At 32.0% G+C, this 262,539-nt stretch overlaps 9 protein-coding genes, 1 long non-coding RNA gene and 15 other non-coding genes across 43 annotated transcripts; 13 read left to right on the top strand and 12 right to left on the bottom strand.

The window, feature by feature from the left end:
• Positions 1–28,766: 28,766 nt before the first annotated feature.
• LOC132723693 (Iroquois homeobox protein 6a-like) lies at positions 28,767–58,424 on the bottom strand. 2 transcript variants are annotated; one of them, XM_060708474.1, is made up of 5 exons: positions 57,914–58,424; positions 47,921–48,217; positions 35,552–35,676; positions 34,717–35,066; positions 28,767–30,778 (listed from the first exon to the last, which is right to left on the bottom strand). In XM_060708474.1, exons 1-5 carry the CDS (start codon positions 57,959–57,961, stop codon positions 30,090–30,092), a joined length of 1,509 nt encoding a protein of 502 aa, XP_060564457.1. In that variant the 5' UTR covers positions 57,962–58,424; the 3' UTR covers positions 28,767–30,089. The 2 variants fall into 2 exon arrangements, with proteins under 2 accessions (XP_060564457.1, XP_060564456.1); XM_060708473.1 differs by lacking the exon at positions 57,914–58,424 and adding an exon at positions 53,408–53,647.
• Positions 58,425–89,071: 30,647 nt separating this feature from the next.
• Positions 89,072–89,143, bottom strand: Trnad-guc (transfer RNA aspartic acid (anticodon GUC)). Its single transcript has one exon. It is a non-coding gene; the product is annotated as a tRNA-Asp (tRNA).
• Positions 89,144–89,250: 107 nt separating this feature from the next.
• On the top strand, positions 89,251–89,322 carry Trnae-cuc (transfer RNA glutamic acid (anticodon CUC)). The gene has a single exon. It is a non-coding gene; the product is annotated as a tRNA-Glu (tRNA).
• Positions 89,323–90,093: 771 nt separating this feature from the next.
• Trnad-guc (transfer RNA aspartic acid (anticodon GUC)) lies at positions 90,094–90,165 on the bottom strand. The gene has a single exon. It is a non-coding gene; the product is annotated as a tRNA-Asp (tRNA).
• A 107-nt stretch (positions 90,166–90,272) lies between these two features.
• On the top strand, positions 90,273–90,344 carry Trnae-cuc (transfer RNA glutamic acid (anticodon CUC)). Its single transcript has one exon. It is a non-coding gene; the product is annotated as a tRNA-Glu (tRNA).
• Positions 90,345–90,951: 607 nt separating this feature from the next.
• Positions 90,952–91,023, top strand: Trnae-cuc (transfer RNA glutamic acid (anticodon CUC)). The gene has a single exon. It is a non-coding gene; the product is annotated as a tRNA-Glu (tRNA).
• A 661-nt stretch (positions 91,024–91,684) lies between these two features.
• Positions 91,685–91,759, bottom strand: Trnad-guc (transfer RNA aspartic acid (anticodon GUC)). Its single transcript has one exon. It is a non-coding gene; the product is annotated as a tRNA-Asp (tRNA).
• Positions 91,760–91,866: 107 nt separating this feature from the next.
• Trnae-cuc (transfer RNA glutamic acid (anticodon CUC)) lies at positions 91,867–91,938 on the top strand. The gene has a single exon. It is a non-coding gene; the product is annotated as a tRNA-Glu (tRNA).
• Positions 91,939–92,544: 606 nt separating this feature from the next.
• Trnae-cuc (transfer RNA glutamic acid (anticodon CUC)) lies at positions 92,545–92,616 on the top strand. The gene has a single exon. It is a non-coding gene; the product is annotated as a tRNA-Glu (tRNA).
• Positions 92,617–94,136: 1,520 nt separating this feature from the next.
• Positions 94,137–94,208, bottom strand: Trnad-guc (transfer RNA aspartic acid (anticodon GUC)). The gene has a single exon. It is a non-coding gene; the product is annotated as a tRNA-Asp (tRNA).
• Positions 94,209–94,315: 107 nt separating this feature from the next.
• Trnae-cuc (transfer RNA glutamic acid (anticodon CUC)) lies at positions 94,316–94,387 on the top strand. Its single transcript has one exon. It is a non-coding gene; the product is annotated as a tRNA-Glu (tRNA).
• A 680-nt stretch (positions 94,388–95,067) lies between these two features.
• On the bottom strand, positions 95,068–95,139 carry Trnad-guc (transfer RNA aspartic acid (anticodon GUC)). The gene has a single exon. It is a non-coding gene; the product is annotated as a tRNA-Asp (tRNA).
• Positions 95,140–95,314: 175 nt separating this feature from the next.
• Trnae-cuc (transfer RNA glutamic acid (anticodon CUC)) lies at positions 95,315–95,386 on the top strand. The gene has a single exon. It is a non-coding gene; the product is annotated as a tRNA-Glu (tRNA).
• A 618-nt stretch (positions 95,387–96,004) lies between these two features.
• Trnae-cuc (transfer RNA glutamic acid (anticodon CUC)) lies at positions 96,005–96,076 on the top strand. The gene has a single exon. It is a non-coding gene; the product is annotated as a tRNA-Glu (tRNA).
• Positions 96,077–96,513: 437 nt separating this feature from the next.
• Positions 96,514–96,585, bottom strand: Trnad-guc (transfer RNA aspartic acid (anticodon GUC)). The gene has a single exon. It is a non-coding gene; the product is annotated as a tRNA-Asp (tRNA).
• Positions 96,586–96,692: 107 nt separating this feature from the next.
• Trnae-cuc (transfer RNA glutamic acid (anticodon CUC)) lies at positions 96,693–96,764 on the top strand. The gene has a single exon. It is a non-coding gene; the product is annotated as a tRNA-Glu (tRNA).
• A 1,061-nt stretch (positions 96,765–97,825) lies between these two features.
• On the top strand, positions 97,826–102,230 carry LOC132723692 (LITAF domain-containing protein-like). Of its 2 annotated transcripts, none has more exons than XM_060708472.1 (4): positions 97,826–97,967; positions 99,659–99,738; positions 100,348–100,543; positions 101,254–102,230. In XM_060708472.1, the coding sequence occupies exons 2-4, from the start codon at positions 99,672–99,674 to the stop codon at positions 101,360–101,362; spliced, it is 372 nt and encodes a 123-aa protein (XP_060564455.1). In that variant the 5' UTR covers positions 97,826–97,967; positions 99,659–99,671; the 3' UTR covers positions 101,363–102,230. The 2 variants fall into 2 exon arrangements, with proteins under 2 accessions (XP_060564455.1, XP_060564454.1); XM_060708471.1 differs by lacking the exon at positions 97,826–97,967 and adding an exon at positions 98,206–98,500.
• On the top strand, positions 102,191–131,211 carry LOC132723691 (AP-1 complex subunit gamma-1-like). 4 transcript variants are annotated; one of them, XM_060708467.1, is made up of 22 exons: positions 102,191–102,329; positions 111,952–112,161; positions 112,733–112,857; positions 113,997–114,138; positions 114,617–114,713; positions 115,345–115,421; positions 115,974–116,069; positions 116,576–116,656; positions 117,266–117,364; positions 119,874–119,929; positions 120,525–120,638; positions 121,268–121,408; positions 122,099–122,153; positions 122,692–122,904; positions 123,364–123,491; positions 125,129–125,233; positions 125,840–125,993; positions 126,536–126,674; positions 127,335–127,424; positions 127,708–127,868; positions 128,630–128,728; positions 129,557–131,211. In XM_060708467.1, exons 1-22 carry the CDS (start codon positions 102,294–102,296, stop codon positions 129,656–129,658), a joined length of 2,520 nt encoding a protein of 839 aa, XP_060564450.1. In that variant the 5' UTR covers positions 102,191–102,293; the 3' UTR covers positions 129,659–131,211. The 4 variants fall into 4 exon arrangements, with proteins under 4 accessions (XP_060564450.1, XP_060564452.1, XP_060564453.1 ...); XM_060708469.1 differs by lacking the exon at positions 102,191–102,329 and adding an exon at positions 105,450–105,591; XM_060708470.1 differs by lacking the exon at positions 102,191–102,329 and adding an exon at positions 107,802–107,940.
• Positions 131,212–135,773: 4,562 nt separating this feature from the next.
• Positions 135,774–148,048, top strand: LOC132723709 (borealin-like). The gene is made up of 10 exons (XM_060708492.1): positions 135,774–135,887; positions 139,904–140,056; positions 140,674–140,768; positions 141,496–141,529; positions 143,562–143,664; positions 144,636–144,717; positions 145,539–145,618; positions 146,173–146,256; positions 146,931–147,033; positions 147,620–148,048. Exons 2-10 carry the CDS (start codon positions 139,912–139,914, stop codon positions 147,737–147,739), a joined length of 846 nt encoding a protein of 281 aa, XP_060564475.1. The 5' UTR covers positions 135,774–135,887; positions 139,904–139,911; the 3' UTR covers positions 147,740–148,048.
• Positions 148,049–154,251: 6,203 nt separating this feature from the next.
• Positions 154,252–210,581, bottom strand: LOC132723689 (b(0,+)-type amino acid transporter 1-like). Of its 8 annotated transcripts, none has more exons than XM_060708459.1 (14): positions 210,410–210,581; positions 197,773–197,862; positions 185,099–185,374; positions 171,180–171,281; positions 163,305–163,568; positions 161,617–161,742; positions 160,996–161,095; positions 160,519–160,563; positions 159,710–159,833; positions 159,320–159,423; positions 158,148–158,244; positions 156,822–156,971; positions 156,325–156,493; positions 154,252–155,864 (listed from the first exon to the last, which is right to left on the bottom strand). In XM_060708459.1, exons 1-14 carry the CDS (start codon positions 210,564–210,566, stop codon positions 155,797–155,799), a joined length of 1,872 nt encoding a protein of 623 aa, XP_060564442.1. In that variant the 5' UTR covers positions 210,567–210,581; the 3' UTR covers positions 154,252–155,796. The 8 variants fall into 8 exon arrangements, with proteins under 8 accessions (XP_060564442.1, XP_060564449.1, XP_060564448.1 ...); XM_060708466.1 differs by having other exon boundaries at positions 210,406–210,462; XM_060708465.1 differs by lacking the exon at positions 210,410–210,581 and adding an exon at positions 204,733–204,887.
• A 3,078-nt stretch (positions 210,582–213,659) lies between these two features.
• On the bottom strand, positions 213,660–215,568 carry LOC132723708 (uncharacterized). Its single transcript, XR_009624782.1, has 3 exons — positions 214,950–215,568; positions 214,378–214,454; positions 213,660–214,164 (listed from the first exon to the last, which is right to left on the bottom strand). It is a non-coding gene; the product is annotated as an uncharacterized LOC132723708 (long non-coding RNA).
• Positions 215,569–216,053: 485 nt separating this feature from the next.
• LOC132723688 (uncharacterized) lies at positions 216,054–224,473 on the bottom strand. Its single transcript, XM_060708458.1, has 2 exons — positions 224,167–224,473; positions 216,054–220,694 (listed from the first exon to the last, which is right to left on the bottom strand). The coding sequence occupies exon 2, from the start codon at positions 220,600–220,602 to the stop codon at positions 217,810–217,812; it is 2,793 nt and encodes a 930-aa protein (XP_060564441.1). The 5' UTR covers positions 220,603–220,694; positions 224,167–224,473; the 3' UTR covers positions 216,054–217,809.
• Positions 224,474–226,739: 2,266 nt separating this feature from the next.
• On the bottom strand, positions 226,740–232,635 carry LOC132723687 (uncharacterized). The gene is made up of 2 exons (XM_060708457.1): positions 232,550–232,635; positions 226,740–229,629 (listed from the first exon to the last, which is right to left on the bottom strand). Exon 2 carries the CDS (start codon positions 229,529–229,531, stop codon positions 227,141–227,143), a length of 2,391 nt encoding a protein of 796 aa, XP_060564440.1. The 5' UTR covers positions 229,532–229,629; positions 232,550–232,635; the 3' UTR covers positions 226,740–227,140.
• A 1,682-nt stretch (positions 232,636–234,317) lies between these two features.
• On the bottom strand, positions 234,318–241,792 carry LOC132723684 (uncharacterized). The gene is made up of 2 exons (XM_060708449.1): positions 241,635–241,792; positions 234,318–238,610 (listed from the first exon to the last, which is right to left on the bottom strand). Exon 2 carries the CDS (start codon positions 238,502–238,504, stop codon positions 235,262–235,264), a length of 3,243 nt encoding a protein of 1,080 aa, XP_060564432.1. The 5' UTR covers positions 238,505–238,610; positions 241,635–241,792; the 3' UTR covers positions 234,318–235,261.
• A 3,135-nt stretch (positions 241,793–244,927) lies between these two features.
• On the top strand, positions 244,928–260,684 carry LOC132723685 (SOSS complex subunit B1-like). 7 transcript variants are annotated; one of them, XM_060708455.1, is made up of 8 exons: positions 246,107–246,191; positions 250,314–250,436; positions 251,625–251,717; positions 253,023–253,161; positions 257,207–257,278; positions 258,229–258,307; positions 259,632–259,785; positions 260,101–260,684. In XM_060708455.1, exons 3-8 carry the CDS (start codon positions 251,630–251,632, stop codon positions 260,322–260,324), a joined length of 756 nt encoding a protein of 251 aa, XP_060564438.1. In that variant the 5' UTR covers positions 246,107–246,191; positions 250,314–250,436; positions 251,625–251,629; the 3' UTR covers positions 260,325–260,684. The 7 variants fall into 7 exon arrangements, with proteins under 7 accessions (XP_060564436.1, XP_060564437.1, XP_060564438.1 ...); XM_060708453.1 differs by lacking the exons at positions 246,107–246,191; positions 250,314–250,436 and adding an exon at positions 244,928–244,951 and having other exon boundaries at positions 251,624–251,717; XM_060708454.1 differs by lacking the exon at positions 250,314–250,436 and having other exon boundaries at positions 246,086–246,191; positions 251,624–251,717.
• The last annotated feature ends 1,855 nt before the right edge of the window (positions 260,685–262,539 follow it).

Below are 262,539 nucleotides of genomic sequence, written 5' to 3'. Positions count from 1 at the left end.
CATGTATCAATTTATTTAATTCTGAGTGTATTTCTTAATTATTTTTCGCAAATAATTATATTGTTATGTTTTAAGTACCCCAGCTGATCCATGTATTAAATTCATATCTTATGTTTTTAGGCATTAAATCTCAGTGGTGTTCCTTTAAACATAATACTTTGTATGTAGTCTTAGATAATTCACAATAATACCCTGTATGATTGGTGTATAAATTATAAGGTAAGCAATTGTCGCCTATTGCTGTAAAGCATGTATATACCACTATATGTATAATGTCTGTTTGTATTTCAAAATGATGTGATCAATACCAAGAAAAAAAAGATTTTTGCATATTTATTTGATTAATTAATTTGACAAAGGACCCTCTTCAAACTATGAAATTTATACAAGTTATGTTTTCCTCTTTTGACAGGGAGTGGTGTCTTAGTAGTTAAGGTGCCTGCCTGCCTGTCAACTCGGGGGTCATGGTTTCAAGCTCTACGTACTTCTGCCATGGCCACATTGCCTTATTTGACATCAATACTGGCTAGTTCCTGAAAGCGGACTTAAAAATGTCGAGTTCTGGGTAAATGTTTAAACTCTATTTAGTGTCAAAATCAAAAAAGTTGCAAGAACTTGTTTCACAATAGAGTTTAAAGGAGCCCCACTGAGATTCTAAAACCCAAAAACATAAATTTTAATAATCTTACACAGAGCAACTGGGGCAATTAAAATTAAAAACTTAATATGAAAAAAATATTCAGATTTAAGTTGCAAATCGATATTTAGTTGACCGATTTGAGTTTAATGCGTTTAAATTTACATACCACTGCACATAAATACAATTATTTTGGAAAAACTGATTGAGTGAGTGATTAAAAATTTTGCACGCAAGTTACTGGTGTAGACCTACAAAAATGGTATAAAAATTTCAAAAATATTTCAAGATCCGTCATTTAAAAAAACTCAGTGGAGTTCTTTTAAATAAATATGTTTCGAAATAAAACTTTACGTTTTCAAAATCCAAAATATGAGCAAAATATACAGTATGTACCTTTTTTAATTTGTATGCTGGACAATTCCCCTTTAAATTTGAAATTGTTCATCCTTAATAAGACAGAAACAGTGTAATCATGTCAGACTGCAGACTGGTCTTGCCAGACCTACTCATAAGGTAATGTTTCTGTAGACACCTTTCTAATTAAAGATTCAAGAACGGTTTTTCGGCCGTAGACTCTTTAATTCACTTTGATTTCCGGGTAGATTACGGGCAATTTGCCATATCCTTTTCCTGGTATTTAACTGACAGGTTATTCGTGTGATTATACCATTTCATTACATTTATACTCAGTCATATTTTTGCATAAATAGAACACTCAGAAATTATCGTTTAAAGCACGTTTATCACGGATTAGTATGTTTATAAAAAAAGTTTTTGTTTGTACTTTTGAACTATTACCATTGTAAATAGTGGCCAGAATTCTCTTCCATTGATCAGATGAAATCTTTATGCTTAAATACGCATTGTAAAATATTTAGAAAGTGTACTGTAATTATTCCTTCTTTTTAAGCCAACCGCAAAATTTTCAAAATAATGCCATATCCCGCCGAATAATAAAAAGGTTGCGAAGGTCCATTTGACCCCGCATCTTGTCTCATAGAACACGCAGCCATACCTCAATTCCCGTGTTAATGAAATCAACATTATAACGTGCTATGATATGCTATTTTTTACTTGTATTTAACCGTTTTGAGTTTGAATCCCGGCAGGGATTTTAAAATCTATCATATGTGAGGAAGCTATCCAGCTAATTAACGGAACGTATGTGGTTCTGCTCCACTGACTCGTGCCCGAAAAAAAAGTCCAGTAAAGATGGAAAGTTGCTGTAAAATGTTTATAGTAAAATGTTTAAACCATACCAAAATTGGTCAATGAAACAAGCAACTTTAACTTTTAAGTCAGAAATGCAGTTATTTGAGAGTTGGATAAAATAAGTCGCATTTGTTAATGAATCTAAGAGAAACAGACCGATACAAATTGTTCGTATACTAAATTAGAAGCAATACATTGTTCACAAAGTATGCGAGTAACTGTCGGGCAAAAAATCAGGAAATCACTAGTGCATGTGAACAGTTCAACAAACCGCATGCCCATTAGTACCCGCACTTATTGACATGATATTTCAAAGCACACGCGGCAATATTTCCATACTCAGTTTTGATTAAATCAACGTTATTGCATGCTATGGAATCAGATTTTTAACTGCCTTAGTCTTTTTGACAAAATTACGTTAAAATTTATTCCTTTAGTTCCAATATTTCAGGAAAAATAAAAACTTAATTGTAATTTGGTTTCGTTCAAGGCGTACATAAGAAGGCGTAGGAAGAAAAAAATACCAACAAGAACAATAAAACACAGAAAGTACACGAAAGGTCAGATAAATAAACACACAAAAGTCGTTTCTGTCTGGAATTTTGTTGAATTCTAAGCTATTTGAGATACAAGAACATACAGTTTTTAATAAACCTGCCACAATGGTTCCGCGATGCAAGAATTCGAACGTGTTTTATCACGTTAACATAGAGTCCAATATTCTAGTCTATCAGGCATTGTAATAAATCAAATTTTTTATCTGGAACACTTTAAAATATTCAGGAACATTTATATCTATAGTACTGAACAAATGAACTCGGAATATATCAGCTGAGGTTGAAAATCCAATTCAAATTTTAGAATGATTTATATATGTTAAGATATAAGGAGCTGTTGTATCTTCGTCTGTTTTTAAAGGCACATTATGTCTCAGAAACAATTAAACGTTTACTACTTTAGAAAGACCAAACACGAGTGTTATACGAGTAACGTAGAAATAATGGTTTAATAGCATTCTAGATAATTGTTACATTAGAAAAGTTGCTTTTATTATGAAATTATTTGTCATAAAAGTACGAAAATGTAAATGACTAGTATTTTGACTTACATACTAACTCAATATAACTATTAATTACCAAAAAGCAACAGAAGAAACAAATGGTTCAAGTAATTAGCCAATGAGCAACTTTTTTAACTATAAAAGTACATCAAAAATAAAAAAAAAAATGAGAAATAATAATTAAAGCATTTCTTAGGCATAATGGGCCACAAAGTGTTGTTATGAACATGTAGCACGAGTTGTATATTTTACGGCAATCACGTGGGCGTACTAATGGCAAATAAATCAGATATATGAAACTTCTCGTTTGTTTAACCACACCACTATACACGGTCAATAATTCATCATCATCCTCATTTTAACATACTTCACTACTCTGAAACAAAAAGTCTGACGACGTGTGACCACGAGAATGGTTTACTCTTTTACAAGGCGAGGATTGTAGGTGTCCTTATAGGCGAAATATTCATACTTTGAAAATAACACTGGAAAGTTAGTAACCTTTTTTCTTTACATTTCTTTGCTGTCCTGAATTTTAGGGTGAGGTATTGTAACCATCGTACTTTTGTATAACTTTATTCTGCACATTAATTACCTTTTGTACCATACTAAAAACTAAATATGAATAGTTAAATGGTGAGGTTATCACCATGTTCAGGCCATTGTTTAACACTTCAGTACTGCAAAGAATGATGTGGGAAAGTACATACTCATTCCAAATTTAGAATACACGAATATTATCTTGCAATAAATTATTATTGACAACATCAATAAATAACTGTATTAAAGGAAACGACTTCTTTTGTTAACTTGTTTTTACTTCATTAAGTCGATATAAAATTCGTGTGACCAATCAGTATCTTTGATCATGCGCCGTCTTCCTGTAGATCTTCTATAAGCACACTTGCCTGACTGGAAACCATTGAGTAGCTTCATTAGCACTCCTGTTGTTAAACAAATCAGGTTCAAATAATTTACAGCTCTTAATGCGCTTTTATTACCTGTCTATCTACTTGTTATCGCGAAAAACAGATTACAACTAATAGACTACACTTGTAACTTCATGCGACAAATAATGCCTCATTCAAAATATATCTGATCAACATCCACTCGATTAGATTGCAACCTCTTTGAACATTCCGACGGAAAAGTTTTCCAATTTCCTTTAAAGGAAATTTCAGGGACGATCAGCGAGCTTTTCGACCAAATTCCGGAAGTTGAATCGCACCTGCGCCATTTTGATATGATCAATATCCATTGAAGGCTTGTGAAGAGTCGTTCGATTGATCAAAGTCTCGGAAGTGCTTACCTCTGCTGGATTAGGGTTTATTACTCGGGCATAGACCTGGAAACTAATAAAAGTCTTCACGGATTCGTCATTGTTTTCACATATTGCATCTGAAAAGCTTTGTATTTCAAACTTTTACCACGCTTCACTTTACTGTCATATCAACTGTTCAAGTTGACATGACTTTTTTTAAAAAAAACAATGACCTGTTGCTTTCATTAAATACTTGGAACAATGTCTGAAAAGAGATTATCATGGCAACTGCTCCTTATTCTTTGTAATTATTTTTTAGAAATGTTCCCATTAAAGAAAAAGGCATAGAAATGATATATAAAATCAAAACAGTCATTCAATGATTAAATCCTGTATTCTGGTTTCTCTTCAAATGCCAGGGACATATTTGTACATGTACATACCTAATCAAGTTTTGTATTTAATATTTTGCCTTTACTATTATTTATTATTTATATTTATCTGAGTTCAGTCAGGTACTATAAAATAGTATGGAGCATGGGTCACAACAACAATGATTAATTCAGTCAATGCCTTTTTGTTGTAATGAACTTGCAATGGTTTAAATTTAGAACTGTCTATTGTTATTTGTAATGGATTTTAGATTTACAAAAAGAGCTAAAATTGAACAGACGATAGGATAAATCCTACCAGAAAACAAGAATGTTCCGACTAGCTTGACGATATTCTGGCGACATATGCTTGCCTTTTATAGCTGATAAACAACGCTCAAAGAATTAACCGGCACACGCATATTCATTTCATTTTATTGAAATGTGCTTCATGCCGAATATGGTTTTATAATAAATATTTCCACATCGTGCTCTTTATATTCATTTATTTGTTTAAACATGAATTTAGATACAACCTCATAAATACCCATTTGTCTTAATATTGGGAATTATTTATGATAAAATTATTACAATATAAGAGTAAATTGTAGATATATATATTTAAGTATTGCAATTGTGACTAGGCTTTAACAAAATCCATTTTTGTCTCATAATAAAAATAAGAACACGTATTAAAAGCTGGAAAATGGGAGATGCATTGGAAGCAATGAGAACAATATTACATGAACATTGAAGACTCGGTTTGACTGAGTTTGTTTACGAGGAATTATGAAGACGTGCAGCATCTCTCACGCCCTTAAGCACCGGTTTTAGCGGTATTCAATCTTCCACATTTAATGTGCTGGAATCAATAATCTCATACACTTATTTTTGAATTTTATTTGACGTAATAATTGATTTCTCAGAAGTAAATTTTCCTTCCACTTTGCCAGTTTTCTGGCCCAAACTTTTGAATCATAATTTCTCAATATGAACACATATTAACAAGTTGGTTTTATTATAATAATACAAAGGCTATACATAATATATTTATCTTTCTGAATTGTATATTATCAAAATAAAGAGAAAAAACAGATCCCTAAAGAACACCTAAACAGCAAAAATTAAAATGATGCAGTCTCGATTTGATTGAGTCCGATCATGGACGGTACCGGAAAGTGCAAGGTATCGTCCGTGCCCCAAAGCACCGGATTAAGCAGAATTCAACATTCAAACAAGAAAATGGGATTTTTTTAAATTTAGATACAATAGCAGATGTGCTCATGCGGCGTTATCATGGAACCTTTAATGTGACACGGTGCTTGGATCCAAGTTAAAAACAAACATGCCCTTTTTTGTTAATAAATGGGAAGCATTTACAGCCAGCATCTTCAAATCTCAAATATATTCAAATATATATATATTTACTGTATGTACTATACACTTTTTTAAATGAAAACATTGCGAGTTAACTCATTAATATTTTACAAAATAAAAATGCACTCTGAGAAACAAAATTGCTTCACCTTTGGAACAGAAGCACTCCGCTTTGTTCTTGGCGGAAAGAACTTTGTAATTGCGTTATTTTATGTCAGTTAAATTGCATATTACCCGTATTGCACATTTTGTAACGCTAAGACCATTCAGTAATGCCACATACCCTCTTACCATTTTAGCGTTGATTTTAGTTATTGAACAGTTGATGGAAGGTGGCGACCTCAACGGCAAGAAACACAAAATTTATTGCCTCTATTATGTTGCAACAACCATTGATAATTGTCCGCTAGATTTTGAGATGAACGAAAGATTAATTTTTATGTATACACGTGCTATTAGTGTAAAGTGGCTTTCCTTTGAGGGAGGAAATGACATCGATTCTCGTCTGCCATAAACCTTGGAACGCTACAAGAGATTGCGTGTTGTGGAAGCTAATTATTTAGGTCTAAAGTGTCATAAGTAAACTAACATAAAATGTAAAATCAATATAACAGAATGGATTCAGATTTCCTTACAATTTTATATATGTTGTATGGGGTTAAATGGCGCATTTTTTATTCTGCTTTATTGCGCTTTAAGATATTGATGTTTCTTTTGAATACTTTAAGATGTTGGCATTATTTGTTGTACATGTGCAAATGTATATTCATTTCATGCGCGTGAAATTTCAGTCGTATATATCATATGCGTGATATATCCGGCCAAATTATATTTCAAATATAACAATTTGCAAATTGCAAATAAAAGTATGCACTTGGTAACAGGACAATTTTGTAAATCTGTTTAAAGCAAAGTATTGGCATATTTGGTATCAAAATTTGCATAAATATATTCACTAAATGATGATTTACTTTGAATTGAAATGTGGGACAAAAAAGTTGTAGAAATGTGTCTTTTTGTAAGTGCATTTTAGCCTTTGGATGCTTCAATTTTTTAATGTAACATTATTCAAGACCATAAAGCGTTACGTCAGGTCCATGCAGTTTCAAACACTTTCGTTGATTCATAGATGAGTTGAAGGCAACAGATATTGAATGATGGTCACGCAACAAGACAAAAAAGCCTTAAAAATCACAATTTTGCAACTTTTACTTTTCACCACTCCGCTACTTACACGAAACCAAAATTCTGATAATAATCAAATTTCAATACAAATTTAAACAATTGTTTGGTCAATACATTTCTACAAATTTTGATACCAGATACCACTATTTTGTCCATATATTTATACAGAATTTCCAAGTTACCTAGTGCACACTTTCTTTTGCAAGAGTATATGTCCAATCCTACCATGACAACATGAGTATGGTATTTTTATTGCATAAATTGTATATATGAACTGATCCAGTAGAATGCTACGTTTTCTGTGGCACTTTTCGTACGTCTATCCTTATACAAATGTTATCATCATTGTTTTTTTTTATTCCACTAGATAATTTTACAGATAAAATTAAAATGAAGACCATTATTACACAGGGTAACTGCGTTCATCCATATCTAGATTTCCGGTACAAATGTGGTCTATTTTAGTAAAGATCAAATATGTACCATTTTCATATGATATGTGCCTCTATATCAGAACAATACGACGACTCGGTAATTGGTTTACTTGAACCATGGTATTGACAACCTACGATGTAAGGTGACCCAAGTCTACTGCGGCAACTTTATTATATGACAACCCCATTACAAGCTTTTAGGGAGCCGGAAAAGCAGATACTATCTTGTTCAAACCAAAGCATGATGTTCTCATAAATGCTCTATCTGTTGTGCTTAATTGCCGATGTCAATTTCAGGCGATGTTATCGTGGTAAAATATCAATTACAACTTCAATTACATTTCCGCTTACTCAAAAATGATGATCCCGGTATTCGATCAGTTCTTAAAATATAGACCAAAGTCGATCGCTGTCAAAGACAACAACATTCTGTTAAAACTGTCCTCGAAATCTAAGGTTTTTACAATGATTTCATGAAATGGAGCCTTCTATTTTTTACAAGATGAGCGTCAGCAACTGCTATTTCAGCTATCAAATGTTACTTGAATGTTGATTTTACCTGAAGTCCAATGTTCAATCAACCCATATAATGCCCTTTATAAAATTAAAGGAGAACGACTGAGGTCAAAAAATCCTATAAGCATAAAAAATGAAAATTTTCCACAGATCAGGTATATTAAAAGTATGCAAAGAATAATAAAGAAATATCCTCAGGATTAAATTGAATACCATTTTTCTCTGAAATTCTTAACCTTATTTGAGCAAAAAGCGTTGCAATGCTTTTCATTTTTGGTCCATTTTGCACAATAAAATTCTGGAAAAACAGGGTGAGGGAATCTGAAAATGCACACAAGTTATTGGTTCAGATCTACATCCAATGGAACACAAATCTCTAAAAAATATTTCCAGTCCCGTCATGTCAAAAAAATGCAGTGAAGTCCTTTTAAGGAAATTGTGTTGACATTGTAAGCAATAATACTAATAATAAATAATAATAATAATATTAATAATTATAATAATGAAATCAATCATAAACTTATACGTAAAAATCTAGAATTAAATCACCTGCTTTAATTACTCACATACCCGCCCACATTTGAAACAAATTTTTAATTTTCACATTTTGTTATTCTGTAAAGATGATATTGATACATGTATTTTGTACTGTATTTTATCTAAATGATATGTGAAAACTTGATACCGGCCCTTCTAACAATCTGTCAAAATTATATCTGTTTAAAGTATAGCTCATTTATCTTAATACAAATACATTTCATGTTATTTCCTTATATTACGTGAGCATATTCTGTGTACTTACAACGAAACATGTTCCGAGCACTGAAAATATCAACAGTCTAAGAAAATCAAGCCCTTTGTTACCCTGACTTGTATATTTCAACTCCAATTCATCGGACGCTTGATGATTTATTTTCTGTGCATTTTTGTGCAATATAATTATTAGATAAAGTCGCCAATATGGCAAAATCACTATCACCACTCGGAAGATTAAATGTGTTTTCCATGTTCACATTCCTGGAGCTGGCTAAACTTGAGAGTTTTCACAAATGAATATCAATGTAATTACTAATATCTCGACTAATACCCCTAATTTGAATTCTTTAGAACACTTTCGACATTTTGTATGACAGGGCATATATTGGCTTAGACTGGTAGTGCCATTTTCTATTCTTCCGATGATCATGATTGATGAATGGAGTTGCTCAGTGGTTTAAGACGCTCATTACCTTAAATAACACGACTTTGGCATTTTTGCTGTTCAGTCTGTGACACTTTGTGAATCGGTCGAGTGTCAGACTTGTGGCGTAACCTCTTCGTTAGTTTTTCTTGCCCAAAGTAATTGGTTAAGGCGGTATATTAAATTGTGATAAATAAATTTATAGAAGATATTAAGTAATGATTCAAGCAGAATCGGCCTAAGCAAATAAAAATTAACACGGTCGATATCGCTTTAAATATTTCAAATATTTTGCGGCTAATTTTGTAATTTTTTTCAGAAAATGAAATTGACATTTTTCCAAATTTTTATCTGCAGCTAGACATACCTAATTCTGTTTAGAGACAATGCTTCTGGTGGGAGGCAAGTACTTATTCAATTTCATGCTCAAAATGGTCTTATCCATCGAGGAAAATTATTTTACCTTTTATTTGAAAAAAAGTAAGAGAGATTTACTTGGATATGACAAACTCTAGAAATTTACAGAACTTCTCTATTTATCAGAATCACTTTAAAGCCTTTCTCCTTTCCTTAGTGACATTCAAATATGATAAGGAATAGCGCAAATATAGTCATTTACTACATAAAACAGACATTTTCTTGTTTTGATACATTCATAGAACATTTAACATCATTATTTACCTTTTGTCTCAGGCTTGTCTACTTCTTCTAACTCAATTTTACACGCTCTCAATGAACTTTTATATCGCGATATACATCCGCAAACGTTAACTGTACAATCTTCCGATTTCTCTATTTTATTCAAAGATAAAACTGTAACACAGCTCAGCCATCTACCTGTCTGCAAGGTGTACTAAAGATATCATCGGGACAATGAAATTAATGGCATGTCAATGGCAAGCAATTACGCGACCATTTTACAATCGTCATTATCTCTTTTAACATGTAATTTTCTATGATTTTCTCTTCAAATGTAAGTGGCACCAATAACAGAAACATCAAAGCCATAATTATAAGTGATAGATTTGCATGAACGACGTGCATGCAAGAAGCATTAAAAACGTGTTGTTTTATTCAAATTGTGGTCACCTTTTAATGTGTTGATGAAATACTTGTATGATAGAAAATGGTTTCAATTTTTCAAGTCGATCACGTTCGCAAATGGAAAAACGTCCGTTTGACCTGAAGCAAAAAATTCTGGTTAGACAAATGTTAACTAAACACAGCCATTCATTTAATTCAGTATTTCCTGTTGTCTTCCATAGATCAAAAACGTGTTCGTTATGAAACCTTTAAATGCTTAATTATTCTTGGGGATAATTTTGGTCTCATATGGAAAAAGGACCCCCTTCAAAGGTCCCATTCTAGTTTATATTTTAAGCAGTAATATTTCACTATCACGTGATTCACAGCCTGTGGTTATTTTTAACATTGTATATAATTATATAAAACATCATAAATTTATTAATCTTTGTTAACACTACTAATGCCCACTTGAAAATGTCTATGAAAGTTCCATTTTTCTCAATTTACCTCTCAAAAAGTTATTCAGTTGAACGCATTTAAAGTCAGGCCCAAACTATCTAATTCTGTTGAAGCGAAAAACTTCATTCGGACGCTAATATAATTCAATATCTCTACTTAATCACAGTTGAATGGAGTCGTATATGTTCCTGAAAAAGGGAAATGCAAACGATCAAAATTCATTACTGGTTACACTATACCATTGTGATACTCTACCTGTAAATAGATGCAATCGGAACCTCCCGGCTAATTTGTTTTCAGTTTGTTGAGTGGTAACAAAATCCGAATATTGATCATGTTTTTGTAATTGTAATGACACGTGTAGTTTTTTTAACATTAACCTTAATTGTCTGGTGATTTCCATTGTTATTGAAAGCTTAGGAAGCAAAATGGCGCCCAGTCACCGGAAGTGAATATGATTGAGCGAAAGGAACGAAATCGAACGAAATTAATAATTACAAATTAAAATCATTTCGCAGAAAATTTTATTCTGTGTAATTCATGTTATTTCATCATTAGCTCTACACGATATCGCAGAAAAATGTCAAATTATTGTATAAAAGGTATATGGTTATTTTAATGGTGAATTGCCTATTCGGCAATTTGAAACTGCTTATACTTTCTTTATTTTTCTTTTATTTTTCAAAAATCTATATGAATGGCAAGTGTTGAATGACAAGCCTATTGTTAGTTATTACTTACTATTACCTTTTTTCAAGTTAAATAATGATGGCATTACGCCCCAATGTAAATATTTACTAAAATAACGAACATTTTTATAGTAACTTGTAATTAAATCTTATTTAATAGCTGAAAGAATAATACGAATAGCTTGTTTGTTAAAATGTTAATGACAAAGTATTGGAATTATTGTTCTTAACCGTCTTAGAAAATAAATCTTTTCAGTCTGTCCAAATTGATTTGATATCTTCATTTATGGAAAACATTTATATAGTACCCGAGTTAAAACTTTCTCCATCAGATGTAATGCCTACATTTCATGGAAACATACGTATTAGTAAGTAAAAATAAATGTTCATTATTTAAACATGTGACAAATAGTAACATTAGTTTATGTGCTTTATTAACGTCAATTTATGTGTTGTGAAGCGACAAATATTAACATCAACTTATGTGCTGTGAAGTGACAAATATTAACATCAATTTATGTGTTGCGAAGTGACAAATATTAACATCAACTTATGTGCTGTGAAGTGACAAATATTAACATCAATTTATGTGTTGTGAAGTGACAAATATTAACATCAACTTATGTGTTGTGAAGTGACAAATATTAACATCAATTTATGTGTTGCGAAGTGACAAATATTAACATCAACTTATGTGTTGTGAAGTGACAAATATTAACATCAACTTATGTGTTGTGAAGTGACAAATATTAACATCAACTTATGTGCTGTGAAGTGACAAATATTAACATCAATTTATGTGTTGTGAAGTGACAAATATTAACATCAATTTATGTGCTGTGAAGTGACAAATATTAACCTCAATTTATGTGTTGTGAAGTGACAAATATTAACATCAACTTATGTGCTGTGAAGGGACAAATATTAACATCAATTTATGTGTTGTGAAGTGACAAATATTAACATCAACTTATGTGCTGTGAAGTGACAAATATTAACATCAACTTATGTGTTGCGAAGTGACAAATATTAACATCAACTTATGTGTTGTGAAGTGACAAATATTAACATCAATTTATGTGTTGTGACGTTAGGACATCTTTGTGTGATTAAATCACTCGTAAATCTGTAGTTAAAGAACATTTGTAACAGACTTCATAGCAACATTTTTTGCAATTAGATTGCACTTTTCACTTTGTCACTTCCGTTGAAAAGCAGGACAATATTGAATAATTTAACAATGTCAAAGAACATTGTATAATAATTTGTTAAAATAATTGTTTTTAAAAATACATATTTGATGAGTGAAACTATCTATCAACGAATAGCAAAATATATTGATATTTTTTTAATATTTACTTTTGGCAATTTTTTTCAACAATAATGTTTCTTGCCTAGCTTTGATTTTCATTTGCAATGGTAATGTACTCATTAGCTAGATCATAAATAAATTTAACAACCATGTAAATAAATAAATAAATAAATTACTTACAAAACACACACATATTCTCTGCAGACATTAGTTGAAAATTTTACACTGAGTTTAGGGCTTATAAGTCATGAATCGCATGAAACGCATACACATTAACAACACATACATGTATGGTCTAAGAAACGATATTGAAATATTTGATAAATAAAAAATATGTTGTTGCAATATTTAGCTTTATGTTCAAAGTTTATTGGCATTCAGCAAAAACATTTGCCTTTTTATTTGGCCTTTTAGAATATTTCATTATGACAAAGACAATACACTGGATATAAATACAAACAAACAAACAAACAAACAAACAAACAAACAAATACATGCACTATATTAGTATTTAGTAGAGATTTATACTTCGACATGAGTATTTGTACATACAGATAAAGTATTCGTTATGATTTTTACAATATTTTATGTACAGTAAAAACCCGCTTTACGACCACCCCGTTTTCGAGACCAACCCGCTAATACGAACGATTTTTTAAAGACCCGAATTTTTTATTCTTTATTTTAATGGTCGCTAACCCCGATTTTGAGACCACCCCGTTATTCCGTAATGCGACCAGTAAATTCAGACCCATTTCGTAAATTATGTACATTTGGACACCCATAAATACGACCGCGGGCACTTTCTCACCTTGATATTGACATGCGTGTATATTGCTGAAATCTTTTTGACACGTGATGTAAACAACAGTTGTCCTAGTTTTACGACATTTAACGACATCCAGTTTAAGGCAGAGGTCAAGGTTACTTTGTATCAAACCCGGAAATGATCAATAATATTGTCGATAATTTCTTAATTTCACACCTTTAATGTCATAACTGGGGAATTAAAACTTTCAATAAGTTTTTTAGAGGTGTTGCTGCTATCATTATCTCTTTCGTTCCATAATTTTAAACAAAATACGATTAGGTTTTTGAAGTTGTTATCGGCGATGAAAACTGTGAAAATAATTAAAGGTTTATTGTTCGGTGTGCTTTGTAGTAAAATGGTGATTTAATAGAGTAAGTCGTGTCATTCTTTTAATAAGAATGTTAAAATATGTTTGTGTTTAAAGACATTCATAATACATTTTGTACCTCTAAAGAAGTTTAAAAAATTTATAATGTTAAAAAGTAAAAAGAAAATAAATGAAAATAAAAAAAATAATAGTGTATGCTTTATATCTTCTCATTTGAAATAGGTTAGCCCAGAATTAAACATGTGTACAGTACATGGTATCCCTTAATATATTGCCTAGTTTTCTGTTTGGCCAAACTCATTAATGAGACCAACCCGCTATTAAGACCAGATTTGTAAAGTCCCTTCATTGGTCTCATTAGCGAGTTTTTACTGTATTTTCCTTCATTCTCTGAAACATTCATTTTTTTCAATTTTTATTAAATTAATATTGGACAACATAAGACAAAATGATATTCATCTTCAACTAAATTTTGACAACATATTTTACAAAAAAGCACACTCCAAGGCCGTCTGATATAATAAAAGGACTATTTCTTTCAGGGTTAACTCAGTACCAAAGAAATTTAATTATTTCTTTTCATCAAACGCTGTATTTGGGGAAACACGAAACGTAAGTTGTTAATCATTTTTAACCAAAAAAAAAAATGCAAAAAATGTCAAAATCTGAAAGAAATACACTTGTTTACTCTTCTTTTAACTGACAGCTCAGTTGTTTTAGATCACAAAGCTGTTTAAAAGTATGTTTCTATTTTGTTGTTATGTGTATCATTTTTAACATAGTTATACCAAATCCTGCTTTGTGGCTAGGAAAAGATTTACTTCGACCTTCAAACGTGACGTAGCTTAATTATGGTGTGTATCGTGGTGTAAGGCAAGCTGAATTGGTAAATACTTAAGAATAATAAACAAAAAACAGAAGACAAGCAATTAAACACCAAGTTATTACAATAATAAAACATTTGCAAGACAAATATATCTTTATTGGCAGATTTATTGTTTGCAATCAATGCATTTGCCTAATACTTATATATACTGTCATGTATTTTTAACATTACTGCTTTAAACAATTTATGTTTACTAGTATATTACATGTGTATATAATTTTATGCATGTAAATATCTTTTAGAACTTTTGTAACAATGTATTGAAATTACAATTCAATTTGGGCAGTAAAATATGTAAATACTGAAAACGGGGAAAAAAATAGAAAGTAAACATACTTTGTTAAAGTGCACATTTGCTTTTACTTAAAGCAATACAGTACACTATTTCTTGTACTTGTATGTATTGTAAATTTGTTGTCTCGTGTTGTCTACTGGCTTTGTGAATTAAAGATATGCAGATATATATTTCTTTATTTAGTCAATATTACATATTTTGAAACAACAAAAATAGACAAATAATGCCAACATTGAACAGAGGTGTAGGCGTTTTAAACATATTATACTAATTATAATAAACATGCACAATTTCGTTCAAAATCACTCATTGTTGAGGAGAACATGTACAATTTACCTATATGGTTTACATGAGGAAAACAGCGTTAAAAAGTGCTTGAGCATTGCAAGCTTGCACAAACATGTGTTCAAAGGAAATAAAATTTTATTCCAGGAAAGTATCAGGTGTTTGTTAGAAAGTTGTTTTTATTTCCCATATTTCGTACATGTTACAAAACATATTTGAGGTTAACTTTCAAACAATACATCCATAGTACTGACTTTATACGTTCATTATGCAATGTGCGTTTCTATATCAAACATTTACTTACAATAATTCTAAATAAATTTGTTTTTTTATTTCCTTATGTTAAATTCTTATATTTTTATGTATACAAACAATTGAAATTACAATGCTATATTCAATTTATAAAATTTGTCACCAATAAATTGCATGGGATATTTAGAATAAAAATGCACAAGCAATCATATTTTGTTTATTATATGCATGTTGATAATCATCTTTTTGAATAGATAATATAACCTATATTTAAATAGAAAATTATGAATTTAATAAATTTTTTATTTCATTTCAACTGATAAGAGCACAACAATTTTTTTAAGAACATAACGCATGTTTTATTTAATATAGTACAACATCTTACAAAAATTGAATGTTTTACAAAATTAAAAAAGTCACCTAACTGTATGTCATGTTATCTTTATCAAATGTTAACAATTTTTAATAAAATACTACAACAATATTACCTCTATTTTCAAACATGTTTATAAAAGAATAGTTGACAGCTTTCTAGGGTCATTTCACATTACAGCGTGGGTTTGCTTTTAATCTTAATCTTATTTTCGATACAAAAATATAAGACCACTGTATTTTAAAAGCAATCACAAAATACATTTGTCTTGCGATCTTTTATCCAGCTATATTACATTTCTTCATTTGTATGAAAATGACAACATTTGTATGAAAATCACAACATTTGTATGAAAATGACAACAATTGTAAGAAAATAAATAATAACAGTTGTGCCAACATTTGTATCAAAATTATAATAATTTTTATAAAAAACAGAATTATTTAGATCAGAATTATTACATTTGTATCAAAATTACATTTCTGTGAGAAAGAACAAAAATTGTATGAAAAATTACAAAATTTTTATGAAAATGAAATATTTGGATCATTATTTTGAATTTTTGATTACATTTGTTTAAAATCTATAATATTTTCTTTGAAAATGACAATATTTGGATCAGAATTGCTTAAACAAAAACACTTTTATATCAAACATTACTCATTATAACCTTGTGTCATACAAAATGCTTTATTTATGTCAATACGCTTACCAGCATTCACAAAACAGCTACAAAAAGTATATACAGGAGTCAAAAAATGTAGTATTGTTCAACTTTAAAGTCAAATATATAGTGCATAGAATATCTGCTTTAGTTTAAAAGGACTCTCTGTTTTTTGACATGACTGGAATAGAAATATTTTCCAAGACTGGTGTATCATTTGATGAACGTCTGGACTAATAACTTTTGTCCAAATTTTCAGATCATTACCTTGCCGCGCTTTTTCAGATTGTGCAAAATGGCCCCAAATTGTAAAGCATTGCAATGCTTTTCGCTCATATCTGTCCAAGAATCGCATACTTTTAAGTGCTTCATCTATATAAGATTTTCAAATTTTATGTTTCAGGCATTTTGACCTTGATTGGAGTTGCTTTAATATCTTTCTTATTCAAGTTTTCTGTTGTTCGGGCTCATATAATTCTAGATAATTTTAGACAGCTCATAAAAGTTCTGACCATATTTTCTTCCAAATAGAAATCCTTTCTCATCATGAAAGACGGGAATCAAATAGAAAGAATCATGTGGACAATTAAAAATATTTAAAAAGTTTTTATAAGTTCAATATATTGTAGTGTATTTTAATTAAATTGATTACTAGATACATGGTTGTGAATAAAAAGAGATGCTTCATTCCAAATGATAAACATATATATAAACATACATAGATTTTGAATTAAAAAAGGTTAAAACAAAGGTATGTTTTCACTTGGCTTAGTTGGTTTTGTCATTTATATTGCTTAATGGTTCGAAACAACATTCCGATCCTAAAAGTAATATTAGTACATATTGATTAAATGTGTTGTGTCTAAACATACCATTGGAATGCTGTTTGTATTTCCACCAGGCTACATATTTTCCTTTTAAGACATCTCTCATATAAATATGTATTTACATGCCAATATCGGGTCCAAAAATACAAATACAGGCACATGGACGAAATAAATGGAAATATAAAATTTGACAAAAAAGAAGTGGGCGTTTTTATAGAATTAAAACAAATACCTTATAACACATACAAAGCGGGTTCTGCCAAATCATAAGGTTATATGAAAGTTAAGGAAGCGCAAGAAAAATAATACGATGAAAGAATACAAAAATAGATTTAACTTTTGAACACGTTCATTACAGTTATTTTATTGCGTGTCTCTTTACTGAGACGTATTGAAAACTTATGTTTCATTTAAGTTTATTACCACAATTTTCTGGTTAGGAAAACCTCAAAGATGCGGTGTTTGACATCTTCTATACGATTAGAAAATATTAAAATAATCTTAAGTTGACCTCTTGTTATTCCTTTGTAATAACGTTTTCTTCTGCGTCTACAAATTGCCCGCGGATAAAACTCTCGTCTCCGCGAATTGGTGCGAGATCGTAAATCGCGCGCGCTCGAGCCGATGTTCGTCTGCCCCCGAGAGCACCAGCTAGACTTCAAGTAGCCAATTACTGTCATTGAGCTCTTCCATTATTAATAAATATATGAAATAAGAGCAAACATCGTTAAACATATTAAGAAACTTCATTCATTTTACAAACCAACACTTTTTACAGATAGAACATTCATTTTGACTCAGCCATACGTTTTGCGATGTCTTTGATGTGACAGTGGGTTGTTTTTGTCCCGTTAAGCATTGCAAAATAATAAATTAAATTCTATTTTTTCCGCATAGCTTTGGTATATTTAATTGAAAGAGGACAACATTAGATAAGAATGAGTCACACAAAACGTAAATAAGTCAAATATTCAACTGTGATCTTTTTATCATATGCTTGTAACAAACATAAAATCATATCTAATCTTCAAACACCACGTAACCCGTGCCGATGCAAAATCCATCATAACGTGCTCTTGATATAATATTAAAAAAGGCGAAATTAATCAATATTAAGGTACAGAGTTACAATAAAAATGCAAACCATTTTGCAATATTCTTTATTTAGAAGAATGAATTAAAAGATATCAGACTATGTTTAAATTTACCCATCAAATAAAATCTTCTGTTCTGTTAAAATATTTGCTAGTGTAGTATGGATTTACTTAAATTTCAAGACAATCACTGTGGATAGAAAGGGTGGTATAAAATTTATCAAAATATGACCAATACCAAAGTTCCTATGTATATAACTTTACTGTCGATATTTTCTCAATTTTTATTACTTTAACAATGGAAATTAAATGTTAATACAAATATATGACCATGTAAATTGTTTGTTAAGAAATCAAACAGTTGCTTCGATTCAATTATCTAAGCAAAAACATTTTTAAAGATTGCCTTTTCCAAAGTATAGTGTTCCACTCTTTCGTTTTCAAAATGCATCAGATGGTATACTTATCTAAATGCACTATAATACATTGGTGAAGATGGATTTATAGCTTTTGGCCCCCAGAACTCTGTTCTAGGCAGTAAATTGCCTTAAAATTTGAACAAACTAAAGCCAACTACGAAGAAGATGAGACATACGGATCCATCTGGTTCATACTATGGCCAGAATAGTCCAGTTATTTTTCTTTTGAAATACTTGCAATGTTTTCCCTGGACTTTTTTTATGCTTTGAAGATTATTTTGTATTATTTTTCATTTTGTATTTTTCATAAACAGCATAAAACATCGTCATAACTATACACTCTAAGTAATCAACACAATTAATATGTCAGTGTAATCAATACAATAATCAAAGGTTCTCCTCTGTGTTTTTTTTGACACGAAGGGACTGTAAATATCATTTCGAGATTTACAGGTCTCAATAGCCTATGTGCCAAATTTCAGTTCATTTGCTCACTCTGTTTTTTTTGTCCATTATAACAATACCCAATTGTTAAAAGATTAACTAAGAGTAGCACAAAATATGTTTTTCAATTTATTTCTTTATTAATTATCTCTTGTATAGCTTTCTTTTTTATGTGTCCCATCTGATATCTGTAACAATTAAAATTTTATGTTTTAGGCTTTTGGTCCTCAGTGGAGTTCCTTTAAAACGAAATCATGTTATACGATATGTCAAACGTGATATAAATATATGAATAGAGTTTAGGAAAAAAATCATTTAGAAAAATTGTTGAATCGAATGCATCATCCGAATGATTCCAGCAGCGTGCACCACAACAGTCTGTACATGTATATTCCATTGGAAACAAGTAAAAAATACATGCAATGTTTTCCCTGGACTTAATTTTTGCTTAGGGTATTATTGTTATTATTTACATTTTGTGTATACGAGGGATGATCCAGAAATACCCGGAATTAAGCCATAAATTCAAAAGTATTTATTTAAAATCCATATAACAATCGTATGTCCACTAAACTATTGCATCATCCCTCGTAGTGCAACATATACACACAAATAAATCACAATTCGAAAAGAACAATAAAATTAAATTTCAATGTAATCAATGAATTTCTTAAAAGGTTCAATTTTTATACGACAACGAGGTTGAACATATTTTGAACAATCTTAAGTAATACATTTGTTCTGTTCTTGTGCAACCTTGTCTGTCAATTGCATCTACAACGCCTTGAAACTTTCTTTTCATATTCTTCCTTGAACGAATAAATGCCCAGAGTTCCTCTTTGATAGAGTTCTCATATCAGTACATGTAAAACAATAACGACCGGGATTGTTCGACATAAACGGTTTGTCGGAATATCCGTGGAATGTTTGACATTGCGAAAACAAGAATTTCTTGCAAGTGGGCGTGGGAGATATTGCAATGTCTATAGTCCATAATATACAGTCTCAACAAAATCGAGTCTTCGAGTTTTAATTATTTGTTTTTACCTTTATCACTCTAGAGGGATTTCTCCTTTTCAGAGTGTTTCCTTCTCCTCTCCCATACAATGACCAAGTTATATTAAACGAATATGTCATGTTGCGTAACACAATTATTCATATTACAATAGCTGAATCAAAATACAATGGCTGATTATTAAAAATCAACTGAATTCGTTCGTTTGATTTCGTTCTGCATATTTTTCTCTCTCTTCACATCTTATCTCTGAATATACGTAATTCAAAGCATGTACTAATAACGCTGGTTTCCGTTACAATCTTTTGCATCTTTACAATAATTGGAGTTGATTATGAACATTTAACCAAAATTTGAAGCCACACATGTATCAGTATAGTAATTACCTCATTGAGACCGGGTCTAAGTACCCTCATAATGGGTCTCAGATAAGACTTTTCCTTTCATAAGTTAGAGAAAATAGCGACATTTTCCCGAACTCGAGAACCAGTCATCGATCAGATAGCCCGGATCGGAAATCGAGTGTGCACTTAAAACCTTTGGTGCTCGATAAGATTGATTTTGAAATTTCTGCTGTTACAAACTGTGAGAAATAATTCTGATCATTAGATCTAGCTTTAATTGACTGGGCTATACACTCAATTACAAGTCGTTATTCCAAAAATATCGTGTCGTCTGTAAGAGAACAATTGGCGCGTGCCGCGTGAAAAGCTTCCAAACCGGAAGTGATCAACAGGCAAGGTAATGTGTTTTTCATGTTGCTTATTCATTAGAAGAGTTTTGTAATATGGTGTAAAACAAATGAGAAACGATAATATAACATGTGTAGTGAAGCATTTATTTATCGTCTGCTTCATTACGTCATTTATTATGTCTTCCTTTCAAATGACCTTCCGCTCAAACGCTTTATTTTCCTCTTCGTTAATGTAATAAAATTTTCATGTTCCTTTTGTGTTCTGCAACTGCAGGTAACGCTAAGATGTATGAAGCATATCCGAACATGGTGCAATGGTCATGAAATATAATCGGTAGCACTTTTGTCTTTTACAGTCATTATTCCAGGCAACTTTCAAGTAACTGATACGTATTATCTGCGCCTTAATCAATGGATCTTTATTGTGATTAACTTTATGTTTATCATAAAGTTGCATGCAATAAAATGAATCGCTGCTACAAAACACACACGATTTTATCTTAAATTATTAACCTTTTTGTATACAAGAAGACAAATGCATTGTACGGTGTTTTTCCAAACTTTTAATAAGCGTATACATTTTGATATACAAATGACCAATATTACTATATAGATGTAGACTCGTTGTCATTATATTTGTAATATAGGCTTTTGTAAACTATTAAATTTCAATCTTTAACCTAATACATAGCCTTTGAGCGCATTATTTTTAATTTCAAGTTTTACAGGCCTATTCTTATTAGCTTTGAGACTCCTAATCTTGAATTCTGCAAAATGATCGTTTACCAGTTAATACAATATGAAAATTATTATGTGTATTCATTTTTATTTCTCAAAAACTTTTTATTTTTGGTATCATTTACAATTTAAAAAAAAACTACTCATTTGCCACATGGATGAACCATCTTTTACTCTTTTTGCTCTGTGGTCGATGGTACAGTATAATCATAGAGAATGAATATTTTGTATGGAAGTCAAAATACTAAAAAAAATTTACATTTTGCTACCATTATGACACATTACTGCACATTCAGCGCTACTTCATTAAGTTGTTAACCATCTTATATGCTCTAGATCCATTATTTATACGTTATAAAACACATGTTAGACATTTCTAAAGAATTAAAGAAATATGGATTTCAGAGGCATAATGTGCCTTTAGCTGTTAGCATTTTAGCGCGGATTATGTTTTGCCAATTGTGTTTCATGTATCAGTGGTGCAGTTCTCAACTGAATAAGCTCATAATGAAGTTCTTTGGTGATTGTCTATAACATTAAAAAACATTTTTATACTGGTTCAAACTGAAAGATATAATGTATTGTTATTTTGATTTCTAGCACATATGTACTCTTGAAATTCAATCATTTTGTCACATAGCTGTCATGATTTTGAAATTTTTGTTCTTTGTCAATCGATACTCATATTATATCTGTCCAACGTAATCTTCAGTGGTTCAATCGCCAAAAGTGGTTTCTTGGAATTCGAACCAAATATTATAATTTTTAACGATTTTTCTTCACAATTGTAACAAGTATAAAATACTCTGTCTCCAACATCTTTATAATCTATATACAGGAAAGTTTATATTATATTTCGGTTTGATAGCTTAATAATTTACCAAAAGTATTTAAATATTAAAGGGGTTAAACTCTGAGAGGTGATAATATTAAAAGATCAGGTCCAATATTTTGCTGGGTTTGATGGTTCGTTTGCGTTGACAATAGGCGTGATTATATCGAGCAATGCTTATAATTATAATGATGCCGTAGTTTCTAAACGAATTACCCATTCATGTACAGCAGCGAATGTTTCCCAAATAAAGAAATTGGAGACCTTTATTACAAACCGATGCTCCCATAAAAGCTTTCCTAGCAGGGTTTTAAATCATAGTTATATTTTAAATGTCAACAATCAATTGTATTTCAAGTCGTTGTAATGATTAATAATTTATCATGATCAAAGCTTATACATAAAAAAATTCACCCTTTCTATCAAACTGAAAACATTGTTATTTATAATGTATTCATTTATAGATCTATTGACTATGTTTAAGGCAGGGAATGCAAAAAAAGACAGCAAAAAATGATTATAAAAAAAGAAATAAAAAAAAAAGATAAAATAATAAAAAATGCCGAAGTGTATCTTTTTAATATTGAAAGACATTTCATTTCATATTTTACACAACTAAATAAACAGCGATATTAAAAGTAGTCATTTTAGTTTTACAAAGTCATTTATTTAGTTATTTTTGTAAGATTCACATTTTGATGTATAAATGGTTAGCTCCAGCAGGTATAATGGTTTTGACCTCTGGTGTTGCTTTGAAGTGTGTAACACCCGAGCTTTGCCAAAATCATCTTTCCCGTTTCGGCGCCATGTGACCTGTGTATACTGTTTTTGTTGCGCCGAAAAACCAAACAAGCAAACAATTCCATGTGAATATTTTTGTGTACAATTTATGATATATTTTTCATACTCTATTGAAATTATTGTTTGATCCAAGTCCAAAAAGTATTTTAACTTAATTGTAAATATTATTGTTCGGCTATTTACTCATCAAGAGTGGTTTTGGGAGTTTTAAAAAGTAAATGTCAATGTAAACGAGTTCCAAAGTTAAAAAAAAAATTTTAATCGAATCCAAAACATGTTTATTTCTTAAAAACAAATTTAAAAACAGCATATCCAAAATGTCTATGTCAAATGTTTTGTAACTTTGTTAGTTTTGTCTTTAACTACCCTTTACGCAATACGTAAGAATATATAACTTTATGACTGCTTGTCAAGTTACAAAATAATCAAAGTAATACATGAATCAGTATTTTTTTTGGTTAAAATGTTAAACATAACAAAATTAGAAATTTTCACAAACGTTGACAAGTACATGTATGAATTTACGTTTATGTAACGCAAGCGAAACTTCGATCTGTTATTTTCCGTTGCAGACGGTGTGACTGGGGGAGAAGAAACAAAAAATGTTTCTTCTACGGCAAGTCACGTGTACATGCTATTTGTTTCTTTTCATGAAATACTGTTAAGAACATTTATGTACAAGAAAACGATTGTAAGTTTGACGTTTATTCTGTTAAGTTACATACAACACTATTATCTCTTGTTGTTGATCAAGTAACCTCACACAAGTTTTTTGACCTTTGCACAACATAGATAAAATACTACTGTCATTTCTACGAAAGATGTAAATTTCTGCTATGTTTATATAATATCAGCAACTACATTATATTATATAGTGTGTTTTAACATATATTTGTATATTGTTTGTTCCTGTGTCTGTTTAGCTGTTAATATTGCGTAATTACATTCATCACCCACCTTGTTTACATGATATGTTAGTACCTGTGTCCTTGAACTGTAAGGTTCTTTATTGTACAGATTCCAAGATGATGTACAGATTTCAAAAGAAATCGTACTTTAATAAGGTGAACTATATAATATACTTGTTTTCGATATTTTTGGTTGCATCGTTATGATGATGATACTGATGATGATGATGATGATGGTGGTAATTAAGGTGGTGGTGGTGGTGATGGTGGTGGTGGTGGTGGTGGTAGTGCTGCTGCTGATGCTGATGCTGATGATGTCAATCATTGATTTTTGAAATTTCATGCTTTCATTATTTGTTTCTTTTTTTCTGTTTTTATTTTTAGGAAGTAACTTCAGTTTAAAATAATTACAAGATTATTATTTTTTCCGGGGAGTGGTGTTGATTATGTGTTTGTTTTGGGTTATTTACTATAACTTTATGGTATGTAATTGACTAAAAGAACAAGATGTTTGATATAATAGCTACTCCTCTTTTTTTCTCTATATGTGTACACAATAATGGCTACGTGAATTTATCAGTAAACAACAACAACAACAAAAGTATGTCCCTGTTGCATATATTTCAGCTATTTCTGTAACACTATCAACGGAGAGCCATCTAGATTCACCAATATTATTATTCTGACCACACATACAGCGCGACTTTATCTAATCTAGTCGTCTCCAAACCTTTACCGTATCTTGATCTATCCATTACTTGATGTGGGGGCCAACACATGCCGGATTATCATCATTGTTATATCCTATGATGCTAATTGTCAAATGCCCAGGTTCTTGTTTACACCACGTGACTGATGAATTGTGACAAACAGTGCATACCTTTCCTGAACCTTCGGGCTTATCAGGCCTTGTCTATCTGTAATGTAGAACAAGGTTGGACTGTAATACCTCGGCGATCACTGTTTTCAGCTATGATGCGGATATCCACAGATTATTATCTTGGTTTGATTAATATTATCCCGGTCACTTCAGAGGGTAGTGTTCGATGGTTGTACCTTTGAATCTAAATTGGATAAATATGACGTTTTGTATGACCTGTACCCATGTAGTACAGAATGAGCATATGTTTCTTAGCGTTGCCTTGAAATAATTTTATACTTTCGGAAGTAAAAAGGAAATTGATTGCTCTTGAATATTCTGAACTTTAGGCAAGGCAAGGGTATTAACAAGAAACTTGCTTGTTCAAAGGAATATGAATTTAAATAGATGAAGGCGATTAACATTTGCTGACGGTTCTGTTAAACATACAACTACAACAAAATGCAAGAGTGTTGCCGATTACCTTGAAAGCTAAAATATTATAACTTTGTTTAATTAAGGTCAGACATGCAAATGCATTCTTTTTGTAATACATGCTTTTAAATCTATCGAATAACGCTTGGACACTTCACTCCGGTTTTCCTTGACAAGTTCCGTTTTGATACCAGGATGAATTAAACTAAAACTCCGTTTATAATTTGTCTAGACTTTTATTGTCGTCAGAAAAAATCAAAAGTATGTAACATAAGACATTTTGTATAGGTGAAACATGCTGACCTGTCGTTTGTTTATTGTCTTAAATTGTTTAATAAACGTAGCCGTCTAAAGTGGTTAAAACATCAAAGTAAATAATATTCATAGTCTTATTTTAGAACATCAAACACCAAAATTTCACAACAATTTGAAAGCAGAAAGCACGTCAAAATTATTTGCTCTTGTGTTTTTATGTTTTAAATATCTTTAAAAATATAGAGATAGAATAAAAGATACTCTCTGTTTTGTTTTCATCTCAGTGGGTTTTTTTCTCTTGTAGTATATTATCAAAAGATTTTGTTTGGTATTCACAATGCAGCCATTGCTTCACGAGCAATGACGTCATATGTGTGGTTATATCATTTTTTGGCACAAAGGTGACTTTTTATTGTGAAGCTATGAGACAACGACAGGTTATCATGTTTGACCTATAGTTTTCATATCAAACAATTTCAAAATATTCGGAATGACATAAGATACAATTCATGCATGAAAACAAACATTTAATATTACATTTTGTGTCAATTATAATAAATAAAAAATAGTAGAAGAGAGACATTTAACGTAACAAAAAATATAACAATAGCCATAGCACTTGTTTATTTATTTACACTGATAAGGATCAACTTTCTTTTTAGTTAGAAACGAATATATATTAGGGATATAACTTATTTTGTAGCTTTGCCAATTTTGTAGGTAAACAAATTGTAGTGGTAAACTAAAACTAAATTGTAGTGGTAAACTAATTTTTTAGGTAAACCAATTTTTCAGGTTGTATAAATCAACTTTCCTGGTACTCAAACCAATTTGATAGACCCGTTTTGTAGATAGAGAAGTAAGACTGGGCCATGCAGTACAGTTTGTTTGTAGCAATTATCTTTTAAGCATGGTAATTTTACATTAAGAGATAAACATGTGTATGAATATATTTTTATTTGTCATATTCTGTTAATTGCTGGGTTGTTTTTTCATTTAAAACTTAGCAGCCGAAATTCATAAACTCTTTACCCAATCGATTTAATTATGGATAATTTAATTAATAAAATTTATAAGAAAACGGCAAACAACAAGCAAGATATGCACAAAACAAAGTAAAAAACAAGATATAGTTTCATTTAATATTCTCAAAAGACCAAATAACTAAATACGTTTTAGAACCACAAATGTACCACAGTAACATTTCAAAAAGTGGCATATAATGTTTATGTAAAATTGTATTCAAAATATATAACAAGTTTGTAATGTTAATATTTTGTATCATTTTGTACGATTATGTACGAACAAGCCAAAATAAAATAATGTTCTGTTTTGTATTGCAATGCCTTTATTTTTGTAATTAAACAAACCGAAGTATAAATCACTTGAGTAAGAATAATGGAAAGGTCCTGATTTGGCATAATACACAAAAATGTTATGCTAAATTTATACTCTGACTCAAAAACTAAATTCCTATTAATGTCTATGCATAACCCAAACGCATTGGAAAAATCAGAGGTTGTTAACCAAAAGCAGAGGACATTACAATTTAGTTCAATCTTTTTATGTAAATATGAAATATATAATGTTGTAGCCAACATGTAGCATAAGATAGTAACAAATAATGAAGCAACTTTATGAATAGTGTGTTTTTAATTATTCCATATATTATTATGTTCTACCATACGAGACAGACACCTCCCAAAAATTGTATTCGGTCAATACAAGAAATATTTTTTGAGAACAATCTATATAAATATTGATTCAGATGTGGCATGGTAAGAGACAAAGAATGATATAGCAGATGTAAGATAAGATATGAAAGAAATATCTTTGGACCAGATCATTATATTTTAATGCCCAATGACCTAGATCTTTTCTTCAAACTGTCTACATGGAAAAAAAGACAGAAAAAAAGAGACAAGAAAAAAAGAGACAAGAACTTTGTTGTCCAATTTCATAAACTTTGCTAATGATAATATTAAAAATGAAATTTTAAATACACAAGTTACCATCCAATCACACACACTGTCTTTTTGGCTTCTTAACAAACTATGTTTAAATAGTTAACGTTTACAAAATTTATTAAAGAAATTCATGCACATAAATCAAAACTACTTTTATTGTTTGCATTTATTCACTCATAAAGAACAAAAAAATATAGAAGAAAAGAAAATAAATGTCGAAAAGAAAAGACATAAAGATCTCCCAAATTGAGAGCAAATAAATTAAAATTGATGCATTGCAATGAGTAAACAAATTCAGCAATTTGTGTCTTAGGTGCAAATTTCATATAAAACAAGAAAATGTATTTGTAAAACGACCTGACGTTTTAGTTATAAAACTGAAAGCTCTCGCAAAAACAAGCAAGGTAGCGACATTAATTGTTAAAATCGTGTCTAACAGTCGCAATGTTATGTCTTTGTCTTGCACTTTTGTGGTACATTGTCACCGTATTAGTGACGATTTTATACAAGTATTTACAACATTAATGTCTTATATGACTCCAATTTCTTAATTACCTTACATTAAACAACATTCAGTCTTTTCTATCAAACATAGTTTTTCAAAGGAAAGTGAAAAAAAAACATAGCACATTCAATAGCCATATAAATGTCAGCTACAGGTATATCATTTTCAAACTTTTACTTTCAAGTTGAAAAATACGAGTTTTGATGAACATAATCAAGTAAAAAGTTGTCGGACAGAAAGCATTTTTTGCTGACAGTATTATGTCAAAACTGCATGTATTGCTTTAAAATAGTACTTAAACATGTATAAAGTGATATCTGGCTTTTATTAAAAAAATAAAACAAAAAAGCGTTTGTATTCTGGCTTTAACTAAACAAATAAAATCCTATACATATTCTTGGCAGCAGAAAAAATAGACTGGAGACTGGTCCAACGCAGACCAGCTTACGCTTTCACTGAACATTTAATTAATGAATAGTTAATCGATATCGCAATAGAAGGGGAAAGGGTCAATAAAAGTCAGTGTACGCCTAGTGAGAAAACACTAGTAGCAGTCTCTCTCACACAATTAAGACATATTTATAGTTGCCTCTCACCTTCTATTTGCCGGTGATTTTTGTCATCAGCGACGTATTTACCTTTAAAAGTCACATATATCGCTACCTAATGTCAAAGATTTTTTTTTACAATAAAAAGTAACAGATCTGATATAAAAGAAGAAATGACAGCTTCTTCCATTAAGATTAATTGCCCTCGGTTTGCTTATCCTTCCATTCGATCACGAATATTCGAAATTTTGTAGTTTTTCTATCTGAGGACAGATTTCCTTGATTTTGATTGGTTGATTTTATCAAGTGAGGCCAGATGATTCACTATGGCAAAACAAATGATGAATTTGCTGTCATTTTAAAATAAACTTTCTCACTTTATTATTTCATGCAAATTCATATTCGCCTTTTCAATGTCGAATATCTATTAATCATCAAGTAATATTGTGCATTGATATTGGTTTTTATGTGCATCAATCAAGTGTGAAGAAAAATATTGCAAAAAACGTGCTTTCTCCTATTATATGTCCAACCACTTGCATGACGTCTACAAGGATATTTTATTCAGTTCGTAATAAATAAAACATAACTTTCCGTCGTCATCGAATTCTAGAAGAAAGCAGCAGCACCACAACATTTTACAATAACAAAGCTTTTGAAATTCTGCGAGAGCATGTACATATATATTTAAAAATCACCCGTATGTAACCTCATGTTTTCAGGGACACTAGTCAAGTAGCTGTTTGTCTCATCAGCAAACGAATTCTGATAAAAGTTTTTCAGACGCACAGTCAATTTTCCCTCCTACATTTGTAACACAATCCAACGCTTCTTCTCACTTTCAGTAGGTCAATTTAGAATGTTTGAACATTTGTTTGTTAAGAAAAGTTTTAAACAAATGTACTAGTAACCATGTTCATTTTGCCTGATATCACCAGTACTCCTTTGATACCTTTACTACCAATAACATACTTCTCAGATTGTTGTTCATATAAATATTCGTCAATTGTCTCCACAGATGAACAATTGTTGTTTTTTGTACATTTCTAAAGTAAACTATTCAAATTAATCATATGATAATTAATATATGTAAGTCATAATAATTAAAGCAATGTTCGTATTCCCTATCCAACTATCGTAATTCAGTCATCGTATCTAGGTTTCTTTTTGTGAGATCTCGAACGGGCGTGTACAGGGAAGAAAGACTCGGATATGGTCTTGAAAGTCCCGGAGATGACAGACCATTTAATGAATTCAGACTCTGATTTACCATACTAGATGGTGATTCTCTAGGCCTTTGTGTCCCTAGAGTGTTGTAGGTCCCTGACATTGGAGAAAAAAGGGAAGATCCGACATTAAAGGATGTCTCCAACCACGGTCTCATGGTGTTTCCTGTAGATGTATAAGTTGGGGCTGACATTGGCATTTGGTTTGAATTTGGTGGTTTTAATTGTGTAAGATTGGCATTCTGATCTTTATGGTCCATCATAGGGGGGACCATTCCTGCTGCGGAAGTTGCGACATGGGCAAGGGACCATATTCTGGGTCGTAACGGGTCGCTTTGATCTGAAGCAGATCCATTCGTAGACATGGACCCATTTATATCGCTGAGACCGGAATCGCTGCTATTTGAACACGGGGAGCCAAGCCGTTTGAGATCGTTACCTAGGTTTAAATCTGGAACTAGAGTGGCTTGTGGCTTCAGCGGAGGCGGTGTCAGAGAAAGACTGGCTTCCAATCCTAGACGGTCGTCATTCGGTGTGTTAAAGCTAGTTAATGTTTTTGTGTCTTTGTTTTGTGTCATCTGTGAATCTAATCCATCTGCAAATAAACATGATAATTTCGTGAACATAAATATCAAGATATATATCGAGCAAATATTAAACACTCCTCCATTTATTACATCAGCATGATATTTTTAAAATGGTCAGAATTTTTGTCTGAGTCGAAGGAAACTCTGAATGAAAAGAATATAACTGGGAAGTATGTAAATGATTTTTGTTTCTAAATTCCTTTTTTTTAGTGTAGTGAGAGTTGTTTATATTTGAGTTAAGCATATTAGTGAAATAGAATCATTATATAGATATAAATACATTAGCAACGTGCATTTAGATTAATGTTTAATTATCAAAATTCATAGTGTTTTACAAAGTAACGTTTGGTAAGAGTAATATATTTTTCATTTATGTTTATTTCACTTACTTATTAAACTGCATAAGCTGTAAGATTTATATTTTTGTAGATGAGACAGAATTCTTCTTCCGAATCATGTAAGTAGGCAGTGAAATTTTATTTTACGCCATCAGTTAAGCGTAATAAAATGAGAAAATAATTTAAGAGCCGGGACAAATTAACAAATTAGTTAAAGTTTAACTTTTTGTCATATCTTAAGTTAATTTTCTTAAATATGCTAAGGAATTTATGATCGGGATTTTTTATGAGGGCTGTGTAAATTTTAATAGTAAATTAGCGGTCTTAAATAAATGTTTATGAAAAAGTTTTCTTTTAATAATGGACCAAGATCCTTTAAACTGCTAACATATTCTTTGACACTAAGGTATCTACACTTGAGAAAAGTAAGTGTTTAGCAAATGAAAATGGATAAAAATTTCAACACCTCACATACGACGTTAATGTCATGACAAACACGTCAGTCAAACGGTAGAAGCAAGTTTCCAGTATAACAAAACATATCACTTATCACGGCAAAAGTGTTAAAAATCGCCGGATTATGCTTATTTTCAAAATACATAAAATGGATCTAAAGATTATATCCAGCAACAATCTGATATCTTAAAGATTGACATAAGGCGTTTTTAACTGCCACAAAATTCTCTTAGTTTATCATCACTAATCTCAGAGCAAATACAACCATATTAACTTGACAGCCCTTATCATGGAAAATTAGATTATCACTTCACAAAATAATTTATTACAAATATGCCAGATTTTGTCATAATTATGTTTTAGGCTCGTGTGATGTTTCCGTTTAGTTCTGCGGGATTTCAGACTACAAATGTATTTTTGACGAAATGTGTTTTCTTGTAAACGCATGGTAAAAATCAGATTATATTTATATTCCCCCGCACGCACATCTTTTATCACTATGCTCAGTTTCAGCATTATCTATGTTTGACTGTTTTTATAGTTTTATTGTCTGTACTGACACAATTTGTAAAAACATCAGTGTTCAGTATATTACGATTCTGAGACATTGGTACTAAGTTAAATGCAGAAACTGAATAAAAAGTGTCTGTCTCAAGATATATTTCAAGGTGATGCCAATCTGATTCTTTATTACAGATACAGTTTTTCTTACTTCCCACCAAGCAAATATAAATCATTTGACAGAGACTACCATCCTCAAGGCGTGCATGGTGTTCTTTCCAATGTTACAATGCATATCTGAGCGTATTTTTAGTTGCTGTTTTTTTTTCGCTCCACTTGAACTATCTCTACAAATCTATTGCGTTTTTATTGCAGGATAGCGTTATTTGTGATCAAGCGCTATTATAATGGAGGCACTTATTTCACGCGAGCGCGTGTCACTGACGTTAGTGTGCGCTTTATTCCATTGATAGTCATAGTCTCCAAGCGAGCGAAGAAAAGACCCAGCCGATTAACATTGGAAGTAAACTCGATACAATATAAGCTAGAATCAATCACAGCTAATTGGAGAAAATTGACTGAACATCAACAAAGTTAAATATTTCTACGACAGAAGATCTGACGACTGTTGTTATGGCAGCTCCTTGACAACGCACGTGCACTGCTTCAACAGCACGTGACCGTGTTGTATTGCAACCTGTCCATAAAATTCTGTCAGAATTATGTTATAAATTACATTAATTTATTGTCACTCTTATTTATTGATTTATGAAAGCAATCCACAAAAGATATTTAATTGCGGTTATAGGGTTAATGCTTAATTAGTTTTAGCGAGAATGAAACGGTATGCCTACACAATTACAGTCGTCGTTGTTTTAATTCATTTATCAACCCTTGTGTTTAAACTCCTTATAAAATTTCAAATTGTTAAAAGCTGCAAGCGAAGATTCAGGTGATTACGTCTGGAAAATACAGATCAGCATCTAAAACTGGGTGATACTGTTCAGCGTCACAGTTGATGCATTCACTAATATTTCTCAAATTAACCATCAGTCCAAATATTGACATATCAAGTATTCCGTCTCCTCCCCGGTAATAATGGTGTTTATTAAAGGCGTTTTGGAGTCATACTGAGATACTATTTAAGCGCTCAATTATACCATCAGTCCGTGGATTCCCTTTCACAAAAGCCACATAGTCAATATAAATTCATCTGCAACCTCAAATTGGAAGTCAAGGGGGTCAGGCAACAGAAAATTTAATCAACCTTTCATAAAAGCATCTCAGTTTTCATTAGGAATGATAATTGGCTCCTCAATGTAATTGATATCATTAATGATTGATTCTGTATCAAAATTGAATCGAGTTTTACCGGTAAAGTAAATTGCGTTCAATTTTGATGTAACAAAACATAATAATAAGTTAAAATTTTATAATAATTCTTATGTTAAGTCTTACATTTTTATTAAAGCTACATGCACTAACTATGACTTTTCTGTTTTTGTTGCTGATATCTTATTTATTTAGAATTAAAATATAACCGGCACTAGGGTGGAGAGGTGAATGCAATCAAGTTGACTGAGCTCAACTTTGAACATTTTATTGCAATTGCAGTTTAAAATATATATGCCCGACATCAAATTAGTACTAGACTAGTATTCATTTGTTTTCCTTCATCTTATCTACTGATTTTATATTATTGTAAAGGGGTTTGTAGATTTTACCATTGAATAAACAAACAAACTAAATGTGTGTAATTTAATGAACTAATATACAAGATAGAATAATGAAATTTAACACGGCAAAATGTATCTTAATGAAATTAAACACGGTAAAATGTTGTAGAGTCTGGTACTGAATCGAAGTAGTTAACGAATGCTACCGTCTTCACCCCCTAGCACAGGCTTGAGCAGGCTATAAACGTATCATTTATGTTTTAAATTGTTAGAATGAGAACGGATATAACAGAGAACGACTCGGTGAAGTGTTATTAAATCCACTTAAATATACATTCAGGGCAACACCCTTGTGTTTATGACGTAATATTTTTCAAAGTTAGTGTTTAGTGAACATGGTTTAATGAACGGTAACTAATTGTGATATTTAATTTACAAGGTCTCGAATGCATTTTGACAAGACGTGACAACGTTTTGTCTTTATAAACAGGATGTTCTCGGTTGTCTTGATTTATTTTTATTTTAATGCAACACGATAGGCTTAGGTCTCAATTAGCTTTGAAGTTAGAGTTTGTCATCTGGCCTATGATTTGCTGGTATGCTTTCGTCTTTAATTGCTTGTGAGATTACAAAATTCATATTTTTTATAAAAAAAATTGATGCAAAAATTTGTAAAAAAATAAATCGATATTCAATTAAAAGGAGAAAAATATATAATCAGATACACTTAAACAAAAAAAATCATTAAGTGGAAGAAGTTCCTTTTCCAAGTTAAAATACTTGCATAGTTATATTAATTCCAAGCATTTCACTTTGTCAACCAATACGCATGCTTAGCAATTAACACATCGAAATTCCGGCCGAAAACAGACAATGTGTAAATAAAATAAGTTATCTTTTTACATATTTTAATAAAAGTTATCACTTAACTGCCGCCTGTGGCTTTTAAAATGCTAAAACTTATGTTCACTTTACCTTCCATATCTTTATCATTTGAGTCGTTGTGTGTTTTGTCTGTATCTTTTTTATCTCCATCATCACTGTCTTCGTTTTTGTCAGCATCGTCGTCATCATCATCTTCACCACATCTGTTTCTAGGTGACCATGTCATTTTATTCTCTTTCTTTAGACGTCTCCTAGCATTTGCAAACCAGGTTGAAACTTGCGTAAGAGTCATTTTTGTAATTATTGCTAACATAATCTTTTCACCCTTTGTTGGGTATGGGTTTTTTCTATGTTCATAAAGCCATGCTTTTAATGTGTTCGTCGTTTCGCGCGTTGCGTTTTTCCTTCTGGCTGCTCCATTTAGATCCATGCCGCCGTAACTGAAAATAGATGTAACTTTTTGTATAAGTTGTTTCTCGTTTTATATCACATGTCATGTGCGTTAAATTCATTTGTAACATCAACACAATTATAGTAGTTTTGAAATTTTTGTTGTACATTACATCATACAATATCGTTTTTCCCTTCTTAGATTGCAGCGAGTAATTGTAGGAAAATATTTGTTGCAGTTTTTACTTGATTTTATATTCTGTTTCAAAATGTAAATCAAAATTCTCTATGTTTTCATGGGAATCAAAAGATAACTTTTATTTCTTGTATTTCAGAAGCTGGAAAGTATAGAGACATTTTATCTTGAACACAGCCTTTGAGTATTCATATTTTTGAGGTGTTTCTTTAAGTGAATTCGTATTATCATTCGTATTTAAACTTGAATAACTAAATGGATGTTCAAAGAGCGTGTTCAAGTTCAACAGACCGCACTTTGATTTCAAATAAGGTATGTATTAGCTACGTGTAAACTTACGTGTTTGGGTAAGGGTATGGGACCATTGTCTGATCGTATGGGTAGCAGGCTGTCGGCTGGGTAATTCCACGCCAAGCATCGGCTGAAGAAGGATCCTTCAGGGTGTCAAAATGTGCAGCAGCATTCTGTTTAAAAATAGAAATATATTATTATATGTTACATAGTAGTTTAAGATTTATCTTATGTATACCTACGAATGAAATAAAAAAACTTTGAATTTAGCAAAGTATGTTGTATACTGAAAATCATGTTTTTTTTTTAAATAAATCATTTTTATCTATCTGGCATTTTCACTTTTCCCAGATAGAATATATGTTCAATTATTTCTTTTAAATGATTTTCATACAACGTATACCACTAATGCTGAACTAATCATAAATAAATGCATCATTGCTTTGAAATTTAAACAATTTTTAATAAAAAATATAATTTCTGTTTGAAAATTATCACTTTTTACAATTTTTCAATTCATGCTGAAAAATCTTTTTCTCTTTTTATTATTTACGCATAGTTTGCACGCTGAAATGGGCGTAAAACAGTGGCCAAAAAAACATGGATGTTTGTGGTCAACTTTTGTAGTAAAGCAGTGAATGACCATTTTTACGACTCTATTAACGTCTGTTTAATTATTGACACGCGCGGACAATTAAAACTGATATGGCGCCTCCCCGCCTATATGGACACGCTTACCATCATGTCGTTCACGCATTACAAAATAATAATATGTTTATGAAATTAAATTCATCTTTTGTTGTGGCTGTTAACATATACTTGATTTCTTTTAAATATTAACAACAATGTATTTCCTTTTAGGTTAAATAATAAATAAAATGAATAAAATTTGTTGTTGGTTTTGCTTTTTGCGTCTTTCTTTAAAATTTTGTTTGGTACGATTTTTGTCGCCTTTCAGAAATACAATACAAATATTTATCAAATTCGTGTATTACACATACTCGCGTAAAATTAAGTCATAAATATATCCATGTATATGAGATAAAATAAAGGTGAAATCATGTATATATTTAATGATTATGTATTACCATTTTAAACAAACCCCTCGAAATAACTTTCTCCTATTCTATAAACAATGTAAACAGTGTTTACACATGATAGTGTAATTATCAGTTCTAACAATTGACTACTGTTTGTTTTCAACAATACTTGAAACTGTTATCTTATCAACCCATTGGTTCAAGATAACCTCACAAATAGTCGGTGACAGTTGCTAACATTATTGGGATTTCAACTGTTTATTTCTTTGTTTCATATTTTGAACATCTGTTTTAATGAGTTTTTATATCAATGTTCTAACAGATTCGTAAAAATAGTACATTTTGATAGCGTCTTTTGATATCAATTTTACAAAAACGATGTTAAACTGTGAATTGCATGTTTGATATAACGTAGGGACATCACTTGTCAATATTTGTATATTTGATGTCCATATAATATAAGAGTACATTTTAATTGCGTCTTTTGATGTCAATTTTATACTGTCTGTGAATTGAATATTTGATATAACGTATGAAAAATCCTGTTTTTCAAAAACGGTCGACATCATGTAAATAGTATGTAAATAGTCTATTTGATATATTTTGTTTGCTATTTTCTCTCTTTTTTTACACAAAAATTGCAAATTAATCTTTTATCTTTGGATGCGGCCTCAATACAGTTGTAACAGAGTCAAAATCAAATTATGAATACATGAGAGAACAATCGAATGTATGTAATAGCATTATTAGAATTGCAACAAAATTACACAAGTGGTACGCATTGGGTTTTTTATATTAATATTTTTACATTTACGTATACGGTTAAAGGGAGACACAGGCAAAATTTTCATTTCTTAGTTTTGAGTTTTTCAGTCATTATTCTGTAAATGCCCTCAAAATGAATATATTAGACAGTCAAAGGAACAAAACTTTTCTCCATATAAAGAATAAAATGGTGGTTTCCTAACTTGACCCGCGTGGGTCAGGTTAGAGCGCTAGGATTTCACAATAGTTGTCAAAGTGAACTCTGGAAACGTTAAAGAACATGTCAAATGAATGACTTAGACTTGTTTCAATCATACAATATCCATAATATCTGTTATTGTAACTTCAAGGGTTTGTTCAAGTCATGTGACTTGTTTTAAAACTATTTGGTGATTCTATTCGGGTCTAAATTTTGTTCAACATATATAGATATATTTACGCTTCAAACCCAAAATATTTAGAATTTAAACAGAAATTCATGCTGAAACTTCAAGAAATGTCATTTTAGCGTGATTTGAGTACATAAGATCATTTTAATATTTTTGTCATTATTTTGTCTGAATATCCCTTTAAATACGTTTTTCAGTTTTTGAAAAATTGTCCCTAATTACATACAATGAGGCTCAATGAGTAATAAAAACTAAAATTCTGCTTACGCCGGTGCTAGGGGGCGTAGATGGTAACTTGTACTTGCCACAACCGTCCCTGCGAACATAGCCGGCAGCATTTCATTTTTTTCTGTTTTGTGCGTTTATTAGGGATTCTGTTTATTTATGTTTTTCTATTTTACAAATTTTTATCGCTTCTACAAATCATAGCGATGTAATCGTTTATTATTGCCATTTGTTTATATATTTTGTAATCGGCCGTGGGTATCCGACAATGAGATTCTGTATAATTGTGATGGTATTAATAACCTTAAAAATATATGTATATTTAAATAAAAGAAAGCTTTTTTTTCTATTCTGTTTCTACCTTTTTAGTATTTATAACAAAATATTTGATATAAAACTGCCGTTTCTCATATACTGTATTTATTCATTTTTTAAATCGAGAAGAAATGAAAGATTTAAAACATATGTTTATGTGATAAACTTTGATAAAAGCGTATAACACATTTTGTTCCATAGAAATACATGTAATGCCAATGCTGGAAGCTATTTCTTTTGCGATAATGTGTTTGAAAATAAATCTTATTGGAACTTTTTTTGAAAATAAATGTTATTGAACCATTCATACCATTTATATAGTAATATTTGATTTTATTATATTTTCAAAATAATATCATTTTTCACATATACTTGTCATGTATTATACATCTAATATTAATGTTATAGTTACATTTGCTGTCAATTTCATGAACTATATATACAATTATGATGATATACAATGTATATTGTATATTCCTGTTCTGCTTCTTTTCAATTTTGAAAAATAAATGGGTACAATGATATTCACATTAGACATACTGTTTGGCGCCATGTTACCGTCAAATCATTGATACTTTCATGAATCATGAATTAATATAAGTGCTAAAATATCCGTATAATTTCAATCATACGGATACCTTTTCTTTATCAAGTTACAAAGCAATACAGTATTCTTTATCAATCTTAAGCCCAAACTTCCCAAGACGAATTGAAACAAAAACATCATCGGCTTCTTCTTTATCAAACTGAAACAAATTCCTAGCATTAACTAAGCTCGTTAGCCTGACATCTTAGCACAGACCTCACCGGCGAAACTTGCAAATTCTTCTTAATGAGAAATACGATTTTTAAATTAGGGCTGTCATGATGGAATCGTCCGCGCGGAGTGATACAGACCATATTCCTTGGATAGGCGCTATCTGTAGGGTAGTGAAATGAGGATTTCGAAGAATGAATAGTCTCGTGCTACCACTCATGACGCCATCCTGTGGAGAGCTAACAAGATACAAATTTGAAGCAGCGTTAAAACGACTCTATAAAACAGTTGGAATTAGACTTTTAAGAACCGCTGTAGGACTATAAAATATAAATGCTACGGATAGACAGTTAATTTAAACAAATAGTTGCTCATTGCATCAAAATTCTCTCTTTAAAACGGCTTTTTCGTCTTGTTATAAGCGGAATGAACGTGGTTGTGTACCCGCTGTGTTGAAATTTGTGAAAACACACCACAGACTAATTATCGCTCCCCATACTATCTTCAGCAGCTATCAGACCGAGACAAGATGGCTGACTGCCGTAGATTTTTATCTCATTTCTGCAAAATGGTTCTTTATCTCCCATTTTAGCATGCTCTATAGCGAAACTAAGTGTTGTAAATGGGTAGAGAAGAGAGATCCACAGTGAACAATATGCACCCCCTAGGGAGCAGTAGTTATCCACTTTAGATATAAACCCGCTGATGTTCACTTGCTTCCCCACTTTTATAGCAGACATGGGGATGACAGATTGCTTCTAAAATGGGTCTGAAAGAGTTTCTTCAAAAGGCCCTTCTGATCAACAATAAAAGATAAAAGTTCCTTTTAATCATTTGACTGCAGTTTTCGATGAAGAGATAGTATGACCCATGCGTTTGTGTGATTTAGATGCACTTATTATCTCGTCCTGTCCGTTTCATAGTTAAACTCTAAAATTATTGCAATATTTGTAAATTGAATTACCAGTAATATTCAATTCATCGGATATTTTGTCTCTATGTAATGAAACAAATTCGTATAATCTGTACACATTCGAATATGAGTTTTGCGTTTGATAGTACAACATTTTTTGAAACTTTGAAACTTAATTGAAATAACAATAAAAATAAAAGTAGAATAAGTAAATTCCTACGTATAATCTGAAAAATGTAAATACCTTAACAATTAGATCGAATTAAAAGTTACAAATAAATATCATTCTGAAATATACCGTCATTTTTTTTATATAAAAGGTGAATGCGCGTTTTTTTTATAAATAATTTAATAATTTTTCAATTGCATAATTTCAAATATTTAATTTACTTATAAAAAATATATATGAAAGTTTGTATTGCGACTTAATACTTTTAAAATTCTTAACATACAATGCACTTTTTAAATGTTTAAATGTATGTCTGAATTTAATATATTATTTCTTTTGTAAAAAAAACTACCAAACTAAAAATGTAACAAAACAACAACATCAAAAAAAATCTGAATTTATGCTCGCCAACATGGTCTTTCACGATGACAAAGATAAATAAAAAACAACCAACAACAACACATAACACTGTTACACTTGTATGCGTTGAAATAGTCTACGACAAAGTGCAGCGGAAAAAAAGAAGTAAAAAAAACTAGAGAAATACAAAATAGTACTATTTCATTAATGAAAAAGAATTTGTGTTACTGATCATAGAAAATAATACCAATTTCAATCGACGTGAAAAAAATGCTTTCACCAAACAATTCTATATCTTTTTTATTCACTTACATGTCTGATGATATTATCGCTTTAAATTTCTAAATTAAGGATGAAATGTTGGCGAATATAACATAATTCATACTGAAATGTCTGAATATATTGGTGTTAAAATTCTAACATTACAAGCTCGAATTTTATTGGTTAATAAAAATTAAATTAGGTACGAAGTGAATGGTTTCAACTTATGTAACCCTGGTACAGAACAAGCTTGAAATCTAGACATGGATCACCCTGTATGATTTAGAGATACACTAAATAGAATATCAGTAAAAACAAATTACCCGAATGACTGTAACATTACATCTAATGTTCACCTGACAGAGTTTGACATTAAAATTATCCATAGATTTGCTGGCATCTGATAAGACCATTTCTGCGATATCCTCACGTTTTACCCGAAGCAATTAAACCATAACAAAGACCGCTTTCTTCAACAGCATGGTACATGTTATTTTAAAACTTACTTACTTGTGTGTTTTTTTTTTCTTTCAAAAAGACAGTGCAGAAAATGTATTATTAATTAGTAAAACCAGAACTTGAAATTCCGAATATTTACCGAGCAATCAAAGTTATCTAAAAGCCTGGAGATATCTGGCGGCGCTTAAGTTATATTTAAGTTGGAAAAATCATTTCTTAGGTACAATGCCCCTATGTCAAAAATGCGGAAGTTCTCGACCTTCTTCATTACTTTTCATTACTTTATTACAAAATATAAATTCAAGTATTTGAAATGAGTAGCTCGATTGTTTTGGACGTGACTGTAATGAACAGTTGATGGGCTTGCACTCATTCCTGGGTAACATGACTTCCTTTTTTAATAATTGAAATGCATTTGCGCTTTCAGTATGTAAGGGACTTGTAATTTTTAACATAAGACAGACTTGTTGTAGTAGGTAAACTACTTGTCATGATCATTCATTCATTACTCATTACCAAGATTTATGTTGCTGTAATAAGCTAACAAACTATAAACAAAGACGACATTTAGTTCTCCCTGCTTTTCTTAGGATAATTATAATGTACAAGAATCCACTTGCTGCAAGGGGTTACACCTATCGGAAGTTATTTCCTTTTGGTACTTGAGTTAAGGGAATTGCACGGAGCCGATGAAAAGTGATTCTCGTTTCTGATGCGCCGAGACAAGCAACAGAAAACGATTTTTGTAGTTTATGATGTGTTTACATGCAGATTTTACAAGGATGCGTGTCGATATGAAGTAACGGTCCACAATCAAAGCTTGTTCGTTTCGTATATTATTGGAGCCGTGATAAAGTTTCTACAACAATCATCCATTTTACAACCGAACGTTATGTTGAAACTAGAAGATGCCTATCAGTACATATGTTTTATTAAGTTTTACTCATGTTTTGTCTAAAGATAAGTGATCAGTTTGGAGGTTTTTGAGGCGCCTGATTGATACTGCATGGGGGAAGTGTTATACAAGAACCCCGTTCTGTGCATGAGAACAGCTAGCTCATTATTTCTGCTGGCAAAATGATGATACTTGATAATGAAGAATGTAAGCGCAATGATCATTCGAAAAACACATTATTCCTCTTCTAAACACTAAAAAGAATTTGTTTGAAAAAGGATAAGAACCAATTTGCAGTGTTATTGTAAGATTTTCCACTTAGTAAAAGGAATTAAACGCATAGATAACAACCTCAATTATAGACCCTTTTATTATTTTAAACTGATTATTATTTCTGTTCGCTTCCTGTTTTCGTGTGCCACCTACTTGCCAGCATTATATGAACGGTGATTCTGATTAATTTAATTTTTTTTTGCCAAGATGTCATCTCATTGTAGGCAGAAACTATGAGTACATTTCTGTATTTTTCAAATGAACATTGAACACCTGTAATTAGAACAAATGTCTATCGATGGAATAGATTAAGATTAATTTGTTTGATTTTAACTTCCTCTTGTCGGATACAGACTTATCAAATGAAACCTGGACATTTGACATGCGGTCTGTGGTAACAAATGAAGAGCTTAAGTGGTTGATGACTTCAAACCTCTTGTCAATTGCAAAGGTAAAAATCATTTTGGAATGATAGCATTAATCAAGGAACGATGATGTCTTGATAAAAGTCACTGTGCTAGATCAGGTAAGAAAAAAACCCAGTGGAAGTTTCAACATCAGGTAGGAAAAGGAAATACAAACACACACATTCAGCTGATGCTTCAGAAAGGAAAGCACAGCTGTATGAACGTATTAATTTTGTATGTTTAAACATTAATTGTATGAACCATCACTGTGTAAAAATATGGAAAAAGGTGATCCCTCGGAAGCATTAAATCGACAAAATCAAATAACATGAAAATTGCAGTCTGTTTTTGAGGGAAAATGGAAAAAAGCAATATTCCTCACGCCCCATTACCGGCTTAAGTGGTATCAAATCCTAAATATTAGTATGCTGGAACACATTTGATACATGAATCAACATTTTATTTATTTATATTTATTGAACAATATTAGTAAAGCATATTGTAAATGGTCAAAGGCATTCAATATGCCGGTTTGCCAATAAAAGAAAGGATTGATTTATTTCGATCCATTTCAATTTTCATGTAAATGAAATAATAATCATTAAAACAACGAACGGTACATGTTTCTTAAATTTAAGATGGACTTGAAAATTAACCTTTTAGTTTTTTGTTCATATTTCATTCATTTAATTTAGCATTGGCTGACAGCAAAGTGGCCTGTAAAATCTTTATGTCCATTGTGATAATTTTTTACAGATTTTGCAATTGACAGTCTTTTTAATTGCTGAACGAATTCTACAAAAATATTCCATTTCTATTCAAAGGAAATAAATGTGTGGCCTGTCATAACATATGTTCACCAATATATATCTATTATATCAATATTTGTAAAGAATAATATTGATAACATCTAATATACTGTTAGCAAATATGTATGATTAGCTATCAGAAATTATCAAAATTGATAATTAAAGTCACATTCTGGCGATATTGTCGATAACTGCACCTTTTCAATCATATTAATAAAATATATTATACTTTAAAAAATAATTATTCTTGATACAAAAAGATCTCAGAAAATGTATATTCATAAAGATTGGCCAACCTATTTGGTTTCCGAAATGTATGCCATTCATTTGCGTCAATATTACTTTATTAATCGATAGAGAAGAAAATTCATTTAGACGCCGATATACATTGGGTGCTAGTGATTCAAGTCCTTCGTCCTGATTTATTTGTCCATTCTGCCTTACGAGCAGACGTCTTTGTCAAAAGCAATCAGTCTATGTCATCGCAGCCAAGAAGCAGCTGTAAAGTGGTACTAGAATTCTAGAGAGAGTGGGGCTTACAGCAAGTGCTCCGTTATATATTACCCCTCTTGTAATTACACCTTGTAGCGCCTCGGGAAAGTGGATCTGATTTACGGCTTTTACGACTTCTTGTTCGCAATCGTCTCCAGAAGCATCGTCAATAATACAGTGATATTGAAAATAAGTTTAAAACTATGAAATCCAAAATTAAATCATTAAATGGCCATTTCATGTTTTGTTATTTCTTTCTGTTTTATATATGATTATTTATATATATTGATAACAGTATCATATTTTTTCTACCATATTTTCTATCCTTTCAAAGCTTAAGAAAAAAATAAAGAAATACTCATAAATGCCCGATTTTTTTAAAAAATGCGGATGATATTTTATTTTTCGGAATAAATATTTTTTTTTGAAAAAGAAACACAGTTACAAGATGGACAAGTTGATATAATAAAAGGAGAAGGAAGCTTGTTTTTATTTATAAAAAACAGAATAAAGAAGATGATGATAATACTGTATAATGCTAATAAACACGACCCTTTTCTTGCTTATAAATACAGTCGATTTTGATATTACTCCAATACTCGATTGACCTGTGTTTTAACGATTGCTGACAGCTTGATATTTTAGTTACCTATAATAGCCTAAACATGAAGCCTGTCACTACTTACCCGACCATCTCACAATATTTAATTTTTGTACCAATTCTTCATTTACAAATCAAGAATTATTCTTTCTGATGAAGTGAGCTAAACATGAATATAGAATAAGTAGCGGCTAATAGAATTTTCAATTTTAATTTTTCATTTCCTTTACTATGTTCATTCTAATTAAATCAATGTATAATGTGATACATAGTATAGAATCTAAAATATTTCATTTAATGTTTTAATATGTACTATTCTTATTAAATTGTTGTTCTGATACTGTGTATATGAAAGTGTACAATAAACAAACTAATTGAAATGTTTTTTTTTCTGTTTTAGTTCTGTCGTTTGTTATATTATTATTGCGCGTCTACATTTTTCTTCTCTTTTACATTCTCCATATAGTGATTTTGCTTAGTTTATGCAAATTTATCTTACTTCGAATGTGTTTAGAATCTATAAGATTTTTGAAATACTCCCGAATCCGTTCCCGGAAACCAGTACTAAGCAATGAATGTTAAGTTTTTGCTCAAGGAAACAACGGCTTGCCCATGACAGGGTTTGAACCTTTACTTTACTTTTATAGCAAAAGCGCGGAAAAACAAGCACCATAATAACAAAGTCAGTACTTTCAAGCGATACAATTTTTGCCTCTCGTGAAATTTATGTAAAATAACGTTTTATTGCATCTAAAATTAACCGAAATCTGTGCAAATAAATAATGATTTTACCACAATTTGTTTTACGAACTTAAAACAGAAGGGTATAGTTTTCGTATAATCAATCAAATATAAAGAATAACGAGTGTATTTCTATCAATCAAACTTCTAATTGAATACTACTCAAAACAAGCCGTCTGAAAATCACAATAAATATCGTCATATAACATATGTTTAAAGAGAAATGTTGAAAACAACTAAGAAGTGAAACATTTGTTGCTCATGATATAACGAGTTATGATTGTGTATTATATTCTTTTCTTTGATTCCACATTTCAATGATAAAAAAACATTTAGAAACGCCTTATCACGTTATCATTTAATTCAACATTTTCAAGGTAAAATCCTTGCAGACTATATATAAATCGGTCGAGCATGCATTTGTAACAGAGAGGATAAAAACAGACTAAAATCAAGGGTCTAACCTGGGTGTCAACGTTTCAAATTGACATTTGTTATTACTGATTCAGGCTAATCTATAACTATAGCAAATTTGTTTTTTCTTTAAAGAAAAACCTTTACCTAGGGAATCTTATTATGTTTGCGTATGTTCTGGCTTAAAGTCTATCACCTCTCTCTCTACACACACTAGACACTCGAATCATTTTCATTACCATGATTTCTTACTTATTAACAGTGACATTTTATTTCCTCATTTCTTTCATTTTCATAACAAAACCCCATGTTTACTTAGTGTATTAAGATAATCGACGCTGGAACGCAATAAAAAGGCGTGACTCAATGCGCCGACTGGAGTCACTTAGTTGACTCCGAGCCTTGGCGTCTTTGCATTACTCCAAAGTCCGACGAAGACCCCTTTTGTTTGCTGGAGAGGTCGGCTTAATTTCTTTAATGTGATAACATTGTTTGTTGGTTTATTAAAAGTATTGTCTTTTCGTCATCTCTGAAGTGTTTCAAATTCTTACGATTGATCAACTTGTCTTATGTCAACTAAATTTTGATTAAAAAGTAAATATCAAATGAGATGATTGTCAAATACAAAAACATGTGTAAGCAATGCGATTAGACGGATTAACTAAGGGATTGTGTAAACTCTTCGTGAGTGTCTCGCGCGCATCTGATGCTGCGGGCGGTTGCCTCGGTAATAAAAAGGGGCCATGACCTCTTAAAGGTGGGCGTCCAACAGTCAAACGAGCTAGACATCTACGTGAACTAACTAATTTTGACCCAGACACTTTTGGTATAAATTGATAAAAGCCAAGATTAGTTTATACTTCATAATCAATATTTTCTGACAAAGTTGGTTGTCCGACAAAATCAAATTTTTCTTGTTTTACCCTTTGGTACGTGAAACTAACTAAAATAAAGTCATAATATAAAAGACAATAAAGTTCGTAATGACATTTATTTTGAAAGCAGGAATATTCATAAAACTGTACCAATTCAGCTTTGTCTTAAGTAACCGGCTGATCTTTTTTAAGAGCTTCTGTGACATGCTTTACGTACAAGAAGAGTAAAATAATTAAATGCTATGTGTATTTAACTCTTCTTCGGTTAAAAAACAAAACAACTGGTTAAAATATTAAGGTGTGTGCACAGTCTAGTTCGGTGCATTGGAGTGTTTTTGGTTAATAGGAAGCGGCTTTGTGTCAAAATTCTTATATCGGCACTTATTCACTTACTTGATAGCTCCTAATGCGTTTTAAGAGATATTTAAGATAAAGAATTAGACAGGAGAGCAGGAACAAGTACCTTTAATGTTTAAACAAATAACTTCATCCGTTCAAGTGTTCTGTGTCGTGCACACACTGAGGGTTTATTTGAAATTTACAGACAACAGTTTTAACAAACTCCTGTACGGGTTTTTGTAAATTGTAAATTTGCACACAGGCGCAGTTAATGCATTTATAATGCGTATAACACTCACTTTGGATACGGTAAGATGTTGGAAATATGTATCCATGCTTAAATACACTGTCAATGATATCACGGTGACATTTGAAATATGATATAAGAATTAGGTTTAGATATGTTAGAGTGGATTGATTTTAATAAAACAAATTTTGAAAATGTTAAAGATGGGTCGTATAGCAAAGTAAAATATACATACTTAGACTGAAGTAGATATATCTCGCCTACAGTTTTTTAGACAGATGAAATTAATTTTATTTTTACAAATAGTTTTCGAATTGAATTATGCATATATTGTGATATGGTATATTAAAAAAATCTGTAAGGGATCAATACATCCGTAGATGGAAAGGAATCGTCATTTGTACTAATGTGTCATCTAAAGTTGCATTAGCCATTCTAAGAAAAATTAAATATTTGAAAGGGATTGTGTTTTGGCGTCTTTATTCGTTAAAGAGATTTTTTTATTTCTGCACTAGTAGATGAAGTATTAGTCCGAATTAGCCTATGTTATAATGGCACAAGTAAAATTATATGGTTTGCAGTGTAAAATGTGACCTTCTTTTCGCTTAATATAGCACACTATTGCAGCAGGTCTTGAAGACAGTAAAGAAGAAATACACTAAAGAACTTACCAAAGGCGAGTAGAAAGCCGATGAATCTGTATTCAAAGGCATGTAACTCTGAGTCGGGTAATGTGGTGAGGTATACATGCTTTCTCCTAAACCAGGGACTCGGCTATAAGCACTAAGCAGTCCAGATCCGTATTGGCACGAGCAGACGCTTTGTCCTGTATGAGGGTCGGTTATTATTGGCCGACCATTTTCACAGCAAGATGTGTTAAGAGACGATGTAAGAGAAGTCAAAGAACCAGATGGCGCTGCAGGAGGTGGCGGTGGTACTGGTGGTATGGGGGTAGATGTCATCAAAAGCTGCAGAGAGAAAGAGATAAAACACAGGTAAATAATAAATCTCAGAGTTACAGCTACTTCCTTTGCAATTTGTCAGGCGCCACAAAAAAGCATAAGTCATTTTTGCAAACATGTCAGATTATCATTTTAATTATTATAGATATAAGTGCTGTTAGAGGTCGAGCTGTAAAATTGTTCTTGCATGGTAGAATGTTATCTTGCATGTATAAGGTCTGATGAATATATTTGAAATTGATAGACATTTAATCTGAACTTTACTTCTTATTTATTTTTAGAAAATCGTTTTAAAGTAATGCAATTTTAAAGTATGGAAGAGACAAATTAAATTAAATCAGTAAAGATATTTTTAAAGGCTATAAAGATATGAGTACAAATAATAAAATTAACAAAACACTTTTTTTCTTTAAAAAATCAACAATAAAATACTACAATTTGATAAGGAATTTTTGATAAAAAATTAATACTGAACTATAAAAACGTGTTCGAATTATTCTATTCAAAGATCTTGTGGCTTTTTCTTATTCTTCATATTTAAGATTATATAACTATGGTTGTCCTTTTCGAAAGATAAGCAAATTTTGATGAAATTCTAAAATAAACCACACGTGCGTGATGACATTCTTTCTTCTATAAAAATACATGCAATCTTAACTAATGGAATTCCATGATACAGACCCATGAATGTTGGATAAAAGAAAATTTGATAGTGAATATGATATTATATCAACAAGATATATTCAATTAACTTAAACAAAGTTTTTTAATTGACAAATATTTGCAGGCACATTTCAACACGTGAACTAGATATATATCTGAAAGCAAGTTTCTAAAAACAGTCAAATCTTACAATAACTTCACAGCAAAACCAAGTTGAAACCGATATCTGACAATGATGCAGATAGTTGCATTTGGCGTTGCACCATTGCAAAGCATTAGATTTACTCTCAGACAATTGATTTAGATTGCAATGGTTGTCTGTGCCCCAAGACAACATCAAACAAGCTGCAATGGCGTTTTGTTTTACGGGAAAGATTTCAGTGATCCAATGCAATAAAGTAAGGAGGCAAGACCGAGCGCAATTGCACGATTTCTGCGCAGATAACTTGTAAAAATAGTATCTTTTATCTTATCTCGTTGGATTCTGTGCCAGGTCCGAACATGATGGAGTTGGTTTACACCTTGGGTACATGATACTAAAGAAATTTAAATTCAAGAATTCTGTACCTACAAACCTTGTTCCGCAGGAAGCAATCTAATGGAATTTCCAGATAATATAAATAAATATTTGAAAATTAAATTGACCTTTCCAGCGCGTAAATGCCTGTATTCAGTGTCAGCGACAACCTTATTTTCATCAGGAAAAGTAAATCACTTACAAAAAGAATAACATCTTCTTCGAAAGGGACCACATCATCTTAGAACACTTTATCATTTTCACAATACTTATTATCTTTTATATTTAAAGTTTGTGATGAAACTTCGCATTAAAGTTTTATCGTACCTTGTGATACGAGTTGTTTGACGTTCAGTATCACTTATTTATTATCATATTGTCATGACTTTTATTTGTTTTATATATGCAATAAACTAAATCCGCCCATATGACGGATCGATTGTTTAAATTGCCCCTGCTGGTGTATTATCTTGTTTATGTTTTCATTTTCTCACTTTATTCTTAGGTTCATTTTTTAAAACATATAACGATGTTTTGTTGTCAACATACGCTCTGCAAATATTTTTTCCTACAAGATGAACAACTATTTTTGACTTTTACATATTATCAGTTGTATTATGTAACGAAATCATGTTGACGAAACACTAGAGTAGAAAGGATTTGCTTGTTCCACATACCATTTTTGTAACTAAATTATATATGTTAAAATTAACGTATAAATTCAAATTGAAAAATAAGAGAATTTAGTGTTATTTAATTCGACTTTAGAGAAGAATTATTTATATGTGTGTAAACATAAATAATGCTGTGTTTTACATGTAAATAATTTTATATTTCAACATATGTTTTAACATAGTATTATCCAATATTTGCTTATTAAATGTAATTATTTCGCTATTGCGCTATTGCTGTTTTATTTTGCGAATAAGTTCTCGGTATACAATAAGGTAAAACACCATATTAAAACAAGGCAAAACAAAATGTTGTTTTGTATTTATCAGATTTTTCAAACAAAATGGCGAAAGAAGTCCCTTGATTTATTGATTCAGCCCACTTTCATATTTATATTTCATATTCATTTTAAAAAATATGAAATATATTTGACTGATATAGCACCATATTTCATGGGTAAAATCAAATATTTCAACTTATTTTAGATAATATTTCTATATAGTGAATATATCTGAATAATCTTAATGAAATAAATTACAAAGTTTTATAACATTTCAAGAAATAATGGAAATAACAAGGACCTTTGCGTATACTTTCAATATAGATACATGGATATGGGGAAAGAAAAATAAGCCAATATTTGATATATATTAAAAAAGAACATCACACCTCGGTAAATTGTTATTGTACATGTGTTATTTAAGATAACTATACTATACTTATGATGATATCTATAATATGATGACTACTTAAATGCAATATAAAATTCGAATATCACTTTAATATAACATTACGGTATTACCACACCGGCTTTGATATTGACGACTTGCAGACAGCGGTATCCTATATTTCACTGTAGAAAACACCACTTGCCCCTATATTATCACAGACGGAAATGTTGCTTAATTGATTGACGGCTTTCTCTGCTGACTCAATATTTGATGTAATGATGCGAATAATCCCCCACCCACTCGCTCAAAGGTAAACGTTCCCTTATCAAGTGCAAATATAATTGTTTTCCAAATATTGATGCATATCTTTATCCTATTTACAATCGGAATTGTGGTCAAAAATAATTTATTTGTGCATCTTATTTTTATTTTTTTATTTACGTCTTTTGCAAAATATATTACATTTTACTGCTATTCTTGTTGGCTAAAATGCAAGCTTAAATCAATACATTGACAGAATTCAAAAAGCTTAAACAATGATTAAATTAATATAACATGTGTTGTTAAATACTTTTGTGGTTATATTTATTTTACTTTGTTCTTAACATAAATCAGATACTTTAAATATTTTTTTCTCTTCTGAGAAGCAATGTTCTACTAACCTCTAAAAACATTGAGCAAAATATTTGCTGAATATTTCATTACATTACACTTTTCACATTGTATTTCTAATCTATATTTTTTCCTTTTATAGGGTCTTGTGTGCTTTTAATGAATATAATACCTGAATTTAATTCCAAGACGGAAAAATGACAAAAAGAAATTGATCTTCGCCGATAGATTGTCTTTACTACAGGAAATATAAACTTTAATTCATCTTTAATTAAGAGAGTCTCAGAGACACAATCCATTTGGTAATTGTGTGGAATACCTTCTTTTTTATTTTCCTGATTTAGAATAATAATAATTTCCTGATATCACTGATGCTTCCTTAGTTTAATGGAAATAATTGTATCGATTTTTTTTCTTGCAATTATTGAGCTCTTTGTTGTTTAGAGCTTTTATTTCTATTATATCTTTAACACCTTCATGTGAGTATTTTCATAATATTCAGATTAAAAAAACACAACACAACATAAATATTTCAATGGTAATTTTAGATTTTTGTGTTTATTGCTCTCAATAGTAGTTTTCAATGTGTTCAGGAAATGATTTTATAACTAAGCAAAATGCTTTTTATCCGATATGTTTATTATATAATAGTTTACTAAAAGAAAATTCTGAATGCAGGCCGCCTTACACCGCCTCCCGAAGCTTTTATTTATATCTATTTATAAATAAATGCAAAATTTTAATAAAAGATACCAAATAATTGAAAAAAACAGACTTGAAATTATTAAATGTCTATTTAAAAAATATTAAAGTTTAAAATACTACAAATAAGAATCATAATAATTAAATACCAGACCGTATATCATTAATGTCTTAAGGTTAAACTTTAAAATACTTTTAAAGGTTTGGTAAAGTGATAAAACTTTTCGTTTTAGAATATAAAGTGAACTTATAAGTTAACAAGACACGTTAACAATTACCGGTTTGATTAATACAAAGAAATGAGCTTTCCAGAAGTCTGTGGAAATGATCAGGATAAGCTATATAACAGCTCCATGGTAAACTTATACCTATATATCATGTGCATTGATATAAAATCCAAATGAAAAATTTGCTTTATGATTTATATAGCCGATGTGTATTAGGGGTGGTGCCAATATCTAGTTCCTTGACAGATTTATTTGAGAACTTATCTTTTTTATATTCATTTTTGAAAAACAGAAAGATTTATCAATTTGTTGCTGTTCAATAAAAAGCAAGAGAATTTCAAATGATTTCAAAAGTGTTCTTGCAGTTAAAAGGTATTTATAATTTTATTATGAGCATATGTTTAAAATGTTAAATAAAAATGTAATTTTAAACTAAACATAGTTCATGAATTACATAAACTTAAAAAGTACAAAGTTACATCTTTATAACTTATTTACATTATTCTATTTTCGTAACATAGATTATTTATAAAAAAGAATGTTTTATATATTTTCGAGAACGTATACATTTAAAGTTCCGTAAAGTAAGGAAATAACATTAGATTTTGATACTAAAGAAATGTGTTTACAAAATAATAATACATTCTTGTGCAAAAATAACAAGTTTGCTTACAAAATATTAAGTCAAACTGATGATGTTCCATATGATGTTTAAATACAGGAAATTAATGCAAAGTCTACAGTGAAAGTGTTTCTATTATAAAAGAATAAATTATATATTCAAAAACTAAACTAAAAATCATATAAAATAAGTAAAATATTTGCTACCGAGTCATTCATTTTCAATATAAAATGAACAACAATGTCTCCAATACAGAAATAACATTAAAAATAATTCATGTTTGTTATATGAAAAGAACTATATTTAAATTGATAAAATTGTATTTACAATATTTCAGTAACATATGACCATTAATGTCACCAATACATGTTCATTTTGCAGTACAATGATACATTTTGCTTGTTAAACAAGCAAAAAACGTATTATTAAAACTAACAATTGATACAAGACACTTTGTCTTTTTCTTTTTTTTTCTTTCTATTTGTGATACAGAAATAAAAAACCACTCACGTTTGGGTCGGATTGATCCAAGTAATCTGTTTGAAAATTATTTTCCATAGTTATCATTTTGATTTAAAATAACTTAAATGTTCAGTTGATTTTGTATAATAGTTTTTTTTCCTGTATATAAATAGTATATTTAATTAATCCTTTAAATTGTATGTAGTATTCACGTGTATGTTCTTCATTATTAACACTGTCCTTAAACTTTTATCCGCGAAGTAAACGTTCTTGCAAGTTGCACGCGTGTTAGAGAAATGACGGTAAACCGTTTACGTGGTCGTTTGAAATACTGTAACGTTCGTGTATCGCATGGTCATAATTCATACGCTCATACATCTGAACAAATTAAGTCATGATGGGCTGTCAACCAAGAAACGAAAGAAAAAAAATGACTCAGGTTAACTTTTTTATCTATGACAGTCCGCTGGACGCTCATAGCCAAGGGGCAAGTTGGCGCGCTTTTAATTCGAACATTCGACGGCAACGGCGGAACTTCCATGTAAGTCACTTTTTTACATATCCTTTTATTCTCATGTCCGAAATTTAACGACGTCCATCAGCAAAACTAAGGTAGCAGTTAACAATGATATACAAATATTACGATAAACGTTTTTACAGAATGTTTGCTATTTTTGTGCATTATTACTTTTCGAGACTATTTTATTGTTTTGTATGCTTGTAACATTGTTGTTCATCTTTGATCTAAATCGTGTCATTTTTTCTATTGATATTTTACTGTTTCATCAAAAATTTATTACATAATTTATGAGAAGTGTAACTCTACGTTTATTTTCAGATTTCTCAAAATGATGAAAGAGCATTTTGCATCAAATCCTCGCTGCGTTTTCTTATCGTGATATTCGTAAGTGCCATGGCGATGGATATGCCTTTTAAAGTCAGTAGTTTTTCTTAGACTTGAAACCAGCAACATTACTTGAAAGATGTGTTTTTATATGCAGTTTACTTATAACAAAGTATCTACAAACAGTATTAAAAGTTAATCAGTCCATTTATATGAATATCCCGGATATCATTTTTGTCTCATTGTGCTTTACAAAGTAATATGAATTAGGAAACCCAAAAACCGTTGTCATAATGTCCGATTCAGACCAGACACTGATATAGTACTAAAGCAAAACGAGAAAAAAGAAGATGAAATAAATATTACACGAAGCATTACTGCATATTTCCAATCAAACAATTGTGACGTTTGGTTGTTTTAAGATGTTAGTCGTTTAAACAAGTATAGAAATAAGCAAAGCACGACAAACAATACCACATATTGAATTACAGTGACATATATTTTAGACAAGTGCAAACAAGTTAGTCCTGCAGAGACATAAACACTGTACGTATACTGATTACTTTAGCATCATTTCTTGAATCCAATGAATTCATTTGATACGTCTTGGTGATATAGTATATATTTTTTGAGAAAGAAAACTTCTTCAGATGTCTATCTAAAGCTGTATCAACCACTTTCGGATCTCGTAAATCCTCACAAATTATGACATGCCGTTGATTGACAGGCACACTGGGATCTAGTTTGTATTTTATTGGCACTTTCAACATGTGGTATTCATCAGGCATGAAATAGAGAGATAAATTTGTGTTTTGTTGCAATGCTTGATCTGGTCAATCTTAACCCGAGTCTGACCTGGAAGAAATCTCCGTAAAATTTGAAAAAAGCTGGAATTTGATTGAACTGTGTCTAGTTAATTGAGTTCAGAAAACATCGTTTTTCTGAAACTTGCGTCAACAGTACAGTACATGTTAATAAAACTTGCGTCAACGGTGAAATCATCATGGCACCAAATTTAAAGTAAAAAAAAATTAGAAATTTATAAAAATAATTCTTTGAATTGTATGGCATACCAGTCGGTGTATTTGATTAAAACAATGCATCATTTCATTTCAACTTATCAATGCATCTTTGAGAATTTGAGAAGTAGGCAAACAATTCCAAAAGTAGAATATAAATCACAGAACCAATTTTTATGGGTAAAGCTTTTACTTGATATTTAATTTTTAACATTCTCGAATTGTAACAATATAACTCAATAAAATATTACTAGCCAATTTGTCTGTGTTTTCACTTAACTGTTACTTCTTCATGTATGGGCTCCTTTTATCGTTTTTAGAAAATGATGACAATTTTTTAAAGTTATTTTAAGTTAAAACGTTTACAGACATTTTAAATGCTGTTGAAAATTTCTCGAGTTTCATTTGTAAGGTTTTTCTTTACTCATTGACCTGTTGGGGAGAAAAGAACTTGGGAATAAATCCTGAAATCTGAAATAGATGCTATCATTAAGAAAATATAAGCAAAACAGCCCGATTCTCTACTGGAAGCGAGCATGTGCTGGCGGTCGTCACCGGGTGACACATCCCGTTCTACTGACAGAAATTGCCTTTGCATAGAAACAGTAAAGTAAACAATCAACTAATTATAAACAAGAAACAAAAGGATATGGTTTTTGACTATGTTAACGTTTTTAATTTGCTTTTGCAGAAGTCAATTCAAATAAATTATTATCTGTGCTCCAATGGCGTACACAAAGCGTTAACCGGAAAGCAGGAATTCCATATAACCAGGACTATTAAAGCATTCCGGAAAATCAGAGCAAGCGGTATCTTGTTATAGTTAATTTTAAATACAAAGATAATTCTAAATGCGCAGATAATTCGTAACAATTTTAATATAATAGATTATTCATTTCGACGCTGATTATACGCTTATCTGTAACTCCTCTGGGGATAACCTAAACAAATCCGAACACACTGCAACCCCGAACAACACACAGGTCCATGAAAAATAGATGCAAGTCTCAGGCACTTGAAAATATTAGATCACATCTTAATTGGATACACATAAAAACGTCAGCTAGGAAACTGAGTTACAAACTCGATATTCTTTTACAAGAGGACTGTTGAACACCCAGGGAGAAAATTATTGCGAGTGTAGATTTACCAACAATAAAACCGCAGAAAAAGTTCAAGAAGCTTAGAATGATATAATGAATATAAGCACAGTTACGCAATATACACACGTTGTGCGGAAAAAAAGAAAATTATTTTTATAGCTGTTTTTTAAAAAATGTGGAATATATTTATACAGTTTTAACGCATTTAGGTAATATATTTGCAGATATTTGCTATCTAAGAACCGAATAAAAAAGAAATCTGTTTTTGAAGATGACTTTGACAACTGTTGCTGGGCCAACAAGTTTCGGACGACATATTGATGAGCGGATGATGTATAAAATTTGAATAATGAACTCCGACATGAAAAAAATTAATAAATTAAACTCGGATCATAATTATAACAATATAAACTTTCAGTGGCTAGCTAATTAGAATTGTATTTGACATTTTTGTTTTCAATTTTTAATTATTACAATCAATTATATTTCAATGTTCATTGGACGATTTGCTATATTACTATCAATCATATCTCACGTTAAATTCGATGACTATGATTTTCACCTATTTATTATAAGAAAAAATGCACGTGATTCTCGTGCTCTGAAACAAAATTAATTAAAATAATAAAAATAATAGTTTGGTCAAATGTTGTCTTTTTATAAATATATATTTAGATTACATTGTGTACATTAATTTATCGAGGAAGGAAAATTGTAACTTATTAAAATGTATTTTTATCACTTTATTTGTTATTTAGTGTAATATAACATTTTAGTGTTGTATAAATTGTGTATCGTTTGTTTTAGCCGGTGTTAACTATGTTGATTTTGGTGTGATTGTCTTATTTAAAGGAACAATATATTTTGAAGTTGAAATATTGGTTATTTGGAATCAGTTGAATCCCTGTTAGAGCTAAATGCATTTCACATAATATTATTTTGTTATATAAAGTTATTGTTCTATTTATAGTTAAACTTAAGTCATTTTTACAGTGACACTTATTTTAATTGCTTTTGTCAGTTTGTTGTTTTCAAAGTGATCATTTTCAAATTCAATAGTTTATTTAGTTTTTAGATAGTTTATTCATATGTTTTTAACATTCAGTCATTCATTACATAAGTGTATAAAATAGCATAAAATGTGAATATCTGAATGATATGTTTATCAGTTAAAATCATTCCGATATTTATTATTATTCTAATAGTTTTATATCTATTAGATACCTTTCAATGTAAGGTATGTTACTGTTAGAAAACATCTGGTTGAATATACTAATGTATAACGTTAATATATATACTGTATATATACAATATTACTTTGTTAACATAATATACTTGATAGAACATATGTAACTCTCTGTTTTTGTTTCTGACTATGGAACATTGTATGTGTCAAAATTAACTTTAGATAGTATTACAATGTGTTCTACATATCTATATATGTATACTTGAAACGTGTCATTTCTTAGTTGGTTTGGTTTAAACATATTTATTCAACAAAATATTTAACAAGTGAACAATATTTACAAAGTGCACTATGGGATTGGTTGATATTGAATGATATAATTTTGAAAATGACTTTACTTACCGGATCGGACAATGATGGCGGCGTGTTGTACCCTGACTGATATGACATGAAGTTCGACCGTAGAGTCCACTTATCATAACAAAAATGGTTTCAGGTTCGAATCTCTGAAAACAACTAGAACAAGTTTCTTCTTCTTAATGTAACTTTAATTCCTTGTTGAACGATCTCACTTTTTCCCCTTAAAGTTTTATGGTGCACTATTTAATATAACAATAAATCACCATTCACTTAATATCGTCAGGTATTGTCCAGGCAATAAATGAAAATATATCCGTCAAAATAAATAAGATACGCAATAAATCAAACTGCAGCGATTGTTTTTAAAATGAAACGTTCACGAAGAGAGACAATAGTGATGTCACAAGTTGAACAGATCACTGTACATGGCTATATCGGTAAAACTGTTTATCCGTATGAACCATGTATCTAATCATAGCTTTATATTTGTGCTTAGGAGATTAACATATCGCCCGTTTTGATTTTTACAACGTTGTTCACGCTATAGCCCATGTTTCACTACTTCATACAAGTAAACTACAAGCGTCAACACGATTGGCTCATGTTTAACCAACCTATTTTCCGATTGGCTGACACTGCGCGGCTTTTATCACGTACGCGCCGTGAAGATAGAAATAATTAGCAAGCTCCGCCTCTGGGCGTTCGCTTCAGCAGTGAGTTTTAGTTTTCAGATATTTTCTTGGTTTTAGCGAAATATAATAACAGGAGAGCGAAGGCTGCTTCAAAACTACTATAAAACTCATAATAGTAAAGAGTCGGATAGCTTTTTCAATTGATGTCAAAAGAGGGCTTTATTTAATTACATTAAATGCTTTTTAGTTATATTTTGTATGCAAAGTCAATAGCATTAGCTCGCCTTTTCGCATAATAAAGAAGGGCTTAGTAGGAAAACAAGATCAAGGGCATGAATGACGCGGAAGCGATGCTAAGTGGGCTTGATGGAGACAATGGGAGAGATAATTCAACAATCTTGTCTGCGATATTGCCTCTTATACTGGAACTGGCTTGTAATCCAGCGTGGTGCTCTAGGGAGGCAGTCGCTACAATACCCTTGTATTGTTCCAGCGCTTAATCTTCAAGTCTGTCAATCACTTATCCGAAATTAATTACACAAGGTTCTCCATAATACAGAGTCTTTTTGTGACAAAATTAAATCTCGTTTTTTGGTCACTTTGTTAGTTTATTGAATACAGTGGAGTACAAATATTAGATGAATATCAATTGGTTTTGTAATAATGCATTTTTAATACGATGTATCAAAGCTTTCTTAAAGTTTATAATTATAAATATTTTCTTAAATCTTCATGAAAAAAGGGCGTAAAAGCATAAGACTCCCCTACAAGATCGTCTATACTTCTCAGATTTATAAGGTATTATAACGAGATTCATACATGTAAAATAGATATGTTTATTAGATTTTCATATAACAAATTTTAAGTTGTGCTCCGCCCAAAGGAAAAGAAAAAAATCCATTGTAATTAACGGTTTCTTTTTATCAAATCATATATTGTGAAGAAATATTTTTGGGAAGTATACGCAAAGTTATATTTTTTCATACAGAGAACATGCATGGCGTTAGCGTTTGTTGTTAATTTACAGTGCAAAATTTACAATACCAATGTTTGTATCGACATTGTATTATGAAAGACTGGGGTTGTTTTTTTTACATATTTTCTACAGTTTTGCAGTGTTGTCTTAAAGGAAATACAAAGGTTGTTGATAATATTTTGTTTAGTATATTTATTCATTACATAATTTAAGTACATATTCTACAGTTGTCAAAATGCATGTACAAAATGTTATCTTAGAGGCGATTTGAGTGATGGAAAATATACCAAACTTAAAGAAATATACAAAAAATATACATGTAATGATAGAAAGAAATAATTGATTTGAAATATGGTACGATAAGAATAGATAAATGTGATTCTGGTTGTTCCTATTCATGTATAAAATGGTATTCTAGAGACAATTGTGGATTAAAATTCAAACAATAATAATGATTAATAATAACAAAAACAAATCAAATTAAATCTTTATAATTGACAAAAACATGCAACATGTTTCTGCACATGTCATTGGCCAAGTTACTTAAAAATCTCCTCTGAGGTTAAAAAGCCTAAAAGCATAAAATTTGATTTTTTTTAAATAGATCAACTGGGACACTCAAAACAGAAAGTTTAAGAAATATACACAGAATGAAATGAGAATGATATTTTTGTGCTTGTTTATTCCGATTTGTGTTGGCACAACGCTTTTCAATCTTGGATCAATTGTCAGAATTAGAATAATCATTCTTGAAAAAAAACAGAGTGAGCAAATGATTTGAAATTTGCACACAAGTCTAGACCTACATTAATCTCGAAAAATTATTTCTAGTCCCGTCATCCTTAAACTTCAAGGACCTTATACTTAAGACTTACCTCAGACTTTACAAAAAAAAGCATGGCATTTAGTCAATGCAGTAATGAACATTTAAAAAATATTTAAATCAAAAATTATAGTACGACTTTGTCACTTCAGTGTTTTTATATTTTTCTGTTCCTCTGGGATCATTTAGTCCAGCACTGTTAAGTGTTGGGAATCGAATACCGCTCAAGTCGGTGCTAGGGGGCGTAAGGGATGTTGCACTTTTTCATTATCCCTCATGTACAGCCTCAATCAAACAGAGTCTGTAATTTCATGTAATTTTGCTGGTTTTATTGCTTCCGGTGCATCACTTTTTTCCAGATATGTGTACATATATTTGTATAGTTATAGCAAATTGTATTTAGTGCATTTAGCATACTTAAAAATAATAATTTGCTGTAATTATAAATAGTTAGTTTAAACATGTTCCATTTCTATATACTATAATTTAAATCGGCTGTCTACTATATCTGAACTAGCTCAAAGTAATTTTGGATCAATTAAATGTGGACGGAGAAGTGTAATCAAATAAGAAAATGCTAAATAGTTTACTTTCACCTAACAGAAAACATGTTGTTATTTGATATAAATACATATGTATTTTGGTTAATTCGAGTGGCTTTTAAATTTCAATGGATTTCACAACATTTACTATTTTTGACCGTTTTTAAAAACCTTATGTTTTCGGCAACAGTACTTTGAATGAAAAATTCTATAGCTAGGTATAAAGCATATTATCTAAAGTGTGTTTCTTAAAAAATGGATTAAACAAATAGTTACTTTTTATAATGAACACGTTCATTTTGTAATCATTTTAAGAGATTATAACTGCATTGTGCTGTCGTTTACTTAGTACCGGTGGGCAGTGAGTGTTATGTTTTTGAATAACATTTGCATTCAATCGATGTATTTGTCTACATTACCCCTCATGTCTAAGTGGCTGCTTAACAAAGTTATATTTATTCAAGTTGACAAAGAGACACGTGTATATTACAAATAGTGTGCTTTATAGACTTCTTCAGTTAGTTAAATATATAAATATTTTTAAAGATTTACAATTCTTATGGTTAAAGCCGTTAAGGTCACACTTCTCGGGGGAAAATCTTTGCCTCCGTTTACTTATATTAATAATTACAAGTGAAAATACATACAAAATATTCTGATATTTAACTAAAAGATACAACAATTAAGCATTCCACTTTAGTTCTTATTTTCACAAATGTTTTTCAGTGTAAAATATTCAGTTTTCAAAATTTCTAATTCAAAGGCATTCCGTTTTAAAATCACACCAACATTGTATTTTTGAAAGCGTATTAATTAAAAATTGTATTTTTCAGGGTCTTTCAAATATTTAAAAGACCAGTACTTGAAAGACCCTTTATTTTAATAAAAAAAAATCTTTAACTTTTCGTCGGTATTATTTCGTGTCAATCTGAGTATTAAAGTCAAATACGTTCGAGATATGCGTTCAACTATTAAAAATGTATAAGGAACCAATTAAAGTAACACCACTGAGGTCCAAGAGCCTGAAACGTAAAGTTTGAATCTCTTCCTAAGATCACTTTGGACACTTAAAACAGAAAGATATGCAAAAGATAGTAAAGACATATACTTAGCTCAGACATAAATTGAAAATCATATTGTTGTGCTAATTTTAGCCAAATTTCAGTGAAAATTATTGCAACTCATTTCATTTTAGCCCTTTTTTCACAATTAGAATAACTATTTTAATACGGAGTTAGCGAATGATCTGAAATTTTGCACGTCAAAACCTTCATTAAATGTAAATTCAATCTCGAAAAATTATTTCCAGTTCTATCAAGTCAAAAGACTTCAGTAGAGTCACTGTAAGACTGTAATATGCAGATTCATAAAACTAAAAGCTAATCAAATTAAAACAAAATTAAGCCTTGTTTTGTTGTGTGGTTTTTTTTGAATTGCCATTCTAATGAGCAAGTAAGACAACAATTTAGTGGGATTTGAGCTAAAATTAATGAATCCCCTTACGCACAATATCATCTACACATAATCAAATTAAAATTTGACTCATTTGTACTTTATTGCCAGTCAGATCTTGAAAATCTAATAATATATCAATTATTTTACTGATTTTATTCGTAAAGGACGGTTCGTTGGCATTTTCGGAAGAAAAACAACATAACTCAAACAAGTTGTTTTTATGTATTAGCTCCTATAATAGCATTCATCTGAATAAAGATATCATTTATAATTACTAATGACATTAAAAAGTCGGTCCATCCTGAAAATTCATTAATTAAACATCAATTAAAAATGATTTGAATGGTATTACAAAAAATAAAATAAATTTCATTAAATGGCGCTCATCTTTATAAATTCCCTCTATCATAGAGAGGGGATTATTTCAAATGCATAAAGAATTATTTTTGAATGAACTCCCCGCTCCTGTTTGCTCATTTTTTCGAGTGTTTACTTTGTAATTAATTTGCAATGTTTTGTATCAATCGATGGTTTAGCTCTTGTGTGAAATCATTATGATGTAACCGGAGAAAGCTGGAACAGAGATTTTCAGACTTCCGATCATATCATGAGTGTAAATAAAGCAACCTAACTCCAAGTTAACAGATTGGCAAACAAATCTCAATGCAGAACAAACATTGTAATGGCGCGGGTATTAAAACTACCATTGCCTATTTTTCTGCCAACTAAAGTGAAAACAAATGACTTTTCAGACTTCTAAGTAAATAATATCTTGCGTTAACACCTGCATGCAGATGCATGGAAGTGGTGCTTGATAGATGGTAAATGAGCATTTTGTTTGTTTTTATTTTATTTTAAATGTAGGTCTCGTTTCACACACAAAAAAAAAGCCCCAGAAAAAAACGCTAAAGCGGTGACAGCTTAATTCGGGTGTAAATTCTTCGAGGCGGGGATAGCACTCCGGAAAGGTGACGTGTTAAGTTGGTGACGAAACCTCTATGATCTGCTAATTAACGTAGCTCCTTTGTGAAATGTGAATAGTTAATTTCAAATACCGGTAGTTTTTTATTTATTTTATGCGATGGACTGATTTAATTTATATTAATTGAATAGTAATTTGAATAACATCACTGATATAATGGCGGTGTTAGAAGTAAATGTTTGTTTATTGGCGTCCGCGCCGAAGCGCGGCGCTCTTATGGAATGAGATCAGATTTTGTGAAAGGGCGACAGCAACTTCTCGAGCCTTTTAGTCGGTCATAATAAAAGCCGAAAATTCCGATCGGTATGAGGGTGCTTGATGATTAAATAAGAATGAAATGTCGCGATATGTTACAATGAATTTTCGCAATGCAAACATTTACAAATGAAATAACCTTTTCCGTCAATAAATCGCGCTCTTCGGGGTTTTTTATTTATCATTTTGTAGTACACAGTCGGTTATCATGTCATGGTATGTTATTGTTGTACATGTATCCTAGAATGATCTGTTGATGACCTAAATATTCCAAAAACCTATTTATAGATATATCTTTTTATCACTCATATCGGTAAATGCCGGTCTCTCCCGGTCTATTTTGACCAGGATTTACTAGTGACCGGCGAATAGTACCACACGTTATATTGTCCGGTCTCTCCCGGTTTTGGAGTAGATGTTTGATATCGTTACAATTAGAAAAAAACAACAATAGCATGTTTCATTTTATCTATATGAGATAAAAACAATAAATATGTACACGGATTTATATGTAATATAAATCCGTGATATGTACAATAATTGAGAAAAAGGTACATTTTTTATGGTATTAAAATGACATTATCAACTTTGAAACATTTTATTTAATTATTCAATTTGTTATTCGTGTTTAGTAAAGATGCCGAGGAATTTATTCAAAGTTACAAATTAGATTTTATGAATTATTCAATTGATCGATAATTTAAAAAAATGATAAAGAAAAATACAATGTACATGTACATGGTTTAAGAATAAACAATATTATATATTGAAAGATAAACCATAATTTACTGACTTTTTCCAGTTAAGCTTTGACTTATAATCGTCGGTCAATATGACAATTGAATTCTTAAAATTTATTTTACAATTTTAATAAAAAAGAGTAGTAAAAACTCAGTATTAAAATAGCACATAAACACAAAAAAGAATAAAAGAAAACAATATTCATAAAATTTGTAATTTTTTTTAAATTAAAATTAATAGATATTACAATTATTGTATAATAAACAATTATGCTCAACATGATCAACATGGTAATATAACCAGTGTCATATTTTTACTAACTTAAAGTGTGAACAGATACCTTAAGGGGGTCTTCGCTAATAGCGATAACATGTACATAATAAGGGACAAATGTGTGGTACGTGTTGATCATGCGTTACACATATGGATTTTAAATGATTGCATACATGTATATCCGTTGCTATTAATAACCACGATCATAAAGAAATAACAAGTAATATTCTAATCTCTAGCATGCCAATCAAAGTTCATAATGAACAATGTCTTTCGTCCGCTCATTCATAAGTGGTATACATTTCTGGTAGTTTATAAGAATATCTTGTCATCATATGTGTACTAGTTCATCTTCACTTGCTGCATTTCTTGCTTGGACGCCCTTTGATGCTTTGCATCAATGCTTTTCTTGTTAAATTAGATGTAATGTGATAACGGTATTGGTAACGAATCTGAAAATGACAAGACAGGATAGATTTTGTAAGATTTATAAAAAAAAGAACAAAGAGAACAACAACTTTATCCAGGATTTCAACAATAAGCACATGTATATCATCACATTATTATACATGTATATACCTATTGTTATTATTATTATCATTCTTATTGTTGTTGCTGTTGTTTTTGTTGCTGTTGGTTGTTGTTGCTGTTTGCTTGCTTGCACTCAATGTTAACTTGTTAAGTAGGAACATGTATCCTTATAAAAAGGTGACAAATAAGAAGTGTTCCCCTCCTTTTAACCATTCGCCTTCATTACAATGGAACTATTTAGGATAGTAAAGACGCCACTACAACATAAGTGGCCCTATAAAATGATTTCTGACAGATTTCTTTTTTCTTTTCAAAAATAGTTAATTTGAATTTTTTTATCCAATATCAAGTCGACATTTTTCGTATTGCTCAATATAAGATGACATTAATGTTTGCTAACAAATTCTTTATAAAGATAATGCACTATGTACATCACTGCTTTAAATTCATAAGTATTTTCAAAATTCTTTATAAATGACTATACACCCCAGATTTAAAGTCAAAAAATTATTTCCTCTATATTCACTGTTATATAATTAAGTTCCAGGGCTTTATTTAAGCGGTGCAATTTAGATAGAAAGAACCTGCTATAAGTTAACATGGCTTTAGTAGTAGAATGGGAATAATGTATATCTTTTTTTTTTCATTTTCTAAACAGCATTAAATAACTCATCAATAAAAACTTACAAATTATTCATTTAAACAGCTTACTGTCACTTTAGTTGTAAATATTTAATTTGCCAATACCCCGGGGTCACTAAAAGTCTCTCGATGTTTTCATTGATAGTTTAATTTCTATATCTGTCAAACAATCAATTAACGAAGAAAGATTTGCCATTTTATGGTAGTTAATTTCACGACGTGATTCCTTCACGGACGCACCGTGGCCGAAGATGACCGCGCGAGACCGGACGATTTGATTGACGGCCGTTATCATGTCGTTATAATTCCATATGGTCAGTTATGTGGTCATTTATCGCTGCTAATTAACTGAATGGTCACATCTTTGCCACCACTTGTGTTATTTTTAGCCAATTTAAATTGATAGCATTTAGTGCGGCCACTTTTAGTGAAGTTCAAATATTTTTCGACAGGAATTTAGTTTTGCAAATATGGGCATTTCAAAACACATAAAGGAATCTAAGATGTTAATGTTACATACATAGTTCTTATAAACTGGGCAATACAAGTGTAATTGTTATTAGCATACTGTTATATTTGTTTCAATATTGAATTTAATTAAGTAATAATAGGTCTACTTATTAGGCACTTGAATTTGAAATTTTATGTTTGGTTATTTAAATTGCTCATTTACCGTTCATATTGCAATACAAAATAAAAATTTATCTACTCTTAACAACTATATAACCGGTACGTGATCTGTATTCCTTGTATAAAAAGCGTATTGAGTTTACATTCTTTAAAACCATTCAAGTCTGTAGCGGAGTGGTTAATGTCAATGTCTTCAAAACACTTGCCCTCTCACCGCTGTAGGTTCGAATCCCGCCAGAGACTTTGAATTTTTATATGTGAGGAAGCTGTGCAGCTAGCTTATAATACGGAACGTCGGTGGTTCTACTCAGGTGCCCGTTCGTGCCAGAAATCATAATAACAATACAGCTGGAAAGTCGCTATCTCACCTATACTTTATTAATGCGCCGTAAAGCCAAACAAAAATATACAAGAGGCTTTAAATTAAACCTCAAACGATCATTCAGACCATCCGCAACATTGGTTAATATTATCATAATGAAACAGTTTTGGATGAATGCAATGGTCAAGATTGCTTTATTGTAATGAGATTCTCTCCTTGTTCTGTAATTAAAACTTGCACATTCGAGAGTGGGTTAATAAGCTGATAACTTCCAATACAATCGAACTAAAATATATTAGTATACAACTAAAATTTGCACACCTCGTCTTTAAAAATAGATAATAAATATAAAATTAGGAAGATTAATTCTAGATAAGTCAATTTTTCTAAAAAGGTTTGCATGAAATCATTATTAATAAATCAAATGTGTTTTATTTTCAATTTATTATTTAAAAACAAATGCGCATATATATAATTACATTCAGTCAAATTATAAGATACATTAACCAAGTTACGAAGGTCTGATCAGGCCAAACATCGTTATTTTGGTTATGTTAACACATTACAACAACAGCAACTATCAATACTAGTTTAGAAAAAAGTTCCTACTGATTCAAAAACAAAATTATATGATAAAATGTCTTTTGTCTTACTTTTTCATATTATATTTTAGACAAGCACGACTTATATAACTTCGTCTTTGTATACATAACTTTATAACTAGCAAAATCATTTTACGGCTTCCTGTTTTAAGAGATAAATCAGTGAGAGATTGAAAGAAGTTACTAATAAATTGATAGTAGGAGTTGAAGTTAGAGACAAATCACCTGAGGCAAACAAGTAACATCTAGTTTGAGCTGCTGAATCAAATAATGACATCGCTAAATATACGGGACAATGCGATACAGACCCATGGCGACACGGAAATATGATTTTTCTATGATGAAAACCGCCACAATAGTCAAAACACACATCATTTTCACACGTTGGGTTCTGCGCATGTTACTGCGCATTATGTTCGCCATTTGTCATCCGGAATACGTTGGATGTTGTCGGAGACATTCGAGACACATGGTCAATATGGCGGCGAAAGAATCATGGAAAGGTGTCGAGACTAATGTTGCATCAGTATTACATCTTATTTTCCACCACTGCGGTTACGCAGACGAGATTTCTGGTTGGAGACATTTCGTTAGCTTGTAAATAAATTATCAAATCAATGTAGAAAGTAGTTTTCGAGGTTTAATCGCGAAATGACATCACAAACCTTGAAAAAAAGGATAAAAATGAAAGAAAAAAACAACAACAGCAACACAGAATAAGTTTTCATTGACAATAAAATGCATTTTATATCGAATTATGTGCTAGTTCTAAATAGTTGATTGTTTATAAATGAGGAAGACATATTTATTGTGTTTACAGATTATAATTATGTTTTATTGATATTTTTTAAATTATATTTACTGATTAATCATAGTAACTTCATGTATATATTTTTGATAAAGAAAGGTGATATGTCTTAAATTGTTTTTATAAAATACGTATATATATACATGTACAAAGTATTTCTACTTTAAAATATTCCGGTTCACTTTTTTTTATCGGATAGTTGAGAAAAATGTTTTAGAATCTAATTTTAAGAGAATAGCTGTCATGATTGATGAAAAATATTAAAATATATTTAATATTTCGTGACCAGTCTTCTCATTATGCTTTGGCATCCTCTGTGAGAATAACCAAATTGAATTAGTACGTCTAGAACAAACCAATGGTCACATTGCAAAAATGTCATTTTCTTGTCTGTTCCTTTCTACGGGGCTTAAACTAAAATTACTCCAAAGGGTCTTTCATCCAGGGTTTGGAAAGCAGACGAAAATCCGAACGGACCAAATAGCACCCAGTATCTCTAATAAAGACTAACATAAACCTACCCTTTTTTATTTTATTCATTATTCATTTATTTGTTTTAACAGATCAATAGTAACATTGCACATATGATATTTTTGTGCAGGAGATGCAACATGTAGACACCCCTAATGTGTCTGACAGCCTGAGACAGTTTCTCTAGCCACTAGCTTTCAAGCAAGCTTCATCACTTCTGTGACAGTTTTTTGATGAATAATTAGCTGTCCGGACGTAATAATGGCCCACTAATTGAATAATAATGAACGTTAAACACCCTGCTCGTTTGTTACCAGTGCAAAGGCAGATAAAATGAACATTACTCTAACTGTTTAGGAGACGAATAGAGAACATATAAAACATAAAAGGTGTAATGCTAATTACTTACCGTACAGACGCAGTGTGCACATTAAGATGGACACAATGTCATCTTGGCGAGTTCTAGTCTACGGAACTTCAACTACTGTAAAATTTTACAAAATGTCAACAGATAAGGCCTTAAAACAATGTCCAGGGAATCATAGAGGGATAAAAATTTAACGGACAAAAACCTACCTAGAATCTTGTTCAAAGTCGGACATAAACCCAACGAAACTATTTTCTTGAAGGACAAGAAAACAAAAAACACCATACCCACTGTGTATATATTGTTTGTAGGCGGACAAAAATGTGTTTTACACTTCTTTGTATAAATAAGGGATTTACACTCAATTTGTAAAACAAAGCGAAATATTTGCATTACTAATATTTTAAACTACAGTGCACTGCACTACACTCAACTTATGCAGGATCAACATTCATGGTAGTCATGGGACATTTCTTTCATGGGATATTTCTTGTTCATGATATGTAATGGATGCCTAAATTTGAATAGTCATTTATTTTATACAAAAAAAAATATCTAAAAAATTTCCTGAAAAAAAATGCGTCCATTCTGGAGCAGTTAAATGAAACGTAGATAACCGAACATTGCACTGATTCTGTTCATAAGATGCACTATAAAAGTGTAACATCTCTCACGCCCTGTAGCACCGCCTAAAGCAGTATTCAATATTTTAACAATTAAGTAATGATAATAAAGTGATACAAAACGTCAATATAATTTGAAACACAATAACCTTGTAATTCCGATGACATTTTGACAACATAATTCACAACACGTTTTGTAATTTGTACGTACAAAACAACAAAGAAATTAGTAAGAATTCATGTAGGCGAAACTTGTCTCCAGACCAACACCGTTTTTCATGCTTTCCCTAAAATTTGTTTCTGTGGTAAACTCATATACAACATTCTTATTGAAAATGTTCTTTAACTCTTTAACTCTGCTAAATAATCAGTTTTACGTATCTCTCCAAAAGCTTTTACCAACCGCGGCGGACTGTTGATAGTCTTTAACATGTAGCCTAAATATTTGAATTCAATTTATTGTTTTTTCCCCATTCCACCATGAAAACCACGCTTTATTCATTTCTGTTTATTTTGTAAATCTAGTCAAGTTTTCGATAATACTCAAGGGGAGATAATCGTGCTATCGTTTATAATAATTGGTGACGTATGGCGCTACGGTGTTACGCAGCCTCGTTATGAAGCCAATTAAGCCCTGTGGCGTGCCCGTTGTTTACTCAGTGATAAAACATAGATATACTCGCATTCCTATCGATAGAGTACGTAAATAATTTTGAAATTTAATGATGTTACTATTTTTTAAAACACGTGACCTTGGGGATAAGCTTTAGACATTCTTTAGGTAGAAATTTCAAAAATGTGGATCAAATTGAACGAAAATCATAGAGTACTCTCTACATTTTCTTGAAAAGCTAAGAATATCAATTTATACAATATAAATACAGGAAAACGGCATTACGTATAGGTTAGTGTTTATAAGTAAAGCATTAACAGAATTGAATCGGTGAAGATATCAAAGACGTTCGACCAATTTAATTTGGTAAATGCTTACAAATAAACCCAATATAGTGATAAACCCAATATAAATTTAACCCAATATATATTTCAATTTATTATATAATCTATAAATAGCTTTGAAATGCCTTTCCCTGATTGGCTAACAAGCAACTTTTTGTAAAAAATAACAGGTCAATATCAGAGTATATTCACTGTTTTTTTCCTAAAAATAGATTTTCAGAGTATATTCACCGGTTTTTCTTCTAAAAATAGATTTTCTGGAAATCCCTAAAAGACGCGAGACTTTGACGTGATGTCACGCCAAGTTTGTTGTTATTATTCTGATGGGTGTACATAAGAGTCAAATTAGTCTATTTTAGTTACCGCTTTTCATTTTTAAGAAAAATAGGGATTAGCATGCCAATGGAAAGGGCCAAATTATGGAAACAGTAGACAAGCTGAAAAATAATGATTTCCGTCGTATGCAATGGCAGATGTGATAAGCCATATAAAAGCTATTTATAGATTATATAATAAAACAGATATGTACTTTTTAGCTGTTGAATATGATGTGATATGTACTGAAAAATTAATATTGACCTCGGCTATCGCCTCGGTCAATATTAATTTTTCCAGTACATATCACATCATATTCAACAGCTAAAAAGTCCATATTTGTATAATATATTATTTTTTAAAACAGTCACTTTACTAGACTGATTGATACTAAGCCGATTTACTAAAATGTTACGGTTCATTTGAAATACTGTTATTCTATTGGACAACAAATAATTTCAAACACTAAAAAAACAATTTGAATTGATCAGACATGATAGCACAAAAGGAAACCCTGCTCTAATATATAAATGTATATAAATGTAAAAAGTATTTCTTACTCTTTATTCTTTCTTTTTTGAAGCACAATTATGGTCCGTTTATTTTTTAAGAAAAATCACATCTCTGGTTCTGACGAAAAATTATGTCATTTTGCTAAAAAAATTGCTGATGATACTTTTTTTACAATAGAGAAGATAATGAGATTTTGTCGACATAACTCACGGCGTCGTTTATTTTTTTACTTTGCCATAATATTATTTCATATACGCGGTTTAAGCCTTTAAAATGCACCTTGGTCTTGTTTGTTTCTTACGGTGCTAGGGTGTCCTTTTTCTTAAGATTCCGGGTAATTATTTTAAGTTATGTTTATTTGTGCCCATTTGTCATGTTTTTCTATATATCACATAAAACACAATCTGTATTTCATACATGTAACAACATACATTGTATGTTTACATTGAATAATAAATCTTAAATCGTAATTTCATAACATCAATTTATAACTTAAATAAAACCATACTATATGTTAATTATATGCATTAATATTGCACGTAAATTAATCTCAAGCAGTGAAAAATTCTAGTTATAAAATTGGCAGTTACAGAGTTGTATAATATTCGACTGTCGTCGTAGAAGATTCTGTTCGTCAGCCAAAACTCTTTAATAAAATCATTATGGGATTTTTGTGTTATTCATTCCGGTCCATTTGCATATATTCAGCCCCTGGGTCCCCTGGGAGAGTCTGACACCGAATTTATCTTGGCATTTTAAACGTCTTTCAATTTAAATAATGATCTCATAATTCGCCCTTGATGAAAAATTATGGTAACATTCATTGAATAGCGACAGTGGAATGGAAATTGTTAATATTTGTTCGAGATAAAATCCATAAAATATTTAAATGGATGGTGAAATAAGTTACAGAAAACATAAAGAAAGTTTGTAAAAATAAGAAAATGTTCGTGTTTAACTAGAATATAGATAAAGACAAAATGATGTAAACTGATCAGAGTTTGATGTGTTGAATAAAACAATGCACGTGATAGTGCAATAACAAGAAAACTATATGCCAACTGATGCCAGCCTGGGTTTTAAGAAATACTATTTTAATTTTGTTTATGACTGGAGTGAAAATGATATATAGAAATAATACATGAAAATATTTATCAAATCAGCCAGTAAGGAGACGTTGGTGGGTTTTCTTAAAACATAGCCAGCTGAATTTGAAAAATAAAAAGGGTTGAATACTCTCTCAGTTAGTCAAATTAGGCATACCGAAATGTAGCCTTTGTTTTTGTTTTTCAGTAAATTACTTAATGACATTTACTTAGAAAGCGGAAGGAAAGTTATTTTACCATACATATTTACTAGTATAAGTGAAAGTGTTTTTCAGATAAATTTCAATATTTAACAGTTTTCATTTTATAATCTTAGAATAAGTTTCATTTTTTCATATAAAAATAAATAAATAAATAAATAAATAAATAAATAAATAAATAAATAAATAAATAAATAAATAAATAAATAAATAAATAAATAAATAAAATAAATAAAAATAAATAAATAAATATAAACCGGCAAAATCAAATATAACTTTTACAGGGTTATTTAAGTCACATTCAAAGTAACAACATCACTTAAATTATCTAAATTGTTGATAATAGCCTCTTTTATCTTTAACAAAAACTCAAAGAAAAAAAAACTAACACATTTTTTATTATCAAAGTTAGTTTATAAAACAGTTTCCAATACTTCGCAACATTTCATTTCATTTTGGAAAACAATCATCAGGAATTAATGAAACGATGTTGTCAGCGATTTCAATCAGAATGGCAGAGTAATGAAATTACCGTTTGGCAATCAAGAACTGTCGAAATGCCAACTCTTGTAAACTGACCGGAGATAGTTACATGGTCTACAGCGTTATCAAATCTCGAATTGTCTCGCAAAATCCCGAACTGTCTCTTTTGCCGCCTGGGAAACAGACGAAAACGACTTTCTTTCAATCAGTTTAGATGACAGAGATATATAAGCTGATACCAGGCTGAAATCAAAGGTTTCCTAATAACATGTATGAAATTTCCGTTCTTGTTTTAAAAACGGAGAATAATAAGTGAGATAAAAACATTCAATTTCGTAACTGTGAGCGCCTGTCAACTAAAACGAAAAAATGAACAGACCCCGTTTAACGCTGGCAACGATAAATACGTACAAATAAAACTAAAGTTAAATCCAACCAAAATGTTTATATAAAAAATTCAAATATTTCATTTTGTCTGTTTTTACTTCCTTTGAATGATGAAAGTTCCATACACAAACATATGTGAACGTATTAGCAAAGAATGAATGTCTTAAAATCTGTTGCGTTTCTATATACATTGTACATGTATATGAAAGTTTGTTCACAGATTTTTGCTGTCTGTGTATTGGTTGGGAGAGGGCCTGCATGCATTTAATTTCATTCCATGGAATAAGAGATTCATCATCATCATCATCATCATCATCATCATCATCATCACCTCCACCACCACCACCATCATCATCATCAGCAGCAGCAGCAGCAGCAGCAGCAGTAACATCATCAACCTCAACAACTATAACAAAAAGCAGTAGCTATAACAACAGTAACAAGCCATCAGCATCACCATCAACATTAACAACAATAAAAACAACAACAACATCAAAATCATCATAGTGATCACCATGATCATTATCATCATCACCATAATGATGATGATTGTGACAATCATCATCAATATTATCATCATATCATCATGAAAGGAATTGAAATTTATCTCTATGACCAAATAATCTTCGCATCAAGAAATTTCAAGCATAGCAAACATCACAGATCTTAACCATTGAGCCTCGTTGCCCGTTTCTTTGGACGCATAAATTATCTTAAACAAGTATGCCTTATTAATAAAATAACATAACATTATATTTATAACAAAACATCTTTGGTTACTATCAGCAAGTGAATCAGAGCCAGTTTTTACTTGTGAAAGAGTCTTCTCTATACGGCCGTGCAGCCTCTGAAATCCTACAGTAAACAATAAAATTTATTGCTGTCATTAAACAAGGACTCTGGGTTGTAATTAACCCAATAATCTTCCAGAATATCAATGTAATCGTCTAGTTAACACATTGATGGATTAAGGAAACGTGTTGTATTGTGCCGTTCTTAAATACTAAGAAAGATTAAGTAACGGATTATGGACACAAATCCCTCCAACGGCTGTCGTTGCTGCCTGACGAACGTATTAGAAAATGATGGCTGTTACCAGATTGTACTGGATTTGTACGGCAAAACTTGGGACAGTGGAAAACAAGATTAAAAACATGTTTATTGCAATGTTCGCGATTGCTCGGCGTTTTTTTTTCTTCTTTTTTCGACGTAGGTCAAAAATCTTGTAGGTAAATTACTTTATACGTAAGTATTTTATGATGTTTATGCCATTGGTCTACTGATGTAAAATAGTTCTACCCCATGCGACCAGTGCGACTTTTCGCTATTTAGTGAGTACTTATTTTGAAATTTTCACTAAAAATGGAAAACAATGGTTTTGTCATGACAAGCCAATTTAAGACATTCAGGACGGTCAAGATTTACATGAATTGTCATATGTTTCATACACTTCGTATTATTGTTAAATATAATATAAAGTTTACTTATTCAGTGTGGCCATACCATCTGATGTTTGACGTCATTTCAAAGTACCATGATCAGTATTTTTGACTCATTTCTGAGTAGAGAATAATTAATTGATGAATTTTATTTCTTCATTGCAATGCTAATGAAATGTTACACACACCAGCGGAAAACTTTAAGTAAATATAGATCCTAATGATTCTTTAGCTATATTTTGTAAATTTCCCCAATTTGATACACTACTTTTCTAAATAAGTTTTGAAAATACATGTATATACCATTTTTAAATAAGAAAAACGTACATATACGAGTAAAACTAAGTTTTGTCCTCTTTTTTGTCGTTTCTACTTAATTTAAAATTCGCAATTCAGTTTTCAGTTATCAAAATTTCAATTATTCAAACAACAACAACAAAACTCGTGGAAGCTAAGTTCCTGTGTGGTAAAAACATACAGACATACGATGATATTGTCATGTTGGGAAAATCATGCCAGGTACTTATCACCCACAAAATCAGCACAAAAATCCCGTGCAGTATGCGCGTCGGTCAACAGTACCGCCAAACTCGCCGCCTTCTGCTCGCATGCCTCTACGATAAGCATTTTCCTTTCAGCAGAACCACGATACTGGAATACTTATCGAAGACATGAATCTATGATTTGTGATAATTAGACGTGGTGATATTAATCTCTCAGTTTTAATTAGTGAAGTTGGATGCTAAGTCAATACACGGACCATCTCGTAGAGATAATTGGGCGGTAATTTGGTATCATTTGACCGTATCTATTCGAAGATGCTCGGCTATCTCGGTACACTTGTTGTTTTGAATTATAAGCATGTAATTTGCGGGTTCACGATAGCAGTACCCAGGAGTAAAGTTGTATGTTTACGCAGTTTTACAAGTGTTAAACAAGAAGTAAACATACAGACATGTTAGTTTGTTTCAAATATTACAAATGTGAAAATAGCTTCAACAAAGCTATTACAGTGAATTGGAATGAATGGTTTTCTGTTACAAATAGGTTTTTTGTCTGAAATTGTCAGACACTGCATCCAACACAAGAACCATTGCATTTCTTACGAAACAATATGTCTGCAAATGAGTTTTTCATAATAAATATAAATATACTGTATATATCTATGTAGGCATTCCCGACAAGTGAAACATACGATTGTTGCAAATTATTGATTTATCATCAATATCACTGAAAAAATAATATTTTAGTAAAAGGAAGCGTAGCCAATAAAACGCTCGTGTTACCCATGCAGAAATCCTTTTTCTGTGTTCTTCTGCTTGCTATCCTATGCACAGTTACTGATAAATTCAATTTTATTTTACTTGTGTATCTATTAATTTGTTGGCTTTTTATTCTTCTTCTTATTATTATTAATTATTATTATCATTATTATTATTACATGTATTATTATTATTATTATTATTATTATTATTATTATTTACTATTATTATTATTATTCATCGTTAGCTCTGTAATAATTGGTACCACGCTTTAATTTTCTCATTTTTTTTGTTAGTATATATTTCGGGGCTACTACTTGTCTATTCGGATGGCCATTTTTCAAGACTTCCCTCTTAAAAATATAAAAAGAAAAAAGATAAGCCGCAATATTACTTATAAAATAAATGCTTGCAAACATGCTGTTGCAGACGAACCCTTGTAGACACGGAAAATGAAAAAGTCGTCTGCATGAAGTGTTACGGTCACGTGAAGGTGAAGTGTTCAATTGACTTGGATAAGTTAAATTGAGATAAGGGAGGCCCACACATACTGTTTACGTATGTAATGCACGTGAAAATTGATGATATTATTTACTGTTTCGTAATTGAGAACTTCCTCATCAAATCTCAGCAAAATTAGGCCCTAAGAATCAAATGCTCAATTTAAATTATTAAGTCTTATCACGATAGTGAAAAAAAATTTAAGTGTATTTAAATTATACTTTAGCGTGTTTGAATAACAGACAATGAAAGAAGCAACATTTTGCATGCACCCTAGCACCGCCTTTAGCAGCGTCGATGTCCGTATTCTGGACGCATTGGTATCATATTGGAAAAAGCGGTTGCGGCCCAGGTTGGACTCGAACCCACTTCAACTTCATTTAATTGGAAAAAGTAAATAATATTAACTATAAGTCATACCGCTTCTATAGTTTTGTTTCTTTTACAAGACTGGCCACATTTTTACACAATATCAATACGTAAGACTTTTTTTTGCAGTATTTGGTTTACAACTTTTTTTCTTTAGTCCACATTCTTTCCCATTGATCACAAAATACCGGAAATCGAGAAAAAAAAACGAACTGAATAAAAAAGAGCGCAAAAATTTAGATGAATTACACTTTATGTGTAATAGTTGAATCACATAAATGGTATGTTGATATTTTATGACATTTTCAACCCGAAATTTCTTCAATATTATTTCCATATGGTTTTCATATTCTCACAGTATTTACTGTAAGTTTGTTAAGAATTAGTACTTGAAATTTTATTTTGTCCATTGTGATATAGTTTTAGATTCTTTGGTATATTCATTCTATTTAACCGGCCACAACTTATGCATCATAATCGGACTAGGTGAAGATTCAAAACATAATTTTAACCACCAAATTGCATTTATTTTCATTATTGCCGACTTAAAAACAAAGAATCATTCATTCTAATCTTAATTTACCAAGAATCTTTATTTCATAAAAGAGATAGAATATAGTAAAATATATATTGTTGTTGTTATTGGTTATTTGATTTCATATTTAACTTTCTTTCAAACATAATTTTATTTTCGCTCTATATTTTTATTAAATCCTATTTCGGAGGGTTGTTTGTTAAAATGATTTTATTTTCTAAGCTTTATTCTGTCTTTATTTAGATACATTATGATATTAATTTAAGTTCTTCGTACATAATCCAGTATCCGTTTATATAACGGATCTTTTTTATGCCTGGACTGTTTTTTATGGTTTGTTGTTGGGTTTTTTAAAACAGAAAGGGATTGGCGAACGTGAGTTTTTAACATGTTTTAGTATATAAAAGATTACAGGCCAAATAGCCAATTACAAAAAAAAACATAGCCCATTTCCTGTATAACGCGGAAGTTAAAGAACACATATTTACAAAAATAAATATCACCAAAAACACGAACCGGTCCAAACTGACTCACTATTATTTCTCATTCGTGACCTTTTTATTAATGAAATTGACCTTTTACAAAAAACGACATATACCATCAAAACTTTGATATATTATGCACTATCCAAAAAGATGGTTTTCTTTGTTGATCAAAGGGAATGGCAAAAAACGGAATTCTTTTACTTCCTTTCCCAAATAAGTATGAGAACAGTGTGTCGATAAATTGAAAATATAAATGTTATTGTCTAATGTAAGGTATATTTCAAAGACCTTAATGTACTACAAAGCGATACAGCATTGAAGTGGTTTTTTTTCTTTTTCAAGAAAACCAAAAACTCAAACTAATGGCTCTCGGGTCTAGGAGGGAAAAGAAAGTACATTAAGTTAAGTATAAATGACGTTCTTAATTAGATTAATTAAAAGAACGTGCAAAAAACCAATACACAATTATTGAAGGGTCATAACATGTTTGTTGGCTTTGATATATTGTTCTACATTACTACGGACAGGCAGTATATTACAGCAACTGTCAATGTAGAGGTTAGAACATCTAAATACGATTATGACAAGTACTTTGAACAAATAAAAAGCTTTCTTTCACGAACGCTCCATACGATAAACTGTCAAATGTCTACTTAAAAGTAATTAATTAGAAATAGGAAAGAGATCTTTTAGATAAAAACATGTACATTATCGGTGAATTGACAGACAAACAGGTCCGGTAAATAAATTAACGGTAAATAATTAAGGTAATATATGGCCCTTGATGAGGATAGATATAACTGAGGTAGATATTTTCATGAATTATTATGATTTTAATGATTGTTATCAATGAAATGACGGAATTTGTAAAGAAACAAGACATTGACTTTGAACATGTCGCGTTACAGAATATTGCAAACGTCATTTCCTGTGCTATTTATAGCTAGACTATAGGCTTTTTAAAACATTTAAAAAAGAGATTGAATTCACCTTGTGTATCGTTTTCTCGTTATAAGTTTGTGAGTTTGTGCATGGAGTTGTAGTAGAATTTATTATTACCCCTCAACATTTTTGTAATGTTAATTTCCAAAGGGCCAATGGCAGTTATTCTTACTGTTAATTCAAATGTACCATATGTCATAACATTTTGAAATGTTATGAAATTTATTTTCATTATCAGCAATAGTCTGCAAAACAAGCTATTAAAGCCGTATTTAATTGCATTTTGATAAGTATTAAAACGCATTTCATTGAAAAAATGCCATCCTATTCGATTTTGAATGCCTCTGATATAAAGACGTTATTAACAAAAAGTAGCAATGTATATACAATTGAATTACAGGAAAAAACTTTTTTCAAGTGGAAATTTCGTCTAAATTCGAGAAATATATTTAATGACTGGAAAACTGCTTGATAGCCATTGCGCGGCACGACAATAAACATGTTATCTTCATAAAAAATACAAACGTCTTTAAAAAAACGAAAATGAAATAATTAATTGGAAAAAAAATCTATCAACTCAAATTTTATACCAAACCAGCACCTTGATACAAGTTTTCATACACTTTTAACACGACGTTTTCAAGTTGTAAAAAAGTCGTCTGCAATTTTAAGGGCAATCATTTTGCAATTACAAAAATCAAATACGCATTTTTGTAATTCGCCTCTTTATTTGCACACTGCTTTTAAAATACATTTGATGTCCACTGATTTAAAATCTGCTCAAATCGCCATTTTCAAAGGACAACATATTGTAACATTCAGTTCAATGGAATTCAATTTGCCGCCGCAGCTGACCAACTGGGAGGATCTTGACCCCTTTGGAGTAATAATCTCTTTTCAGTGATATTAATCATGGGCCCACACTGACATTATAATGTAACCACAATGGGCTCATATCTAAATTAGGGACTGAAATCCGTGATTTCCTGCACGGGTTTATCGTACATCAAAAACTGGTGGAGGGCCGCTTAGTGACCAGAGGTCAGTCGTGTTTTATAGAAAATAATCTGAGACTAAAAAATACATGGTTTCTGTGAGTTTTCTATTAAAGTGGGATTATTCTAAACAATCTGTCACCGCCGTTTGATGTTTATGATGACAGAAAAATACCATGTTTATTCTGAGCAATATTGAAGGAATCTATCTGTCAACATCTAAATGGTATAGTGTTTCATTTGAAATAAAAAAGGCATGCCTTTACTGTATTAATTCATTTTATTATTTATCAAATTTCAAAAAAGCGGAAAAGAAAAAAGAAAGAAAAAAAGAAAGTAATAAATTTTATATCAAGTTAGTACTTCATCATCATCATCATCGTCGTCGTCGTCGTTGTCGTCATCATCATTATCAGCAGCAGCATTGGCATACATCATCATCACCATCATGATCGTCGTCGTAGTCGCCATCATCATCATCATATCCTTCTTCTTGTTTTTCATCATCATCATCATCTTCTTCTTCATCATCACCACCATCATCAACAACATTAATATTATAATATCACATGTCATCGCTTGTTTTCAAGGTTATATTAACTATACGTGTATTACGTATTTCTTTATATTTACACACAGTTGATGTAAAGATGGTCTGTCAAACGTTGATTTTTGCAGTTTTCTAGCTTAATAATAGCATTGGATCAAAAGTTGTCCACATTAAAGTCGTCCGGACATATTCGAGAGCTCACCTCAGGCTTGCTATACACTTTCATGATTAGATAGCTAAAAATGAAAAAAAAACGACAACACTGCAAATTTTAATACTTGTATTGCAGGCCCGCTTTGACTGACTAGCACCGGCGTAACTAAACAGTTAACCATGAACATTCGCAGATATGTCCATACCGCGGTCTTACAAATTAAAATGTAACACGTTTGTGCCATTCCTTGAACAACGGCGTATGGTCCCCTGGTAAAATTGTGTATGTGCTCTAAACAAGGAAACAATGGGCGCAACAATATAGAATGAAATTTTGTGATGTCAGCAGAGGTTAAGAAACGTACGTATCACAGACACTTGCCAAATGTGAAACTCAAAAAGCAGTCAATATACAATGTATCCCGTGTTAAATGTTATAATATTTCACGTTTGTAACGCCGTTTTTCACCGGATAATCGTTACGTTATAATCGTTACGTTTATATAGTTATATAAACACTTAAAGCCATATAACCAGTCAAAAATCTTTATAACTACATATAATAATATAAGACCTTATACAAATTGAAAAGGTATCCTTTTAAAACCTTGCAAAGTAGAAAGTGGAAAGAGAGGAAATGCTATAATCTAAAATTGTATCTATTTACCTATTGGCGCACTTCTTGAAAAATAGATTAAATTTGTGTGTCAGGAAAAACGTTTAGAGTGTTATTTATTTCTCTTTAAGTATTAAAAATGTTATAGTTTTTGCTTGTAAGTGTTTGTTATTGTTACTTTTGTTAGATCAAAAAGAATATCGCATACGCAGTGACATGTTGAAGAGCAGACTGTAAGAGGGGTTTACACATACTCGTATAGCAAAGTTAACAGTCAGAAAACCTGGTGGAAATATGATGATAATGATAAATATGATGATGGTTTCGATGATGACGATAATGAATGAATGAATGTTGGTGATGAATGAATGAATGAATGAATGCATGATGGTGATGAATGAATAAATGAATGATGGTGATGAATGAATGAATGAATGAATGAATGAATGAATGAATGAATGAATGAATGAATGAATGAATGAATGAATAAGTGAATGATGATGATGACGAAGACGTCAGATGAATGAAAGGAATGAATGAATGAAGAAAAAGAAGAAGATGATGATGATGACAGAACAAAGAATGAATAAATGAATGAATGAATGAATGAATGCATGATGGTGATGAATGAATAAATAAATGATGGTGATGAATGAATGAATGAATGAATGAATGAATGATGATGACGAAGACGTCAGATGAATGAAAGGAATGAATGAATGAAGAAAAAGAAGAAGATGATGATGATGACAGAACAAAGAATGAATGAATGAATGAATGAATGAATGAATGAATGAATGTTCTTTTTAATTTGTATTGGATATTATGTAAGTGGATATTCATTCAATTATAGTTTTCTTTCTTTTCAATATACATGTATATTGCAATATACAAGTACATAAAAACACTGTTCTTGTTTTTATTGAAAGTAGAACTACATTTATGAAGCGATGTCCTCCTTGTAAAATAAAAAACTAAACGTGTTTAACATATAGTAAATGCATGTTCACTTCACACTCGCATTAATCCATCGACACGATGTCTGTGGCACTAACGAGCGCATATGAAATGCATAAAAACTTGTTACCTTTGATAATTTCAGAAGTTATTATCTTTTATGATGGTAACATTCCTTTAGTATTCTCGTTCAAAAGATCGGATCACAACCTCCGTTTCTTCCCGCCTTTTGATCGTAAAATTACATTAAAACTTTATTTGCGTAGCCATTGTATTGTACTTGTGGATACCACTTGGCGGTCATTGAAAGAAGAGTTAAGCCCCTTGAACAATAACGCGCGAGACGTCCGAATATTACACGTGTGCAAACAAATTAAGCCGCAGAAAAATGTATGTTAACATGGTTAAAGGGTTTTGTATTAGTATCGTCTGAAGTCGGTAACAAGTTCGGCCAGCCGTTAACAATCCAATAAAGGAGTTGTACCACTTACTTGTAACATCCTGATTTTTTTTATAGGTTAATCAAGAAATAAGTAAATAGGACACTATGTGAAAGATACCCAAACTAATTACATACTAAAACTGTTCAAGTGCTATATATATATATGTGTGAGTGTGCGCGTGAGAGAATAGTGTGCGTGATTTTAAAGTGTTTGTCATTTAATATTAATTATTTCATAATTCCTTCTATAAACTTAGTGCCTTTTCTCAAAATTAAGTAAGTACGCCAGTTTTTTGCGAACATTTTGTTTTTAGTGTCTACTTCCGTTGCTAGGGAAATTTTAAATACGTCTACAGCGATATAAGTTTAGATTTCGTGTCATTATTTGGAGAAGCTATGCTGTGATGAATTGAAGAAACCGTGTGTTTTAATTTCAAGGGTCATACATTCATGATTCATTTTGTTTGGGTGCGACAAAAAAAAATCTTTTTTTTTTAAATTTAAAATGATTTGTTCAATACAATCAATTTAGCTGAGGATTTTTTTTTCTTAATAAACGCACATTGAATTATTGAATGTTAATGCTGCATTCCAAACAGCATTCGCCTCATGCAAAGTACGGACACAAATTCACAAATGCATCAAAACCTTATAAACAAAAAAACCCTAACTCTGAGAATGTAGTTAACTGTATTTTCACACAAATTAGCTTATTTCTTCCAATTCAATTATACTTTCACTTTCTTTATCATTAACTGTCATCCCGGCTCTGTCTTGAAATCTCTTTTCACAATTTTAGGCTTTAATCGTGTTTCTTTGGCAGTCATTATCGTTGCCACAATATTATTCAGCTTAGAACGCTTCAGAAGGCTGATCTGTCTTGCCGATTTAATCAATCACTGCCCGTCAGATGGCGTGCGGGAAAAATTGTGTCGTCTGATTTGCCGGATATTGTGTTACCGGTGTTGGTGCAAGATTTTCACCCCGGTGACACCTGTACTTTATTCCTGTTGACAACTTAAACACGGGGGTTACATATTGGTTTACAAGGATATCTTGTTCAAACATGGCCGCCAAGATAGATTTACTTGACGATGTAAAACGATTCCGTGATTGACAAGATATAATAGGGTCTTTCTTCTCATTTTCTAAACTTTTTTCTCCTGTTATATATAGAAAAAAAACTGTCTTAATCCAAAACACGGACAAAACACGAACGAATTTATACGAATATCTTTCTCGTTCTAAATCCTGTAGAATCTTGTAAACACGTTCTTACAAACATTGTTTGTTTTCTTGTTATAAGTCCTACGATAAATCTTGATCACAACTTTTCGAATTACGTAAAATAATATGTAAAATCACGTTGACACTTGTACGTAACGTAATCAACACGTAAAAACAGCCGGCACGTAGCCGTAAGTTACGATCGACAGTATTAGAGTCGATAATGTAACATTATTGTAGTCGTGCCATTTGATCCAATCAGAATGGTTTAAAATTTACTTAAAATAAAGTTTTTCTTCTCGTGTCTGACTCTTCATTATTTATGTATGTCGTCTGTAGAAATAAAGATATTAAAACAAACAGTAACATACGTAAAATTACCGTCTGAAACAAAGAACATGCCCCGCCCTCTTTATATCATACCGTTAACGTTTTCGTCTAAATATAGTTAAGAATAGCATACTAAGATAAAATTAATTTCAGTTCAATGTACATTGTATTTTATAATGTTGTAACCACTCTATTTGCATGATAAATGCTATAAACATGTATGTTTTAATTGATTCTTAAAAAATCTTGTGCTTTTCATATTTGTAAGAAGTGATTTCTTAGATATAATCTACGATGTACTCGTTTTTTTACTTTTTCGATTTAAATTTAACATAATCACTCACACAACTAGTCACATTCGTGAATTAATTGCAACCTCTTATAAAGCGACCGTTGTAGACCAAGGGAGGCAACAAATACGGAACAAATCTGCAAAATAAAAAGTTTGCAGTCCTGTCAAGTCAACCTTATGATGACAGTTTTAGCAACTTATTATTTTGATCGACGTAGACTATTGAAGCATAAAGAACATACATTTAAAATTCGCATTTCCGTATTTCGCATACAAATAAACGGTTGTTGCGTTATGGTAAAAAAATACTCCGATATTATATCAAGACGGGTTAAAATAATCTGAACATTTACCAGTTAAAAAGGGGACAGTATATTTGTACCAGTATTTATATTATGTTTTTTTTTCAACAGAATATAAAAGACAAACTTGATAAACGAATGCCGCTGAATTTATCGTTATGTCATATAAATGCGATAAATATTATCTCACAATGAATCAAGCATTCGAGAGTTCATTCCCTCTAGTAGCATGTTACTTGGTATTTTGGGGGAGAAATCGCTTAAGCTCCACGTTAAAAAAAGTTTAACCCGGTCTGTTTGTCCAATATTCATCGCACATATTAAAATCATGTTAAAATGTTTCCGGTTTAGCCGTCAAAATTCCATGTTCGGCTCCTTGTCCGTGACATAATAGCCGTGACATGGATAGATTTGTCACGGACGTGGGCTTATTATGAGTAAAGCTCTAAGCAGGAAACATGCCTTCCAACAATTGAATCCGGAAGTAAATGCAATGCACAATTTTAGAAAAATGTTATATTGGAATGAAAGCATTTTCTTTTTACCATGGAGACAGATTTTTGATTGAAACATGGCAATTTTTCAAGCACACAGTTAAGACATGGCAGCAGAAAACTTCAATACATATAGTATACCGATAAATGGCTATTTGCAGGTTCGTGCAGAGACGTATACGGACACTAACCACAAATCGCACACCGGCTTTACTTCTAAGAAAGGAATAAGTTCTTTGCCCTACGCCTATCCTTATTCATGTTAAAAAAACAATATGTATGTCCATGCGTAAGACAGAGATGTTGAAGTAAACAAAACAACAGCAATAATAAATACAACAATGACATCGATAAAAACAAAACAATAATAAACATTAGAACCAGTTTATGTAAACAATTACGGTGTATATTTAAATATGTAGATATATCTGTAACATCCTTTTTCCTTCCCCCTTACTCCCCCAAATCACATTATTGCCTGTTTGACAGGTTTGGCAAATTTATTCTGTAAAACAAATTAGGAATATACCTGCCCTCACTCAAACTGTTTTATTTTGTTGCTTTTTAATGGAATTGTATGGAATAGTGGAATTTGTGATCGACCCAACAACTCCTGTGGTGCGGAACAATACCACGTGTCTATCAACCATCTTGTATTTGATACAATCAGATCTTGTTTACATCAAACGATTTGATACCATAATTAATGTCTACATATGTCTACAGGGATCTCGTATGAGAAACAGCATACCTTGACGAGTTTATACGCTGTGTCAGACATGAGCCATATTCACGGTCATTAGATGTACAACCTAGATAGCCGACGGTTTCCGATGTAACAGAACATGACATCTGTGTCACTCGGACGTTTCTTCAGTGGACACAAGCGTTTATTAATTGTGATTTTTTCTAAATGGAAACCATTTTTTGCTGCCAAAATGAAAAACGCATTTGTCTAAGTGAATATGCGGTCAAAAGCCGAACTTTGCCACATGGTAACTTATTTATCTATCTCCTCGATGACGCAATTTGAACATACAAAAATCCAGAATGATTCTCGTGATTCTCGTGCGTGAAATATAAAAAATCCCGTGCTTTATTTTTGTTAGGTGTAAACCCCATGTGTGGCATTAGCATTATGATTAATGCTTGTTATCAACTGAAGGAATTGCAATATTTATACATATTTTCACTAAGCACCATCGCGTTCCTGTTATTTTCATCGACACTCCATAATCAGATCATGTAAGTAATAAAACACATCGTAAATATTAATTTCTAAACCATAAAACTTATCGCGCAAATTTATACGCCAAAATGCTACAATCGGACAGATTTCTGTGGCAAAAATTTTCAGGAAAGAAACATTTTTGCCAATTCATCGATGGTCGGCGATATCTGCTTAATCTACATGCGTATGTTGATAAAGGGCGGGGTTTAATTGGTAAGTTTGCCAATTGAAACTGAAATATATGTTGACCTATTCCAGCACAGGCTGCTTAATTTGGGTCCGTCCGTCTGTTCAGGCACTGAGAGTACGGACCCAACTACTAATGCACTAAAGCATTATAAAATCTTCAATAACATCGGGACAAGTTCACTCAGATAAACTCATGTAAAAATGATTTCTTATACATGTGTATGGCGTTTACTTTTTAAAATTTTAATAAAAAATATTTAAACTTTTCTCAACTTTACTTTGATACAATGATTATTATAATTTATAAGCATTTGCTAAAGTCTCTGTAGAGAGGGATGTGGTGATGTCATCATTTACAACCGTCTCCTGACACATTAAAGGCCCATTATGCCTCAGAAATGCTTTTATTTTCATTTCTCAAAAGTTTTTTTATGTTGTTGTACTTTTATAGTATCCAAAAGGTTATTCATTGGCCAATTATATGACCCACCTTTTTTCATCTGTTGCTTTTTGGAAATGAGTACAGTTATAGTGAGTTAGTATCATGTATGAAATTTAAAAAAACTAATTTGTTTACATTATGCTACTTTTATGACAAATTATTTCTAATTTATCTCTACTTTCTTCATGAAACAAGCATCTACCATTTTCTAATATCATTATTTGAACGGTATAAAATTCATGTTTGCTCTTAGCAAAGAAGTAAAACTTTATTTGAGCCGCGCCATGACAAAAACAACATAGCGCATTTGCGACCAGCATGGATTCAGACCAGCCTGCGCGTTGATGTTTGTTTGTCATTGTTATTTTTATCCTTTTTGTGTGTGTGGTTGGGGTGTTGTCGCAACGACATAGTATATGTCATATGGCGACTTTCCAGTTTTACTGGTGAATGAAGACCACAGATGCCCATTTGTGCACAAATGACTGGGGTTTTGGTTTTTTCCTTTATGGACTAGTATATCTTAGTTCGAGTGTGCTTCTGCACTCATCAGAAAAGTGTTGAAATAAATACAAATCATGTTTAAACAAACACAATCAACCTTGACCTTACCCCGTTGACCATTTATTTAAATAAGAAATATTATTGCTGCCATTTAAATTCAAAGATAAAAAGAAAAATATTCTTCATGAAAAATACGGAAAATTCTGCTAACATATTTCTTTAAATTTAGAAACATATTAAAAATAACATGCAGTTTATGACTTGTACAAAACAGTGATTTACAGCTTTTCCTGGCCGGTTAATACGCACTAAATTTCAGAGCCTCGCTTTCATCTCGGGTTAACGCTGGAATATTTGTGAAATAAAAAACCAATGAAAGTCAGCCGTTACAAGTATTGGTCTTATAAAGAGTAAGCACGTGCAATCAATTTAGAGGTAAGTTGATCAGTAAAATCGAGCGACTAAATACTTTCCAATTTGTAAATTTTTAGCTTGAGTGTACGTATTCCTTTTAGTTGTTGTTGATTGTTTCTCTTGTTGTTGTTGTTGTTGTTTTTTAGAATGTCAAACAATGCAATTCTGACGCTTTAAACCATCTTATCCACTGAGAGATGTATGTGACAAAAGTTTTATTTCCATGTCAAATAAAAATTGAAGGATTGATAAAATGCTCCCGGCGGGGTATCGAACCCCGGTCTCCCGCGCAATAGACGGAAATACTTACCACCTTGCAAGTCACTCAAAAAACAGGCACTGTTACACGAAAGGGTGTATAAATCAATAAGGCTTTACAGAAAAGTAGACTTTAACTTCCCAAGTGGTCTAGTGGTTAGGATTCCGCGCTCTCACCGCGGCGGCCGGGGTTTGATTCCCTTGGGAATATTTTTATTTTAAGTATAATATGAGTAAATTAAATTGCCAGAAATACAATGTGTGAATATCTGTGCAGTTATAAGAGAAACTCAAATTAAGAAGGAACATATTTTATTTTAACAGGAGAAAACAAATTGCGGCGTCGAGCCGTGTGTGAACATTTTCCAGAAAGATGAATGCCTTCATCCGTATTTAATGGCTTCATCTTTTTGTTATCTCGAGTTAGGTATTTTATAAACTGCTATTATTATACATGTTGTGTGGAAAGGTATAATCTTCCAAACTTAATCTGTTTTCAATGGTTATTGTGTCATTTACTGCTCGCTCAATGTATTTCTTGATTTTGTTCTGACGCTTTAAACCATCATATTCACTTAAAGATGTATGTGACAAAAGTATTTTTTCCTATGTGAAATAGAAAAATTGATGAAATGCTCCCCGGCGGGGAATCGAACCCCGGTCTCCCGCGTGACAGGCGGGGATACTCACCACTATACTACCGAGGACACACAAGCCACTCTAACACGACTTTTAGAAAACGGGAACAGTTACAACACTGTTACACGAAAGAGTGTATTAATCAATAAAGCTTTACAGAAAATAGATTCTAACTTCCCAAGTGGTCTAGTGGTTAGGATTCCGCGCTCTCACCGCGGCGGCCGGGGTTCGATTCCCCGCTTGGGAATATTTTTATTTTAAGTATAATATGAGTAAATTAAATTGCCAGAAATACGATGTGTGAATATCTGTGCAGTTATAAGAGAAACTCAAATTAAGAAGGAACATATTTTTATTTTAACAGTGTTTAAAAGAAGGAGAAAACAAATTGCGGCGTCGAGCCGTGTGTGAACATTTTCCCGAAAGATGAATGCCTTCATCCGTACTTAATGGCTTTATCTTTTTGTTACCTCGAGTTAGGTATTTCATAAACTGCTATAATTATACATGTTGTGTGGAAAGGTATAATCTTCCAAACTTAAACTGTTTTCAATGATTATTGTCTCATTTACTGCTCGCTCTATGTATTCTGACGGTTCAAACCATCTTATTCACTTAAAGATGCATGTGACAAAAGTATTTTTCCTATGTGACATATAAGAGAAACTCAAATTAAGAAGGAACATATTTTTATTTTAACAGTGTTTAAAAGAAGGAGAAAACAAATTGCGGCGTCGAGTGTGTGTGTGTGTGAACATTTTCCCGAAAGATGAATGCCTTCATCCGTACTTAATGGCTTCATCTTTTTGTTATCTCGAGTTAGGTATTTTATAAACTGCTATTATTATAACATGTTGTGTGGAAAGGTATAATCTTCCAAACTTAATCTGTTTTCAATGATTATTGTGTCATTTACTGCTCGCTCTATGTATTCTGACGCTTTAAACCATCATATTCACTTAAAGATGTATGTGACAAAAGTATTTTTCCTATGTGAAATAGAAAAATTGATAAAATGCTCCCCGGCGGGGAATCGAACCCCGGTCTCCCGCGTGACAGGCGGGGATACTCACCACTATACTACCGAGGACACACAAGTCACTCTAACACGAGTTTTAGAAAACGGGAACTGTTACAACACTGTTACACGAAAGAGTGTATCAAATAATAAAGCTTTACAGAAAGTAGACTCTAACTTCCCAAGTGGTCTAGTGGTTAGGATTCCGCGCTCTCACCGCGGCGGCCGGGGTTCGATTCCCCGCTTGGGAATATCTTTATTTTAAGTATAATATGAGTAAATTAAATTGCCAGAAATACGATGTGTGAATATCTGTGTAGTTATAAGAGAAACTCAAATTAAGAAGGAACATATTTTTATTTTAACAGTGTTTAAAAGAAGGAGAAAACAAATTGCGGCGTCGAGTGTGTGTGTGAACATTTTCCCGAAAGATGAATGCCTTCATCCGTACTTAATGGCTTCATCTTTTTGTTATCTCGAGTTAGGTATTTTATAAACTGCTATTATTATACATGTTGTGTGGAAAGGTATAATCTTCCAAACTTAATCTGTTTTCAATGGTTATTGTGTCATTTACTGCTCGCTCAATGTATTTCTTGATTTTGTTCTGACGCTTTAAACCATCATATTCACTTAAAGATGTATGTGACAAAAGTATTTTTTCCTATGTGAAACAGAAAAATTGATGAAATGCTCCCCGGCCGGTCTCCCGCGTGACAGGCGGGGATACTCACCACTATACTACTGAGGACACACAAGTCACTCTAACACGAGTTTTAGAAAAAGGGAACTGTTACAACACTGTTACACGAAAAATTGTATTAATCAATAAAGGTTTACAGAAAGTAGATTCTAACTTCCCAAGTGGTCTAGTGATTAGGATTCCGCGCTCTCACCGCGGCGGCCGGGGTTCGATTCCCCGCTTGGGAATATTTTTATTTTAAGTATAATATGAGTAAATTAAATTGCCAGAAATACGATGTGTGAATATCTGTGCAGTTATAAGAGAAACTCAAATTAAGAAGGAACATATTTTTTATTTGAACAGTGTTTAAAAGAAGGAGAAAACAAATTGCGGCGTCGAGTGTGTGTGTGAACATTTTCCCGTAAGATGAATGCCTTCATCCGTACTTAATGGCTTCGATTCCCCGCTTGAGAATATTTTCATTTTAAGTATAATATGAGTAAATTAAATTGCCAGAAATACGATGTGTGAATATCTGTGCAGTTATAAGAGAAACTCAAATTAAGAAGGAACATATTTTTATTTTAACAGTGTTTAAAAGAAGGAGAAAACAAATTGCGGCGTCGAGTGTGTGTGTGTGTGAACATTTTCCCGAAAGATGAATGCCTTCATCCGTACTTAATGGCTTCATCTTTTTGTTATCTCGAGTTAGGTATTTTATAAACTGCTATTATTATACATGTTGTGTGGAAAGGTATAATCTTCCAAACTTAATCTGTTTTCAATGATTATTGTGTCATTTACTGCTCGCTCTATGTATTCTGACGCTTTAAACCATCATATTCACTTAAAGATGTATGTGACAAAAGTATTTTTCCTATGTGAAATAGAAAAATTGATAAAATGCTCCCCGGCGGGGAATCGAACCCCGGTCTCCCGCGTGACAGGCGGGGATACTCACCACTATACTACTACCGAGGACACACAAGTCACTCTAACACGACTTTTAGAAAACGGGAACTGTTACAACACTGTTACACGAAAGAGTGTATTAATCAATAAAGCTTTACAGAAAGTAGATTCTAACTTCCCAAGTGGTCTAGTGGTTAGGATTCCGCGCTCTCACCGCGGCGGCCGGGGTTCGATTCCCCGCTTGGGAATATTTTTATTTTAAGTATAATATGAGTAAATTAAATTGCCAGAAATACGATGTGTGAATATCTGTGCAGTTATAAGAGAAACTCAAATTAAGAAGGAACATATTTTTATTTTAACAGTGTTTAAAAGAAGGAGAAAAAAAATTGCGGCGTCGAGCCGTGTGTGAACATTTTCCCGAAAGATGAATGCCTTCATCCGTACTTAATGGCTTCATCTTTTTGTTACCTCGAGTTAGGTATTTTATAAACTGCTATAATTATACATGTTGTGTGGAAAGGTATAATCTTCCAAACTTAATCTGTTTTCAATGGTTATTGTGTCATTTACTGCTCGCTCAATGTATTTCTTGATTTTGTTCTGACGCTTTAAACCATCATATTCACTTAAAGATGTATGTGACAAAAGTATTTTTTCCTATGTGAAATAGAAAAATTGATGAAATGCTCCCCGGCCGGTCTCCCGCGTGACAGGCGGGGATACTCACCACTATACTACTGAGGACACACAAGTCACTCTAACACGAGTTTTAGAAAAAGGGAACTGTTACAACACTGTTACACGAAAAATTGTATTAATCAATAAAGGTTTACAGAAAGTAGATTCTAACTTCCCAAGTGGTCTAGTGATTAGGATTCCGCGCTCTCACCGCGGCGGCCGGGGTTCGATTCCCCGCTTGGGAATATTTTTATTTTAAGTATAATACAGTCGACTCTCGTTATCTCGAAGTCATCGGGACCGTCCAAAAATATAGAGATAACGAAATGTCGAGATAAACATATTAGGGTTTGAATAATGCAGAAACTGATTTTTACAAAAGACATGTGCATACCTTATGTCAAATAAAGTATGATATCCCCATGTCTTGTTTTAATACGCCTAGTCAATATTTAACAAAGTAATATTAGCGGATGTTTACAGGCGGAAATACGGGTGTCTGTGATAAAAACACATAGTGAGGTTTACTCAGTAATACATCAATATAGTGATTGGGTGGTTGATCCGGATATCCTCCCGTATTATTTATTGGGTCTTTATCGAGATTGTTCGACCGCTGATTAATTTGGAGGTGATGTTGTAAAACAATATTGCAACGATATCGTTTCTATACTTTCACTATTTCATTTAAAGTCATAAAGAATTGATACTGTGTTTTGCGAATATTTATAAAGAACGTAAAATTCACTCATTTTGAACATAAGTCAATCAACACGCTAATTATTAACTTTTATTATAGCAGCTAAACTTGTTACAAACATAATCATCATAATGACATGCGCTATTGAGCAATTATCGTCTAATATTTATTTTTCACACGTCTGAAGGGAACAGATGAAAGAAAACTATTAGTCGAGATAAACAAAGGATAATAGTTTGAAAATAACTGTTGGGGCTGAAATTTTACATCGAGATACTGAAAATATCGAAATAAAAATATCGAGATAAACAAATATTTCCAATATAGATAAAGAAGGAAGAAAATCGGGACTTTCAAAATTTCATCGAGATAACGAAATATCGAGAAAAGCGATGTCGAGATAACGATAGTTGACTGTATGAGTAAATTAAATTGCCAGAAATACGATGTGTGAATATCTGTGCAGTTATAAGAGAAACTCAAATTAAGAAGGAACATATTTTTATTTTAACAGTGTTTAAAAGAAGGAGAAAACAAATTGCGGCGTCGAGTGTGTGTGTGAACATTTTCCCGAAAGATGAATGCCTTCATCCGTACTTAATGGCTTCGATTCCCCGCTTGGGAATATTTTTATTTTAAGTATAATATGAGTAAATTAAATTGCCAGAAATACGATGTGTGAATATCTGTGCAGTTATAAGAGAAACTCAAATTAAGAAGGAACATATTTTTATTTTAACAGTGTTTTAAAGAAGGAGAAAACAAATTGCGGCGTCGAGTGTGTGTGTGAACATTTTCCCGAAAGATGAATGCCTTCATCCTTACTTAATGGCTTCATCTTTTTGTTATCTCGAGTTAGGTATTTTATAAACTGCTATTATTATACATGTTGTGTGGAAAGGTATAATCTTCCAAACTTAATCTGTTTTCAATGATTATTGTGTCATTTACTGCTCGCTCTATGTATTTCTTGATTTTGTTCTGCGCTTTAAACCATCATATTCACTTAAAGATGTATGTGACAAAAGTATTTTTCCTATGTGAAATAGAAAAATTGATAAAATGCTCCCCGGCGGGGAATCGAACCCCGGTCTCCCGCGTGACAGGCGGGGATACTCACCACTATACTACTGAGGACACACAAGTCACTCTAACACGAGTTTTAGAAAAAGGGAACTGTTACAACACTGTTACACGAAAAATTGTATTAATCAATAAAGGTTTACAGAAAGTAGATTCTAACTTCCCAAGTGGTCTAGTGATTAGGATTCCGCGCTCTCACCGCGGCGGCCGGGGTTCGATTCCCCGCTTGGGAATATTTTTATTTTAAGTATAATATGAGTAAATTAAATTGCCAGAAATACGATGTGTGAATATCTGTGCAGTTATAAGAGAAACTCAATTAAGAAGGAACATATTTTTATTTTAACAGACCCTGTTTAAAAGAAGGAGAAAACAAATTGCGGCGTCGAGTGTGTGTGTGAACATTTTCCCGAAAGATGAATGCCTTCATCCGCGCTCTCACCGCGGCGGCCGGGGTTCGATTCTCCGCTTGGGAATATTTTTATTTTAAGTATAATATGAGTAAATTAAATTGCCAGAAATACGATGTGTGAATATCTGTACAGTTATAAGAGAAACTCAAATTAAGAAATAACATATTTTTTTTAACAGTGTTTAAAAGAAGGAGAAAAATAATTGCGGCGTCGAGCAGGGTGTGAACATTTTCCCGAAATATGAATGCCTTTATCCGTACTTAATGGCTTCATCTTTTTGTTACCTCGAGTTAGGTATTTTATAAACTGCTATAATTATACATGTTGTGTGGAAAGGTATAATCTTCCAAACTTAATCTGTTTTCAATGGTTATTGTGTCATTTACTGCTCGCTCAATGTATTTCTTGATTTTGTTCTGACGCTTTAAACCAACTTATCAATTAAAGATGCATGTGACAAAAGTATTTTTCCTATGTGAAATAGAAAAATTGATGAAATGCTCCCCGGCGGGGAATCGAACCCCGGTCTCCCGCGTGACAGGCGGGGATACTCACCACTATACTACCGAGGACACACAAGCCACTCTAATACGACTTTAAGAAAACGGGAACGGGATACTCACCACTATACTACCGAGGACACACAAGCCACTCTAATACGACTTTTAGAAAACGGGAACAGTTACAACACTGTTACACGAAAGAGTGTTTAAGTCAATAAAGCTTTACAGAAAGTAGACTCTAACTTCCCAAGTGGTCTAGTGGTTAGGATTCCGCGCTCTCACCGCGGCGGCCGGGGTTCGATTCCCCGCTTAGGAATATTTTTATTTTAAGTATATAATATGAGTAAATTAAATTGCCAGAAATACGATGTGTGAATATCTGTGCAGTTATAAGAGAAACTCAAATTAAGAAGGAAAATATTTTTATTTTAACAGTGTTTAAAAGAAGGAGAAAAAAATTGCAGCGTCGAGCAATTGTGTACATCTTCCCGAAAGATGAATGCCTTCATCCGTACTTAATGGCTTCATCTTTTTGTTACCTCGAGTTATGTATTTTATAAACTCCTATAATTATACATGTTGTGTGGAAAGGTATAATCTTCCAAACTTAATCTGTTTTCAATGGTGATTGTGTCATTTACTGCTCGCTCAATGTATTTCTTTATTTTGTTCTGACGCTTTAAACCAACTTATCAATTAAAGATGTATGTGACAAAAGTATTTTTTCCTATGTGAAATAGAAAAATTGATGAAATGCTTCCAGGCGGGGAATCGACCCCGGTCTCCCGCGTGACAGGCGGGGATACTCACCACTATACTACCGAGGACACACAAGCCACTCTAATACGACTTTTAGAAAACGGGAACAGTTACAACACTGTTACACGAAAGAGTGTTTAAATCAATAAAGCTTTACAGAAAGTAGACTCTAACTTCCCAAGTGGTCTAGTGGTTAGGATTCCGCGCTCTCACCGCGGCGGCCGGGGTTCGATTCCCCGCTTGGGAATATTTTTATTTTAAGTATAATATGAGTAAATTAAATTGCCAGAAATACGATGTGTGAATATCTGTGCAGTTATAAGAGAAACTCAAATTAAGAAGGAAAATATTTTTATTTTAACAGTGTTTAAAAGAAGGAGAAAATAATTGCAGCGTCGAGCAATTGTGTACATCTTCCCGAAAGATGAATGCCTTCATCCGTACTTAATGGCTTCATCTTTTTGTTACCTCGAGTTAGGTATTTTATAAACTCCTATAATTATACATGTTGTGTGGAAAGGTATAATCTTCCAAACTTAATCTGTTTTCAATGGTTATTGTGTCATTTACTGCTCGCTCAATGTATTTCTTGATTTTGTTCTGACGCTTTAAACCAACTTATCAATTAAAGATGCATGTGACAAAAGTATTTTTCCTATGTGAAATAGAAAAATTGATGAAATGCTCCCCGGCGGGGAATCGAACCCCGGTCTCCCGCGTGACAGGCGGGGATACTCACCACTATACTACCGAGGACACACAAGCCACTCTAACACGACTTTTAGAAAACGGGAACGGTTACAACACTGTTACACGAAAGAGTGTATTAATCAATAAAGCTTTACAGAAAGTAGACCCTAACTTCCCAAGTGGTCTAGTGGTTAGGATTCCGCGCTCTCACCGCGGCGGCCGGGGTTCGATTCCCCGCTTGGGAATATTTTTATTTTAAGTATAATATGAGTAAATTAAATTGCCAGAAATACGATGTGTGAATATCTGTACAGTTATAAGAGAAACTCAAATTAAGAAGGAAAATATTTTTATTTTAACAGTGTTTAAAAGAAGGAGAAAAAAATTGCAGCGTCGAGCAGGGTGTGAACATTTTCCCGAAAGATGAATGCCTTCATCCGTACTTAATGGCTTCATCTTTTTGTTACCTCGAGTTAGGTATTTTATAAACTGCTACAATTATACATGTTGTGTGGAAAGGTATAATCTTCCAAACTTAATCTGTTTTCAATGATTATTGTGTCATTTACTGCTCGCTCTATGTATTCTGACGCTTTGAACCAACTTATTCACTTAAAGATGTATGTGACAAAAGTAATTTTTCCTATGTGAAATAGAAAAATTCACCAAACCAAATGTAAGAAACAAAATTTGTAAATGTCTGTCTCCTTAAAAGACACTTGATTTTAGAAATACATTTTTCCGTTTTGAAATATTTTGGATATTTAGACAATACCAAATAGAAATCACGTTAACTCTCTTCCCTGGATACAAATAAGGAAATTTAAGACCACGGAAAATACTAGTATGCGATGTTTTACAAATGAAATTGATAACATCGCATATATAGATAGCTTGAAATGATGTGAAACTATGATAAAGCATTCATGCTAGACAGTTGGGTAATCTCATTCTCTGTTTCCTGTAATCAGTAAGTGTAAGCATACTATATATAATTGAGCCGTGTCAAGACAAAACCAACATAATGGGTTTGCGACCAGCATGGATCCAGACCAGCCTGCGCATCCGCGCAGTCTGATCAGCATCCATGCTGTTCGCTATCAGTTTCTCTACTTGTAATAGAGTTGGTTAGCGAACAGCATGGATCCTGATCAGACTGCGCGGATGCGCAGGCTGGTCTGGATCTATGCTGGTCGCAAACCCATTATGTTGGTTTTGTCGTGACGCGGCTCAATTATGAAATGTATGTACATATGCAAAATCGAATGCGACAGCTGGCGTTTATTGATTGGTATATATAATAGTTCCACATTTATACCGTGAAAATAGTTTAATAGTTTAACATGAATTATTGTTGAATATATACGGGTGATGTGGTTATAGCTAATAGTCTAATAGATGTGAAGGATTTTATATAAAAAGATTGACTATTAACTGGTATCTGTTTCGTAAGTTTTTATTGCGTCACAATTCTTATGTTCCCTTTAAAGGTTACGACACATGGCCGTTACAGATATGTCAGCCGAAGCAGAACAAGTCTTGTTTTTATTTCTGGAAATTTCATTTCGTTATGCACGTTATTTACCCATTTTAAGTAACATACGTACGAGTACTTTGCAGAAGTTGGATATTTCCGACCTGCAGATCCGACAATCGGATCACCTCGACGAAGATTAATGGAAATGGCTGAAATGTTGCGTATGATAAGCCATGGTCGATAATTGTCGAGTAACACGGAACTTGTCAGCAATGGCTCGTTTTTAAGTTACAATGACCATGACATTATGTGCGGAAAAAAAATCACATCAGTATCAGATAATCACGCGTAGATTTAGCCTAGCCTAATTTAGTCATATGAGACATATGATACGGAGTTTCATTTCCCGATATGATTAGCAAAACATACAAAACTGGTTTATGTTGCGGATTATAGTATTTTAGCTTAATATTTGTTTAGAGAGATTTAACAAGAAAATTGGCGGTGAGTTAGTATTAATTGGTATGATAAGCTATTACATACATGAAAAATTAAACTACAATACACACAAATAATATGTATTTCTATTGCTTTTTACTTACCATCTTTAAATTATGGCGGCTGGTTTATGACATGTCGTATTTTCGCTTCGCGGGACGGTAGGCGAAAACACGAAAATACGAATACAATGTGGTTACTTTGTCTTATTTTCGAGTTTTCGTGATTTTGTCACGGGTCTTGCAGAGCGAAAGGCGAAAACAAAGCCATCATTTTGTAGTTTTTTTCATGTTTTCGTGTTTTCGTGGCAAAAACACGACATATGGCACAAATTTTGTGAAACAAAAAAAAAACATGTTCTGCTCTGATAATGTTTAATTATGTTTATATTTATAACGGATGGAAATTATATGTATATGTGTGCCAGTTGGATAAATTGACGTCCCCTTGTATTTATAAAGTTTTGTCCAAACTCACTCCCCCGCAAAGAATTCTTCTATAATGCCTTTAAAGAAAAGGGAGATCACTGCGTGGAAATTGGATGACGTCCTTGTTTATTATTTCATGATTCTCTTGATGATACTGTGAAAGAGGTAGAGGTAATATTTAATTCTATAAATGAACCATAAATGTTTGTTATCATAAATTGTTAAATATTATATAATACAAAAAAAAATGTATTACATTTTCGGTCATTTCCGTGAGACTATCGCTAATGTGCGTATGTATTCCTACCTTAAAATAAGCAAGAACACTTATTTAAGGACATTACATGCACCTCCATATCAAATTTTAATGACACAAACTCCTTTACATGTATCTTCTATCCTATAAAATAAACATTGAATTATCACCATTGTATGAAAATGTCAACGTAAGTGTATAGAGCTGAAATATTATCTCAATATTTCATAGAAATCTAACTGATGATGATTTAGGTCAAACTGATTGTTATTCACATGTATTTTGTTGTGTGTCGTCTTCACTTCTATTGTTGCTTCTTCTTCTTCTTCTGCTACTGGTAGTGCTGGTTGTTGCTGTTGTTTGTTGTTGTTGGTGGTGGTGGTGGTGATGATGATATAAATGATAATGATGATGATGATGATGATGATGTCGCATGTAAGTTTTACGTGACTTTTTAGACTTTGTATCATTATATTTCAGATTGACTATCAAAATGAATGACGCACCTCCCCCTTACCCGGGGTCGGATAATAAAGCCGAGTATCCACCACAGCATCAAGGTATAGTTTTCTTTTTCTAAGAAACAGCTGATAAACAAAAGAGCAGACGGCAATGGAACATATGAAATCAAAATGGTTTTTCTTTTTGAGTTTCTTTTTTTGGAAATACAAGCGAGGAGGTTAAACATGAAAAAAGATGTTATTATTTAAAGTAATTGAGTTGAGCTGTACTTTTTAATATTAATGTATTTTATATTCATTGTAAATAAGAAAATAGGTAAATCCTTATACCCGTATGACGTGGATCAGATCATTAAAACTCTCCATGCACATAAAGACAAACAACAACTAAATTATGGAAAAAGTCATTTAAAATCTTCATTGCCACGGATATTTATGATATAAAAAAAACAACTTTTCGTTGGCGTTTCGTTACATTCCAGTTTTTATCGTATCTTATTCTGATCAAGTTCATACAAATACAATGTACATGGACTTAGAGGTTTTTTCGGACGAATTCGTCTGAAATAGGTTTGACTTCCTATAAAATTTACAGGGAAGAACTGAATATTTGCAGGATTTCCATTGGTCATTTTAAAATTGCAAACTTAAATCCGGGAATCTCATTGGCAATTCTAAAATAAGTATAATAATTTTGTTGTATTTTAGGCCAATATATGCCATATCAACAAGGTGGCGATAGCGACACGACAGTAATACTCAACCAGCCCGTAACAATAATACAGACATTCGGAGAGTGTTGTATCCGACTGAACTGTCAGTTTTGTCATGCTGACGTCATTACATCAACAGAATACGAACCTGGAACCCTCACCTGGCTGGCCTGTTTCTTGATATTTCTATTGTAAGAAATTTAAGTTTTTCTATTCACAGAAACTGAGAAGTTTTTTGTAGACGTTTTTTTCTAATGTAATAATTATGATGTGTTCCTTTAAAGAAATGCGTGTAACCTGTAATACAAGTAGGTATTGTCATACCGAAGAGTTTGATTTGCTCACATTTTTATATATAAACATTTAAAGGTGGCAGTAGTAAAATCCTATTTGCACACCACTTTTGGAAAAATATCTTGTTCAATTGTTTTAGAAACAGGATAAACGGTCAATAATGCTTTTAGATTCTTTTTTTAGATATCTCGATGAATCTTGCATTCTTTTAATTATTTACCACTTATTGCCACTGCATAAGTATTTTTAATAGAATTTAGTTTCTTATACACTCACTCTGTAAAAGTCAATGAAGACATAAGAGGCACTCTCTATGCATTATATCTATCTCAAACATAAAAATAAGACAATTGAGATTTACCGCCAATTCCGTAAAAGCATGCACACATGTAAAAAATAAGTTGTCAGAAGGGCGATGTAAAGCAGATGCTTAAAAATCACCTGCCTTAACCACTCGGCCTCGGAAGCCTCTGAATGTTAAGAAATGTAAGCATTCATACACGTCTTTTATTCAACAACTTAGGAGCATATTCCGTAAAACTTGACATTTTGATTTTGAAGCTAGTTGACAGCCTGTGTGACTTAACTTTTTCACCTGCAATTTCAGTTTCCCACTGGGCTGCTGCCTGATACCATTCTGTATAGATGGAACAAAAGATGTCGTCCATCGGTGTCCAAATTGTGGTGTAGAGGTCGGAAGGTTCAAACGGATGTAGCGTTGTGCTCAATTTTTGATGACGAAATGGACAATACAACGACTTTTCTTATATGATTTGAGGATGAATGTTTTGCTGTTTAAAGACGGCGGGACTATATTATGATTGTCGCAGACGATTATTTTGAGTATGTACAATGAAAATTACACGTACATGTGTATGTGATATACATCGTAATATATTATTAACTTTAAACCAGCATAATATAATCATGTTTATTTCCTATGATGGACAATTTTTGCGGGGATGAAGTCACGAGTTCAACATCTTACAACGGCAAAGTTTCTTTAATGCAGGCGGAGTGGGGAGAGGGGCTGTTTCACTAATTAACCATGACAAAGTTTATTAATTTTGAACGTAGACAAATACATTCTAACGGAAGTGTAATGTAATTATGTTATGTATTTTTTTATTATTTTTTATTACAAGAAATAAGTTAAAAAATAAGATTTGTGCTCATTATTTCAAAATAATGTAGTCTTACAGTCATCTTTTTATATAATCTGTTTTACTTATTTTTTCTGTGTAATAAACTAACTAACTCATTTTATGCGTAATTGCGCGGACTGCAAACTATATATATGTATCTTAGTTATTTTTATCTGTAAAAACATGTGATCTGGCCTGAAGCCCTGTAAATATGGTATGATGTTGTAAAGGTTTATAGTTAACTTCTGGTAGCTTTTGCCAGATGACATTTTGTAAATGTCATTTTTAATGATAATAATTGTATGCCTTATTACTGTATGATTGTAGCATTATTTGTAGTTGTGATATTGAAACTTACTGTAACATAAGTACATTGTAACACAAGTATTTAAAACATGGGAAATAAATAGCGTACATAGTTATTGTATGAAACTTTGAACTTTTATTCTTTTATTTATTACCTATTTATCAATTTGTGTTTGGATACATTTGGATAACGAAAATGAATTTTAAACAGTTAGTGAAACAAGAAGAAAAGGTAAGACTTGTTTGGAATAGGGTTAGATAAAAACATTGATTTTATAGCCGTAAACGGGCAATATTCCATTCTAAATTGAGAATATTTTTATTACAGAATTTTTTTAATAATACAGTTAAACGAATTGTGCTTCCCCTTGTAAAATTTTTGAGCTGTTTTTATCTACATACATTGTACATGTATAGAAACAAACTTTTCACCAGTTTCAGCGAAATAAAGTCACCACCTCACAAATGGGTAAAATTCAATATTGGTAGCAAAGCACCACTTAATTATTTCATCTACATATAAGAACAATGTATTTAGTACAGTCGCTATGGCGTTATACTCTTTTTCGAAAATAGCAGACCACCTCATGTGTAAAATCCCAATTTCGAGTTAAACGCCACAATATGCTTTCAGCTACATTAAAGGTCGATATTTTCACCGTTGGACCTTATTTAATCGACCACCGGACATGTAGATTTATCAATTTTGAGCACAGACAAGATTAAGTGTACTCAAATAAAGGGTATGCTCAAAAAGTGCTTGATTAAAGACGATAGCTTTATCGTAAAGCAGACGGTCAGACGAAAATCGTTATAAACAAGAGCACTACTTTTAGATAGGAATGAAAATACTACTATTCAAAATTTAAGCAACAAAAATAAAAGAAAAAAGATATCAAAGGGAATATAAGACGTATATGGCAACTTTATTTGCATGTATCTTTTATCCAAAAGCAAATGTTTATTGTAAATAAAAACGAAAAAAGAAAATCATGTGTGATACTTGAATTAGAATCTGTTGGAATTAATGTCAATAAATGTCAGATTTGTAATTAATGAGAAGTGACAAGAAATTAAATCTCAAACTAATCAGCGTTGATTTACCCTGAATGAATTCTACAGCTACAATACAAATCAATCTTTATGATATTTTCGCGCCGTGTGAGCAGAATAAAAACCCGGATTAATTCCGTTCTCTTTCCGATCACATTCGGTTTGTTTGACATAAAAATAAACAACTCGTTCTTTGGTATTGACTTAGCAAGTTAATTAATTACAGCGTAACATGTTTCTCGGGTCGTGTCCATTGAATGAGAACGACTGGGGACATTACGGCAGCGTTTCTTTCACAGCATCTTGTGAAGTGGTGTATTGCATGGGACGCCACAGGTATTGTAGATGTAGAAAATTATGTTCAATTATGTTATATACAAAGATATTGTGTACAAGTAGCGTGAAAATAATTCATTTTTGGGACATCAAAATTAATTCTAGCGCCAAGACAGAATAAGCACGCAACCATGATACTTTCACTGAAGACTTAAAGACTTAAGACTATATAGTTGTAAGTTATATGGTGGCAGACGAGACATTGCGCTATAACAGACATGGTAACCAATTTTTAATTATTTTATCCTAATTTTTCTTAAATATAGCCCGTATACCATTTGTACCAAAATAAATTGTAATAGATTCATTGAGAAAATTACATATGGAAACTTTATTGAAGGAGCTTTACATCCGTAATTTTGTTAAAGAAACTACATTGTAAACATGTGTTTCTTTGGTAAAGAAATGACACATTTGCTTCTTAATTAATTAAAAGAAATATACATCGGCATATGTTAAGCGTAATTCATATTTTAAATCGAGTTACCTAGTACAGACTGTGTGATAGGTTTCTTGCTATACATCATAGTACACGTGGCAAGTTTTAAATGTGGTGACTTAGTTGAGAGCAATGGATATTGTTATTCTGGTAAAGACAACATAGTTGAAAGCAATACACATTGACCCTTAGTTGAGAAAATAGTTGCAAAATGACATTAAGGTAACTTCGTTTTAAGCAATTCACACTTAGGAGAGAGCAATGCATACTTAGTTGAAATAGTACACAATGTAAACTTAACCCATTAATAACCTAGTTGAGAACAATATGCTTTGACTACTTAGTTGAGAGTAATACACAGTTTCAAGCTTAAATATTTGAAAACAATACACATTGAAAAATTATTTGCGAGCAATACACAGTTGGAGCTTAGTTGAGAGCAAAGCACAGTGGCAACTTAATTAAGAAAAAATACACAGTTGCAACTACGAAATTTGTAGAACAATACACATTGATAGCGTAGTTGAGAGAAATACACAGTTGCATTTTAGCTGAGAGCAATACACAGTGGCAATATAGTTGAGAGCAATACATAGTGGCAACTTCATTTAGAGAAATAAACAGTTGCAACTACGACATTAGTAGCTTAACTGAGAGCAAAAAACTGTTGCAACATAGTTGAGAGCAATACACAGTTGCAACTTAGTTGAGAGCAGTACACAGTTGTATTTTAGATGAGTGCAATACACAGTTACAACTTAGTTGAGAGCAATACACTGTTGCAACTTTGTTGAGAGCAATACACAGTTGCAACTTAGTTGAGAGCAGTACACAGTTGTATTTTAGATGAGTGTAATACACAGTTACAACTTAGTTGAGAGCAATACACTGTTGCAACTTAGTTGAGAGCAATACACTGTTGCAACTTATTCAGAGCAGTACACAGTTGCATTTTAGTTAAGAGCAATACACCGTGGCAACTTCATTTAGCAAAAAATCACAGTGGCAACTACGATATTTGTAGAACAACACACATTGAAAGCGTAGTTGAGAGAAATAAACAGTGGTAACTTGAAATGTTTTTGAGACTTTTGATTTTAGTATAGAGTATGTTTCGGCTGGGTTACATGGCCTTGACGACAGAAAACACAATATACACGTAAACATGTATTGAGCAGGAGTAAACAATCAAAGTAGCGCATTTCTTCACAATATTCACTAATATTGATAAATACATTTTTAATTTCAACAAAACAATGATATCTAATCCGACTTTAAACAACTAAGCTTCGAATTTCTCTATTCATATAAACCCCACCCCCTTATTAAATTGTCTATGTCGCTTGTTTCCCGTGAAATTTAAAACATTATATAAATTAATTGTCTAGGGTTGTCGGGGTAAATTTAAAAATCATATATACACACTGTATACTGTAATACATTTTGGCAATAGTTGCACGAATGATAAACGCAATCTGGATTTATCAATGACATTGGGTGAATAAAACCGAGATATATAAATAGATATGAATTCATGGCTAAAGCTTAATTACACGGATATCATGTAAATTTAAATGGTAAAATACTTTAGGTATACATGACGTGTTAAAGCTTCGATTTAGTTTACAAAATGTTTCAAACATAGACGGAATAGTTTAAAAACGATGTAAGTTCTTTTTTGTATTTGTCTTTTTCATAGGGTCGCCAAAATACAAAAAACCGGTGGGGATATATTTCAACGACAAGTACATGAATTCATGATTTCAACATCATGAATTCACGATTTCAACTTCGCGGATTCACATTTTAAACATCACTATCTAAATTTCACAAATTCACGATATCAACTTCACGAATTCACGAATTCAACTTCATGAATTTGTGTTTGAACATCACGATTTCAACTTCACGAATTCAAGATTTTATCTTCACGAAGTTGAAATCGTGAAGTCATAAAGTTGAAAGTGTGAATTCGTGAAGATGAACCCGAGAATTCAAGAAGTTGAAATGTCACCACCGTTTTTTCATTCTAAAATGTAATCCACAGTAACTCTTTGACTGATTGCTGCAGTAATTGCTACTTGTTTTTGCTACCAACTTGGCTGTTTTTCTTTATAGTGCACAATTTTATCATGCTGATCAAAAATAATTCCACTTTTTAATCATCATTTTTGAAAATAAAGAAGTTTTGATCTTTATAGACTGACTTTGGTTGCACCGATCAAAATTATTACATTTTCAAATTAAACGTAAAAGGCTGATATCGAAATTTAACATGGTAAGGCTGAAATAAATTCCACATGTATTTCTAATTAACATTTTGATCATTTTGCTGAACATAGAAATTTTGATACTCATGTTTGATAATGCTGTATGCATATTTTAAATTTCTTATAGTATATAGTTCTTTGTGTACATGATACATGTACACATTTGGGGTTATTATATTCTGATACAATGAAAAACAGTTTCAATATATACGACCATGAACACAAAACAAAATGACACAGCCCCGTTAGCTGAATTACCTCAAAAGGGAAAACTATGGAGAGTATGGATCTTTAATATAGAGGTCGCTCGTTCGATCCTGGAGCGTGGCGAAATTTCAACTTGGTCTGTCTAATGGTTATTTGCCATTCAGAAATCATGTAAGGTTAGTAGTCAAGTCACTTGCGGAGAAATTGGTAATTACTGGTTAGTTATCTAGAAAAGTCTGTTAGGTGGATCGACCGCCGAGATATGACCCAAAATTTGATCAAACTGGCGTAAAAAAAACAACAGACAAACAAAAATATGGCTTGTTACCGAGTAGTTTATAAATTAGTGTGTATGTATGGACTTTACGGACTCATTGGTGCAATGTCTACCTGACCCCAATATATTTACCTTTTTAATCTAGTTAACATTTTTTATTAGCCTCAACTGTCGGTTTGCATGTCAATATCTATATAAAATGACTTTTAAATGATATAAAATGACTTTTAAATGATGAGTTCGTGGAATTTCGGCAAACTCCGTAACGTCCCTTGTCTTAGAGAGGTGACGAAAAATAGATAGAAACATTGACGAAGTTTGACGAATTTATACGAACTTTTGATGGATTTAAAAAAATTCGTTTAATATATGAAAGTATAGCTTTAAAATTGTTAATAAATGGACATTTATCTAACAATTGTGAAGTGATATCTTATGGTCCGGATGCATATCATCTTAATTTAATACATGTATATTATAATACAAATACAGTTGTTTACTCGTTTTATCAGTCGATAACACAACAGATACATGTACGTGTCAATCTGTAAGCAAGAAAGAAAGAAAGAGAAAGAAAGAAAGTTAGCATGTAAGCAAGCAAGTGAGTGAGCGGGTAAGTTAGTAAGTATGCTAGTAAGTTAGTAAGCAAGCAAGCAAACAAATAAACAAGAAGCAAGCAAGACAATACAAGTGCATGTCATATAATAAAACAATACTTAGAAACGTTATAAATAAAGAAAATAAGCACCCGGCTCGATTGGTTCGTCAGTTTGAAACATGAATGTTCACAAAGTAATGATATAAAAACAAATGGCATGAAATATTTTGATGCATATAGTATAAACGTATTCATTTATAGTACATGTATCATATTTTGTTTATATATATATTGCTTATCAATAATAGACTCTATCTGGAATATGCAATCATATTTTATAACTATTTTTCTGCAATTTCAATTTGATTGTTTTCACAAACCCTTTCTTGTAGAAGCTGACAAGAAAAAATCTCTTCGTAAATAATATCATTACAATGTAATAAATAACTCAGCCTTTGGAAGTTAAAAATATCTATAAGCCTCATCCGATCTTCATATTTAAACAATGAAAAGACTTAATGCTAAGTTAGTTATTTAATTAACGATACTTAGCTGTGCATATTGGAGTTTAAATAAGTGCATATTGGAGTTTAAATGACTGACTGTATTAGTTAATCAGCGATAATCATGTATAACACAAAAGAATTAAGGTTTGGCTAACATGTAGGTATTTGTGTTTTATTCTAATTTATTTTATTTTATGTTTTGTTTTAGTTGTTTACAGAATCATGCTTCACCCAACTGGATAGTGGAAATTTAATTCAATCCTTATCACGCTTAATATCTTAAATGGGCGTGTCCATCTTTTAATCTAGACAAAACCATTCATCATTTTAGGGAAAATTTTTAAAAAATATTTGAGCCTCGTCATGACAAAACAAACAAAGTGTGTTTGCGACCAGCATGGATCCAGACCAGCCTGCGCATCCGCGCAGTCTGGTCAGAACTCATGCTGTTCGTTTACAAACCCTGTTACAAGTAGAAAAACTGATAGCGAACAGCATGGATCCTGATCAGACTGCGCAGGCTGGTCTGGATCCATGCTGGTCGCAAACCCATAATGTTGGTTTTGTCATGACGCGGCTCATTTACTGACTGAATAGCGAACCGTGCGTACCATGATAAGACGGCGGTTTGTCTCGGTCAGCACTGGATTTGTTGCCGCCAGCAGCAAATAAAGAATACATGTATTTCAACCAAAAGAAGCAATTCGTACATGCATGTATGTGTCTTTGCAAACGTACAGACAATTATTTAACCCATTGTATCGTTATTTCGGTACCAAAAAATGGGACTTGAACAATAGCCGCACATGACATGCATGTGACTGTCATAATATTAACAAAATATTAATGTTAACCTAAAAAAAAAAAAATGTTACAGGGTGAGAAAAATGTGCAGCCTGACCGGGACTTGAACCCGGGACCCTTGGAATACCGTTTTGCGGCTTTACCGACTGAGCTATTTGGCCGCTTACACATTTTTTTTTTTAAATAGTGAACAGTTTTGAACGTGACATACTTTTTTGCGATATTGAAATTTGTTTTTTAATTTTACAGAGTTACAGAGCAATGTAAATTAAACTTTGAGTTACGGTTAGTTACGGTTTTTTGTTGGGCGCCAAATGTTACAGGGTGAGAAAAATGTGCAGCCTGACCGGGACTTGAACCCGGGATCCTTGGAACACCGTTTTGCGGCTTTACCGACTGAGCTATGTGGCCGCTTACACATTTTCTCCCCTAAATAGTGAACAGTTTTGAACCGTAACATTAATCTGGCCTAATGAAGTAGGGGTGGGGAGGGGGTGTTTGGCATTACATAATGTCAACAAGATAAAGTCTATCAAATTTCAACAGAGCAAGTTTTTTACTATACCATGGTTGTTTGGCTTGTATCACATTGATTGACGCTGTACAGTTTTAGTGACTTGTCGTCAGTTATATTTGCTTTTTCTCTCTCACTCTGAATAAGCTCACTAACCATTGATGAAATAGGATTTTATCAATTTGTCAGTATCATAAACAAGTAATATAATGTATTTAATGAGAAGTTCAGATCGGTTGAGAGACATATGAATATGCATGTTATTATAAGAAACTTGAGTCTAGATCTATTTATGTCGTTAAGAAGAGAGTACTTTAAGTTGCTATATCTTAATAAGTCATTTAGAAGTCACACGTGACATACTACTTTAGCATTGTACTCGTTAAAAATGTTCTTATATCTAAAATTAGCATACACATGCCTACCTGTACTAATATACGTGTATATGATCGTAACAGAAACATAAGTTATTTTTACCGGTTGCAACTTATTATGACCAATTGACAGTGTTTGAATTATTAATAAGATATCCGCGAGTGATCTTGCATCCATTAACACATAGATGTACACCTTTAGATATAATTTATAACAACATTTCATTTAGGATACTTCAAGTTAAGTAAATATGCTTGAAGAATTGGGTGGTGTTATTGGATATGGATTGCCTGTGAGTAAATGTAGACTTATTCAAAGTTGCTATTTTCTTACGAAATTTCATGATCATATATTATAGTTAGGGCCTATATACCTTGAAAACTATAGATTGGCATTTACAGTTTTCTTTCTGGGACATAGGGGCCTACATTGTCCTAGCACTAATAGAGTAATGGACTTGATTTATAGTTGCGCCTATTCCTAGTAACCATGGAAAGTGAAATTGAAAATATTATTCAAGTTGACAACCCTCGGGGTTTTTTTTATCTGCACGTGCACATTGAGATTTACGTGACATAGATTTTTTTTTAAATAAGATATAAATAATGGTTCTAGATTAATATATAAAAAAATAAATAAAAGGCATAGAAAATATAAACTGTGTTTGATATATGAAATTACTTTTATTAAATAATTTCCAGAATATAAGGAACTCGTCTCCCTTTAACAGTCCTATTAATATCATCTTGAATGACGTTTCAGCCACCTGTTTTACTTAGTATTACTCCGCGATACCCATCGAAAGATTGATAACAAAAATTCAATATTTATTTGAAAACTGCTATTAATATGCATTTTATATTCGTATCAACCATTATAAAAATAGTTATGACTATGATTGTTAAAGTTAAATTAAGAACTATTTTCTCAATGATGTATGTGAGTAATCCGACCCATGAGCAGCCATCTTGAAACACAAATGAGCAATATTTTGTGAATTTTGGCTTGCCGGTGTCTGAAAACTACCAAATATAGTGTGGTGCAAATAACACGCGGCGATCATGAATATGCTGGTAAATGTGGCTTTATGACTATGTTAAGATTAATGAAAATGGTCGTCTGTAAGCAAATTTCTAATGATTTGTTTACCTGTCATACCTTTCGCCAGATCGTTACTTCCGTCAAAATTTATTTTAATATCTCGATGTTAACGTTCAAGGGAACATATACATGTTCGTAAACACGAAGTGCCTTTGCGAGTTAATGTATAATTGTTAAATACATGAATATATAATTCTTTTATGTTGACATATCGTTGAAAAGATGATATTAATAAGGGGGAGTAGTCGCCAGACACGTCACAAACCTGTACCCCACCCACCAATTTACAATGAGTGTTACAATAAAAGGTGTTATTTACACGTTTCATACATTTGTGCCATTAGCAATAAATAATTGACATTTGTTAAAACAATATTAATAGTCTTATATATTTCTTTATTGTCAATAATACTTAATCATATGGCAGCATTTAATGTTTTAGACATCTCTCATTAAATTATATGAATGTGTTTAAATCATAAATGGTTGGCTCGAGAAATTACAAGCATTTACCATTTTGAAAGGAAGCTGGTACATAATATTATATGACATATTAACACAATCAACTATACCAACAAGAGAAGTGCTAATATTTTAGTGTCCAATTGATAGTCAATCAATTGATCTGTGGTTATCATAAATGTTTTACTATTAAATTTCATAAAATCGTTTAAATACCATTTAAATACTCATGGACTGTTAAAATTCTATGCCAGTTGGCTAAAATTTCTCTTACTTATACTGTTTACTACAGACAAAAATACTCTTTTACAATGATCAACTAGAGAAAATAACATAGTGAATGTTAGTCGAAATATATTGAGGTGCCAAAGCTTTATTCCAAGATATTTTCTTTCTGGATCAAATTCTCGTAGAGGCGAGATATTGCCCAGACACAAAATAGCACAATATCTCATCATGCAGTACAATTAGTTGGACTAAGCAAACATTTGATCAGACAAAAAAAAACAACACAATGCTTATCACCATTAGATTATGTCAGAGAATGAAGATAAGTTAAAATAGATATTTTGTTTTAAAACCTATACTTCCCGAAAATTATCAACATTTAAGTAGGTTGTTGCTTACTCCAATAAGATGTCTTGTTGCTTTGCTCTTTGTGCAGATTATATACTTGCAGTCTGCTGGTTACATCTGAATATACCCATGCACCTAGTGCAGGCAAAAATTCAGCTGACACATTCTGTGCTGTCTGATCATGGTCTGCATTGTTCACCAATCAGTCAGTACATGTTGTTTATTGAAAATTTCCTGAAAAGGTTTTGTCCAGATTTAAAGATGGACAAGTCCATTTAAGTTATTAAGCATTTTAAGTGCTTTAAAGCTAACAAAAACAACTTTTTTACTTTACAGTCATCTATCATGCCGACGCCGAAGCGGCTTCGTGACCTTATACGGGAGATAAGGTCAGCACGAACCCAGGCTGATGAAAGGGGCGTTGTGCAAAAGGAATGTGCTCAGATTAGGGACTCGTTTAGAGAGACTGATAATACATATAGGTGTAGAAATGTAGCTAAACTGCTTTACATTCATATGCTTGGATATCCAGCACATTTTGGACAGGTAGGTTAAATTTATTTTACGCCATTGTATTACATTTTTGTCATTATTGTATTGTTTGTCTTAGCCATACTTCACATGTATAATTTGTAAATGGCCAAAGGCAATTGTTTTTGCTGATTTTTCCAATAAACTTGAAACCTTGTTAAAAGTGATTAAAATTTTTACTTTATAATAGTTTATTGTGAAGTTTAGTTGAAAAAGTTAAGATATTTCCTTTCTTAGTTAGATTGTTGGTATGGTTACAGGTAGTTTGGCAGTTGGTCACATGTTTAGGCACATAATGTAACATGGCATTTAATGTAATTTTATGTTACTTTGTGACCCAGAAGAACACTAGTTCCGTTCTGTTTCCTTAAATTTGATTGAATGAATATCACTGTTTCATAATTTGAAAAAAAAGAAGAAAATTTCCCCCCATACAAGTCTTTATGTAATTATTTATGTTGGGAAAATATATTTCAACACCATATATTGTTTGCGCTTGAAACATTCATTCCATCGAAGTTCATATTATGCTTCTTTGTACATATGCTTGCATTTTGAAACTACAATATGATATGTATTTTTGCAGTTGGAATGTTTGAAATTGATAGCATCCCCCAAGTTTACAGACAAGAGAATTGGTTACCTTGGAGCCATGTTGTTATTAGACGAGAGGCAGGATATTCATTTGCTGGTCACCAACTCCTTGAAGAAGTAAGTTATTGGTTTGATGTGCCATTTTTGGGGGGCTGAAATTAGCCCCATTCCCTGCTTCAAAAAGCATGTTTTTCCCTTACCTGTGGCAAAATATTAGCTTCAGAAAACGCATAAATAAAACAAAATGTACTTTTCAGTACATCTGTTGGTTTTTGATATTTACAGAACAAAATTTTGCTGTTGATACTTATTTTGATAAGAAATCAGGGTTATTGTCAATAAAAGTGCTTTTATTTGTTCCCTTCCACAATTTTACTCTTAAAATAGATCTGTCACCATTGCTAAAAAATGTCATTGTTGTTACATGTATATAATAATATACACATGCAACTTTAAATATAAATTATTCTCATTTGTAAATGAAGAAGAATAATCAATACATTGAATCTCATATTTGCTATACGAAGTTGATATTAATTAAAGTACAGCCAATGTACAGTCAACATAGTATTAGAATGTTACCTGTTACCATTTTAACATTGCAAATATCGTATTGTTTACATAGCATATTTTCATCAAGCTCCCATTTGATGTAAGAATTTGTACAAAATCTGTTGAGAGTTTGGTATTTCCACATGGAATATATGTTGTTTATGCATATTAACATGCTCTTTCTGTTACTAAGTTCTCTATGGCTGAGAGGTGAACTTTGCTGAATTTTAATCACTTTCCTGACACTGCATTGATTCAAATCCTGTTAGGGACTTCAGATTCTTTCATATTAGGAAGGTGTCTAGCTAGTTTATGGAATGTTGGTGGTTATACTTGAGTACCTACTTTTTTGGCACCAAAATCTTCCCATTTCAGTTGAAAAGTCATCCTATGACTTGGACAATGTGTTTTTGGCTTAAAAACCACCTCGCCCACTACTACAACTTACTTTTAATAACATAGTTCTTTTGCCAAATGACTTATAACATCTGTGAATAAATACATTGTTCTCATTTTTGTTTTCAATGTCAAATTAAATGAAAATAATAAACTTTTTGAGTTGGCTTGTTGATTTTATCTTGATTTAAAAAGATTTTGCAGTTTGATTGCATTACTGCCACTAAAATAGCAGGGTATTGCACGTTCATTACTCAGTCAGCTTACAAAAGAATAGTTTTAAAGATGGTTAATTTTATATTTTACAGTGACTTGGGTCACCAGACACAGTATATTGCTAGTCTTGCACTGTGTACACTTGGATCTATATGTTCAGCGGAAATGAGTCGAGATCTGGCCGGGGAAGTGGAGAAAATGATCAAATCATCAAATGCTTACATCAAGAAAAAGGTATATTTGTTTCTTATCTTGATTGATAGTTTTGTCCAATTCTTTCATCTTGGAGCTTTAAATTGTTGTATTTAGATATTATCTGTAAAAGCTTGATTATGAAGAAAGCTTTCAAATTACGTTACTTGAACCACTGAAAAACTGTCCACTGGGACTTACAGTACTGGTGTCATAAAAGGACAAATGGTTGTGACCAGATGAGGGCTGAAGCCATAATTCCTGGATAAAGAGGCAGGCAGTGGTGGCTGAACTGTGCTCTAGTTAATTCAATGTGCCCTACTGCTGTGATCTGGAGTGAAAACTACTACCACCACCACCATAGTGTGTGCTTATATTTTGGTATTGGTTTTTCCAGCTTCTGTAAGAGACAAAGATAGAAAAGTAGCACCTATCATTATCAATTATTTTTATGTTGATTTACTTCGAGAGTTTAGAAAAAAAAAAGTTTCAAAAATTTATAATTCTTGAATTTTTGCAGGCAATCTTGTGTGCATACAGAATAATAACAAAGGTACCAGACCTGATGGAGATGTACATTCCATCAACACGGGCATTACTGAATGAGAAAAATCATGGTAAGTATTTTACTGGAGCCAAAGTTTTTGATAATATTTTAAGGTGGGAGGGTAATTAAGCCAATTTAAAGGAAATTTGATTTACTAGGTCTGTATGTCTTGAATCGGCTAGAGTACAATAGAGTAAATAATAAAGATACTGGTGTGATCTTAGTTGAAAATTGGGCAGTATTTATAACAGGGTTTTGAAGGATTTCAAATGAACAAATGTTCCAAGTGAAGTAAAATAACAACTTTATATTTTAAAGGCACATTATGCCTAAGAAATGAATATTTCTTTTCTTCTATAGAAAGGGCAAACCTTAAGATGGATTTAAAGCATATTAGATGCTTTTCACAAGAAGTAAGTAGTGCTGAATGTGAAATAATTTGACATAAGGTAACATTGCGTGGTATTCTGACTTTTATTAAAAATGCTAAATCACTGTCGCTGCACAAATTGCAAAAAGGCAAAAGAAGCCAAATGATGGTTCAGCTATATGGCAAATGAGAACTTTTTCAGAAATTATATCAGGACACCAAAAATAAAACAATTTCAGAAATGAAAATAATATCACTTTTGGGGTTTAATGGGTCTTAAGAGAACTTCAGTTTATCTGAATTACTATATTTTGAATGTGTTTTATTACAGGTGTGTTGTTGACAGCAGTATGTTTAATCACAGAGATGTGTGAGAAGAGTCCTGATACATTGACTCACTTTAGAAAGGTATCTTAATTGCATTATCTGATCAATCTTGAAAGATTCTCTTCTACATACCTTTAATTTAAAAGAAGAAAATTATGTGAATTTTTGTCGTAAGTTGTGCTTAAGCCGTATGTTACTAGTCCTTTCTCTACTCCCAACCTAAAAATATCTGTAACTATGACTATTAAGCAAGTTAAGCCTTGTTAAATCCCTGTTGAGTGGAGACAGCCAGATGGTAAAGTCTTTTCGACTCCATGCAAGTTTAGGGATATTTCTGGCTATTTTTTGTGTGGAAAAAAAAACAACAACAAAACAATAACACCTCTGAAATTACATGACAGTAATGATGTAAGTGAAAAAAATGGTTAATTGCTTTGACTCCGAATTTTTAAAACTCATTTGTGGTTTCCGAGGTGCACTTAAACATATGCTCACAGTTTTATTAGATTTGATGATGGCTTCACATTTCTGTCAATATTAAATTGAATCGATTGCATAATTATGAATTGAATTAATTAATTGAAGTTATTCTGGTAAATATTTGACTAAACAAGCTATGTTTTGATATTTCAGACTGTACCTCAATTGGTTCGGATTTTGAAAAACCTTATTATGGCTGGTTATTCACCGGAACATGATGTGTCTGGTGTCAGTGACCCTTTCTTACAGGTAATTTTGATTTTACATTGTCAATGTAATTAGTTATATTTGTGATAGCCCTCAGGGTCGGCTCATTAATGACGGTATTGATTTTGCTACAGTAATTTTAAGTATGAGTTCATAATGATTTTTTTCTGTTAAAATAGATATATATTTCATTTCATTTTAGAACTGCATAACTCGCTGAAGTGTTCTTATGTTTGCAGCCTCTAAACACACATAATTTACTACTTTGTCATAATTTGCCTTCATACATAACTAATATAACTTTGGAAATGTATGCTACTTCATATAGGGTAAACTCGAGAGAATGTGAATTTTTAAGACAGTAATGAATTATCATTTGAACAATCTTTGGTTATCTCTTAACTCATAATGCTGCTCAAACTACTTTGTATGAAAATTGTGATTATCATGATTATTGGATACCTGGAAAAAAAAAGAAATTTTGAAAAAAATTAAGATTTTGGTCTTATTTTTAAACAATAGTTATAATAATGGCAATCTATTTTTAGGTGAAGATTTTGAGGCTGTTGAGAATTCTAGGTAAAAACGATGCTGAAGCGAGTGAAACTATGAATGATATTTTAGCGCAGGTAAGTTTGTTCTGTTTAATAAGAATTCTTTGGAGAAAGTGGTGGAAATAAAAAAATGATTCTGTTATTTATTTTGCTGTTTCTGAAGTGACTTATTTATTAGATTTAAGTTTTCGTGTGTAAAATATGTATATATATGAAATAAATTTTACAGACTCATTTCTGAATAATCCGTGTATGAGAAAATGTGTTACCGGGTATCTTAAATAATTGAATTTAACTAGATCACCATTAAAGTTTCTATCAGAAACTGTCACAATAGTTATTATTTCACTGAGAAAAATTTTAGTAATAATTTTGCAGTGTTTATACAAGTTTAGTAGGTAGATCCTTGAATAAACCAGTTTACAAAACACATGTATTCTCTCCTTCTCTTGATTTATTTGTTGTATTAAGTTTAGTAGGTATAAAGAATTTAATAATATTTGTTTTATTCAATTTAAGTTTTGGACTCAAAAGTTTAAAACGTTGATACTTTTTAGACCCGTCATGTTTATAAACCTCAGTGGTGTCCCTTTGATAATCAGTTGTATAATAATGATTAATATTATTCAAACTTTTAATTGATTTGCTTAAAGGAATTATTTGTATATTGATGAACTATTTCAGGTCGCTACAAATACAGATACCAGTAAAAATGTTGGCCATGCAATTCTCTATGAAATAGTCCTCACTATAATGGGTATTAAGTCAGAGTCGGGATTGCGGGTATGTTTACAATATATCAGTATTGTTTTGTACATTATTTGTTAGTTTCATTTTTGGACTTGAAATATTTGACTCCTTGTGGCTGAGGGGTTGCAGCCACTGTTTATCCCTGCGAGTAAATGGGTTCGAATAACTGTCTATGCATCTCTTAGCTCTAGCAGGTTAGGTAGTTTTGGCTCCTGGTGTTGATTTGAATTTTGTAACACATGAGGGTTAGCCAAAATCATATTTCCTCTTTTGGCTGCATATGACCTATACTTTTTTGCCGTGCTGTAAAACCAAACAAACAAAAAATATATTATTATATGATATATTGGAATTGAATATTTTTTCAGAATTTTAGTCAAAGCAAATGTCTTTATTTAAATGATCTTCAGGGCTCACGCTGTCGGTCGCCATAGTCGCCATTTGCGATTATTTTATAAGATTGGCGATTATTTTTGCATTTTGGCTACAAAATCTGGCGATTATTTTATACTTCCAACAGTGTTTATATAAGGTGTAAAAATCGATAAAGAATGCAGTAGAACCAATTAACACCAGCGGGGTGGATTTAATTGAGTGTCAACTTTTAATCAGTCACACGCTGCTTACTATATTGCCCGAGGTGATAAAAATACATGCGAGATGTAAAATTGTAAAGGTAGCCCGGGGTTCTATGATATCAAGGTACTTAACGTTTATCTGAAAATATTTAAATATAAATATCATAAATGAATGAGATTTTTCTTCCATCTTATAATTGAACCTTTTCCAGAACTGTATGTCAAAAAACTATTTCAAAAGAACCAATAAAAATGACATTTTGTAGAATATTTTCAATGTCTGCCATTTTGGGTAATTTCAGAGGAGGTTACTACGGTATCAAGGTAATCCCCAAAAAAGCAAGTATGGAAGGATAAATGGGTCAAAACTTTCAAGTTAAGTCGTGAGAAACTTCCAACAGTTAACTTGCTATAAAATTAAAAATATATGAACAGACTGTATGTCAGTATATGTGTTTATAACATATTTTAATTGACTGTGTAAAAACCATTAAGGAAAATGGTAGTCAAATATGAAGGTTTTATAAAATAGTTTTCTTGCCACAAATACATTCATTATTCACCAAATTAAATCTATTGGCAGATGTAAATGAATCTAGTGTGCAAGTTTTACAAATATTAGCATCATCATGTGTTGCTTTTACTAGCAGTCACAGAAAATTTAAATACCTTGATATCATAGAACCCTTGATATCATAGGAACCGAGTATACTTTAAAGATATTGTCCAGCATTATAATAGCCATCAAATGTCCGTCAATTAGCCACAAAAATCATCTAAAAAAATTGATAAACTGGATATTGACCAACCCAAAATTTACCGTAAATTGCAGTAACTGCAAATTTTGATTTTTTTTTGTTTTAAGCTGCTTGACTAAATCGCCAGTGGAAAACAATGATAAAATATTTAAAAGGTATTAACTTCCAAATAACTATTTGCACAACAACCAAAATTGTGAACATTTCTTCAGAAAACAGGAAAAAATCCGATTGTCACATATTTTCGCGACGCATATAATTTTGATATTTATTTTTAGGTGAAAATAAGCTATGTTCTGTTTAAAAATCTTTACTACTATGGCAGAAATGACACTTTTCAGTAAGGTATTCAGTAGAAAGGCTTCATTCTGTGAATGAGTTTGCAAGTGTTATTTCTATACACTAATATGACCTAGATCTACTCCAGTTCTGTGTGAAATGTGGAAAATGACAGTGGTTACAGTATAGCTGACAAAATTTGATTAGAATAAACAAAAGAAATTGTCTGATAACAGCATTATGTAAAGTTATAATGAATCATTAATATTATTGTTATACAGATATTATACTATTAAACATGTTCTATAATAGCAATCAAAGTTGTTGTTCTATGTAAAAAAAGGTAGTTATCAATATACACAAATGTATCAGTTTATTTACTGAAAAAAGTTTTATATGGAATGTTTATTTAATCAACTGCTTATGTTATTAATCGCTCAATCGTGAACTTTTGGCTATTATTTTTTTAGGTTAAAAATATTGGCTATTATTTTATTTGAGCCAGTGTGAGCCCTGGATCTTGTTAAGTTAAATGTTCTCAATATCACATATTTATTTGAATTCCCATTTACAGAAATGAATTGCATTGTGAATGTCCTAATACTAATGAATGTGTCATTTAATTTTTGAATGACACAAAATTCTATGATTTATACCAGACACATTTGTGTATCTAGCTTATATTAGGGCAGTTTGTATAAAACATTTAGTGATGCCAAATATCTGCAGCATTACAGTCCTTTTATAGAATAAATATGTATTATTATGTTTTTTTAATTGTTTGAAATTAAAAAAAAAATAACACCGTCTATATGATGGTAATATCAAGAATATTACTGAATTACAAATTGACTTCATTAGTAATATATACTAATTTAAATTGTTTAAATGCTTATTAACTAACTGTTAATGTTATATTTTTTTCAGGTTTTAGCTGTGAATATTTTAGGAAGATTTCTATTGAATAATGATAAAAATATTAGGTAAGATACAAAATGATGATATTTATTATATATCCTGTACAAGATGTATGATTGAATGAACATGCTTTGAGACAGATAGTCTATGTTAGAATGTTAGTTTAAACATTAACTTAATAAGCATAATTTTAAAGAAAGTTTATAGCTTATTTTAAGCTCTCTTGAAGTTCCCTCCTGGAACTAACCAGTGCTGGTGTTATGTAAAAAAAAATGGTGTAGGCCGAGTAGGACTCATACAATCACCTTGTTGAGAAACTAGAAGTACATGGACACTGCTTTCACATTTTGAATTTTGTATGTGTCATATTTTTTATGAGACTTTGAATGATACATTCTATGCCAGATATAAAGTGTATTTTACATATTTGTAGCTTTAAACACATTATAATATATGTGATGTGCTAAATTGGTATGTAGCTTTAAACACCTATTAATGTGATGTATTTTGATATGCAACTATAGAAATATTGTAATATGTATTTGAATTGGCATATTGCTATCAGAATATTTATGTTATGTCTTTTTCATGTATGTAGCTTTACCACAGTTTCTTTGTTACGTATTCTATAATTCATTTGATATGTACTGTATTATTCAGGTATGTAGCTTTAAACACATTGTTACGAGTGGTGACTGCAGATTACAACGCTGTACAGAGACATAGAACAACTATTGTAGACTGTTTGAAAGATACTGATATCTCAATAAGGAAGTTAGTATAACTTTTATGTTTCAAGGTTATAAAATTTCAAGATAAAACAGATGTAGATTTCATTTTGATAGGTGTTGTTTACGAATTACTAGGAAGATTTATTTATAGCTTGATCATTTGTAAAAAAGGAGAATTCTTCACAAATGTATTTAAGATTGTAATTATAGGTCAGTGTCCAAGACCTTTGACTCTAGCATAAATTTAGACTAAATTATACTATTTGGTGAATATAGAAAAGTCTGTTAATGTTTAACATGCAAGTTCTAACTTCACAACCACATAGGGTATTCTCTTGAACTGAAGTATACCCCATTGTGAACTTTAAAAGTTTGAGGTTTGAGATTTTCCTTGTATGTGTATAGTAAAAACTTAAACAATCTTTATTTTAAAACCACCCCAAAGAGCTTAGATATTTATCATGAAACCATCTTCTAATGGATGTCTACCAAGTTTGTTAAAATAAAAGCCTGTCGGTTAAAATTGGCCCACCCCGGGGGCCTATATACAGGTGAGCAATTTCAGGGGCATCATGGCCCTCTTGTTATGAAATTATCTCCATTTCTGATTAAATTATGATTTAGCATAGTTTTATAAAAATAAACATTGTAATACTATATCTAAAATTTCAGGCGTGCAATGGAGCTCTCATTTGCTTTAGTCAACAACAACAACATCCGTGGTATGATGAAAGAACTTCTGTCATTCCTGGAGAACAGTGATCCTGAGTTCAAGTCAGATTGCTGCTCCAAGATAGTCACTGCAACAGAAAAGTAAGATTATTCTTAACATACTTACTGTTAGGTTGTGTTTTGCCAATTTGTAATGTTCAGTATTTTACTTATTTACATATAAACAGTTACTACTCGGGTCACGACTATGTTTCTTCATATGACACCAGTACTGGTTGGTCCCAAGAAGGGGACTCAAAAGTGATTTATATAAGTTGCAAAAACTTGTTTCGCAATCGAGCTTGAAATAATTAGGTTTAAACTAAATAGTTACCTGACAAATGCTGACTAGTGCTTACATGTCTTTTTTATGCAAGTATGAACTATTGGTTAAAAAAAATGAATGATATAATGTAGTTTCTTCTAAGGCTGCCTGCTTAGCTCAAAAGGGCAAGTATTTGACTGGTAGTCCAGACGTTGCTGGTTTGATCGTCGGGCAAAGGGAAATATCTCTGCAACTTTTGATCTCATACATTGAATCTCTCACCACTGTTTAAGCGATATGAAGTCTGTCACTTGCTCAGAAATTGGTTATTACTGGGTAGTTAACCAGCTTGTTAGGTGGACTGAACGCTAATGTGACTGAACAAAAATGTGTTAAAAATTGCGTAGAAAGGAGATAAATAACAGTTCTCTTTCAATGTATATTGATATTATATATAAATATCTATTGACATAATTTTGCTTTTATTTTTTGAGGTAGTGATGTTATGTTCCTTTTACAATTTTCAGACATTCCCCAAATAAAAGATGGCATGTGGATACTGTTATGAAAGTTTTGAAAATTGTAAGTCATCTTTTTAAATCATATATTGCATTAAACTAGTTTAAACATAATGTTGAGCAACTTTGTCTCAAGGAAATGATTAATTTCTATGTTAAACAGGTCAAATATTTCATATTAATGTGCAAGTCATTTGGCATCCTGACCCCAGAATTTTTTCCCTTCAATATATTGTATTACTAAGTCAGTACAGTAGTTTTGATTTGGCACAAAAATATTGAGGATATTTTCAAACTTGCAGTGCATGTACTTTAACATCTGACTATCCCCACAGTGCAGGTCCTATACTTAGTATTCGATAATCAAATAGTCGCAGTCCCCAATATTCCCTGGGAGTGTGGCAGGGCTTGGTTTCAAGTTATGTGTGCATTACATTGTATTAAGTATTGTTACAGAATCAGCATCTAGCCAACAAAACAGAAAACTGCCTTGATTGTGAATACATATGTTTTTTCAGACTTTAGAATAGTTTCAGTATATGTGAAATGAATTTAATTACACAAAGAGATGTGAATAATTATTAGTATTTGTTGTTTTTCAGGCGGGAAATTATGTACACAATGACATTGTATCAGTTGTGATACAGTTGGTAGCTAGTGCTAACCAGTTACATTCTCACACAGTACGTCAGCTGTTCTTCTTAATGAAGGAGGATAACTCTCAGCAACCTCTGTGTCAGGTCGCATCATGGTGTGTAGGGGAATACGGGGAGCAGCTATTATTGCCGCCTTCAGAGGAGGACGATCTAGGACCAGTAAGCATATTTTAATGAATTCTCCCTGTCATGATAATGATAATTGAATGTTTGAGAAACTATCTGATTTGGTAGTTCCTAAAACATTCTTTACTTGTTGCGAAATTGTCTTAAAAGCTGCATGCATCCAGATGAGTCAAAATATTTCAAGAAAATCAAACTTGAGGAAAATGTAAAATTTTAAGAAAATTAAAAAGATTCAAGAAATATTGATTTTTAAAAATATTTTGCTGACCAAAGATTTAAAGGACTAAAATAATTTAAATTCAAGCCATGAAAATAGTTGTCTGAAAAATAGTGAATTCTGTTGGATTTTGATTTTTCCAATATTGCATGTAAGTTTAAATGTTCATGCAAAACGAAGCAAATTTTGCAACTATAAATTTGATGCACATGTTGGTGTAAAAGGACTTAGGAAAGATAAATAGATGAGTTGTTATAAAATGTTGATATTTTCAGGTAACAGAAGAGGATGTTGTTAAAGTGTTACGGAAAGGTTTAGAGAACAATAATTCCACAACAGTCACAAAGGAATACTGTATTACTGCATTGATGAAACTTAGCACGCGGTTTAGTGTTGCAAGAGAGTAAGGAACTTTATATAGTACTTTCTCATGACAAAAATCTGTAAAAAATTAACTTTTCTATGACTTTATAAGAATCAATAAGATTAAGGATTAATATGTTACTTTAGAATAAAGAATCCTGCATAAATATATGAAGAAGAATTTTTTAGCCAGACAATTTGAAGAATATGGTAAGCTATTGTACTCATCTAGGCGTTAGCATGACCCTTTGCCTTAGTTTTTGTGTGTAAGTTACTTTTAAAAAGAATAGGTTGAAACTTTACACACATATTTGACAGCACAATAGAAGGTGTCTTTTCAAGGCCCATAACTCTAAACATGGAGTTTGAAAGAATTATGTCCTTTTCTGAACTAAGAAAATACTACATTTTCCAGGTTTTTAGTTCCCTACCGGTTTACCGGAGGGGACTTTAGGTTTACCCTCCGTCCGTCTGTCCGTCCGTCTGTCAGTCCGTCCGTCCACAAAACTGGATCCCGCGATAACTTGAAAAGTACTGAAAATATTTTTATGAAACTTGATATATGGATAGATGGCAGTATGGAAATTATGCACATCTTTTTCTTTTCTTCCTATGTTGAAAATTCTGGTTGCTATGGCAACAAATAGGCTGAAAATATGGCAAATTTTACACATAAATTGGATCCAGTGATAACGCAAAAAGTACTGGAAATATTTTTATGAAACTTGAAATATGGGTAGATGGCAGTATGGAGATTATACACGTCTTTTTCTTTTCTTCCTATGTTGAAAATTCTGGTTGCTATGGCAACAAATAGACTGAAAATATGGCAAATTTTACACATAAACTTGATCCAGTGTTAACGCAAAAAGTAATAGAAATATTTTTATGAAACTTGTAATATGGGTAGATGGCAGTCTGGAGATTATGCATGTCTTTTTCTTTTCTTCCTATGTTGAAAATTCTGGTTGCTATGGCAACACATAGACTGAAAATATGGCAAATTTTACACATAACCTGAATCCAGTGATAACTCAAAAAGTACTGGAAATATTTTTATGAAACTTGACATATGGGTAGATGGCAGTCTTGAGATTATGCTTGTCTTATCTTTTCTTCCTATTTTGAAAAAATATTGGTTGCCTTGGCAACAAATAGGCTTAAAACATGGCAAATATAACAATATTTGTGATTAGTCAAAAAGAGCTGAAAATTTTTATGAAATTGCATCTTTAATTCAAGAGTTATCTCCTTTTTAAGAATTTTGCTTTTAAAAATGTTATATTTTGGTAACAGGGATGTTTCAAATATTAACTTTAGAGTGTCCTTCAGTCCGTCTGTCTGTCTGTTCATAAAAACTGTTTCCTGTGATCACTTTTAAAGAACTTTTCCAACAAATTTACTTAAAATAGAGAAAAATTGAAACATTAGTGAATGGCCAATGGCCCTTCAGAATGTTGATGGGGTTCTAACCGGTAGGGGACTTATGGATTGCTTGCAATACTATGATAATTGCTTGTTTTTTTACTATCAAGCACTGAGAAAAGTCAAGGACACTGCCCTGCCAACAGCTCTTGTTAATCATGCTTGTTTAATTAAACAAGTGATATGATTGTAAGAGTGTTAAGATTCTTCAAATTTCTTAAAATTTTTAACATCATAACATTATTATTTCAGTTCAATACTGGATATAACATCTCGATACAGTAGTAGTACTCAGGTAGAGTTACAACAGAGGGCAGTAGAATACACTTCTATATTTAGAAAATATGATAATATGAGGTAAGCATAAGAATTGATTTAACCCTTTGTACGCCGATGGCAATTTTTTTTTTTTAATATGATATTACCTGAAGCCACCAGTTGGGTCCAGATATTTTAAAATGTGTTGTTTTTTGTTTTGTTTTATAGAGCTAGCAGAGCATGTACCAATGTGGAGGTCAGTCCTACAAATTCAGAGAACAATAGCTAAAATCAGCATGCTCTTGAATATTTCATTCTCTAGTTTTACTTTTGTAAAAGAAATTAATTAAAGGTATGTCTAGTTTTAAACAAGGAACTTGATGATTGAGCTAACAGCACAAGGAGAATACTGTGATCAACAGTTCGTTATTTTTACTGGTATTTGTATTATATTGAAAGCTTGAACTTATTCGATCTACTCTATAGTGTGCTTGCTAAACTGACCAGTACTGTCATGTGAGGAAACATGGTTGTGTCCTCAGTTGGGCTAGCTGATCCCCTCAAACAAGCTGCATATACCATAACAACTACACCTCTTATCCCCTCACAAAACTAAAATTCAAATAATAATTTTTTCAGCAGATATATAGCTTTATACACTTTTACTTGTGTGTTTTGTTAAGTTTTATTTTGTTACATTTTCAGATCTGCGTTATTAGAACAAATGCCTTTAATGGAGGTAAACCGGACGAAGGAAGCCATTGATGGCGAGGATTCTGGCGAGTCTCTGTTAAATACAGACACTGTAGAACGTAATAATATGGAAAATATCAGATCACCAACCTCCACTCAAACTGAGGTAAATACAATCAATATGCATGTGTATAGTTTCATTTAAAGTTCGGATTTACTGATTGAAATGTTTAGTTTCAAAAGTTTACAAATTTTTTAGATGATATGTTTCGAAACTTCACACATTTGTGAAACTTCACAACTTTGCCAAGTGCCATATTGACATTGTTTTAACACAGTTGAAACTTGTTATATGCTCAACCATATTTGCAATATGCCTTAAGAGATTTGAATGCTGTTGTGCACCTCATGACTGTTAGATTAAATAATTCAAAGTTTCAATCTGTTTTATATTAAATCATCATAAGTTTGAATCCCTTAAAAAAAACACACACACACAAACTGTTATCCGACTTTTAGAACAGTCGTAATTCAAAGTGAAGTTAATATAAGATTTATTGAGTTCTTTTAACAGGCACTTGACGTTTCTCACAAGATTGCCTTTCATTGTATATTTTAAATTACTATCGAACACAGCGATGCCTGAACATAGTGTGATTTCACATGACAGATTTAGTTTCATTACTAAGAACATATCTATTTTTCTAGAGTCAAAATATTCTGGATTTGCTAGATGTTGGTTCGAGTCCGGTTATACCTACCCAGCCGCCTGTACAACCAACCAAACAAGAACCTGTAGATTTACTCTCACTACTGGATGATGTGGCCACTATATCATCAGCACCTGGTAAGTGAACAAATGTATTGGAACAATTCCCTATGGATAGATTCTGAAATGTCAGGTGTCCTTGGGTTTTAGGAGACAATTGTTATGTGTTCATTGTTTTGTTGTGATTATTTACTTAAGTTAATAGTTTGTCATTGTTTAAGTCTGGGGAGCATTTAATTTATAATCAAGGGGTGGCTGGTTGGATCCTCAGTTGTAGCAATATGTCTTTATGGCAGTTGATCTTAGATATTGAGTCAAATGGTCATTTGCTCTGACATTCAGTCCAGTTTTAAATTTGGCTCTCATTGCTGACTCAGAAATTGTATGGAATAAGGAATCAATCTCTTGGGGAGAAATTGGTAATTATTGGTTAGTTATCCAGGAATTAGGCAAAATTTACAAAATATGAAGTGACTGAATAAGGGAACAGTGCAGTTCAAGGATGAACCGGCTGATTTTGGTCTGCACTGGTCACATGGGTAGGATCTGTTATTGACAGCAGGCTCAGATTTAATGGCTGAAACTACAGCTGAAATTCAAGGAGGGCAAGTCAAATACACACATTCAGTTGGGTAAATATTTAATTTTTTGTGTGACAGACAACCACCAAAAGAACTGTTTTAATTCATAGCCGGTAAACTTTGCTTTTTACACAAATATTTTCTATTTGTTTATTAGGAATCACAAATGCTGCACCTCCCGTGGATTTAATGGGTGGATTACTTGGATCACCAGTTTCTAACAACATGATGAATGGCAACTCCAATGGTAAGTTTACACAATTTTAGGTTGTTTTTAATACTCGGGGTGCCTGTTGTTCCTTAAAATGTTTAGGGGGTGAGTGTGGGTGGGGTTACTTAAAATATTTCTGAAAAGCCACCATATGTTTACAACAGTGTGGGTGTAACTTAAAACTAACCAGGAAATTGGGTAAAAAGAAATTAAGTGAAAAATCTATTTTCCTGTCATTCAAGCAATTCATTTCTTGATTAATTAATTTATTGATCAGAAAAACAATGGTAACATTATTTTCTAAATTTCATATTTTCAGTATCGGCTCCTATTGTAGCGTATAACAAAAATGGTTTGTTGATAGAATTCCGATGTGAGAGAGACAATGATTCTATGTCAGTTAGCATTATCAATGTGAAAGCCTCAAACACATCCCCCACACAGATGTCCGACTTTGTGTTCCAAGCTGCAGTTCCAAAGGTGTGTATACATTTGAACACTTTGTCAGAATTCTGAATGACAATATTCTTAACATATCATCCAACATAGGTTTTGTGATTTGATATATGTATGTACAACATATCCTGCTTCTTGAAAACAACCATGCTTAATTAAAATAAGGTAAATATAGGTATAGCTTCAGTGTTGTGTAGTAACTTATCATTGTTCTTAGCAAGCTATAAGATAAAATTACAAATGAGCCGGGTCATGACAAAACCAACATAATGGGTTTGCGAACTGCATGGATCCTGATCAGACTGCGCGGACGCACTGGCTGGTCTGGATCCATGCTGGTTGCAAACGCACTATGTTGGTTTTGTCATGACGCGGCTCAAATATGTATACATTCACTTTCTGTGATGTAGCAGTAGTCCTAAATGGTTGTTTTGCAGCATTCCATTCTTGCAAAGTCTGATTAAGCCTGGTCATAACTGAAATAGGCGTCTGCATACTACTCCTTAGAAGGGTCATCAATGGCTTTCTAGAGTATGCCACAAGTCTCTTGAATCTGATGAAATTAAATGAAAAACTAAGTAATTTCTTTGGATATAGTCTCCATTATAGCATTAATAATAGTTTTAAAAATTCAGCTGGTTATAGTTAACATATAAACATGATTTTCAAATGCTTTTGAGTGATGAAGAGTAGCTGCAGATTTTGTTTAAAGATTGACAGATGTATGATGAAATTATGCACTGAACATATTTTCTATATGTTATATTATGTTATAATATTTTCAGTCATTTGAACTGCAACTACAGTCTCCATCTGGTAATCTTTTACCCCCTCTCAATGGTGGAACTGTAACACAAGTTATCAAAATAAACAATCCACAAAAGGTATACTTAATTCTTTCTTCTTGTACTGTTGGAAAAAGTCAGTTGTATGTTAGAGAAGCATTATAGAAAGTTAATAAGCTAATGCATTTGCACTTTTTTGTTCACTTGATTTCGAGGACATTTTACTTTAACCCTTAGCCTTCTGGCAGCAACAGATTTTACCCATGGGACCACATTAGCTGGCACAGATGTGCTGTCTGATCATGGTCTACCGTGTTTCCTATTCAGTCTGTACCTATTCTGATATTTTCCCTAAAATGTGGAATAGTTTTGATAAGATTGAAGGATGGCCATTTCTGAGTCAGATATTTAACTTGATAAAGGTTAAGCTATCAGTGATAACATCTTGTCTTATACCACAAATTAAGAGTTAGTCAACCTGTACATAGGTGTAGTTTGACATGACTCTTAATTCTGTTCACTGCTCAGTCTCAGTTAGTTATTCAGTTATCCCTCAAATTTATAATGTACAATTAAAACTAATGCAAGACAAGTTAGTACAGATTCAAAAGGTTTAGGAAGGATAATTGAGACTTTAAAGCAACCCAACTTAGTGTATCATACTGAATATATATAATAAACTTGTCCATCTGGACAAAACCATTCATCATTTATGGGTATAATTTCACAGTATATACTGATTGAATATCAAAACAGTGCAGACCATGATCAGTTGGCATAGATCTGCACTGGTTGCATGGGTAAAATCAGTGTTGACTTTGCCATCATGTATGACTATGTATACATTATTGTCTGAAGATGTATTATTGATGTAGCTATTTCTCTTTTATGTTCAATATTTTATCAATTTTTTTTTTTCATTTTCAGCAACCTATTCGAATGCGTCTTAAACTATCTTATTCACAGAATGGAAACACAGTGACTGAAATGGGTGAAGTGAACAATTTTCCTTCAGAACTCTGGCAATAGCATTCATAATATTCTAGTTTATATAAAGAAAAGAAAAAAATGGAAAAATGAAATATTGTGTAATTCTTGAAATTAATGGAGTTTATGAATACATGTTGTGAAGCTAACTACAGCTTTTATTCTGCTCATGAAATAGTGCAAAAAAATAAGAGAGAACAACTGTTTGGAAGGCTAATTGGACTGGTTTTGCATATTCACAAGTCCTGGACATACTGGTTTAGTGTTTTGCCAGTTTCCTATGGAAAAAAAGTGACTGGTTTACTTGTTTTGCTCTGAAAAAATGTCCTGCCAGAAATGGACTGGTTTGGAATGGTACATCATTATTTGCATAAAAAGTTACCCTGCCAGGAGATAATGGACTGGTTTTCCTGTTCAAGTGATAATAGACTGGTGTAGATATGTAAAGCAAGAACAGTGCTGCTTGACTGAGGTTTTCAGTTAACCAGTTTCAATGATAGCATAGGATAGACTTGACAACATGGCATTGGCCCTTGTGACAGTTCATTTTTCCAAAGACATTGGGGGAAAAAGATTGGCTTTTCCTATTTCCATGTTGAAACCATTATACGGTTGTTTTGTTGATAGAAAAAAAGTGTGATTTGTTCTATTTAAGTAATGTGCTTTAAATGGAGAATATTACATCAGTTTTTGCTTAATATGCTAAATCATACGCTAGCATAGTTAAATCTAGACTCAACAGCTCTTTCTGTAAGTAAAAATGATTGAAAGAATGTCTTTTCATTTCTTAAAAATCATTATTTTAAGATCACCAATTTCATCAACCAGATTTGAGTGAATGGGTATTTGACGAAGAAAACTTTACTTATAAGGAATACTTGTTTAATTATAAAGAATACTTGTTCATTATATTTAACATTACATGTTCACATATAAATGCTAATACTATTTGAAATGGCTATGGTTTTGCATAGGTTAAAATTGCCTTAAATGTTAAAACTTGATGTTTTGTAATACATTAATCAGTCTAGATATATCGTAACCATTGGAGCAGTAACAGGCTAACTCTTACTAAATTCAGTAGGAGTTAACCCGTTACTGCACTAAGGTGACATTTTGATGCCGATGTTTTAGTGGATATATAAAAAAAAGCGTAACTTGTCATTGATTACTTTGCATAATAACAATAGGAGTATATGTGCTTGAAACTTAAACATGTCAATTAAAGAGAAAATGGCAGTAAAAAATTAAGATGCATGGGTTAGTCTCAGAAAGTACTTTGTGAATTTTTTTTAATTCCCAATTTTGAAATCTGTGTCAAGAAACTATCTGAATTATAAAAATACAAATGAAGTAAGTTGATTTTTATAAAAACATCACTTTTTTCTTGTGGTACAGATCTGTTTTGACCTGAATCCTGCTGAATATACCCGTACAAGTGCAGATCTAGATTAGATGGCACATATATGCAGTCTGATCATGGTCTGCACTGTTCGCTATTCAGTCTGTACGTATATTAAAATTTTCCCTAAAAATATTGCATGGTTTTTGTCCATATTTAAAGATGGACTAAGCCATTTAAGGTACTAAGGTGAGATAAAAGGGGAAAGGGGATTTTAAGCCAAAATATTAGGATGTTAAATAGAGGATTAATTCTACTGTAACAGTAGGGTTTCATGAATGACGGCTTACCCACCATTTCAAAGGAAAAGGCTTTGCCTCTAACAACTTCATATGCAGTCTGACCAAAACCCTAATTCTTTTTGCAGCTTTATTTTACCAATCTGATGTTGAAATCTCTTTAAGTTAACAAATGACGCATCCAAAATCCAAACATGGAAAGTACAGTATACACATTTAGTAAGGTGATGGTTTCATTCATTTCTATAGTAACATTATTAATTTGGAAAAGAAGTTATCTTGATGTTTTTCTTTCATACTAGATAAATCATTGTTGCTCATTTATGGAATAATTTAAGGATCATCAGATAAACTGTTCTTGAAAAAGCATTAACATGATGTAAAATTGTCAGATGTATAACTTGAAAAAAATGTGTATACATGTTTAATATTTTAAAATTCAAGTGACTCTTTGCATATTTTGTGCAAAATTTCACTAAATTACTATTTAAATCACAATATTTTAACTTCTGTACTAAAGAGTAAGAGCTTATTTCTGCATAATTTGACATATTAAAATTCTTAGGACTAGGAGACTAGGTTAAATCATTATTTCTGCATTGTGACAACAGATTTACAAGAAACAATGTCTGAAATGTAATGTAAATAAATAAGAATCTGGAGGTACAGTGCTGTTAGCATTACCTGTAAATTAACATGTTCCATTGTAGATGTGACTTGACACCAGTTTACAGTAAATCATATGCTGCCATATTACTTGTAATAGTATACTTCAATACAGAGACATTAATGTTGTTCTTACATTTTTTTCAATAAATTTGTGATTTTTATTTTGCAGATAAGTGTGCCTGTGTAACAGATTAAGTATGTTTCATGTTTGACTTAACCCACTCACATTAAAAATGTCAGATGGTGAACATGTGAACCATATAGTTACATGATTTTTCTGTCATTTTTGTCCCCCGTTTTTGTATTTCAACCGTAACCATTCCATTGATTTTTTTTTTAATGATAATTTATTTGAAAATATTTTTTTGTTTATGGTATTGTTAAAGAAATATAGCGGTGAAGCTTAACCCATAACCTGCTTGAACCAAAAGTGATTTGCCTTGGCCGTGTGCAGTCTGACGGGTGGCTTATTTTAAATTTTCATCTTGATTTACCTAAAATTCAAAATGGGCTATTCCAAAAATGGGAGCTGTGCCAGTCCATGTAAGAAATTCAATAGGTTGAGGGTCAAAGCTTAAAGAATTACATAAATTTCAGCATATGTGATAAAATCGTAGTGTTTTTAGAAAATTAAACTGGAATTGTATGACAAGGAAAGTTTTGATTCAAACAAGTGCTAGCTTAAACTTACTTTTATCTTGTGAAGTTTTTCTGTAAGTTAAAGAAATTCTAATATGTGTGTTAAATATTAATCCAAAGACAAAGCGTTAATGTCCAAGTTACTATAAGTAGTGAGGATTGATAAAGTTGTAATGCATTTTCAATCTTTAATATGTATCCATTGACCTTTATTCCCTGTACAATCCTGCCAAAATGTAAAATTGAAACTGATTTTTAGTTTTTTTATTCAAATGCTTGTAAAACTTAAGTTAAATATGTTTGACTGTGCATTTGGATTTCTAGAAGTTTTTGAAACCAGTCTTTGCATAGAGAGCCATGATTTGTTAATATAAATGAAACTCGGCAAATCCGACAATAGATTTACAGTGGTCTGCTTTGAATGATTTTATGTCTTTTTGGATTTCATTTGTATAATTGATTCCTAAGTTTTACATATCATTTACATAACTGGAAATCAAACATGTTTTTTGTGTTGTTTTTTTTACACAGATTATATTTCAAACAAATTGTAACAGAGATTTATATTTCAGAGTTAAACGATTTCAATTAGATTAATTAATATACAGTAAGTAATTTGTCCTCGGCTTGGCTTATTATAAAAAAAAAATCTGGATTTGTATCACTTATTTATGCATTTATAAATTTTTTTTTTCTCATTTCTTTTTTTGTTTCCTTGATGACGTAGAATTATAAAACTTTCTGTACATTAAGTACAATAAAGTTTTCTCATCATTTTGTCACAATGTTATTGTTATTTTTATTATTGAAGATTGAATGTGTATGTAGGTGATAACTTTGAGAGAGCTATATATTTGTTTTACAGCAATTATGTGCATACTTGTATTAAAAATATTACCTATTGTGTCCAATGTACTATTTATATTACACGCAATAGGAAAAATAAATTATTTACAAAAACAGATTTGGCTTGTACTTCTTTGATTTCTATTTTTATACCTGACAAAAATAATGGAGGGAGCATTTTTCATCAGCAGTATCTGAAATTGATTGGTCAAGGCACTGAGACTGAAAATAGTTTAAAAACAAGAGCCCCGTTTAAGCCGGGTGATGCACCCGGAATAGGGTTTGGACACAGGAAAGTACACATCTTGTAGTTTCAGAGCTTTGTCCCTGGAAAAGGTTAAAAGTGCAAAAATTCCAAAATTAGGCAAGGCAGAGTTACTGTTCTTTGCACTGCACTTCTAATCAATGTGTTCTATCAACCTACAAAGTTTCTTGGTGATACCTCTTATGGTTTCCAAGTTGTGTCCCGGACAAAGTTCAAAATGTAAAAATGAACAAAGGGCAGTAACTACAAAAGTATGCAAGGCGGAGTTCAAGTTCTGCACTGCACATGTACATATTGAAATCTATCTACCTACAAAGTTTCATGTTGATATCTCTTGTAGTTTTAGAGTTATGTTCCGGACAAAGTTCAAAGTGTTAAAATTAACAAAGGGCAATAACTCATCTACCCATTTAGATCTATTTACCTACAAAGTTTCATGTTGATATCTCTTACAATTTTAGAGTTATGTCCCGGACAAGATTTTTCTAAAAGGGGAGATAATTTAAAAACCGGCCAAAATAGAGTTATGGTTCTTGTGCACTGCACATCTACCCATTGAGATCTATTTACTTACAAAGTTTCATGTTGATATCTCTTATAGTTTTAAAGTTATGTCCCGAACAAGATATTTCTAAAAGGGGAGATAATTCAAAAACAGGGCAAAATAGAGTTATGGTTCTTTGACACTGCACTCCACCTCAATGCCCACTACCACTGTATGAAGTTTAAACAAATTATCTCCAAGTTATGATCCAGGCAAGACAACGGACGGACAGACGGACAAGGTGGCGACTATATGCTCTCCCTTCGGAGAGCCTAAAAATGTCATTAAGTTGTCATTTATTGACCAATATCTTATAAGGCATGCTTAATTTCATGGAACTCTACCCAGATGAGGTCAAGGTTGTTCTGGCTGAAATAGATTTGTTTCACAGTCCCGGCCCAACACAAAATTGCTTTAAATATATTCAAGGAGCAATCATAAGTATCCATCAGTATTACCATGGCATATACATAGACAGATTTATATTCACATTATTGAAGCTTATTTTAAAGCCTTCACTCTCAGTTTCTGTGAAACTTTCTTTTCAAAACATCTGCTCATATGTTTTACCTCCCCTAACTTTCATGGAACAATGCAAGTTCTTGTTGATGACTTGAGTTAGAAACGTGAGGTCTCAACAGACAGTAGGATATTGAAGTACAACACCATGCAATTAAAACATAGATCGATGTACAAGCAAATCTTAATGAGTGAAGGCTGCTATTTCTTGAATTCATACAACTTAATTCTAGATTTACAGGATAGGACATGTTCTATCTCTAAAATAATTCTTGTTGTACAGTACACCTCCCACAATGACAGGTAATATATTTTCCAATTATCCCCTTAAAATGTGTTTAATAAATGAAATTCCAGTCCAATTTGGGCTAAAATGTCAACATAGCAGTAAAATGGAGTAAAATAGATATTGAAAAACCTTTGGGGAGCAGCCAAGCTGTGGTATGTTCGAATCCCAAATTACTCAGAAAATAATTATAGATTATTATTTAGAAAATAAAGAACGGATGAGTTTCCATCATTACTCATGAAGAAAAAATAATTTTTCCTCATGAGAACAAAATACAAAACAGGCTTTAGGGTGTTCAGTTATTTTATTCATTCAAGAGCATGGTAATTTTCTAAAGGCTCCCTCCATGCTTCACGGCCTACCTAGTCATTATTCATTTCATTAGGTTGAAGACCAACTAGTTAATAACAAGGTCAAAAGTCAATGCCACAGTGACCTTTCATACAAAACCCATTTCTACTTAATTAAAGTACAATTTGTTATTTGATTTGACCAAAAATCATCAAACTTCATATGAGGAACAGTGTAATTTGGTAAAATGCCCCTTTCAATTTTGGATCAAAGGTTATGGTCAGAGTTTTAAAAATATTTAATCCCAGTTATCTGTTAAAATAACTTTAATATTAAGTTATACTTTAATTTGCATAGAATTATTTATCAAATTATGTGAGGGGCGTTCATGGTACTCTTTAACAAAACCTTTTCGGTTAATTTCAGTTCAGTTCGTTTCTTATTTAGCTTTCTCGACGACTAGACGCTTTCAAACTTCCAAGCGTTTATTCGTTAGGCGGCTTGTTCAAAAATTGTAAAATAAATGTTTCGAAGAAAAAGTCCTGTTAAAAACATTTAAGATTAAAAGGTAATGAATATTTCTTGATGACATTGTAATTATGCTTTAATGAAGCTGTTGCCTTTGCAATAATTAACTTTTAAAAGCTGAAATCGGTGTCCGAATTAATTTTGCTACTTCTTCATGCGGGTGGGGTAGTGAATTTAATATGAAAAAGGCAAAGCCTCAAAGCGAGCTCGATGTACTTTTTACGTGAAATAGTATGAAATAATCGCTCATGCAGTAACGAGTGCGTTTGACGTCACACGTACTGTGTTAAATATGGCTCCGCCCCTGTCGTGAAATGAATAACGAGTTTTGAAAACGTTTATTTTATTTCACTCTATAATTTTTCAAGCGAAATAAAGATTATTTAAAGTGAAATAAATGTAAAACTTAAAACGTTTGCGACATTAAAATAGCGTACTTGATTTGTTTGTTTTGCACGTGCTGTTTGGCGCTACATGACGTCACGTAAACAATACTTTAAACGTCTGTACAGCGTTAACGACTGAATAAAAGATATTGGTGTTCGGATTCATTTTCTTAGTTAGACCATTTTCTTTCATTCTAAATAGTTTTCACAACAAAATTCGACAAAAAATTGTTTTTATTTATCAGATTTCAAACAAAATGGCGCCTTCGACTTTCATTTTTTATACACAGCTTCCGTTATTCTGGTTCCCTGTCCAATTATGGTTCCCATAGACGTGCGTGGGTGACAAGTCTACACATCCGTTTTCAGTCAGAATTCCTCAGTTTTTATCGTTATCTTTAAATTCGAAAGGTTGCGATGTGTCCAATTCGGTACTTTGGACGAAAGTTTTCAAAACCATCACTTAGCAGGTACTCGCGTTACCGTAAAGCTCGCTTTGCGAGCAGGCCCTTCGGGCCAGCTCGTCGAGCTCGCTATAACCTTCTAAATTATGGACTATAAGGCCATAGCATTAAATTTATCCGTCTGTTTATTTTATTAGACAATTATTTTACAACAATTTGAATATGCGTCTCATGTCTGGTCCCACAGACGCTTGGGGGTCAGATCTTGCCCCCAACGTGATACGCCCCTGTAAACACTATTTTCAAACAATTTTTACATATATGACAAAAATACTGTATACCATCAAGTCTCAATAAAGTAAAGATTGCACTCCAAAATGTAAACACTTACCCTAGTGTAATAAAACCTTTATAAATCATTATTAAATTAACCTTACCATGACTTTTCCGGTGTAAATCAATAGAAAATAGAATTATCTCCTAGATGCTATCAGAATAAACATTTATACATCTCTTTTAAATTAAGTAAATTTTGCGTTCTGTCCAACCAATAGGCGAAGAGTTCCCGGCTCTGCGTGGAGCGCTTGTCAAGCCGGTATCCAAAAGGTGTACGTGCTTTCAACTACTTGAGCATTCTATCGTCATGTCCCGCGTGTTAGCTGTTTCACTATTGAGACGGTTCACACCAAGACAGTTCACACCAAGACGTTTCACTCCCTTTTTATACCAAAATTATTTTGATACTTATGATATACTAAAACAGACCTGAAATATTGAATTGAATTGAATTGAAGTAAAATATACCTTAAATTTAATAAAAAGGGGGATTTCACTTTTTTGTTAATGACTTAAAACTCAGTACTTAAAGTTCTATCATTTCAGTTATCTTATCTTCTTTATTGTTGTTTTGTTTATCTATTCTTTGATCCATATGTTCAATTATCACATTATTTTACTTAAAGAAAACATATTTTTGATTAAAATAACACTTTTATATAACTAACTATTTGATCTTTTGTAAACATGGACTCAATAGGCAAATTTAATTTAAAGCATAACAATCTTGTGACAACAATTAACTTTGAGTAACATGTTTTTTTGTTGTTAATTTTAAACATGGGATAAAAAATTGTTAAATTATTTAATGCTAGTATAGTGCGTTTGCGATATATGTCAAAAAATTTAATGGCCATTGAAATCAGAAATTTCTTTAAATTAAATTAGAAGCATTAATTGGGACTTTTTCAATATTTGTCATGTATAATCACTTTTTTGTGACTAAAATTCATTATTATATAAACAAAACTTATGGAGAAGTTTCTGTGTTTAAATTGGCTGTTGTCAAAAAATATTTAAATGGTCCAATAAACCACTGATTAGTAAACTGTTGATGCTTTAAGTGCAGTGTTTATACAACTGATTTAATAGTGGTGTCAAACTGTTAGTTGATTGTCTCAGTGTTTATACAACTAATTAGGCGATGAGATAACACCACAATTACTTGAGTTTGTTTAATGGCTACCGTTTAATAAATTGTTGAAGAAAATAAATTTAAAAAATAATTTATTTTATACACATGTTTCGTATTTCATTGTTTAAGACTTACAAAAGATAATCATTATATTCATTATAATGAAAATAATCATTATATAATATATTTAATATATTGATATTTTTATTATTTGAATAATTTTAGATACTTTACTGGTATTGATTTCAATATTTAAATTGATACTTATAATATGTCTTTAAATTGTTGTTCTTTCTATGTAAACAGATTTTTCTCATGTTATTATACTTATAATAAAAGTGATATTTCAAAAATTTGTCTTTCATTTACACCTCTAATCACTCAACCCATAATTAAATGAGTAATCTTCTAATAATTCGTATTAAATTAACAATACCATTGAAATCAACAAAATGAAACATTAGATTGAATTTCCTTTTTACACTGTTTGATATTAATGAAAATAAAATTTTCTAACTTTCCTAGTAAACATCTCTTAAAAGTTGGGAGTGAAACGTCCATACAATTGACAAAATGGGAGTGAAACGTCTAGGTGTGAACCGTCTTGGGAGTGAAACGTCTCAATAGTGAAACGTCTTGGGAGTGAAACGTCTGACATTCTCTGCAAGCGCTCGTTTTAAAGACTTATTTGTAATAAAACTATTACCAAGATGCACAGTGTGTTGTTTCCAAAGTTTTTTTTGTTCTATATAATGTACAATATAAATATTTGAATTTGGACATGACGATAGAATGCTTGAGTAGATATCTAGTGGATGTCGCGGAACAAATTTTTGTGAATCGATTATTGTCGCTTAACATAACAGTAACTGATTATCGGCGACTTGCGACAATCGGAACATCACTACCGTTCATTATCTCCCCAATGAATGTACACTTTCAACTCAAATTTAACATATAGATCCATCTTAGGAATAAGCAGTTCAAGTTTGAATTTGGTCGTGGTTCAATGATTTTGGACAAAGTTATCTTTCTTGAATGTTGGAAAAATTTTGAATTTTCAGCACTCATACTTTTGTGGAAATGTATATAGCCATTATAATATTTTGGCTAGAAATATGCAAATTGCAATATGCAAATTACAAAAGGTTAACACTGTATAGTTTCAGTGCCTTGAACTTTGTATAAAAATGGTTTGTGTTAACATTGAATATGTTTAAGGGTTTTGAACTTAAAATGAAAAAATAAAAATTTGTGCAAACAAATTTTGAACTAAATATTATAACATCTGAAATCTTGGCTGCATGAGGGGGCATCCGTGGTGTGACGACACATTTCTAGTTCATATTATACAATAAATACTGTACGAGTCTACTATATATATTCTTAGATGAGAATCTATAAGTGTCTGCCTTAAAATAGAGAGGTCTAAGGTTCAGATCCCAGTCATTGCCTGAGAATTTTTCAGGATAACAATAACAGCAAAAGGATATCATTCATAAATTGTGCCAAAATGATATTGTTTAACTTTTGAAGCATGTGACTCATCTGGCATCCCCTTGGCCATGCCAGATGAAATTTCAAGCATGTGTTTTAAATGTCTTTAAATGGAGCCAACTAGCTATTTGCCATATGTTAAACTAATGAAAACAAAAAGTGTTGTCTTTTCATTTATTCCGATGTTCAGATTAGCTTTAAAATAATTAGGAATGATTTTACAGATCAGAAATTACTAGTCAATATAAAACATGAATTTTATTCCCTTATTTATAACATGATGTATTAATTTACAAAGTTTTCAGTATGCCGAGGAAAAGAACAACACGTGCACAAAATACTCGTGCGACACCAAAGTTAAAACATCTCGAAGATGAGCTTGTAAATGGTATGTCAGTTGAAGAAAGAAAATCTAAATTAGATGGCCTTATCAAAGACTTTGATTACAATGGTAAGTTTGTTCTATATGGTTAAAGTGCTTGCCTGTCAAGGTTTTAAAGGTTTAAGTCTTACTGAGGTTACAACCATGTTTCTTTATATGAGAATTGACAAGAGCAGTTCAAATCAGCTTTAAACTTTCATCTCAATTGAGTCAAAACTAAACTAAAAATATTCAGATCTATTTATAACATTCTTTACAATAGGTTAAATATTACCGAATTATACATGTTTGTCATTTGATGTAGGCTTACAATTGTTGTAGTTTTGCCTTTTGTTGGAGCAAAAGGTATGAAAAATGCAACAAGGTTGATTTTTTTTAATGCAGTCATGTAAAATCTGTGTATAGCACAAATAAGCCACATAACTGTGATTACACAGAGCTTAGTAGAAGTTTGGGAGCAATTTACTCTTCTTCATTTTGGCTTGTGGCTTCCAAAATGTAATGATTTTCCTTTCTTTACCCATGTAACATGTGACTTTCAATGTCAGACATTTTGCAGTCACTGACTTTCAAATTTTGCAACTTATTGGAAGCCCCGAAGTACACCATGGTTTGCTTTAGTCTGTTTTTTTTTGCCCTGTACTAATTTATAAGTTTCGTTTTTGTGTATTTTGTTTTCATTATAGTTGAGAATGTCTGCAGGCAGTATGAAGAGGAAAGAGAAATTCTCCTGAAAGAAATTGAGAAACATTTCTACCACATACGATGTCAACTCTCACCGGTTAGAAATTTTATTTTCCATTCTGTATAATACAAACTGTATCTTAAAAGTATATTGACTATCATATCATATAACCTTTTATAATACCAAGCTCAATCCATCTTTCAATCTACAAAATTTCCCTCATGAAAGAAAAGTATGGCTGATTATGAATGAAATAATGCATTCAATTTAAGCATTGTCAATGAGGTTAGAAGATTTCATAGATAATTGATGTTTGCAGATTCAGTACAGGGTTTTTTTTTCCAGGATTTTGGGAAGATGACCCATACCCATGGAATTGGGAATTTCAGCGAAAATGTTTTGTTAAAAATTGGGAAAAAATGCATGACTTAAATTTTGCAGTGATTAAATGAATGCAAAGAATCACTGTCTAGGATGGCATCTTCAAACATTTAAGCACCATAACAGTGAAGAAGCCCTTATTTTCAAAGATTTTAGAATTTGTTATTCAATATTTTTATTTTGTAACTTTCAATTGGGAATTTTTTCCTGTGGATTGGGAAAATAATATACTATTTTGATTTTCAATTGGAAATATGACCGAATATCAGCTATAGAATAAGCCAAAATAAATCCCTTCAGTAATTATGAGTGAAGGATGAAAACCCAATTGACTAAAATTTAGCTTTTGTTACAATTCAGAAATCGGATCCAGGCTCCATATGATGTCCCTAGTATTACATGTATATAATATTTATATTGTTTCATTTTCTATTCCATTTAGATGGAGTTACAAATGACTGTGGAGCAATACCTAGGTAAACACATCTTCCTAAATACTTCATGCTAGCCATCATGTTATACATTTGTATGTAAATTGTTGAAAAAAATTATGTTCTGGTCAGTGTTGTTATCAGTATATTATAAAATTGGAAATCTTTTGTAGAGGTCACTTTAATGTAGAGCTGTCATTGTTAAGAGACAATATCAATGCATTGTTGATATTTTTCTGTTGATCAATAATTGATACACATTTTAAAAAATCAATAATTTTGATTAATTAATTAAATGTCTAGAAATTATGAAAATTCACCCAAAACATATGCAGAAACAGTAACTGTTATCCATGTCTAACATTATGCTGTAGTTATATAGTTGAAATATTTCACAGCAATGATGTCAAAAAGATACGGTCTGGAAAAAAATCATGTCATGGGCTTTTATAAACAAGACACTGAACAAGACATGTTTTTAACCTAGGACATTTAAACTGGTATGAAAATGAATTACAGACAAGTAATAATGTTAATTATTGATATTGTATATCGGTGTATCGTTGATATATGGTATCCGATATCGATCTATTGTTGATATGCTTTGCACTGAATCAATGGCAGCTCTACTTTAATGTTGTATTTGATTTTTTAAAGTGACATTATGTACATTAAATTGTACATGGTGGGTGAATAGGACAAAGTCAAAATAGCTTTAGATTTTGCAGTAATTGCATTCAATTTTATACTCTACTGGTTTCCTAGCAGTTTCCGTCCCCTGGCAGTTTTCCGGCCGTTTATCGTTTTCGTCCAGTACCGTCTATTTTTACCAGTAAAGCATCCACATTATTTCATCATTCAGAGAGACATTTGTTTTCTATGCTAAACAACATTCAAAATAGTACAACGATTTATATGTTTTGAAGTTTTGCCTGTTATTTAAAGTTACATATGAGAACTTGCGACTTTCAAAAATAAGCAACACCTGGGGAATTCTAGTTTGAATATCCATGAGCAATAACTAAGACCCCATTTTAGGTAAATCAATACTTTGGAAAATATTTTTGCAGACGACACGAAAAAGGTTGGGAAGTTCTGTTTGTCTGATAAAACCATCTTAACATTGCTTTATGGTACTGAATTATATTCAGAATAAAAAAAGGTCCGGAAAACTGCTATGAATTTTTGAATAAAGGTGAAAAAGGTGTTACGTTTCAGGCCTGTATTCAAATTAAAAAGTAAAATGAAAGTGCAACATTAAACACATGGCAATGCTGGACAGGTACCTAACTTTGTTCTGTCACAGTTTTGTACCCCTCCATAAAATGATTTTTATTTTATTTGTTAAAAAGTGCAATTTATGGCCGGAAACTGCTAGGAAACCAGTAATTCATGTGCATAATCAAAAACCCACATGAATCACTGAAAATTCTATAATTTATAGAATTTTCAGTGAGTCATGTGGGTTTTTGATATATATTGATATAGATAGATATATACCGGTGGATATTTATTAAATATCTATCGGTGTCCATTATTATAGTCAATCTGTTTAAATATATAGCTTACTCAGCTTAACTTGTCAAAAAACAAAATGAGCATAATGTAACGTTAAGTAAACTGCACTTAAATTATGAATAATAAAGAAACAAATATTATTCACGACTCTATTTGTATTGTTCATGTGTATATAGAAGTTTTAGTAAATCATGTGATTTAATCATTATTATAAACAATGAGGTATGAAATGAAATCATTTAGCCATAACTAGCTTAATTTGTGTAGTAGATAAAGTTACTAACAGCAAAAAACCTGGTCAGACTTCATAGTTCATTAGATAAAGGATTCTTGATAGGAGTCTTTAGATTAACCAGACTTCAACATTTTACCAGTTCATGTTTAATGTTGATTTTTGCTTAAGTCAGTGCTTGGGGATTGGACAATAACCACTACCGTCCATGAACAGGATCAATCAAACTAAACCTGCAACATTTTCATTTTTGCCTATTTGGGCCTTCTTTAGGGATTCTGTTTTTCTCTATTTTATTGTTATACATTGTAATTGATTACATTTCAGATTTTACACTGTCTGAAGATGCTGAGAAGGAAGATACGGTCACTATGCCACTCAGTACAACTTCACATATCACATCCTCTTTACAAAACAGTAAAAATGCCCTGTAAGTTATCACAAAATTATCAAATGTAATTTCATGTAAATATTTATCACATGTAAATTGTTAAAATTATCATTTTATCAAATGTAAATTTAATTGCTGGAAATTGATTCTAAAATTTTATGAGGTACATCAAATTTTTCAGGATATTATGTGTGGTCATGTTTTGATCCTGGGAATTTTTTCCATCCTATGACGACAGGACTATTTTCTGGGGTCTTCATTCAAGGAAAAGCAAATTTTTCTTTGAAATTTAGTATATGTCAAGGGCTTTACCCTGGAATAGACCCCGGGTTCTAAGCCAGGGATATATATAAGGTTCATTCCACTTTCTTTAGTTTATTATATACAAGTTTTACTCCTCAAATATACAGAGGGGTCTAATCCAGGAGATTGTCATGTCAAGCTATTTTGTCACTCTTCAAAGTATAAAATTTGCCTGATCATGTTTTGAGAATATTGAAAATCTACCTATCAGATCATGTCACCAACACTGATAGTGAAAAACATGACAGAGGAGATAATATGCATTGGTTTGATTGTTGATTAAATGATGAAATTTAATCAGTGACTGTGAACCTTGAAAATTTAAATTTAATTCTTGAGAAATTGAGTTTGATCCTTGAAAATTTTGTGTGATGGGCAATTTAAACCATTTGGTTTGAGAGTCTATCAAATACTCTGGGTTTGATATGATTATGTTTGTCTTGAGTGTCATTAGTTTCAAACTTGTGATCTCTGCTCTTTGATCGTAACAGTACTTGTGTGTCAGGCTTGAAATTTTTAACAAACAAACTAGTTTAACTTGAAAATTTGTCTGAAACTTCCTTGAAAGTTGAATTTTGATTTAGGTGTTGAAAAATAAAAAAACTTAAAGCTATGGATACCTGATTAATCTAAAAAATAATTATGGACCCCAGTCTTGAAAGAGCATGTGACATTGTTTTGTAACTCTCTGTGTTATATTTTTGAAGGAGTCGATACCGATCTAAACAGACTATAGAGACTATACCAGAAGAGGGAGGTACAGGGGTGCCCCAAACTAATAGTAAAAGGGTATGATAGCAAATCATCTTTATATTTTCTTTAAAGACTTACCTTCTTATTGTTAGAATTAGATCAAACTTAGGGGCGTCCGTGGCCGAGTGGTTAAGGTCGTTGACTTCAAATCACTTGCCCCTCACCGCTGTGGGTTCGAATCCCGACAGGGACTTTGGATTCTTTCATGTGAGGAAGCTATCCAGCTAGCTTACGGAACGTCGGTGGTTCTACTCAGGTGCCCGTTCGTGCCTGAAATAATTTACAGAATGGCACCTGAGGTCTTCCTCCACCAGTAAAGCTGGAACGTCGCGATATGACCTATACTGTGTCAATGTGACGTAAAAAACACCAAAACAAAAGATCAAACTTGAATATCTGTCTAAAAGTTTTCTGTTTGTGATAATGTAATATTTCTTGTTTTTAAAAAAATCAGATAATCTTTGCATACATTTTAAGGTCAGAATTTTGATTGTCAAGTTAAAAAAAAAATTGTATGTCAATATTTCTTTTATGCAATTCGGCACTTTTATCTAAAAATGAATAACTGTAAAGGAATTAGAACTTACAATGACTAATTTACACTAGATATGTTGTATCAAAATCTAGGATTTGCTGATACTTCAAAACTGATGAAAATATTTCTTGAACCCCGAGAAGAGCTAGATAATTTCTGGCAGGTTAATTAAATATCCAAAATATTGCTATTGCGTCAGAATGTTAATGTCAATACTAAATAGATACAAATGTACAAAGTGAAATGTTTTTAATACACTGCCCATTTTATAAACATGTCTGAGATAAGTATCCTCTTAATTTGTTAATAATTATTTTTTCAGGGTAGAAAAAAACCAGTTGGCAATAAAGGACAGGGTGTCTCGTTCATTGCTCCGCAGCCTTTGTCAGCAGTTCATAACAGGTAATGTACCAGTCTTACACAACCTCGGATCCCCACCCTGGGGAAAAGCAGCAATTTTGACATTTCAGGCTTAGCAAATCTCTAGTAATTTCCTCAAACTGAAAGGTCATATATCCTTAAGCTGCTGAAAATGTAAGCAATTAGCCTATCCCGCCAATAAAAGGCTAGCTAACCTGCAAAACTTGCAGAATGAACAGATAGGGCTATTAGCCTATTCATGTGTATAATATACTCAGGTGAGCTATTAATGACCATCTTGGCCCTCTTTTGTGTAGGAACATTTCATATAAATGTTAGTTACATTTACACTGGTTTATTATGTTAGGATAGAAAGCAAATATGGATGTAAAATAAAATAAATGGAATAATTGTTGAGGTTGGAGATTAAATGCATGGAATTCTTTCTGTCTTATTGATGTAAATCTTTATTAAGATTATTCCTGAATTGCATGGCTTTCAGACTCTGGAAAGCCCTCTTTCTATATGATATAAGACTGTAAAACAACAGTTTAAAACAGTGTTGTAATATATTTTCTATTATTCAACTTTTTCAGTTATATCACACCAGCTTCACAAAGAAACATAGCAACAACTGGTTGGGGAGCAACTCCACTTGTCACACCAAAGTTTGATCCCAGGTTTGTCTTTATTGGATAGTTTGTCACAATGATTGACACTCTTAGGGATTATGTATTTGTTACAGAAGAATGCTTAACATTTGTTTGCCTAAGTTTTCAATCATGAAACACAATGTTAGGAATAACTATCAAATATGGAACAGTTCCTTAATTATTGCACTAGATGTTCAGTTGAATGAAGGACACCCTTTTTGCTGTAAGGCTGTCATAATGAGGTATTATGAACAGTAGTGTCTGTGCGATGAAAAAAAGTAACATAAACGTCACAAATTCACTGTTGGCTATGATCATTCTTAAAAAGGAAGGGGATGAACATCATTTATTCCCATTCCACTGTTTAATGACGTTGTAACTAAAATTTAAAAGTAGTTATTATTATGTAAATGAAGAAATGTTAAAATGAATATGTGACAAGCAAACCACCTCCGTGGTCAAGAGGTTAGAGTCGATGATTTCTAATCCAGTTACCTCTCTGGCGTGGGTTTGATCCCCGGGAGATGCTTTGGTAGTTAAGCACGGAGGAAGGTAGTCTAGTACTGATGTAACTCTCCAGGAACGATGGTTAGGAAACTACCCGCCTATATGACTGAAATACTGTTGGGAAAAGGCATAAAATGAAACAAACAAACAATGTGACTAGCAGGCTGACCATATGTGTCATATATATATTTCAGATTGCCCATCACACCAGCTAATTCACGTCGACTAAAACCTGGTGAAGTTGTCATGTCTCTGGCAGGAAGTCCTGTCAATGCAGAAAATAACAGCAGGAGTAGAGTAAGTTTACCGTCTCTGTAGAACAAAGAAATTAATCAATACTGTGTTTTCTATTTACTGTAGAAGATAAATAACTGTATATTTGTTGTATTCATTCTCTTCATTCTCAAGTCTACATGTAAATTTTTACTTGACATTTTCGAAGAAATGATGACCAACTTGGTGATCACTGTCTGCTTTGATTTACCTGTCTGATTAACATTTTTAGTTACTATAGTTTAGCCATCTATCCACTTTAAAAGTGATCACAGGAAACAGTTTTTATGAACAGACAGACAGACGGACTGAAGGACACTCTAAAGTTAATATTTGAAACATCCCTGTTACCAAAATATATATATTTTAAAGAACTTTTCCAACAAATTTACTTAAAATATAGAAAAATTGAAACATTAGTGAATGGCCAATGGCCCTTCAGAATGTTGATGGGGTTCTAACCGGTAGGGGACTTATGGATTGCTTGCAATACTATGATAATTGCTTGTTTTAACCTAATATATTGATGAAGGTGTAAAAGCTTTATATTTTAAGAGCAAATCTTGTAAAGCTTTATATTTTAATAGCAGATCTTGTTTTTATATTACAGACACTAGTGTTAAATAATGGTGAGGAGATAGATATAGAGATACCTGATCGTGCCAACATTGACAGTCTTATGTCAACACTTAGAGACATCATGAAGAAAGGGCAAGATGCTCAATCATAATAATTGTGCACATTTTTAAAAAGGGTATAAAGCTATAAATGGGTAAATGAACGAAAATGTGTAAATCTGTAACTCCTGAAATATATATAAAAAATTCAAAACATGTAAAGTCCTGTTGTTAAATTTCAAAAATTTTGTTTTCATATTCATGATGTTTTCATATTCTTATGGTTATATCTTAAGAGTTTTAACACTTATCCAGCTGGAACTTGAAAGTGATTAGTCTTTGCCACTAGTATAGAACCAGGCCAGCCCGTACATCTGTGCAGTCTGACCAGGCTCTATACATTTGGTTAATTGATTTAGGGCAAAGCATATTAATGATATATCAATATCAGATGACAAATATTAACGATACACCGATGATTACTTACAATAACTTGTCTTTAATTCACTCTCACACCTGTCTAAATGATTTTAGTACAAAACATAATTATTCTGTTCATACAATTATGTGTTTTGTTTATAAATGACCTTTTTTGTCATCACTGCAATAAAATATGACTTTTATGTGACAACAGCATAGTGTTAAACTTAGACACCTGCTTCTGTATATGTTTTCTGTGAATTTTCATAATGTCTAGACATTTAACTAATTATCAATATAAGCGATTTTTTTTCAAATGTGTATCAATTATTAATGACAGAAAATACAAATGATACATTGAAGTTGTTTCAGTGAATGAGAGCTCTAGTTACTTGTATTTTGATATAGAGATACTGTAATACTTTTAGAATGGACTTCCAAATTTAAAACAGTATAATTCCGCAGGTTGAGGGTTGACCGTGAAAGAAGTAAAAATGTATTTGTTTCTGGGAATGATGTGCTTTTAACAAAAAAATTTGATTAATTTTATTTTACTAAAGATAACCCTATTTAGCTTTATACCCTTTTATGTCTCCAATTAAAACTGTCATCACATGTACAAATAAACTTGTATTGTTATTTATGTAAAGAATGGTTAATAAGTGTTTTTTGTCAATGTGATATTTGTATATAATAGAAAACCAGTTTGTAAAAATAGGCCAAATATTCATCAATTTCAAGTCATTCAAATTTATTTGCCCCTTTAGATAATTGAAAGTAACCATATTGTTTTTAAGTCCCATGTTAGGCGATACTATTATTCCCAAGTACTCTGGGGTGTCAATGTCTGGATGGCTTGGGTGCTAACATTAGACCTCTTACTCTAACCACAGGATTTTTTTATTCCGCATGTGAGGAAGCTATCCAGCTGGCTCATGTAATATGTGGTTTTTACTCGGGTGCCCATTTGTGCCTGACATAATGTACCTGAGGTCATCATCCACCAGTAAAGCTGTATAAGTCCTCCACCAATTCTCCTCAAATTTTTTTTCCAAAACCTTTTCAAATCTTATTTGGTCTTCTAGTTCATGTTATGGTTCACAGGTTATAACTATGAAAGTGCTAGGTTGTGCTTTTAAGTTTTAATGAATAATGGAGTGTATGTTTGTTTATTCCTTCAAGCTGGATTATTACTGGTTAAAAAGATTTTTGACAGGTTAAATGGCTATAAATAGATATTTATGACAAATTTATAATTCAGCAAACTTCTTTTTTAGAGAAAAAAAAGTGAGATTTCATAAATTGTCAGCAGCCATGTATATAAAATTATATAATCCAGGGTGTCCGTTTGACCCTTGAAATGACTCTTTGACCATTTAAATTTCCAAAAGGCCTGATTTGACCCTCAGGATTTTGTTAAAATCATGGGGATTTGACCTTGTAGTCGGTAAAACTTAGTCAAAATGACCCTCAGGATTTCATGGCTAGTGAATACCCTGTAATTGTCATGATTATCCTTTGAAAAGCGACATTAAAAGTGTGCAATGTTATAATATTGGTTATAAAGATTTTTTAACTATGCTCAGTATAAATGGTTTTAAGCTCATATAACTAGTGCTGCTTGGTGATTGTTATATTGCAAATAACTGTTAATGCAAAACCATATAACCTGTAAAAAGTTTTTATTCAATTTTTTTGATACTGCACAATTAGAATTTTTGATAAAAAGTTATTCATAAATCTGCAACAGATGTTTATATAGAAAACTACAACATCATGGTTATTCAATGAGAATAGATGTTAAAAAGAAGAAGTATTGGAATGTTGAATAATAAGTAGTGTGACTTTGATTTACCATGTGAATGGTGATAATGTAAAATTGTGTACACATGTAAATAAGCTTGTAATTGAAATATTCTATCCAAATATCATTCTTACGTGCTCTCCTTTGTATTTATTGTATGTACAGGTCTGTCCTGATGAAATTCTCCCCAGAAACAAGCATTCAGTAGCTGTGTTGTCCTTCCATACTTTCATTGTGCTTTCTTACAGTTTCTTTTCACAGCTTCATTTCTTAACCAACATCTTACATATTTGTTTAACTGTAATTTTGGTGTGAAGGTTAACAATATTAAATGTAGATTTTAACTGTTTTTCATATTGCCAGAATTCATGAACCAATGTCTATTATTAGCTCTTTTTCCACCCAAGAAAGTAGAGCTGTTGTCATGATCCTTCCATCGGCACCAGTTGACTTTTTTGTTAAGGTCAATTTTGTCAGAAACTATTTAGCTATTTACTTAAACTTGTGTACATTTTTTTGTTATAAAAAAAGACACCATTCCAAAAGGGCAAAAGTTCATACTCTTTCCTTATTACATAAATGTTTATTTTTTATAACAGAGCTAGTCACTGGGTCTGATTTTTTTCATAATTTTCTATTAACTCGAAGAAATATCATTTCATCACTTCTTGCAATGTATCTTTGTGTTTCTCATATTTATTCTGCATCTATAAAACATTTTTATGTTTAATTTTTTTCTCACATTTATGTTTGCTACATTCATTCTATATACTAAACATTTAATAAATCATTGTAAATAAATGTAAACCATTTTGGAAATAAAAACATTAAAAATCTTGAAAACTTAAGTTTAATTCTTTTTTTTGGTCATTTAACAAACAATCCTACATTATTTAGGTCGCTTTGTCAAATGTGCACTTATCACACATTGGATATTTCACGAAAAACATCAGAGAGAAGTTAACAAGCTGCAGGTCAGACAGAATGCTCGACTTTTCTCTATGTTTAAACATGGACAAGGGGGAGAAGTCAGTAAATTGTTTTTTTGTGTTTTTTTTTAATGCCAATTCCAATCGATCCGCATGGATGGCTTTCCTGGATATTATTTGCCATCTTGTTGACCTACAAGAATGAATGATAATTGAAATATTTTATCTGGACACTATATCTTGATTCGAACGACTTAGAAAAGTTCATTGGTTCTAAATTCAGAAAGATACATATATTTCAGTTGAAATTCATGAATAGAGTTGTGGGCCTTAGACTGTTACCTACAATAATGATCACACACATACTACCAGGATGGACAGTCTTACTTTAAATAACGATGTACAGAGACAAGACCAAAACTTTGTACTGAAGGAAATGGCGAATGGTGCAATAAAATAGACAACACATGAAGAAAATCCATTTTTTAAACATTTTAATTTTTTTCCTATAATAAAACAAAACAAGCAAAATGTGGAAAAAGTTATCTGTGACATTAAAATAAAAACGGCAACATATTATCTAACATAAAATGTGAAGAAAAAAATATAAATAGGCTTTAATTTTGCTTTTATATACAAATAAATTATGCTGTACACGTGAAATACTGTTAGAAAATATATATATACATGACACACTCTCTGTATTTATAAAACACATTTACAACAGATGCTTTTAATATAAAGCTATCATTATTTACAATATATCAACAGTTTACATTTCAACTATTACCCTGCTAAAATTGTATAATGGACTTGTCCTGCTTTGAAAATGGAACATTCCATTTAGGTTTTAAGGTATTTCAGGATCAAAATACTAAAAACTGAGAAGCAGACGGTATAGAAACCTGGTAAGACTACACAGTTCTACAGACTAATGATATAAGCAAGTTGTCATTGCCGTAAACATTTTTCATGATAAGGTCCTAGATATCTGCAGTAAAAAAATAATTAAATGATTGTACCATTCTAGTAAAGATGTGGAATTTTCATAATTTTTAAGAACAGTTTTGATCCACTACTTTGAAATACTTATCGATACAAATCAATGGAAAATGCAAATATCTCTTTTCACCCTGATATACAGTCGTCTGTTTTATCAGTCATCCAAGAGCTGCCTCCACATTCTTACTAACACATTTAGCATTGATTCATTCATACTAAAATATCTGATTTCCTAAATTAAAATCTAAGAACAACACCATGTATAACAGTTCCTACTGAGCACCGGAAACAATTAATGCTATATTACGGCAAGTAACACCATGAATAAGTTAAGGATAACAAGCTAACACAAAGTACATATGTACTTTTGATAAAGGCTTTCATTTGTAAAAACAAATAAACCCCCTCACAATGTTTTGGAAATTACTAACATACCAGCATAAGTTTATCTCTAATATGAACAATATGTGTTTATAAAACACAAATGCCCGGCTCCTTAATCTGTCAATAAATAGCATGAATATGCAAAACTTTCCTGAATTCAGAAAAGGTCAAGTTCCAATGAGTTTAAATGAAGCTCAAGCATGTGGGGTTTTCATATCGTGAAGCAAGACAGCTCTAGCTTGTAAAGTGATGATGTCATGGCCAACGTTAAATGTGTCTGCATAAATAAACAGGACAAAATTAAAATGCCTCTCGATTGATAGATTGATTGATTAATGTGCATAAACAAAGTTTAATGAAACTAACAATGGCTGAAGGAAAGTGAAATAAAGAGTTTAATGTAAGAACAATTTTCTTTGGGATCAAAAGAAATTGTTCTTGTCAAAGATAACTTGTAAGAGTTATCATGAGACTTCAACACATATCCCACTTAACATCATTGCAAGTAGGTGATGACTGACAGAACAATAACAAATATACCCAAATGGATTCAATATGCAACAAATTAACTATATTACACTATGGTTTGCAATAGAAGTTATAAAATATAACTATTTGTACTTAATCATTAAATGCAATGACTTGGATATGAGCCCAATCACTTTGTATTAAGTTCTTATTACTAAGGAATGTACAGAAGGGCAAAATAAAGAGATTAATAACACTTAATTTACTTTCATCAACACAGAAAATAATTCTCATATAATGAGGGAATAAGAATAAAATAAGTTCGGAACTACTTTTCAAGGCATAAGGACTTTAAATTCTTTGCCAATACCAATATAACATGTAATAATATACAATAAACAGATCAAATATTACACATATGCACATAAATCTTCAGACACACACATGTATATATTTAGAATCTTTATAACAATCAATGGCAGCACAATTTATTAATCGAATATGACATAAAATGCAATAAACATCAAAGAAATTTACACTATCCACTTATGAGCAATTTATAATGCAGTGTGAAATAAGAAATATACAACAATAAATGTATGATTAACAACAAGTACACATGTAATGAAAGACATTTAGACATGACTATTTCTACTTGGCACTTGATATAATTATTCTTTTGCACCGGCACATTATAGGGTATCACAGATAAATACCTATAATGAGAACATATATACATATACTGGGGAACGCAACATACATTTGTTATCAATTCTACAAACTTTTAAAACAAGGTCAATCAACATTGCAACAGGCAATAAACTTTTGATACATACTTTGATAAGAAAACGTGTAAATCTTTCCTTATATGTCACTCCCAATTGCACCTTGTGTAATCTTCGCAAACACATGTTCATACACACACACACATATAAAAATGCATAATTTATAATACACAAATATTATCACAGTTAACAAGCGCACCAAAAAAAAAGAAGATTTTATACAATTAACCCCAATCTTAGACTTGCCAAGTTTGGATTTTTTAATTGGAGCAGTCCATTTTGCTCTTATGGGTGTATTGGGATGCAACTTTGAAAAGTTGGTTAACCAACAGTATTATATAGAGAGCCCGGTCAGGCTGCATGGATGTGCTTGCTGACCTGGCTCTATCCTGGTGGTGAAGAATTATCAGTTTCTGCATTCAGTAAGTTACAACATACATGTACCTCAATTCTAATTATTTCATAGCCCAACTAAATATAGCTAAAGTATGATGCAAGCATGCTCAGACAATTACACTTTAATTTCTCATGTGATATACACAAAAGTATTACCCTACTGGTTTCTCCTGTTTTAAATACTAATCTACGTGCAATAAATTTTTCTAATATTGTCTAAGAATTACTAATGCTTAACAATTATAATACTGACAAAATTAAGTTTAAATTTAAAGCCATATGTATTAAAAAACAAAACCTTCCTCGTTAATACTGAATACTCTGTAATCTGTCTTTTTGGTAATTTCCATGTAACAAGCACACTATGATAGCACAAATATAACGGGCATTAAAACTGCCTTACATGTAAAGCACCAATAAACTATCGCCAAATGTTCACAACTTCAACTCTTTCATTACTATCATGACAAATGTTCACAACTTCCACTCTTACAATACTATCGCAATAACATCAGATATGAAACTTCTGATATGACTGAAATATGACTCGACCAGAAGTAATAAAACAAAAATATGACTGGACATATGGAACAAATAAAAAATATATATCTGAGGTATGGCTGATAAAACAAGGTTTAATTGTGATTTAAATAATGGTTTGTGACATGGCTAGAAACAGGACTGGAAATGTGATTCATATGAAAAGTGGAAATTATGCATGACTAAAACATCTTACTTTGATATACAATGTATACACATAGTAAACATTTAACTGGCAAAATATGATATTACTTACTGTATATATATCTGGGGAAAAAACTTTGTCCATATTCACTATGAATTCTGGGATACCATGAATTATGATAATGATTGGTGTAGGTCTTGACATTCAAATGAGATATCAATGGCAAAATCATGGTCTCAGTGTCTGCCTACAGTATCTTGTTCAATGTTAGATTACAAAAAATTTGCACTGGGGCAAAGTTATATAGATTTCGCTACAAATGGTTTGTATTGCCTTAGATCTGTTATATCAGAAAGAGACTGGATAGATTAATTGAAATGTGTCTGGAGGTTTGAATGGAAACATATATAGAAAACACATATATAAAAAAATATGTTATAGAACTCTTGAATGTCTCTGTGTAAAATACTCTATTACATTGAATTTTCCTTAACAATATAAGAAAGTTCATACAGGGATGTCATGACTTACTTTCAAAGGTGATGTGTATTATGAAACCTTAAAATGAACTTTAGTAATGAAAGAAACAATTTTCAAACCTTGAGCTGCATTAACCTTTATATTGATTTTAGTGCACCAAGGACATGAACTAATGCCATAGCAGGTATGATAATGCTTGCTGTCCAAAGAATTTACTGTAGGCTAATTTGTCCTGATATCAATTGATATGAATCTAGGCTTGTATTGCAGATGACAGATATATATTTTGATATGGATGATAAAAAATGCATTGAACTTTATTGTAAATTGAGGATATGATAATAGAACAAACAAACAAAAATTGAAAGAAACAATAATAAAAATAAGAACAATAATAAAAATAAGAAACAACAAAAGAAAAACAGCCTATAAATTTTTAAAATCTAAAACAAAGAAACAAAGGTGGCAATGCAACATAGCAACATGTATAATTGAATGTTTAACGTAGTAACATTTTACTATTCAGTTACCTTGTCAAAAATATTTCAATTTGAATAATGATCCTAGACTAACATAAAATACATGTACTTTGTAAATATATCTGTTATACATTTTTGCAGATCTTTTTATTCATGTATATACATAATACATGTATATAATTATATTCCTACGAATATGTTACACCTGATTTGACGAAGCAGTGTCTCGAGCACGCGCATGCTGCGGTTTTATATATAGCCGGTGATGGCTGTCCTCTGACGTCAGTTGTGAGATCACAATCATTAATTTACAAATGTCTACGATGTTACGTCTCGACTCATTCCGCAGGCACAAACTTGCTGGGTGCTACCATTAACACAACTTGCATGAAATACGTGATTTTATCTGGAAACAACAAAATGACATATTGCAGGCCTGTATTCACAAAAATTATAGGCATACAACAGAACTGAACAAAACATAACATAAAACGTGATATGACAGTGAAAATCATATTGCTGATTTCAAACTTGAGCAAACTAATCAATGTCAATCTTGAATTTTAAATTGTTAACGCTTATTGATAAATGGATTAATCATGATTGTATGCAAGATGGTTCAGTTCATAATAATCTGTACCGTATGAAAGGACACATCAACAGACATGTCATGCTGTCTTCAAGCTATGTAAACTATAGCAACATAATTTTGTTTACGGTATTACAGACTTTCTATTAAAGACCAATTCACTTTAAACAACGCAAAGTGTACTTATTGCAAAACCTTTTTGTAGATATTTCTAGAAGTTTCTAGAAGCCCAAAGACATCACATGATTTGGTTTTACAAATAATTATGTTAACTTACCCATAACAGGCAATTTCTTTTTGTAGACTACAAATGGAACATAGAACACTATCCCGCTAATAGAGAATAAGAAGGCATAGAAGAATTCTACACGAGGGTCCTGAATGATTGGCGCCACCACAAGATATATTGATACCAACAACACAAATATTGGTACAAACAATGGTACCTGAAAAATACAAATATTGTCTTCAGTTCAGTTAGAATATTAGATTGTCCATGCCAGATTCTCCCTCACTGCTGTAGGTTTGCATCCCAACAGCGGCTTTGGATTCTTTCATGAGAGGAAGCTATCCAGCTAGCTTATGGAACACCCGTGGTTCTAATCAAGTGTCCATTCGAGCCTGAAGGGTGGGAAGCAAACTGCTTCAGACAAACTGTTCTCACACAAATTGTAACTGTGAAAGTATCATTTGCCTGAACAATTTAATGTCTCTTTTACAAGGCTAGAAATTAAGCATTCAGTCAGGAATAAAGAACAACATCAAGCTCTTTACCTTATAAGGTCGTTTCCTCTCTTTCTGTGTACATCGTAACACAATCAATGACAACATCGTCAAACCATAGAAAAACCAGGCAGTAAAACTGAAGAAATCTATCAAGGCAAAGATTTCTCCAAAAAGCACCATGGCAGCAGATAAGATAACCTAAAAATAGAAACAAACGCCATCCATGTCTTTTCATTTCCACTTTAATCAATCTCACGAAACAGAAGTTAAGAAAATAACGGGTTTCACAAGTTTAATTAATCTGGAACAGGATCCAAAGAAAACGCTATAATGGGTATTTTTCCGTCTGCTTTTTTGATTAATTACTGGAAGAACGTAAGCAAATGGTCTTTTTTTATTGTCTGTAATTGATTAACTTTAGGTTTATTTGATGAATTGGAAACCAGTTTTACCAGCTTTGAAACGAGCAATTAAGTAAATTATATTGTCTGGTAGGGCGACTGTTTTGCCACAGAAAAATTATCAAATATACTTTATCAGAACATTGATGAAAGCAATCTTATATCTGACAAGTGATCTTTTTGTAGGATAAACATAGTACACATGGCCTTAGCGCAATACTAAAAACTTGACAGATATTCACATTAATCTATATGTCTAAATAACCATTCAAATTAAATTCAAGAGCTATTATCAATATATTCAAACTCTAGTTTTTAAAACACTCGCCCAACCCATTTCTGTCTTAGTTCAGAGACCTATACAATTGTATGTGACCGAGTCAGTGATATTTCTGACTAATACTGAATGAATAGAATTTATGTAACTGCCAGCAATTGAATATATAAATCAATGACAGTATAAGCGCCTAACCAATCCTTGTAATCATAAAGATATGCCCTCAAAATGCTACGATTAATTTACTGAAACTATTTCTGGCTTAAAGAAGATTTATGATTTATGTAAATGTAAGCATTTTATTGAATATATTACACGATTACCATGTTAAAACTAATCTCTTTCATTAAAATTAAAGCAAACACCAATGTATTTTTCTTGAGTCAATTTTCCATCCATATTACTATAATCAATGAGGCCTTTACTCGCCTACAAGACGGATCATTTATAAGACGCGTCCAAAATTTACCTTCTAATTGATAATATTTTATTTTTACTCTTATAAGTAATTTTCAAGATCCACTAAAAAAGACAAGATGAATTGTATAATCTGCTAAAATTTTAAAACAAAATATAAAAACATAAATAAAATCAAGAAATAATGTAGCTACAAGTAAATTTTCAGAAGCTTTCATACAAGTGGGTACAAATGTTACATAGACTGACATTTCAAGATTTTTGCTTAGTTATACTTACAGAAACTACTAGTGAGGGTAAAGGTGTATACTGTTTAACATGAATATATGAGAACACTTCTGGCAAATGACCCTCCCTAGCTGCTACATACATTACTCTGAAAACATTAAAATAATACTGTTAAATTTATCAATTTATATTTTCTGATTCATTTGGAATACAATATGTAGCAATATCACCAACTTACCTTAGAATATAATTTTCCATTATTTATAGGAAAACTAATACAAAAACAGCTACCTAATCCTCATTTTCATTTGTTAATGAAACACCAATTATTAATCATGAAAATTAACAAATTCCCAGAAGAGATAAGTGCTTTTAACTGTTGATAATCAGTGAACTTTGATATATTCCCCAACTGTTCCTTGGGGGCAACATTGTTTTCAATATGTGAGATTACATATATGTATATCAATACCTTTGAAAATATCCATCAAGATTTTTCATTTCATAATTAGAATACTGGTATTATCAAGATCTAACCTGCCTCCTATAAAGCAGGTACCATCAGCACCACAAAATGCTTACAGAATAACCCACATTCCCATGGTATTAAGTAAAGAGTAACTTTCACAGTGTCTTACCGGCCTCCTGTAAAGCAGGTTCAATTAGCACCACCAAATGCTGACACCACAAAATGCTGACATAATTACCCACATTTTCATGGTATTAAGTATAAAGTAACATTCACAGTTTCTTATCTGTCTCCAGAAAAGCAGGTTCAATTAGCACCACCAAATGCTGACACCACAAAATGCTGACATAATTATCCACATTTTCATGGTATTAAGTATAAAGTTACATTCACAGTGTCTTACCGGCCTCCTGTAAAGCAGGTTCAATTAGCACCACCAAATGCTGACACCACAAAATGCTGACATAATTACCCACATTTTCATGGTATTAAGTATAAAGTAACATTCACAGTTTCTTATCTGTCTCCTGAAAAGCAGGTTCAATTAGCACCACCAAATGCTGACACCACAAAATGCTGACATAATTACCCACATTTTCATGGTATTAAGTATAAAGTAACATTCACAGTTTCTTATCTGTCTCCAGAAAAGCAGGTTCAATTAGCACCACCAAATGCTGACACCACAAAATGCTGACATAATTACCCACATTTTCATGGTATTAAGTATAAAGTTACATTCACAGTGTCTTACCGGCCTCCTGTAAAGCAGGTTCCATTAGCACCACCAAATGCTGACATAATCACTGATATTGGTATAATTATAGCTGCTGAACCAAGAACAAACTCTCCCCATGTCTGTAACATAACATTTACAGTTATTTGAAGAAGTAATTGAATACTTCAATATCATTAAAACATTTCCTTACTGTTTTATCTTAAAATAATAGAATGGAAGAAAATCAATTTCATTTGAAAACAAATAATAACCATATCACTGTTTCATATTTCATATGTTTACAGGCTAACTTGATCATGCCTTGGACATACTAGTAAATTGACCATCTTATTTGATGAAGACAGTCACATTAAAATCTCTGTTTTAACAACATACAGTATCATGTATGCCAACAAGATAACTTACCGATGCTACAGCATTAGACAACAGGATATCTTGTTTAGACAGGACTGTGAAGTATGATATATTGATACATATATAACATATTGTTACTAGAGGGATGCCAATCATAATAGCTCTTGGTAAATTTCTGAAATACACAAAAAAATATAAATCATTACCATACCTAGATGAACAATCTTGAAACCATCATAGAAAGTTTATCTATATTTAGATTCTTAACCCCTAACTTGCTGAATTTATAAAATGGACTTGTCCAGCTTCAATTTTTTGGATCTGTCCATTATCAATAGTGGGGACATCAAGATGAAAAATTTAAAGTAAGTCTGTTAACAGTATAGAGCCTGGTTAGACTCCATGAAGTTACAGGCTGGCCTGACTCTATACTGGTGGCAAAGGATTATAATTTTTAGTTCCAGCAGGACTAGGGTTCAATTATCATTTAAAATTGTCTATATAATTGTTTTGATAAACAAATGAGGCATATTAAAGTTTTAAAATATAAACATAAAGTTCTGTACATCTTTTAAATGAAAATGATGGACTATCAGTAGCAGTGCAAAATATTTGCCACTATCAATAAAGTGAATAAAGTAAAATCTAATCCATATTTTCAGGGCTTTTTCAATCTTATTCTGGAAGTTGATTAATTTTATAGGTTTCCATGGATATTGAACCAGTGTGACACTGTCAAGATTTCTGCATCAATCTACTCAAGCAAAGATAAATACTAAATGACTTCTGACATTTTGCGTCAATCAAAATTGTGAAATACTCAAGCCAGCGTAATACTCTAGACAGATAAGTTTACTTACTTATATGGTTGTCTAATTTCTTCAGTTACATAATTCAAATTGTTCCTGAAAAGATATACAAGAAGACGGCTGTTTAAATTTGAAGACTTGTGATGAAATATAAATCTCTCCTATCCAGAAAAAAATAGAGATATGCATTGCTCTTCAATAGCATCATACATGAAATCTTGATTCAAAATAAAGTAGCAATGAGACTTTCTAAAAGAAAAAATAATAAAAAAGTTATTTCTGAGTACACTGTATATTGCTTCATTATCTTATGCATGTCTTTCTGTTTTAAGTGCCCCAGCATTTTCAATGTTGGAAATTAAAATACTTGTTTTTAGTCTTTTGGACCTCAGTGGAGTTCCTATGCTGTCCCTTAAACAACAAAATTTGCTGATTTTCATTATTGGAACACAATTTTGGATAGAATATTAAAACACTTGGACAAACAAGACTGGTATATGAATAGATCTTAATTAAAAGTAGCCATACCAGCCATCATAAGCCCAAAGACCATCATAAAATGCAAGCGCTACCATAGAAACAGATTCTGTAGTATCTTCAAACCCTGTCTCCAAATGTTCAGTGTAACCTATCAATATAACATGGATTGCATGTAAAATAAGCATAAAAAATAAAATATCTCCATTTCATTGTCAATTTGTAAGAAGTTACCCTTATATTCAACAATAATAATAGATATGATTTTTTGTAGCTATCTTTTTTTAACTATATCATGCAATATGATTTGTAAGTCATAATAAGTATACAGTAACTAGTATAAATGTATCAGGAGTGACACAACAAGAAATGAGTAAGTTTTTACCAGTATTGATTAGACTTTTTTATGAGTGTACGTAAGTTTCTCCTCTACTGAAAATTTTGCATCACATTACTTTTACACATTCACATTTTATCTCCATGAAAAATAGCCACACCTCCTACAAAATTTGTGTGCTTTAAGTTTCCTTGTGTGAGCACGTAAGCCACGTCTCCTATGAAAATTGAACCTTGTGTGAGCACATTAACTCTGCCTCAAATGAAATTTTTGTGTTACCTTGTGTGGACATATAAGCCTAAACCCCAATGAAACAAAATTGTAGTATATTTTACCTTGTGTGAGCATGTATGCTCCTCCTCCAATTATTATAGCAATAGCTATAAGCTTCATCACAGTGAAAAAATTTTGAACTTTGGTTGCCAACGACACACTGTATGCATTAATAAATGTGATTAAAACTGAAAAAGAAAAAAAAACAACCTCTTGTTAGGAAACCATTGCACAAAAATAAATTAAAATCTAAAATTGGACACTACGCCAACCTTCCTATCTCTCACTTTATAGTTTCCACCTTACATTGTGATTATATTTATGGGAATTGTAACGAATCAGGGAAAGGAAAGTTCCTTTGGACCCTTGAAAAATCTGAACATTGAAATTCATGACCATTTTTTTTTTTTGATAATGTAGGTACACAATAAGGTAAATGACTCCTTTTAAACCATGATGGTTGATTTCTTTTTACTATTTATATATATATTTTTTTTTGAGGGAGGGTAGGTTACAATGTCACACCAACACATTTCGTCATTGCTGCAACTTTCCATGTGTACAGAGGTGGGAAGGTAGAAAGACCAATTGTGTCCCTATGTCGATTAAAAAATATAAACTGAGACAAAATAAACAGCTAGACCCTACTCAGTTTGTGTTTGATAAAAGGATATGTCAATAGAACAGTTTAATTGCCTCTTTTATCATACTGTTTAGACAGCTCTCAAAGTTTTAAAATACAAGTGTTATCATTATAATTACTTGTATTATATGATACTGAGCAATCATAAAAACAGCCAGCCAGCATTTAGACAATTTCAGTTTGTTTCCCAATATCTTTGAATACCATGAACATCAGAAATAACATTCGAACACCAGGTATAAGACTAATTAGTGAAGGAATATATAAAGGTTTTGTTGAGTTTTGTTTAATTGCTTTTTAAATGGTGATACACAAACTGTCTATTGTACTGGAAAATTCCAGATTATCTTTCCATTATTCTACTAGCAATTAATTTGCCTTTGCCGCCAGTATAGAGCCAGGCCAGCCTGAAACTCCATGCAGTCTGAGCAGGCTTTATAGTGCTGGCTGAACAATTTCAAATTTCTATCTCGATTTCCATTAAATTGATAATGGACAGTTCAAGAAGTGCAAACTGGACAAGTCCATTTAAGAAATTCAATAATTTATTGTCTAATATACTTTACTAAACATCTGATCGACAGTGACAATTTTCAGTAAGTTTGTCCTTCAGCATTTCAAACCACTGTATGGCTCTAAATGACTAGGGGAGATATATGTAAGTCACTAATTTGACAACAATGTGAGAGTTTATCAATCGAATAATACACTGTTTGATTTTTTTCCGACCCTGTTTTAGTTTTTCTACATACTAACATTTCTGTCGAATAACATTTAAAACATACAGAGCACTTATTCAGCGAAAATAAATGTTTGACATTGACTATCATTCTTTCTGACGACTCTGACAATTTTCATGTAGCAATGCCAAAACGTCTGGGAAAACAGTATTTATAGACAAAGTACCAGTTAAAATGCACCAGACTTCATACCAAATGAAAAAATACGTATTTGTTGATTGTGAATTGTTTTGACACATGTAAGATTTGAGGAAACTGTTCAATATAAATTAATGTAATAAATGATGGCCTTGTAATTTTTTCTAGTAGAAATTTATTCAGATGACTTCATTTTTGCATTCCCTCTTAGATATTCTTACAAACTTACATAGACACAGGACAGCCACCAGCTTGACAATTAAATCCGTTGACCCGCACGGTCCCCAAAACGGCTCCACTACATACACGGCAAAACTCATGGAAGTTACACCAAACAACGCTGGCTTCAGGATGAGAACCGATGTCCAGGCAAACAAGAATGACGGTATGGGTCCGAGAATACGATGGAGAGGACTAAATGCTTCCTGCAAGTACGCATACTCCGCCCCAGACTTTGTGATCATAGTACCAAGCTCTGCGTACGACAGTGCACCTTTTAAAAGCAGAAACAAGGTACAGAAATTAACATCAACAACAATAAAGATGACATGCATGGAAATATTATGAGATAAGCATGTACGTATTAATTGAAGCACTCAACCAATAAGCAATTGGGTATTGCCAAGTTTAAGATATCAAATTTGAAATGAACTCTTTTTTTTTTGTTCTTAATTTTTTCATTATTTTATCCAAATGATTTATAACTTGAAATGCACAAACAAATTCAACATGACTGTGTAACATGTAAATACATCACTTGTCTCTATTGCATGTCATTAATTTTTAATAAATGTATATTAAAAGGATCAACCTAAGATTGAGTTCTGTGCCTTTCCTGTCTTTAATTCTGAAATTGCGTAAAGATCGTAGGGGTGCTTTGAGAGTTTCACCTTTTTAGATTTTGTTAAATCTAAGAGAAGTTGTTAATGTGGCACCTATACTTATAAAATTAGATATCTCTGTCAAAAATATTTGAAGAAAAAAAAACTATAAACAATTATATGCAATTAGACGAGATGTTTATACATAAGCTACACAATGTAAGCTAAAAACACTATTTAATTAAACATATGATGACTTAGGCGAAATATTACTTGAGAAAGAAGTGTTTTATTAAGCAACAAATTTGTGAACTAAGTGACCCCAACAGTACTTTGATAAATGACCTTTCAATGAGACGATTACTGTGAAGAATACATGAGTTAATTGACACCATGTTAAAAACACATAGGGGAACGTAAAAACAAGCGATTTTATGGTTATTATTACACTCAGATGACAAATTATATTTTTTCGAGGGTTCGTTTCTTTGAATTAAAAAATTCTGCAGGGGGGGAGGGGGATCTGATGTGTGTGTAAAACAGTGAAATGTTTAATCACGCGTGTCATGTTTGCCTCTCCACAACAAATGATATAACTAACTAGCTAAGCAATGGAGGACAGAATGACACGGCTATTGTGTACACAATCGAGAAAATGAAATTTGAAACGCAATTTTTCTTTGTTCAATGTTTTTCCTTCCCAGTGAAAAAACAGAACAAAGTTTTAGAGACCAGGTCGCGCAGTCGAATAAAGCCAATGATGAAAAAATATTTGCCAAACAATGGGGAAATCTGTTTTGTTTATCCTTCCCAGTGAATAAACGCAACAAATCAATTCAGAATTTTGAGTTGTTCTCTCGCTGATCATATGTTGCACAATGTCTTCCCAGTGACAAAGCACAACCGTCAGGAATAAATTTCAAGTTTTTAACCCTGGTCAGGTTCCGAAAGTGAAAACATCGGGGGCCGAAAATAAAGTTTTTCATCACCTTTCCTTCCCAGTGAAAAAGTGAAGAAAAGACTTTCCCTAAATTAGCCACATAGCGTCACTCCATTTTTTTTAAACAAATGATAAAACTGCTTGTCGTCTCGAGAAACATTCTCTGCTCCTGCAAATACATAAAATTGTTTAACAAATAATTAAACACACAATATGGCGGCAACCCGTAGGTGCTGTCCCAGAAAATTTTATTCATGGAGGGCGAACTGGCATTGTGGAACCTTAAAACTCCTAAAGAACGTAAAACCTCATTTGGTCACCTAATTAAAGGGCCATGTCTATCTCTCCTGAAACATTGGAGGATAAACAAGCCCTTCATAACTGCTTCCAAGGTCAATCAAAATTTTATTATGCCCAAGTATTAAATACAGTATGAAAAATTGTGATGCTTCCCACATTAATATTACATAAAAATCTGATTCTTTTTTTAATTTTGAAATTTTATTGTTCTTTTACTCCTAAATTTCTTCCCTTGGAAACAATTCTGACAGACATTAAAAAAATTGGCTCAGGACGGGCTCAGACCCCTGCGTGTCTCTCCGGAAATAAAAGGAGGGCAAGACAGGTGTCCTACAAGTTTAGGGGTCATATTCAGGGCCATTGTCAAATCACTCTACCAACACCATAACTATATACAATTCTACAATAAAAAGTCTAGCATGTGTATACATAATATCATAGAATGTGCAGAAGAAAAAATCAAACTGGTCACAAAATAATATTTGCCATTATGGCTTAATTTTTTTTTCTCGTATCTGAATTTGTGTTCATATTTCACAGGGTTCTTTTTTTATTATACATATTTTAAACATGCCTGGAAAGATTGTTAGTTAAACACAAGGATTTGAAAACTATGTATTCAACAGCTGCCAATAAAAAAGTCATAGGTCAGTGACATAAAATTGCCTAAAAACACAACAACAACAATCTTCAAAAAAATTTTCCAGTCATGTGACTTACAAACTTATACTGCCAGCTATTGTATACTGTAGTTTTTTAAAATGCACCCAAAAAAATTGAAATACGCGTTTGTACTGTACAGACATAGAATTATTCTAGGTTTATGGAAATTTGGTCCGAATATAAAACTTGGAAATTACACTCAGGGGGGGAAAAATAAGTGTGACTTGAAAACAAAAGTTTTCTGACTAACAAAAGATCAAAGCTAAGCTTTGTTAAGATTGAAGATTTACATTTTTTTTAATATAAAATAATGAGGTAATTTGAATATCTGTTTTGTTCAGCTAATGGCAAAACTTTTTACTAATATGGATTCCAGTAAGAATTTGCATACTAAAAAGCATTTTATATTTGTAAAATATAAATTTCTTTGTAAATTTTGTGTTCAATGAAAGACTGGATGTTGTTGTTTTTAATGAATCAAACAAAAAAACGTTGGATGTATGCGCACTGTTAACTAAATAAAATTGGGGAATTTTCCATCTATATATATATAATTATATATAATCAGATATAAATATGACTGTTACAAAAAAAAGCAAAATCAGTTAAACTGAAACAGTTAGTGCCTCTATTTAATCTATCTTCATTTTTCTTTTGTTTTTGTTTTCAATAATAATTTTATTATCGAAAATGAAAATATGAGACAACAAGAAAATGGGACGAACAAAGGTTGTGCATATTTTAACCAAATTTGGCCTGATGCATGCAACGTTAAGCATTATAAACGTGACACCTTATTGACTGTCGAGAAAGACACGTAGATCGCCACAGTCAAAAATATTCGGGTTGGCAAGATCTGTCATATAACAAAAACGTTCGAAATGTAAAATTTGTAAACAAAAAATAGTTCACCTTTTCAATCAACTTGAGAATGCATTTTTCTCACGGCATGATCTTTCGCTTTGTACTGTGTAGCCACTAACACATCATTTGTGACTTCAGTACACTTGTGTTTCACTGTTGTACTACTTACTTAAACAAAATAATTTATAAAAAAATGAATTTTGAATGTCACTCATTCTTACCATTATAAAAAATCTAAGATATTAAAGAACTTTTTTGAGTATTTGTTCAAAAAAAAAGAAAGAAAAAAGTTAAAAAAAATGTTTGCATTCATTTTTGGTACCAGTTTTTGCTTTTAACACAGAGTATTTTTTTCTTAAGTCAAAAGCATTGCCAAATAGTTACTGATATTATCACAAAATATCTAATCTTCACTGAAATTCTTACATATCTATTTGAATGTGCTTCTTTCTAACAAATTACGAAACACAAGATATGTCAAAGGGGAGCCATTCTCAGCACACCCCCAAACTCCTCACCAATTTTTTTTTTAAAATCGCCAAAAACTAAAGAAATGAGTGACATTTTTATGTTTTTGAAATTTGGTTAGTTATCACCGACCTAAAATTGGTCAATGCTAACTAAGGGTAGGTAAATGCTAGACCTTGCCAACTTTGGTTTAGAGGTTATAATTATAATATATAAATAGAATAGGGGGTTGAAGAAGAGAACAAATGTACATCTGAAAATAGATGTACACAAGTTCGCTTTTCCAGTCCCGCCAAAATTACATACATACATATTACTCTCCGAAAACCTTGTTTTTTTTTTGCATATGGAGACTTCCATAAATATTGTCAGACTTCAGACAACCCAAAAGCATTTTGCTTTTCTTATTTTGTCATAAAATCATAACAAAATAAATAAATAACACAGGAAATTTGATTTCAGAATGTCAAAAATTCACAAAAAAAATGTGCCAAAATTATGTCTGTTTTAACTCACGACTTAAGATTATTTTCATTTACTTTCAGACAAATGGTTCATTTAAAAGTCTGTATTTTATTAAAAGTCACAAACAAAGCCATTCCCCTACATCCACATAAGAAGATTATTATTACGAAGTTTAATATTGGAATTAAGAAAAGCAGAATGGTTTCAGTCTGACAGTCTTAGCCAAAATTGGAGAGGGGTTGATCAACTAGTTTAATGAATACTTGTGTAGATTTACAATGGGGAATGCCAAGTTGGTCTCTCCATTTTGTTATTTATGGAACAGCCCTTTGCACCATAATATTCAAAATTTTCAATAGATCCTGTGTAGGCTGAAGTCTTGGAAGTTCCGGTGCAGATTTCTTTTTTTCCGGAAAACATCAGTCATCCGTAACCTGTTCAAATAAGAGCATAGTGAAACATACATGAAAATGGGGAAATCTCCCCTCAATACAGAAAAAAAAAGAAAAAAGAAAATACGACAAATTTTCAAAATATTTCGTATAACTTTTTTAAAAGCTTGAGCTCAAATGTAAAAATTTCTTGAACAAACATAAGTAACACACACACACACAAGCAGAAAACAATAGAATTTCTGGCTCTGGATTGATTTAATATAATACAAACAATGAATACATGAAGGTTCTGGGAATATTTGTATCATGATAAATATGCATATGGGTATTTAGATTGTAAGAGACTGTTAGGTATATAGTAAGGTGGGTGGGGTACCAAAAAAAAAAGTCGGGTTAGATCTGCGGGTGGTAATTCAATTGCTTTCTGTATATATCTAGTTGCTCCCTTCCAACTATTTCTACCAGCATGTATCATATATATGAGCATACCTATTATACAAATGTAGCTACTTTGCGAAAATATCTTATATTTAATTTCCTTCGTCTTCATTTTTAACATAACAATAATTTCACTTTAAAACAAAAAAATCTCTGAACCATCACAAATATTTTATCAGTGAGCATATGCTCATTTCTGATTAAGCCTTTCGTGAATTCCAAAATCAAGTTTATAAACATCAAATGAATATCAATATTGTCTTAGCACAAAATTACAAAGTATCTTATTGCCAGTTTTTCAGTAGTAAAGGTTATCATTTTATGTCACAATAAAATTTGTTGCTTGATTTTGTTAGGTTTTAAATTACATTGTCACTTATAATATAGGTTAAATGCCAACTTTATTGGTGGAGGAAGATCTGCATTATTTCTGGCGTGAACCCGAGTAGGACCATCGATCTTCCATAAAATAAACTGGGTAACTTCCTCACATGTAAGAGTCTGAAGATCCTGATTTAGGCAACATGTACGAATCAAGAATAACATGTACCAGTCTCAGACATTTGAATGTAAGTGTGAATGTATACCTGTAAACGATTACCTGTATACCCCCCATGCAATATTTGTATATACAAAAGTTCATGCAGTATATACTGATCAACTGCCAGTCATACTCAATGACAAATCTACTTATCAGCATACTCTCACAAATAAGAGCAGACCAGATGCATGTTATGCATTTTAAATAGATTACAGCAATAAAGGACGTCTTTTAGCCAGATAAAATCCGATTAAACGGTGATAAATAACCTATAATAGGATCACAGGGGCAAAAACATTCACACAGTCTGCACCAGTTTTTAAAAGTCAATTTTTTTTAAATTTACATATTTTTTGTAGGTCTTTAAATAGAATCAATGAGTGCATGTAAACAGGTATTAAAATATTCAAGACAGATTAACTCACTTTTAGACATTTGGCAATATTTCACGATTTCTATACTTAAGACTACTTTAGAACCAAAACAATTTCTTATGTTTAAAGAAAATCCCATGTTTATGTAACAGCTTCTATATTTAAAGGGACTCCACTAAGTTTTTTTAACATGATGGGACTGGGAATAAATTTTCGAATTAAATGTACCTTTTGATGGAGGTCTAGACCAAATAACTTGTGTGCAAAATATCATATCATTCACTCATTCCAGTTTTTACATAATTAAAATATTTTTTGTGCAAAATTGATTAAAAATTGAAAAGATTAAACACTTTTAATTTTAATCAGGCTAAAAATCAAAGTAATTATTGATTTTCAATTTAATGATGGGTATAATTCTTATCATCTTTATTATATTTTTCCATTTTAAGTACCCAATTTGATCATTGTATGATTCTGATCCTATGTGGAGTCCCTTTAAGACAGATTAAATTACTTTTAGACATTTGGCTATTTTTGGCAATCTTTCACAATTTTGATACTCTTCATTAGAACTGAATCAATCTTTTACATTACTGGTCCCAAGAAATGTAACGGCTTCTACATATAAGGCCTTTAATCAAGTGTTCATAGAATTTCTACAGCATACTGTTTATGATATACTCATATTTTTTCTTTTGCCTTAATGCGAATTTAATGGTCTTGGCCCTAATACAAAAGTAAATGACTACATTCTGTAATGGGTATTAAGTAACATCATAAAATAAGCTCTTGTCAAATGGTTACTTCCAGAATAATGACAACTGGAGAATTATACTTTGGGAATTCATATTGGACAGAAGTAAGAGTAATAATAGATTAGATTAGATATCTTACATCTGTTATCACTGATCATTGACAGAGATCTTGCTAGAGTGCATACATTCATCCTAGCAACAGCCTAAACAAGACTCAAATCCACAAAATGGAATAAAACCGACTCTTAAAACTGCCAATAATAGTTGCTAAGCAACAAGTGTCAACCCTGCATCCATTGGTTGAGATGAATAGAATATAAACATCTTGTATTGTACACAATGTTATCTCATTCAAGCAAAACTCAGTCATTCCATATAAAGTACATTATTTGTAAACTTTACCAACATTTTAGTCATAAAGAAGCTCTATTCTTCGAATCCCAAAGCAAAACTTGGCTTAGTTGTGAAAACATGGATCTTTCACATATATTATCAATGCTCTAATATAATACCATTTTTTATATCATATAACAATAAGTACTGTACTGTACTAACTCTTCACAATATGAACAAATTTCTATTTCTCTTTTTTTTAAAGAAGAAGTAAAATGTTTGAACAAATAAAACTAGGAATACATATAGAAGATATATAAATAAAACAAAACTTTATGAAAGTGGTTTCTGGGATAAAATCATCACATTCAGTATGGTTAAGTGATCTCTTCTAAAACAACATTAACAACAACAAAATCAACAATAACTGATCTTTATCAAACTACATAAGTGACAAAGCATACTATATGTACAGTTTATGTCGAAGATCTCATGCAAGATATTTTGACCTCAATACATTAATGTAAAGTTAATATTATAAACAGAAAAAAACATTTTTCTACAGTTCTGCGTACAACAATTTTTTTAGTCTTCTTTTCCAAAATATTTACCTTTACAACATTTGAGTAAAGAGAATACATAATAATCATATATAGGTTACACAGATTTTCCAAATATTCAAATTGTAACATAAATTAACAATAGTTACTCTTCAGGAGAATTTATGGAAATGTTTGAACTTACCTAGAAGTGCAATAAGTCCACATAAGCTCCATACAATCAGACTTAAACCCACAGAGCCACTGCTCTGTAGCACACCCTTTGGTGAGATAAAAATACCAGAACCTGCAATGTAAGAAATAATAAAATCATAACAAAGGCTCCCAAAAAATCAGACAGGCAAAAAAGAAAAATCAAAGGCAATACAAAATATTACCAAAAATATTATAACATACAATTAGGCAAGAAACAAAATAAACAAAATCAAGAAAGGCAAGCAAGAACATAAACAAGCTAAGGAACATTAATATAAATAAAGGCAGGAAAAATATGGTCAAGGTGAGTTTCTAAAAAACCTAGCTTTCTAATCAATCCTTTTTGCATTTGATTGTAATTATATTGCATATATAATTATGTTAGACTGAAATAAAATATTGTTTAAACTAACTGTTGCCACTCAACAATGGACAACAACTCATTTTTTCACTGACCTATGCCTTTTAAGCTCAATTGAGCTTATTATTTAGATGAGCTAAATCTTACCTAAAGGGGGAAGAACTATTTTGCTATTATCAAGTGGTCATAGTGTAACGTGCACGGGCTAGCTGTTATACATAATTTTTCTTATGGCTACTTTGCCAGTTGATTGGTTACAAATGACTATAAAATGATTTATTCAAACTTTGGAATCAAGTTTAATTAACTAATGTTATAACAGTAATGTGCTTGAAAGGTAATAAGTGGTCCTTGAACTTGATATAAAATTGGGGTGACACTTTTTAGGCTATTTAATATATATAGAAAAAATCACTTGGATATCGAGTTTTCAATACTTTAGTAATAACAATTACACCTAACGCAATGTTAAATTGATGCAATTGAAATACTTCGTAAATAGTGCAAGAACCCAAGTAATTAAACTAAAATATTAATTAATTATTTCTGTGGTGTTGACACTTCGGCAGCTGGACAGAGACTGACTGTCCGCAGCTTTGAGCTCTATTTATACCCAATAATATAGTTATATTTAATGATCGTTTACTGAAGTTGAAGAAATCAAGCATCCAAGGGATATTGATAATGGTTCGAATATTGGTACGAATGGCATTGAGTTCGAATGATTTTAAGTACGAATTGTTCTGATATTTTAGAAATAATAAAAATATGCCCGTTATATCAAATTATTGCTACGAATAAGTTGTTAAATCTATTCATTTAGTTTTTATGTATTATTTACTTATTTATAAAAGATCAAACTATACATTTAAACACAGGATAACATATTTGTTTACAATTTAATTCACCGACAATTTAGGTACAAAACCACTAAATCATTATAGAATCTAGGCAGAATAGAACAATCGTCACATTACCCCCGTCTCTCAAAAATCATGCGTCCCGCATGATGCATATTATTTAAACTATATTACAACTTTTACGCAATAAAATAACCAAAGACATATGTGTTTATTTATATATTTTATTTAATTCTGCTTATATCGCAAGAATTATCATATCTTTATAAACGAGACATATAGTTCCATATCTGGATCAAGATCACAGTCTTCTTCTTCCACATCTTGTTTCTTAACTTGTTCACCTTTATTTAACTTGAATCACTTTGTCATCTTTGAAAATCAGACTCTATCCCATGTTTTATTTTCATATGCCTCTTCAGATACTGTAATTTAAGGAAAACCTTATTACATCTTATGCAGGTTCTTCCTTTTTCCTCTCTCTTTCTACATTCAGTTATGTGTCTCTCGAAAGTTACGTTCTCCGGAATGCTCGTCTTACATACAGGGCACAGTGGTCGCATAATCCGGTTTCCATTTTTCACACTGCCTTCTTTAATTTCGCTTGTCTTTGTCCCCGCCATCGAAGTACTTAAAATAGAATTTTCATAATGCTTAGCCCTATCTCGATTTTTACGTTGTTTTCTTTTTATTTCTACTTGAACATTATCTTTCTGCTTTACTTCTGGTCCTGTCTCTCTACATTTGACCGTCGTAGATTCAGAAGATTTATTGACTTCATCGGATAGATCAATACCAAAGCACCCTATTTTACCAGTACAATATAAATTCACAATTTGCTCTTTCAATTTTATTGTATTTCTAATAACATCAATACAAACACCATACTGTTGCATGAAGTCAAGACCTAAAACAACATCATTTCCGATTTCAGCTACTACAACCTTGGTCTTATAAAGGTGTCTTTTAAACCTCAGGTATATCTCTGTTTGTCCCTTGACTTTTAATAGATCACCACTTGTTGATGATACAGAAAGTTCAAAAGGTGTAATTTTGTTCTTGCTCTTAAGTTTAAGCCAAAGATTTTCTGAGATAACAGTAACGGTAGCTCCTGTATCTACTAAGCAATTGACTGACACATTACCAACCTTTGCAGAAGCATATAAACCAGCCATTAAATGTCCTGACGAATTAATATTTTGTTTGTCATTTTCGCTCCTTGTTGTTTTGTCAGTTGCGTGAGTACTTCTGTTTTGTAGATTTTGTCCATGTACTTCATTACAATTTCGCCCTGTACGATTTCTTCTTGTATAACCACTATCAGATCGCTTATAAACAGAGGTATTAATGTAAGGTTTTCTTTGTCTATTTTCATGGTAATAACGATGTTGAAAGTTCTTTTGTGGAAAATGTTGTACACGCCTTTGATCATAACTATTTGGTGTCTTAACATATTTGTTATCTTGCCGTTCATATCTTCCTTGACGCTGCATCCTATCAACACTTTGTTTTAAAGAAGATACAACAGTTTTAAGTTCTTCAAACTCTTTTGACAAGTTATCTGTCTGCGAACTTCTTATCATTCCCTGCTGCTTCTTTTCAGCCCTGTAGAAAGCTTCCAGTTCTACAGCATGCCTTACTGCATCATTCAAATCAATGGGCCTAGCTTGTTTTATCTTGAGACGCATGTCTGAATTTACAAGTGCATCTATGAATTGTTCTTTAGCTAAAGTGTCACGAACATCTATAGGAGCATGAGGGTACGCCAAGTTTGCAAGACGACGAACATCTTGTCCAAGTTCAGCCATTGATTCAGTAGCTTTTTGATGTCTATCTCTCAACTGAACTCTATATAACTCAGTCTGATTTCTTGGTGAAAATCTATCTTCGAGTGCTCTCACAAGTTCCTCATAATTGTGTGTCTTTGATGTCAAATTTCCGAACACTCCTTGAGCTTGGCCTCGTAAAGATACAGATAAGTATAAACCTTTCTCATTTTCATTCCAACCATTCAAAGTTGCACAAGCGTCAAAGTGTGCTTTATAGTTTGTCCATTCACAAGTTCCGTCATAAGTTGCAGGTTTCATGAAAGTAGACCTTGAATCTTTTACTTTGTAATCAAAACTTTTGTCTGAAGTTTGATAGTTATCCAATTTATGTTGGTCATTCTGAGTTTCAGGGGGAAGCAAGTCAACAATCCTCCGTCTTTGGGTGATCATTCTGTCTTTCACATCCCTCTCATGTTTTTCACTTTGAATAGGCAATGACGGCAAAAGACGTCTAGGCTTTGAGGTAGTCTTTCTACTTGGTGTAAAACCTTCATAAGTATTTTCTGTTTTTACCATAGCAGGTGTTGATGTAGCCAGCTCAATACTTGTCTGGTCAATTTGTCTTTGAAGACTATCAATCTCTCTCTGGAGTTTCAGCCTACGATTCTCATTCCTAAGATTTTCCATTTCATCGTACATATAACAAAAGTCTTCATCGGACCATTTACTTCTATACTCAGCCATGTTCTTAAAAGTCTAGGGTAAGTAAGCCTATCTAAAGCTAGATGTGTCCCCCGTTGGGCGCCAATTTTGTAACGTGCACGGGCTAGCTGTTATATATAATTTTTCTTATGGCTACTTTGCCAGTTGATTGGTTACAAATGATTATACAATGATTTGTTCAAACTTTGGAATCAAGTTTAATTAACTAATGTTATAACAGTAATGTGCTTGAAAGATAATAAGTGGTCCTTGAACTTGATATAAAATTGGGGTGACACTTTTTAGGCTATTTAATATATATAGAAAAATCACTTGGATATCGAGTTTTCAATACTTTAGTAATAACAATTACACCTAACGCAATGTTAAATTGATGCAATTGAAATACTTCGTAAATAGTGCAAGAACCCAAGTAATTAAACTAAAATATTAATTAATTATTTCTGTGGTGTTGACACTTCGGCAGCTGGACAGAGACTGACTGTCCGCAGCTTTGAGCTCTATTTATACCCAATAATATAGTTATATTTAATGATCGTTTACTGAAGTTGAAGAAATCAAGCATCCAAGGGATATTGATAATGGTTCGAATATTGGTACGAATGGCATTGAGTTCGAATGATTTTAAGTACGAATTGTTCTGATATTTTAGAAATAATAAAAATATGCCCGTTATTGCTACGAATAAGTTGTTAAATCTATTCATTTAGTTTTTATGTATTATTTACTTATTTATAAAAGATCAAACTATACATTTAAACACAGGATAACATATTTGTTTACAATTTAATTCACCGACAATTTAGGTACAAAACCACTAAATCATTATAGAATCTAGGCAGAATAGAACAATCGTCACAATAGATATACTCTAGTTATATTTAACAATGTATTACCATTCTTATTAAATTATGGTTCTTGTACAAAAGTACAGGTGTTAATTAAGAGAAAGGTAAAACAAAATGCATGGTAGACAGATTACGTTATTAGTACTGTTGGTAATAAACAGCCTGAGTATTTCCTACATCCCCTGGAACAATGCCACAACTATACCTTACAACAGATCTTTCTGACATTAAAAATCCATCACTTACAAGTAAAATAATCAATCCAAGGTGAGATTATATACTTGATGTAATCACTCTACCTCTTTGTTATCCTTCATTAAAGTATCTTATATTTTTGAATGAAATAACTCAAGATGTAGTAATGGAATTGCTGGTGGAAATCAATACATCTTCACTGGTGGAAATTTTACATATTTTTTCCACCTTAGTGCAATAACTGGTTAACTCCTTATAAATTTAGAAGGACTTAACATGTTACTGCACTAAGGTGACAATATATAGACTTTAACCTGATAAACTTGTCTAGCTTCCATCAATTATCAACTTTTGGAATATCAAGGTCAACAGCCAATAGTACAGAGCCTGGTCAGACTACAGATTTGCAGGCTGGTCTGGCTCAATGTTGATGGCAAAGCAAAGTCTTTCAGTTCCAGTGAGGTAAGAGTAACTCAATATCAGGCCTGTGTTAGGTTTGTTATATAATGTAACATTGAAAGAGAGAGTAAGGAAATTATATAGAGGATATTTGTTTGTTTTGCATGTAAGATTGAAATATATTTCAGAGTGAACACCAGATGCAATATTTTTACGAGTGGCGTAGCCACGAGTGACAATATGATAGCTGGTGTTCACAAATGAAATATAGCTTTATAGTAACTCTTATTTCATTATTCTGTCCTTTGATTAATGACTTAGTTACTTGTTTTTAGAACTTGAGTATTATAAAGTTGATTAACCCATGAATTTAATTAATCATGAAAATCTCAAATCCAAATATAGTGCTATCCACCAATCTGTACTCTTTTTCAACGGAAACAACATTAACTTCATTTCTCTTGGCATACAAGCACATACCATAAATTATAACATAATGTTATGCCAAAATCACTCTTAGTTTTCCTGTGGTCTTCTTTCATGATATCAGATTAACTCCACAGGAGCCAAAAGGCCATTGTCTGTTAGTCTACAGGTAACCTGTTATTATATATTCTTAATAGAAGTATTTCTATAAATAGAAACTATACTTTTCTACAACATCCATGTAGATTGACAGTTTTATTTCATTTAGACCAGAAAATACGGCTATATTAAGTCTTGTAAGAAGGCCACTGCAAATTCTGTTAGGTTATGGATGCTTGCATTTTATAAGTGGGTGTGTCTTATAAGTGGGTGCGACTTATAAGCAAGTGCATCTTATTAATATGCCAGTGCATCTTATTTGAGGGTATATATAAGAAAGGTCCTCAAATGTGGTATATATTCAGTAACAGTATAGTGAAGAAAATAAACTGTTAATTAAAATTAAAGAATCAAAATGGCTCAGATTTCTAATTAAATACAAATTTGATTTTTGCAAAGGACAAAATGTGTTCTTTGGGACTGACATTACCATGTAAATAAAAAACATTTGTGAAAGATTGTTGATTTATCCTTATAAAATCATCTAATTTATACTCTGGTTAAAAAATTAAAATCATTTTTTTTTCTTCTTCTGTAATCAAATTTATTAATTCTATTTTCATAAATTCGAAATAAGTACCTGCCATAAACTTGATAATATTGAAAATTAAAATTTATCGTTTTAAATGTCAGTTGGCTATTTTAAGAACAAGTTTCGGAGATATGTGAGCAGATCTTAAATAGATTACCAGTATTAATACACCTGGAGAATATGCATGTACTCAATGGCAGAGAAAGTAGTGCAGAGAACTACTTTTGATGCAGAACGGTAAGTTATGCAGATTGTAATTTCTTTTCCGTTTGAATCCATTAACCTACAAATATGAATGCAAAGTCCTATATTCCTAATAACCTCTCGATAAAAAAAAACTTAGTACGAAAATAAACAACGCATTTGCGGCACAGCATAGTACATTCCAAACCATCATTATCAAATCACTTAAGTGTGGAAAACGGAAAAGATTTTCAGAGGGTTCATAAATTCATAAATTTTTTAGTATATCTTGTCCTGCCAATCAACCACTCAAGCTTGTATCTATTTTCACAATACCGTATTTCCATATCGCATAAGTTTTCAAAATAACCGACCATCAGTGTTTGATAAAAGCAAAAAAAAAATGGGCAAGTTCTTGCCAAAGATTTGTAAATATTCATCATCCTGAAGAGATTTTTTGAATTCTGAAGGACACCTGCTTGAACGTTTTGCCTTATTTTTGGCAACAAAGCAATGATTATTATCATACTGGATTCAAGTTTAAAATGCATAACTATAACAAAACTTGCTGACGTCAACAGTTTTAAACAAACAAGACAATATGTAAAACAAACATTTACAGAGAAATAAATCTAACGAATTTAGATTTATTTATTTTCAATTGATCTTTGAATGTGAAAAACCCAAATGTTAATCTATTGCCATTACATCACTGCTCATATTTCAAAAACATGGCAAAATTTCCAAAACATACAAATATCATTCAATATTTATCAACCTAAAGTAATTAAAGATAATAATTACATTATTATTTTGATATATTGAAAACGTCTGTAAGTCTGCTACAAGGTATATATTTTTCAATTAAATTCGTTATTTATTTCTAATCATTTATACGGTTATTATTATTTTTTTATTATTTCAATTATATAAATTCTTACGTAGCAACAAGTTTACTGCAATATAATTGTTTAAAAAGACTATGCAGCAAGAAATCTTATGAAAATAATTTGGCCACATTGATTTCCACTAAGAAACCAAAACATTCCCCACCAAGAAAACAAAGTCTGTTTCACCAAACAGTAACAAATCAAAATTAAGATTGAGTAAAGACACATTTCTGTCCTGTATAATGGAGCATTAACCCCAAAACACCTAGGTAGTTTATTTAGATAAATGGATTTGTGTCTTCCATTGGATTCATAGAAAGTGCCTTGAAGCCAACACCAGCTTCCATTGACGTCATAGGAAATCTCTACGGAGATATTACCAGCGTAGAAATACCACTGACACGAGAATAATGACAGTAATTTTTACCCGGAGAAAACACCAGAAATTCCTCTCATAGTCCTGTACAGCAATTAGATTTTGCAATATGGCAAAGTTATAAAGCCATTAGAATGAACACGAATTCCCTCTTTATTCATTAACTGTATTTAGGAATTAATATGAACCTAATATACTGGCACATTATCTCAAGTATTACACGCAGAAAAGGACTCTTTATGTAAATGGGTTTTTATAGAGATTTACCATTCTGTGATTAACAAGATCATTGTCTTTTCTAGAAATTTAAAGAAAAATATTCCTTGTTTGCCATTTTTTTATTATAAATGTAAAGAAAAAAATATTGACTTTATGAGAAGATATAAACAATTTCAAATGGTCTTCTTAACCTAACATATGCTTTAAAAGCCATCATTTTAAAATGCCATCAGGTCATTCAATTTTAATTTAAAAGTCAATATACTCTACTTTTTAGTTTTTACTGTCACACCATGAAATTGTTTCATTTGAACTTAGGACTATAAATTCAACACTTTCATAGTAAATATTGCCTCTCACCACTGTTACTAAGGTTCCAATCCAGCAAGGGACTTGGAATTTTTTTCATGTTAGGAACCTATTCAGCTAGCTTACTGAAAGTTGGTGGTTTTTTTTCAGATGCCTGAACAACGCACAGAGAGGCATCAAGTCCAGTAAAGCTGAAAAGTTGCCATATAACCTTTACAGTTTCCTGTGTTAGTGTGACATAAAACCCAACCAGATCATAAAATTGTAACCATTTATTTAAGAAAAGGAAAGAAAAAACAGGCAAACCTAAAGATTAATTTATTTGGCATTTCAACATCAAACCAGAGATTCTTTCTTCATTAAACAGATACAAAAACGTATTTGTATAAAAGTCACAGATCTTGTTCAAGCAACAGACATACTAATTAATCTCAGGCAACACAATCATTATATACAGAGACTTTAATTTACTGTTGTCTTTTTTCACTGGAAATTAAGTTAAAAAAAAAAAAAGTTTCATTAGCTAAACTTGTTTTTATTGTTAGATACTTAATTATCTCATATTAGTAACATTGGTTTCCTGTTTGGTTACAAATAGCACAGACGCTTGTGGTTTGGAGCTCAAAACGCCTTTAAAATCCAAATAAAATGCATATTTGTCAATCCCAGCACATGTGCTGATCATATATATCAAAAAAACTTAATATAAGCCGTTTTGAAAAAAAAATCATATTTCAACATCTATAATAATACACAAGATAAAAATGTTCGCCGGAAAAAATCCGCACCCCTACCGTCATAATCACCATGTATTTTATTCCATTTCCAATATTTTCACATAATCCTTTGGTCCATCGACACAGAAGATATATTTCTTCACGATGATGGTCAATTTTAAACTTCAACGGTAATATAAACAACGCAACAGCCGAAATAAACATCAAAATTATCGCCGTTTTCCTCCAACGACAATATCTTTCGATAAATTCAATGGACCAGACGGCAATGAACGAAGCTATCCGATTATGTGGCCCAGCTTTGCCGGGTGCAAAATGCGCAGCGCTTTTAAGTTTGGGAACCACATAATCGGATAGCTTCGTTCATTGCCGTCTGGTCCATTGAATTTATCGAAAGATATTGTCGTTGGAAGAAAACGGCGATAATTTTGATGTTTATTTCGACTGATGCGTTGTTTATATTACCGTTGAAGTTTAAAATTGACCATCATCGTGAAGAAATATATCTTCTGTGTCGATGGACCAAAGGATTATGTGAAAATATTGGAAATGGAATAAAATACATGGTGATTATGACGGTAGGGGTGCGGATTTTTTCCGGCGAACATTTTTATCTTGTGTATTATTATAGATGTTGAAATATGATTTTTTTTTCAAAACGGCTTATATTAAGTTTTTTTGATATATATGATCAGTACATGTGCTGGGATTGACAAATATGCATTTTATTTGGATTTTAAAGGCGTTTTGAGCTCCAAACCACAAGCGTCTGTGACAAATAGAAGCGTAATTTACTTTTACTTGAGATATGCAATTTTCAGGAGTCTGATGTCAATTTGGTTTTTGAAGACGCAGAATTTAAATGAGACACTAATTAGCTTGATATATGATTAAAGGTCAAACTTTGTTTCTAGTGTAAAAAAGTTGATTTCTGAAGGATCCCCCACCCCCAGACAATATTAAATAGCAGTAGGAAGAATTAATTTGACAAGACAATATTACGGTGTCTTTGGAGACTTTTCTCCACAAGAAACAGACAACTTCCCCACAAGTTACAGTCCAACTGACATTGAGAATCTTATAATCACTGAAGGTAAAAACAACTACTTTCTGTGCTTGCAAGAAATGATACAAGTTTAATCAAATAAATTTGCGATAAATGATACAGTGAATGGAAGTAAAATGTATTGAGCTTGCAATAAACCATTCACTTCGACTGTTATTGACTTGCAATAAATGATACAATGATTCAATTTACCCACTAAGATACTGGCGAGTATTTAGTATGCAATTAACTTCTAACATACACAAGTTTATTGCCACACTGTACTTTTTTTGATACGCACTGAACATACCTCATTAAAACCCACAAAAAGGAGCACCCTTGGATTTAAACATGAACATGAATGCAATATTTTTATACTCCTAGAAGTCTGGTTATTGTGCTGCCCGGGTGGGTTTAGACATTAATCTTAAATCATACATTATTATGTTATAATGTATTGCCTGCAGCATGATGTAAATATTCATTATATTTACAAAATGCTTTAAAGATAAAGAAAAATCAGCAAAACTGTTTTAAAACCATTAAAAGTTTTTTGTTGTTTTCCTTTATTTAAAACTGAAGAAATCTGGGGGTATATTTAAAATTCTTGAACAAATGCCAATTTCTATTGATTAGGTTTTATACAAAAGGATTAATTTTAAAACAGGCTTTTTGCTAATATGTAAATAGGGCTTGTTTTCTCTTATTTATCAAAAAAAAACTTTGTTAGAGCAATTTTTATAGCTTTATCTATCAGTATGAATAATTCAAATGTAAATTTGAATAAATTAGTATTTTTGTCATAAGTTAAAGCACATTTCAATTGAGCAATTGAAGAAAAAGAAAGAAAAATTACAGCAATTCAAGTAATCTATACACGATATTAGAATAGTACAGACACAAAACATGTTTTGTTTGTCAAAATGTATTTCTGCCAATTAAAGTTAAAAGAAGATAATGAAATTTCTTCAAATTATCAAAGCAAATAGCATATTCACTCATCTACAAGGTTGGTTTTCAGTTTTTAATTCTAACATCCTGTAACTAACACCCTGTGCTATAAGTGTAGCACAAAAGTCCACTTAAAGCAATTCAAACCATCACACATATATATGAGATAGGATAATTTATCATTTCCATGTTACAGTATTTTCATACCTTCATAAATTTTCATTACAAAAATGATAAAAAGTACCATGAAAACACTGTATTTTTTTTTAAATTTCATCCTCAGAAGTATCTGTATAACACACTCCATTATATGGTGTTTTTTAATGATTCTTTTTAGATCTGTGCAAACCTTATATTGAAGCAAACTTAATTGTAAAATTTTGACCCTGTCTTATGAAGCAGACAGTCTAATAGCTGAGTAAATACTCTGAAACTTAAAAAATAATATTTGGCTCTCCAAGTACTTGAGTGTGGGAGTGGAATATTATTAGACAGACAGGAACAGTGCATAAAACTGATTGTCTAATGAAATATAGGCTGAAAAACAAAAATAACAGGTGCTGGAATAGAGATGAATGAACTTTGTTTATATACCGGTATCTACCTAAAACAACACACAACAATAGTGGCTTCAAGTAATCAAGACAGCTGCTGCTGTTTCTGTAATTTTTTAATAAATAAAATAAATGTACTTGTATTTTTTTTAATTTGCATGGTTTATTATATTAGTACCATAACAGAATATACCATCTACATACTCTTTTGTTAATGTAACCTGGTTAAATTTTTTCCAGATTTTACTTAGACTTGGTCATATTGTGTATGTAACCTGGTTATTTTTTTTTTTGTAACCTTGCCCAGAATAATCAGTATGTCAGCCATTAGACTTGGTCATTACTTAACCTTTATTGCAATTGCCTTTGACATTTATATGTACATCCTTAACCATTGTACATATTCATTACCTTCATTTAAGAAAGCTAGATTTCCCAGGAGGCCCTGAGAGACATTTTCTATTACAAATGTATAGCAATTTAGCGAACCAAACTGTCAAATTTCTACAACCAATTTCTTAATCATTTATTACTGTATCAAAGATCAAAATCAAATGCAGTATTCGTTATTTAACATGAGGAAAATTTTAAAATGTCGAGGAAAAAAACCTTAAAAACCCTGTATTTTTATGTAGAAAAAGATAACTCAAGAAAATATATGAGAACTTTTATTTATTTATTAAGACATTGATCATAAAGATTTTCATATCATTATTTGCTTATTTAATATTAAATCTTATCAAATATGAAATTTTTCTCTTCAGTTATTCCAAATTTACCAGATTATTTGTTACTTTATTTTGCGCATAAAATGAGTATTCAAGTCTACATTTTAATTAAATTTCTGAAAAATTCTTCTGTTATGAAAATCAACATGCAAAAATAAGAACATATTCTACCGGAATTTCTGTATGAAATATAAGCAAAAGTCAATATCTTACTATGACAAGATACTTTGTATTAAATGTATTGATTTATTCAACCCCTAGTAGTAGCCAAGATTTTTTAACATATTAGACAGACATTTCATTAAAATATCAAATTACTTTTTTTTATGCTGGAGAAAAAGAGATACATTATGATAAAAACAGAACTGGTAGAATCTGGATTGATGCAGCTGAGAAAATTGTTCCAGTTTATATCCAAGAGTTGAATATTTTGAATTGTTACAGAATGTATTAGACTGTAATAGTTTGCTCAGATTGCAGACATCGAGGCCCTGTGACCAAGCTAAATATGCCAGCCCGCATAGCTCAATTGTTAGGGTATGAGACTTATAACCACGAAATTATCGGATCGATTCCCAGGCTGGCCATCTAAAATTACTAAAACACTCTTTCGAACGAGGCTTTAAATCAAGGTCCGTAGTAATGACAGCTTAAACACTTGTCAGGCTAAAGAACCAGGAGAAGCTTCTGGAATTGGTGCATCTTTTTGTATCTGTATCTTGCACTATCCTCCAAAATCTAAAATGACTAATACTCTTCTGGAGGACTTGCCCATATGGGCATCCAGCGGCAAGTGTCAATAAACTAAAGTTCACACAATGGCTAAATTTTGCAAGCAATTAAAAGCCATTCTAACAGCAAGGTGAAGCATTCTAATAAAAAAAATTTTATTAATAGGTTACTTGCTTTTTTCTCACTAAATATTATAAAACTAATTTTCTATTAGGTTCTTATTATCTCAAATATAAATGTTAGTAAATGTATTTTATTCTTGATTCTCTTAATACTTTTGTTATATCTTGAATTAAAAATTTAACCATTACCAATAATAATTATAATTGTTTTTTTTTTCCATTTTCTAAACTTTGATATCAATTAAATCATATATAAATGTTAAAATTAAGATATTTACATTCTTAGCCTGATTGTATTTAAATAAACTATTCCAAAATTTTAGCTTTCAGAGTAGTTTTACATAAAATCAAAAACTGAAATGTTTCCCTTCAAGTAAATGTATGTAAGTGTAAACAATTGTTTTGACATTGTTTCTGTTGCACTTTTTTTTTACTTCACAGTCTTTATAACAAATGTCTTTGAAATATAGCATATTACGTATTATTTAGTATTATACTTAAAAATTCCTTTTGACAATTAAACTTAAAAATAATCAAAGATCTTGCATAGCATATTAATTGAATACTTCTCTTAAGTTTCTTAATAAATAAAAAAATCATTAATTCATGATTATATATTTGAATAAATAAAAAAAATCTAATATTTTGAGAAGAAAAACTCTTAATAAAATATAAAAAAATAAGAAGAAAATTTTTATAACTTTACTTTTTACTCAGAGTTAATATTTAACTAAAATATTTTATGAAAGTCATAAAGAAAAATGTAGATCGAAATATGTCAGTAACATACCTATCATTGTTCCTACAATCAGAGCCACACCTGAAAGTAGTCCCACCCGTTTCTTCATCTGCATCAACTCTAAGTCCACTTTCGGCTCGTCCGAACTACTGGAACTGCTCGACATCGATGATGACTTCTCAGAAACTTGCCGACACAGCAATAACTGGTCCCCTTTTTCACCATTGGGTACCTTCTCATAGCCAAATTTCGTAAGATCCAGGAGTTCAATATTTTTGATGCCATTACGAACGGGCTCCTCTTCGACCAACACACTGTCATTCATAACTACAATGTTCATATGAACCATAATTATATAAAAGTCCCGACAATATTTATTCACTAAATTAAATCAATACTTTCTCAATAATGATATCAGTAAGGTCTTCCTTAATTCTCTTTGTCACTTAAATAGTCAAATGATGTTTTTACATGAAATAAGGCACCATTACTATTCCGAGACTTTATCACAACTGATTTAATATCGCTTCTAGTTCTAGTAACTCGTCACCTGTATAAATAATTGTTCCAGGCAAAAAAAAAATTGAGAATCTATTCATCACAATCCTCTAAATAAGCGTTTAGATTTTTATCAGGTACTAACAGTCGCGCCATCAAACAATCAAATAACCATCAACGGAAATATGTCACATGACTTTTACATATTGATCGATGTTTTTCCCTACAAACTTAATTCTGCCGAGATGTTTTTCTGATATCAAATCCAAGGCAACAAGCTTGTGGGCGCCCTGGGATCTCAAATTTCTCATATTTTTAAAATGTTTTATAAATATCATCACTTAACAAACATCACTTTGTTGGGGGGGGGGGGGGGGGGGGATTTTTTCCAGTGTTTTAATCACACTTTTCTGGAACGAACTTTATATATGGTAAATGGACATTATTGATATTAACTTTAAGCAAACAGTAAAGGAAACTTGCTGACATAATGTAAGTGCTCATTTCAACATGCTCTTAAATCAAAAACTATAATGAAAATGTTTTTTTCCTTTCCCTATACTGTAGGCAGACTAACTTTTAAATCTCAGCTTGAAATCCCTGAATTGATAATGGACAGTTCCAAAAATAGTAGCTGGACAAGTCCATTTATGAAATTCAGCAGGTGAAGGGTTAACAACAAGTTATTACAGTAAACCATTAAATGGAAAAAAAGAGAAGAAAATGGATAATAGCTTTAAGACAATCACTTTTTATTGGTACTGAAAGTAATGGAAGGAAGAAAATTACTGTTATTATCTTTGACACATATAATAAGTGATGTCTCAACGCCAGGCAATATAATAGGACTCCCATTACTCAAAACAGTGCCTATATTATCTTGAACCCTTTCAGAATGCCAGAAAATTTCATAGATAAAGTTTATTGATCAATTCTCATAAAATGTTTAGCTTATAAAAGAAGTACCTGGGAACAATGTTCGGGAAAAGTTACAGAAAATAAGACAGAAGAATTCACTGATCTAGAGAATCTAATTTTATGAAACAATTTTAATGCAGGTGATATATGAGGGAACCAGCTGCACAAAATCACCTGTCTTCTCCTAAATGTGTGCAGTTCTAACTAAAGTACATTGCAATAATGTATTATTTAGATGAGGGTTAAAGAGAACCAAGATGGCTTATGCGAAGTTAAAGATTACAACAGGTCTTAAAGGAGAAAAACATAAAATAATATCTAGTGAAGAATATTTGATATTTGATTTTTTTGGATTTCAAGTCACATTACAACAACACTATAAAGGCTATATGCAATTTTACTGACAGAGGAATACCTCAGGAGTACCTTCATACATTATTCTAGGCACAAGTGGACACCCAAGTAGAACCCACATTTGTAGAACCACCAATCTTCCTTAATTCAGCTAGCTTGATCTCTTCCTCAGAAGAAAATATTCAAAGTCCCCCACAGGATATGAACCCACAGCGGTGAGTGACAAATGATTTGAAGTTGGCAACCATAAACATTCGGCCACAAATAAGCCATAGAATTTCAAGGCCCGATAATATCTGATGAAAGAAAATTAGACCATGATACAACCTCTCATATCGCAATATATTATTCCAATATACTGATTAACCCAGTTGTAACTTCATTAGAATATTAAGCAAATGACCATCATTAATTGTTAAACTACAATAATGAGGTGGTATTCCATTACAAAAGTCTAAATATACATTCTATCAAAACATCAATCAATATTCTACCGAATAACACTTAATTTCCATAACAGATTTTTTATGTTGTCAGGATAATAACACCTAAATATCTGGAAAACCTATCAGTCAACAGGATAGATTTTCATCATATGTTACCACATTAATATGACAAATGTCTACCATGTTCAGAACTAGCACTCATTAGCTGATATCATTCACAGTGTCTGATTTTCCAGAATCAAATTGATAATTATCTAAATTTACCCTGAGATCCTTACATACCAACTCATCTTTAATAAAGGAACCAAATGAACCATCACTCCCCAGTACATTATGTTGGTAATTTAGACATGACCAATTTTTGTAAAGTAGTATCAAATCAAACCGGGTGAAAATAAATGAATTCATTTTTTTTCCAGCAAACTTGATGAACGAACTTTAAAGGATGCATCTGGTTCGGTCTGATAATCCATCCATTAAATTGTTAAAAAAAATACATTTTCTATTTAATGATCAGGTGACACCTCAAAGGTGCAAATTGAAGTAACAGGGCCACAAGAATACTATACGTGGAAGTGACCAGTATTTTGAGAGACAATCATTGTGCATGGTTGTTGGAGTATGCACTTTCCAAAGACAACAACTCATAATCCTAGACCTTTGGTAGAACCGCCTCCGTGGTCGAGGGGTTAGAGTCGATGACTTCTAATCCAGTTACCTCTCTGGCGTGGGTTCGATCCCCGGGAGATGCTTTGGTAGTTTAGCGCGGAGGAAGGTAGTCTAGTACTGGTGTAATTCTCCAGGAACGATGGTTAGGAAACTACCCGCCTATATGACTGAAATACTGTTGAAAAAGGCGTAAAATGAAACAAACAAACAAACAAATAAACCTTTGGTTTTGGTAAGCTAATAATGGGCACAAAATGGATGCTAAAACACAATCTGCACAAAATCGTCATGCTATTTCTGGATTGCAAAAACTATACAATTTCATGTTGATGATGACAGTGAATGATTTCAAGGTGTTTCCCACAATGTTGTAATATTTAATTCCACATGCCAAACTGAATTTCCCCATTACATTTATAGAAATATATTGTGGGCAGTATTTACAAAGGATTAAAGCAACAAAAATGTTTCTAGTTACAAACCAGCCATCTCCATCTAAATAAATATTAGCTTCTGAATTAGGAACCAAGTCAATAAATCGAAAAACAAGAAAATATCATGTTCAATTTCCCAGTCCCTCAATTACAAGATCTAGTTTATATTCAAGACAGGTTACCTAATACAAACGACAAGAATTGTAAACAATTGTCATGGCAGCTGGCATATACTCTGTAAACAAAATGGAAACATTTATTCTTCCCTGACATTTGAATAATTCTTGGAAGAAATTTGACAACTGATTGATCGCTAAGGGAGTGCCATCGATTCTCAGAAAGCTAGTTTGATTGAGGAGAAATATCATGCTATAAGAAGAAACAGTAGTGTCTACAGTTGTATAATTATGTAGCAAAAACATATAAAACAAATATTTTCAGCAAAGTCTTTTTTTTCAAACAAATTTTGACAGTATTCAGAAACAAATATTAAGAAGAGAAGACCTGAGCGTCTTCTAGCTGCAACCGAATATACCCATGCGACCAGTGCAGACTAAAGTAAGCCCAAAAGTCTGTGCCGTCTAATTATGGTCTGCACTGTAAAATTTTCCTTAAAATGAAGAATGGTTTTAACCAAATTGAAAGATGGACAATATTCCATTTTAGATATTTAGGACAGGGATAACATGCACAAAAAATATGGGTAAAAAAAGGTCAAGTCTATTTTAAAGTTGAATGCTGGACAGATAAATTATATTATATATGCCAAATCTATGTCTTACCACTTCAATGGCAAAGGATCCTAAAAAGCCACATAAAACTGCATGAAACATATTTTTGCAGAAAGTACACCAAAGAGAAGGATAGAGACAGGAAACATTCTGCAGACACCCAAAAAAAAGACCCCACTGAGCTGTAATGTCTCATAAAATGGCATCTATTTATCTACTTTACCAAACATAAAATCAAAATCAATAAAGTCATTTATTTCCAACAAGAAAAAGAGACAAAAATCACAATTTTACAGGTAAAGATAACTAGATAATTACAAAACAGAATTTCAAAATAATTAATATAATAAAGTCTGTAAGTACTTTGTTGTAATACATGAAATTACATTTCTGCTTCCTGGAATATTTGTGATAATAACTTTTAAGAGGCAATACATAAATCTTGCAGTAAGCTTCTACCTATCTACCCCCCCCCCCCCCCCCTGCCATCTCTCAGGTAGATAATTATGTCAGTCAACTCAACAATATATCTGTGCAACAGAAATTTTTAATGAGAATGCTTATTTCTAGAGGTAATAACTGTATTTTGGTTGCCAGATAAGTACAGAGGACGGTGCAAAAAATCAAACATTTCTTGTGATCATTGGAATCTTTCTCAACTATCCGTTTTTTGCCGCAAGACTTCCTAAAATTCACATGATTTTAATCTGCAAGAATTTTTTTCGGTGCCACACTTTCTGAAATCTTTGTTTACTGTCATAAAGACTTCATTTAAAATCGTGAGGAGATAAGCTAGGTTATGTAATTATCTTGCTTTTATCGTTAATTTTTACTTTTTACGCCAATTTTGCACTTTTAGTCTACCATTCTTAAACCATCCGCGATGAATATATTAAAATACAGATGAAACAATTGTTTCATATTGTTCATTTGCTATAAACAGTTCCAGTAATCTTAAACAGAAAACATACAAGCTTTGACAACAAAAGAGTTCTAAAGCTTCATAGATCTTAACTGCTTTCGCAGGTCTGGAAAGAATGTTAGAACCACAAGGGGAAATTTACAGGTATTTCTGATGTTGTTTTGCTATTCTATGAAATTTTCCATTCATACCTGTGTAGTAAAAAGAATACAAGAATATTAGAATTGCTTTCATTAAAAATAGTTTTATGGCTTTATGGGGCTCTAACCTTAAATGTTTTGGGAAAAAACATGGTACTGTGCAAAAAAAACATAGTACTGTTGTAAAACGGTAAGACAAAAAAAACTGCATTATCCTACTAAGAAGATGCCTGAAAACAACCCCTGCTAGACAGGGAAAAGGCCCTGAATAATCTGATTGTGAAGCATCTGAAAAATGAAAATACATGTGACTTTATGGACCTTTAACGCAGAACAAATTAATGATATTATCAAAAACATTGACTGAACACTGGCAGTAAAACTCCAAGAACATGCTGATTTTGGAAATGGTTCATACTTAGTGGCACTAAAGTATACGTATCTTCTACTGTAATCTTTTTTTGAGCGCTTCCAAAAAAAAAAAAAAAAAGAGAAAAAAGAACGTCACTTAAGAAGTAAAGTACATTGTTGCGACATTGTTGGTAGGTCAATTATGACAATGCCCTATTACAAACTATGCTACTTTTCTTAATATAATATCTTTTATGATGATTACATCATTCAATTGTTGCTATTATAAATCCAGTCCGACAAATCTTTGGCAAAAGAACAGGAGATCAGATTGTGGTAGGTTTTTTTTTTGCTCGACAGACGTTTGGCACAGCAGCTCTGATAGTATCGTATTATATAAGAGGCACAGTAACCTAAAATAATTCCACTAACCAATTAGCAGGACACAGTCTATTTCATTAAAACAATTCAAAAGGACGTGACATGACATTCGTTCGCTTGATAGTTTTCTGCGATACGATCTTTGCTTGAAAATTTGCCAATGTAAAATGGAACAATTTGCAGTATTGCAAGCATTATACATGTATGCCACCCGCATGTTTGACGTAATAATGTTGCCTTAATTGATTTAATATAAAAATTCTCTATAATATATATCTGCTCACCAGAATAATTAACAAAATCTATTGAAACAGTTCAACATGATCAAATTTCAAATTCCTTTTTTGTTTTCTCATGGGTAACAAAATTTTGAAGGAAACTAACTTCTCATTTCATTTTAGGTCATGGAATTTTGAATGAAAGTTTGAAACTGTGAATGGATAAACTAATGAAAGGAAGCCTAAGTGGCATGGACAATGTTTCTTTTACATAACATAGAGGACAAAAATAGGCCATATTTTAGTTGATAGAACTGTTTTTATTAATAATAAATATCAATCACTGATTCCATTTTTATCTGAGGCAACAGAATGAGATGTGCCAACCAAAACAACCAATTTGGCCAAGAGTCAAGGGGGGATATTTTAATCTACAGGCTGAAAAAAACAGATGATAGCCAATCTGTTAATTAATTATGAAAACCCTGCAAAAAACTTTTCATCAAGTTCCATAGTTTTGCTCCAAAAAAATATCTTAAAAAATATGTAATAATATCATTCTGTAAAAATCAAATTGAAATTTCTTCTAAAAGTTAACTCAATTTATTTCCAATTCACTAATGTTTCCACATTAAAAAAATTTCTAATTGAAAAGGCATTGGTCGTTCCAATATGAAAACAAGAAACATGAAAAACAACAAAAAAACAGACTCTCTCTGAGTTTATAACAATGTTGTCAAGAATTGAATCTTTAATAACATATTCTTTACGATTCTACTGCTCTTCATTGAATATCTAATAACATATAAATCTTATACATTTCTTAAGATTTTTCCAGCCGGACTTCTGACGTCAGATATGTTTTGCTCTCTTTAATTTTCATCAAGACTTACATAATATTGCGTGAATACAAAAATATCTACATCAGTTTATAAAATATATGCAAATAAAGTCTGATTGGGGGGCTATTGTATATCAACTATAGCGTGTGTTGTCCCGCTCTTGTGTTTGTAAGGATCTGTTTAAGGAAAGTAAATTATTATGTATGAGAATAACAAGACATCTCTTGCCTGACAATGTCAGATTTTATTTTCTACATTTTCTTGAGTAAGAGTTCAATATTGCGTCTGCTACACAAAACATGCAATTTTCAGTACTGGAATAAGCTGGTCACAGCTGGATGTTTACAAAATGTACATTTTATAATGTCAGCATCTCCATGAGCTGTATCAGTATATGATATTTATATGTTAGGTTATGTAAATAGTTAAATATCATATAGTGCAGTTGATGCAACCTTTCTGGGTAATGACATATCCCCTTCCCACATCCCCCAATTTAAAATCAGGCATTTTCATTTTTTCAAACCATAAGCAAAATGTTTTTGTTTAACAGCTCATGAATTTCTAAATGTAATTCATATGCATTTTACAACTTGTACACAAAATATCGTTCTTTGATATTAATATTTTACAACACAAAAAAAGTGTGTAAATAAAAAGCACAAAATTTGTCAAGATTCTAGGCCAAATAAAATAGCAAAGGTTTTAAGAATAAGCTCCTTACATGAAAATAAAAATTGGTGAAAAAAACCCTGAAAATTCTATTCTCATAATTGAAAAAGTAGATCCAATCCCATCCAAAAATAAATATATGCTAAATACAACAAATGTATGGTAATGCCATTTAAATTGAGTAAATCTATAAGGACATGTTGACATTGGTATCTGACGGGGGAATATTTATTTAACCTTTCATTCAATATGCCAAACGCAATCCCATTTTATATTAGAGACCAATTTTGACTTTTAACAGTTTTGAGAAATTGTTTCATCATTTTTAAAGATTTTTAAAACAGCACTATATATATATGGCTGAAAGTAATTTAGTCATTATTTTCATGATACATACACCTGAGGAAATGAAACATATTATTTCATTCTATAAATGCCCCACCCCCAAGCTAGTTTGATACAATAATAAATCCAATACTATAAAATAATAACTAAATGTACTTCAAACCTGTTTTCTATCATATGTTTTTATGTTTCAACAAAATTATTTATACTATGCTGTAAAGCCTGTAATGCAGTAAGCAAGTTAACTAAAATTATTTTCCTTAATAATTCAATTCATTTAGTATATAATAAAAAATATTAAAAAGAAAAGAGTTCAACCCCCTCCCCCTCACCAAATAAAAAAAAATAAACCCCCTTACACACAAGCAAACAAATATCTGATACTTAGATACTGAAATCCCTTAAACTTAGAATGAACCATACCAAAATCTAAGAAGGACAAGTCCATTACATAAGTCAGAAGGATTCATGTTATATTTTTGTACAAGAAACAATACATACACTGTGCAAAGATCATCATTTTGTTAAATCATCATTGTACACATTACAAGGATGTAAAGTGTAAATTGTACAACTGTCAGTCAATTCATTTATATACATGTATTATCTCAGCAGGATATAATATTATAATACATTCAATATTTCAGGCAAATTCACTTTCTGATTTTAAAATGCGTAATAGATTGCTAATAATGTATAGAAAATATAGGAAAAAGGCATAATTTGCAAATATCTATGGCAGTTTAAAGAGATAATAAATGTCAAGAAAGATTTACATTTTAGATTTATTTTAAAATTCTAAAATTAATATCTTAAGTAAAATGCAATTTCTATGTATGTTCCTCATTACTTTGATTTTATGTCACCAAAAAAATAAATGTTTTATAATAAGCCGAGATTAATATTGTTGAAAATTTAATAAATTAACGGAAACTTTATGAACAGAAAATCCTAATAAATCTGCCAAAACGAGGTAATTTAATGGACTTAAATTATTACATTTTTTTAAAATTTCAAATGGACACTGTAATGGTCATGATTATAGCAATTTTATAATCTTTACTAATGGATGCAGATAGAAATAATGTTACAACTTTACCTTTATGTGGTATCCAGACAAATGCAATATTTTGTTCATGGTACCGCCTATTTATACCATTACAACTATCAAATATTGATAATACAAGAATTTTAAAGGCCGGGGAAATAGTAATGTTTCATTCCGTCATGTTCTGATCATGCTAATGTCAAGTAATTAAAATTTCATTTATAAGCCTTTATCATTTCTTGATTCATAATGAGCTGGGATAAAGAAAAGAAATATATATCAGATAACAGGACATAAAGCTAAAACAAGAAAGCTTTGGTGCTTCTTTCATCGCTCACCTGAGAGATGTCTGCATTATATCAAAGCTCATGAGTGCAAGCATAACTCCAATCAATTGTTTCCTATAATCAAAGCCTACACAATCTTAGACACAAATTTTAGACACAAAACTTTACCAGGATCATTAACTGAAACATTACGACTGAAAATCATGAATCTTCACTACTGACCTAGTTTTTTTTACCCCAGTTGACCCATACTCAAATATGATCAAAATCCAGGGTCTTTTTAAGTTTCAATGATTAACCAATAGATCTACTTGAAACAGCTTTTCACTAGTTAATACAACAAAGTTTTTCTAAGAATGGGTGACCGTTTTTGACCCCCATTGACCTATTTTATTTTTATAACCTAGATATCATCATTACTGACACCATAGGCAAGTCTCTTCTCAATTTTTTTAATTATCTTCTCATTTCACCTTGTGACATAGTTTTTGACCCCTGATGGCCCATGTTCTGTTGACCTGGTGACCTAGTTTTAAACTTCTGATGACCGAGGATCATTTTCTTTCCAAAACAAACATTCTGACAGAGCTTGATAATAGAATGTTTACAACACAAATTTGGGATGACAGACAACAGGCCAATCCTAGAAATTAACAGGTGAACTAAAAAGCAAACTTGACAACAACAAAAAACACAGTTAATCTTCAAACCAATGATCATTTTATAATGGCCTTAAAGCAATTAAAACTGATTGAAGACCCAGACAGTTTAAATACTCCATTAGAAATTCCCCTGATTAGAAAATAATAAAGTGCATATCTAATCAATAATATACTGTGAAAAAAATAATTCATAACCCACTCTGTTATAAAAGAAATTAACAGCAAAAACTTATAAGCTGACAGATTTTCAGCTGCTCATTAATAACAATTTTCCAGCCCTTTTTTTTATAGACACAATAAATACATTTAAAAGATTGATAAAACATGCAAATCTTGTGTAATTTACATTTTCAAGTGTTAAAATGGGGGATAATAATGATGTACTTTTAAGGCATGCGGGCCGGGAAAATTTACGTATATAATCAGTACCTTGTGGTATTTATTTTACCCCACTCTATCATTTTACAATAACGATTGATTTTCTTACACTGTATGTATATATTTCAATAGATTAATAGTTTACTTATACAATAACTTGAATAAGTATATAGAACTGTATTATAATATAAGACTTAATAAATCATATATAATAATTGATTAACTGACATGTAGATCTTTAAAAACAGGCAACAGAAGTTTTTTTAAAATTGGCTACAAAAAACATTCAACTTCAACATTATATACAATATTGTTAAAATAAAACAAAATGTTCACAGTTGTTCAAATACTTAACCTTTTAAACTTGTTTTTTAACAGATGCATAAACCCATACAAACCAACAAATATTCAAAGATCTTTAAACTGACAAGTTTTCAAACAGGCTACATAAGGGGAGCAGTGGCATTGTGGTTAAAGTGTCTGCCTTTCAACCCAGGGTTCATGGGTTCGAGCCCTAATCGGGTCACATCCATGTTTCTTCATATGACACCACTGTACTGGTTGGTTCCAGGAAGCTGACTCGAAAGTGATTTAATAGCTTAAATAAAATGTCTAAACCTGAACATGCTATATTCAGCATTGTATGTTAAATTAGACATTTCAAGAATATGTAACAACTTTAAAACTTAATTTTTTTCAAAAGTGGCAAAAAAATAAATAAGTATAACAGTCATATCAATTCATGTCCCAACAAACTTACCTAATAAATATAATGCTACATGTATATAAGGCTGTCACACAATGAGACTTATGTATAGGATATCGACCGAGTACGAGGTCTTTCCTAAACAGAAAGATCGATGTACGAGGCCGATATCCAACTTACACACCGTAAAACTATATTGGCTTGAGCAATGGCTGATTCGGAACATTTGATGTAATGCACAAATATTATTTTTAACACAACGCATATACAGGTAAGCTTTTATCAACGTTCTGCTTAAATACAATATATATTTTGCATTTAACTTTGCTTTTCCCTATAATAATAATAATCAAAAAAGCTAAATGTGCAATTTGTCAATAATAAAGTGAATAGGTCTGTATTCGAAAGTATGTTGAAGTATGAATAATTATTTTGATAGAATTTCGTATCAGACAATGCAGATTCTAGGACATTTGTCCCCGGACAGTTGCCCCCCGGACGTTTGCCTTCTATTTTGCTGTTGTGACTTGTCATCTCGTGTATAGATTTTTGTATGTCAATGGAAACATAATAGTTCATTTATTCATGGGTGCTATTTTGACTTTCACAAATTTGCACGAAATTTTTGTATTTAAGCACAATGAAATTTCGACAATAGGCAATGAATTTTGGTAGCTATCATTTCAACAATAAAATATTTTAACATTTTTAAAACAGGGAAGTGGGGCAAATGTCCGTCCCTTCCAAAGATATAAGGGGCAAATAACCGCCACTGGAAAAAGGGGGCAAATTTCCGAGTGGGCAATTGGCCGAAGGGCAATGTCCAGATACCCAACAGACCACGAAAAACTTACATATGTATATTGTTGGCAAGTGTAATTTACATGAACCAAAACTGTATTTTATATAGCAGATTAGAATGTTCTAGAATAAAATATGATCGTTCATCATAAATCTTTATACTAAATCACTTATAACTTTATTAACATTTTAAAATCGTAATAATTATGCTGTAATTACAGCTATACAGTTTCATAGATATGAACTTGAAACGTCCATTTTGTTATATTGTGAACTTAATGATAAATGAACCACTTAGATTACTATTTCTTTGAAAAATGACGCGATTAAATAAATGTTAAATGTGTCATAACATTGATATGATATCCATTATTTTTATTCAAAGATTTGATATAATTATATGATTTATTTTTGATATGCAGGAATAATTGCTTAATGCATTCAATAAACATTATCTTGTTTAAAAAATGTATCCGGATTTTGTAAGACAGGAACATTATGACAATCATTTACATTTTATTTCAATTTTTAATTTTTGATTGCATTTCATGTTTTCTTTGTCTTCGCTTTGGCAGGTCTATATTTTTCACGTGTTTTTCATGACCGAGTCTGTCTGACTAGAACAGACCTGTGCACGTGCAAAAGATAGACCTCATAACGGACTTTCTTTTGTTTAAGCAGGTCTATCCGAAAAATATAGACCTGTCACAAACAATAGAGGAGGTGTGTAATTATAACTAAAGTAGTCATGCTGGCTGCTAAATAGCCCTCGTAACTCATAATCATATATCTACATTCATTACAATGTCAGAAAAGTTGCTCATTACTTCAAACTAACACTATTAAGATGTTTTACCTAAAAAAAGGTAAAAAGACAAGATCAATAATAGAAATGTACAGAAATGCTGTATTAAATATTTACTTTTATCTTTGAGGGCAAGTAGATCTTTCATATTGACACTGTCCTGATACACAGAGGGTTGATTATGACTGATATTTGAACTGTCAGAACCTGAAAATAGACAAATAAAACATGTTTGAAACTATTAAAGTGAGTCTATAACACTCTTCAAAGCCTGGTTAATAAATTAAGGTCATATAGAGGATGAAGACTTCAGATGTTCTTCCTTGCACTGTTTCAAGCACAAGTGGCTTCCAGGAGTAGAACCACCAGCCTTTTGTTAGCTAGATTGACAGCTTCCTCCAAACTCAAACCCACAATGGTAAGGGTGTCACAGCAGAGACCTACATAACATTTCAACTTTTTTTTCAAGTGAAGGATTTAGGTTTGAGCTCTACCAAGGCAACAGCCATTTTACACCACAGCAAAGAATGCAATGAGCAGTTTATACAGTCAGCAGAATAAATATTGTCATTCTGTCACTCTTCTACTTTGTCTATTTTAACTTTTAGGAAAGGCATGCTACTTTTTTCTATTTGTCCTCCCACAGATTTTACTCAGGAAATTACATGGACAAGTAAAATTTGTATCTTTGGTTTGTTTGAATCTAAATAAATAGAATATATTGATCAATTTGTTTGGGTTTTTTTTTATGAAAAAAATTTAATCACTTTAGTAATACACACATGTGACAGAAATCTAAACTAATCATTATCAAAATGCAAACTCGGTCCACAATGCAAAATACATGTAACTGATAAAATACATACGCTCTTATCATTTTGTAAATAACATTCACCTTAAATTTCCTGTTTGTTCCAAAGTTTTCATACAATTATTTTCTATTTTTATACATATTTTAAATTGTTTTCCATTTTTTCACTAAATAATGTCAATATTTTTCATTGAGATAAATATAAACCCGAGTTGTGACCAACTTTCTATTCAGATATGTAAATATGACCAAATTTCTACCATAGCTATGTAAATATTTTAAAACTGGCAATTATTATAAATACTATAAATAGTATTTAAAAGTTGCAGGAAAAATAGTTTATACAAAAAAAAAAAAAAAAATCAATTTTTTTTTTGTTGAAAATTTTCAATTATTTTGTTATGTCAATACAACATTACTAAATAATGTTTGAGCCTTAAGTCTGCTAGCAGCAATTAAATGATACCCATGCGACCAATGCTGACCAAGATCCGCCGTTGCATTCATGCCTTCTGATCATGGTCTGCACTGTTAATTCAGCTGGTATAAATAATGAAAATTTTCTGTTACTAATAAATTCAAAATGACAAATGGTTTTGTCCAGAATGAAAAAGTATATTTTTGCTAATAAGAGTAAGCCTTTAAAAAAGCTGTTAATGGTAATTCAAGATGATTTAACTATCAACTATTTAAGCACACAAACAATTACAATTCTATTGAATTTTCAAATCAATCAAACATATTAAAACACAATCATTATGTACTCTTTTTTTTATCAATTTTTGTTTAAGTAATACATACATTTACAACACTTCCATTTAATTTCTTAAAGCTATTCACTGTATGCTATATTTTGACAGCATTTAAATTTTCTGCCCATTTATTAATTTGTCGTCCCAGTAGCAAGTGAACTAAAGCATTTAGCTACCAAAACATATACAAACAGTAATAATTGTCACAAATGTGTTTTCTTTAAAAAAATTTATACCATATACAATTGTACATATATTATACAAGTTTTTCCCCTTTTTATATCATATAAAATAATAACAGGAAAAAAATGTAAAAAAAAAATTATTATATATACATGTACATTAATCAGTAACCTTCAGCAATAAAAGAGAATTTTTCTTCGCAAAAAAACAAAATTATCTAAAATATCTTTGAATTTATTAAACTAAAATTCACTTTTGTAAAATAGGTCAGGGCTTCTTCAAACAGAATATATACCGTCAAAATTAAAATCCATTAAAATTGTCCTTTTTTGTCCTTCATGAAAAAACCCCACTATGAAACCTTAAACAAAGTTTCCAAGCTACCAAATAATTCAGTAAACGAAAATGTGCTTATTCCTGCACGTCCCAAGGTTAAATGAAAAAGATCAACTTTAAAGCAGCTGAAACCTCTTCACTAGACAAGATGACTCGATTTGAATCTGAATCGGTTATTGTTAACAATATAGGGAGATTCTGCTGGTAGAAGTAATGAAAAATAGAAGCCATGCATTGCATCAGTTTAATTGAAGAAAAAAATGATAACATGTATAGATTTCACAAATTGCATCATTCAGATTGAATGATCAACAACAACAACAACAAATAAACAATTGATTACATCATCATTTTCTTTTCACTTTTTTACAGAAAATCTCTTGATTTTAATAAACTCCTTAGTTACAACACAAACTCCTTAGTTACAAACATGTTTTTTTGCTTACTATTTTACCTTTTTTTCATTTTTAATTTGTTGACATTGTGTTTCTCATTAAACAAAAAACTATGGGAAATCTGCCAATACAAAAAGCCGGTACAAGTTTACCTTTCAAACATAGTTAATTCTTTTACAATTAATCAATGACATTCAATGACAAGTAAAATTTTCTATTCTTATTCTTCTATGCCAAGATATCCTCTAAAAAGATTTCAATAATTCAACATTTTGATATTATAATATGATAATTGTTTAATCTATAAAAGATTATAATATAAAAACCTGGATTATATAAAAAGTATGTGCTATAATAATAAATTAAGTTCGATGATTTTGCAATTTAAATAATTGTATTCATTTGTCAGCCTTTTAAAATCTGTCTTTTATTTTATTTTCAATCGTCAATAAAGGCCGAACCTTCCTACATAAATTAAAATTCAATCAACCACATTTATACAAATTATATTTTTACCATGACAAAAAAATGTAAATCCTATCCTATTCACAAGCATTATAAATCAAAAACCGCAGAAAAGAAAATTCTTGAAACAAATCGCAAACCTTTAAATCCGGAATCACACGTGTCAGTCCGTTGCATAGTTTCAAATCAATATCTTGTACAGAATTTAAGGTGACTAAAAGCAGAGGAAAAAAGCGGAGAAAATCCAGAGAAAATCCTCCTGTTTTCAATAACGTCCGCGAGAAAACAAAGTCCTTTAGCAACTGTGTTTCCAAACTTAAACCCTTTACAAATGTATACATGTATTTTATAACCTTTGCGGTAGCACTGATCAATTGCCAAGATCTATTATAATCTAAAATACAGTTATGTTAGACTGTAAACTTTAAACTATTCACAGTTGAACTACAATCAAAATCAATCTTTTAAACCTGGATTTTCAATAGTGATCATTATAATTAATCTAAAGCATTTTAGGTTTATCTCACAGTGGCGGAGAGGGAAAAAAAAGAATAAATTGTCGTATTCCATACGTTATAAATTATAACCCTTACTTTAAATAATCATTATAAATGAAGTAATTTTCATATCCTGGAAAGAAATTACAATAATTCTCTTGTACAGCCTACCTGAATTATTATTATTAAACTAGTAATAATAATTATATCCAAGGGAGATTTGAAAATGACAATTTCACATGCACGATAAAACTCGCATATATTTGTACAGATGGTCTAGATATTATTTTGTTATAAATTTGAATAATTATGCCAGTAAAAAGATACTCTTAATATAATGTAAAACAGGTAATTTGGCATAAAATTAGGCAACGTGTAATAAATTAATAATACAGTAAATTTAAACAAAATTTGTGAAATTTGCAGTTCTCTGATATATAAAATATCAGCTAGCAATTTGTTGTGTGGCATGCAGTTGTTATACATGTAGTTAAATAGATACACACAAATATAAGACATAAACACAAAATATATATACCACAAGAAAAAAAGAAGTTCTGAAGTAATTTTCTCTGGCAAAAAATGTTGTCAAAACAATTGAATTTTTTTAAATTTCAAACATAATTTCATTTTTTTTTGGTCAAATTGATATTACAATAAAGTTAAGTTGGTCAATTCTACAACTTAAAATAGTCTTACCGATAAAACCAATATTTTGTGACTTATCCATTATTATAAATTAATTTCACCAACTGACTAATGCAAGGGTCAAATCTTGAATGACAAATGGTTTAAATCCTTACCTAAAATCCTGGTAGACCAAGGCATGTTCTAAATAATTATTTGTTTATTGTGTACTTTGATAAAGTTTTGAAATTTCATCATTTCTTTTTTTTCAATGTCACATTGAACTACAGAAGTTCAACAATTAAAAAAAAAAATTTGTAATTTATCCTTCTCATCTGAGATAACTTTCAACAGTTAGTATCAACATGTTTCATATGATTTCAACACCACAATAATACCTTAAAGACTGAGGAAAAAGAGATTACAGAGATAATTTAAAAAAAAAAACAACAACAATTGTATTAAATCTACAATTGACTGTGATAATATTGAATGTGATCTCTTTTGTACCTTATTTAAGGAGGTGTGCTCCTGTGAATGTGGGGGTGGTGGGAAGCAGGGGACGGGTTATTATAAAGTGGGTATATGATGAAATGGTACATAGATTATCTGGTATTTAAGGGTATGTTATCTTCTTTTTCTTATGAAATAATATAAGTCTTAACATCATTTACATGATGAAAACCAAATGGATGTTTAAACATTTGTCTCATCAAAACAAATATAGGTGCTGCAACCTTTTATCCCAGTTGACCTTCAACGATTTGTATTCACCTTCATCGATTTTTTATTCAAACAAATAGATAAAACATGTAATAATTACTCATCTATATATTGCATGTATATTCATAAAAAGTTCCATACACTAAAGAATCAACTTGACAAATTCCAATTTCAATTAATAAATGTTATCTGATGGCTTATGACATGGAAACAAGAATTACTGTGGTCTATTAACCCTGTAAGCCAGATCGTGTGAGTACTGACTTAACAGCAGGGAAAAATTCAAAAGAGCTGCAGATTATATTCACTCTCTTAAGTTCCAATGCAAAGTGAGTGAACATTATGAGCTTTTTATGTATCGAAAAATAGCAAGCCTCTGAATTAGGCGTTGGGCGGGACAGTGTACCTGGCCTTCAATTGCTGCAATACTTTAATAACTATAAGGGTTTTTTTTGTCACAAAAACTTAAGTCTCTCAAAACTAATTATGGTCACTCATAAGAAGTTTCATTGAAATCCCACCAGTAGTTTGACATGTGAAAGCCGGAGAAGATTTTCCTATTCTAGCTCTGGCGGACATTTTGTGCAGTGAGGTGATGTGGAACATGCCAGTGATGTGCACAACTAGGGAAAGTACTGATCACTCCACAGTAAAGGTTGGTTGAAATCCCACCAGTAGTTTGACCTGTGAAGGCCGGACAAGATTTTAATATTTTTAGCTCTGGTGGCTATGGTATTTTGTGCAGCAAAACGGAACGTGCCTGTGATGTGCACAACTAGAAATGGTAATGATCACTCCTGTAAAGTTTGGTTAAAATCCCACCAGTGGTTTGACCTGTGAAGGCCGGACAAGATTTTTCTATTTTTAGCTCTGGCGGCCATTTTGTGCAGCAAAGTGGAACGTGCCGGTGACATGCACAACTAGGGATGGTACTGATCACTACTGTAAAGTTTGGTTGAAATCCAACCAGTAGTTTGACCTGTGAAGGCCGGACAAGCTTAATGCGGACGGAGGGCGAAGGTAAAAAACAATATGTCTCCCATAAATTTTGGGAGACATAAGCATACTGAAAATCACCAGCAACTTCACAACAATCTATAGTTTACATTAGCCTCATTATATATACTTTTCTATGTATGTTCATGGTAATTTATAATCCTGGTAAATAATGAAACAAGATGACAACCCTTGTATTAATGATTAACCAACATACCGGTACCACAGAAACTTGCCTTACTAGTTGGTTTGGTTCAGTTTGAAGTCACACTGACTCTAATTTTGGACAATTTTTGTCTGACAATTATGTCGGACATTTTGCTAATAAATTAAGTTGTTTAGGCTAAGAGCTTTTTTGCTTTAGCTTGTGAGTCAAATATTATATTTGTAAGTTGATAGATAATCATTAATTTTGTAAAGAAAACCATGTGAATGATGAAAAAAATTTTAAGCACTGATCAACTCACCTAATTTTAAACTGCTTTCTTAAAAAAATAAAAAATTAAAAAATTGAAAAAAAATTTGGAAACCTTTTTTTCAAAATTTTTTTTTCAAATTTGAAAAACATTTTTTTAAAAAAAATAAAAGGGGTTTTTTAAAATTTTTTCATTTTTCTTTTTTGACGCCAACTTAAAAAAAAAAGGAAAACCCAAAAACCGCCAATCCCTTAAAAAGGTTTTTTGTAGGGGCCAAAAATTTCTTCTTTAAGTTTTGGTAAATAACTTTTAAGGTAAAGGGCCCACATTACCTTGACCTTTGATCCCCAAAAATTTTTAAAAGGGGGGTTTTCAATTTTTAAAAAATCTCAATTCATCATCAAACATTTTTTTAAACAAAATGCGGGTTGGCAAAACTGCAAATATTAATTTTTCCAAAAATACTTGTTAAAAATGCTAATAAGATCAAATAAAGTAATTTATGTGCAATTCTAAATGCTCTTTAAGTAATCTTATCAGGGTAAACCGATTAAATTCTAATTAGAATACATTAGCAGGCAGATTAAATTGTGATAATTCTAATCTAAAACTTCAAATGTTATAAATGTAGCTGAGCTTTTCCGGTTCCCATTTCCAATAAATTTAAATTTCACTCTAAAGATTTCATTTCCATTATCAAACTTGAATGTTATTCTAAAGATTAGGCAGTACAATCTATTTAAATATTTAGATTTGGAAACATATGGTAACACCCAGTCACAAGAACAAAACAAAAACAAGTTATTTCACTTCAGTCATTTTGAAATATTACAATAAAATAAACCCCAAAAAACACCAAAAATAAAATTCACCAACCTGTATTAAATGTAGTATAATGAACTATAAAACCACTTCTTTAACTAACAGTAAATTAAGCTGTTCGTATTTTTAGACTTTTTAATACAGCATGGCCGCCATTTTTCTCTCTCTCTTAGTAATAGCGAGTTACAGATCTATAGGAAAAATATTCTCTAGGAATTCAGAATAACGGCAGCATTCGTATTAACCAATACTGCCTACGCAAAGCTACACCATCTCTTGACGCATTTCCAATTATTGGATCTCATGCTGGCATAGAAAATTAGCATATGAGAAAAATAGTTTCCATTTTCTATCTCGCTAAGTTAACCCTTAACCAGCTGAATTTCTAAAATAGACCTGTCCACCTTCCATTTTTGGAACTGACCACTATACTATTGGGTTGATCAACATAAAGATTTAAACAGTATAGAGCCTGGTCAGACTTCACAGATTTGCAGACTGACTTAGCACTATACTGGTGGGTGGTGGCAAAGGCTAATGCACTGACATCTGACCAGTTTGTTTGGTTTTAATGCTGATGTTAGTGAATTTTTGGTCATATCTTGACAATCAAACTGGCTTTCCTGAATAACTTATCAGCAATTACTTCTTTCTTGCCCGAGGATCAAACCAGTCACCCCTCGGTTATAAATCCGAGATTCTTCTTACAGAGCTCGGACCAAGTTCTTGGGAGACATTCTATGTAGCCTTAAACATTCAGTTTTCAGAAGAAATTTATAAAATTAAATGCTTTCAAAATACAGATTTTTTATCATTGTTCAAATACCACCTGGAGAGATTTTAAGTCCTTATAAAAGACACCTAGCTAGGATGTACAATATTTTGTTGCACAAAATATTGTAATGTATATAATTTTTACTGAGTTTACTTAAGTACAAGTCACTTCTTTAGCAAAACCCAGTCAGATGTCTTAATACACGCAGCTTGACAGTAAATCAATGTCTCGGTTATACTGCACGTCAGCTCTCCTGTACTTTATCTATGTCTCTCCTAAAGCATGGATTAATGCACGTAGGCACTTACAGCAGGTAAAGAAAAGGCAAAAATGACAAACTTTAAAATGGTATCTTATCAAACCTATTCAATGAATGACAGTGTCAGGGTTAATCGGCCAGAGTAAATCAATTGATTATTAATTAATCACTGAACACTGTTTTAATCTATATACATTTGATATACAGATCATGTCAGTTTTGCATGTTATGTGAAAGGGGCAATCCATTTGTCTTTTGAATTTCACTACTTTAATTCTCAGCTCAACCCCACGACTCCCAAAGATTCTTGAATAAATTCGAAATCATACATGTATTTTGTCAAATGGTACTACAATAATATACATGTATATACCGGTAACAGTGATTTTCTTACTTTTATAACAGACTCTGAAAAAAGGCCTCTTCCCAATTGAAATTTTCTTTAAAATCATGTAGTTTTCCCAAAAATCAGAACTTAAACCAGCTTTTTTCTTCCCAAATCAGTCATTTTAGCGATAATTTTTCCCAAAATCAAGAGGCTAAGGCCTTTTACCAATTAAGTGAGAAAAATCACTGGGTAATAAAAATTTTCAGGCAGGGGACCAAGTTTGAAAATTGGTCCCATTTCCCTCACACATTTTATACTTTCCCCTATTTCTGATCAACCAATAAAAATTATTTTTTTTTACACTCCCTCCCCCCCCCCCCCTCTCACCTTTTGTGAACCTTTTGGACCTTTTAGGAAGTCTGAGGTCAAAAAAAAAGATAGTTCAGTTTGTTTGTTTTTTACCCTCTTTTTTGGCCAGATGATATGAAAAAAAGGACCAAAGTGTTTTAAAAAATCCTTATGAACTTTGATTAAAATGTCAAGAAAATTATCAACTTCTTGTACTAATGAAGAGCAGTTACCAAGGGGAAAGAACTTATACAAGACAGATTTGATCATTTGAGTAGTAACAAGAATTATCTACCTTTACATATTTAATGTATAATTACACAATATTTTCAGTGGGGATTATTACCTTTAAAGCAGAATGCTTCCAGATTCATGCTAATTTTCATGAAAATTTTAATATGTCAATTGTAAAGTGAATAAAAGAAATAGTTAAAACATCATGGGTGTGGAAATCCTATGTTCGACTTGTCCTATTTATATATACTGGCGGAGAAGCAAATCTTTCCATTGAAATTGTCTGTGGACAAGTAAGTGAAAATCTGAGCCAGTCAAGAAAACAAAATACTATATTTCTACCCCTTATCAATGAAGAACATTTTCATTGATATGAGGTAAATGAGGTTTTCGGGCCTCAAATTTTTCTAGGGTCACTCAACCTGCAGGACGAGTGACCCTATAATTTTACTCTAACATTTCTATTTTTTTTGTGCATAGATCTAGTGACTATAATCAATGCCCCAGTACTTTATCCAGTGTAGGGTAGCAAGATCAGCAATCTCTTGTAACCCCCTCAAGGTCTGACACCAAATAATTATTGTGGTGCTTTTTTAAAAAATATATTATAACCTATATCTTCCTGATATCACCCCTAGGCTAGCCTTTATAATATGTCTGCAGCTAATTTTAACTTTTTACACAACATAATTTCTTCAGCAGGGATTTTGGGAACATGACCCATACCCATGGAATTGGGAATTTCAGCGGTGTTTTGTTAAAAATTGGGGAAAAATGCATGACTGAAATTTTGCAGTGATTAAATGGATGCAAACAATTCCTGTCTAGGATGGCATCTTCAAACATTTAAGCACTATTACAGTGAAAAAGCCCTTATTTGCAAAGATTTTAGAATTTGTTATTCAATATTTTTATAATTTAACTTTCAATTGGGAATTTTTTCAACTGCTTCAATATCTTTTTTTAAATCTTGGACTCTAAATAATATTCCCACATTCAAGGTGTGGTCTTATAAATATAATATAAGTGTTTGTCCTGTCGGGCAAGTAGTTTTTAAAACTACTTGCCCTGACCTAAGACTTACTTGTCCTGACCTAAAAGTGGTAAAAATGTATATTATCAGAAAAGAAAAACAAGATCATACATTATTACTTCTTGTATTAGGTCATGTATTAGGTCATGTTAACATAAGGCAATAAACTAGACATATTGTTTATGAAATTGATTGTTAGTTAGACACAAATATTTTTTGTATTCAGTAGTTTATCTAAAACATCAGTTCATCAATCATCATCCAGGCTAATAACGACAAATTGATGTCAACAGCTGTAAACGTGACTACGTTCATAATGTTGTTATATTAGATAAATCAATAAATCATTTTTAATGCAAAAAACTTTATTTAACAATTATATTTAAAGATAAATACGATTATATACATATTTTCAATGATATCTTTACATGCACGCATCAAAATTAAAACGACAGCATGACCCAGGAATTACCTTGTACAAAATTAAATATAGTCTATTATTAGAACGGGGAATTACCTTACCCATCACATTTTTGCTTCCGTTTCCTATATCAACAAATGTACATGACCGTAGTGTATTCACATTATTGATAATAATTCATGGTGTATTTTTGATTTACAGATGTTTTTTCTATTTACAGTCAAACTTGTATTAAGCGAACGCACAAGGGAAACACCCAAAACGGTCGTTTAATGAAACGGTCTCTTAACCCTTTACCTCATATTATATACGCGAAACAACGCACTTTCGACCCCCCCTTTTTTTAGGCCTCAAATAGTGAAAAAATGTCCTATTTGGGCCCCAAACACATGTTTTCGTTTGAGAAATGTTGCTAAAAAAAATGAACATTTTTTCGGCGCATCCCCCATCTAAAAGATACATCAGGAAAATTTTGGACTTGTGAGAGGCTAAAAATGACCCCAGGTCGATCATAATGAAACGTGTAACCAACGCTGAAAAGCCTTAGACTCTATCTCAATCCCTTGAGAAGTTGTAGCACTTTGAAATAAATTTTAATGGAAAAAAATCGAGGCAAAATAGTGATTTTTGGCAATTTTGAGATGTCCCCTCGTTGCCATGGTAACAGGAAATTTAAGACTGAGCATGTCGTTACAAAGGCAATGGTCCAGTCAACATTTGTGCCAAGTTTGATTAGTATTGAAGCATTTTTCATAGTTTCATAGCAGTTTGAACTTGTAACAGGAGGCTTTTCAGTGAAAACGGCCATTTTTCACAATATGCTCATGGGGGAAAGGGCAAAGCATGATAAAAAGTCAAAATTTATACATGACATCTTTCTTTTGCTGTGGAAATGTTTTTCAACTTCATTTATATAGATGTTTAATAATTAGAACGCTCCAATAAGCTAATGTAATCTAATGCTAATGTAAAAAAATACCTTTCAGATATTTGACAAATCAGTTTTGATCCATTACATACATATTTGACATTTTTCCAGAATTTTTAAACTTCTCCGTTGAATTTCCTTGTCTCCAACACGAAAACCCTGATAAGTGAAGCTTTTTTCTGTTGTGCATTTTTCATTTGAAATAAACAAACTATATCTGATTGTAACAATTAATTTAATTGCTGATCAAGTTCAAGGTCAATTCAATGCAGTCTAAATGTCAACAGCTAAGCGTATACACCATCTGAGTTGGGGCGGAGCGTTGCATTGTTTTATCAATATTATTGGATAATACACGTCACGTGTATACTTACGGTACTTACCTTTATTTGCATACACTAAAACGGATTGGCAAATAGAGTTTTTCACACATTTATATATTATGTTGTGATTGTTGACACTTGTGACATTATGAGGTGGCGTTCTCTAAAAACACAATTACTTGACAGGAAAAAGTGGTCGTTTAATGAAAAGATTGATCTCAATTAGCTGACTAATTAGCGGCCGTTGGTCGCATTGAGCAAAAGTCTCTTAATACATTAAAGATATAGAGAGAAAATGATGGGGGGATTTGAAAGTGGCCGCTTAAGACAAACGTCGCTTAATACACATGGTCGCATGCTGTATTTTGTACATGCATTTTGTCAATGATGCTTTTTATTTCACTTGCTTTTCAAAATAACTTGCCTGGACCAAACTTTAAGTTGTCCCGGGCAGTCAGACAACCGTTAATGTCGAGCCCTGGTTCAAAATTCTGCAAAAATTCACAATCTACATATATTAAGCTTACAATTGTGTCTTTTTCCTGATTTTTTTCTAATTAAAGTGATTAAAATCTCAATTTGTCATTGCGTTGATGTATTGTTTAAAATTAAAACATTATCTTACTGGCCATATTCAAACCAAAGTTGAATTGCTTTCAATTTGATTCGCAAATAGTTTTGATAGAGTGTTTACAGGGGCGTATCACGTTAGGGTCAGGTTCTGATTAGTGTAACAGATGAAAAAATGCCCCTTAAGACTTAGAGTGGTAAATTCAATTTGAAATCTATCTGAAAAAGGCTCATTTGAGTAATTTCGTGTAGATATATATAAATTTTCATTTAAAAGAAAAGAATTCACAATTTGAATATATTTTTTTCACAATAATTATTATTGTCACGATTTAAGGAAAAAAATCGCTGATGATGAAACTTTATCAAGGAAATTTTCACCACATTAAACACAATTTAAGTCTCAAACACAAATTATTTTAGCAAACAACATTTCTAAATGAATGGGATACAAATAATGTTAGCGCAAATTTAATTAATTTGTATGAGCAAAAATATATCAGAATACCGACAAAATCTTGTGTTGCTTTTACATTTAGCGCCAGATGAACTTCCTGTTTCTTGTATAAACTCTATACACGGTACATTTCTATACGGAATGAAATGAAAGTAATTTAATATCACGGAAGGGATTAATAATTCAAGAACTTCTACGTTATATATACACATTTTACTGTTTAACAATCAATTCTGAATTCTGTAATTAGGAAATCTAGGATACTTAATTTACCAATAGATATGCAATTACACTTGTTTGATACAATGATAGCACCCATTTTGTTGTATGGGTGTGAAGTTTGGGGTGTTGAAGATGTGAGTGTTGTGGATAAATTTCAATTAAAATACCTAAAGATAATTCTACAGTTGAAACAGAGTACTCCAAATGTTATGAATTATGGGGAGTTGGGTATTACCCACTTTCAACACAAATTAAAAGTAGAGTTCTTAATTACTGGGGTAAAATAGTTAATTCTAAACATGATAAGATAATCAGCATTCTATATAGAACAACTCATAATTTATATACTCTGAATAATATTAAATCAGATTGGGTCTGTTTTGTTCGAAATAATTTAAATGATCTTGGATTGTCGCATTTCTGGATAAATCAAAATGTGGAATCTCCTGCTTCATTCAAGAATACTGTCAACTTAAGACTGCGTGATCATTTTATGCAAAATTGGAGAAGTACAATTAATAATTCCAGTAAATGTCTAAATTACAGGATTTATAAACAGGATTTTTGTTTTGAGCCATACCTCAGCAAGTTACCTATGAATTAAGCTTTAATTCTCTTTAAATTTAGAAGTATGAATCACAAACTTCCTATTGAAAAAGGAAGGTTTGATGATATTCCAAGAGAACTTAGAACTTGTAATCTATGTACCAGTAACTCTTTAGGCGACGAATTCCATTATCTTTTTGAATGTTCACATTTAGTTAATACAAGAAAGCTGTATCTTGAAAAATATTTCTATGAACATCCAAGTGCTTTAAAATTTGAAAAATTAATGAACCATAGTAATACAGATATCCTTTTGAAACTTGCCATATTTTGCAAAAATATGATGTTATTATTTAAATAATGTTAGCTTATTAGATTTATGTCTTTTCTCTTTGTTTTTTTTTCTCGCAATGATTTTTGATTTTTCTCTCTCATCCTCCACTGTAATTTTATTACATCATTAAGTTGTATGACTATTTATAATTTGCCATTTTGTAGTATTTTGTTTTTACATATTATTTGCCATTTTGTATTATTTTGTATGTATGTACTGTTTTATGTTGTCACATGCCCATATGGGCCTTGACGTATTCAAATAAACCTAAACCTTGAAACCTTGATTATGACTAGCAGGCGTGTTGTCAGGGAACTGTCAATAAAAGAAATTATTTATATGCAAATTAAAAAAGTTAAAAGAATAAAAGTTCTACAATACTATTAATTTAAAAGACAAAGCGTGCAATTTAGAATTTATAGAATGGGCCAAGCCTCTCAGTAAAGATGTTTAAACTGGGACTAGACTGAACCACAGACACTTGGAGTTTGAAGCTCAAAACGCTGTTAATAATAATAAACTATATGTTGTATTATCTATATGTTGAAATATGATTTTTTTTTCAAAACGGCTTAATTATATTAAGTTTTTTGAAATATATGATCAGTACATGTGCTGGGATTGACAAATATGCATTTTATTTGGATTTTAAAGGCGTTTTGAGCTCTAAACCCCAAGTGTCCGTGGACTGAACAGTTAGAGGTAGGCTATTCCAAAGACGTATGCTCATAGGAAAGAAAGATTTTTGATGGTATTGTGCCCTCGAGTAGGGTATCAGGTACATTTAGTTCAGATTTCTTGTTTGAGTAAGGTGTTGACAATGTTGTTTTGGATTTTGTACAAGTAGGTTACAGCACTGATGTTTCGACGCTGCAAAGGTTTGCCAATTAAGATCATTTATCATTTTTAAGACACTACTTGTATAGCCATAATCATTAAGAATATATCTAGCAGCTGATATTTGGACATGCTCTATCTTATACATTAAGTATTTCAGCCAAGGATGCCAAACTATGGAGCAATATTCAACCCGAGGTCTATCATAAGTCTTATATGCAGTTTCCTTTATCTTTTTATTTGGGATGTTAACATCTCTTTTAATGAACCTAAGGGAGTTATTTGCTTTAGATGTAAAATTGTTTATATGTTTGGTCCATGAAAGGTCTTGATTAATAGTGACTCCTAAGTGCTTCTTGGGTTGAGTTTAGTTGAATGTTATGGAGGGTGTAAGGAAATATTACAGGGTTTCTTTTTCTTGTTATCCTGAGAACTTCATATTTATCAGGGTTGAGTCTTTTACCCATATTTCTAGAGCATGAAGGTCAGAAAATTCCGTGGATATAGTGTGTATGCACGCATTAATGTTTGCTTTGTGATATAACTTGGTATTATTAGATTAGGCATTTACTTAAAATTATACTAAGCCGGTCAGCATCACAATAACGTACGGCACTTGGTTTGATCCGCCCATGTAAACGGTCAATATCAACTTTTATTAACATTTTAACTGGTTTAAACATTGAATTTTTCTTTCAATCAATTACAGAACATAAGAATAAATAAAAAACACACTTTTTTAGACTTGACGGTAAATGGATTTTTTTATTCTCTTGGAATTTGAAAATAAAATGTCTTCATGTATAAATGCCCAGCAAACACAAGACGTCATACTGACGTCAGATTTAAGTCAGGTTCTGACGTCGGATGACGGTCGGAAAAACGGTTGGATTTGAAAGTTTTTTTGACGTAATAATCTGACGTCAGGTAGACGTCAGAATCTAACCATTATTTAACCTTTTTTTGACCATTATCTTACCATTTTCCGACCTCAATCTGACCATTTTCTGACCTCAATCTGACCATTTTCCGACCTAAATCTAACCAGTTTCTAACCATTTTCCGACCTCAATCTGACCATTTTCCGACCTAAATATTAACCCTTTTCGGCCCTAAATCTTATCATTTTCTGACTTTCATCTTATCATTCTCCTAATCTTTTTTGTTTCACCACGTCATAAATATTTTCTGGCTAATCCTGATTTGATCGAATTTAATGTAACTCATTCTATTAAGTAACTTTCCCTCAAATGAAATGTATAACAGAAAACTAAAAGCAAAAATATGTTTCATGCTCTTTTAATTTAAAATAAAAGTTGCAACTTTAAGCTGATACATACAATTTTAGTAAATTCTGCAAGGTTAACTAATTTTCATAAATTAAACAAAATAAAACATAAAATAATTAAAGTTAATTACAAAACAAAAAGTATTACAAAAGCAATGACATAAATGAAACTAAGAAAACATGTACAAATATTAAAGAACAAAACAATGTATGCACATTTCTATCAAATTTTGCCTTATCAAATAAAATAATGAAAATATTATAATTTTAAGAAAAGTTAAAAGATTCTGATAATAATGTTTCAAGCAATTTATGATTTTCAGTACTTTAACTATATTTCTAAAGCATTTCTAAAACATTTAGTGCCATTTTGCATATTTTGACCTCCTTTGATAATTGTCAGTAATGTATAAATTGCTGCCTTTTAGTTACTTCACAAAGTTATACTTTTAGATATCCATGAGAATTAGCACGAATTTTGAGGTGTGATGCTTTAAGATATGACCTTTTTTCAGCACCCCTTGTCTGTCCGGAGGATATGTAGCGTTTGTAGCGCCCAATAGCGTGTGTGACATCATTTTCACTGAAAAAAAGAGAAATTTATGAAACATGTAAAAATAACAAGCAAAAATGTTTTCATGGTTATCTTAACTTAATGAACAATTTTGCCAACTTTTTATAAGAGAGCTTTAACAAAAATTAAAAGTAATCATAAATACTGAACATTTAAAAAGCCGCTTTTAAACTCTAGTTTAGTATGGATAAAAGTATGTAATAGAATTTACAAAAATCTTACTTTCATATGTTTCTTTTTACATATTCACGTGTTTCCGTCCTTCCGACCTTTGAGAGCATGTCCAACACTTTAACTACCTGAAAAGAAAATTATATTCTAACTTATGTATATATTCTACGTTTGAAATAGAACAGTTACGCAAGTCTTAAATATTTCATAGTTTTGAATTAAAGATTTAATGCCGAAATGTCTGGAACCAAAACGTCTTGGGTTATTTGGGACCGGAACGTTTTGGGTTATTTGGGACCGAAACGTCTTGGTCCGAAATGCTCGAAATCGTATAAATTCATTTTCAATTCTCAGATTTAAACTGACAAAAAAATCACAGTTTAAGAAAAATATGAAAACTAAGCATTCTCTTTGGTAGAACTGAAAGGCATATTATAAACTCTTCACAAGCAGAGTTAAAACATGTCAATTTTAAAAAGATTTATTATTAGACATTATCGCGAATTTGTGTGACATTTTACTTCAGCTGTTCAAATAATGATAATTAAATTTAAGAGTGCTTGCAATCATGCAATTATTTATTAAATACAAAGTAGAAATAAATCTAAATAAATTGAACTGACCTTTTTATTCAAGAAAATCTATAATATTCACTTATCAATGCATCCCGATTCCTGACCGACAGCCAAAACGTAACGCCTACGAATTTGAATTTCCACGCATCCACGTGACTTTAGATTCGAATTATAGGTTAATTATGTTTTCTTTCCCTTTTCTGTCACTATGATTAAATGTTAAAGCACTATTAAAAACTCGTAATTTTGATACATAAAATGTACCACAAATGATAATATTACAACGTTAAATGATTGGAACTTGTAAACAGATCTGTGGCTATAAATAGATTTCATAACAATAACACATGTAACTTGCCTATATACAGCGCCATTAGGTTGCAGCGCCGCGATCTTGGTCTGTATTTATATAAGAACACTTCATTTGTAATCCAAATAACATTTGAAAAAAAGTTTAAATGATTACAACAGCGAATAAGGATTATGTTTTGTTATTTTTTTTACCTACCGTCAGGACATCGACCAGAACCTGACGTTAGTACGATGTCAAAAAGAAACGTCTATTACACATCGGTATTTTAACGTCAGATTTACGTCGTATTTTGGTCGCCGACGTCATGACCAAAATCTAACATTAATCCGACGTTATTTTAACGTCATGTGTTTGCTGGGTGAGTGCTATTTGTACCGCCTTTGGTATACTTGAGATTTAGATTACAAGCTAAAATTAGATGCCTTAAGATTATCCGTGTATGTATACATCCGTTCAGTTATTCACAGCATTTAGTCTTTATACTTTGCCTTCAATTTTCTAATTTCAAATAAATCAAACCGCACCAAAATGCTTTTTAGCTCACATGAGGACAATGTCAGTGTGAGCTTTTGTGATGACCAGTTGTCCGTTGTCTATCTTCCTTCCGTGCGTCAACAATTTCTTTAAACAACCTCTCCTCCTAAACCACTTGGACAAATTTGTTGTAACTTTGCAGGGGTAGGGGTGTTCCTTGCATGAAGCTCTACCAAATTTGTTCAAAGAAATAAATACTTGAGTTATGTTTATATGCATTTACGGATATACATGTATATATATTAAATGGACTAATTAAATAAGGATTTAGGACAACTTTAGTTAAAAGACTTTACACAAAACGATGTTGTTGAGGGTATATTAGTTAAAAACAAATCCCATAAACTTACAACGTTTAATTTATTGATAGAAGTATAATCATGACATGGAAACGACCTTATGACATTCATAAGAAATATTTGACGCCGTTTTAAAACATCATCCTTTATTAGAAAAACTATCACAGTTACAAATTAAAACAAAAGCTTAACACATTTAAAATGCCGGTACATACAATTGAAAAGGATATACAACACCACTTAATAGCAGATGAAAATCAAAACGTCATCTGTAAGCAACATTATCTGGATGTTATGACAAGCCCTTCTTCAAACACGCCCAGAACATATATTTTAAACATTTCTGATAATGCAGCGCGGCATATATTACTTATTTTACATTTTCTTGTTTAATATAAAAATACAGACACGATTAAACGTTTATTAACAATAAAATCAAAAGAAAAAAAAAAGAAGAAAAGAAAACAGGAAATGTTCGTAGGAAGGAGTACATTGAAAAGTGACAAAGGCACTTGCTATTATACAAAAAAATAACATAAATGTATAATTTGTGAAATATGCCTCGGACAGAAATATTGGTATGCTAATAAAAAAATTGTACAACCATATTTTTCACGAGACGTGAAATAAGTAACATCGGTTGTAAATACATATACATATTGAATTTCTTATACTCGTAATATATAGAGTGTACTTCTCTTGAAAATATATCGACTCATCCGGACACACGGAACATTCAATTCATTCGTTTTTCTTTTTCGTTACAAAATAAAGCATTGCCTTCCGCAAAAATCAACAGTTAATACAACCAGAATGTTCAAAATTTGATAAATTAATGGACAAAAGTAAGATATCACAGGCATGCTTTCACTCCAAGTCGAAAGAACAGACTCACTTTTATGTGTTTAATTTCAAATTCGAAACTAACTACAATTGCATACAAAGAGATATACATAAAATTTGTGAATTAAAAAATGAAATAAACTAAGTTTAACTAAAATATATCTACATGCATATAATTGACTATCTAATATTGATAATGCAAAATTACAATGATGATGACCTACATAGATAAAATGTTATCTTACTGAACGTTGAATATATAATGTGATTATTGTGTCGTTATCTTATATCATGATCTAATATACTGAAACAATAAAAAAAACACCCCACAACTTAGCATATCGGTATTAAACATTTGAAATCAATATTCTTTCAGTCAAAAATGCCTTTTAAAATCAATGATAAAGTCATGCAATTAACAAACGAAAATAGAAATGGTGATGACATTATAAGATATGAACAGCAGAATGAATAATCTATAGCTATGTCTCTTTTCACATTCTGGAAAGTGATGGTATACAACAAATTAGGCAACATAAAACGCTTAACACAACTAAGTAAATTTCAATAATCAAAAAGAATCAGAGTACAATCGTACTAATGCATCATTCAAGAAAAATATTTTAACAATCTGAAATAGAACCGTGCGTCTTTTTTGACATTCTAGGAAGACTTGGCACACAATACATTACACAGTTCATAACTCTGTGAATTTAATTTTCCACAACATATTTCAGTTTATTTAAACCTTTTTCAATAATGATAATCTATTAACTTGTGCTGTATGCTTGCCTCTCGCCATGAAGACTTGGCACATACATAATTATATAATTCAAAACTGTGAATATAATTTGCCTCATTTATGAAAAATCATTTTAACCATTGTGCTTAATTTAAATAATCTTTTGACTCATGCCCTTTACTTGCTGCTAGCCAACTTGAACAGAAGTGCTTTAATCGTTTCACACAGACTCTCGTTTTCAAGAACCTCACCAGCCTGAACATTCATTTCCATGCTGGGGTATTTTGAAAGATGGAAAGGTATCTTTGCATCATTACAGGTCTTAACAATCACTATATGACCATAATTTCTATTCAAAACGACCTCTTGCATCATTTCAAAATAATGATAATCTATACGGTCTAATGGTATTTCATCGATAACAAGCAGAAAGTGTTTCGAATGTCGAAATTGTTGACATATTCCGGTCATTTTTGGAGTTCCTGGTAACAAATCTTGGAAGTTAATCGTTACTCTAAGCTTAAAAGCGGTTAAAATTTGCTTTAAGCTCATGCTTTTTTCCTGAATTTTCTCATTGCAAAGAATGAATACGTCAAAGTTTTCATCTTCTTTATCAGTATCGTTTTTATGGCATTCATTGTCATGAACATTTTGATGATGTCTATAAAAATCAAGAGCATTTCTCAGTCGAAGGCCTGCCACTTCAAATGTTTTTTGTTTCCATGCAACGATTCCCCCTTCAATGTGAGCCTGCAAATACATTTTTTCATCGACAAGTGCATACCCATTTTGTAGACAAACAATCGCATCCAAGGCAAGTACAGCGTCATCATAATTTCCACTTCTTAGGTAGCTTTCAACAAGCTGTATATCTAATTTAACCTTTTCATTTTCATCTGAACTCAGTTCTTTCAGGTCTTTAAGAACTTCTATCGCTTCGCTATAATTTTCAAACTTCTTTGACAAGAAGAATAAGTCTTTAAGCTGTTCAACGGTTTTTGCTTTTCCAGATATAAACTCTTTTAACGTAGGGGCTGACACCCAACATTCTTTAAGAAACGGAATTTTCGAAACAATCCAGCAGGATATTTCTATCGATTTTTTGAAATACGTTTTCATGTCAACCTCATAAACTTTATTTTTTTCTTTAAAAAGCATGTCGTAAAGACATAGGCCTGCTTGTTCATAAGCATTTGATAATTGTACAAGCGAACAGTGTCCACCTTCGTTTCTGATGAGAGTCTTAAACGTAGCCAAAGCTTTGTCATATTCTTTTATTTGTCTGTAAAGTAATCCTTTGTCATAAATAGCTTCACAATTATTTGACAATTCAAACGATTTGTCTAAATGAAAAATTATTTGTTTAATGGTATCTTTGTGTTTTTCCTTGTTAATTAGCTTTGGTTCTTTTGGACATTTGATCCCGAAACGTGCGGTGTACGAAGACCCCGAATCCGAAATTCCTTCGACATTTCCCTCGTTACAATTTCCTAGAGGACCACTACTTCCCCAGCCCTGTTGATTTTCACTATTACATTCTCTCATGATTTCTGTTTTAAATGGAGAATTACCTCTGTTTCGCGAGCCAAGTTGATGATCTGCAAGAGGCTCTCTAAATGACACGCCACCTCTACTTCCCCAGCAACGTAAATTTTCATTATGACATCTTGTATCGGTTTCTCTTTTAAACGAAACATTATCTCTACTTCTCAAGTCAGGTTGATTTCCACTAAGGCGCCCTCTAAAGGTTTCAACTTTAGATGAAACATTCCCATCATCAGAGTTGGCTGAAGCGTTTTGTTCCTTTAGTTCCATATGTGTTTTTTTATCATGATCTTCTACTGACATATTAGAAACAGCTGATAATGTTTCCTTACCTATGTCTAAAGATGTTTGTTTAAGCATGGCAGATACATCAGTGTCATCTGGTTCCATTTGTTGTTTAAAGGAAAGTGCAAGATGATGATGGGAATAAGAGGTTTCTCTTATTTTTATTGCTTTCTCAAGAAGAGAGATTGATTTGCCAGTATCGTGTATGTCTCGAAAATATGTACCACATCTTTCTAACACAAACACATCATTTGGACAAAAACTTTCTGCTTTTTCAAAAAATTCGTTGGTACTCAACCAAATATCTCGGTCAGATAAGAAATCCTTTATGCCATTTACAGTTTCAAATCCAGACTTATTTTTTCCAATATAGTCGTCTATTAACCCTAATTCAACGTATGATCTTCCCTGGTAATGTTTAAGACATGAACTGTCTCCTTCAAAATGAAGGATATCACTATAAATATTACAAACCTTCTTTATCATATCTAGCTGTGTGGACACATCGAATAATGATGCGTCGTGAGTTTTAGTCAAGTTTAACGCTCGTTTGTATGTAAGGGCGTAACTAAAGTTCAAGACACAGTTATTGTCTGTTTGGGTTAACATATTCTCAGAACCATCTGTTTCACCTGAAAAGTCTATATTCTGCTCATGGATTTCAGAAAGAACGTCTTTAAATAAGTGACGAGACTTTTCATTTCGTTCAGTGCCAAAACATAAATAACAAAAAGCCTTTTCTGCCTTTGCAAACAACATATTGCTCTTATTTTTTATACTCTCATTTAGCTGATTACATAAGTCATGGACAACATTGTAATTCTCTTGCATCTTTAACAAAAACCACGCCTTATTACATAAACCAATAATATTATATTTGCTTCGCTCTAACACTTTTGAGTTATACTTAAACGCATCCTTTTTATTGCCTAAAATGAAACTTAGAAACGAGATGAAGTTCCAAGCTCGAAGCTTTTCCATGGTATTGTCGTATGGATTGGATTCAACCTCGTTAACTAACCTTTCCATATGTTTCTTAAGACAATCACAATCTTTGGACATTGATTTAATATCTTCATAAAGGTCAAAGCTTGATGGATATTGCCTAAGTTTGTTCCCTATTTCTACGTCGTCCTCCATTTTGTATTTCTCTCATATGATAACTTACACAAATTTAACATCACCTTACTCTCTTTCCATGATCTTGACAATATCGATGTCTCTCAAAGAATCTGAAATAATAAAAGTATGGAAATCACATTGTGTAAAATAGATCGACGAAGTTTTTTAATCCATGTCTTGATTTCTCTACATACGAGCTTTACGAAATAATAAGGAGTGCTGACCACTGGCCTAGTGTCTACGAAAGCTCTTAATCCTCATCAAAATCATGATCAAAGAAAGTGATAAATATTCTTATTGTGGATTTTTAACACTTTTACATGTATATATATCTTGTAAATTTATCAACAGTAAAATTATATTGGTTCCATAAACTTATGGTCGATTCCCATTAACTGTGGAAACGAGATGAAGTTCCAAGCTCGAAGCTTTTCCATGGTATTGTCATTCAACCTCGTTCAAATTCTATGGATATTGTCCGTAAACAGATTAAAAAATCCGGAACAAAATATTGATCTTTTATTTAAGTTTAGCAACGAATTGTCATGCGCTATTCGCTTGTTTACTACCATATTTTGTTCATACAAGTATTTTAGGAAGTATTCTTTTTAAAAAATTTAAATATTTTTTTTGCAGCAGATGTATGGCTTTAAATACACTGTAAGGATGATAATTCTTATTTTCACCTGTATAACTGGTATTTGGAGTCTTTTGGGAACAAGTCAAACTAGTCCAAAATTAACCCTCCCCAAAAATAGTCCATCCGTTCCCTAGTTTTTTCATAAACAACGTTTTTCATAAAGTAACTACATGTATTCCAAATCCAACACATCAAGATGAAACGAGAAAACAAATTAAATTCTATTGTCAGTAATACTCGTAGTTATTCGATCATTATTCTATATAAATTCATTGTTTATGAAATGTATTAAGTTTATGTTTTGGATTTAAAAAATACCACACACACAATGTCCAGTAGATCTTAAGTCTTATAAAATTCTGGAAGCAAAGTGATCCCTCGGAAGCATCAATCACAACAAAATAACATAAGAATTGCAGACTCGGTTTGATTGAGTCTGTACATGAGGGATAATGAATAAGTGCAACATCCCTCACGCCCCCTAGCACCGGCTTGAGCGGTACTCAATTCTCAACACTTTATAGTGTTGGCATCAATGATCCCGAAGGACCAGAAAATATAACAACACTGAAGTGAAGTACGGGGCAACTTTTTACGGCTGCCACACGGCACTTGACACCTGCTGTTGTGAAGTACAAAATTCTGGAAGCAAAGTGATCCCTCGGAAGCATCAATCACAACAAAATAACATAAGAATTGCAGACTCGGTTTGATTGAGTCTGTACATGAGGGATAATGAATAAGTGCAACATCCCTCACGCCCCCTAGCACCGGCTTGAGCGGTACTCAATTCTCAACACTTTATAGTGTTGGCATCAGTGATCCCGAAGGACCAGAAAATATAACAACACTGAAATAAAGCTTAATCAAAATCTATAAACACAAGTGCTTTATAAAAATTTGAAGTAAGAAACATGTATACCCAAAAGTAACAAGAGACAGCGCTGATCAATATGACAGTACTTTCTTAAATTATCAATATATAGATCAGAAAAGAATCCTTTATTTGGCATTAAATATGTACATATCTATATAGCTATGGGTTTAATTAACCTATATAGTACATTCTACTTCGGTCACGAATTTAAGTTGAGAAAGAGAAAAAAAAAGATTTTTTTTTACCCACACCTTTTGTTTATTATTTTTTTACTCGTTATCTGTCGCAATGTTGTTACATAATCGTTGATCAGATTACGGTGTAAATTATATCCAGATTTATCCTTAATCAAGTTATATCACATCTGTTTATCATTAACTGTTTTATATTATGGTCTTATTTGATATAACCAATATTTCAAACGTTAGCATAACAATAAAAAACACTTTTAAATAAATTAAATGGGTTCGGATTTACAATCTTCGGGGTCAATTTGACCAACGGATTATTGTTGTGGGACCGCATTGAGCATTTTTGAGACCGGATTGACTATAATTGAGACCGAATTAATAGAGTTTAGACCGAATTGACAATTCAATTCAGTCTTTTCGTCGTATAATTTTGGAAAGACTTACATGTTCCTTCACTGGTATTTGGTTTATAAGGTGATCAGTATTTCTTAAAAACCATGCATACTTTTACCTTGATAATGGCAATCAATAAACCAATAAACAAGAGGATCAAGCAGACTTATTATTTCTATATCAAAAATAAGATAAAAATAAAGGTTCTAAATGGTAGGGTTATTGATTCCAGCACTTTAAAGAGTTGAAAATTAAGTACCGCTTAAGTCGGTGCTGGCGTGAGGGATGTTACACCTTTTCATTATCCCTCTTGTACAGACTCAATCAAACCAAGTCTGCACTTTCCATGCAACATTGTTGTGATTAATATTTCCGGGGAATCATCTTTCGTTCTTCCAGATTTTTATGATTTGTAACTTTTATAGAGTGCTACTAGACAATGCTATATGTAGCATTATTTGCGACACTAGACACCTGTATCATCGTTGATATAGCTTTAGTACAGCCAAGTAAACTATTTTCTTATCAAGTATATAAATTCTAGGCCTTATAAAACTTCTGAGAGGACTACAATGCACTGCAACAAACACTTAAAAAGCCATAAAGTCTATTTTCTGTACATTTCATTCCCACGGGCGTAACCTGTTTTCTTATATGTTTTTTTTTTTAATTTGCATTTCTGCTGAATCGTAAAATATATAGAAGTTATTAGAGTAACTTGAAATAAGTAACCTAAGGAATGGACCAAATACGACACCATTAGTATGCAAACTGCGAACTATTTAAATTCTGTGTAATATAAATTCATCTTAGAAAATTAATACGTGTATTGTGTGGGGCAAACATGAGCATCATATCGTTTTCATGAAGAAAGTAGCGTTCAGTGTGAAATTAAAATCAGTAATATTTTTAATTCTATACCAAAAAAACTTAAATCACTTTAAATGTTCTAATTGTCAAAAAGCAATTGCAATTGCATCGGCAACCTCGATGTGACTGTAACAATACATCTACATGTATTTGTTTAAAAAACGAGCTAAACATGGAGAAATTAAAATAAAAGCATTTCTGATGAATAATGGGCCTTTATCAAGTAAAACACACTGTTATTTAAAATCTACGAACGTTAAAAATCGTTTTATTCGCCACCGAAAATAGTCCCTCAAAAACACCGTAAACGATAGTAAAATGGTTTATATCTAGTTCAACAGTGATTCGGATCGTGCTACTGATTAGGTTCAAGGGTCTTCAGTTCGACATCATTGCAAGTGCTTATGGTCACTCAATATATTTTTTAAAAAAATTTTCAATACTAGGCATTTTATTTTATCTCTCTTGATCAATTTTCCATTAAAATCTAGAACAATATTTAGATGTATAAAAAATATTGTTTATATGGAATGAATACTTTTAAGCATCATCTCCTTAAACTGTTTATAACAGATCACATACTTATTAGTGTTATAATTAAAGTATCTTACCTGAACGACAATAACATAACCATAACATACCCTGTTGATGCGCGTATGTGTGAGTTTTCTAGTACACTTTTTATATTGGGCATGTATGGGCAACTATCGTTCTTATCGGTGTCCAATTGATACCGTCGATAAGTGTCATGTTTAAAAGTCGTTATTACGGTACACACCGGCAAATTCTTCCTTTGACTTAGGTTAACAATAGAAATTCTATTTAAAAGAGTCTGGGTAGATCGGTATGGAAAAATAAAATTCAAACTCGTTGAAGATAGACTTTAAGACAAAGTATTAGTTATTTACAGTGATTTAAAAAAATCGAGTAATTTAAATGCATAATTAAATAGAATAACAAATACAAAGTTTTATCAAATTATGTTGAAAGCAAAATCTATACCGCTCACTGTTATACAAAGGTAACTAAATAAAACCGTATTATTTGAACAGGTATATATTTTGTACTTTGTTTTTTTACAAACATAATAAGAAATCTAAATGATGTACTGTTTGCAACGGTGACAGAATTCCGTGTAATATTAAATTTATACCAGGTTGAAACTTGAGCTAATGCGTTGAGAACTGAACCTGGGTTATTTTTCATGTTGAGAATTTACTTTGCCAAAAAGTCTTTAAACTTTTATCAAATTGGGTTATTTTTAACGGTTAGTTAATTCCGCCATGCATGTTTAGGAGATATTCTCTACTCGTATTTTAATCATCTCCAGTGACCTTGACTTTGCAAATATTAACTAGAATTAAGTGAGTTACACATGTAGTCATGATAGTTACCATTTGTGTTGCTATCCCCTAAACAAGAGCTGTCGGTAGGACAGCAACGCTCGACTATTCTTAATGCTTGTTAGTAAAAAAAAATGCTTGATACAGTTACCTCTTTCTGTTTACAGGTTGGGGTTGTGATGGTGAACAAGTGTGCAAAGTTGTTTCAAAGCCATATGTCAATGGACTTTGAAAATATTTGAGGTATTACAAAAACTTTAAAGTAAATTCTAAGTCGAAAAAGGGGCATTATTCTGTCAAAATGCTTGATACAGTTACCTCCTCCTGTCTACATGTCGGGGTGATGATGATGAACAAGTGTGCAAAGTTTCAAAGCCATATGTCAATGGACTTTGAAAATATTTGAGGTATTACAAAAACTTTAACATAAATTCTAAGTAGAAAAAGGGGCATAATTCTGTCAAAATGATTGATACAGTTATCTCCTCCTGTCTACAGGTTGGGGTCATGATGGTGAACAAGTGTGCAAAGTTTCAAAGCCATATGTCAATGGACTTTGAAAATATTGGAGGTTTTACAAAAACTTTAACATAAATTCTAAGTCGAAAAAGGGGCATAATTGTGTCAAAATGCTTGATACAGTTATCTCCTCCTGTCTACAGGTTGGGGTTATGATGGTGAACAAGTGTTCAAAGTTATAAAGCCATATGTCAATGGACTTTGAAAATAATTGAGGTATTACAAAAACTTTAACATAAGTGGTAAAGCCGACGCGGACGCGGACGCAGACGCCGACGCTCGGGTGACTACAATAGCTCTACTTATTCTAATTGAATAGTCGAGCTAAAAATGATTACTAAACACATCTTCATATTGTTATCTGAACTTTGGCCTCTATGTGTGGCATTGACCTTGGCCACAGGGACTTGAATTTAGACCTCACAATGATGAACGTTCGTGAACAATTCTATTAAGTTTCGTTAAAGTCCCCCATGCGTGTAGAGATATGCCCAGGACAAAATTGGACGCCGTCCGTCCGTCCCAGGCGTTCCAATATAGTACCTCCAGTTTTACAAACGGGCGTATAAAATTAGTGTACGGCCATATTTTCTCTAAAAAATGAGAGACATCAATAATTATATATTTCTTACTAGTAATATAGGGGTTCTATGAGCATTACCAGTTAGTTTCACTTTTGAAAATATATATACTCATGGGGGACAGGGGGCACGGAGCTTATAAATTATAAGCATTTATTTTTCGCAATGTATTCTGCAAAAATAAATAGTTAAAATAATCACAATGTTCATTGTTTATTCATGGTCAAAACAAATTATCAATCACATGCTTTCACTTCATGTCAATATTAACAGAAACTATTTATATATTGATTTACAAAATTCTATAATCTACATAGGCTGCATTTAAATATATGTATATGTATAAGGAATGTATATGTACAGATAGAGAACTGAAAATCTTAACTATACCTACATATACAAGTGTATAAACAACTGATTATTCTATATTGACAATGCAAATATACAAAGATAATGGCCTTTATATTAAACATTATCTTAATATATTGAACGTTGAATATAATGTAGTTATGCAAGCCTTATTGTGTCGTTATCTTTAATCATTCGCTTATATACTGACTTTATTAGCAACTTAATTAGCATACCCGGTATTAAACATTTGTAATTAATGTTCTTTCAGACAAAATACCTTTTCAAATGAACAACAAACTCAAGTCGTTCAAGAACGCTTTGAAAGATTAAATACATGAAAAAGATAAACGAAATGATGGTGTAATTGTAAGATGAAAACAGCAGACTTAATAGTCTTTGTCTTTTTTTTTCACATTCTGAATTTCTACAATAAATACACAATAAATCTAAATATTTTATTAAAAAGAATCAAAGTACTACTGTCCCATTAAGGAAAGTTCTGACAATTTAAAACAGAGCCTTACGTCCTTTTTAACATTCTTTGGAAGATGTGGCACAAAATACATTGAACAATTTAAAACTCTGTGAAATTCATTTTCCACACATATCAACGTTCATTTTACCCTTTGTTTCATATTAGGATATCTTTTGACTTATGCTGTGTGCGTGCTTCTGCGTGGGAAGAATTGACACACAAAACATTACATAATTTAAAACTTTGTGAATTTAATTTGCCTCATCAATGAAAATGTCATTTAAACCTTTGTTTCAAATTATGATAATCTTTAGACTTATGCTGCTTGCTTGCTGCTGGCCAGCTTGATCAGAAGTGCTTTAATCGTTTGACATAGACCCTCGTTTTCGAAACAGTTTTCAGGAACCTCATCAGCCCCAACATTCATTTCCATACTGGGGTATTTTGAAAGGTGGGAAGGTACCTTTGCATCTTTACAGGTCTTAATAATCAATATATGACCATAATTTCTATTCAAAACGACTTCTTGCATCATTTCAAAGTAATGTTCATCTATTCTTTTTAATTGTTTTTCATCGATAACCAGCAGAAAGTGCTTCGAATGTCGAAATTGTCGACATATTCCGGACATTTTTGAAGTTCCTGGTAACAATTCCTGAAAGTTAATCGTTACTCTGAGCTCAAAAGCGGTTAAAATATGCACTAAGCTCATGCATTTCTCCTCCAAGTTCTCGTTGCAAAGAATGAATACATCGAATGTTTCATCTTCTGTATTAGAATCGTTTTCATGGCCTTCAATGTTATGAACATGTTGAGTATGTCTATAGAAGTCAAGGGCATTTCTCAATCGAAGGCGTGCCATTTCAAATGATTCTTGTTTCAAGGCAACGATCCCCCCTTCAATGTGAGCCCGCAAATACATTTTTTCATCGATAAGTCCATACCCATTTGGTAGACAAACAATCGTATCTAGGGCAAGTACAGCGTCGTCATAATTTCCATTACTGAGGTAGTTTTCAACAAGCTGTATATCTAATTTAGTCCTTTCATTTTCATCTGCAGTCAGTTCTTTTAGGTCTTTAAGAATTTTTATCGATTCGCCATAATTTTCAAACTTCTTTGACAGGAAGAATAAGTCTTTAAGATGTTCAGTGGTTTTTGCTTGTCCGGATAGAAACTCTTTAAACGTAGGAACTGACACCCAACAATCTCCAAGAAACGGAATTTTCGAAACAATCGAACAGGATAATTCTATTGACTTCTTGAAATAAGTTTTCATGTCACCAACCTCCTCACCTTTTTCTTCTGACTGCGACAACATGTCATTAAGACAAAGGCCTGCTTGTTCATAAGCATTTGATAATTGTACAAGCGAACAATGTCCTTCCTTGTTCCTAATGAGAGTCTTAAATGTGGCCAAAGCATTGTCATGTTCTCCAATTTGTCTGTAAAGCATGCCTTTGTCATAAATAGCTCCACAGTTACTTGACAATTCAAACGATTTGTCTAAATGAAAAATAATTTGTTTAATAGTGTCTATGTGTTTTTCTTTGTTAATTAGCGTTGGTTTGTATGAACATTTGATCCCGAAATGTGCCTTATTACGATCATTCGATGGTTTTGTAGTTGGTATAAAATATTTTTTCGACATAGGTTGTCGAAAATGACTTTCCACTTGTCGTTTTAGGGAAAGTGCAAGATGATGATGGGAATAAGAAGTTTCTCGTATTGTTATAGCTTTTTCGAGAAGAGAGATTGATTTGTCGATATCGTTTACGTATCGAAAATATGAACCACATCTTTCTAAAACAAACACGTCATTTGGACAAAAACATTCTGCTTTTTCATAAAATTCGTTGGTACTCAACCACAGATCTTCTCGACCCGGTAAGAAATCTTTTATGCCATTTACATTTTGAAATCCAGACTTATTTTTCCCGATATAGTAGTCAATTGACCCTAATTCAACGCATGATCTTCCCTTGTAAAGTTTAAGACATGTACTGCCTCCTTCAATATGGATGATACGACTATAAATATTACAAACCTTCTTTATTATATCTAGCTGTGTGGTCACATCAAATGAAGATACGTCATGAGTTTTGGTAAAGTTTAACGCTCGTTTGTATGTAAGGGCGTAACTAAAGTTCAAGACACAGTAATTGTCCGTTTGCATTAATGTATTTTCAGAATCATCTGTGTCACCAGAAACGTCTATATTCTGCTTATGAATTTCACCAAGAACTTCCTCAAATAAGTGACGAGATTTTTTATTTCGTTCTGTGCCAAAACATAAATAATGAAATGCCTTTTCTGCCTTTGCAAACAACATATTACCCTTATGTTTTATACTTTCATCAAGCTGTTTACACAAGTCATTGACAACATGGTATTTCTCTTGCATCTTTAACAAAAACCTCGCCTTATTACATAAACCCATGATATTTTCTTTGCTTCGCTCTAGCACTTTTGAGTTATACTCAAACGCATCTTTTTCATTTCCTAAAATGAAACTTAGAAACGAGATGAAATTCCAAGCTCGAAGCTTTTCCATGGTATTGTCGTATGGATTGGATGCAACCTCTTTAATTAACCTTTCCAAATGCTTCTTAAGACAATCTTTGGACATTGACTGAACATCTTCATAAAGGTCGAAGCTCGAAGGATACTGCCCAAGCTTGTTCACAATTTCTATGTCGTCCTCCATTTTGTATTTCTCTCATATGATAACTTACACGTTACACAAATGTAACATCTTCTTACTCTCTTGCCATGATCCTGACAATATCATGTCTCTCAAAGAATCTGAAATAATAAAAGTATGTAAATCACATTGTGTATAATAGTCTCATGTTTTGATTTCTCTACATACGAGCTTTACGAAATAATAAGGAATACTGACCACTGGCCTAGTGTCTACGAAAGCTCTTAATCCTCATCAAAATCATGATCGAAGTATAAGTGATAAATATTCTTATTGTGGATTTTTAACACTTACATGTATATATCTTGTAAATTTATCAACAGAAAAATTATATTGGTTCCATAAACTTATGGTCGATTCCCGAAATAGTTGTGTAATTAACTATGGATATTGTCCGTAAACAGATTAAAAAATCCGGAACAAAATATTGATCTTTTATTTTAAGTTTAGCAATGAATTGTCATGCGCTATTCGCTTGTTTACTACCATATTTTGTTCATACAAGTATTTTATGAAGTATATTCTTTTTTAAAATTTAAATATTTTTTGCAGCAGATGTATAGCTTTAAATACACTTAAGGATGATACTTCTTATTTTCACCTATATAACTGGGATTTGAAGTCTTTTGGGAACAAGTCAAATTAGTCCAAAATTAACCCGCCCCCAAAATAGTCCATCCGTTCGCTAGTTATATTGGCACCATTTATTTTCATTTTCTTTCTTTTTTTATTTTCATAAACAAGATTTTTCAGAAATTAACTATTCCAAATTCAACACACCAAGATGAAACGAGAAAACAAATTCTATTGTCAGTAATACTTTTAGTTTAACATTATTCTATATAAATTCATTGTTTATGAAATGTATTAAGTTTATGTTTTTGATTAAAAAAAACCCACACACAATGTCCAGTAGACTTAAATGTCTAAGTCATATAAAGCTTAATCAAAATCTATAAACACAAGTGCTTATAAAAATTTGAAGTAAGAAACATGTATACCCAAAAGTAACAAGAGACAGCGCTGATCAATATGACAGTACTTTCTTAAATTATCAATATATAGATCAGAAAAGAATCCTTTATTTGGCATTAAATATGTACATATCTATATAGCTATGGGTTTAATTAACCTATATAGTACATTCTACTTCGGTCACGAATTTAAGTTGAGAAAGAGAAAAAAAAAGATTTTTTTTTTTACCCACACCTTTTGTTTATTATTTTTTTACTCGTTATCTGTCGCAATGTTGTTACATAATCGTTGATCAGATTACGGTGTAAATTATATCCAGATTTATCCTTAATCAAGTTATATCACATCTGTTTATCATTAACTGTTTTATATTATGGTCTTATTTGATATAACCAATATTTCAAACGTTAGCATAACAATAAAAAAAACACTTTTAAATAAATTAAATGGGTTCGGATTTACAATCTTCGGGGTCAATTTGACCAACGGATTATTGTTGTGGGACCGCATTGAGCATTTTTGGGACCGGATTGACTATAATTGAGACCGAATTAATAGAGTTTAGACCGAATTGACAATTCAATTCAGTCTTTTCGTCGTATAATTTTGGAAAGACTTACATTTTCCTTCACTGGTATTTGGTTTATAAGGTGATCAGTATTTCTTAAAAACCATGCATACTTTTACCTTGATAATGGCAATCAATAAACCAATAAACAAGAGGATCAAGTGGACTTATTATTTCTATATCAAAAATAAGATAAAAATAAAGGTTCTAAATGGTAGGGTTATTGATTCCAGCACTTTAAAGAGTTGAAAATTAAGTACCGCTTAAGTCGGTGCTGGCGTGAGGGATGTTACACCTTTTCATTATCCCTCTTGTACAGACTCAATCAAACCAAGTCTGCACTTTCCATGCAACATTGTTGTGATTAATATTTCCGGGGAATCATCTTTCGTTCTTCCAGATTTTTATGATTTGTAACTTTTATAGAGTGCTACTAGACAATGCTATATGTAGCATTATTTGCGACACTAGACACCTGTATCATCGTTGATATAGCTTTAGTACAGCCAAGTAAACTATTTTCTTATCAAGTATATAAATTCTAGGCCTTATAAAACTTCTGAGATGACTACAATGCACTGCAACAAACACTTAAAAAGCCATAAAGTCTATTTTCTGTACATTTCATTCCCACGGGTGTAACCTGTTTTCTTATATGTTTTTTTTAATTTGCATTTCTGCTGAATCGTAAAATATATAGAAGTTTATTAGAGTAACTTGAAATAAGTAACCTAAGGAATGGACCAAATACGAAACCATTAGTATGCAAACTGCGAACTATTTAAATTCTGTGTAATATAAATTCATCTTAGAAAATTAATACGTGTATTGTGTGGGGCAAACATGAGCATCATATCGTTTTCATGAAGAAAGTAGCGTTCAGTGTGAAATTAAAATCAGTAATATTTTTAATTCTATACCAAAAAAACTTAAATCACTTTAAATGTTCTAATTGTCAAAAAGCAATTGCAATTGCATCGGCAACCTCGATGTGACTGTAACAATACATCTACATGTATTTGTTTAAAAAACGAGCTAAACATGGAGAAATAAAAATAAAAGCATTTCTGATGAATAATGGGCCTTTATCAAGTAAAACACACTGTTATTTAAAATCTACGAACGTTAAAAACCATTTTATTCGCACTGTTGTACAGCGTTCACCCGAAAACGATAGTAAAATGGTTTGTATCTAATTCAACAGTGATTCGGATCGTGCTACTGATTAGGTTCAAGGGTCTTCAGTTCGACATCATTGAAAGTGCTTATGGTCATTCAATTTATTTTTTAAAATCATTTTCAATACTCGGCATTTTATTTTATCTCTCTTGATAAATTTTCCATTAAAATCTAGAACAATATTTAGATGTATAAAAAATATTGTTTATATGGAATGAATATTTTTAAGCATCATCTCCTTAAACTGTTAATATATAACAGATCACATAATTACTAGTGTTATAATTAAAATATCTTACCTGAATGACAATTACATACCCTGTTGATGCGCGTATGTGTGAGTTTTCTAGTGCACTTTTTATATTGGACATGTATGGGCAACTATATATCGTTCTTATCGGTGTCCAACTGATACCGTCGATAAGTGTCATGTTTAAAAGTCGTTATTACGGTACAGACCGGCAAATTCTTCCTTTGACTTAGGTTAACAATAGAAATTCTGGGTAGATCGGTATGGAAAAATAAAATTCAAACTCGTTGAAGATAGACTTTAAGACAAAGTATATTAGACTTTAAGACAAAGTATATTAGTTATTTACAGTGATTTAAGAAAATTCGATTAATTTAAATGCATAATTAAATAGAATAACAAATACAAAGTTTTATCAAATTATGTTGAAAGCAAAATCTATACCGCCCACTGTTATAATAATACAAAGGTAGCCTAACTAAATAAATCCGTATTATTTGAACAGGTATATATTTTGTACTTTGGTTTTTTACAAACATAATAAGAAATCTAAATGATGTACTGTTTGCAACGGTGACAGAATTCCGTGTAATATTAAATTTATACCAGGTTGAAACTTGAGCTAATGCGTTGAGAACTGAACCTGGGTTATTTTTCATGAATTACTTTGCCAAAAAGTCTTTAAACTTTTATCAAATTGGGTTATTTTTAACGGTTAGTTAATTCCGCCATGCATGTTTAGGAGATATTCTCTACATCTCCAGTGGCCTTGACTTTGCAAATATTAACTAGAATTAAGTGAGTTACACATGTAGTCATGATAGTTACCATTTGTATTGCTATCACCTTAACAAGAGCTGTCGGAAGGACATCAACGCTCGACTATTCTTAGTGCTTGTTAGAGAAAAAAATGCTTGATACAGTTACCTCCTCCTGTTTACAGGTTGGGGTAATGATGGTGAACAAGTGTGCAAAGTTTCAAAGCCATATGTCAATGGACTTTGAAAATATTTGAGGTATTACAAAAACTTTAAAGTAAATTCTAAGTCGAAAAAGGGGCATAATTCTGTCAAAATGTATGTCAATGGACTTTGAAAATATTGGAGGTATTACAAAAACTTTAACATAAATTCTAAGTCGAAAAAGGGGCATAATTGTGTCAAAATGCTTGATACAGTTATCTCCTCCTGTCTACAGGTTGGGGTTATGATGGTGAAAAAGTGTTCAAAGTTTCAAAGCCATATGTCAATGGACTTTGAAAATAATTGAGGTATTACAAAAACTTTAACATAATTACGTGGTTAAGCCGACGCGGACTTCGGGTGACTACAATAGCTCTTCTAGCTTATTCTTATCGAATAGTCGAGCTAAAAATGATTACTAAACACATCTTCATATTGTTTTCTGAACTTTGGCCTCTATGTGTGGCATTGACCTTGGCCACAGGGACTTGAATTTAGACCTCACAATGATGAACGTTCGTGAACAATTCTATTAAGTTTCGTTAAAATCCCCCATGCGTGTAGAGATATGCCCAGGACAAAATTGGACGCCGTCCGTCCCAGGCGTTCCAATATAGTACCTCCAGTTTTACAAACGGGCGTATGAAATTAGTGTACGGCCATATTTTCTCTAAAAAATGAGAGACATCAATAATTATATATTTCTTACTAGTAATATAGGGGTTCTATGAGAATTACCCGTTAGTTTCACTTTTGAAAATATATATACTCATGGGGGACAGGGGGCACGGAGCTTATAAATCATAAGCATTTATTTTTCGCAATGCATTCTGCAAAACTAAATAGTTAAAATAATCACAATGTTCATTGTTTATTCATGGTCAAAACAAATTATCAATCACATGCTTTCACTTCATGTCAATATAAACAGAAACTATTTATATATTAATCTACAAAATTCTATAATCTACATAGGCTGCATTTAAATAAATGTATATGTATAAGGAATGTATATGTACAGATAGAGAACTGAAAATCTTAATTATACCTAATGTACAAGTGTTTAAACAACTGATTATTCTATATTGACAATGCAAATATACAAAGATAATGACCTTTATATTAAACATTATCTTATTAATTGAACGTTGAATATAATGTAGTTATGTAAGCCTTATTGTGTCGTTATCTTTAATCATTCTCGTATATACTGACTTTATTAGCAACTTAATTAGCATACCCGGTATTAAACATTTGTAATTAATGTTCTTTCAGTCAAAATACCTTTTCAAATGAATAACAAACTCAAGTCGTTCACGAACGCTTTGAAAGATTAAATACATGAAAAAGATAAACGAAATGATGGTGGAATTGTAAGATGAAAACAGCAGACTTAATAGTTTTTGTCTTTTTTTTTTTCACATTCTGAATTTCTACAATAAATACACAATAAATCTAAATATTTTATTAAAAAGAATCAAAGTACTACTGTCCCATTAAGGAAAGTTCTGACAGTTTAAAACAGAGCCTTACGTCCTTTTTAACATTCTTTGGAAGATGTGGCACAAATACATTGCACAATTTAAAACTCTGTGAAATTCATTTTCCACACATATCAACGTTCATTTTTTCCTTTGTTTCCTATTAGGATATCTTTTGACTTATGCTGTTTGCTTGCTTCTGCGTAGGAAGACTTGGCACCCAAAACATTACATAATTTAAAACTTTGTGAATTTAATTTGCCTCATCAATGAAAAGGTCATTTAAACCTTTGTTTCAAATTATGATAATCTTTAGACTTATGCTGCTTGCTTGCTGCTGGCCAGCTTGATCAGAAGTGCTTTAATCGTTTCACATAGACCCTCGTTTTCGAAACAGTTTTCAGGAACCTCATCAGCCCCAACATTCATTTCCATACTGGGGTATTTTGAAAGGTGGGAAGGTACCTTTGCATCTTTACTGGTCTTAATAATCAATATATGACCATAATTTCTATTCAAAACGACTTCTTGCATCATTTCAAAGTAATGTTCATCTATTCTTTTTAATTGTTTTTCATCGATAACCAGCAGAAAGTGCTTCGAATGTCGAAATTGTCGACATATTCCGGACATTTTTGAAGTCCCTGGTAACAATTCCTGAAAGTTAATCGTTACTCTGAGCTCAAAAGCGGTTAAAATATGCACTAAGCTCATACATTTCTCCTCCAAATTCTCATTGCAAAGAATGAATACATCAAAGTTTTCATCTTCTGTATTAGTATCGTTTTCATGGCCTTCATTGTCATGAACATTTTGATTATGTCTATAGAAATCAAGAGCATTTCTCAGTCGAAGGCGTGCCATTACAAATGACTTTTGTTTCAACGCAACGATTCCTCCTTCAATGTGAGCCTGCAAATACATTTTTTCATCGATATGTTCATACCCATTTTGTAGACAAACAATCGCATCTAGGGCAAGTAAAGCGTCGTCATAATTTCCATTACTGAGGTAGTTTTCAACAAGCTGTATATCTAATTTAGTCCTTTCATTTTCATCTGCAGTCAGTTCTTTTAGATCTTTGAGAATTTTTATCGCTTCGCCATAATTTTCAAACTTCTTTGACAGGAAGAATAAGTCTTTAAGATGTTCAGTGGTTTTTGCTTGTCCGGATAGAAACTCTTTTAACGTAGGAGCCGACACCCAACAATCTTTAAGAAACGGAATTTTTGAAACAATTGAACAGGATATTTCTATTGACTTCTTGAAATACGTTCTCATGTCATCCTCCTTACAATGGTTTTCCTCGTCTGACTGCGACAAAATGTCGTAAAGACATAGGCCTGATTGTTCAAACGCATTTGATAATTGTACAAGTGAGCAATGTCCACCTTCGTTTCTGATGAGTATCTTAAATGTAGATAAAGCTTTGTCGTATTCTCCAATTTGTCTGTATAGCATGCCTTTGTCATAAATAGCTCCAGAGTTATTTGATAATTCAACAGATTTATCTAAATGATATATGATTTGTTTTATGGTTTCTGTATGTTGCTTTTCGTCAATGAACTGTGGTTTTAGAGGACTTTTAATCATTTTCATAAACGCCATCTTGTCATTGATTGCCGCTCGACCTCCGGAACGACTACCGTTTCTGAAATACCTATTTGGTTTCCTTTTCCCACGTGCTCCAGACCGGACATATGCATCATTACGACCGTTGTAACCATAGCGTGATTCTGAAGTAGCTTGAAAGTGTTGCTTAATGCTGGAATAGTTCTGGTTAAAACTTCTTCTTCCCCGATTACGCCGATTATGATTATTATTATTATGTGGTCTCATTGTTTCTACTTTGAAGGAAAAATCGGCATTAACAGCTTTTGCTGAAGCATTTCCTTCTATGGGTTTCATGCTAGTTCCCGCATCATACTCGTTCATTGACACATTAGAAGAATATGACATTGTTCCATAGTCTGAATCCAAAGATAAACATTTCGTGTTATCTTCCGTAGCACAATCATACATTTGTACATTAGATCTAGAAGCAGTCGACAATGTTTCATAACCGGATTTAAAAGATAAACATTTCATATTATCTTCCGTATCACAATCATTCATTTGTACATTAGGAAAAATTGACAATCTTTCACAACCTGATTCCAATGATGCATTTTTTAACATGTCACATGCTTGTTCAATGTCTGTGTGATCTGATAAGTTGGTCGGTATTTCAACATTCATTTTGGATGTAGTATTTGATCTGAATTCAAAATTCTGGATTTCTTCAGGTGGTACATATTGATCTGACAAACTAGACATGTTGTTCAATCTCATTTGTGGATAGTTTTGTTTTTTAATCGTTTTACTATGACAGTTCGATGCGTTTGACTGAGATGTACATGTAGATGTTAAATATTTCTCCGGCTTTGGCGGTTGAAGATGACTTTCTACTTGTTCGAATTTACTGGCAAGATTTTTCTTTACCTTGATTTCTTCACGATTATCATTGGCAAAGGCAGGATAGTTTTGTTGTCTTTTACTTTCCAGCTGTCGTTTCAAGCTTAATGCAAGATGGTGATGAGAAAAAGCAGTCTCTCTTATAGCAAGTGCTTGTTTGAGAAAAGAAATGGACTTGCCAAGATTTTTTTTGTATCGGAAATGTTTACCACATTTTTCCAATACAAATACATCATTTGGGCAGAGATAGTTTGCTTTAATATAAAATTCATTGGTTTTTAACCAAAGATCTTGATGCTCTGGTAAGACATTCTTTATTCCATTTGGAAATGTATCTTTATTTTCCCTAACACTGTAAATTAGTGACCCTAATTCAACGTATGATCTTGCTTGGTACCGTTTAAGACACTCGCTGTTTCCTTTCAGATGAATGATACGACTATACAGATCACAAACCTTGATATGTGCCTTTTTGGATAAATCAAATGACGATCCATCATGTGCATTATTCCAATTTAACGCTCGTCTGAATGTAAGGGCGTAACCAAAGTTCCAAACACAGTAATTGTCTATTTGAATGAATTGTTGCTCAGAATCATCTGTTTTACCAGAAAGCAGGTTCTGCTCATGAATTTCGCCAAGTACTTCTTCGAATAACTTGCGGGATTTTTCATATCGATTAATACCAAATCTTGAATAACAAAATGCCTTTTCTGCCTTAGCAAACAACAAATCAACCTCATTTTTAATCAGACCATTTACCTGTTTACATAACTCTTTGATAACACTGTATTGTTCTTGCATCTTCAACAAAAACCATGCCTTATTACATAAACCAGTAGCGTTATCTTTGCTACCCTTCAAAACTTTAGAATTATACTCGAACGCATCTTCTTCATTCCCCAAAATGAAACAAAGAAAGGATATAAGGTTCCAAGCTCGAATTGTTTCCATGGCAGTGTCGTAAGGACTGGATTCAAGCTCGTTAACTAACTTCGCCTTAATTTTCTGAATGTAATCTTTAGACATTAATTGGACTTCATCATAAAGGTCAAAGTTTGATGGATAATGTCTTAGTTCGGTCTCCAATTCTTTGTCGACTTCCATTTTGTTCCTTTCTCATATAATTAATTAATTATGTAAATAAACAAAACATCTCCTGACTCTCTTTCCACTTTTCACGATTCTGTCAATGTTCCAAAAATAACACGTTCTGAAAAAAAATCATAACAGCGTAAGCAATTGCATAATGTATAATAAAGTAATAAACTAATGTGTCTGCCTTGATTTCTACAATAAAGCATTTTACAGAAAATAGCAAGTGATAAACACTGGATGGATCCATCAATTACGGTCATCATCAAGGTCGAAAGAAACATTTTTTTTTACAGACGTTCAAACTTTTTCTTCAAAGTCTATGGCGTATGCAAAATAAGTAGTCCCAGGAGTTTGGATATACATGTTATTTGTTACAAGTGATCTGGATGAAGACAAGTGTAGTACAATGAAGTTCCTAATTGAAATTTAAAATTAGTCTAAATACTCATTAAATTATAGCTTTTGACATTTCTAAAAAACAGGGCAATGATGACATTGATTTCTTCGATAATCAGAGAATAAAGTTCATGTACCACAACAGACCGGAACGATTTGAGCAATTTCCTAGATAATTGCTGTATCAAAATCTACCAAGTGATTAAGACAGGAATGTGGTTTATAACGTTAGTTATTTTTTTCTTTTTTCAGCTCAAGCGGTCATTTTGTTGAGCAAACCTTAACAAATTTAACTCGTAAGTAAAGTATTACCTAAGGATTATTTCTTAAGAGTTTTATATGAAATCTATCAATACTTAAATCGTATTTATATTTTCAGCTTTGATAGCTATCTTATTCATCAGACCGGAAATACAATGTTTTCAAGGAATGTTATTAAAAGATCACTTAATTAGGGATCATTCATGTAGAGTTCGTCAAAACTGATTAAGCGACTGAGGGGAATGCCATTTAAGACTTATTTCGATCTTTATTTCTGGTGGCAATTTTGTTCAACAGACCGGAACCATTTTCATTGCCTTTTTGCAAAGGACGACCTAATGATCATTGCTGCACAGTTTCATAATAATCTAACAGGCGAATGTTTTGCGGACTATTTGAGCAATTTTAATAAAGGACCACTCAACAATATTTCCTGTAGAATTTCGTCACTTTTTCAAGACAGAGGAGACGCCATGTTCTGTTTTTTGTGTTTAATGAGGGTCCATCCGTCTTTTAAAGTACAAAAGAACGTTTCGCTTTCGAGTTTAATCCCGCTTTTATCATATTACATTATATATTGCAATAAAATGCAAAGCAAAATGTTATAAGTATTGAACGCACGCGTAAAATGGCTGCGAAAGAATGGTCAGCTGTGCATCGCATACCTTTAGAAAAGCCGAATATTCCAAGAGAAGTAAAATGGTAATTAAAATGCAGAAGGGGTCGTCCAACAAAATCACAAATTAATAACTGGTATGACCACTTTATGCATGAAGGACTACCTGGCATCGTTGGCGCATAGAACGGATCAGCGCGTTGATATGTATGTGAAGGCTTGTCTTAGCTAAATGGCGGTGGAAAAGGACGACGTCTCCAAATTATCTCAAGTGTTCAATGGGATTTAGATCAGGCTTTTGGCAGGCCAGTTAAATAAATGCAATGTTATTCGCCCAGTGTCCCTAGCTGTATGACTTACGGCATTATCATGTTGAAAAAGAGTGATATTGGCATTATTTGAAATAGTACGATATAACATGCCTCGCAAGAATTTCATCTCGGTAGCGTTGGGCTTTCAAATTCCCTTCGATAAGGGAATTAGTGCGAAAGCCATGTGCAATGCCCGCCCAGACCAAGACAGAACCCCATCCCCAAAACGATCTCCTTCAAGTACGCAGCAGTCTGCATAACGTTAATTTCTCCTACGGTATACTCGAACCCTGCCATCAGCACGATGAAAGGAAAACCGGAAAAGAACGCTATTCCAATGTTGTCTAAGCCAGCGTTGTGTGTTCGTGTCCAATTAACACGATTCGCATGGCGACGTCGCCTCAAAACACAACCATGGTCGACGTCCATGTAGCCCACCCTCGCGAAAGTCCTTCATATTGAAGGTGGTCATACCCGATATTAATTTGTGATTTAGGTTATCGACCCCTTTTGCATTTTAACTACTATTTCACTACTTTCGGATAAACCCTTAGCAAAATTTTTTTCCACAAAAACATCGCAATAAAATAATCTTCCAATACATATTTATAAATCTACTTTATTCCTGATTTTCATATTTGTGTATATCTGACTTAAATACAGGGAAAGTTTCTTTTATGTGACATTTTGATTTTTTTAATTTTTTAATACACTCACTTAAAGTTTCCTTTTTGTTCAGTATATTTTGTTCAGTATACATTTACAATTTAAAAAATAGACATCTCATTCCATGTGTAATTACAAAATATATTGGTTTTTGCTAAGCAGTCATTTTTTTATTATTTCATTTTATTATTATTATTTTTTTTTTGGGGGGGGGAGGGGGGTATCTGTGTTTTTTGTTGTTAGGTAGCGGGAGGGGAAACAAACAATATTTTATTTTTAAGTACGATTTACTAAGTAAATTACTGAATTCAAAATTAATTAAGTCACCTTTTAGGCAAAATACACAGTGTAACCATGGATTTATATTACATAATATAAATCCGTCGTATAACCTAAAAAGGACATGAATGGTGAGATGTCCTGGTTCCTTACAGGGGCGGATGAACCATCATTAAGCCTAGAACACATACAAACATCTCGCTAATATCCCTCATGCATGAACAAAGTGTGACATTTATATATAAATTACACAACAATCAATATGTACATGTAGATAGGTCGGTACATACAGACAAACAATAACTCAGTCGACCAGAAAACGACGAATTCATTACATTATCAAGATATACATGTATAATCTATAACAAATAAATTACACATTTATGCACACAAAGAAAGGTTTTACGTAACACATTTACCATGATTATGATACGTAGCATATAGCAGCTAGTAGATATATTTCACGTTACAATTAATGAATTTAATTTAACCTTTAACAGTGTTTAACTGGTGTATCTATGAACTAATTAATGTCAATTAAATCGTTTACTATTCACATCCTTTATGTCATATGGTACAATTTAGAAATATGCAAAATAAAACTACTTACAAATTATGTAGATCAGCCGCAGATCAGTTTCATGTATTTTCAACGCGCATGCGCAGCCAATTTTCAGAAAATCCCAATTTTGTTTATACATGTATACTGAACCAATCGCAACTACTCGGCCCTTTCCGTCAGTCTCCGGATAAGGAGAAAGGATGCGGTTTTTCGGTTGAACCTATGCTAAGAAACTAAACATGTAAACAAATAGTAATTTAATGCTGGGAGTTGTTGACAAGTTTATTTCCAATATATGAGCCGGTACCGTTGGCCTAGTGGTTAAGGCGTCCGCCTTCGGATCGGGAGGTCGAAGGTTCGAGCCCCACGGGGAGCGTTAATTGAAGGATGAATGTTTCTCGTGGGACTCGTTCCGAAATGGCCGCTTCGTGAGCCGCGAGGTAGTTAAAATGAATGGTTACCGATTTCTATCCGCCTGGCGCCTGGCATAGTGGTAGGAATTGGGAGGTACATCCCTGTAAACATGCAGTGGTTGGGCCAACCACGGAAAATCGTCATAGGAAAATCGTTGTTGGGCCATGGTTGGCCCAACTCTAATTAACATGTACTATAAATGCAGTTGTTGGCCCAACGTCGAACCAACTATATGTTAACGCCAGCGACATTTCTGTATTGGCCCACTAACGATAAATATGTACTTTAAAACAGACGTTGGGCCAACGTTTGACCAACGATACATTTTCGTCAAATATATTAATTACTGCACCTGACCCAAAATTTATTTTTTTAAAGACAGATATGCATGTAGATATTTTACTGTATATAAACAGTACACTACAATGAGTAAAGACTAAAGTTTATAATGTTTTTTTGAAGCCATGTTCAATATTGTCACATTCAAGAAATACTCATATAAATTAAATGAGAAATGTAAGAAATAATTACTTTTTGAGTCTAGAAATGACCAAAGCCTATGCTATGCAGTATTAGGGGATATGTATCAATAGATCTATAGAAATCTTAAAGATCTGATGTATAATCTAAAGCAATTATACATGTGCTGGAATAACCATAATAAACCTCCGGAATCTTCCACTCTGAACTCTAATTAACCTCTAGTTATGTTATCAATGAATGAAAATAGGATCATTTTGGCACTACCCATCCTTTCCCTCGCTTGATTTCGAAGCTGCGTGGACGTGTTTACAGATAGATCTAAATAAATTTGTATTAGACTGCAATTTCTCAACACTGAAAAATGTAAGTAGATCTAGAGTTTTTTACTTTAATCTTTTAAATAAACCCTTCTAATATAGTAATGTATTTAAACCTGCACGGAATTAGTGTTTTAAAACCTGTTATACTATCCACGTGACCAGGTCATGTGATTAATACAAAATGGCGAATTGGTAAAGGAAAATAAGGTAAACAAGCCAGAATGAATTTGATTTTTGTAATGAAATTAAAACCATTTAATTCTATCAGTGTTTATCAGCTTAAAATATGATATGTTTATAGTTTTACATCTGAATTTATTGTGATAACTGCAAAAAAATTGCAAGTTAGTAAAAATTGACAAGCTACAATTAGCACTGAAGTGTTAAGCTCATACAATCTGTTCTGAGTATAAATAGGTAATTATGATTGATTATGAGTTATTTGCAAAATTCTGCTTTGTTACTAGACTTTTTAACAGTTACACCACTCATTGCAGTAGAGTGTATACAAAACTTTGTGTAAATTTAATTTGAAGTGTAACTTCGCATTAAACACAAATTACTTTACCCGACTGCAAAAATTGTTTTTATTTCATTTCAGACAGCAAATTTATGTCTAATTGGGAGAGCATTGTTCGCCATGTTATGTCTCACACTTTGTCTCAGGAAGTTGCCCTAGAATACAACTGGGTTGGAAAAGGCTCGAAAAAACCATTCGAAAAACTTAGACTTAAAAAAGTCATATTAGGTTTGTATTTTTGCTTTTTCAAAGGTGATTTCACCGGTGCTAGAAAATTATTTTACACCGTGGGTGTAAGATGTGACTCTTGTGTTGTAAATGATCATCATAACTCTATTTGTATTTTGACAGAATTATGCCCCTTTTTAACTTAAAAATTTTAGGTTGAAATTTTTAATTATGTCAAATATCTCTGTTACTATTAAATCTATTGACTTGTAATTTAAAATATTTCTTTACTATCAAAGTCTTATCCCCTAAGCTCTATTTGCATTTTGACAGATTTATGTGCTTTTTTACTAGTAAATTATAATAAGTAGTGTATCTTTAAATAAAATCAGTAAACTGTATAAATTTCAGATGCTGTAAGAGGAAGTAGACAGGGATTTACTAATAATGAATTCGAGAAGACAATGAAGGAGTGCCTAAGATATGCCAAGGATAGGGAAGGCGGGCGGAGAAAGAGATTGACTAAAAAGTTGTAACAACAAAGAGAAGAAAATGAAAATGATATGTGAACAACATTTAGTAATAAATTGTAGTTATTAGTATATATTTTGTTCTTTTATGAAAACAAGGCATTGGGCCAACAAAGGGCCAATGTTTATTGTAGGAAACCAGTCAGTGGGCCAACGGGGGGCCAACAAGAAGAAGGGAAACCAGTTGTTGGGCCAACAGAGGGCCAACGATAGGAAGGAAAACCAGTCATTGGGCCAATGGAGGGCCAACGATAAGAGTAGGAAAGCAGTCGTTGGGCCAACCATATACCAACCGTTGGCCCAACGTTGCCCCAATTAGCAAATTGACATTGGGCCAACGTTGGCATTATGTGTTGGGCCAACAAAGCAAATGTAATTGGCCCAACGTTGGGCCAACTACTGTCTGCTATCTGGGATATGGTATGCAACCAAAAAGGTGTCTCATAAGTCAAAATGGCTGGCCCTTTCAGTAGGGGTGACACTATAATAAACAAGACCTTTACCTTTTATATGTAGTAAAAGTCCACCTAAAATAAGTGAATTCATAGGTACAAAAGCAAACAATACATTATATATATATATATATTTAATATGGTTGTAGAAACCGAAAGTACAAAAATTCAACCTGTTGACATTTAGTCGGTTTTGTTTAAAATTGAATGTCATTGGACATATTAAAATTACAAATTGTTGTCAGACATATTTTCAAGCAAAAGAGTACCGGAACAGACATTACATGCCAAATATATACATTCGTTTTAAATTATCTCTGTTTATGTTTACATCAGAAACCACGCGGTAGAACTTCTTTCATTCGGTATTGTTTCCGAGGTTATTATAAATAATAGCCGAGGCTGTTCCGAATGATACTGAACAAAAAAAGAAACTTCCCCTGTATTTAAGTGCAGATATATGTTATGAATGACTCAGGTATCTTTTTTTTTAATGCGTTTATTTAAGGTCGCCGCCGGAAAGCCCATATGGGCGACCGTACACTCAAGTCGGGCCATCCTAGAGCGTCCCGCCGAGATTTTTTCGTCGATTTTTTTCCAGCTTTATTGGTGGAGGAAGACCCCAGGTGCCCCTTCGGGCATTATTTCTGGCACGAGCGGGCACCTGGGTAGAACCACCGACCTTCCGTAAGCCAGCGACCTTAATCAGCGACCTTAACCACTTGGCCACGGAGGCCCCTACTCAGGTATCAGAGAGGCATAATCATATATATAACTATCAAGTAAATGGAAGTAATCCCATTAACTGTACAACTAAACATGTAAAGAGTTATCTGACCTTAATATCATAACAATATTCATGTACACAAATATGAAAATCAGGATTAAAGTAGATTGATAGTAGCTTTGCTTGTATTGAAAGAGTATTTTATTGCGTGTTTTGTGAAAAAAAAAATTGCTGAGGGTTTATCCAAAAGTAGTGAGTTCACACTAAACTTCCCACACTTGTGCACTTCTAGTGCACTTGAGCTGAACTTGAAGTGCACATCGTGTGCACTTCTAGTGCACTAGACCATATGACCAGACAGGCCAGGGAAGGTGACACCTAAATGGTTTATTGGATAATTACATAACAAGTTTTAGGGGTCATCCATTGTTTAGCTGTTGTAAGAAAAAAACAAAACAAAAAACTGTGGGGATACATGGCATATGAATTCATGAAAATAAATAAGTAAATTTTAAATCAACAGTTTTAACATTTTTAGGTGACATTAGCTTAAAATTAACTTTTTTATATTTTAATCATATTTTTATTAACCAGTTTCATTTAATGTTGTATAAAAATACCCCCCCTGAAAAATCAAATTCATAGAATTAATAAGGTTAAATTTATATATGCTCTCCCTGTAATGGATAATTAAATGCAGTGTTTTAACCCATAACTCGATATACACGCCTTTTAAAACCTTTTTCAACCCCCCCCCCCCCTATTCATTGTCTCAAATGATGAAAAAATGCCTTATTAAGGCCCCAACATTTATTTATATTTTCGACATAATCAATAAATGTTGGGTATCATGAATACGAAGTAGGCCGAATAATTATCAGGGCATTTAATGATTACTTCCCTTTGCAAATAAAACTCCATTTGTAACTTTTTTTATTGAAACCGGTTTTAAAGTCGTTAAATACATTATTTCACGCTGTACACTCTGCAGGTAAAGTTTAAAGTTGTTGGTTTTTAACATTAATATTCATTTTACTATTTACGATAATCTGAAAATAGATCTACTAGTTTCCTTGCAGTTTCCGGCGCAAACACTTGGGGTGTGGAGCTTAAAACGCCTTTAAAATCCAAATAAAATGTATATTTGTCAATCCCAGCACATGTACTGATCATATATATCAAAAAAACTTAATATAAGCATTTTGAAAAAAATTCATATTTCAACGTCTATATTTTTTCTGATATATATGATCAGTACAAATGTACATTTTATTAGGATTTTTCTACATCTACATTGTACGTCGGCGCAATCACACTTGATTATGACGCGACGGGTGGTGCTAGGTCAAGAAAAAGAAATATACAAGAAATGATAAAAGTTAGAAGAGGTTGGATAGTACAAAGGTACTGGTCGGAGACCATCAACCGGACACTTTTGGAACATTTTTCCATACAGATTTCATAATTTTTAACCTAAAGACGAACAAATTTGACACAGTTCAGCTAGGTTCTTCTCCTAACTAACAAACTAGTTTGTTTATTTCTGATTGTATTGACACTTATATCTGAGGCTCGACAATGAGGGTATCAAAATTACCTAAATTGTCTACACTACAGTACCATATGTCCGGACAGATATGTACATGATGTGATTTAATTCAGATAAAAGCTTGGGTATTTTGATTTTTGATTTGTAACATGATATACAATATGTCAGCAACAAATGCTGAAGTTTTGGATATTCTATTATTCACTCTGCAAATGATTTTAGCTGGTATATGAGGTCAGGCATTGCTTTCTTGACCCCCGAATTTCAATGGTAACATTCTTGAAATAGACATTATAATATTACCTTTTACAGAGGTTGAAATAAATTTATTTACTTAATTTTAAAAGAAACATGCACTTATTGTTGATAAAAAAGTGACTGACATCCACTGAACAAAGAAAATACTAAATTAAGCATTTTCGGGGCCGTCCGGGTTTGGTGGTTGTCCGGTTTTGATGGTCCCCAACCAGTAGAGATATAGACAAAAAGTATGGCCAGCTATATTTCGCCTCTTCAACCCAAACCTCTCCGGTTACGGTGGCCGCTGCCGGCACAGCCTTGGATATCACTAGTGGGTACTTGTAGCTGGGCCCATAAGGCGACTTAGAATGTGAGGGCTGATAGCCCCTGCTTGAAGGATACCAAGTCAGGGGCCTCTGCAACGGAGGCAGGTAAGCTGTTCCATATTGTGGCTGTACGAGGGAAGAAGGAGTTCTTGTAGTACGATGTAGATGTGGATGGTAGATGGAACTTCTTGGAGTGGTCTTTTCTAGTGCGGCTCGGGGCAGGGGTAAGATAATTGCTGACTGGCATGTCCACAAGGTCATTGGTGATCTTGAACATCATGGTCAGCTGGGCTTTGGTCCGTCTTGACTCTAATGACTTCCACTCTAAGTGTTGGATCATTGAGGATACGCTGCTTGTGTTGTGGTAACGGTTCGTCACTTATCTTGCAGCTCTCCTCTGGACCATCTCGAGCTTGCGTGTAAGGTCCTTGGTATAAGGGTTCCAGATGGTGGAGCAATATTCAAGGCCTGGTCGCACGAGTGACATGTAGGCTGTACTCTTGACCTGTTCATTGCTGATGCGCAGGTTGCGTCGAAGGAAGCCGAGTGTACTGTTGCCCTTCTTCACGATCTTGTCAACATGTTGATTCCAGGAGAGGTTTCCAGACATATGGACTCCGAGGTACTTGGTTATCGAGTCTATCTCGAGTGTGTGGCCCTTCAAGGAGTACGGGTATATGATGGGGTTCCTCTTCCTGTGGACCCTGATTATGCTGCACTTCTCTGGATGGAAACTCATGCCCCAGCGTTTCTCCCACAATGCCAACTTCTTCAGGTCATCCTGTAAAACGTGGCAGTCTTCTTCAGTGTTGATTTCCTGGTATACCACACAGTCGTCAGCAAAGAGTCTGGCTTTGGACGTGACATAAAGTGGCAGGTCATTGATGAAGACCAGGAAGAGTATGGGTCCGAGCACACTTCCCTGGGGGACTCTGCTGATAACGGGTGCTGGGTCGGACGTTGCTCCATCAACAACTACGCGCTGAGTGCGGCCTGTGAGAAATGCCTCAATCCACTTCAGGGTATGGTTTCTGATGCCATAATGATGGAGCTTGACAAGCAAGCGACTGTGTGGGACGCGGTCGAAGGCTTTGCTGAAGTCCAGTACAGCGAGGTCATGTTGTTTACGCCGGTCCATGGACTTGGTGAGCTCTGAGCTCATTTGTCAGCGTTAGTAGCTGGGTTTCGCAGCTCCGCCTTCTTCTAAATCCATGCTGGCTGTCGGTGAGTATCTTGTGACTATCCAGATGATTCATTATGTTGGTAACGATGATGTGCTCCAGCATCTTGCAGGCTATGCAGGTGAGGGATACCGGTCGATAGTTGCTGGCTTTTTAAGCCGTTTTAAGCTTCACACCCCAAGTGTCTGTGGTTTCCGGCCCCAAATTGCACTTTTCAAGAAATTATAATAATAATCTGTCTACAGACAAACACAAAACTTTGACCTAACAAAGTTAGGTACAGTGTACCTGTCAAGCATAACCATTTTTCAATGTTGCTGTTTTACTTTACCTTTTAATTGGAATATAGATCTGTATATAACACCTTTTCCCACGTTTGTTCAAAACTTCATAGCAGTTTTACGGCCTTTTTTTAATTTTGAATATAGATCTAATTCCTAATTCATAATTTTTAGACTCATTTCCGGGACACTTTTCATTTGGAGGTGGGGCATTGATCAGCAAACGTATTTTTTTTTAATTTACATATTGGCATACAACCTATATTACCGGTATTTACAACTTGCAAATTTAATGACACGAAAATCAAAAGACAGAATGTCAGTGATTATTAACAGTTTTTCTATCTTTTTTTAAGTATTTAGGCATTGTTAATTCAATCAGTCACAGAATAGAATAAAGCTATGTTAAGTTATGACAATTAGCCATGTCGTTTACCTGAAACATTTCTTGAATCTTGTAGATTTCATCACCTCATATTAAGCAGTAATTTTTACGGTGTTTGACCACTAATAACTGCCTCCAGTTGTTAATTACAGTGTATGACACCTTCACTCAGGAAGCCACAGGGGGTAAACATTTAATCTTTTAATTGATCAAAATTATTGCTGATAATTGTTTGTTGGAAGGGGCACGTAGATATACCAATCAAAGGATTAATGTCGCCATTGCAATGCTGTTAGGGGATAATCGTTCGTTATTAGCGTTCTAGACTAGTTTATAAAAACTTGACAATAAAATTATATAAAAATGTAAAATTTCTTGCTTCAAAGTAGATTATTTTAGATTTTTTTTACCGGGATATAAATCATCTCCGGGATACCTCCGGGACAGACACCTTATTTCCGGGACTGTCCCGGACATCCGGGACGTTATGGCATGTATGTCTAATTCAGTACCAGTAAGAAACGTTGATTTTATCAAAGAAATAAAACTATCCAACCTTTTCCACGTCATCTGCAATATATTGTTCAAAAGTTTTGATTTACCTGCGTATCAGTTATTTCTCATGGCCATTCAAATTAGATTCTGCAGGAAAAGTCACGGGCTTCAAATTTCTACTCGTCCTGCAATTTTTGCATTTACATAAATGTAATAAACCAAAACTGGAAACAAAGCTTGTGATTTAGGTTATGCATAAATTGAGCACTTTAGATGTAAAGGGCATTGTCCGCACCCGTATCCAATTAACAGTGCGTTCAGAGCTTTATATTATAAAGTGCGCTAAATATACTTAACCTGAAACACAAGCTTTTTTTCCGGTTTTCCATCATTAAATGTAAACAAACTGGTTTTAAAAATTCTAGCTTTCTATTACATTGACAAATTTCCACTTGTTCTGCATCGATGTCTACTTGTAAATATGAGCGGACGGGTGGAACTTTCAAACCCTGTCCCCAGGTGGTGTTTATTTTTAAATGTTGCATGTTCTTTAAGGTAACTTTAAACAACAGACAAAACTTCAAAACATATAAATTGCTGTATTATTTTAACTGCTGTGTTGCATTGAAAACTAATTCCTCTCTGATTTAATGAAGCAACATAGATGCCCTACTGGTAAAAATAGACTGTACTGGACAAAAATTACAAAGGGCCGGAAAACTGCTAGGGGTAGGAAACTGCTAGGAAACCAGTAAAACCAATTGACTGTTAATAACAGGGTAACAACTTTTTTATAGTGCCTACACTATAGTCTCAATATTTCAACTTCAAGACCGGCCGATTTTACAAACTCATATGAGAGTCTACATAGATGGTCTTATAGTGTAAAACTTTGTCCCTTGATATATTTTTTCGTTTGCAAGTACAAAAAATAAGTTTCATTAGGATATTGTTAAATGTCTTTTGCTTTTGGTAAATATAGGCAGATACGAAGAGCTCCTGTCTTAAAGTTTGCAGGACTCACACTACAATTCACAAATGACCAAACTACACAGTTTGCGACTCTGTTCAGTAAATGCTTAGCACAACGCCCAGGTTTAATCCTGTCAGAAGGCGTTATTTCCCTGTGACTGATCTTCATCATTGAGACTATTTGTCATTGGTCTCTTACCGAAGATTCAGAAATATGTGGGATTAGTTGTTGTTCACTTGCAGAGAAATTGGTAATTACTGGTTACTTATACAGGAAAGCCAGTTAGGTGGATCAGCTGTAGAGATATATACAAAAACATGGGTTAAAATATTAAAATCGGTGTTAAAATCCAGAAAAACAAAAACAAATTTACAAATGATGATTAAAACCATGTGACAATATTCAGAGGGCCTGAATTGACCCAGTTTTTTAATGATTGCAAAGAATTAAAGCCTTAAGTCATTGATATGACAGATTACACTTGACCAGTGCACATGTTGTTAGTGATCTATGTTAAATACAGATATTATATAGAGGATTTTGTTTAGTTCAGTGTAAAGATCGGAATATATTTCACCGAGTGAGCACCAAAGGTATATTTTCACAAGTGGCGCAGGCACGAGTGAAATATGAACTTTTGGTGTTCACAGGTGAAATATATTTCAATTTTACACTAAACTAACAAATTTTCTTTTTATTATATGCAAAAGAAACGTTTTACAAATAGACATTTAACCTAATACTGAATGAAAAAGCGCGCCAAATAATAATACAACGTGACGTCATTTACCGACGTCACTCATTAATTGGTACCCAGTACTGTGTGCACGCTGGTATTTCACTAAAACAACGTAAGGGGCTTAAATTCAAAACAGTGAAATTATCAAAGTGGTAATTTCACTGTTTCAAACAGTGAAATTACCAGTTTTATATCACTGATATATTTCTATAAACCACCGAAAAGCATGTAATAAAAAACGTCTAATGTTTCAGGAACAGATGACTGACGGGCTCCAGTATGTTTATATCAAGGATATTAAACCGGCACAGAAAAACCTTAACGTGATCTTTATCATTTTGGAAATCGGTAAACCATTTTTCATATTATACATTGTGCATATCATATGATTTTAATTTTTGATTGTTATAACGTTGATAATGTAACTACAATATACTTATAGTTAGAGCTGTCATTGATTCAGTGCAAAGCATATCAACAATATATCAATATTGGATGACAAATATCAACGATACACCAATATATCAATATTGGATGACAGATATCAACGATACACCAATATATCGATATTGGATGACAGATATCAACGATACACCAATATATCGATAATAACAATAACTTGTCTGTCATTCACTTTCATACCTGTTTAAATGACTTCAGTTTAAAACATGTTTTGTTCAGTGTCTTGTTTATAAAAGCCCATGACATGATTTTTTTCCAGACCGTATCTTTTTGACATCATTGCTGTGAAATATTTCAACTTATATAACTAACAGCATAATGTTAGACATGGATAACAGTTACTGCTTCTGTATATGTTTTGGGTGAATTTTCATAATTTCTTGACATTTAATTAATTAGTCAAAATCATCGATTTTTTAAAATGTGTATCGATTATTGATCAACAGAAAAATATCAAGGATAAATCAATATTGTCTCTATCGCTGACAGCTCTACTTGTAGTATGTTTTTTCTCTGTATTACTCACATTTGATATAAAAAGTCCAGCTAACTATCTATCTGAAATAACATAATTAATATATATTAACGTTATAATTAACTGACCTGTGATACATCAATGATAATTTTTATGTTTTAAATAATTTTATTTTGTATAAATATTTTTTGGCTTTTAGAAAGGTCGGGTGGGGGTACCACTTCCTGACATAGCTACACATGGTACACCTGTGTTTTAATACAGTTAAGGGCAAGGTCATCAAAGCTAATATTAGATATTTTTACTTTCTTATAGAGGGTTCATAAAATATTAAAAATAATGATCAATATCTTTCATATATGGTATATAGTTATGTTAGCTTTGGACCTCTTTCTGAGAATGTGAAGTCATTTTGTTAAAAGTAAAGGTTTCTGTTGCTAAAAATAGGTTTTTCTTCCCGAATGAGCTACAGCTGATGAATATTCTAATTGTGCACAGAAATTAGATACATGTAGGTAACATTCTGTTACTCTTTTGCACCAGTAACATTATTTAATACTTTTAAATAGTAATAACTTTGAAAAGAAATACAAACTAGCCAAGTTCTTTAAGAGATAGCAAAGGCCTTAACATTGTCGGTCTGCCTAAATGTCACCATGAGTACACAAAGCAAGTAATTTTCAAACACAGCTTATATTTTGTATTGAATTTTACAGGTGCACCTACACGGACAAAAGACAACCACACTGTAAGATCATGTAAAGTGGCTGATAAGACAGGAAGTATTAATATATCAATATGGGATGATATAGGGGAGATGATCCTGACTGGGGATATTTGCCGTCTTGTGAAGGGGTATGAATTATTCATCAGTGTGCAACTAAAAATAACATTGTCTACTAGTTTGTTTTATTAACTATTAGCATGCTAAATATCTCAAATGAACTTGTCCGTCTTTCAATTTTGAAAAAAACCATTACTTAAATTTGTAAAATATCAAAATAATTGAATCATATGTTCCATTCATCATTGTTCTATTCATCATTGTTTCATTCATTGTTGTTCCATTGATCATTGTCCCATTGATCATTGTCCCATTCAGTTTCATCATTGTTCCACTCATCATTGTTCCATTCATCATTGTTCCACTCATCATTGTCCCATTTATAATTGTTCCATTCATCATTGTCCTACTCATCATTGTTCCACTCATCATTGTCCCATTCATCATTGTCCACTCATCATAGTCCATACTCATCATTGTCCTACTCATCATTGGTTCCACTCATCATTGTCCTACTCATCATTATCCCACTCATCATTGTTCCATTCATCATTGTTTCAATTCATCCATTGTCCCATTCATCATTGTTCCACTCATCATTGTTCCGATTTTTATCATTGTTCCACTTGATCATTGTTCCACTCATAATTGTTCCACTCATCATTGTCCTACTCATCATTGTTCACTCATCATTGTCCTACTCATTGTTGTTCCACTCATCATTGTCCTACTCATCATTGTTCCACTCATCATTGTCCTACTCATTGTTGTTCCACTCATCATTGTTCCATTTATCATTGTCCCATTCATCATTGTTCCATTCATCATTGTCCTTCTCATCATTGTTCCACTCATCATTGTCCTACTCATCACTGTTCCACTCATCATTGTCCAATCATTGTTGTTCCACTCATCATTGTTTCCATTTATCATTGTCCATTCATTCATTGTTCCATTCATCATTGTCCTACTCATCATTGTTCCACTCATCATTGTCCTACTTATCATTGTTCCTTCATCATTGTCCTACTCATAATTGTCCCACTCGTCATTGTTCCATTCATCAATGTTTCAATCATCATTGTCCCATTCATCATTGTCCCACTCATCATTGTTCCATTCATCATTGTTCCACTCATCATTGTCCAACTCATCATTGTCCCACTCATCATTGTTCCATTCATCATTGTTTCATTCATCATTGTCCAACTCATCATTGTCCCATTTATAATTGTTCCATTCATCATTATCCTACTCATCATTTTTCCACTCATCTTTGTCCCAATCATAATTGTTCCATTCATCATTGTTCCATTCATCATTGTTCCACTCATCATAGTCCAACTCATCATTGTCGCTACTCATCATTGTTCCACTATCATTGTCCTACTCATCATTGTCCCACTCATCATTGTTCATTCATCATTGTTTATCATTCATCATTGTCCCATTCATCATTGTTCACTCATATTGTTCCATTTATCATTGTTCCATTGATCATTGTTCCACTCCATCATTGTCCTAATCATCATTGTTCCACTCATCATTGTCCTACTCATCATTGTTCCCCTCATCATTGTCCTACTCATTGTTGTTCCACTCATCATTGTTCCATTTATCATTGTCCCATTCATCATTGTTCCATTCATCATTGTCCTACTCAATCATTGTTCCCCTCATCATTGTCCTACTCATTGTTGTTCCACTCATCATTGTTCCATTTATCATTTTGTCCATTCATCATTGTTCCATTGCATCATTGTTTCAATCATCATTTGTCCCATTCTCATCATTGTCCCATTCATCATTGTTCCATTCATCATTGTTTATTCATGCATTGTCCCATTCATCATTGTTCCATTCATCATTGTCTACTCATCATTGTTCACTCATCATTGTCCTACTCATCATTGTTCTACTCATCATTGTCCTACTCATTGTTGTTCCACTCATCATTGTTCCATTTATCATTGTCCCATTCATCATTGTGCCAAACATCATTGTCCTACTTATCATTGTTCCACTCATCATTGTCCTACTCATCATTGTTCTATTTATCATTGTCCTACTCATAATTGTCCCACTCATCATTGTTCCATTCATCATTGTTTCAATCATCATTGTCCCATTCATCATTGTCCCACTCATCATTGTTCCATTCATCATTGTTCCACTCATCATTGTCCCACTCATCATTGTTCCATTCATCATTGTTTCATTCATCATTGTCCAACTCATCATTGTCCCATTTATAAATGTCCATTCATCATTATCCTACTCATCATTTTTCCACTCATCTTTGTCCCAATCATAATTGTTCCATTCATCATTGTCCTACTCATCATTGTCCCACTCATCATTGTTCCATTCATCATTGTTTCACTCATCATAGTCCAACTCATCATTGTCCTACTCATCATTGTTCCACTCATCATTGTCCTACTCATCATTGTCCCACTCATCATTGTTCCATTCATCATTGTTTCATTCATCATTGTCCCATTCATCATTGTTCCACTCATCATTGTTCCATTTATCATTGTTCCACTCATCTTTGTCCCATTCATAATCGTTCCACTCATCATTGTCCTACTCATCATTTTTCCACTCATCATTGTCCTACTCATCATTGTTCCCTCATGCATTGTCCTACTCATTGTTGTTCCACTCATCATTGTTCCATTTATCATTGTCACCATTCATCATTGTTCCAATTCATATTGTCCTACTCATCATTTGTTCCACTCATCATTGTCCTAACTCATCATTGTTCCATTTATCATTGTCCTACTCATAATTGTCCCACTCATCATTGTTCCATTCATCATTGTTTCAATCATCATTGTCCCATTCATCATTGTTCCATTCATCATTGTTCCATTCATCATTGTTTCATTCATCATTGTTCCATTCATCATTGTTCCATTCATCATTGTTCCACTCATCATTGTCCTACTCATCATTGTTCCACTCATCATTGTCCCACTCATCATTGTCCCACTCATCATTGTCCTACTCATCATTGTTCCACTCATCATTGTTCCATTCATCATTGTTCCACTCATCATTGTTCCATTCATCATTGTTCCACTCATCATTGTCCTACTCATCATTGTCCCACTCATCATTGTCCCACTCATCATTGTTCCACTCATCATTGTTCCACTCATCATTGTTCCACTCATCATTGTTCCACTCATCATTGTTCCACTCATCATTGTCCTACTCATCATTGTTCAACTCATCATCGTCCTACTCATCGTTGTTCCACTCATTATTGTTCCATTTATCATTGTCCCATTCATCATTGTTCCATTATCATTGTCCTACTCATCATTGTTCCCCTCATCATTGTCCTACTCATCATTGTCCCACTCATCATTGTTCCACTTATCATTGTTATATTCATCATTGTTCCATTGATCGTTGTTCCACTCATCATTGTTCCACTCATCATTTTTCCACTCATCATTGTCCAACTCACCTTTTTTCACTCATCATTGTCAAACTCATCATTGTTCACACATCATTGTTCCACTCATCATTGTCCTACTCATCATTGTCCCACTCATCATTGTTCCATTCATCATTGTTATATTCATCATTGTTCCAACTCATCATTGATCACACTCATCATTGTCCTACTCATCATTGTTCCAACTCATCATTGTCCTACTCATCATTGTCCTACTCATCATTGTTTAACTCATCACTGTTCCACACATCATTGTTCCATTTATCATTGTTCCACTCATCATTGTCCTACTCATCATTGTTCCCCTCATCATTGTCCTACTCATCATTGTCCCACTCATCATTGTTCCACTCATCATTGTTATATTCATCATTGTTCCATTGATCGTTGTTCCACTCATCATTGTTCCACTCATCATTTTTCCACTCATCATTGTTTAACTCATCACTGTTCCACACATCATTGTTCCACTCATCATTTTTCTACTCATAATATAAGTACTTTTTATACAATAGACAAAAATTGTATCTAAGTCTTACATTACACAAACTGGAGTCAAAAGATTAGTAAAAGTGTCCATTACTTAAAACTGTTAAAATAACAAATTTTTGACATTTAGTATACTTTCTATTATTTTCTAGGTACACAAATATATTTAAGAACTGTTTGACATTGTATGCAGGGAAAAATGGAGGCATCAACAAGATTGGAGAGTATGTAATATTGAATAATATGTTTTCCATTTGGAGTCCTGAAACTTCATTATTTTTGCTTTCATTTTATTTTGATTATTTGAATAACAGGGAGAGCTAATGTATTCATTCAGGCATCACCTTCACACTTTGGTTAGAAGTAGGTACCGGTATCTCAACTTCACACACTTATTTGAATGCATAATAGGTCACTGTCTAAGAACCATAACTCTTACTTGAATTATTGACAGAATTATGGTCCTTTTTGAGCTTTGAAAAGTCTACATCATACAGTTGATCATGCTGTCCAGTCCTACTGACAGCTCTTGCTCCCTTTTGTTACTTACTGGGACATGATATAGCATGGTCTTAAAAATTTGCAGTGATGATTAATAAACTTTTATTTAACAGTATTAATGTATGCTTTGGGATTTATCAGCTGTCAATTGGAAACCAAATTGAACAGTGCTTTGTTGGTTGCATGTCTCATTATTTTTTATCCCCCACAAAGTGGGGTGCATTTAGCGTTGCACTTGATCCGTCCGCCAGTCCTCCGTCCGAAAATCGTTGTTGAACGCAACTCTACTTTAAACCGGATAGCAGATTTTTGCTTTAAACTTCCAGGGATGAACAACCTTAATGTGTAGATGGTAGTGAAAGGAAGCAATTTTTTGCTGCAACCAAATTTAACAGAATTATGGCCCTTTGTTGATTTTTCACGATATACCATATAGAAATTTTTGCAACGGCATATTTTTTCAACTATATACCATATATATGTTGTCAGTGGGGGCATCTGTGTCCTTTGGGCACAGTTCTAGTTTGTTACAGTTTTTCTAGACTTTTCAAAGTAATATATGAGTATTATATTTTGCATTTTTTATGAAATTGAGTCACAGAATTTGTAAGGCCTACTTCAGACCATGCACCTTTAAAAAGTATTTTGTGTAATACTTCTATGACATTTTCAGATTCTGTATGCAGTTTTCTGAAATGCCAAACATGAGTGAGCCAAATCCTGAGTATGCTCAACAACAAGCCGCTGCCAAAGTAAGTCAAACACTTACAGTCTTTTCCTAGCCATTTTGGGAAAAAGTACCCAGCCCAGTTTGAAAAATTTTGTGATGATAACTTCTTAATCAGAAAAAATATTTGGTACTTTTTGACACCTCCTTTCAGGCTCTTACAGCATAGTATTTTGAATTGTTGTTTATTCTAACTAATGCAAGTAAACCCAAAATTTTTAAATGCAATGAATTTGAAAGAAAAGGTTGAAAATCTTCTTTTGGGTAGCAAATTTGTCCCTTTTTTGGGTATCGAAAATTTCATTTGGGATGGGGGTGGAAAAATTAAAACTTATTCAATTGGAATGATTGTCATACCTTTGTGACTCGGGGAAAGCAGACAAACATGCTTTAAAATTTACTTTTTTTATTTTGAATCAGGGTAAGACATGAATTTTTTTGGAGGTTACAGTCAACACTGAAAATACAATCAAGTAACTTGTTTTGGTACAGGAACAGTTCTGGTTTCTTCAATGACATTTTCATTGAAATATTTCTTACATTTGAATTTTATGTTTTTGTTGATAATATAATGCAATGTGTGTCTAACCATCTGTTGGCAGTTCATTTTCTTATAAATTGCCAGTGTTCTACAAAAACAACGTTGAATGAGTCAGAACAGGTCCTGTGCCGAAACTGGACAGCTGATAGTACATGTAGTCAAGCACGCTGTAACCGCCTCCATGGTCGAGGGGTTAGAGTCGATGACTTCTAATCCAGTTGGGGTTGATCCCTGGGAGATGCTTTGGTAGTTAAGTGCGGAGGAAGGTAGTCAAGTACTGGTGTAACTCTCCAGGAACGATGGTTAGGAAACTACCCGCCTATATGACTGAAATACTGTTGGGAAAAGGCGTAAAAATGAAACAAACAAATGAGCACACTGTCTTATGGACAGCTCTTGTTGTTAATATTATCAAACGTTTCAAGTACAGTTAAACCTGTATATAAATTAACTTTGGACTTTTCAGTGACATTATTCATGCAGTAACAACATGTATGTCTGAAAGAATAGATTTTCAGATAAGTAAATACAATGATCTGTTAACGGTTAACAACCTTTTATTCGGTAAACTTTAAGAATTCAGTTTTTGGTCATTTTACTGTTGTCACATTTTTTCAGGTAATGTAATGTGTTAAACTGTGGTATTTACTTGATTTCAGAAAGTTTGATAAAGTGTTTAAGTTTTGAGGCTGCGCTGTGTGTTCCTTTTGTTCAATAAGCTTGATGATGTTAATTTCAGCCAAAAATGTTACATTACTTATTCCTGCATGAATTAGTATAACGACATATTTACATATATTTTATATAGGAACAACAACAACAACAACAAGCCAATCAAAGGAAGTCTCCCACAGAACTTGACAGCAATCAGGCTCAAAGTACCATGGCAGGTCTGAACAACCCAGGTGGGCGTGGCTCTCCCCCTGTGAGGAACTCCACCCCTCAGGGTCAAAGGCAGATGGGTATGTTATACTTTTATTTATCACAATTTAGAAATTCCAATTGTTTCATTGTGCATGATATATATGATCATCATTATTGAATATAAGCACACAAATTTGTGTAAAGAAAATAGTTTTCAGTGAAGTTGCCTTAGTATAATAAAAATATGATTTAGTGTGGTAATAATGAGTACTATGTAGTTCAAAAATCATTATTTTAAACAAATGTACATATTCCTTTTCTGTATATTTCTTCAGTTTAGTTGGTCAGTTTTCAAAGTCACATGTAAAGCCATACTTTGAATAATGTAATTTTTAATCTTTGATCAATTTCAGGCAATGGTCAAAACTTCAACTCAAACAGACAACAAAGACCTCAAGGTCAGACAGGTCAAGGTCAAAGGCCAAACTATGGTCAGAACTCAAACAGAGGTCAACAGCAGTTTCAAGGGACAGCTGGGGTTGCTGCGAGAAACCCAAATCAGGGTCAAGGTCAGAATAGAGGTCAACAACCAGGTCAAGTTCAAGGTCAAAATCAACAAAATAGAACAAGGAGATAGCATGATTATTGAACAGCAATCAGTTGGTTAAATTCTTAATGTGGAAGGAAATATTGTATGGTGCTGTATACATGTATTTGAATGTGGAAAGTGAATAATGAGCATAATACTTCAATTAATGACCCACCTTTATCAAAGATTTGTGTACATGTTGTAGAATCCTTAAATGTGTAATGGAGAAGATGTCTTAGTTGGGTTATAGCATTTAAGAGTATTGATGATATTTGATGAAGTTGAATGCCTGTTACTTCGTCTGTCCACTGCGTAGGCATATTTACAACAGACATCTTAAGTGAGAACAGTGTTATACAAGTTTGCCAAAACAAAAACATGTGGTGCATTTGGTAAGAAGAATAAAAAATGATTACCACTTTACATGAAATACATTCAAAACGAATGAACTCTTTTTGATTTAATTGATAAATTTCATTTCTGTTGTTGATGATATTACATTCAAGATCTGTATAAAAAAACAATGAAATAGCATTATTTAATCTTTTTCAACCAATTAGAAGGCATTGATTTGAAGATTCCTCACTTCTGTTTCCGATAAACTCTCTTCAATAAAGTATATTTTACAGTTTATTCATTAATTTCTTACAACTGTCGGGATAAACGTTGCAAACCTTGGAAAAATAGGTCATTGATCAAGTCAGTCAAGGAAAATATTAAATGATTTCAACAGCTACTGTCAGTCACTTTATATTATTTTTTTGCTGTTTAGATTGTTTATTGTTTTCTTAAAACCGTCTATTACTTAACCATCTTTTACTTAAATATGTTGTCTTTTTGTTGTATTCTTTTCATCATAAAATCAAAATTAATTGTACATACTTTTTTATGTCCCTTTCTGAATAATTAATATAGGGAATAAGTTAACTTTTTGAGGTCTCTTTTTTTCACCTTCTACAAGAAGCACTGCCACTTCATAAGTTATAAATACAAAATGATAATCAGCATTTTCAACGTTCATGACCTTGGAAATTAATTTTACTTTTGCTGGACGGCCATGACTTAAAGTTTCTTTCTCTTTTGGCTAGTGTTTTGATAGACAAACTTGAAGTAAAGCCTGAATATTTTGAATTCCATGGTAAAAAGGACAAAAGGGAACATTTGGTTCATATTGAGGTAAATACTTTATTTTTGCATATCAAATTATCAGATTTTCTACTGTTTATACTTCAGTGCTGGAATAACCTGTTTTATACCCCCTTAGTAAGACAAGTTACATGCTAAAAATGCTACTATCATTAAAAAGTGCTTATGGAATATTCATTTTCATTATTTTTTTTATCTGAAATATTATTTATATGTAATATGCAAGAAAAAGAAACAAACACCAGTTGCAGTTACATACTGGAATATCTGTCGGTTAACTTTAAAGCGGAAACTCGACAAAGTCACATTACAGACATTCACAGTTATCCCTTGAGCAGCCAGTGTAAGATTCTTATATGATTGCAGCCCATAATATAGAAAAATGAAAATAACTGTTATCACTAGTAATTTATAATTAGAATACTGTTACACAACCTGTACTCACACTTCCTTAAAATTAAATGTGGTATATTTGGCAATCATATTTGTTCTATTCTGCATTTTTTGCCTTGGTTTAGTGTATATATAGTCAAACTTAATTAAAGTGAAACATGTGTAGTTTTTGTTCCAGAATATATCCAGTGTACATGGTTATATATTGATACATGTACAATCATTAAATTTTAATTTTTACCTTTGACCCTTACGCTGTTCTTTTTTTATAATGGAATTGTCATGCTGAAAATCTGAAACTATTCAAGGTCAATGTTTGGGATTTTGTTATGAAAATGCTGAAATTTAGCATTTCTAGTCAGATTGTAGTGATGATTATCCAAACTGAAATATGACCTTGACCCTTATAAACAGCTTTGACCTTCAAGCTGAAAATTCAGAAAATTTTGTTGTTACCTTGTTTAAAATACATAATTACAGACTGAACAGTTATCTTCTGTGTATAATATTAATATTGATACTAGTATTGCATATATTGCCATATTTGTTTTGTGAATTTTCATTTCATTATTGTAACATTTCCTAAACTTTGTGCAGTAATAGGTTAACTCTTTATATAATCTAATTGGAGTTAACCCGTTACTTCATTATGGAGACAGTTTATAATCTTTTGGGGAACATTATTCAACACTATAAGCATTTTTGACTGTATAAGATACATGTA

Source organism: Ruditapes philippinarum, unplaced genomic scaffold, assembly GCF_026571515.1.
Source record: "Ruditapes philippinarum isolate M1 unplaced genomic scaffold, ASM2657151v2 ctg359_1_1_1_1, whole genome shotgun sequence".
NCBI classification, from domain to species: Eukaryota; Metazoa; Mollusca; class Bivalvia; order Venerida; family Veneridae; genus Ruditapes; species Ruditapes philippinarum.
Note: the sequence above shows the minus strand (reverse complement) of the source record. Positions and strands in the feature narration are given on the sequence as shown.

Coding starts and splice junctions, on each gene's coding strand:
- LOC132723685 (XM_060708450.1), top strand. CDS start 249,318: ATGACACCTTCACTCAGGAAGCCACAGGGG. Junction 253,162..257,206: donor ATTTGCCGTCTTGTGAAGGG/GTATGAATTATT, acceptor ATTATTTTCTAG/GTACACAAATATATTTAAGA. Junction 257,279..258,228: donor GGCATCAACAAGATTGGAGA/GTATGTAATATT, acceptor TGACATTTTCAG/ATTCTGTATGCAGTTTTCTG.
- LOC132723691 (XM_060708467.1), top strand. CDS start 102,294: ATGAATTTTAAACAGTTAGTGAAACAAGAAGAAAAG. Junction 120,639..121,267: donor ACTGATATCTCAATAAGGAA/GTTAGTATAACT, acceptor CTAAAATTTCAG/GCGTGCAATGGAGCTCTCAT. Junction 122,905..123,363: donor AGGAGGACGATCTAGGACCA/GTAAGCATATTT, acceptor TGATATTTTCAG/GTAACAGAAGAGGATGTTGT.
- LOC132723692 (XM_060708472.1), top strand. CDS start 99,672: ATGAATGACGCACCTCCCCCTTACCCGGGGTCGGATAATAAAGCCGAG. Junction 99,739..100,347: donor GTATCCACCACAGCATCAAG/GTATAGTTTTCT, acceptor GTTGTATTTTAG/GCCAATATATGCCATATCAA. Junction 100,544..101,253: donor TGTTTCTTGATATTTCTATT/GTAAGAAATTTA, acceptor CTGCAATTTCAG/TTTCCCACTGGGCTGCTGCC.
- LOC132723709 (XM_060708492.1), top strand. CDS start 139,912: ATGCCGAGGAAAAGAACAACACGTGCACAAAATACTCGTGCGACACCA. Junction 141,530..143,561: donor GACTGTGGAGCAATACCTAG/GTAAACACATCT, acceptor ATTACATTTCAG/ATTTTACACTGTCTGAAGAT. Junction 145,619..146,172: donor TTGTCAGCAGTTCATAACAG/GTAATGTACCAG, acceptor CAACTTTTTCAG/TTATATCACACCAGCTTCAC.
- LOC132723684 (XM_060708449.1), bottom strand. CDS start 238,504: ATGGAAGTCGACAAAGAATTGGAGACCGAACTAAGACATTATCCATCA.
- LOC132723693 (XM_060708473.1), bottom strand. CDS start 53,464: ATGATAACTATGGAAAATAATTTTCAAACAGATTACTTGGATCAATCC. Junction 35,677..47,920: donor CGGCTTTCTACTCGCCTTTG/GTAAGTTCTTTA, acceptor ATTTTTAAACAG/AATGCTGCTGCACATTTTGA. Junction 35,067..35,551: donor CCATACCCTTACCCAAACAC/GTAAGTTTACAC, acceptor ATCTATTTTCAG/TTACGGCGGCATGGATCTAA.
- LOC132723689 (XM_060708459.1), bottom strand. CDS start 210,566: ATGTGTATATATAACGTAGAAGTTCTTGAATTATTAATCCCTTCCGTG. Junction 159,834..160,518: donor GAAATTAGACAACCATATAA/GTAAGTAAACTT, acceptor TGTGTATTTCAG/AAATTTACCAAGAGCTATTA. Junction 156,972..158,147: donor TACCCTCACTAGTAGTTTCT/GTAAGTATAACT, acceptor TTCTATTTTTAG/GTTATCTTATCTGCTGCCAT.
- LOC132723688 (XM_060708458.1), bottom strand. CDS start 220,602: ATGGAGGACGACGTAGAAATAGGGAACAAACTTAGGCAATATCCATCA.
- LOC132723687 (XM_060708457.1), bottom strand. CDS start 229,531: ATGGAGGACGACATAGAAATTGTGAACAAGCTTGGGCAGTATCCTTCG.